General features: G+C 40.5%; 2 protein-coding genes and 1 non-coding gene across 6 annotated transcripts; 1 reads left to right on the top strand and 2 right to left on the bottom strand.

The window, feature by feature from the left end:
• Positions 1-21,435: 21,435 nt before the first annotated feature.
• MAMDC2 (MAM domain containing 2) lies at positions 21,436-203,863 on the bottom strand. 4 transcript variants are annotated; one of them, XM_002819853.6, is made up of 14 exons: positions 203,151-203,863; positions 202,691-202,804; positions 139,294-139,565; positions 137,976-138,060; positions 134,655-134,792; positions 121,362-121,618; positions 116,172-116,265; positions 108,253-108,396; positions 104,726-104,991; positions 79,665-79,758; positions 77,810-77,962; positions 29,842-30,101; positions 22,591-22,675; positions 21,436-22,457 (listed from the first exon to the last, which is right to left on the bottom strand). In XM_002819853.6, exons 1-14 carry the CDS (start codon positions 203,182-203,184, stop codon positions 22,393-22,395), a joined length of 2,061 nt encoding a protein of 686 aa, XP_002819899.3. In that variant the 5' UTR covers positions 203,185-203,863; the 3' UTR covers positions 21,436-22,392. The 4 variants fall into 4 exon arrangements, 3 of the variants coding, with proteins under 3 accessions (XP_002819899.3, XP_054376005.2, XP_054376006.1); XM_054520030.2 differs by lacking the exons at positions 21,436-22,457; positions 22,591-22,675 and adding an exon at positions 24,131-24,240 and having other exon boundaries at positions 203,151-203,706; XR_010136520.1 differs by lacking the exons at positions 21,436-22,457; positions 22,591-22,675 and adding an exon at positions 24,152-24,240 and having other exon boundaries at positions 77,814-77,962; positions 203,151-203,708.
• Positions 30,715-31,293, bottom strand: LOC103891470 (large ribosomal subunit protein eL24-like). The gene has a single exon (XM_063714242.1). It carries the CDS (start codon positions 31,276-31,278, stop codon positions 30,940-30,942), a length of 339 nt encoding a protein of 112 aa, XP_063570312.1. The 5' UTR covers positions 31,279-31,293; the 3' UTR covers positions 30,715-30,939.
• On the top strand, positions 64,025-64,215 carry LOC112135045 (U2 spliceosomal RNA). Its single transcript, XR_002916359.3, has one exon. It is a non-coding gene; the product is annotated as a U2 spliceosomal RNA (small nuclear RNA).
• Positions 203,864-209,971: the final 6,108 nt, after the last annotated feature.

Below are 209,971 nucleotides of genomic sequence, written 5' to 3'. Positions count from 1 at the left end.
AATTTCAGAGTCTGTTATTGATCTATTCAGAGATTCCACTTCTTCCTCGTTTAGTCTTGGGAGGGTGTATATGTCCAGGAATTTACCCATTTCTTCTTGAGTTTTTAGTTTATTTGCATAGAGGTGTTTATAGTATTCTCTGATGGTAGTTTGTATTTCTGTGGGATCGGTGGTGATATCCCCTTTATCATTTTTTATTGCGTCTATTTGATTTTCCTGTCTTTTCTTCTTTATTAGTCTTGCTAGAGGTCTATCAATCTTGTTGATCTTTTCAAAAAACCTGCTCCTGGATTCATTGATTTTTTGAAGGGTTTTTTGTGTCTCTATCTCCTTCAGTTCTGCTCTGATCTTAGTTGTTTCTTGCTTTCTGCTAGATTTTGAATTTGTTTGCTCCTGCCTGTCTAGTTGTTTTAATTGTGATGTTAGGGTGTCAATTTTAGATCTTTCCTTCTTTCTCTTGTGGGCATTTGTGCTATAAATTTCCCTCTACACACTGCTTTAAGTGTGTCCCAGAGATTATGGTACGTTGTGTCTTTGTTCTCCTTGGTTTTAAGGAACATCTTTATTTCTGCCTTCATTTCATTATTTACACAGTAGTCATTTTGGAGCAAGTTGTTCAGTTTCCATGTAGTTATGCAGTTTTGAGTGAGTTTCTTAACCCTAAGTTCTAATTTCATTGCACTGTGGTCCGAGAGACAGTTTGTTGTGATTTCTGTTGTTTTACATTTGCTGAGGAGTGCTTTACTTGCAATTATGTGCTCAGTTTTAGAATAAGTGCAATGTGGTGCTGAGAAGAATGTATATTCTGTTGATTTGGGGTGGAGAGTTCTGTAGGTATCTACTAGGTCTGTTTGTTGCAGAGCTGAGTTCAAGTCCTGGATATCCTTTTTTAACCTTCTGTCTCATTGATCTGTCTAATACTGACAATGGGGTATTAAATTCTCCCATTATTATTGTGTGCGAGTCTAAGTCTCTTTGTAGGTCTCTAAGGACTTGCTTTATGAATCTGGTTGTTCCTGTATTGGGTGCATATATGTTTAGGATAGTTAGCTCTTCTTGTTGAATTGATCCCTTTACCATGATGTAATGACCTCTTTGTTTCTTTTGATCTTTGTTGGTTTAAAGTCTGTTTTATCAGAGACTAGGATTGCAACCCCTGGTTTTCTTTGCTTTCGATTTGCTTGGTAAATTTTCCCCCCTCCCTTTATTTTGAGCCTATGAGCGTCTTTGCATGTGAGATGGGTCTCCTGAATACAGCACACTGATGTCTTGACTCTTTATCCAATTTGCCAGTCTGTATCTTTTAATTGGGGCATTCAGCCTATTTACATTTAAGGTTAATATTGTTACGTGTGAATTTGATCCTGTCATTATGATGTTTACTGGTTATTTTGCCCGTTAATTGATGCAGTTTCTTCCTAGCCTTGATGGTCTTTACAATTTGGCATGGTTTTTCAGTGGCTTGTACCAGTTTCTTTCCATGTACCAGCTTCCTTCAGGAGCTCTTGTAGGGCAGGCCTGGTGGTGACAAAATCTCTCAGCATTTGCTTGTCTGTAAAGGATTTTATTTCTCTTTCACTTACGAAGCTTAGTTTGGCTGGATATGAAATTCTGGGTTGAAAATTCTTTAAGAATGTTGAATACTGGCCCCCACTCTCTTCTGGCTTGTTGGGTTTCTGCCGAGAGATCCGCAGTTTGTTTGATGGGCTTCCCTTTTTGGGTAACTTGACCTTTCCCTCTGGCTGCCCTTAACACTTTTTCCTTCATTTCAACCTTGGAGAATCTGACAATTATGTGTCTTGGAGTTGCTCTTCTCGAGGAGTATCTTTGTGGTGTTCTCTGTATTTCCTGAATTTGAATGTTGGCCTGTCTTGCTAGGTTGGGGAAGTTCTCCTGGATAATATCCCAAAGAGTGTTTTCCAACTTGGTTCCTTTCTCCCCACCACTTTCGGGTACACCAATCAAATGTAGATTTGGTCTTTTCACAGAGTCCCATATTTCTTGGTGGCTTTGTTCGTTTCTTTTACTCTTTTTTCTCTAACCTTGTCTTCTTACTTTATTTCATTAATTTGATCTTCAATCACTGATACCCTTTCTTCCACTTGATTGAATCAGCTCTTGAAGCTTCTGCATGTGTCATGAAGTTCCCGTGCCATGGTTTTCATCTCCATCGGATCATTTAAGATCTTCTCTACACTGTTTATTCTAGTTAGCCATTCGTCTAATCTTTTTTCAAGGTTTTTAACTTCTTTGCGATGGGTTCGAACATCCTCCTTTAGCTCCAAGAAGTTTGTTATTACTGACCTTCTGAAGCCTACTTTTGTCAGCTCGTCAAAGTCATTCTCTGTCCAGCTTTGTTCCATTGCTGGTAGGGAGCTGTGATCCTTTGGAGGAAAAGAGGCGCTCTGATTTTTAGAATTTTCAGCTTTTCTGCTCTGGTTTCTCCCCGTCTTTATGATTTTATCTACCTTTGGTCTTTTATGTTGGTGACCTACAGATGGGATTTTGGTGTAGATGACCTTTTTGTTGATGTTGATGCTATTCCTTTCTGTTTGTTAGTTTTCTTCTAACAGTCAGGTCCCTCAGCTGCAGGTCTGTTGGAGTTTGCTGGAGGTGCATTCCTGACTCTGTTTGCCTGGGTGTCACCAGTGGAGGCTGCAGAACAGCAAATATTGCAGAACAGCAAATACTGCTATCTGATCCTTCCTTTGGAAGCTTTGTCTCAGGGGGCAACCGCCTATATGAGGTGTCTGTTGGACCCTACTGGGAGGTGTTTCCCAGTTAGGCTACACGGGGGTCAGGGACCCACTTGAGGAAGCTGTCTGTCTGTTCTCAGAGCTCAAACACTGTGCTGGGAGAACCACTGTTCTCTTCAGAGCTGTCAGACAGGGACGTTTAAGTTGCAGAAGTTGTCTGCTGCCTTTTATTCAGCTATGCCCCGCCCACAAAGGTGGAGTCTAGAGCAGTAGGCCTTGTTGAGCTGCGGTGGGTTCCTCCCAGTTCGAACTTCCCAGCCACTTTGTATACCTACTCAAGCCTCAGCAATGGCAGATGCCCCTCCCCCAGCCAGGCTGCCCCCTTCGCAGTTCAATCTCAGACTGCTGCGCTAGCAGTGAGCAAGGCTCTGTGGGTGTGGGACCTGCTAAGCCAGGCACAGGAGAGAATCTCCTTGTCTGCCGGTTGCTAAGACCTTGGGAAAAGCACAGTATTTGGGTAGGAGTGTCCCGTTTTCCCAGGTGGTCTGTCACGGCTTCCCTTGGCTAGGAAAGGGAAATCCCCCGACCCCTTGCGATTCTTGAGTGAGGCAATGCCTTGCCCTGCTTCAGCTTGCCCTCCTTGGGCTGCACCCACTGTCCAACCAGTCCCCATGAGATGAACCAGGTACCTCAGTTGGAAATGCAGAAATCACCCGTCTTCTGCATCGATCATGCTGGGAGCTGCAGACTAGAGCTGTTCCTGTTTGGCCATCTTGGAACGCCCTCCTCTTAAGTTAATTTTTTAAGGTAATAAAATTCTCTCTGTATTAATTTAGCCACACCCCACAAATTTTGATACATAGTACTTTACCATGATATATATGTATATATACACATATTGTCATACATTTATATGCATATGTATAAAATACATGATTTCTTTCTTCTTTTTTTTTTATTATACTTTAAGTTCTGTAGTGCATGTGGAGAACGTGCAGGTTTGTTACATAGGTATACACATGCCATGGTCATTTGCTGTACTCATCAACCCGTCATCTACATTAGGTATTTCTCCTAATGGTGTCCCTTCCCTAGGCCCCCACCCCCAAACAGGCCCCGGTGTGTGATGTTCCCCTCCCTGTGTCCATGTGTTCTCATTGATCAACTCTCACTATGAGTGAGAACATGCAGCATTTGGTTTTCTGTTCTTGTGTTAGTTTGCTGAGAATGATGGTTTCCAGCGTCATCCATGTCCCTCCAAAGAACATGAACTCTTTTTATGGCTGCATAGTATTCCATGGTGTATATGTGCCACATTTTCTTTATCCAGTCTATTATTGATGGGCATTTGGGTTGGTTCCAAGTATTTGCTCTTGTGAACAGTGCCACAATAAACATATGTGTGCATGTGTCTTTATAGTAGAATGATTTATAATCCTTTGGATGTATACTCAGTAATAGGATTGCTGGGTCAAATAATATTTCTAGTTCTAGATCCTTGAGGAATCGCCACACTGTCTTCCACAATGGTTGAACTAATTTACACTCCCACCAACAGTGTAAAAGCATTTCTATTTCTCCACATCCTCTCCAGCATCTGTTGCTTCCTGACTTTTTAATGATCGCCATTCGGACTGGTGTGAGATGGTATCTTCTCGTGGTTTTGATTTGCATTTCTCTAATGACCACTGATGATGAGCTTTTTTTTCATATGTTTGTTGGCTGCATAAATGTCTTTTTTGGGAAGTGTCCGTTCATATCTTTTGCCCACTTTTTGATGGAGTTTTTTTTTCTTGTAAATTTGTTTAAGTTCTTTGTAGATTCTGGATATTAGCCGTTTGTCAGATGGATAGATTGCAAAAATTTTCTCCCATTCTGTAGGTTGCCTGTTCACTCTGATGACAGTCTCTTTTGCTGTGCAGAAGTTCTTTGATTAGATCCCATTTGTCAATTTTGGCTTTTGCTGCATTGCTTTTGGTGTTTTAGTCATGAAATCTTTGCCCGTGCCTATGTCCTGAATGTTACTGCCTAGGTTTTCTTCTAGGGTTTTTGTGGTTGTAGGTCTTACATTTAACTCTTTAATCCATCTTGAGTTAATTTTTGTATAAGGTGTAAGGAAGGGATCCAGTTTCAGCTTTCTACATAATGGCTAGCCAGTTTTCCCAACATCATTTATTAAATAGGGAATCCTTTCCCCATTGCTTGTTTTTGTGAGGTTTGTCAAAGACCAGATGGTAGTAGATATGTGGCATTATTTCTGAGGACTCTTTTCTGTTCCATTGGTCTGTATCTCTGTTTTGGTACCACTGCCACACTGTTTTTGTTACTGTAGCCTTGTAGTGTAATTTGAAGTCAGGTAACGTGATGCCTCCAGCTTTGTTCTTTTCACTTAGGATTGTCTTGGCCATGCGGGCTCTTTTTTGGTTCCATATGAACTTTAAAGTAGTTTTCTCCAATTCTGTGAAGAAAGTCTTTGGTAGCTTGATGGGGATAGCAATGAATCTATAAATTACTTTGGGTGGTATGGCCATTTTCACGATATTGATTCTTCCCATCCATGAGCATGGAATGTTTTTCCATTTGTTTGTGTCCTCTCTTATTTTCTTGAGCAGTGGTTTGTAGTTCTCCTTGAAGAGGTCCTTCACATCCCTTGTAAGTTGGATTCCTAGGTATTTTATTCTCTTTGAAGCAATTGTGAATGGGAGTTCACTCATGATTTGGCTCTCTGTTTGTCTGTTATTGGTGTATAGGAATGCTTGTGATTTTTGCACATTGATTTTGTATCCTTAGTCTTTGCCGAAGTTGCTTATCTGCTTAAGGAGATTTTAGGCTGAGACAATGGGGTTTTCTAAATATACAATCATGCTATCTGCAAACAGGGACAATTTGACTTCCTCATTTCCTAATTGAATACTCTTTATTTCTTTCTCTTACCTGATTGCCCTGGCCAGAACTTCCAACACTATGTTGAATAGGAATGATGAGGAAGGGCATCCTTGTCTTGTGCCGGTTTTCAAAGGGAATGCTTCCAATTTTTGCCCGTTTAGTATGATGGCTGTGGGTTTGTAATAAATAGCTCTTATGATTTTGGTATATGTTTCATCAATGCCTAGTTTATTGAGAGTTTTTAGCATGAAGGGGTGTTGAATGTTATCAAAGGCCTTTTCTGTATCTATTGAGATAATCATGTGGTTTTTGTCGTTGGTTCTGTTTATATGCTGGATTACGTTTATTGATTTGTGTATGTTGAACCAGCCTTGCATCCCAGGGATGAAGTCCACTTGATCATGATGGATAAGCTTTTTGATGTGCTGCATTTTTTATGTGATGCATTATGTTTATTGATTTGCGTTTGTTGAACCGGACTTGCATCCCAGGGATGAAGGTGACTTGATTGTGGTGGATAAGCTTTTTGATGTGCTACTGGATTCAGTTTGCCAGTATTTTATTGAGGATTTTCGCACTGATGTTCATCAGGGATTTTGGCCTGAAATTTTCTTTCTTTGTTGTGTCTCTGCAAGGTTTGGGTATCAGGATGATGCTGGCCTCATCAAATGAGTTAGGGAGGATTCCCTCTTTTTCTATTGTTTGGAATATTTCAGAAGGAATGGTACCAGCTCCTCTTTGTACCTCTGGTAGAATTTGGCTGTGGATCTGTCTGGTCCTGGGCGTGTTTTGGTTGGTAGGCTATTAATTGCTGCCTCAATTTCAGAATTTGTTATTGGTCTATTCACGGATTCTACTTCTTCCTGATTTAGTCTTTGGAGGGTGTATGTGTCCAGGAACTTACCCATTTCTTCCAGATTTTCTAGTTTTTTTTGCATAGAGGTGTTTATAGTATTCTCTGATGGTAGTTTGTATTTCTGTGGGATTGGTGGCGATATCCCCTTTATCATTTTTTATTGCATCTATTTGATTCTTCTCTCCTTTCTTTTTTGTTAGTCTGGATAGTGGTCTATCTATTTTGTTGATCTTTTCAAAAAATCAGCTCCTGGATTCCTTGATTTTTTTAAGGGGTTTTGTGTCTATCTCTTTCAGTTCTGCTCAGATCTTAGTTATTTCTTGCCTTCTTCTAGCTATTGAATTTGTTTCCTCTTGCTTCTCTAGTTCTTTTAATTGTGATGTTAGGGTGTCAAGTTTAGATCTTTTCTTCTTTCTCTTGTGGGCATTTAATGCTATAAATTTCCCTCTACACACTGTTTTCAATGTGTCCCAGAGATTCTGGTATGTTGTGTCTTTGTTCTCATTGGTTTTAAGGAACATCTTTATGTCTGCCTTCATTTCATTATTTACCCAGTATTCATTCAGGAGCAAGTTGTTCAGTTTCCATGTAGTTGTGTGGTTCTGAGTGAGTTTCTTAATCCTGAGTTCTAATTTTATTGCACTGTGGTCTGAGAGACAGTTTGTTGTGATTTCTCTTCTTTTGTATTTGCTGAGGAGTGTTTTACATTCATGTGGTCAATCTTAGAATAAGTGTGATGTGGTGCTGAGAAGAATGTATATTCTGTTGATTTGGTTTGGAGAGTTTTGTAGTTGTCTATTAGGTCTGCTTGGTCCATAGCTGAGTTCAAGTCCTGGATATTCTTGTTAATTTTCTGTCTCATTGATCTGTCTCATATTAACAGTGGTGTGTTAAAGTCTCCCACTATTATTGTGTGGGGGTCTAAGTCTCTTTGTAGGTCTTTAAGAACTTGTTTCATAGATCTGTGTGCTCCTGTATTGGGTGCATATATTTTTAGGATAGTTAGCTCTTCTTGTTGCATTGATTCCTTTACCACTATGTAATGCCCTTCTTTGTCTGTTTTCATCTTTGTTGGTTTAAAGTCTGTTTTATCAGAGACTAGGATTGCAACCCTTGTTTTTTTTTTGTTTGGTTTTGGTTTTGGTTTTGTTTTGTTTTGCTTTCCATTTGCTTGGTAAATCTTCCTCCATCCCTTTGTTTTGAGCCTATGTGTGTCTTTGCACGTGAGATGGGTCTCCTGAATACAGCACACTGATGGGTCTTGACTCTTTATCCAATTTTCCAGTCTGTGTGTTTTAATTGGGGCATTTAGACCATTAATATTGTTATGTGTGAATTTGATTCTGTCATTACGATGCTAGCTGGTTATTTTGCCTGTTAGTTGGTACAGTTTCTTCATAGCATCGATGGTCTTTACAGTTTGGCATGTTTTTGCAGTGGCTGGTACTGGTTGTTTCTTTCCATGTTTAGTGCTTTCTTCAGGAGCTCTTGTAAGCCAGGCCTGGTGGTGACAAAATCTCTCAGCAGTTGCTTGTCTATAAAGGATTTTAAGTCTCCTTCACTTATGAAGCTTAGTTTGGCTTGATATGAAATTCTGGGTTGAAAATTCTTTTCTTTAAGAATGTTGAATACTGGCCCCCACTCTCTTCTGGCTTGTAGGGTTTCTGCTGAAAGATCCACCGTTAGTCTGATGGGCTTCCCATTGTGGGTAACCTGACCTTTCTCTCTGGCTTCCCTTAACATTTTTTCCTTCCTTTCAACATTGGAGAATCTGGCGATTATGTGTCTTGGGGTTGCTCTTCTTGAGGAGTGTCTTTGTGGTGTTCTCTGTATTTCCTGAATTCGAATGTTGGCCTGTCTTGCTAGGTTGGGGAAGTTCTCCTGGATAATATCCTGAAGAGTGTTTTCTATCTTGGTTCCATTCTGCTCATCTCTTTCAGGTACACTAATCAAACATAGATTTGGTCTTTTATATGTGTGTGTGTGTGTATATATATATATAAAATTATTTTTATACTTTAAGTTCTAGGGTACGTGTGCACAACATGCATGTTTGTTACATATGTATACATGTGCCATGTTGGTGTGCTGCACCCATTAACTCATCATTTACATTAGGTATATCTCCTAATGCTATCCCTCCCCCTTCTCCCCACCCCAGAACAGGCCCCAGTGTGTGATGTTCCCCTTCCTGTGTCCAAGTGTTCTCATTGTTCAATTCCCACCTATGAGTAAGAACATACAGTGTTTGGTTTTTTGTCCTTGTGATAGTTTGCTGAGAATGATGGTTTCCAGCTTCATCCATGTCCCTACAAAGGACATGAACTCATCCTTTTTTATGGCTGCATAGTATTCCATGGTGTATATGTGCCACATTTTCTTAATCCAGTCTATCATTGATGGACATTTGAGTTGGTTCCAAGTCTTTGCTATTGTGAGTAGTGCCACAATAAACATACGTGTGCATGTGTCTTTGTAGCAGCATGATTTATAACCCTTTGGGTATATACCCAGTAATGGGTGGCTGGGTCAAATGGTATTTCTAGTTCTAGATCTCTGAGGAATCGCCACACTGTCGTCTACAATGGTTGAACTAGTTTACAGTCCCACCAACAGTGTAAAAATGTTCCTATTTCTCCACATCCTCTCCAGCACCTGTTGTTTCCTGACTTTTTAATGATCGCCATTCTAACTGGTGTGAGAGGGTATCTCATTGTGGTTTTGATTTGCATTTCTCTGATGGCCAGTGATGATAAGTATTTTTTCATGTGTCTGTTGGCTGCATAAATGTCTTCTTTTGAGAAGTGTCTGTTCATATCCTTCACCCACTTGTTGATGGGGTTGTTTTTTTTCTTGTAAATTTGAGTTCTTTGTAGATTCTAGATATTAGCCCTTTGTCAGATGAGTAGGTTGCAAAAATTTTCTCCCATTCTGCAGGTTCCTGTTCACTCTGATGGTAGTTTCTTTTGCTGTGCAGAAGCTCTTTAGTTTAATTAGATCCCATTTGTCAATTTTGGCTTTTGTTGCCATTGCTTTTGGTGTTTTAGACCTGAAGTCCTTGCCCATGCCTATGTCCTGAATGGTATTGCCTAGGTTTTCTTCTAGAGTTTTTATGGTTTTTGGTCTAACAGTTAAGTCTTTAATCTCTGTTGAATTAATTTTTGTATAAGGTGTAAGGAAGGAATCCAGTTTCAGCTTTCTACGTATGGCTAGCCAGTTTTCCCAACACCATTTGTTAAATAGGGAATCCTTTCCCCATTGCTTGTTTTTCTCAGGTTTGTCAAAGATCAGATAGTTGTAGATGTGTGGTGTTATTTCTGAGGGCTCTGTTCTGTTCCATTGATCTATATCTCTGTTTTGGTACCAGTACCATGCTGTTTTGGTAAATGTAGCCTTGTAGTATAGTTTGCAGTCAGGTAGTGTGATGCCTCCAGCTTTGTTCTTTTGACTTAGGATTGTCTTGGCAATGTGGGCTCTTTTTTGGTTCCATATGAAATTTAACATAGTTTTTTCCAATTCTGTGAAGAAAGTCATTGGTAGCTTGATGGGGATAGCATTGAATGTATAAATTACCTTGGGCAGTATGACCATTTTCACAATATTGATTCTTCCTATCCATGAGCATGGAATGTTTCTCCAATTGTTTGTGTCCTCTTTTATTTCATTGAGCAGTGGTTTGTAGTTCTCCTTGAAGAGGTCCTTCACATCCCTTGTAAGTTGGATTTCTAGGTATTTTATTCTCTTTGAAGCAATTGTGAATGGGAGTTCACTCATGATTTGGCTCTCTGTTTGTCTGTTATTGATGTATAAGAATGCTTGTGATTTTTGGACATTGGTTTTGTATCCTGAGACTTTGCTGAAGTTGCTTATCAGCCTAAGGAGATTGTGGACTGAGACAGTAGGGTTTTATAGATATACAATCATGTCATCTGCAAACAGGAACACTTTGACTTCCTCTTTTCCTAATTGAATACCCTTTATTTCTTTCTCTTGCCTGATTGCCTTGGCCAGAACTTCTAACACTGTGCTGAATAGTAGTGGTGAGAGAGGGCATCCCTGTCTTGTGCCAGTTTTCAAAGAGAATGCTTCCAGTTTTTGCCCATTCAGTATGATATTGGCTGTGGGTCTGTCATAAATAGCCCTTATTATTTTGAGATATGTCCCATGAATACCTAATTTATTGAGAGTTTTTAGCAAGAAGGGCTGTTGAATTTTGTGAAAGGCCTTTTCTGCATCTGTTGAGATAATCATGTGGTTTTTGTCTTTGGTTCTGTTTATATGCTGGATTACGTTTATTGATTTGTGTATGTTGAACCAGCCTTGCATCCCAGGGATGAAGTCCACTTGATCATGATGGATAAGCTTTTTGATGTGCTGCTGGATTCGGTTTGCCATTATTTTATTGAGGATTTTTGCATCAATGTTCATCAGGCATATTGGTCTAAAATTCTCTTTTTTTGTTGTGTCTCTGCCAGGCTTTGGTATCAGGATGATACTGGCCTCATAAAATGAGTTAGGGGGGATTCCCTCTTTTTCTATTGATTGGAATAGTTTCAGAAGGAATGGTACCAGCTCCTCTTTGTACCTCTGGTAGAATTCAGCTGTGAATCCGTCTGGTCCTGTACTTTTTTTGGTTGGTAAGCTATTAATTATTGCCTGAATTTCAGAGCCTGTTATTGGTCTATTCAGAGATTCAGCTTCTTCCTGATTTAGTCTTGGGAGGGTGTATGTGTCGAGGAATTTATACATTTCTTCTAGATTTTCTAGTTTATTTGCATAGAGGTGTTTGTTGTATTCTCTGATGGTAGTTTGTTTCTGTGGGATCATTGGTGATATCCCCTTTTTCATTTTTTATTGCATCTATTTGATTCTTCTGTTTTTTCTTCTTTATTAGTCTTGCTAGCAGTCTATCAGTTTTGTTCATCTTTTCAAAAAACCAGCTCCTGGATTCATTGATTTTTTGAAGGGATTTTTGTGTCTCTATCTCCTTCAGTTCTGCTCTGATCTTAGTTGTTTCTTGCCTTCTGCTAGCTTTTGAATGTGTTTGCTCTTGCTTCTCTAGTTCTTTTAATTGTGATGTTAGGGTGTCAATTTTGGATCTTTCCTGCTTTCTCTTGTGGGCATTTAGTGCTATAAATTTCCCTCTACACACTGCTTTCAATGTGTCCGAGATTCTGGTATGTTGTGTCTTTGTTCTCGTTGGTTTCAAAGAACATCTTTATTTATGCCTTCATTTCGTTATGTACCCAGTAGTCATTCAGGAGCAGGTTGTTCAGTTTCCATGTAGTTGAGCGGTTTTGAGTGAGATTCTTAATCCTGAGTTCTAGTTTGATTGCACTGTGGTCTGAGGGACAGTTTGTTATAATTTCTGTTCTGTTACATTTGCTGAGGAGAGCTTTACTTCCAACTATGTGGTCAATTTTGGAATAGGTGTGGTGTGGTGTGGTGCTGAAAAAAATGTATATTCTATTGATTTGGGGTGGAGAGTTCTGTAGATGTCTATTAGGTCCGCTTGATGCAGAGCTGAGTTCAATTCCTGGGTATCCTTGTTAACTTTCTGTCTCATTGATCTGTCTAATGTTGACAGTGGTGTGTTAAAGTCTCCCACTATTATTGTGTGGGAGTCTAAGTCTCTTTGTAGGTCACTCAGGACTTGCTTTATGAATCTGGGTGCTCCTGTATTGGGTGCATATATATTTAGGATAGTTAGCTCTTCTTGTTGAATTGATCCCTTTACCATTATGTAATGGCCTTCTTTGTCTCTTTTGATCTTTGTTGGTTTAAAGTCTGTTTTATCAGAGACTAGAATTGCAACCCCTGCCTTTTTTTGTTTTCCATTTGCTTAGTAGATCTTCCTCCATCCTTTTATTTTGAGCCTATGTGTGTCTCTGCACATGAGGTGGGTTTCCTGAATACAGCACACTGATGGGTCTTGCCTCTTTATCCAGTTTGCCAGTCTGTGTCTTTTAATTGGAGCATTTAGTCCATTTACATTTAAAGTTAGTATTGTTATGTGTGAATTTGATCCTGTCATTATGATGTTAGCTGGTTATTTTGCTCGTTAGTTGATGCAGTTTCTTCCTAGCATTGATGGTCTTTACAATTTGGCATGTTTTTGCAGTGGCTGGTACCGGTTTTTCCTTTCCATGTTTAGTGCTTCCTTCAGGAGCTCTTGTAGGGCAGGCCTGGTGGTGACAAAATCTCTCAGCATGTGATTGTCTGTAAAGGATTTTATTTCTCCTTCACTTATGAAGCTTAGTTTGGCTGGATATGAAATTCTGGGTTGAAAATTCTTTTCTTTAAGAATGTTGAATATTGGCCCTGACTGTCTTCTGGCTTGTAGAGTTTCTGCTGAGAGATCAGCTGTTAGTCTGATGGGCTTCCCTTTGTGGGTAACCTGACCTTTCTCTCTGGCTGCCCTTAACATTTTTTCCTTCATTTCCACTTTGGTGAATCTGACAATTATGTGTCTTGGAGTTCCTCTTTTCAAGGAGTATCTTTGTGGCATTCTCTGTATTTCCTGAATTTGAACGTTGGCCTGTCTTGCTAGGTTGGGGAAGTTCTCCTGGATAACATCCTGCAGAGTGTTTTCCAACTTGGTTCCATTCTCCCCGTCACTTTCAGGTACACCAATCAGACGTAGATTTGGTCTTTTCACATAGTCCCATATTTCTTGAAGGCTTTGTTCGTTTATTTTTACTCTTTTTTCTCTAAACTTCTCTTCTCGCTTCATTTCATTCATTTGACCTTCCATCACTGAAACCCTTTCTTCCATTTGATCGAATCAGCTACTGAAGCTTGTGCATTCATCACGTAGTTCTCGTGCCATGGTTTTCAGCTCCATCAGGTCCGTTAAGGACTTCTTTGCATTGGTTATTCTAGTTAGCCATTCGACTAATCTTTTTTCACGGTTTTTAACTTATTTGTGATGGGTTCAAACTTCCTCCTTTAGCTCGGAGAATTTTGATTGTCTGAAGCCTTCTTCTCTCAACTCGTCAAAGTCATTCTCCATCCAGCTTTGTTCTGTTGCTGATGAGGAGCTGAGTTCCTTTGGAGGAGGAGAGGTGCTCTCATTTTTAGAATTTTCAGTTTTTCTGTTGTTTTTTCTCCGTCTTTGTGGTTTTTCTCTACCTTTGTTCTTTGATGATAGTGACATACAGATGGGGTTTTGGTATAGTTGTCCTTTCTGTTTGTTAGTTTTCCTTTTAAACAGTCAGGACCCTCAGCTGCAGGTCTGTTGGAGTTTGCTGGAGGTCCACTCCAGACCCTGTTTGCCTAGGTATCAGCAGCAGAGGCTGCAGAACTGCGAATATTGCTGAACAGCAAATGTTGCTGTCTGATCGTTCCTCTGGAGGTTTCATCTCAGAGGGGTACCCGGCTGTGTGAAGTGTCAGTCTGCCCCTATTTGGGGGTGCCTCCCAGATAGGCTTCTCGGGGGTCAGGGACCCACTTGAGGAGGCAGTCTGTCCGTTCTCAGATCTTAAACTCCATGCTGGGGGAACCACTACTCTCTTCAAAGCTGTCAGACAGGGGCATTTAAGTCTGCAGAGGTTTCTGCTGCCTTTTGTTCGGCTATGCCCTGCCCCCAGAGGTAGAGTCTACAGAGGCAGGCAGGCCTCCTTGAGCTATGGTGGGCTCCACCCAGTTCGAGCTTCCTGGCTGCTTTGTTTACCTACTCAAGCCTCAGTAATGGCAGGCGCCCCTCCCCCTGCCTCACTGCCGCCTTGTAGTTGGATCTCAGACTGCTGTCCTAGCAGTGAGCGAGGCTCCGTGGGTCTGGGACCCTCCGAGCCAGGCGTGGGATATAATCTCCTTGTGTGCCGTTTGCTAAGACCATTGGAAAAGCGCAGTATTAGGGTGGGAGTGTCCCGATTTTCTAGGTGCTGTCTGTCACAGTTTTGCTTGGCTATGAAAGGGAATTCCCTGACCCCTTGTGCTTTCTGGGTGAGGCGATGTCTTGCCCTGCTTTGGCTCACCCTCAGTGCGCTGCACCCACTTCCTGCACCCACTGTCTGACACTCCCCAGTGAGATGAACCTGGTACATCAGTTGGAAATGCAGAAATCACCCGTATTCTGCGTCGCTCACGCTGGGAGCTATAGACTGGAGCTGTTCCTATTCAGCCATCTTGGACAGATTTGGTCTTTTCACAGAGTCCCGTATTTCTTGGGGCTTTGTTCGTTTCTTTTCACTCTTTTTTCTCTAATCTTATCTTCTTGCTTTATTTCGTTGAGTTGATCTTCAGTCTCTGATATCCTTTCTTCCACTTGATCGATTCGGCTATTGATACTTGTGTATGCTTCACAAAGTTCTCGTCCTGTGTTTTTCAGCTCCATCAGGTCATTCATGTTTTTCTCTAAACTGGTTATTCTAGTTAGCAATTTGTCTAACCTTTTTTCAAGGTTCTTAGCTTCCTTGCATTGGGTTAGAACATCCTCCTTTAGCTCGGGGGAGTTTGTTATTACCCACCTTCTGAAGCCTACTTCTGTCAACTCATCAAACTTGTTCTCCATACAGTTTTGTTCCCTTGCTGGTGAGGAGTTGCGATCCTTTGGAGGAGAAGAGGTGATCTGGGTTTTGGAATTTTCAGCCTTTTTGTGTTGGTTTCTCCCCATCTTCATAGATTTATCTACCTTTGGTCTTTGAAGTTGGTGACCTTCAGCTGGGGTCTCTGAGTGGACGTCCTTTTTGTTGATATTGATACTATTCCTTTCTGTTTGTTAATTTTCCTTCTAACAGTCAGTCCCCTCTGCTGCAGGTATGCTGGAGTTTGCTGGAGTTCTGCTCCAGAACCTGTCTGCTTGGGTATCACTAGCGGAGGCTGCGGAGCAGCAAATATTGCTGCCTGTTCCTTCCTCTGGAAGCTTCGTCCCAGAGGGGCACCTGCCAGATGCCAGCCAGAGCTTTCCTGTTTGAGTTGTCTGTTGGCCCCTACTGGGAGGTGTCTCCCAGTCAGGATACACGGGGGTCATGGACCCACTTGAGGAAGCGGGCTGTCCCTTATCAGAGCTCGAACGCTATCCTGGGAGATCTGCTGCTCTCTTCAGAGCTTACAGGTAGTGAGATTTAAGTCTGCTGAAGTTGCACCCACAACCACCCCTTCCCCAACGTGTTCTGTCCCAGGGAGATGGGGGTTTTATCTATAAGTCCCTGACTGGGGCTGTTGCCTTTTTTTCAGAGATGCCCTGCTCAGAGAGGAGGGAATCTAGAAAGGCAGTCTGGCTGCAGTGGCCTTGCTGAGCTGCAGTGGGCTCTGCCCAGTTCAAATTTCTGGGCGGCTTTCTTTACACTGCGAAGGTAAAACTGCCTACCTAAGCCTCAGCAATGGCGGTCGCCCCTCCTACCACCAAGCTGGAGCATCCCAGGTCGAGCTCATACTGCTGTGCTGGTGCAAGAATTTCAAGCTAGTGGATCTCAGCTTGCTGGGCTCCGTGGGGGTGGGACCTGCTGAGCCAGACTACTTGGCTCCCTGGCTTCAGTCCCCTTTCCAGGGGAATGTCTCGCTGGCATTCCAGGCACCACTGGGGTATGAAAAAAAACTCCTGTGACTAGCTTGGTGTCTGCCAAATGGCCACCCAGTTTTGTGCTGTAAACTCAGGGCCCTGGTGGTATAGGGTGTAGGTACTGGAGGGAATCTCCTAGTCTGCAGGTTATGAAGAACATGGGAAAAGCGCAGTATCTGGGCCTGAGTGCATGGTACAGTCCCTAATGGCTTTACTTGGCTAGGAGAGGCAGTTCCCCAACCCCTTGCACTTTCCCGGTGAGGTGATGCCCCACCCTGCTTCTGTTCCCCCAACTTTGACTGCACCCACTGTCCAACCAGTCCCAATGAGATGACTCAGGTACCTAAGTTGGAAATGCAGAAATCACCCGCCTTCTGCATCAATCTCAGTGGGAGCTGCAGACCGGAGCTGTTCCTATTCGGCCATCTTGCCAGCAAAAATACCATGATTTCTTTCTTATCTGAAAATGACATGATTTCGTCCTCATTCTGGTTGAATATTATTTCCTCTTAACATTTTAAGGCTTTTATTTCCCTGTCTTCTCACTTGCTTCATTATTGATGGGTTAGATTTTGTTTAATTTTCATTCATTTGTAGTTCATCTGTCTTTTCAATTTGGTTGCATTTTTCTCTTTGATTTTGGTGTTCCATAATTTCATAAAGTGTTTAGGTATAGATTTATTTTTATTTATATTGCTCAAAATTTACTGAACTTCATGATTTTGAACATTTTTATCTATAATCAATTCTGAAACAGTCTCAAATATTCTCCCTTTGAGCATTACCTCTCCCCCATTCTCTTTTTCTGTCACTGATTTCAATACATTGACTCTCATTCCTATTCTTTTTCATATTTTCCGTTTCTTTATCTCTCTGTGCTGTACTCTGCTTTATTACCTTGTATTCCAGTTCATCATTCTCTTTCTATTAGATATGCCTAATTGCTTGTTTGCCTTTCACACTGAATTTTTAATTTTATGACTATTATTTATTATATGCAGAAGTTCTATTCGGTTTGTTAAAAATCTACCTGCTTTTTGCTGGATGCAGTGCCATGTGCCTATAGTCCCAGCTACTTGAAAGGCTGAGGCAGGAGGATCACTTAAGCCCAGAGTTTCAGGCTATAGTGCACCATGATTGTGCCTATGGATAGCCACTGTACTCCAGTCTGGGCAACATAGTAAGACTCTCTCTCAAAACAAAAACAAAAATGAAAACAAAAACTATCTGCATTTTCATAGAGTATTGGCTTCATTATATCTTTTTCTCTAATCATTTTAAAAAATACTTGTTTTAAAGTGTCTACAAACAATTTTCATCTTATGAAGTCTTGGGTATATAATTCTTCTGTTTCTTAGCCGCTGATTTTTGCTCTTAGTGGATTCTTTCACTAAACGTTCTGTAGTTTTGGATTGTGAGTCTTTCTTTAGTGCAGTTTTACATGTGTGAACTCTGCACAGCCTAGGTTGAGTGCATAGTCCCCTAAAGAATTTTATATTAATTTCAACCAGGTGCCCCAAGAATATCACTGGCCAGGGACATATTCTCACATTAAACTTTGAGCTTGTGGATTCCCAGATCATGAGGGCAGGGTAATTTTGCACTCTAAATTTGTGTAATATAATTAGGAATTCTCAAGGAAGAACTTCTATCCCCCATGCCACAGTCTAAATGGAGAAGAGTTGGCATCCTACCAATCTCCCTGTGCTGAAGGAAGATTTCTATTTTTATTTTATTGTCTGGATTTACCCTTTTAGTAAAAATGTAGCTCTTCAAGAGTCTTGGGCTTATTTGCGAAGTCTCTGTTCTATCCTCCCCACCCTTGGCAGGCTCTTTTCTGATCCCTTTATGGTTTAAGAGCCTAAGTCCCCAGGTTACCAAGACTGACAACCTCCCTCCAGGTAGCTATAGCGTCAGCTTATGTACTTATTATCTCTGCTTTTCAGTTCTCTTTTTCAAAGCAGAGGAGGGGTTGCAGAGGGTGTCTGGACATTTCCCTTACTTTCTTACCAGCTTAGGTATTCATTTACAATAAAGGTCATCAAATTTCACCAAGAATTTTTAAATGTTTTGTCTTGTGTGTGTATGTGTACACATGTGTATAGGGGAATGGGGCAGCGTTTAGATAATTTATTTTGCCACATAGAATACCTTCATGTTCTTAAGCATATAAATCTTGCCATGTTTGTTAATTTTTTGAATAAGCAATATGTTTATATGATATCAATAGGTATACATTGTGATGTTTCACTCACCTGCCTTTATGTATCTGTTTTCCATTCCCCCCCACCCTTTCTTGCCATATTTTTTTATAGTCAATGGGGTTTTTGATTTGGGTTCGAATTCACCGTGTATTTTTAAATATATAAGTATTCACGGTGCAGCCTGGTTTGTTTATGAAACGTTAGAGGCTGGGATTATCTGGGGAGAATAATGTCCGGACAAATATATTAAAATGACCAGTGAAATTGTGATGGATCAAAGAGCACCATTATATTCCTTGTGATTTTTGAAAACTACATGCATGTTTGTATTAAATGAAATGCTTTTACTAAGCATTTGTTTATTTAATCCAGAAATCTTTGTTGAGTATGCTAGGCAGTGGGGGTACAAAACTGAGTAAGTGAGCATTCTTGAGGAGATAAACAAGAAGTTAGGTTTAGCAATGGTACATTTTGCTAGGGGCAAGTGGGATTTTGCTAGGGGCAAGTGGAATGGGAAGAACAAAGGGGAAAGCATTACCCAGCTACTAGTCAAAGTGAGTTGTACTGTGAGTAATAAAGAAAAAGATGATAAAATGACAAGATTATATGTTTGCTTTATCCTTAAGATGGCACTATAAACTCACAATTCCTTCGTAGAAAAAGAATACATAAAAATCACCATGATTTATCTGAAGTTTCACTGAAACCTTATAAACTGGAATGGCTTTTGTGTGTCTGAGACTGTTACAGGTGCTCATATTATTCTCATTTAATCTTTGCAGCAACTCTAAGAAGCAGGAATAAGTCTTTGCCCCATTTTGCAGACTAAGAAAAGGAGTCAGAGAGGGTGTAAGTGACTTGCCTTCAGTCACATAGCTTGTAAGTGGCAGACCCGAGATTTAAACGGACAGCATAAATCCAGAAACAGGGTCCTTAATCACTGTGCTGTATTACCTCTTTATAGTAATCCATATGTTGAAAATGCAGTGTCATTAGAATTATTAGTTACAAAAACTCAGGGTTTTTTGTTTTTTTGTTTTTTTTTTCCCCAGTTCTGGTTAAATCACACAAGTCCCTGGCATGAGACCAAGAAGTCACAGAGCCCAGGTCTTAGCCCTCAGAGTGTGAGAGAAGACATGAAGGCATCAGGGACACTGTGCGAGTGGGCGCTGCTGCTTTCCACTGCTCTCCCTAGACTGCAGCCAGGAGGCAGGCTGCCTTTGCCCTGCCAGGTCAGATTCCCCCCAGAGGCCCTCCCATAACACCCTGGGCATATGGCCATTTTGTACTTAGCACTCCGAACTGTGTTGACTGGTTTCTCTCTCTCCCTCCCTCACTAATCTGTGAGCATTTTTGTAACCCCCATGCTCCATACAATGCCTGGAGCATAGATTTCTCAAGAAATCTTTGTTGAACCTTTTCTTCCTCCATATTAAACCAGACCCTGCATCACAGGCACTATTTTCTCAGTATTCAGTCCTTCACTCCCTTCTATACACAAATAATCTCCATCCTAGACAGGAAATTATAGGAGAGAAGGCAATCTGTGTGAGAAAGCAATTTCTTTTTGAAGCACTTGTGTGTTTAGGTGCTGCTGAGAATTGCAATAAAAGCCAACACTGGGCTTAAATTGTTAAGCAGTATCTGTTAGCTAGCATTTCTTCTCCCTGGGCATTTCTAAACCTGAGAAACCTATACTGTGCTTACTATCCTTCCATGTATTCATCCATGCGAAATATAGTTAAAATGAAGGTGAAATATAGTTGAAATGAATGCCAAAGGCAACCTGGAAAGGGAAAAGAAGCATCAAACAATTGAATTTTGTCAAAGAAGCATAAATGAGGGAAGGTGAGTTAAGCAGCTCACTTTACACCTCCCTTTTTTCTCTTAGATTAACTTCAGGTTGTTTCTTAGCAACAACTGAAAGAATTACCTCCTTTTCTGCCCTAAGCCAATATCCAGTACCCCAACCCCCACCTCTTTTCCCCCAATTTCCAAAGTTGGCATCCCTAGTAGGATTCCCGGTTTAGTAACCTTAGAGGCAATTTTGGTAGCCAATAAATCCTCTTGAAAGAGGGAAACTTGGAATCTTTGCCTAGAGTATAAATTGACATTGAGGATGGAGCTGGTAGGAGAGCTGGCACGTTCAGGAGGCGACCTTGTAAGGATAAGAACACAGGTGTGTCAGCAAAACAGACTTTTTGAACAATGTCTGAAAATAGTATTCAACAAATGTTAGCTGTGATTATTACTATGGATTTATGTCACCAGCAAGGAGGCTGGTGAATGACTTTATTCACTCACCACATATTATAACCCCCTTACTAGGTACCAGATACTGTGTTGAGTCTTGAATATGCAATCTTCACTCCTTAATTCAGCAAATATAACTGTAGCTCTGGACAGGAATAATGCTTTGGAGGAATTATGATGCCTGGCCTAGTACGTAGCTGAATAGGTCAACATCTTGAAATCTTCCTTCCCCAATGTTTCAGCTCTGTTTAGGGATTTCCTCCACTATAGGCAGTTAATCATAAATAGAAAGAATTTGATTTGCAAAATTTTGTTTAATTATAAAATTTTATTTTCTCCGTAAACTTCAGAATATTTATTTTGTATAGCTGAGAATTTTTTTGTTTTCTTTGCATTCAGAAAGATAATGCTCTTAATAGATTAATTTATGAGTTTGGACACTCTTGAGTGGGAAACCCTCCCAACTTCAAGAAAACAATGGGCTTTTGGCTAAAGTAGTAAAGAGGTATGAGCCTTTGAATCAGACCAGACTCTTAAATTCCTCCATTTAACAGATACAAAATCTTGAGTAATTTCTTCACTCTTTTGAGACTCTGTTTCCTTATCTGTGAAAGGGCTAAAATATTTCCATCTCACAGAAGTGGGAAAGACATTCATTCATTCAAGTATTTTTTTGTTGCACACTTACTATACCAGACACTTTCTGGGTACTGAGAATACAAAAGTAAACAAAACAGCAAGAAATGTTGTACTCTATGTTAGGATATAGAGTTTACATTCTAATGAGATAAAAAATTGAGATTGTCTATGTGAAATAAAGCATGCTATAAAAATTATTGTATCAGTGGAGAAAAAAGAGGTAAGGGAAAATTAAGAGAAAAAAGTAATAATTATTATATTAATGTATAGAGTGCTTATGTCACTAATAAAAAGGCTTAATTAAGCATTTTGTTGTGGCAGAGTAGAGATTCAAATTAGAATCTGCAGTTTTGTAGTGAAGATACTCTGATAAAGACAAATAATGTAGAAATGAGTTAATTGCTAGTGAAAAGATTTTCAAATTATTTTTATTAGGTCATTTTATAATTTCATAGCAGCTGTTAGGATACACAAACATATATATACAATTTTCTAAACAAGTAAATAAAAAGCAGTTTAGTATATCTGCCTGAATTCATATTATTCAAAATCTTACCAAAATATTTATTATAAAAATCAGTAAAATTGTTTAACACATTTATAAAAATTGCTGGGTATGTATACATAAACATTTTAAGCTTGCTTTACAAAAAAAAAGTTCAGTTTCTATCCATGTGCTCATAATGACTTCAAAGGTAGTTCAAAGGGGAAATAAAGAAGGTAACATTGCCTTGTAATACAGCATTAATTAATACTGACTTACCCTTGGACATTCATGAAAGATCCTTTGTTATCACATATGGTGAAAATATTAAAAATTAATACTCCATTTCTATGAATAAAACATAGAAAATAAGACTTTATTTTTCCAGACTAACTCATTAGCATGAAAGACTGCATTCATTCTGCAGATATTACTGACACCCCATATTATTTACTTTAAAAATATTTATGATACTTAAAATTCAAAAGGAAACCCGCAAGACCTATTTTTCTCCCAATACATTCACTGAATGCAGATTTAAATGAGTGCATCTCATTTTGATTGTGCCCTTTATTTGTGTACTTTAAAATGACTACAATGTAGTACATTTGTATTTTTAACTGGTACCAAAATTAAGATGAATGATCTATGCAAAACCAGTAGCCTGTATTTCTAGTAACAGTTGTCATATGCAAAAAGAAAAAAAAAGCCCTGAGTCAGTATGTTTTTGCAAAAGTAATGAAAGAGGGTGCCATAAAGTCATTTTATAACTTATAAAATTGTTAAGACTGTCCAGTATTCATTTGCTTTGTTTTCATTTTGATTGAAGAGAGGTATGGTTTTTGTCTAGTTAATCCAATTCAGATCATTTCTTAATACTCAATTTCATTTAAGTCCTCAGAATATCCTGATGACTGTTGAGTTGTATCTTCCATTTCTGTCAGGAAAGACAAATATACAATAACAGTATTTTTATTATAGAAAAATATTTAATTTGTATTCTTGTAGTTTGAGACAGTATTGCAAAGTCCATTTTCAGTCAAGCTTATATGACTGGGAAAAAATATTACCTCCACAGGGTCCTGCCTGAAATTTAACATCATCAATGGCAATATCACTTCTTATCGATATTCCTCGAATGGCTTCAAAAATTATCTGAAAGAATAATATGTTTGAATTTAGAAATAGAATCATCCTGATAATACAGTGCTGGTCAGGTCAGATCCAGGCTTTGTAGATATAAAAACTTAGATTGCTCTTGAGGATCCCTTTAAGGAAAAGGATACCAAATTACAAATTGAAATCTAGGTATTAAAGAGAATATTTATTTGGAATTTGAAGAAACACAATAAATTACTGAAGGCTTGAAGATTCAGGTCCCTGTCTTCTGAGATCTCTTTAGGCAATTTCCCAGAAATGCTTGCCTAGAAATGCTTCTTGGTGGTAACCTGGTTTCCTCTTCCCAATTGGAACACTCTTCTCCCAGCATCTTCCAGCACTCACACAGGGTCTGTGAAAGTAAGGGGCTCAGAAACTTAAATTTCCTTTAGCACTCCATAAATCTACCTTTGATACTGCTACTAGGTGGAAAAATTTAATATGACTGATGATACCCATGTGTGAACAGAAAAGCATAATAATGAAGTTTACCAAAGATAATGGTTCACTTATGTTAAATACCCATAACATCAAAGACACAGCTCAGGCAGAAGAGAGAATCAGTTTTATAACTTCAGATTCTGAGAAGAAAATAACTGATCAGATATTGTGGTTGTAGGAAAAATAGATTACTTAACCAGCTCTAAGGCTGTCCCTACAATGGTTAACAAATTACTGAATAGTCCAGGGAGGCCCATGGGTAATGAAAGTTGTTCAGAAGACACATTTACTCTATTTATTTTATAAGCAAATGAGTCTTCATTGGAGTAGTTTATAATTTAAATCAAATAAGAAAGCCCTTAAACAAATTTTATTTAAACCCTCCCTAAAATTAAAGAATATAAATTAAATAATATGTTTATAAAGTTATCTTGAAATCAATGTTTCAAAGATGCTTTAATGACAGACTGGTGGCAAAATACTGTCAATAAAAATTCTAAGGATCCAACTCGTGATGGTGGATTTTAGGTGTCAACTTGACTGGGTTAAGGGATACCCACATTGCTGGTAAAGCATTATTTCTCAGTATGTATGTGAGGGTGTTTCTGAAAGAGATTGGCGTTTGAATTGGTGGACTGAGAAAGGAAGATCTGTCCTCACCCAATGTGAGTGGGGACCATCAAATTGGTTGAGGATGCAGATAGAACAAAAAGGCAGAGGAGAAGCAAGTTTGCTCTCTCTTCTGTAACTGGGACACCTATCTGCTTCTGCCCTTGGACATCAGAACTCTAGGTTCTTCAGTCTTCAGACTTCTGGAATTGTACCAGTGGCACCCTAGGTTCTCAGGCCTTTGGCTGTAGACTAATAGTTATACCATCGGCTTCTCTAGTTCTCAGGCCTTGGGATTTGGACTGAGCTATGGTACCAGCTTTCCTGGTTCTCCATCTTGTATATAGCAATGGGAACCTTTGCTATATACAATGAGATGCTTGTATATAGCATCTCAGCCTTCATAATTATATGAGCCAATTTCCATAATACATCCCCTTTCATATCTCTCTCTCACCTTCTGTGTCTGTCTCTCTCTTTCTCCTCTACTGGTTCGGTTTCTCTGGAGAACCCTGATTAATACACAATGCTAAATAAGAATCCAAATAAATGGCAAGAAGAGGGAAAAAATGTTCTAACACATCTAGATAAAAGGACACCTGAGTGCAGATAATAAGCATTTTGGTTCTCTGAACAACAATATGTTTTTTTTGGCCTTCAAGTCTGTAATGAAAAGAGTAATAAAATTACCTGAAGGAATTATATTCTGAATAGTCTATGATTTGGCCAGACACTTGATTTTATACAACTTTCTCCTCTGAATTTTCTTAATACAGTAGTGATCACCATTTTATAGTACTATGATTTCCCCCTTGTATTATAAATATGTAGTAGTACCTCTTCTTTTTCTACATTGACAATAGGATTAATCTGACTTATCTTTGCACTTTAAGACTAACCAAATCTGTCCAAATCAAATAGCTACTGAATAAATACTTGTTTATTTAGATAATAGACATAACAAATGTAGGATTAAATAAGATAATATATGTCCTTGGTTCCCAAAGTGTGTGCTGAGGTGCCCCAGGGTGCCCAAGTACATTCACGGGGTGCCGTGGATAGTTTGAAATTTTAAGGGAAACATGGCAATATTCAATACTTAGCAGACACCATGTGAACTGCTAGCTCAATGTCATTCGAAGTTTTAACATGGGATTGACCTGTATTCCTTTTGATAACATATCTTCATAGAGCTGAGTTTTTTGGTAGCTGCTGCAATTAAAAGCAAGCATTGTGTAGAAATCAATGTGGAACATAAAATAAGGGTAGTGTATCCAATCTGATTCCAAGGTTTGGGAAGTTTGTGCCCAACAGGTATATACATTCTATTAGTACATAATTTTGGTTAATAATCAGATAAAATCTTAATTTTTATTTTAAGTATTTTTTCAGATGGCTACTAAGTTGTTAGAACACAAATACTTAAGTTGTTTGAATCCAGATACTTAATATATGAAACTGTTGGGTGTTTCTTTTGGTATTGCGGCACCAAGAAAAAATTACTGTGGGCATCATAAACAAGAAGATTTGGAGACCTGAGTCTTTTTTTTGTTTTGAGACAGAGTCTTGCTCTCAGGCTGGAGTGCAGTGGTGTGATCTCAGCTCACTGCAACCTCTGCCTCCTAGGCTCAAGTGATCCTACTGCCTTAGGCGCCCTAGTAGCTGGGGCTACAGGCATGCACCACCACACCTGGCTAATTTTTGTATTTTTAGAGGAGACAGGGTTTTGCCATGCTGCCTAGGCTGGTCTCAAATTCCTGGGCTCAAGAAATCCCCCCACTTCAGCCTCCCAAAGTGCTGCGATTATAGGTGAAAGCCACCGCACCCGGCCAACCTGAGTCTTAGCTGGGTATGCAGTGCATGGAAATTCCTAGTAACTGTTAGGCAGTATAATTAATAATATGACTGATGTAAATATTTCAGTGAGCTTGGAATTTGTATAACACTTTACTTCAATGGCATCAAAATCTAAGAAACCAAGGAGGAAAAGTCATGAAAGCAGGGGAGGAGGGGTAATCAGGGAATCCAAAGGAAATAGAATGATTTTGTGCTTTTGATCAATAGTGAGTCAGTTTCTGCTTAGCACTAATAAATCCCTTAGGAAGGAGCATGATTAAAAATTTGCCGTTTGATGCATTTCTTTTTCCCACAGGGATAATCTAATGAGTGGAATGCCTTTAGGAGGCCACCCACATATTTTCCCCATAGGATCAATCTCAAATGGCAGCAGTACTATCACACTCTAAATACCATCTCTACCTGCCCACTCCCATTGATGCTGTACACATTTACTTCCCTAACTCTGTTCTCTTCCCTGAACTCATCTCATATCCTATCCTATTATTTACTTACAACCATTTGGATTTCTAATAGACATAAAAAACTTAACATGTCCCCCCAGAAGTCTATTAATTTTCTTCCTGCACACACTGCCCTCACTCCAGGTCTGCTCTGTCTCAAGTCTTCCTCATCTCAATAAATGATATCTCAATTCATTTTAGCAATTGCGCATGCCAAAAGCTTTGGAGTCATCTTGGTGTCTCTCTTTCCCTCAGACTCCACATTCTATACATAAGAAGTCTCGTGGGCTTCTGATGACATCTCCTCACCTCTGCTGCATAGCCTAAGCCATCACTCCTCTTGCCAGGGCTACTGCAGCAGCCCCCAAAGTCTCCTTGTCCCATTGCAGTATACTTTACACACAGTAGCTGGAGTGATCATTTCGAAATCAGATAATATTACCTTAAAGCTGTATGATGGCTTCTTACTGCTTTTGGAACAAATTTCAAACTTTACCACACCTTCTAAGGATTTTCATGATTATCACAATACTTCTTTGACCTCACCACTTGATCAACTTGACTTCTTCCTATTTTCCTTCCTCTTCTTCTTAATATTATTTTTAATTGATAAATCACAATTTTATACCTTTATGGGGTACAATGTAATATATATATATATACACACACACAAAATGTGGGATGATTAACTCAAGCTAATTAACATATCCATTACCTCACTTATTTATCACTTTTTGTGGTAAGATGTGAAATTTACTCTCTTAGTTATTTTGAAATATACAATACGTTATTGACTATAGTCATCCTCTGTTCAACAAATCTCAAAAACATATTCCTCTTGTCTGTCTGAAACTTTGCAGCCTTTGACCAACAACTCCCCATTCCCTGCTCCTGCTTCCCCCAGCCTCTGGTAACCATCATTCTACTCTCTGCTTCCATGAGCTCAGCTTGACTTCTTCATAGCACTTATTATCTGATGTTTCTCTCTCTCTCTTTCTCTCTCTCTCTCTCTATATATATATATGTATATGTGTGTGTGTGTATATATATATATATTTGTTGTTTCGCTTGCTTTTCTTTTTAGAGACAGGGTCTCAATATGTTGCCAGGCTGATCTCAAACTCCTGGCCTCAAGGAATCCTCCCACCTCGGCCTCCCGAAGTCCTGGGATTACAGATGTGAGCCACTGTTCCCGGCCTTGGCTTGCATTTTCTACCTACTCCCCACTAGAATGTAAATTCCTAACAAATAAGAACTTTATATATTACATTCATTGCAGTATCTTCAGCACCTAGAATAGTAAATGGACAACACATACTTATTAAGATGAGATATTTTGGTCTCAAACAACAGGAGCTCAGTCTGGATGCCTGATGTAGCTGTTGAGAATACCATTTCTGCCTTAGTGATATGAATTAGTGACTAGGGAGACTTAGGTGAGAATATATTGTTAGAACAGTGTTAATATTTTGATACTTTAAAGTTTATAAAACCCTTTCACATACATAATCTCCTTTGACTCTCTAACTCTGGCAATGTCAGCACAGCTGACTAGGAATTATTACCCCATTTTGAGAATGTATAAACTCTCTCAGAGAGTAAAAGATATCTCCAAAATCATGCAGTGCTTGTGACCATCAGGCCAATGAGGATTATTTTGGAGCTTCTATGATAGGAGGCAGTGTAGAACAGTGGCTTAGGGATACAAACTTTGGAACCATGCAGATCTGGTTCTCATTCAGCCACTTATCAGCCAGACATTTACTTTTCCCCACCTGTAAAATGGGGAAATAGGATCAGTTGAAAGAACTTACGTACAGCTCTTAGCACTGTAAGTGCCTGGCATGTAGCAGATGGCTGATCTATGTGCACATGAGTATATCTGTTTTATTAGACACTAGGATGTTTTGGAGCAACTAGTTCAGCCTGGTCTCCCTGCCATCATTTGGATTCCTGAGGGAATCACTAACCTAGAGGAGATTCTTATCTGTTCCATTCTAAGCCAAGGGGGAGGATTCTGGAGTCTTCTTCCCAGACTGTGAGCTGGAAGTCTCCAGGGCTATTCTGCATCATTTGAAGAGCCCTAAATGCCATTTCAGATGCCACACTACTCTGTACTCAAAAAACATTTCAAATAACTACCTCCCCAGTAAGTCTATTATATGCAAGGCCATGTGTGTGATCCCCAAGGCCTAGATGCTGAGAAGTTACCTGTCCCCAGAACTCAAATCTTAGAGCACTTGTGCATCAGTATCGCTTGAGAGTTAAATAAAAAATCAATGCTCAGGTGTCACCCCCAAAGATTTAGATTCATTTAGTCTAGCATAGAGATTCTTTGCCTTTAGCATGCATCAGATTCACCGGGAGGGCTTATTAAAACAGATTTCTGGAGCCCCCAAATCCTCAGTTTCTGATTCATTCGTTTTAAAGTGGGACCTGAGAATTTGCATTTTAAGTGAATTTGTGTTTCAAGTGAATTTGCATTTCAGGTATTGCTGATGCTGCTGGTACCTGGACCAAACTTTGAGAACCATTTGAATACAGAAGGAGTACCCTAATAGCTTAACAAAATTAATCCATCATCTCCGAATAATGATCAATTATATTAGTAAGTTCCTGAGCCATCCACTTTCTTCTTTCGAACAGACATTAAATCACTATAAAATTATTCCTGAAGCTACCTGTTATTCTTTGCCAAATGTCTATATGTTTATCCATGTTGGGATAATGGGCCTTTCCCAGATAATGGCTCATCTTCCCTGTCATTTGCTCTTTAACAATGTAGCACCTTTGACTGCACTGCACTTTGGCCATCTGAGCTTCTGCAATTCCTTCCAATTTATATCTGTAGAAAATTATTTTTGGTCATAGGTTGGTGCAAAATAAAACCCTTAATTTGGATATCTCTTCCCAGGAAGATCTGGGTTTAGACAAGGCAGCCAGTGGTTAAAGACACAGAGTGCTGGTCCAGGAGGTTTATCAGCCAGAAGTAAGAATGAGTAGGAAGGTGTGCCTTTAGTTGGAGGTCACACTTGAGAATTCTACAGAGCAATTTTGAGAACAGTCAGAAATCTGAAGGTTATCTCCCACAGCTTTCTGGAGCTTTGGCTCGTGGTAGGCAGGTAAAATCTGTGGCTATCAGAAGGCAGGTGTGGTTCTCCAGGCTAGACTGGCTGTTCAGCCCCTACCTACTAGAATTTAAAAGGATGTTTCCTATTGCTGCCCAGATTCCTTTATGATAGAGAACATCTAGGATGGACATCTTCTATAGCACATGAGAGGACCTGGGGGAGACCCAGGACTAAGGATCAAGTCTCTCAGTTTCTTTTGCATCAATGCAGTGATGGAGGCAGAGGCATTAAAAAAAAAAAAAACTTACTCTGGACCATACTCACTGTTAAATAGAGGCTTAAGGCAAAAGCTCTTAGATGTTTGTGAGTAATGATGAGTAAAAGATGCAGCTGCAACTAATTAGGTAATACCATATTTAGAAGAAAAGACTTCATTTTGGAGATTCGCATGATACGTAGAAATATACTTGACACCCATAATGTATCAAGACAAAAATAGATATACTTTTATCATAGAACTGCAAGAAAATCACTTTATGCATAAATTCTCAAAGCTTTCTCTCCCTGTCACTGCTTAGATTTAATCAATGTATAGACTAATTATGTTTACTCCCTCTTAATTCTGCCTTTATCTATGACCCTGAAAAAGAACAAAATATTCTCTTTGGTAGCAAGAATAAGAAAGAACATCAGAAGCTCCTACACGTTTTCCATTGCTTAGTTCTTATCTCTGTTGGCTTACCCGGTGTTGCCTCTCACAGCTGTATTCAATCAGTGCTCGTAGCCAGGAAATGCTCTGTTCACCTCTTCTCCTCCATAAGAGGGACTCTTCACTGTCTTCTTCCTTTCTCAGATAAACACTCAGCAGGCCAGTGCCCCCTCCATACATGTGGTAGAAAAAGGTCAAGCAGTGTTTTCCAGAGACTCCTCGCAGAGGCCTGGACAAGAGGCGTGCTTTTTGTCCATACACCATATGGGAGGCCTCAATGTACATGTAGTAGCCTTGAGGTGAATGCAAAAGCAGATATTGTTAAAAAGGACACAAATTACATTTCTCCTTCCATAATGTTCTTTCAGAGTGTCAAGTCAAGATGATCTGACTAAAAGTACTGATAAAGCGTTTTATAATTTTGAAGAATGCATATTATCTGAGAATGAATAACTTACAAAAATGATACCAGCAAAATGATTTCTTAAATTTAATGATTTATAATTCAGTTTAATATACAAGAGGTAATTAATATACCAGTATTATGCCACTGATACAGTGATTAATACATCAGAATTTATATTACTTATTCATGGACAATATTCTAAAGCTTCCAGACGTTGGTTTGGAGAGAGAGAGAGGGAGAGTGGGTTTTGTAGTCAGGTAGATCTGGGTTCAAGTCTTGACTATAATATTTGTTGTTTATGTGATTCTGGTCTAATGAATAATCTCTGAATTTACATTCATCATTTTAAGATAAGGGTTAATACCTGTGCTACAGAATTGTGAGAAATAACATAATGACATATGCTCACATGTCATACATATTCCATTATTTGTTTCCTGTCCTGCTTAATTCCTAAAATTTTTTGTGACACTTTTTAGTTTTGAAAACATATTCTGTAATTTTTTTTAATATAATCCAATCTTTATTTAAAAATCTAATCTGCCAGTTTAGCATTTTCCACCAACTCGGGGAGCTGAAACTTTCACAGGCTTCACAATCTTTTGCTTAGGTGCTGCCTTTGTAGGTGCCTTAGCAGCAGCCATTGCAGTCTTTTTAGATGTTTGCTTAGCCTTTTTTGCTTCCTTAGCAGCCCTGATAGCTTGTTCTCGTTGAGCCTTTCTAACTTAAGGTTTCTGATTCCTCTTGGCCATTGTATCAGCAAGAGATGCACCAGTAATGGCCCTCTGGAATTTGACTGCTAGGCGGGTTCTTTTCTTTTGAATTTCTTCCGACTCTCTCTTTTTGTGCTTCCTTCTGTGGAGGACAGTCCAGTTTATCTGCCAGGGATTCCTCTTGGAAAGGAACGCCAACTCGCATTTCACATTAAGAAACTGGAAAACCTTCCCGTCGGTCCTGGCATAGTGCCTCCCCTGTCCAGGGTAGATCTTGTACCCGCTAAAACTGCACAGCTCGACCTTCATGGCGACGGCTCCACGGGAAGAGAAAAGATGGCGAAGAGCCATATTCTGTAATATTTTTAAATTGCCTTTCCAATTTCCTTTTCTAATTTTATTTTATTGCTATTTTTAAATTTATTGGTTTCAGGCAGAAACAGGATTAGTCGGCATGTAGATAAGGCAGTGGTGTGCTGCAGCCAACTTCTACGGGCTTCCAATAGTCCATTGTAGGCATCTTCTCCCAGCTCCAGGTGATTTCACATTGGTAGCTGGAACTGGGCCATGATGGGACTATTTAAACTACAGAAATTGGACATGTATACAAGTCAGTACATCCTTCCCAAAGAGAGCCAGGTGGTGTTAAACAATCACTATCATGTCACTGAAGTAAAACTATATGTGAATAGTAATGTAAGAGATCTTTTCTAGAGTAATTCACTGGTAATATAATTCTGTGTATCTGAGGCCCATTTTAAAAAAGGCCCTGAACTCTTCATTAGTAGTTATTAACCTTTGATGACTTGATGAAAAGTTTAGACTGCCTCTATTTGAAAAGTATACAAAGCAAGTTTGCATGCAACTTTGTTGCCTTGTTTGGTGTTACATTTGTGTTTGGAATGGATGTATATGTCTCCCCAAATTCATATGTTGAAGCCCTACCCCTTGTGTGATAGTAATTGGAGATGGGGCACTGGGGAGCTAATTAGGGCTAGATGAGGTCATGAGGCTAAAGCCCTCCTGATGACAATAGTGCCCTTATAAGAAGAGACAGCAGGGAGCTTGTTCTCTCTCTCTCTCTTCAGGTGCACACACCAAGAAAGGCCATGTGGGCACACAGCAAGATGGTGCGTGTCTGCAAACTAGGAAAAGAGCCCTCACCAGGAACTGAAACAGCTGGCACCTTGAAGTTGGACTTTCCAGCCTCCACAATTGTGAGAGGTAAATTTCTGTTGTTTAAACCACCTAGTCTATGATATTTTGTTATGGCAGCCCAAGCAAACACCAACATTTACCAATTTTGATTTATTTTTTTACATATATGATGTAAAAAGTAATCTTTACAAAGTATCATATGTCTCATTATTTCATGCAGAAATTGGTGACCAAATCAAGGGGAAAAATAAAGAGATCCCAAATAATACATGCAAATGAAATGGTTTCTTTATAGTTTGAAGTTTAATCAATGAACTCTAATTAATCATTTCCAAAAATATGGCGATCGAGATATCCAAACAAGACTTGGTTGGAAGTCCCCTCTATGTGCCTGGGAGGCCTTTCTCCATTCTCTTTTTCTTATTTCTACAAACACAAATCTGAGAAGTTCTATAAGCTTATTAAAACAGTGAGAGAAAGCATCGTTGGTCTTAATAAATTGTGTGCACTGTGCAACCCCTTCCCCCAGTGTTTTACACTATAAAGTTCTCACCCTGCAAAACTGGGCTGATTCATAGGATATGGCCTGCATCAACCAGTCACATATAAGGAATGATGCTGCCCCAAAGAAGCAAAATCAGAGCAGAGTTCTGTGTCTGTCACTTCAGGTTGCCTTTTAACAAGGCATGGTGCCACCATAGGCTCCACTAGCTGGGGATTTCTGAATGCAGTGAACAAGTAGAAATCAAAACCTCCTTTAGGATACTCTAAAGACTACATATATTTCAGCCCAGTTCAAAAGTAAATTTTAATTAGAAGGCTAATTGGTTTAAATAAGAAATTGAAATTGTGGGAGTGTCTTTGGTATGTTACATTTGACATCCAGTCAACTTCAGCTTTTCATCTCATTGGCAGTAGTTTCATCCAGATGCATGCTTAAGGGAAATGGCATAGCTGCCAACTTTCCCATGATCTGCTTAAAAATAATAGCAAAAAAACCTGTCAGTGTTCTGCAGTGCTCACCAATGACATCCTCATTACGAACTCCAGTGGTCAGTTTTCAGTCTTTGTCATTTTTGTACCATCAGGAACATTGGACATAGTGGTTTACCACTTCAGAAAGTAGAATTACGTTCTTACCTTGGCTTGCAATATACTGTATTCTCCTGCTTTTTCTCCTTCCTCACTGGTGACTCCTTTGCTGGTCACTTTTTTCGCAATTCCACTCTCTCTTTCCTAACCTTTTGACCCTGGAGTGCCCCAAGGTCCAGTTTTTACTTCGCTATTCTTACTTCCTTGATGATCTCATCTTGTTTCAGGGCTTTAAATACCAAATAGTTATATCTCCAATTTAAATTTTCAACCTTTTTTGCTGAAATCTAGACTTGTTCAAACTGTCTAATGGACATCTCCACTTACTGTCAGGTAGACATATCCCACTGAACATATTCAAAACTCAACTTCATAACAGCCTGAAGTAGACTAAATGTCCAGTCGTTGACACCCAAAACCTGTGAGTCGCACACCACTACTCTCATTCTCTGATTCACCACATCAAGGCTATCAGGAATTCCCACTGGCTCTACCTTTAAAATATATCCAGAATCCAGTCACTTCTCTTCTTACCACCTTCACTGCTATCACCCTGGTCCAAGCTGCTATCATTTCTCACTTGGATTAATGCAACAGCTTCCCGACTACTCTGTCTGCTTCTACTCTGGTCCCCTGCAGTCTCATCTCAAAATTGTATTCATAGTGCTCCTTCTAAACCAAAAGCAAAATCATACCACTCATTTAAAACCTTCCATTGGCTTAGCATTTCAGAGTGAAAGCTGAAGTCCTTACAATTGGCTTTAGAACCCCATACAGTCTCCTACCTATTCTCTTACCTGTCTCATTCCTACTGGCTTTCTCCTCACTTACTGTGTTGCTTGGCCACACTGGCCTTTGTATTATTCCTGGAATATGGCAGGTATGCTGCTGCCTGAAGGCCTTTGCATGTGCTAAGTCTGGCTCTTCCTCTAGATATTCTCAGGTCTCACTCTCTTACGTCCTTTAAGTCTTTGCTCAGATGTTACCTTTTCTATTAGACCTGTTCTGACTATACTATTCCAAATTGCAATCCCTCTTGCCTGGCACTCCTCATTCCCTATACCCTAATTTATGTTTTCCATAGTTAATTGCCTCTTAACGTACTGTATAATTTTCTTATTTTTATGTTTGCCTGTCTCTTTCCTTTAGAATTCACAAGGACAGAGATTTTTTTTCTTGTTTAGTTCACTGCCACGTTCCCAGGTCCTAGAACAGTGCTTGGAACATAGTAAATGCTCATTAATATCCGTTGAATGGATGAATGAATGCATTTTTTCCCACAGCTCTAAGCACAAACCAATTTGACCATTTCTAGGGCACATGGCTCCACCGTAGTCACTCCAAATGTGTGAAGTTCTTGGCGATGAGATATGCACTTGACTATGATGATCCAAGGCAAACTAGAGCAAATCCCAGTTTTGGTAAAATTAAAGTCTTATCAAAGCAAATCATCTCAGACAAGTTCTACATTATCTGAAGTATTTTTTAGATGAACACATAAGATAATTCTTTGAGTTCATTACCTTCATTCTTCCACTGGCAAGCAAATTGGTCCACAAGAAGCACAGGGGGTTTTGCACGTTCAGTGATGAAAGGAACCTTTCTCCTCCCTCTCCCCTCTCCCCTCTCCCCTCTCCCCTCTCCCCTCTCCCCTCTCCCCTCTCCCCTCTCCCATCCCTATCCCTTTCCCCCCTTCTTTCTTCGGTCTCCCTCTGTTGCCGAGGCTGGACTGTACTGCCGTGATCTCAGCTCGCTGCAACCTCCCTGCCTCCGGCTCCTGTGATTCTCCTGCCTCGGCCTGCCGAGTGCCTGGGATTGCAGGCACGCGCCGCCATGCCTGACTGGTTTTTGTATTTTTGGTGGAGACGGGGTTTCGCCGTGTTGATCAGGCTGGTCTCCAGCTCCTGGCCTCGAGTGATCTGCCCGCCTCGGCCTCCCGAGGTGCTGGGATTGCAGACGGAGTCTCACTCACTCAATGCTCAATGTTGCCCAGGCTGGAGTGCAGTGGCGTGATCTCGGCTTGCTACAACCTCCACCTCCCAGCCGCCTGCCTTGGCCTCCCAAAGTGCTAAGATTACAGCCTCTGCCCAGCCGCCACCCCATCTAGGAAGTGAGGAACGTCTCTGCCTGGCCGCCCATCGTCTAGGATGTGAGGAGCCCCTCTGCCCGGCCGCCCCGTCTGGGAAGTGAGGAGCGCCTCTGCCCGGCCGCCATCCCGTATAGGAAGTGAGGAGCGTCTCTGCCTGGCCGCCCATTGTCTGGGATGTGAAGAGTGCCTCTGCCTGGCCGCCCCGTCTGGGATGTGAGGAGTGCCTAGGCCCAGCCACCTCGTCTGGGAAGTGAGAAGTGCCTCTGCCCGGCTGCCACCCCGTCTGGGAGGAAGTGAGGAGCGCCTCTGCCCAGCTGCTCCGTCTGGGAAGTGAGGAGCGCCTCTACCCGGCCGCCCCGTCTGAGAAGTGAGGAGCGCCTCTGCCCAGCTGCCCCTTCTGGGAAGTGAGGAGCACCTCTGTCCGGCCGCCCCGTCTGGGAGGTGAGGAGCACCTCTGCCTGGCCACGCATCGTCTGGGACGTGAGGAGCGCCTCTGCCCGGCCGCCCCGTCTGGGAGGTGAGGAGTGCATCTGCCCGGCCGCCACCCCATCTGGGAGGAAGTGAGGAGCGCCTCTGCCCGGCCGCCACCCCATCTGGGAGGAAGTGAGGAGCGCCTCTGCCCGGCCGCCCTGTCTGGGAAGTGAGGAGGGCCTCTGCCCGGCCGCCCCGTCTGGGAAGTGAGGAGCGCCTCTGCCCAGCTGCCCCATCTGGGAGGTGTACCCAACAGCTCCGAAGAGACAGCGACCATCGAGAACGGGCCATGATGACAATGGCGATTTTGTTGAAAAGAAAAGGGGGAAATTTGGGGAAAAGAAAGATCAGATTGTTACTGTGTCTGTGTAGAAAGAAGTAGGCATAGGAGACTCCATTTTGTTGTGTACTAGGAGAAATTCCTCTGCCTTGGGATGCTGTTGATCTATGGCCTTTCCCCCAACCCCATGCTCTCTGAAACATGTGCTGTGTCAACTCAGGGTTAAATGGATTAAGGGCGGTACAAGATGTGCTTTGTTAAACAGATGCTTGAAGGCAGCATGCTCCTTAAGAGTCATCACCACTCCCTAATCTCAAGTACCCAGGGACACAAACACTGAGGAAGGCCGCAGGGACCTCTGCCTAGGAAAACCAGAGACCTTTGTTCATGTGTTTATCTGCTGACCTTCTCTCCACTATTATCCTATGACCTTGCCACATCCCCCTCTCTGAGAAACACCCAAGAATGATCAATAAATACTTTAAAAAAAAAAAAAAAAAGGAAACTTTTTCTTTTATACATATTTTCTTTAACATTTTCTAACTCAGGTCAATGTAAACAATACAGATATACATAATCCTAACAGAAGGGTGTGTTTAATTCCATGGAAAGAGAGATCAAGGCATGAAAATGACCATAGTATATCACCTAACTATGTACAAAGGAATCCAATGCTATCCTACACATAAGTTAGTAACATGGTAGATGGAAACAATACCCTAATACATTTAACTTAAAAAAAATTCCTCCCAAAAGTAATTTTTAAGACAAGAAAAAAATTTTCACACCTGGCTTTGGAGCTCTGAAAAGGCCCACCTGAATCCAAAGTAAAGGACCTTAGCTATAGATGAAATTCTCAATGGGGGGAAAAAGCTCCGCTGAAAGATGCTGTCACTGGGAAAGTGGAAAGTAGAGACTAAGGGCCCTGAAACATGAAGTCCTTTCAAAATGGAGGGGAAGCAATGAATTCATCATGAGAGATGACCTAAGAATTGTCTTTTGTTTAGTGATGATGGCTGTGCATTCCTACTGGTAACAGTACAAGTCTTGACCAGGATTATTCTGAGGTCCTGGAAGAGAGGAAACCTCTTAATTATCCCCAGGATCATTCGATTGACTTCTTTCTTTCATGGGCACAATGGACTAATTCATTTAGTTTGTCAGGGTGAAGCACTAGTCTGATTGACCAGTTCTGCCCAACAGGTTTGGACTCTAACTAAATCAGGGATGGCCTGCACAGCCTCCTCTAACATCTGTTCTTTGGACCACACACATCTCTACAGATGTGACTCCTGAAGCCTACTATGCTTTCAGTTTATGTGCCCTTGGGCCACAGGTATCAGGCTGAAACTATTCACTAAGATTTCCAGTTCCACAAACCTTTGTATTTAGTACCATAAAATATGGGGAGGAGGTTGCAAGATGGCCAAATAGGAACAGCTACAGTCTACAGCTCCCAGCGTGAGCGACGGGCAGAAGACAGGTGATTTCTGCATTTCCAACTGAGGCACTAGGTTCTTCTCACTGGGGCTTATTGGACAGTGGATGCAGCCCATGGAGTGTGAGCCGAAGCAGGGTGGGGCATCGCCTCACCCGGAAAGCGCAAGGGGTCACAGAATTCCCTTTCCTAGCCAAGGGAAGCTGTGACAAGGGAAGCCTGGAAAATCAGGACACTCCCACTCTAATACTGCACTTTTCCAACAGTCTTAGCAAATGGCACACCAGGAGATTATATCCCGTGCCTGGCTCAGAGGGTCCCACACCCACAGAGCCTTGCTCACTGCTAACACGGCAGTCTGAGATTGAACTGCAAGGCGGCAGCAAAGCTGGGGAAGGGGCATCTGCCATTGCTGAGGCTTGAGTAGGTACACAAAGCAGCCAGGAAGGTCCAACTGGGTGGAGCCCACCACAGCTCAAGGAGGCCTGCCTGCCTCTGTAGACTCCACCTGTGGGGGCAGGGCATAGCTGAACAAAGGCAGCAGAAACTTCTGCAGACTTAAACGTCCCAGTCTGACAGCTTTGAAGAGAGTAGTGGTTCTCCCAGCATGGAGTTTGAGATCTGAGAACAGACAGACTGCCTCCTCAAGTGGGTCCCTGACCCCCAAGTAGCCTAACTGGGAGACACCTCCCAGTAGGGGCCAACTGACACTTAATACTGCCAGGTGCCCCTCTGAGACAAAGCTTCCAGAGGAATGATCAGGCAGCAACATCCGCCATTCTGCAATATTTGCTGTTCTGCAGCCTCCGCTGCTGATACCCAGGCAAACAGTCTGGAGTGGACCTCCAGCAAACTCCAACAGACCTGCAGCTGAGGGTCCTAACTGTTAGAAGGAAAACTAACAAACAGAAAGGACATCCACACCAAAACCCCATCTGTACGTCACCATCATCAAAGACCAAAGGTAGATAAAACCACAAAGATAGGGAGAAACAAGAGCAGAAAAGCTGAAAATCCTAAAAATCGAGCACCTCTTCTATTCCAGAGGAACGTATTCCTCATCAGCAACAGAACAAAGCTGGATGGAGAATGACTTTGACGAGTTAAGAGAAGAAGGCTTCAGACGATCGGTAATAACTAATAGCTAAAGGCGGATGTTTGAACCCATCGCAAAGAAGCTAAAAACCTTGAAAAAAGATTAGATGAATGGCTAACTAGAATAAACAGTACAGAGAAGACCTTAAATGGCCTGATGGAGCTGAAAACCATGGCACGAGACCTATGTGATGCATGCACAAGCTTCACTAGCCGATTCGATCAAATGGAAGAAAGGGTATCAGTGATTGAAGATCAAATAAATGAAATGAAGTGAGAAGAGAAGTTTAGAGAAAAAAAGAGTAAAAAGAAATGAACAAAGCCTCCAAGAAATATGGGACTATGTCAAAAGACCAAATCTACATTTGATTGGTGTACCTGAAAGTGATGGGGAGGATGGAACCAAGTTGGAAAACACTCTTCAGGATATTATCCAAGAGAACTTCCCCAACCTACCAAGGCAAGCCAACATAGAAATTCAGGAAATTCAGATACCACAAAGATACTCCTCGAGAGCAATCCCAAGACACGTAATTGTCAGATTCACCAAAGTGGAAATGGAGGAAAAATGTTAAGGGCAGCCAGAAAGATTGGGTTACCCACAAAGGGAACCCCATCAGACTAACAGCTGATCTCTCAGCAGAAACTCTACAAGCCAGAAGAGAGTGGGGGCCAATATTCAACATTCTTAAAGAAAAGAATTTTCAACCCAGAATTTCATATCCAGCCAACCTAAGCTTCATAAGTGAAGGAGAAATAAAATCCTTTACAGACAAACAAATGCTGAGAGATTTTGTCACCACCAGGCCTGTCTTACAAGAGCTCCTGAAGGAAGCACTAAACATGAAAAGGAACAACCAGTACCAGCCACTGCAAAAACATGCCAAATTGTAAAGACCATCAATGATAGGAAGAAACTGCATCAACTAATGAACAAAATAACCAGCTAACATCATGACAGGATCAAATTCACATATAACAATATTAACCTTAAATGTAAATGGGCTAAATGCTCCAATTAAAAGCCACAGACTGGCAAATTGGATAGAGTCAAGACCCATCAGTGTGCTGTATTCAGGAGACCCATCTCACGTGCAAAGACACACATAGGCTCAAAATAAAGGGATGGAGGAAGAGCTACCAAGCAAATGGAAAACAAGAAAAAGGCAGGGGTTGCAATCCTAGTCTTTGATAAAACAGACTTTAAAACAACAAAGATCAAAAGAGACAAAGGCCATTACATAATGGTAAAGGGATCAATTCAACAAGAAGAGGTAACTATCCTAAATATATATGCACCCAATACAGGAGCATCCAGATTCATAAAGCAAGTCCTTAGAGACCTACAAAGAGACTTAGACTCATACAATAATGATGGCAGACTTTAACACCCCACTGTCAACATTAGACAGATCAACGAGACAGAAAGTTAACAAGGATATCCAGGAATTGAACTCAGCTCTGCACCAAGCAGACCTAATAGATATCTGCAGAACTCTCCACCCCAAATCAACAGAATATACATTCTTCTCAGCACCACATCACACTTATTCCAAAATTGACCACATAGTTGGAAGTAAACCATTCCTCAGCAAATGTAAAAGAACAGAAATTATAACAAACTGTCCCTCAGACCACAGTGCAGACAAACTAGAACTCAGGATTTAAAAACTCACTCAAAACTGCTCAACTACATGGAAACTGAACAACCTGCTCCTGAATGACTGCTGGGTATATAACAAAATGAAGGCAGAAATAAAGATGTTCTCTGAAACCAATGAGAACAAAGACACAACATACCAGAATCTCTGGCACACATTTAAAGCAGTGTGTAGAGGGAAATTTATAGCACTAAATGCCCACAAGAGAAAGCAGAAAAGATCTAAAATTGACACCCTAACATCACAATTAAAAGAACTAGAGAAGCAAGAGCAAACACATTCAAAAGCTAGCAGAAGGCAAGAAATAACTAAGATCAGAGCAGAACTGAAGGAGATAGAGATACGAAAGACCCTTCAAAAAATCAGTGAATCCAGGAGCTGGTTTTTTGAAAAGATGAACAAAATTGATAGACCTCTAGCAAGATTAATAAAGAAGAAAACAGACAAGAATCAAATAGATGCAATAAAAAATGAAAAAGGGGATATCACCAATGATCCCACAGAAATACAAACTACCATCAGAGAATACTATAAACACCTCTATGCAAATAAACTAGAAAATCTAGAAGAAATGGATAAATTCCTCAACACATATGCCCTCCCAAGACTAAACCAGGAAGAAGTTGAATCCCTGAATAGAGGAATAACAGACTCTGAAATTGAGGCAATAATTAATAGCCTACCAACCAAAAAAAGCCCAGGACCAGACAGATTCACAGCCAAATTCTACCAGAGGTACAAAGAGGAGCTGGTACCATTCCTTCTTAAACTATTCCAACAACAGAAAAAGAGGGAATCCTCCCTAACTCATTTTATGAGGCCAACATCATCCTGATACCAAAGCCTGGCAGAGACACAACAAAAAAGAGAATTTTAGACCAATATCCCTGATGAACATCAATGGAAAAATCCTCAATAAAATACTGGCAAACCGAATCCAGCAGCACATCAAAAAGCTTATCCATCATGATCAAGTGGGCTTCATCCCTGGGATGCAAGCCTGGTTCAGCATACACAAATCAATAAACGTAATCCATCATATAAACAGAACCAAAGACAAAAACCACATAATTATCTCAATAGATGCAGAAAAGGCCTTTGACAAAATTCAGCAGCCCTTTGTGCTAAAAACTCTTAATAAACTAGGTATTGGTGGGATATATCTCAAAATAATAAAAGCTATTTATGACAGACCCACAGCCAATATCATACTGAATGGGCAAAACCTAGAAGAATTCCCTTTGAAAACTGGCACAAGACAGGGATGCCCTCTCTCACCACTCCTATTCAGCATAGTGTTGGAAGTTCTGGCCAGGGCAGTCAGGTAAGACAAAGAAATAAAGGGTATTCAATTAGGAAAAGAGGAAGTCAAATTGTGCCTGTTTGCAGATGACATGATTGTATATTTAGAAAATCCCATTGTCTCAGCCTAAAATCTCCTTAAGCTGATAAGCAACTTCAGCAAAGTCTCAGGATACAAAATCAATGTACAAAAATCACAAGCATTCCTATACACCAATAACAGACAAACAGAGAGCCAAATCATGAGTGAACTCCCATTCACAATTGCTTCAAAGAGAATAAAATACCTAGGAATCCATCTTACAAGGGATGTGAAGGACCTCTTCAAGGAGAACTACAAACCACTGCTCAATGAAATAAAAGAGGACACAAACAAATGGAAGGACATTCCATGCTCATGGATAGGAAGAATCAATATCGTGAAAATGGCCATACTGCCCAAGGTAATTTATAGATTCAATGCCATCCCCATCAAGCTACCAATGACTTTCTTCACAGAATTGGAAAAAACTACTTTAAAGTTCATATGGAACCAAAAAAGAGCCCGCATCACCAAGTCAATCCTAAGCCAAAAGAACAAAGCTGGAGGCATCACGCTACCTGGCTTCAAACTATACTACAAGGCTACATTTACCAAAACAGCATGGTACTGGTACCAAAACAGAGATATAGATCAATGGAACAGAACAGAGCCCTCAGAAATAATACCACACATCTACAACCATCTGATCTTTGACAAACCTGACAAAAACAAGAAATGGGGAAAGGTTTCCCTGTTTAATAGTGCTGGGAAAACTGGCTAGCCATATGTAGAAAGCTGAAACTGGATCCCTTCCTTACACCTTATACAAAAATTAATTCAGGATGGATTAAAAACTTAAATGTTAGACCTAAAACCATAAAAACCCTAGAAGAAAACCTAGGCATTACCATTCAGGACATAGGCATGGACAAGGACTTCATGTCTAAAACACCAAAAGCAATGGCAACAAAAGCCAAAATTGACCAATGGGATCTAATTAAACTAAAGAGTTTCTGCACAGCAAAAAAAACTACCATCAGAGTGAACAGGCAACCTACAGAATGGGAGAACATTTTTAGAATCTTCCCATCTGACAAAGGGCTAATATCTAGAATCTACAAAGAACTTAAAACAAATTAACAAGGAAAAAGACAAACAACCCCATCAAAAAGTGGGTGAAGGATATGAACAGACACTTCTCAAAAGAAGACATTTATGCAGCCAACAGACACATGAATAAATGCTCATCATCACTGGCCATCAGAGAAATGCAAATCAAAACCACAATGAGATACCATCTCACACCAGTTAGAATGGAGATCATTAAAAAGTCAGGAAACAACAGGTGCTGGAGAGGATGTGGAGAAATAGGAACACTTTTACACTGCTGGTGGTTCTGTAAACTAGTTCAACCATTGTGGAAGACAGTGTGGCGATTCCTCAAGGATCTAGAACTAGAAATACCATTTGATCCAGCCATCCCATTACTGAGTATATACCCAAAAGATTATAAAGCATACTGCAATAAAGACACCTGCACACGTATGTTTATTGTGGCACTATTCACAATAGCAAAACCTTGGAACCAACCCAAATGTCCAACAATGATAGACTGGATTAAGAAAATGTGGCAGATACACACCATGGAATACTATGCAGCCATAAAAAAGGATGAGTTCATGTCCTTTGTAGGGACATGGATGAAGCTGGAAACCATCATTCTCAGCAAACTATCGCAAGGACAGAAAACCAAACACTGCATGTTCTCATAGGTGGGAATTGAACAATGAGAACACTTGGACACAGGGTGGGGAACATCACACACCGGGGCCTGTCATGGGGTGGGGAGAGGGAGGAAGGATAGCATTAGGAGTTATACCTAATGTAAATGACGAGTTAATGGGTGCAGCACACCAACATGGCACATGTATGCATATGTAACAAACCTGTACGTTGTGCACATGTACCCTAGAACTTAAAGTATAATCATAATAATAAAAGATATATACCAAAAAAAAAATGAAACGAAGTCTCCTATGTTGCTTGTTGTATAATTGTGCTGCTTTTGGAAGAGAGGAGTGACATCGAGGGGACTATAAATGCCCACTACTTTTCTTGAGTAATTTTGGTCTTTGTAAATATCGTTCAGGATATAGTTTATATTCTAAGCACACACAGTAGTCTTCCTGATCCTTAGTGTATGTGTTCCAAGACCCCTAGTGGAGCCTGAAACCACAGATAATACCAAGCCATGTATAGACTTTGTTCCTGTACACATATACCTGTGATAAATTTTGATATAAATTAGATGCTGTAAGAGATTAACAACAATAACTCACAATAAAATAGAACAATTATAACAGTACTCTGGTGCACAATTTAAAACTTATAAATTGGCCAGTTCTGGAATTTCCCATTTAATATTTTCAGACTGCCATTGACTGAGAGTAACTGAAACTATCAGCTGGAAAGTGAACCTGTGGATAAGGGAGGACTACTTTATGTCTGTTCCATAAAGCAATACCTATGTAGAGTAATCTAGACAAACATCTTACCTAAACATAAGTTTAACAAACTTAGCAATGAATCAGAGTATGCCCCTTTGATGCACAAACCAGTCATTCCTTTTGATGACAAATATTTTTTCTTCTTGACTTGCAAATGACACTTGCTTTCCCCAGAAAAGATCAGAACTTCACGGAGAGCCACTCTGCCTTGCGTGTGTTTGGAAAGCAGAGAAAAGCCCTGTTTGTTGACAAGTTTTACCACATTACAGCTTCAAGCACTGTCTGTCTCAGCAAAGAAAAGCTCTGGATGGGAGCCAGGAAGCCCCAGTATTGAAGCTTCAGACCAGCTCACATGTTCTTGCACATGAAGGATTCCAGTCTGTGGAAGGGATTATTAACTAGAGAAAATAAATTACATTCTCTCTGTGGGTCACTGTTTAACATTCAAGATGGGGGTTCCAGTGGATCTATTGGGAGATCAGGGTCCCATCTGTTCTTTGCACAGCAACTGTGATGTGTTGAGACACACAGACACACGCCACATCCATAATTCTGGACCGTGAAGCAGCTGTTCCTCCAGTCTCATGGCTCTTTTGCAGGGTAGGCAAGGAGCCTGAGTGGCCTGCATGGAGAGGCTGTGTGGGATGGACAGCTAGCTGCATTCGTTAGCTGGAAAAGAATTCTTAAAAATCAGGGAAAAAAGATACTAATATTTTGTGAAGAACAACTGTAGAAGGTGTCGCTCTAAAATTTCTCTTTACTATACTTTTAAGTGATTTTAAAAGGCTGTCATAAATGAGGAGTTATTGTATAATGGGTACAGAGTTTCAGTTTTGGGAAATGAAAAAAAAGCTCTGGAGATGGATGGTGGTGATGGTTACACAATGATGTGAATAGACTGAGTGCCACTGAATTAGACACTTAAAATGGTTAAAGTATGTTATGTGCATTTTACCACCAATTTTTTAAAAAGCTTGTCACAGAAGCCTTCTCTGTAGGAGTAGAATCTGGCAAGGTCAGAAACTCACATAATAAAAAACAAGCTATGGAACGATTGAAGGATATAGGAGACTTTAATAATCTGGAGCTAATTCCTCAGACAGTTACAGACTCACTGGATAGCATTCCTACATGTCTGAATATCAACTATGAAAATTCTTAAAGGACAGGGACTTGAAATAAACTGGAACTAACAAAGACAGAGTTGTGATATTCTTTTGTCTCATAGCAAACTTTTATAGATAAATTTCATTATTTAATATTTTATTGTGTTATTAATATTTCAATCACACAAGAAGTTCTTGTGTTCTTGGAAATGAAGAAGACTTCTACCTTTACTTAGTAGCATATTGGAAGATAATTTATTTGCCCAAAATATGGAAGATTTATTGGAATACAAAAGAAAGTGCTGGTGTTTCTTTCTCTGGAAATTGTTAAATGTTGCAGGGTTGCTTTTCTGGAATAGTAGGATCAGGGAGGGAGAACTGAATGACTTTTAATCTGTTCACTGGGGGAGTCAGTGGGATAGGAAATAGTTGAAGACATTTTCTCACTAACCTGGATAGTTACTCTTGGCTTATATATTCTAGTATCATTTGGCTACAAAATCCCTGTAAACTCCATGTCAACTAAAACTAATGTTTACAAAGAATTCTGACAGCATAGTATCATATAAATGTTAATAAAATTATAATGGCCAGAACCACCTTGGGAACTTTAAGACTTGTATTTATTGTCTCATAAATACTGTAGTCTCAAGTTCCACAACCCCTACTGGATGCCTGAAATTGTGGATAGCACCAAACTATATATATATATAGTTTGTATATATATAGTGTGTGTGTGTGTGTGTGTATATATATATACACACACACACACTATGCTTTTTTTCTATACTATGTACTTATAATAAAGTTTAATTTACAAGTTAGGAACAGTAAGGGATAAAAACAATAATAAAATAGAACAATTATAACAATATATTGTAATAAGAGTTATGTGCATGTGGTCTTCTCTCTGTCTCCAAATATCTTACTGTACTGTACTCACCGTTCTTGTGCTGACATGAGATAATAAAATGCATTCGTGATGAGATAAAGTGGGACGAATGACCCAGGCATTGTAAAGTAGCGTTAGGCTACTATTGACTTTCTAAGGATACATCAGAAGGAACAGCATCTGATTTGGGTGATCCTGGATGAATAAGCCATGATGATGTGGATGGTTGGATGTCAGGAGAAGATGATGTCAATGTTTGGGGATCCTCAATAGTTGAAGGTTTTTGTTTTGTTTTGTTTTTGCCAAAAACTTTTGGAAGAGCATTGTAATAGAATGTTATTGTCTCTTTCTTTTTTTTTTTTTTAAGGTTTATTTATTACATTGCTTGTTTTTCTTTCTTTTTTTATTATTATTATACTTTTAGGGTACATGTGCACAATGTGCAGGTTAGTTACATATGTATACATGTGCCATACTGGTGTGCTGCACCCATTAACTCGTCATTTAGCATTAGGTATATCTCCTAATGCTATCCCTCCCCTCTCCCCCTACCCCACAACAGTCCCCAGAGTGTGATGTTCCCCTCCCTGTGTCCGTGTGTTCTCATTGTTCAATTCCCATCTATGAGTGAGAACATGCAGTGTTTGGTTTTTTGTCCTTGGGATAGTTTACTGAGAATGATGGTTTCCAATTTCATCCATGTCCCTACAAAGGACATGAACTCATCATTTTTTATGGCTGCATAGTATTCCATGGTGTATATATGCCACATTTTCTTAATCCAGTCTATCATTGTTGGACATTTGGGTTGGTTCCAAGTCTTTGCTATTGTGAATAATGCCACAATAAACATACGTGTGCATGTGTCTTTATAGCAGCATGATCCCTTAGAGTCCTTTGGGTATATACCCAGTAATGGGATGGCTGGGTCAAATGGTATCTCTAGTTCTAGATCCCTGAGGAATCACCACACTGACTTCCACAATGGTTGAACTAGTTTACAGTCCCACCAACAGTGTAAAAGTGTTCCTATTTCTCCACATCCTTTCCAGCACCTGTTGTTTCCTGACTTTAGTGATTGCCATTCTAACTGGTGTGAGATGGTATCTCACTGTGGTTTTGATTTGCATTTCTCTGATGGCCAGTGATGATGAGCATTTTTTCATGTGTCTTTTCGCTGCATAAATGTCTTCTTTTGAGGAGTGTCTGTTCATATCCTTTGCCCACTTTTTGATGGGGTTTGTTTTTTTCTTGTAAATTTGTTTGAGTTCATTGTAGATTCTGGATATTAGCCCTTTGTCAGATGAGTAGGTTGTGAAAATTTTCTCCCATTTTGTAGGTTGCCTGTTCACTGTGATGGTAGTTTCTTTTGCTGTGCAGAAGCTCTTTAGTTTAATTAGATCCCATTTGTCAATTTTGGCTTTTGTTGCCATTGCTTTTGGTGTTTTAGACATGAAGTCCTTGCCCATGCCTGTGTCCTGAATGGTAATGCCTAGGTTTTCTTCTAGGGTTTTTATAGTTTTAGGTCTAACTTTTAAGTCTTTAGTCCATCTTGAATTGATTTTTATATAAGATATAAGGAAGGGATCCAGTTTCAGCTTTCTCCATATGGCTAGCCAGTTTTCCCAGCACCATTTATTAAATAGGGAGTCCTTTCCCCATTGCTTGTTTTTGTCAGGTTTGTCAAAGATCAGGCAGTTGTAGATATGCGGCGTTATTTCTAAGGGCTCTGTTCTGTTCCATTGATCTATATCTCTGTTTTGGTACCAGTACCATGCTGTTTTGGTAAATGTAGCCTTGTAGTATAGTTTGAAGTCAGGTAGCGTGATGCCTCCAGCTTTGTTCTTTTGGCTTAGGATTGACTTGGTGATGCGGGCTCTTTTTTGGTTCCATATGAACTTTAAAGTAGTTTTTTCCAATTCTGTGAAGAAAGTCCTTGGTAGCTTGATGGGGATGGCATTGAATCTATAAATTACCTTGGGCAGTATGGCCATTTTCACGATATTGATTCTTCCTACCCATGAGCATGGAATGTTCTTCCATTTGTTTGTATCCTCTTTTATTTCATTGAGCAGTGGTTTGTAGTTCTCCTTGAAGAGGTCCTTCACGTCCCTTGTAAGTTGGATTCCTAAGTATTTTATTCTCTTTGAAGCAATTGTGAATGGGAGTTCACTCATGATTTGGCTCTCTGTTTGTCTGTTATTGGTGTATAAGAATGCTTGTGATTTTTGTACATTGATTTTGTATCCTGAGACTTTGCTGAAGTTGCTTATCAGCTTAAGGAGATTTTGGGCTGAGACAATGGGATTTTCTAAATATACAATCATGTCATCTGCAAACAGGGACAATTTGACTTCCTCTTTTCCTAATTGAATGCCCTTTATTTCCTTCTCCTGCCTAATTGCCCTGGCCAGAACTTCCAACACTATGTTGAATAGGAGTGGTGAGAGAGGGCATCCCTGTCTTGTGCCAGTTTTCAAAGGGAATGCTTCCAGTTTTTGCCCATTCAGTATGATATTGGCTGTGAGTTTGTCATAGATAGCTTTTATTATTTTGAGATATGTCCCATCAATATCTAATTTATTGAGAGTTTTTAGCATGAAGGGTTGTTGAATTTTGTCAAAGGCCTTTTCTGCATCTATTGAGATAATCATGTGGTTTTTGTCTTTGGTTCTGTTTATATGCTGGATTACATTTATTGATTTGCGTATATTGAAGCAGCCTTGCATCCCAGGGATGAAGCCCACTTGATCATGGTGGATAAGCTTTTTGATATGCTGCTGGATTCGGTTTGCAGTATTTTGAGGATTTTTGCATCAATGTTCATCAAGGATATTGGTCTAAAATTCTCTTTTTTGGTTGTGTCTCTGCCCGGCTTTGGTATCAGGATGATGCTGGCCTCATAAAATGAGTTAGGGAGGATTCCCTCTTTTTCTATTGATTGGAATAGTTTGAGAAGGAATGGTACCAGTTCCTCCTTGTACCTCTGGTAGAATTCGGCTGTCTCTTTCTTTTTAACTGATTAAAGTGTTGCCACAGATGTTGTAATCCTTTGATCATACCGGTGACTTTAATGCTGCTTTCCTTCCTAGGATCATATTCCATAATTTTGTCCTTTGATGTCTGTGCAATTTGAAACACTTTGGAAAATTTCAGTAATACCCACACAGCTGGTTTTGCTTCAGTTTCTTCATCTTTCTCTTCCTTTGTAGATAACATGTTCTTCCAATTCCTCATTTGGTAATACTTGAAAACCTTCAATATGTTCTTCCATTTCTTCATCAAGTATGTTGGCAAATCCTCCACCAACTTATCTTGCCATGTGAATGATTTTCCTAACTTCTTCATCAATCCCCAGAAAGCCTTTAAAATCATTCATAACTTTACTCCATAAGTTCTTCCAGCAGACATTTGCAGTTTCTGGTTTTAATTTGTCCATTGCAGCTTTGATGAATGTTATTGCATCTGTAATAGTGAATGATTTCCAGAACAGATTACATCCAGATTAGGGTCTACATCAATTGCTGATCAAATGTGATCAAATACAAGGCAGTGACAAACTCAGTGATGGTAAAAGGCTGAAGCAATGAGGTTGTATTCAGAGGCAAAAACACAACCTGAACATTTTCATTTTGTTTTTTATAGAAGACAGATTTAGGATGGCTAGGAGCATCGTCTCTTATTAACAGGACTTTAAATTCCAACTCTTTGTCTTCCAAGTAATTTTTTTTTTATTTCTGGGATAATACATTGGTGGAACCACTTCATAATCAAGATGACTGTCACCCATGCTTTCTGATTATGTTGCCAGAACATGGGCAGTTAATTTTTGTTTTTAAGAGTACTGGGTTCTTTGCTTTGTACACTATCCTGGCTTTATCATATGCCCTGAAGCATTGCCACGTGGTACCAGAGTTCATTTGTCGTTCCATGTTTTATGCCTTGGTGCCTCCTTTGCACTTTTATGAATGCAGGTTTTCCAGAAGACTTGAAGATTTGCTTTAGATGGTATCCTTTCTAATTATTTCTTCAACTCTGCTGGAAAGGTAGCAGAACCTTCTTCATCAGCAGATGCAACCTCTTCAGTATTTTTTATGTTTGTCAGTCCAAACCTATTTTTGAATCTATATAATCATCCCTTACTTGCAGTAAATGGCTTGGTTTCACTTGTTTCAGGGGATCCCTTGCTGAAGTCTTCATATAGTCTCAATGCTTTCTGTTGCAACATTTTGTCATCAATTGGAACATGTTTTCTTTTCATGTCTTCCACTCACAAATTTAATGCCTTTTTCATGTTCACTAAATACTTATCATGTACTGTGGCCATAACTTTTGCAGTTTGACGTGCAACAGCAAAACTAGCACAAATTTCTTTCTCCTTCTTCACAGTGTCACAGATAGAAGGTGATATGGTGTGGCTGTGTCCCCACCCAAATCTCACCTTGAATTGTAATAATCCCCATGTGTCAAAGGTGGGGCCAGGTGGAGAGAATTGAATCATGAGGGCGGTTCCCCCCATACTGTTATGGTGGTAGTGAATAAGTCTCATGAGATCTGCTCGTTTAATAAATGGGAGTTCCCATGCACAAGCTCTCTTGCCTTGCCGCCACGTTAAGAAATCCTTTTGTACTTCCTTCATCTTCTGCCATTATTACGAGGCTTCCCAGCCTTGTGGAACTGTGAGTCCATTAAACCTCCTTTCCTTTATAAATTATCCAGTCTCAAGTATGTCTTTATTAGCAGAGTGAGAACAGACTAATACAGAAGGTTTCATTGTTAATGTAGTCCTTAGCAAACTTAGCATACAATTGTTTTTTCTTTCCTTATCAAGTCGAGAACTTTCACCTTTTCACTTAAAGGAAGCACTTTATGGTTTCTCTTTGGCACATCTGAATTGCCAGAAACACTATGCTTGTGCTTTGGGCCACTAGGAAGTAAAATGAAGGTGACAAACACAAGCACTGTGGTACCAGAACATCTGATAATGGAGATGGCTATTAAGTGACTCATGGTCAGAGAGCATAGACGGCATGGATGATGCTAGTGAAATGGGTGATTTGCATGCTGGGTAGGATGGAGAAGGATGGGGCCGGACAGTGTGAGATTTCATAACACTACTCAGAACTGCACTCAATTTAAAATTTTTGAATTATTTATTTCTGGAATTTTCCATTTAATATTTTCAGACCACGGTTTTTTGCCCTCAGAGAGCAAGATCACAGATAAGAGGGGACTACTGTAAGTAGCATCTATGTCAGGAAACTTTCTGTTTCTGCCAGGATAGAGCTACTCAAGTAAATGGCGGCAAGAAATAGTTTGTCAAATCCTGCAGCATCCATCCCACTTTGATGCAAGTCACTATCCATCTGTTACACATACCTTTATTATGTTATTAAATAGGAGCCAGGTGGTGCAGCTGGATTTGGTTGGTTGGTTTGCTTTTTGGTCTTTACTGTTATTCTACTAGAATGACTTGTTCTACAAATGTTTCTCAAACTTTAGTCATACAAAAGTTTTTGTGGTATTTTTTTGCCTATCCATATTTGTACTATTATTCATTTAATGTTTTTCTTTAAATAGATTCCATTTTTAGTACGTTATTCAAACAGGAAACTTCGTATTAGCCTGAAAATAGACAGCTAGCTGTAAACCTGTGAAATAATGGTTTTAATGTACTGGTTATATATTTTTCTTCTATGTGAATATTACTAACAAATTAGAAAAATATTCATGTACTTACCACTTGAATTACCTGGTGGTAAATGTAATGTAATCTGGGTAATACTGGCCTAAGGTTCCGACAGAATTTCTGGTTTCTACTAACTCATTTTACTTGTACTCATATGTCATAATTTTCTATTTTATAAAAGTACAAATGACAAAACAAGGAGTCCAAGAAAATACTCCAGAGGTAAACATCATAATTTGTAAAAGATTCACTAATTGTAAAAATAATAATACCATTCAATTCAGTGGAGCTTACATATTATTCTTTTCACAAATACAATCTCAGTTAATCATCAGAGCCACACTATGAGATTAGCAGATGTGAGTCTGTTTATGCTACTATAGCAAAATACCTAAGATTAGGTAATTTATAGAGAACAGAAATTTTATTTCTCACAGTTTTGGAGGCTGGTAAGTCCGAGATCAAGGTGCCAACAAGTTTGCTTGTCTAACAAGGGCTGCATCTTCCAGAGGGGAGGAACGCTATGTCTTCACATGGTGGATGGCATAAAGGCAAGAGAGTCGAATGCTGCATGAAACCTCTTTTACAAATACCTCAATCCCATTCACAAGGGAGGAGCCCTCATTGCCTAATCATCGCCTGTTGAGGGTCCTGTCTCTTAATTCTGTTACACTGGCCATTAAGTTTCAACACCCGAAATTTGGAGGAGACACATTCAAATCATAGCAGCAGGTCACTGATTGTTATCTTTATTTCACATATGAGGAAACTGAGGCTCAGCAAAGTCATGTAATTATTCCCCAGGTTATGCAGGCAGCAAATGGCAGAGGCAGCTCATTGTTTGGTCTTTCCACACCATTCTGTACTCTAGAATTTGGAAAGGTTTATTGCATCACCAGTTAGTAAGTCAGGAGCTATAGCTCCCTTGGAATTGCTACATATGATGATGTATTGATTCTGATAGACACAAAACAAACTGACATATTTATAGTGTGACTTTTCTGAGCTTCTCTTTTTATTTAATGGATTCATATTGACTGACCAGCTAATGTAGTTGTCTGTAAAACAGCTTTGTAGGTCTCTCCCCTTTCTTTTTCCTCCCTGTATGTGTTGTTTCAAGTATAGATGACAGGCTTTAAGAAAGGGAAGTGAAAAGGCAGAATTCAATCTACAAATACAGGTATATCTTCAGAAAGTCCTAGAGTGCACCGCATTCATTCAAAAAGAATCTTGTTACCACCAATACCAAACAGATACCCTGTGGTCATCAAGGAGAAAAATGCTGTGCTCCTAGCCAAGTCTTTGAGTTTATTACTTTACTAATGTATAGCATAGAAAGTTCAGCCATTTTGGTATCCCAGGATTACTTTATTGCCTATATATGAAAAGGAGACACAGAAAAGGTTGTTAGGACTAAATGCAATAAATGAGCAAGACAGGCTATAGGAGGTCTCCTTTTCAAATGTAATATGATCATTGCTTAAATTGTACATCTAATTACAGGCAAGCTTCTTGTTGCTTTCTCAGGATCCAAGCAGACAATAGTTAATACTCCCTTGAATGGGTTTTATTCAGTGTTTTAATGTTTTAAATGCGTATGCTGCCTTAGCTGATCTAGAAGATCTGATCTACCTCCAGATCTATGAACTTGAGTCAATTAAAATTTTCTTATTATTTTAGAATATATCCTCCATGGAAAAGAAATTTCAGTGACATCAGTGTAAGCAATACTACATTTATAATATAGATTACTTTCCAAAAAACCTTTAGGTGATTATCAAAGTGGTTTCTCTGATAACTGAACAAAAAAGACAAGTAAATTACTTTGTTCCTGTGATGGTTGACAAAGAGTCTTTGCTTGACTGAACTTCAGTCAGCCTCCTAAACCTTCTCCTAGGCCTATCTTTGTACTTACTTGTAAAATCCAGTGTTAGCAGGAACCCTAATAAGTTAGTTTAGCAAGAACGCCCCACCCTCAATATCTGATCACCCTCAATATAAGGATCCTCATCCTCCATCATCCTCCAGGTGATGTCCAATCACCATGCCTGTCCTCAGCAAGAATCCTGTTAGGTTGGTTCAGGCAGAACCTCCCTCACCCTTGATGTTACCTCTTAGTTATTTTTCATTCACTGACCTTCAACCAACTATTTGACTATAAATTCCCACTTGCCTGCACTTTATTCAAAGTTGAGCCCAATCTCTCTTCTCTACTGCAAAATCCTATTGCAGCGGTCCCTATAACTATCAAAATGGTACTGAATCAAGCCTGCCTTACTGTGCTTTAACAAGTATTATTACATAATTTTTTCTTTAACATAGTTGGATGTCACCAATATATATTACTCAAGATGAGGACTTACAAAGGGAAAAAGGTAGAAAATTCCATGGTCTCTTAGGCAGTTTAAAGCCAAAGGCAATATAAATATAAATTTTTGTTTTGTTTTGTTTTGTTTTGGTTTTTTTGTGTGTTTTTTTTTTCTTTTATTATTATTATTATTATTTTACTTTAGGTTTTATGGTACATGTGCGCAATGTGCAGGTAAGTTACATATGTATACATGTGCCATGCTGGTGCGCTGCACCCACCAACTCGTCATCTAGCATTAGGTATATCTCCCAATGCTATCCCTCCCACCTCCCCCGACCCCACAACAGTCCCCAGAGTGTGATGTTCCCCGTCCTGTGTCCATGTGTTCTCATTGTTCAATTCCCACCTATGAGTGAGAATATGCGGTGTTTGGTTTTTTGTTCTTGCGATAGTTTACTGAGAATGATGATTTCCAATTTCATCCATGTCCCTACAAAGGACGTGAACTCATCATTTTTTATGGCTGCATAGTATTCCATGGTGTATATGTGTCACATTTTCTTAATCCAGTCTATCATTGTTGGACATTTGGGTTGGTTCCAAGTCTTTGCTATTGTGAATAATGCTGCAATAAACATACGTGTGCATGTGTCTTTATAGCAGCATGATTTATAGTCCTTTGGGTATATACCCAGTAATGGGATGGCTGGGTCGAATGGAATTTCTAGTTCTAGATCCCTGAGGAATCGCCACACTGACTTCCACAAGGGTTGAACTAGTTTACAGTCCCACCAACAGTGTAAAAGTGTTCCTATTTCTCCACATCCTCTCCAGCACCTGTTGTTTCCTGACTTTTTAATGATTGCCATTCTAACTGGTGTGAGATGGTATCTATTGTGGTTTTGATTTGCATTTCTCTGATGGCCAGTGATGGTGAGCATTTTTTCGTGTGTTTTTTGGCTGCATAAATGTCTTCTTTTGAGAAGTGTCTGTTCATGTCCTTCGCCCACTTTTTGATGGGGTTGTTTGTTTTTTTCTTGTAAATTTGTTGGAGTTCATTGTAGATTCTGGATATTAGCCCTTTGTCAGATGAGTAGGTTGTGAAAATTTTCTCCCATTTTGTAGGTTGCCTGTTCACTCTGATGGTAGTTTCTTTTGCTGTGCAGGAGCTCTTGAGTTTAATTAGATTTGTCAATTTGTCAATTTTGGCTTTTGTTGCCATTGCTTTTGGTGTTTTAGACATGAAGTCCTTGCCCATGCCTATGTCCTGAATGGTAATGCCTAGGTTTTCTTCTAGGGTTTTTATGGTTTTAGGTCTAACATTTAAGTCTTTAATCCATCTTGAATTGATTTTTGTATAAGGTGTAAGGAAGGGATCCAGTTTCAGCTTTCTACATATGGCTAGCCAGTTTTCCCAGCACCATTTATTAAATAGGGAATCCTTTCCCCATTTCTTGTTTTTGTCAGGTTTGTCAAAGATCAGATACTTGTAGATATGTGGCATTATTTCTGACGGCTCTGTTCTGTTCCATTGATCTATATCTCTGTTTTGGTACCAGTACCATGCTGTTTTGGTTACTGTAGCCTTGTAGTATAGTTTGAAGTCAGGTAGTGTGATGCCTCCAGCTTTGTTCTTTTGGCTTAGGATTGACTTGGCGATGCGGGCTCTTTTTTGGTTCCATATGAACTTTAAAGTAGTTTTTTCCAATTCTGTGAAGAAAGTCATTGGTAGCTTGATGGGGATGGCATTGAATCTGTAAATTACCTTGGGAAGGATGGCCATTTTCATGATATTGATTCTTCCTACCCATGAGCATGGAATGTTCTTCCATTTGTTTGTATCCTCTTTTATTTCCTTGAGCAGTGGTTTGTAGTTCTCCTTGAAGAGGTCTTTCACATCCCTTGTAAGTTGGATTCCTAGGTATTTTATTCTCTTTGAAGCAATTGTGAATGGGAGTTCACTCATGATTTGGCTCTCTGTTTGTCTGTTATTGATGTATAAGAATGCTTGTGATTTTTGCACATTGATTTTGTATCCTGAGACTTTGTTGAAGTTGCTTATCAGCTTAAGGAGATTTTGGGCTGAGACAATGGGGTTTTCTAGATATACTATCATGTCATCTGCAAACAGGGACAATTTGACTTCCTCTTTTCCTAATTGAATACCCTTGATTTCCTTCTCCTGCCTAATTGCCCTGGCCAGAACTTCCAACACTATGTTGAATAGAAGTGGTGAGAGAGGGCATCCCTGTCTTGTGCCAGTTTTCAAAGGGAATGCTTCCAGTTTTTGCCCATTCAGTATGATATTGGCTGTGGGTTTGTCATAAATAGCTCTTATTATTTTGAGATACGTCCCATCAATTCCTAATTTATTGAGAGTTTTTAGCATGAAGGGTTGTTGAATTTTGTCAAAGGCCTTTTCTGCATCTATTGAGATAATCATGTGGTTTTTGTCTTTGGTTCTGTTTATATGCTGGATTACATTTATTGATTTGTGTATATTGAACCAGCCTTGCATCCCAGGGATGAAGCCCACTTGATCATGGTGGATAAGCTTTTTGATGTGCTGCTGGATTCTGTTTGCCAGTATTTTATTGAGGATTTTTGCATCAATGTTCATCAAGGATATTGGTCTAAAATTTTCTTTTTTTGTTGTGTCTCTGCCAGGCTTTGGTATCAGGATGATGCTGGCCTCATAAAATGAGTTAGGGAGGATTCCCTCTTCTTCTATTGATTGGAATAGTTTCAGAAGGAATGGTACCAGCTCCTCCTTGTACCTCTGGTAGAATTCGGCTGTGAATCCATCTGGACCTGGACTTTTTTTGGTTGGTAAGCTATTGATTATTGCCACAATTTCAGCTCCTGTTATTGGTCTATTCAGAGATTCAACTTCTTCCTGGTTTAGTCTTGGGAGGGTGTATGTGTTGAGGAATTTATCCATTTCTTCTAGATTTTCTAGTTTATTTGCATAGAGGTGTTTGTAATATTCTCTGATGGTAGTTTGTATTTCTGTGGGATCGGTGGTGATATCCCCTTTATCATTTTTTATTGCATCTATTTGATTCTTCTCTCTTTTTTTCTTTATTAATCTTGCTAGCGGTCTATCAATTTTGTTGATCCTTTCAAAAAACCAGCTCCTGGATTCATTTATTTTTTGAAGGGTTTTTTGTGTCTCTATTTCCTTCAGTTCTGCTCTGATTTTAGTTATTTCTTGCCTTCTGCTAGCTTTTGAATGTGTTTGCTCTTGCTTTTCTAGTTCTTTTAATTGTGATGTTAGGGTGTCAATTTTGGATCTTTCCTGCTTTCTCTTGTGGGCATTTAGTGCTATAAATTTCCCTCTACACACTGCTTTGAATGCATCCCAGAGATTCTGGTATGTTGTGTCTTTGTTCTCGTTGGTTTCAAAGAACATCTTTATTTCTGCCTTCATTTCGTTATGTACCCAGTAGTCATTCAGGAGCAGGTTGTTCAGTTTCCACGTAGTTGAGCGGTTTTGAGTGAGATTCTTAATCCTGAGTTCTAGCTTGATTGCACTGTGATCTGAGAGACAGTTTGTTACAATTTCTGTTCTTTTACATTTATTGAGGAGAGCTTTACTTCCAAGTATATGGTCAATTTTGGAATAGGTGTGGTGTGGTGCTGAAAAAAATGTATATTCTATTGATTTGGGGTGGAGAGTTCTGTAGATGTCTATTAGGTCCGCTTGGTGCAGAGCTGAGTTCAATTCCTGGGTATCCTTGTTGACTTTCTGTCTCGTTGATCTGTCTAACGTTGATAGTGGGGTGTTAAAGTCTCCCATTATTAATGTGTGGGAGTCTAAGTCTCTTTGTAGGTCACTCAGGACTTGCTTTATGAATCTGGGTGCTCCTGTATTGGGTGCATATATATTTAGGATAGTTAGCTCTTCTTGTTGAATTAATCCCTTTACCATTATGTAATGGCCTTCTTTGTCTCTTTTGATCTTTGTTGATTTAAAGTCTGTTTTATCAGAGACTAGGATTGCAACCCCTGCCTTTTTTTGTTTTCCATTTGCTTGGTAGATCTTCCTCCATCCTTTTATTTTGAGCCTATGTGTGTCTCTGCACGTGAGATGGGTTTCCTGAATACAGCACACTGATGGGTCTTGAGTCTTTATCCAGTTTGCCAGTCTGTGTCTTTTAATTGGAGCATTTAGTCCATTTACATTTAAAGTTAATATTGTTATGTGTGAATTTGATCCTGTCATTATGATGTTAGCTGGATATTTTGCTCGTTAGTTGATGCAGTCTCTTCCTAGTCTCAATGGTCTTTACATTTCGGTATGATTTTGCAGTGGCTGGTACCGGTTGTGCCTTTCCATGTTTAGCACTTCCTTCAGGAGCTCTTTTAGGGCAGGCCTGGTGGTGACAAAATCTCTCAGCATTTGCTTGTCTGTAAAGTATTTTATTTCTCCTTCACTTATGAAGCTTAGTTTGGCTGGATATGAAATTCTGGGTTGAAAATTCTTTTCTTTAAGAATGTTGAATATTGGCCCCCACTCTCTTCTGGCTTGTAGGGTTTCTGCCGAGAGATCCGCTGTTAGTCTGATGGGCTTCCCTTTGATGGTAACCCGACCTTTCTCTCTGGCTGCCCTTAACATTTTTTCCTTCATTTCAACTTTGGTGAATCTGACAATTATGTGTCTTGGAGTTGCTCTTCTCGAGGAGTATCTTTGTGGCGTTCTCTGTATTTCCTGAATCTGAATGTTGGCCTGCCTTGCTAGATTGGGGAAGTTCTCCTGGATAATATCCTGCAGAGTGTTTTCCAACTTGTTTCCATTCTCCCCGTCACTTTCAGGTACACCAATCAGACGTAGATTTGGTCTTTTCACATAGTCCCACATTTCTTGGAGGCTTTGCTTGTTTCTTTTTATTCTTTTTTCTCTAGACTTCCCTTCTCGCTTCATTTCATTCATTTCATCTTCCAGGGCTGATACCCTTTCTTCCATTTGATCGCATCGGCTCCTGAGGCTTCTGCATTCTTCACGTAGTTCTCGAGCCTTGGTTTTCAGCTCCATCAGCTCCTTTAAGCACTTCTCTGTATTGGTTATTCTAGTTATACATTCTTCTAAATTTTTTTCAAAGTTTTCAACTTCTTTGCCTTTGGTTTGAATATCCTCCCGTAGCTCGGAGTAATTTGATCGTCTGAAGCCTTCTTCTCTCAGCTCGTCAAAGTCATTCTCCGTCCAGCTTTGTTCCGTTGCTGGTGAGGAACTGCGTTCCTTTGGAGGAGGAGAGGTACTCTGGTTTTTAGAGTTTCCAGTTTTTCTGCTCTGTTTTTTCCCCATCTTTGTGGTTTTATCTACTTTTGGTCTTTGATGATGGTGATGTACAGATGGGTTTTTGGTGTGGATGTCCTTTCTGTTAGTTTTCCTTCTAACAGACAGAACCCTCAGCTGCAGGTCTGTTGGAGTACCTGGCCGGCCGTGTGAGGTGTCAGTCTGCCCCTGCTGGGGGGGTGCCTCCCAGTTAGGCTGCTCGGGGGTCAGGGGTCAGAGACCCACTTGAGGAGGCAGTCAGCCCGTTCTCAGATCTCCAGCTGCGTGCTGGGAGAACCACTGCTCTCCTCACAGCTGTCAGACAGGGACATTTAAGTCTGCAGAGGTTACTGCTGTCTTTTTGTCTGTGCCCTGCCCCCAGAGGTGGAGCCTACAGAGGCAGGCAGGCCTCCTTGAGCTGTGGTGGGCTCCACCCAGTTCAAGCTTCCAGGCTGCTTTGTTTACCTAAGCAAGCCTGGGCAATGGCGGGCGCCCCTCCCCCAGCCTCGCTGCCGACTTGCTGTTTGATCTCAGACTGCTGTGCTAGCAATCAGCGAGACTCCGTGGGCGTAGGACCCTCTGAGCCAGGTGCGGGCTATACTCTCCTGGGGCACCGTTTCCTAAGCCCGTCGGAAAAGCACAGTATTCGGGTGGGAGTGGCCCGATTTTCCAGGTGCCGTCTGTCACCCCTGGAAGGGGAACTCCCTGACCCCTTGCGCTTCCCGAGTGAGGCAATGCCTCGCCCCTGCTTCGGCTGGCGCACGGTGCGCTCACCCACTGACCTGCGCCCACTGTCTGGCACTCCCTAGTGAGATGAACACGGTACCTCAGATGGAAATGCAGAAATCACCCGTCTTCTGCGTCGCTCGCGCTGGGAGCTGTAGTCCGGAGCTGTTCCTATTCGGCCATCTTGGCTCCTCCCCCCAAATATAAATTTTTATACTCTTCCCCTCCTACCCCTTGTCAAAGAGCAGCATACCGTGGAATAAGGTAATCTTAGATACAGCAAGGCCTTGGGCAGAACAGTCAGAACATATCAACAGAAGAATATGTTGTAAGAGGCCAGAGACACAAATATATCATTCAGAGCACTATGACTGGTTGGCTTGCAGTGCAGAAGAAAGAGAGTATATTTTGAGTATAATAATCATGTTCTTAAATAAATAATGCTGAAAAATAAAATACCAAAGACATCCCCTCTATGTTAAGTAACTTGTAGCAGAGCTATACTCTGCTGAGAAAAATTAGAAAAAAAGACAATTTTTTTTAAAGAAAACACCTGTTTTGAAGTTATCAGAGAGATTTCCAAACAGCAAGGACATGAGGGATCAAGATCTAAAAAAAAATGGAAGGTCAGTGAAATGAGCTCAGTATTCTTCAAGATGCTTTCCACCTTGGGGGACTTGCCTGTTCCGTTTAGATGCTATTCAGAGAACAACTGCCAAGTGGCAGAGAAACCAACAGATCTCACTGGGCTGGGAAGGCAATAACTGAATTTCAGGGCTACCAAAGCAGAAAAAACATTCAGGGACAAGTTTTCTGAGAAAAGGGAGGTATGAAAAAGTGATCCCATCACTTGGCAATCTTCTGAGGAAGGCATTTGTGAAATTCTTAAATTACGGAGAGCGAGAGGACGAGAAGCCAAATGCAAAACAAAGTGGGATTTTCAGCAATCTCATCAGCTGAAGAGACAAAAATTGAAGTTTAGTACATACTAAGGAGGAGAGTCCCTAGTTAAATCCAAGAGTATATTTTTGGAGGGTATATCCTAGGTTTAGGGTAGAAGCAGAAGTAGGCTAGCAAAATAGAACTACAACACTACCTCAAGTTAGCTTAGTTCTGATTGGACTGAGGGGACTTGCTCTATTCTAGTTGTCTACTGGAGAACAGGTTGAATTCTCTCTAGAGGGAAATACCATCACCCCAGGATTCTATAATTTTTCACTGACAAGTCCATTATTCGGTCAAATTCACTAGATATTACCAAGAAACAGGACCAGAGGGGATGGGAGTGGGGGTAACAGATGATAGAAACAGAACCACAAGTGGCCCACATATGGAGTTATCACACAAGTACTGTAAATAATTATGATTAATAATTCAATAATATGAGCATTTAATTATATGTTTAAGAAAATAGATAAGACAGAATTTCACCAACAAACTCAAATCTATTCAAAAGCAAAAAAATCAGGGGGAGGAATATGGAACCTTTGAAATGGTGGAGTATGGACTTCTGAAAATCTCCTCCATAAAAGCAATGAGAACACTTGCAAAAAAACTGTCACAATCAACTTTTTCAGAATTCTAGAAATTAATCAAAGGCTTTTCACAATCCAAGAGTGCTTTTCCCAAGCACTCTTTGCTTGACTGAACTTCAGTCAGGCTCCTAAACCTGACTAAACCTCCTAAAAATGACTGAATTTTGCTAAGAACAGTGACCTTTTTTCTTGCCCTAATTCCATCTCTATCTCTTGTACTCTACAAAAGATGTGAAAGCCAAGAGCTTTATAACTATCTGTTTTAAAAAGCAGTAGCTTAGCAGCCACTGGAAGATACAGAACAGATTTGGAGTTCCCTAAAAGCCCCATCTCTAGAGAACTGGCATTATTTAACCTGTTTAGCACCTTCTGAAAAGCTTCATTCTCAGGGCTTGCCTTTATTTAACCTGACTGAAGTAAATCTTATTCTATATGAACTGTATCCACATGGCATTTATCAAAAACAATCAGTTAATTGTTTAACATTGCAGCTGCCTGAGGTGGCATTGACAGTTGAAGCTAACAAAAGGCTGACCAAAAATAAAAGAAAAAAATTGGGGAATGAGATATCTGTAGGGAGCGTTACAAAGCTCTAACATATTTCTGGAAATCTGAAAGGCCATGTAAATATAAAGAGCTGTACACATCCCCAGAAAAAAAAAAAAAAAACTGAGAAAGTCCTAATCTATCACCTCTGGCTGACCTTTAGGCTCTTCATGAGCAAGAAATGGAGGCTAAGGCAAAGTTGTAAACTTCCCGCTAGAGCACTGAAGACATGCCCCAACACAAACACAGAACCTGCTGTGTTCTGGGGGATCTATTGGTTTTAGGCATTTAAGGAAAATCTCTGTTCAATAATTAGTTGACTGTTAAGCTAACAGAGCAGAGCCATACACAACAAAGAATATAGACTCTACAGAATTAGTCTAGGAAAGTCACTAAGCAAACATACAGCAACAATGACAACAAAAACAAAAACAACAAACAGCAATAACAAAAAAACTATGGGGAGAAGAAGAATCTGTAAAACTGTATTATTCAAAATGTCCAGTTTTCAGCAAAAATTATGAGACACAAAGAAATAGGAAACTATTGCCCATACACAGGATAAAAAGCAGTCAATAGAAGTTATCCCTGAGGAAGTCAAGACATTGGACTTACTATACAAAGACTTTAAGTCAACTATTACAAATATGTTTAAAGAATTAATGAAAGCCATTTCTAAATAAAGTATGAGAATGATGACTCAATGCATACAGAGTATCATTAATAATACTACAAATTATAAGTAAGAACCATGTAGGATTACGGATTTGAAAAGTATAATGAAATAAAATATTCATGAGAGGGGCTCAGCAGCAGATTGGAACTAGCAGAAGAAAGAATCACTAAACTTGAAGGCAGGTCAATGAGATTATCCAATCTGAAGAACATAAAGAAAAAAAAGATAAAAGAAAAAATAAACAGAGACTCAGAGACCCGTGAGACACCATCAAGTGTACCAACATATGCATAGTGGAAGTCCCACAAGGAAGACAGAGAGAAAGGGGAAGAAAGAACATTTGAAAAATTAATAGCCAAAACCTTTTCAAACCTGATTTTTAAAAATATAAGTCTATACATTCAAGAAAGTCAAAGAACTTCAACTAGGAAAATTCAAGGAGTCACTACTAGAAAAATTATATTTAACTGTTACAAGCCAAAGACAATGAGCAAATCTTTTTAATTAATAAAATTTTTTCTTTGCTAATCAGCTGACTTTAGGGTGAGAATCTTGAAAGCAAGAGAAAAGTGACTCATTATATACAAGAGAACCTCAATAAGATTAACAGCTAACTCCTTATCAGAAACTATAAAGGCCAGAAGATAGTAAGATGACATATATAAAAGAGTTCAAAGAAAACTAAGAATTCTATATGCAGGAAATCTACCCTTCAAAAACAAAAGGGAACTTATGACACTCTCAAATAAATAAAACTAAATTCATCACTAGCTACTAAAGGAAGTCCTTCAGGTTAAAAGCAAAGTGTACTAGATAGTAACTCAAATTTGTATGAAGAAATAAAAAGTACCAATAAAGATAACTCTGTAGGTAAATATAAAGAACAGAATAAGTATATTTTTATTTCTCTTATCTTCTGATTTAAAAGACAACCAACTACATAAAGCAATAATTACAAAACTGTGTCAATGGGCTTATAACACAAAAAGGTGCCATATTCATGATAGAATAATGGAAGGAAGAAATGAAGCATAGTTTTTGTATGCTATGAAATTAAGTTAATATGAACTAGATTAAGTTATTGAGGGCTGGGAGTGGTGGCTTATGCCTGAATCCCAGCACTTTGGGAGGCCGAGGTGAGAGGATGGCTTGAGCCCAGGAGTTTGAGACTAGCCTGGACAGCATGTGAGACCCCACTTCTTTCTAAAAAGAAATCAATTGTTTTGATCACCTTTCAGCGTTTTGGCTAAGATCAAGTGTAGTATCTGTTCTTAAAAGTTTAATATCTGATATGTCCTCTATCTGAGGATACTATATTAAATGGGTTTTTGGAGCAGGGAGATGGGATAGGAGCTTACTCTGTCCACTTCAGGCATCAACCTGGTATTGCAGTACCTCCAGGAATGGTGCACCACCTTTGGGGAATAGTAACATTTTTAAAAATTACTTGTAAAAATATTTTTTAAAGATGTTAATTGAAATCCCTAGGACAACCACTAAGAAAATAACTTAGAAATATATAGTAAAATAAAACGAGAATTAAAATGGTATATTAGAAAATATTTAACATGAAAAACAGTAATAGAATAAAGGAACAAAAAGAAGATGTAATACATACAGAAAACAAATGCCAAAATGCAAACATAAATTCTACCTTATTAATAATTATGTTAATTGTAAATTGTAATTGTTAACACTCTGATCAAATGGTAGAGATTGCTAGAATGAATTGAAAAAATGATCCAACTATATGTTGTCTCCAAGAGACACACTTTAGATTCAAATATACAAATAAGTTGAAACTGAAAGATTGGAAAATGATATACCATTCATGCAGTTCCCAAAAAAGAACTGGAGTGGCTACAATAATATCAGACAAAATGGACATGAGATGCCACCTCCCACTTGGGATGACTATAATAAAAAAGAGAAAGTGAGAAATGTTGACAAGGATATGGAGAAACTGAAACCCTAATACACTGCTAGTGGGAATGTAAAATGGTACAGCCACTTTGAAAAAGTCTGGTAATTATTAAATAGTTAAGTATAGAGTTACCATACAATCCAACAGTTCCACTCCCTGGTTTATACCTTAAAGAAAATGAAAACATATGTCTACAGAAAAACTTGTTCACAAATAAAATAGCATCATTATTATAATAGCCAAAAAATGAAAGCAATCCAAATGTTCATCAATTGATAAATGTATAAACCTTGAAAACCTTGTCTTAGTGAAAGAAGCCAGATATAGAAGACCACATATTGTATGATCTGATTTATATGAAAGGTCTAGATGGGCAAATCTATATAGACAGAAAGTAGATTAGTAGTTGTCTGGGGGTGGGGTAAAGAGGGAAGAGATAGGGAAAAGGAATGGGAGTGACTGTTAATGGGTATGGAGTTTCTTTTGAGGTGATAAAAAATATTCTAGAATTAGATAGTGGTAAGCATTACATGGCTTCATGAGTATATTTAAAACCAATGAATTATATACTTTAAAAAATGAATTATTTGGAATGCAAATTCCATCTCAAAACTATTTAAAAATGAACAAATGGAAATTCTAGAATTGAAAAATAGAATTACAGAAATTAAAAATCAGTTAATGGGTTTAATAACATACTGAACATCGCTAAGATTCAAAAAAATTTTTTTAATTGGCCAATAGAAAATATCCAAACAAAAGAACTGAGAACAAAAAGAAAGAAAATATTTGTAAGAGAGCATGAAGGATATATAATACATAGTAAGAACTTTTAATGTACATATAATTGGAGTCTCAGAAAGATAGGAGAGACAGTTAGGCAGGGGCAATATTTGACAAGATAAAGATCAAGAAATTTTGAAAACTAGTGAAAGATCTAGCTCAAAGATTAAAGAAATTTAATGAAACCCAAGCAGAATAACTACAAAGAAGACTACACACATGCATGTTGATATAGTTTGGATATTTGTCCTCTGAAATCTCATGTTGAAATGTGATCCCCAATGTTGGAGGTGTGACCTAGTGGGAGATGTTTGGGTCATGGAAGTGGATCCCTCATGAATGGCTTGGTACCATCCCCTTCATGATTAGTGAGTTTTTGCTCTATTAGTTCATGTAAGAACTGGTTGTTTAAAGAGCCTAGCACCTCCTCCCTGCCTCCCTCTTGCTCTGTCTCACCATGTTGACATGCCTGCTCTGCGTTTGCCTTCCGCTACGAGTAAAATCTTCCTGAGACTTCACCAGAAGCTGAGTTCATGTTGGTGCTATGCTGTTAGAGCCTGCAGAACCATGAGCCAAATAAAACACTTTTCTTTATAAATTACCCCATCTCAGATATTCCTTTATAACAATGCAAAGTGGACAAATACATATCATACTAAAATGCTGAAAATCAAACATGAGGAGAAAATATTAAATGCACCCAGAGGAAAATAGTACTTTCAAAAAAAAAACAAAAAACAATTTTAGGACTGACATCTGACTTCTCAATAGATATGATGGAAGCCAGAATTCAGTTGAATTACATCTTTAAATAAATGGCTGTAAAGGAAATAATTGTTCACCTAGAATTCTATTCCCAGAAAAACTATCCTTCAAATGTAAAGGAAAAAGACATTCCCAGACAAAAACTGAAAGAAATCAGCATCAGACATGCACCAAAAATAAAATGAAACAAAACAAAAATAAAAAGCTAGATACAGAAGAAAATTATTCTAGCGAAAGAAAAACACTTCCCGCAAAAGAAAATAATTAAAGAGATAAACATGGAAATGTAGAAAGGAATGAAGATGAATGGGGAAATATGTGAATAAATATAGAATACTTTTTAGGATTTAAAAAATATATAAATAAAATATAAAGCAAATACTAGGCTAGTTATGAAAATAATACAACTATCGTAATGTTAGTTGTGAGCTAAAGAAAAAAAAAACGCAACTTGTAAAGGAATATAAACAATAAGAACTCAACAAAAAGCGTATATTGAAATCTGGCAAGATGGCCAAATAGGAACAGCTCTGGTCTGCAGCTCCTAGCAAGACCTATGCAGAAGGCGAGTGATTTTTGCATTTCCAACTGAGTGGTGCCTGGAACCCCAGCAGGACAGAACCGTTCACTTTCCTGGAAAGGGAGCTGAAGCCAGGGAGCCAAGTGGTCTCACTCAGTGGGTCCCACTCCCATGGAACCCAGCAAGCTAAGAAACGTTGGCTTGAAATTCTCAATGCCAGCACAGCAGTCTGATGTTGACCTGGGATGATGGAGTTTGGTGTGAGAGAAGCATCCGCCATTACTGAGGCTTGAGTAGGCAGTTTTTCCCTGACAGTGCTAAGGAGGCCAGGAAGTTCAGACTGGGCAGAACTCACCACAGTGTGGTAAAGCGGTTGTGGCCAGACTGCCTTTCTAGATTACTCCTCACTGGGCAGGATCTCTGAAAGAAAGGCAGCAGCTTATAGATAAAACTCCCATCTCCCTGGGACAGAGCCCCTGGGGGAAGGGGTAGCTGTGGGTGCAGCTTCAGTGGACTTAAATGTCCCTCCCTGCCGGCTCTGAAGAGAGCAGTGGATTCTGACAGGTAGGATTCTCCCAGCATAGTGCTCAAGCTCTGCTAAGGGACAGACTACCTTCTCAAGTGGGTCCCTGACTCCCATGCCTTCTGACTGGGAGAGACCTCCCAGCAGGGACCGACAGACACCTCTTATAGGAGAGCTCTGGCTGGCATCTGGCAGGTGGCCCTCTGGGACAAAGCTTCCAGAGAAAGAAGCAGGCAGCAATCTTTGCTGTTCTGCTGCCTGCAATGATGATGCCCAGGCAAACAGGGTCTGGAATGGACCTCCAGCAAACTGCAGCAGACCTGCAGAAGAGGGGCCTGACTGTTACAAGAAAAACTAACAGACAGAAAACAATAATATCAACATCAGCACAAAGGACCCCCACACAAAATCCTCATCCAAAAGTCATCAACCTCAAATATCAAAGGTAGAGAAATCCATGAAGATGAGTAAAAACCAGTACAAAAATGCTGAAAATTCCAAAAATCACAATGCTGCTTCTTCTCTAAATGATCACAACTCTTCTCCAGCAAGGGCACAAAACTGGATGGAGAATGAGTTTGACAAATTGACAAAAGTCGGCTTCAGAAGATAGGTAATAAACTCCTCTGAGATAAAGGAGCATGTTCTAACCCAGTGCAAGGAAGCTGAGAACCTGGATAAAAGGTTACAGGAACTGCTAACTAGAATAACCAGTTTAAAGAAGAACATAAATGACCTGATGGAGCTGAAAAACACAGCATGAGAACTCTGTGAAGCATACACAAGTATCTATAGCCAAATCAATCAAGCAGAAGAAAGAATATCAGAAATTGAAGATCAACTTACTGAAATAAGGCGTGAAGACAAGATTAGAGGAAAAAAATGAAAAAGAATGATCAAAGCCTCCAAGAAATATGGGACTATGTGAAAAGACCAAACCTATGACTGATTGGTGTACCTGAAAGTGAGGGGAAGAATGGAGCCAAGTTGGAAAACATACTTCATGATATTATCCAGGAGAACTTCCCCAACCTAGCAAGACAGGCCAACATTCAAATTCAGGAAATAAAGAAAACACCACTAAGATACTCCATGAGAAGAGCAACATGAAGACACATAATCATCAGATTCTCCAAGGTTAAAATGAAAGAAAAATTGTTAAGGGCAGCCACAGAGAAAGGTCAGGTTTCTTAGAAAGGGCAGCCCATCAGACTAACAGCGGATCTCTCTGCAGAAACCCTACAAGCCAGAAGAGAGTAGGGACCAATATTCAACATTCTTAAAGAAAAGAATTTTCAACCCAGAATTTCATATCCAGCCAAATTAAGCTTCATAAGCGAAGGAGAATTAAAATCCTTTACAGACAAGCAAATGCTGAAGGATTTTGTCACCACCAGGCCTGCCCTACAAGAGCTCCTGAAGGAAGCACTAAATATGGAAAGGAAAAAGCAGTACCAGCTACTGCAAATACATAACAAATTGTAAAGAACATCAACACTATGAAGAAACTACATCAAGTAACGGGCAAAATAACCAGCTACCATCATAATGACAGAATCAAATTCACACATAACAATATTAATCTTAAATGTAAATGGGCTAAATGCCCCAATTAAAAGACACAGACTGGCAAATTGGATAGAGTCAAGACCCATCAGTGTGCTGTATTCAGAAGACTCATCTCACATGCAAAGACACACATAGGCTCAAAATAAAACGATGGAGGAATATTTACCAAGCAAATGCAAAGAAAAAAAAAAGCAAGGGTTGCAATCCTAGTCTCTGATAAAACAGACTTTAAACCAACAAAGATCAAAACAGACAAGGCCATTACATAATGATAAAGGGATCAATGCAACAAGAAGAGCTAACTATCCTAAATATATATGCACCCAATACAGGAGTACCCAGATACATAAAGCAAGTTCTTAAAGACATACAAAGAGACTTAGACTCACACACAGTAATAGTGGAAGACTTTAACACCCCATTGTCGGTATTAGATCAATGAGACAGAAAATTAACAAGGATATCCAGAACTTGAACTCAGCTCTGGACCAAGCAGACCTAATAGATATCTACAGAACTCTCCATCCCAAATCAGGAGAATATACATTCTTTTCAGCAACACATCACACTTATTCTAAAACTGACCACATAATTGGAAGTAAAACACTCCTCAGTAAATGCAAAAGAACGGAAATCATAACAGTCTTTCAGACTGCAGTGCAATCAAATTAGGACTCAGGATTAGGAAACCCACTCAAAACTGCACAGCTACATGGAAACTGAACAACCCGCTCCTGAATGACTACTGGGAAAATAACAAAATGAAGGCAGAAATAAAGATGTGTTTTGAAACCAATGAGAACAAAGACACAATGTACCAGAATCTCTGGGACACAGCCAAAGCAGTGTTAGAGGGAAATTTATGGCACTAAATGCCCACAGGAGAAAGCAGGAAAGATCTAAAATCGACACCCTAACATCACAATTAAAAGAATTAGACAAGCAAGAGCAAACAAATTCAAAAGCTAGAAGACAAGAAATAATGAAGATCAGAGCAGAGCTGAAGGAGATAGAGACATGAAAGTCCCTTCAAAAAAATCAATGAATTCAGGAGGTGGTTTTTAAAAAAGATCCATAAAGTAGATAGACCGCTAGCCAGACTAATAAAAAAGAAAAGAGAAGAATCAAATAGATGCAATAAAAAATGATAAAGAGAGTATCACAACTGATCCTACAGAAATACAAACTACCATCAGAGAATACTATAAACACCTCAATGAAAATAAACTAGAAAATCTAGAAGAAATGGATAAATTCCTGGACACATACACCCTCCCAAGACTAAATCAGGAAGAAGTAGAATCCCTGAATAGATCAATAACAAGTTCTGAAATTAAGGCAGTAATTAATAGCCTACCAACCAAAAAAAGCCCAGGACCAGATGGATTCACAGCCAAATTCTACCAGAGGTACAAAGAGGAGCTGGTACCATTCCTTCTGAAACTATTCCAAACAATAGAAAAAGAGAGACTCCTCCCTAATTCATTTTATGAGGCCAGCATCATTCTGACACCAAAACCTGGCAGAGACACAATAAAAAAAGAAAATTTCAGGCCAATGTCCCTGATGAACATCAATGCAAAAATCCTCAATAAAATACTGACAAACCGAATCCAGCAGCACATCAAAAAGCTTATCCACCACAATCAAGTCGGCTTCATCCCTGGGATACAAGGCTGGTTCAACATACACAAATCAATAAATGTAGTCCATCACATAAACAAAACCAATGACAAAAACCACATGATTATCTCAATAGATGCAGAAAAGGCCTTCGATAAAATTCAACACCGCTTCATGCTAAAAACTCTCAATAAACTAGGTGTTTATGTGAGATACCTCAAAATAATAAGAGCTATTTATGACAAACCCATAGCCAATATCATACCGAATGGGGAAAAGCTGGAAGCATTCCCTTTGAAAACTGGCAAAGACAAGGATACCCTCTCTCACCATTCCTATTCAACATAGTATTGGAAGTTCTGTCCAGGGCAATCAGGCAAGAGGAAGAAATAAAAGGTACTCAAACAGGAAAAGAGGAAGTCCAATTGTGCCTGTTTGCAGATGACATGACTGTATATTTAGAAAACCCCATCGTCTCAGCCCAAAATCTCCTTAAGCTGATAATCAACTTCAGCAAAGTCTCTGGATACAAAATCAATGTGCAAAAATCACAAGGATCCCTATACACCAATAATAGACAAGCAGGGAGCCAAATCATGAGTGAACTTCCCATTCACAATTGCTACAAAGAAAATAAAATACCGAGGAATACAACTTACAAGGGATGTGAAGGACCTCTTCAAAAAGAACTACAAACCAGTGCTCAAGAAAATAAGATAGGACACAAACAAATGGAAAAAAAAATTCCATGCTTATCAATAGGAAGAATCAATATCATGAAAATGGCCATACTGCTCAAAGTAATTTATAGATTCAATGCTATTCCCATCAAGCTACCATTGACTTTCTTCACAGAATTAGAAAAAACTACTTTAAATTTTATATGGAAACAAAAAAGAGCCTGTATAGCCAAGACTATCCTAAGCAAAAAGAACAAAGCTGGAGGCATCACGTTACCTGACTTCAGACTATACTACAAGTCTACAGTAACCAAAACAGCATGGTACTGGTGCCAAAACAGATATATAGACCAATGGAACAGAACAGAGGCCTCAGAAATAACACCACACATCTGCAACCATCTGATCTTTGACAAACCTGATAAAAACAAGCAATGGGGAAAGGATTCTCTATGTAATAAATGTTGCTGGGAAAACTGGCTAGCCATATGCAGAAAACTGAAACTGGACCCCTTCCTTACACCTTATACAAAATTAACTCAAGTTGGATTAAAGACTTAAATATAAAACCTAAAACCATAAAAACCATGAAGAAAACCTAGGCAATACCATTCAGGACATAGGCATGGGCAAAGACTTCATGACTAAAATATCAAAAGCAATTGCAGCAAAAGCCAAAATTGACAAATGTGATCTAATTAAACTAAAGAGCTTCTGCACAGCAAAAGAAACTGCCATCAGAGTATTCCTACAGAATAGGAGAAAATTTTTGCAATCTATCAATCTGACAAAGGTCTAATATCTAGAATGTACAGTGAACTTAAACAAATTTAGAAGAAAAAACCAACCCCATCAAAAAGTGGCCAAAGGATACGAACAGACACTTCTCAAAAGAAGACATTTATGCAGCCAACAAACATGAAAAAAAGCTCATCATCACTGGTCATTAATGAAATGCAAATCAAAACCACAATGATATACCATCTCATGCCAGTTAGAATGGCGATCATTAAAAAGTCAGAAAACAACAGATGTGGAGAGAGGATGTGGAAAAATAGGAATGCTTTTACGCTGTTGGTGGGAGTGTAAATTAGTTCAACCATTGTGGGAGACAGTGTGGCAATTCTTCAAGGATCTAGAACCAGAAATACCATTTGACCCAACAATCCCATTACTGGGTATATACGCAAAGGATTATAAATCATTCTACTGTAAAGACACATGCACATGTATGTTTACTGCAGCACTATTTACAATAGCAAAGACTTGGAACCAACCCAAATGCCCATCAATGATAGACTGGATAAAGAAAATGTGGCACATACTCCCCATGAAATACTATGCAGCCATAAAAAAGAATGAGTTCATGTCCTTTGGAGGGACATGGATGAAGCTGGAAAGCATCATTCTCAGCAGACTAACACAGGAACAGAAAACCAAACACTGCATGTTCTCACTCATAAGTGGGAGTTGAACAATGAGAACACGTGGACACAGAGAGGGGAGCGTCACACACAGGGGCCTGTTGGGGGATGGGGGGAAAGAGAAGGGAGAGCATTAGGACAAATACCTAAAGCATGCAGGGCCTAAAACCTAGATGTTGGGATGATAGGTCCAGCAAAGCACCATCGCACATGTATACCTATGTAACAAACCTGCATGTTCTGCACTTGTATCCCAGAACTTAATGTAAAAAAAAAAAAAAAAAAAAGAATATTTTATCCATTTATCCTTTTTTTCTTGCATTTTCAGGTGTTTTGTAGCCAGAGTGCACAGTGATCTCTAGTGTATTTTTTTTTTTGCTAGAAAAAGAGGTCTATAATTCATTTATTTTTCTTCATCTTTCTACACACTATATCCATTCTGGCTGGAATTTTATAGGAGCATATATCTTCTGGCTAGGAGTTTGAAATGTAATATTGAGTTTATGCACTAGATTTTAAAGTTTTTGTTTTTGTTTTTTTTTCATTTGTAGAAAGGAATGCCTTAGTTATGTTCCTAATTTTAAGGGAATCTATGCCTTATTTTATTTTATTTTTTTTGAGACGGAGTCTTGCTCTGTTGCCCAGGCTGGAGTGCAGTGGCATGATCTCAGCTCACTGCAAGCTCCGCCTCTCGGGTTCATGCCATTCTCCTGCCTCAGTCTCCCAAGTAGCTGGGACTATAGGCACCCGCCACCACGCCCAGCTAATTTTTTTTTTTTTTTTTTTTTTTTTGTATTTTTAGTAGAGACGAGGTTTCACCGTGTTAGCCAGGATAGTCTTGATCTCCTGACCTCGTGATCCGCCCACCTCGGCCTCCCAAAGTGCTGGGATTACAAGCGTGAGCCACCGCGCCCGGCCCCACCTCATTTTAGTATTGTTATGTTAGCTAGAGATAGATCTCCAATGTCTTAGTTATAGGTAATTTTGATAAAGTTGGTGGGTACATTTAATTTTAAGTAAATACATTTTTTACAATAATGTCTTAACCAGTGTTTCCTATGATAAGTGTTCTTAGTCTCAAGGTTGTAAGTTGATAATCTTTGAAAATATTAAAACAAAACTGCCAATATTGCACCAAAAAAGCCTGTATTTTAGACTCCACTTTGTTGGTAATCCTGGGTGACAATATTCTACATGCCAGCCTAGTCACTTACAGTTCTTCGAAAGCCGCCATACTGTTTAATGGCTCCATACTTCACACCAGCCATTCCCTCATCCTGGAATGCTTCCTTCTTCCCTACCATTCTTGATGAACTTAACTCATCCTTTAAGATAAGGAGAGCTAGCCGTGTGGTTTCATTATCTCTAAGACTTAACCCTTATTACTTTACTTATTATAACTCTGGGACAGTTATTTGATGTATAATGCATAGTGGGTATTCAGGAAATATGGAATAGAACAAGATCCTAGGGATCCTGGACTATATACCATTTCTGATTGCTTTCAGTTATGAGAGGTTTAATTCTTATATACATGTAGCTTCTGATGCTGGTTGTTTTAACAAATAAGTGAATGTTTTAGAGGAACCTTTGTTTGTTTATGCATTAATTTTTGAATGGGTAACTGCCATGGTTTGGATGTATCCCCCAAAACTCATGAGTTGGAACTTGATTCCCCAGTGCAGCAGTGTAGAAAGGTAGGGCTTAATGGGAGATGTTTGGGTCATGGGGTCACTGCCCTTATTAATGGATTAATGCCATTATCATGGGAGTAGGTTCCTTATTAAAGAATGAGTTTAGTTCCCTCTTGCTCTTTCCCTCACCCTCTCTCTGCCCCTTCCACCATGGGATGATGTAGCAAGAAGGCTCTCACTAGATGTCAGAACCTTGATCTTAGACTTTGCAGCCCCCAGAACTGTAAGGATATAAGTTTCCGTTCTATATAAATTGCTCAGTCTCAGGCATTCTATTATAGCAGCACAAAATGGATTGAGACAATAACCCTTGTCACATTGCAATCTGAGTGCCAATACATCAGCCACTTTGAGCTCACACCATTAGAGGCTAGGACAAAGGAAAACCACTCTTTTGTGGGGTTTAGGATACATAATAAGTGTGTGGGCTACAGCCCTGGGGTTACACTTACAACATGGTTATACAGACACTAGAAATAGATCAGAAAAAGTTTAGATGTTTTCTGCTGGATCAATTTCTAGAAATGTTCCAAAATACCAATCATTGTATTTTCTAAGAGAAGACACTCTGCTTTGGTGTGAAGAGTCTTTGGCTTATGAAAAACTGTGCTTTTCACATACAAGTTGTCACAGCTGTTCCAGGTCATGTGTGGTCTCTTAGTAGCATGTAGGTTTGGAAACCCTAGTGAGGCAGTGTAGGCAGAATATATAGCCATTAGAACCAGACAAATGTGAGATTAAGTCTTTGCTCTACCAGTTACTGCTGTGTGGCCCTGGAAAGGCACTTAACTTCCCTAAGCTTCAGCTTCCTCCTGCAAAACGTGGGAACTTTCACTTACCTTAAGGTTGTGGAAAGGATGTTGAGGTTCCTAGCACAGTGCCTACACATGGTAAATGTCCAATATAGTAGTGCCCTCTTTATCTACGTTTTTGCCTTCCATGGTTTCGGTTATCCACAGTCAGCTGTGGCCCAAAAATATTAAATGGAAATTTCCAGAAATAAACAATTCATAAGTTTTAAACTATGTTCTGTTGTGAGTAGCATGGTGAAATCTTCCACTGTTCCACTCTGTCCCAAGCAGAACACAAATTATCTCTTTGTCCAATGTCTCCATGCTGTCTACACTCTCTGCCAGTGAGTCACTTAGCCATCTTTGTTATCAGACTGACTGTCATGGTATCACAGATCTTGTGTCCAAGTAACCTTTATTTTATTTAATTGTGGCCCCAAAGTGCAAGAGTAGTGATGCTGACAATTTAGATATGGCAAAGAGAAGCCATAAAGTGCTTCAAGTGAAAAGGTGAAAGGTTGTGACTTAACAAGGAAAGGAAAAATCTGAGGTTGCTAAGATCTACAGTAGGAACAAATCTGTCTGTGAAATTGAGAACAATATATTGTAATTATTCTATTATTGGTCATTGTTAGTGTCTTATTGTGCCTAATTTATAGATTAAGCTTTATTATAGGTATGTATGTATGGGAAAAATATATTGTATATAGGGTTTAATACTGCCTTTGGTTTCTGGCATCCACTAGGCATCTGGGAACATATGCCCTGCAGATAAGGGGGAACTACTGTAAATAATCACTGATATTATATTTCCCTAGAAAATCAGTTATTAAAGTAATTTCAAGAACAAGAACAAAACACCTTCAACCTAATGCTATATTTGTAGGTACCCTGGGCACAGTGTAGCGAAACTTGTTTTTCTTATTTACATTGTTGTACATGGGAATACAAAGATATAAGTGGTAAAAGATTTAGTTCCATCTTCCACCTTCCCTGATTAAAAAATAATGAAGATGAGGGGCAGGAGGGGAGGTGAAACAAAGAAAATGAAAAAATAGACGGTTTCTTCCTTTATCCTTCCAAACTATGAGTCAGGCCCAAGCTGAGGGAAAGAGAGAAGATTCAGTTGAATGAGAAATGGAAGTTTTGATTTGAACTGGACTTTTGGCATACCTGAATATTTAATTGTTCTAATATCTCAACAGGACTGGGAAGCTAAGGGATTTGCCAAGGCATGGGGAAAGAGGATCTTTATGTTTGAAGAATGATAGAAAAAATAAAGCTGTTCATTATTACATTCTACCATGTTTAGCCAATTAAACAAACAGGTTTTACTGGAGGTGGTTCTGTGGTAATTATTCCATAGGCTTATCCTGAGTTAGATCAAGCTTGTCCAAACTGCAGCCCACAGGTTGCATGTGGCCCAGAACAGCTTTGAATATGGCCTAACACAAATTTGTAAACTTTCTTAAAACATTATGAGAATTTTTTTTGCAATTTTTTTTAGCTCATCAGCTATCATTAGCATTAGTGTATTTTATGTGTGGCCCAATACAATTCTTCCAATGTGGCCCAGAGAAGCCGAAAGATTGAATACCCCGAGTTAGACCATAAGAAACAGCACAATGCAAATTACCCTCATATTTACTATCATAATGGTTTCTCTAGGAGAATTCATGAGGAAATATCTCTATGAGCTTAGTGTCAGGGGTAGTTCTGCTTCTCTGGACCAAATGTTATGCTTTTATTCAGTTAGTATACCAAATGAAATGGGGGTGTGAGTGAGAAAGATCCATTCTATGGAAGGTACTTTTTAATTAATTTTTTTTTTTTTTTTTGGGACAGGGCCTTGCTCTGTCACCCAAGCTGGGTGCAATGGCATGAACATGGCTCACTGTAGCCCTGACCTCCTGGGCTCAAGCAATCCTCCTGCCTCAGCCTTCCAAGTAGCTGTGATGACAGGTGCACACCACCACAACTGGCTAAATTAAAAAAAAAAAAAAATGTTGTCGAGATAGAGTCTCACTATGTTGTCTAGGCTGGTCTTGAACTCCTAGACTCAAGTAATCCTCTCACCTTGGCCTCCCAAAGTGCTGGGATTATAGGAGTGAGCCACCACACATGGCCTGCGGGACATATTTTGTCACTGACAATGTTTACAATTGCTGATACATGTTGGTAATATGAAGTAGATGAACTCTTACTCTGTTTTATTGCAGTTTATACATTTTCTACAGAAAATGCACCCCATCATTGCCTATAGCCCACCCACGTGGACTGCCCATTCTGTGAATCATGTTTTACAGATGAGTTTTGGCTACTGAAAGCTTGGAGTCAAACCTGTATGCCTCTTCCTTTGTCTGCCAATATATTTTGTATATTAGGCCTCGGCCCTGGCTCCAATTTAGATTACCATTTTTTTCCCCTACTTTGTCCCTCTCTTTGACCTTTAACTTACTTCTATTCTTTGTGTGCAGAACTTTGTAAGCCCTGTTAGATCCTTGCCTTGCTGCAGCAATGTACATAAGCAATGTAATAAACAGAAAGGATGATATTCAGTGCCCATATTGAATCATCCTGTGTGTGTAGAATCACAAGTGCATTTCATTCTAGACACAAGACATAATTTTGCATATTTCAAAATGCAGTAAATGATTCCTAGAATGCTATTTTAGAAGCTTTCCTTAGGAAACAGCACCACGTGGCATAACTCACCTACCCCAGTAGTGTGATCTCCCTTTGGTCCTGTGTAGGAAGTGGGAGTTTCTCCCCTCCTCCTGTGCCAGCTACTCCGGTTTCTTTTCTCCTGAGTAAATGTACATTCATCTTGCTCGAAAGTACACTCTCCAGGTGGAGGTGGAAGTTTCTCTGCAAGAAAATAGCAGATGTTGCAATCACTGAGACTCTTTCAATGACTCTGTGTTGCTAGCAGCCTACTCTGCATATATGAATGTTGTCTGGCCATATGCCATGCGATGGAGAGGCAGCCCCCACTGGTGGCCCACCTACACAGAGCCACTGCTTCCAGCTAGAGGCTGCACTCCACTGCGGGTCCTGCCACAGACATAGAGAACAATCAGATATACAGTTCTAAAATACTGGGCTATTTTGAGAAAAAAACTTTCTCTGACTTGTGAATTTTTGTGAATTTCTTTTTTTAAAGCTCTGGAAATTAGAGGTATATTGCCTTTATGAAAATATGGAAAATAATAAAATTGCATAATGCAGGCACTTTCTTCAGAAATCCTGGATGAGTGAAGGGTATCCTCATAACAACTCCACAGTTGCTTTGTAGGTAGGGGAGAATGTGAGAGTGCTAAATGGACTCCTGGAGGCATAGCTGTGTGGAACAAATGACTTCATTTCTCTGTGCCTTAGAGTTCTTATCTCTAATGTGGGAATATTGATGGTAGTCACTTCATGGGTCCGTGAGGGTTAAATGAGATGGTATATGTAAAGTGATAATTTTTAATGTGAAGTTCTCAATAATTAAATTTTAGAACTTATTTTGCCACCCAGAAGTTTATTTTCCTTTTCCCAAATCCAATGTTTATGTCTTTGAAAGCTATCTTCAATAACATTCATAATTATTAGAATGGTGCTTCCTCCCAATTTATTGGGGACTTCTCCTTTGACTAAACTTGGTTGTACCTCCCTATATCCAGATTCTTAGCCAAATTTTTCTAATAAATAGCTTGTTTCATATGTCTCTTTTGTGATCATTGTTTTACTTCATTTTATTTTACATACAGTACTGGTTAATGAAACCTCATTCTTTCTTCTATGCCTTGAGTGGAATGATTTTTATCTGGGTTGTCCTTGCAGTGCCTGGCAAATTAAGAGACTAAGAACAAACTGTCTTTTAATTAAATAAACATGGAGATTATTCTCCAGTGCCAGACTGATACCACGATTTGCCTGTGTGTCAAAGAAATGGATGTCCTATGATGTAGGATGCAATGGTAATGAGCAGATACAGACCAATGATCAGGATTGAGTTATGCACCATTTTCTCATTAGGCATAATGTATGACACATAGCTAGCTACCATGACTTTATTTTGCTACTATCATCATTGCTTGGTCTATTGTTCCACTGTCATTTAATTCACTTAGAAAACATTTATTAAAATTTTTAAATTACATGCTTAGCAAGTATCTGTGAAATAAAAATTTCATTAATATTGCTTGAAAATCTGCATTCATGTAAGATAACAAAAACAACAGTAATAGTAATAATTATAGTAGAAGATATTTGTTTTTAAAGCACTGTTTTGTGCCAGGTCTCATGCTAGGAAAATGTATATGTATTATCCCCAATATTCAGGTAGATACCACTAGTTCCCTTCCAAATGAGGATAAAGGGGTTAAGTCACATGTACAAAGACACATATTACATTGGAATCATCATTTCTAAATTTCAAAGCCTGCCACACAGCTCTGCAGGAGACACTTTGTCAACAAAAGCAAAGGATGGACCTAGCACAGATGAAATGTATGTGGTTCTCAGCGATACAGGAAATGTATGTATAGGCCAGAGAGACAGAAAGCTGAAATGATTGCCGTCTTACCTGAAGATGAGCAGCTTCCCAATTGTATTGTAATGTCATCCAGGGCTACAAGCCCACAGTCCCAGAAACTTTTGCATAGGCTCATGAAAACCACCTGAAATTCGTAAAAATAAAGCTATGAATTCTGTTAACTGAAAACTGGAAACTCTTAACAACCTGGGATTCACTTAGCACAGCAGGTGAGCATAGGCAAACTACAAGCAGCTCTTCATTGTCCGTATGAACAACAGAATACAGTGGCAAGAAGAATGGTTACCATCTGCATAAAACCCTGGAATTACTTTTATTATTATTATTAATTTTTGAGATGGAGTCTCGCTCTGTCGCCAAGGCTGGAGTGCAGTGGTACGATCTTGGCTCACTGCAACCTCTACCTACTGGGTTCAAGTGATTCTCCTGCCTCAGCCTCCTGAGTAGCTGGGATTACGGACACCCGTCACCATGCCCAGATAATTTTTGTATTTTTAGTAGAGACGGGGTTTCACCATGTTGGCCAGGCTGGTCTCAAACTCCTGACCTCAGGTGATCTGCCCGCCTTGGCCTCCCGAAGTGCTGGGATTACAGTTGTGAGCCACCACACCTGGCCTAGAATTACTTAATATATTTGAGCAGAATATAATGATATACTGTGCATACTAATGCTGAAATCAGTGGCATTTCGTAAAGAATTGACAGGAAGAGTGAGGAAAGTAAGAAGTTAACTGCGTGACAGAGAAAAGCCTGTCAGGTTTTAAACATTTTCCCCAGATAATCCACAAAGTACATATAGACTTGATAGTTTTCTGAGCATTTTTCAAACATTTCCAGTACAAACACTATTGATTTTTTGGAAATGACTTTCTGGCAACATGCTTCATTCACATTGTGAACAAAGTCCTGGTGATTTGCCATCTGGAGGCTTATATTCCATTTCCAAAGACAAAGATCTATGATCCCAGTTGGTGTCACTAATAAAAGCCCTAAATGCAGTTATTTTATCAGTCCAAACATTTTTATTGTGTGTGAAGGAAAAACAAATCCATACCATAAATTATTAAATCTACTCTTCCAGAGAAAGACAGAAAAGTCTTGGATTTCTTTCCATCAGGCAAATTTTAAAGGCTACTTTTCATATATAGGATGAGCTAAGAGACCTTTTAAAAACATTTGTATTAGATTTTCACTGTACTTGCAGATTACAAAGCTGCTTTGAATGTATCACAATGTTTAAGTAGCACAAGCTCATTTAGTCCATGTTCAATGAATCCCTCAATTACAAATCTAATTCAAACAGACAAAGGATGATATAACAGAAGTTGAAACCCAACTTACAAATAATGAGAACACTTGATTTTTTTAGGCTCTAGTTTAAAATGTTATGTCTTAAATTTATTGTTTTATCAGTAGGGTTCTTTTGCTTTTTGATGATCAGCTTCGTTAGAATATAGAATTTATTTAAAAAGAAATGTAAAGATCGTGTGGCAGCTTACCAGTATGCAAAATATAAAATGTCTTAATGCAAGACCTTCTGGATAATTACTAATTGTAAGGTGTGTGAAGGTTTACTTGCACTGTATTCATATTGCTTTCAATTATAAAAAGGATAGTTTGGACTTGTCACAATGTATAACTATGTATATATACAAAGAACAAAACAAAACGGTGGTTTTTTTCTCGTTTACTTCTGTTAATTTTCTCATGTTTATAGATTCTAGAGATGATCTGAACATGTAAAATATTTTACTTACAGAGTTTACTACTGGGAACTTATTCCCTGTTTGTAAAGCAAAGGTCTGTGTCATCAGCCCTGAATGCGGTTATATTTTAGCAGTAACTTTTTTTGTTATATGGGAAGGAATATTAATCCATCTCATAATTTACTGAATTAATTGTGGTGCAGACAGAAAAGTCTTGGCTTTATTTTATGGGGTGAGGGGGGTAGCTTTAAAGTCTATTTTTCACAAGTATAGTAAAAAAGTACCTTTTCAAAATGAATATGTGGTAGTGAAATGGTTCACCATCTAAAACATTACCTACATAAAACTCAAACATTTGGCATGGTAATAAATTCTAAAGAAGAGAAATATTAACATGCTTTCGTATGTTTACTATAGCATTGTTTTATAGTGACCATAAAACCATACAAGCAAGCAAGCAAGCAAACACCCAGAATTTAAAAATAGAGGAAATAAATGAACTATGGCACAATTATCTAAGAAACTGGCCATTGTCAGATTTGATAACTTGGGCATATTATTTCATAGTACAGAAATATATTCCTCTCATAATGTTAAGTGAAAAAACTAAATAAAATAAGACAAAATAATATCTAGTCCATCTAAAAATAATAGAAAAAGCCTGGAAAATTTACCAAATTTACAACAATTATGTTAGACTCATAAAATTATGGGCATTAAACAGAATTTCCCCTTTCTTTCTATATTTATATGTGTGTGTGTGTGTATATATATATGTGTGTGTATATATATATATTTTTTTGTTTTGTTTTGTTTTGAGATGGGAGTTTTGCTCTTGTCGCCCAGGCTAGAGTGCAGTGATGCGATCTCAGCTCACTGCATCCTCCACCTCCTGGATTCAAGCAATTCTCCTGCCTCAGCCTCCCGAGTAACTGGGATTACAGGCATGTGCCGCCACGCCTGGCTAATTTTTGTATTTTTAGTAGAGATGTGGTTTCGCCATGTTGGCCAGGCTGGTCTCGAACACCTGACCTCAGGTGATATCCACCCGCTTGGCCTCCCAAAGTGTTAGGATTACAGGCGTGAGCCACCACACCCAGCCTCTATATTTATATTTGACACTAGAAAAAGGAATCAGGATATTTACAATTAAGATGTGGAATAATCAGTCATTATTATTTCCTAGATGATCTTGTCTATTATGATAGCCACTAGGTACATGTGTCTATTAAAATTAAATTAAAAATTCATGTGTTCAGTCACACAAGCCACATTCGAAAATGCTCAGTAGTCACATGCAGCTCATGGTTAACTGAATTGGACACAGCAGGTATGCAGCATTTCCTCATTACAGAAAGTTCTATTGGATAGACTTCCCTGGCTCCTTTTGGATATTCCAAATACTTTGTGAATTGCCACAGTGGGTTGAATGAAATGTTAAACATGTTTTGGACAATAGCAGACGTCTAGGTTGTTCTACCTTAGCGCTTTTTCCACACTTAAAACATTAGCCAGACCATGTGTTGTTCTGTCTGATAAAAGATCCCTAAGGTTAGTCAGCTACTGACTAGGTTCAAATGATGGCCTCAAGCCCCAAATTTGCTTGGCAGTTGTCTGTCAGTATTTTAACACACAAAAGAAGCACAACCAGATCAGCCTGTTTGATCTAACACACTGGATTTTCCGCCTGGCTATTAGTAATGCTGATCATGTCAGCGCTTATTTTGGGGCTGCCATTTTACATTTTGTATGCTCCTTGAGGTGGAGAGGTTATTTTAGGGTAGTTGGTGACTGGACAAGCGGATGAGTGGGCCTGGTTGAGGCAGGACAAAGAATAAGTCAAACATCTTGTCCTGTTCTTAAGGACTTATCCTCTGGGTCCAGTTAAGAACCTGACAAGAAGGGAATTAGTCATAGTCTAAATTCTTGAGGGGATTAACCTCTTGTTTATTTATAGATCTTTCTTAAAAACAGTGTTTATTTCATTGTAGGCAGTATTTCGAAGCAAGTGGAACATCTGTAAGACTAGAAAAAATCTTAGACAGCTTAAATGTATATTAATATCTATTTAAGAGGGTACCATACCCTCTTAAATATTAAATATTAAATATTAAATTAAATATTAATTATATTAAATTAATTATAGGCTCACGCCTATAATCCCAGCACTTTGGGAGGCTGAGACAGTAGGATCACTTGACGCCAGGAGTTCAAGATCAACCTGGGCAGCATAGAGAGGCTCCATCTCTACAAAAGAATTTTAAAAATTAGCTGTGTGCACTTGTAGTCCAGCTACTTGAAAGGCTGAGGCGGGAAGCTCTCTTGAACCCAGGAGTTGGAGGCTGCAGTGAGCCATGATCATGCCACTGTACTCCAGCCTAGATGACAGAGTGAGACCCTGTCTCTCAAAAACAATTAATTAAAAAAAAGAGGGGGAAAGAAGATGAGGGGCCAAGTAAAGTGATATCCCTTAGAAAGGTATTCCTGATTTTATGCAAATCTCTTAAAAGTTAGGGACAAATTAAATTTATGTAAATCAATGTCTCCATCTACTCAAGATCCCAGTCCTTAGGTCCTGATAATACTTTAAAATGTTTGTCCTGATGGAGAATATTCATAGCTGAGGAAATCTGCCTAGGCTGGAAACACAAACAGGCAATGAATGGAGAGCTGTAAAAACATATTTGCAAAGAAATAATTTTAAATACAGTCAAGGAAGGATCAACAATATTACTTAACTTACTCTCTACTATACTAAAAATACATAGTATACATGCTTTTTAAAATCCACAACAGAGTATTGCTACCTCAGCACTACTGACGTTTTGGGCCAGAAAATTCTTTGTTACGTAGGACTGCCCTGTGCATTGTAGGATGTTTAGCAGCAACTGTAACCTCTACTCATTAGATGCCAGCATCACTGCCAAGTTGTGAAAATCAAAAAGTTCTTCAGACATTGCCAAATATCCACTGGGGGAAAATCTCCCTGAGAACCACTGGTCAAGAGTAGTAGAAAACTGCTGTGTGGATTATAAAACCTCACTTATTAAATTCCTGTTATGTGCAGTCCTTGTGCTAGGCACTTTCAGAGCTGGATTTTTTTTTTTTTTTTTTTTTTTTGAGACAGAGTCTCACTCTGTGCCAGGCTGGAGTACAGTGGTGTGATCTTGGCTCACTGCAACCTCAACCTCCTGGGCTCAAGTGATCCCCCTGCTTCAGCCTCCCAAATAGTTGGGACTACAGGCATGCACCACCACACCTGGCTAATTTTTGTATTTTTTGTAGAGACAGGGTTTCACCTTGTTGCCCAGGCTGGTCTCGAACTCCTGGACTCAAGCGATCTGCCTGCCTCAGCCTCCCAGAGTGCTGGGATTACAGGATAAGTCATTGTGACCAGATCTGTTACCTGATTTTTGGATTCACAGTCGATTTCAATCTATTTATTCTCTCCACTCAGAACAAGACTGTTCTAAAAATGGACCAGATTTAGTTTTCTCTTCCTCTACACATCACCAGGTGATTGTTTTAACAAGCAATGAAATATGGGCCAGGCACAGTGGCTCACGCCTATAATCCCAGCACTTTGGGAGGCCAAGGCAGGTGCATCACTTGAGGTCAGGAGTTCAAAACCAGCCTGGCCAACATTGCGAAACCTTGTCTCTACATAAATACAAAAATTAGCTGGGCATGGTGGCTCACGCCTGTAGTCCCAGCTGATTTAATCAAGAGGCTGAGGCAGGAGAGTCGCTTGAACCCAGGAGGCAAAGGTTGCAGTGAGCCAAGATGGTGCCACTTCACTTCAGCCTACGTGACAGAGCAAGACTCTGTCTCAAAAAAAAAAAAAAGAAAGAAATATCCTCAAGCCCTGGAAACAAAAGGTAAAGGAGCAGAAATGCAAGGCAGATGGACTAATACCCAAACTGAATAATCATCCCCTGGATTATCAAGGATTTATTGTTCCAATTTCCTGCTTTAGAAAACTGTAATTATTAAAGGGCAATAGAATCTCCTCTTTATTTTCATCTTTCTCCCTTTCAAAAAAATAATGATCTGCTCTCTAGAAACAACATAATGACAGGCAGCAGAACCTAAAAGGTCACTGAGCAAATGCTCCTCATAGTATATAATTTTAAGTCTCTTCTAAAGTTTTTTTTTTTTTTTTGAGGTGGGGGTGGTTGATTAGGAGGAGGTCTGTGTGGAAACCCACCTACAAGGTTGTGTTAGTCCAAGGGGTCAGACTGCCCCTAGGCCTGTCAAAGTTCATAAAAGTTCCTGGTTAAAGTACCCACGAGTCCAGGTGCCATGGCTCATGCCTGTTCCCAACACTTTGGGAGGCCAAGGCAGGCAGATTGCTGCCAGTTCGAGACCAGCCTGAGCAACGTGGCGAAACCCCCTCTCTACTAAAAGTATAAAAAATTAGTTGGGCACAGTGGTGCACACCTGTAGTTCCAGTTACTCGGGAGGTTGAGGTGGCAGGATCACCTCGGCCCGGGAGGTTGAGGCTGCAGTGAACTGTGATCACATCACTGCACTCCAGCCTGGGTGACAGAGTGAGATCCTGTCTTAAAAAAACAAAACAAAACAAAACAAAAGTACCCAGGAAAGAAAAAGTAGAGAATCAGGTATGTTAGGAATTCATGTTCTCAAACCAAATCAAGATAGGTTTTAAAATAATCAGGGTTATTGCTCTTCACTTTATGGGGTGTTATAGTTTAAGAACTACCAAATATAATGAATAGAATTTTGCCAGGAAATGGAGGAAATAAATTTTGTTGGGTGCTGTGAAGTCAAATCAAATCAAATCTTTGTTATATAGTTCAAAAGGATTGTTTGTGTTAAAGAACTAAACACTGGCTGTATTAAATATTTTTTCACTGCCTTTTAGAGTGGATTCCATGGCCTGCTTGACAGACATGGTAGGCCAGGTTGTTGGGTTAATCCACCATCTACTTTACCAATTGAATGGCCCCATTTAGGCCTATAATTAGCATGTAAATGATAGCTTCCAGAAATTGCCTTCTATATTTGGATAGAAACATTTCAGTCCTGTGCCAACAATATTATAACTTACCCATGTTCACAAAATGAACCTAGTTAAGTTCTTATTATAAGTGGTAGACCTCAACAATTTCCCAGACGGTTTGATTTTGAGTTAAATTTAACTTTTCTTCTGATGAGGTTAAAATCTTTTGAAATCATTTGCACAGATAAATTTGGTTACGACAACTACAGAGTCGGTGGCATAATTATTCACAAAATTACTATAATCCAGTCAGTGAAATTCCAGAGCCCTTCATTAAGATGCTATTGACACATCTGTAAGATATACTATACGACGTAATTGCATTCATTTAACTGTTTGACAATAAGTTGTAATAGAGTTTTAAAAAAATTTCAATATTGAGATACTTGGCAAAATGGATGAAATTATTACAAATCCCTGAAGGCAGACTAAGTGAAGCTTTATCTAGAAAAGTTAAGTGTGAGGTTTTAGCATTCTTAGAACCTAGCACTGTTTTGAGAAATAGCTGCAAAATTGCAAAAGCATGCCTGCTGTAGATACTATATTTGGTCTTCATCTCCCACAAAAGGCAGAATGACCATGTGTTTTTAAATAAGTTTTTAGCTGACCAATACTTTTTTTCTTAAAGGACCCATCTGGTTAGTTTTTTCTTTTTTAAAAGACCCATCTGATTTAATTCAACTTTTGGCTTTTACAAGCAACAGAGATATCAAGCATCTTCCAGCTTTTCTCAGCGTGAAAGTCTTTCTGCTCCCAGGAGCCTTCAGGTCTGGGCTAGGGACCACACTGTGATAGAATACAGACGTGTAGCTGAACTTTTTCATTGCTATTTGGACGGTAAACATCCAAATCTCTCAACTCAAAGATTTCAGAAATCTGCTTTATTTTCTGATCTTTAGGCCACTGTAAGGGGAGGGGAGGTTCCAGAAGGGACCACAAAATCAGCTATTTTTTTTAGAATGAAGAACAGGTCCAGAGAGCCTGTGATAGCAGCTCACACAACAGCCAGTTGCAGACTCGGGTATGAAACATTACACCCCTTCCTGATCCCTGATAGAATGTATTTCATTATACAGCCCCTTCATTTTCCCTATTTTGCTTTAGGTATCTTAAAATACGATTCTGAGAGACATGATGCAACTCCCCAGTTAATAGCATGGGGCCAAACATTTCTTTCACTTGTGTTTACAACCAGCTTCCTGTCATTTTGCCTTACGTTTGTTGATGGAGTATTTTGGTAACTCAACACAGGAGCCTGACTCTTACATAGATTGTGGCTGATTTTCAGAACTGGCTAATGTCGAACCAGCCACATTATCTCCTTTCCACAGCAGCTCTTCCCTCACCTCAGCCATGTCCTTCTCGCCCTTAGCCGAAGACATCACTGCCCTGCTCTGCACTGAAAATGTAGGCCCCCCAAAAAGAATGCTCACAGCTTCTCCAACATCCACATCTACACCCTCATCTTCACTTGCACCCATTTTCACTTTTCCCCCTTGTTTTGAGAGCAAAGTGTGTCTGATTACAAAGTTCATGTTCTTCTCATGGTGGGACAGAGAAGACTAATCCTACACAATTAATGTTGAAGATGCAAGTGGAAAATAAATGAGAAAAGCCTCTGAAAAAAATGAATATTAGACAAAGCTGACATCATTTTTAATGTTTTAGTCTCTAATTCCCCACCCTAATAATAAAGACATTATTATATTTCATTACCCCATAAAGCTTTCATTATCGCTGAAGGAAAATAGGTGCAAATGCCTTCCTGATTTTTACATGTACTCCTCAAGAGGGCAGGTGACCATCTGGTGACTTGTGGTTTTTTTTTTCTTTTTTTTTTTTTTTTTTTTGAGACAGGGTCTCCCTCTGTTGCCCGGGCTAGAGTGCAGTAGCACAATCACGGCTCACTGCAACCTCTCCCTCCTGGATTCAAGGGACTCTCGTGTCTCAGCCTCCTGAGTAGCTGGGATTACAAGCATGCGCCACCATGCCTGGCGAATTTTTTTAGTTTCAGTAGAGACAGGGTCTTACCATGTTGGCCAGGCTGGTCTTGATCTCCTGGCCTCAAGTAATCTGTCTGCCTCACCCTCCCAAAGTGCTGGGATTACAGGTGTGAGTCACCGTGCCCAGCCAGTCTGGTGATTTCTAATAGGTCTCTGGGCTGCCTGTGATTTTGTGTAAAAAAAATCAGTGCTGGGGTAAAAATACAATGTGGTTTCTCTCTGGCCCACCTCCCATAGGGAGTTCTCCTGGTCAAACACTGCCCTGACAAATGTAATGTAATAAAATGTAAAGGACCAATTTAATTGTCATGTCCAAGGATAGGCATTATAATTGGAGTCATTGTTGTGGCTCACTTGGATGGAGTTACAAAAAGGTCAGTCCTGCCAGAAGATAGATTTATAGAATGCAATCCACAAACAGCAAAAAAAGAAGAATCTAGGTCCTCCTCTTGCCTCTCAAGGGCTCACTCGGCTCTAGATGAACCCCTCCTGGGCCTGAAGAAGACAGGAGGCACTTTTAGCAATCCTCTGCTAATAAGAATGCTGACTTTGCCCTACCCACCTCTGAGACGTAGAGGCAATTAGCCTGATTTTCATTGATTCCCAAGCCAAAGTGTAGATCCATAAAGTGAAGAAGAGCTGCAGTTTAAAGCTTACATAACTCTTACCCCTTTTTAACCTATGCCACACTTATTTAACCAACCCCTAATAACAGACAATACGGTAATTTCCACTCTCTCAGTATTATAAATATTACTGGAATGAACGATTATAGCTAAATCTTTGTGCATAACCATGATTATTTCCTTATGATAAATCCCTAGATGTAGAATTGTTATGTCATAAAGTATGCATGTTTGAGCGCTTCCTATTTTATTCATGTAATTAAATTGTTATTAAAACATTGTGCCAATTTACCCTCATATAAGAGCACATGATAATCCTTATTTCCTTGCATCCTCACCTTTCCAGGGTAATGTTATACGTGTGTGTGTGTGTGTGTGTATTATGCATGCACACATATATGTTTATATATATACATATACAGTCATACACTGCATAATGACATTCCAGTCAATGATGGACTGCATGTACAATGGTAGTTCCATAAGATTATACTACCATATTTTTACTGTACTTCTGTCTCTTTAGATATGTTTAGATACACAAATACTTACCATTGTGTTGTAACTGTTGCCATTATTTAATACAATAACATGCTGTATAGGTTTAAAGCCCAGGATCTATAGGCTATACCGTACAGTCTAGGTGTGTAGTAGGTTATACCATCTAGGTTTGTATAAATATTCTATGATGTCCTCACAAGGACAAAATTGCCTAACAAACACATTTCTTGGAATGTATCCCTATCATTAAGTGATACATGACTGTATATACATATATAAGTACATTTGAATTTGAATGTATTTATTCAATTATTAATTAAAAAATTTTTCACTTCAGAAAACATTAATATGTATATATGTATAGTACATATATTGAAAAATAAATCTTTCACTTAGACCAGAAAACATTTATATGTATATATGTACATATTATATATATTTAAAAATAAATCTTTCACTTTAGACCCAAATATGTATATATGTATATATATATATATAAATGGGTATATATATTTATACATGCATCTAAAGTGAAAGATTTATTTTTTAATTAATAAATTGAATAATACAAACAGTATACAGTATAAATACAGCAATTAATATAAACATCATACTCCAGGGTATTATGTTTTTAGAATATTTTGATAGACAAATGTATTATTTCATTACTTTTAAGATTTCTTTGGCTGGGTTTGTTGGCTAACACTTGTAAAGCACTTTGGGAGGTCATACATGGGTGGATCGCTTGAGCCCAGGGGTTTGAGATAAGCTGGGTAATAGTGAGACCTCATTTCTACAAAAAATGCAAAAATTAGCTGTACAAGATGGTGCACACCTGTAGTTCCAGCTACTTGGGAGGCTGAGGTGGGAGGATCACCTGACCTTGCAGAGGTCAAAGTTACAGTGAGCTATGATCACAGCACTGCACTCCAGCCTGGGTGACAGAGTAAGACCCTGTCTAAAAACATAATGTCTTTGATTATAATGAGGTTGGGTATATTTGTGCATTTATTTTCTGGTTATATTTCTTTTTTTCTGATTTGCCTGTATATAACCTATCCACTTTCCTATTGCTTAGTTTACCTTTTGCTTATTGATTTATTAGATTTATATATTTATTTTAAATGTATTAAGACTTTGTTGCATATGTTGCAACCTTTTTTCCCCCTCTGGCTGGACATTTGCCTTTCAGATTTGTTTATGCGGCATTCCTCATTTGAATAAAGCAGAACCAAATGTCTTGGTTTGAAGATTGAGATGAAATGGAAGGGCCACAAATAGTAATTTATCTTTGAGCATCGTATAGATACACATGTAACCTGATACTAAACAAAAGTAAACGCTCATGGACTGTCAGTGATGTGGTGGGATATGCCAGAGGGAAGTGATTTGTGAACTCACTGGAGAGAGACTTCTACTAGAAGTAAGTACTAAACAGCTAGTGCAGAAAATATCCAGAGAAAGACATACAAGAGAAGGAGGGAAAGGTAGGCATATCTATGCAAAAGAAAATAAGGTATGTTTCCTCTGGTGAAATTAGAGAGTCTTTATTAATGTGTGAATTGTCAATTTCTAATTGCGTGAGTTGAGCTTGTAGCTCTAGAGGCCAGCAAATACTTATTTGGTCTATGAGCTCAGAAAACCAGAGGATCCTCAGAGAATCTCAATGCGAGCATCAAAAAATAATGTGGCATCACCCAGAATTTGGGAAAATATTTCTTTAAAATGCAATGATTGTAAGGCTGTGAAATATTCACAAGATAGAAGTTTGGAAGTGGGGAAGGGAAGTGGTATTTTCAGGTTCATAAACAAACTTTGGAATAAATGTGTGCCTAATTAAGCTTATTAGTAAAACTATAGGGAAAGAATGCCTGGTCTGTCTTTTCGGATGTCTCCATGTTGCTGGGAGAACAAATTGCTGATACAACAATGTTCCATGAAATTACTCAGAAAAGTCATGAAAGAATGGACTGACATAAACACTATGTTCGTGTAAAGTATGTGTCAGCAACTACCAGTTGTGCTAATCTGTCTTCCCTGTAATTTTCTCGTAAGTTGGCATGAAACACAGAAGGTCTCAACAAATAACTGAAAGGAAATGAAACAGAAGGAAAACAAGAGTATCTCAGCCTGCCTTACTCATATTTAAAGCAATGTGGAATTCTTGGACTCACAAATGATGCTGAGTTTAGCTTGAAAAACTCAAGACTAGGTTCCTTTTCCATACTTAGCTCCTTATTCTTTGACATGAAAACTTATTCCACTTGACAGTATAATTTTCCTTGTTCTGTGTACAAAGCCACCTTAATCTGCTCTATAATGTGTTGATTATCTTGTCAGTAATTAATGACCTTTCTATTTCTACTTTGCTCTCAGCTGCTCTGCCTTAATAATGCTGGGACATTCATATCCTGAAGCAGTTCTCTTCCAGTGTTCCCAGACATCATGAAATGTGATAGGAAATTCACCTCCTCTCATGTATCTTGTCTACACATTGGTTTTCTGCTTCCTTAATCTCTTTATAGCAGGATGCCTGACTGTTAAATAGCCAACTATTTATAAATCTCTACAGAAACTTTCTAGACTTGCTCTTCTATTCGAGTGAACTTCTAGAGCTGCCTTTAAAACTTCAGAACCCTAGGTATTTTACATGTAATCATATTGTTATTCTGTAAGGGCACAGTTAAAAAGATTTTAAAAGTGGAAATTTGAATCAAAGACTTAAATTTCAACTTTTTTTTTTTCCTAAAAGGGAAAGATTTTTGTAAGAGAAAATGAAGGAGTAGAGAAAATTACCAACAAGAACCATGTTGCACAATGTTAAAACACAGTTTCTGCTATTAAGATGCCAAAAATATAACAGGAGGTAGAAGAGACCTAGAAGTCATTTTAAAACATGTCCTTGTTTCATAGAAAGGTGACATGACATTCTGATTTACATAGTAAATGCTAGAGTCAGGGCAACTCTTTATATTCCTGAACTAGAGCTCCTTCATTACACAAATACCATTCCAACAAGTAAAACCCAAGTCAATGACTTATAAAAGATTCAAAAAGGAAGAGGCATTTGAGGTAGACATTGAGAGAAGCATAGGACTTTCCTGGGTATGTATAATGATTTCTGCAACAAGATCAATGAGATATACTTTGCTATTGATAAATGCTGAGGGAGCATTGGAGGAGGAAGGCAGAGGGCAGAAGACAAGGATTTGAGGAATGAAAAGCCACACTGGAGTGAAGACAATAATTGAAGATACATCTTTCCAGAAGTTTGGAGGCTGAAGGAATGGGAGGGATTGGCAGCTTAAATGGGTACTGAGATGAAAGGAAGGTTTATTGTTCATTGGTGTCGAATGCAGGAGACTAACATATATTGGCAGTATGCAAAGGACTAATGGAGATTGAAGATTTACGAGAGAGGGAATAATTTATGAAATAAGTTCCCAGAGAAGGCAGGAAGGTGAGATCAAATGCCTAGATGGGCAGGTTGGTTTTGACGAAGAGCAAGGATAATACTTTCTTTGTCAGATTGATCAGGAGATGAAGAGAAGCAGGTGAAGATTCAGAGAGGAACAGAACTGAAGGAGCTTGTGTTGGATGCCTTTATCCTTTGGGAGGTGAACCCATGAGATCACATCCTAAGAATGAGGCAGGGAGGGTCAAATTGGAAATTTGCGAGTGAAAATAGACCTGAATATCTGGGATGGGGGATGAGGAAAAGTCAACAAGAGATGAGATGCATAAAAGGCTTTCCCAGCAGAATGGAGGGGACAGTGGAGATTAGTCTTATTTTCTCCAGCTGTGCTGAGAAGACTGGGGTAAAGATGAAAGCTACCCTGGGTTTCCAGGCATTAGGAAGACCAAGGTGGAGAAGTCAGGAAGACCTGCAGGTGGGGAGGGTATGACGTGGAAGCAACCGCATCACTGACCGTGATCGCAGAATGGAGGCTGGATAAGCTGTGTTGTGGGGCAGGGAAAGGATTGGGATTTGCATGGGGGCTGGTAAAACTTGATTTAGGTTCTTGGGAATAGGAAAAGGCACAATTTAAGAATGGGAAGCTGTTTCAAAGGGAAGAATCACAGCTCTTGGTTTTAGTAAATACCATCATAAAAAGTTCCAAAACAGGCCAAGCATGGTGGCTCACGCCTGTAATCCCAGCACTTTGGGAGGCTGAGGTGGGAGGAGAGCTTGAGGCCAGGAGTTCAGACCAGCCTGAGCTACTGAGTGAGACCCTGTCTCTGCAAAAAATGAAAAATAAATTAGCTGGCTCTGCACCCCAGCTACTTGGGAAGCTGAGGTGGGAGGACTGCTTGAGCCCAGGAGGTGGAGACTGCAGTGAACCATGATCGTGCCACTGCATTCCAACCTGGGCAACAGAGACCCTGTCTCAAAAAAAAAAAAAAAAAAAAGTTCCAAATCAGACTCAGCATACCATAAATGTCCTAATATTCACTCTAGCCAGATATTCCTGATTTTAAGTATTCACACTAAAATTCCTTGTAGGACAAATTGCTCAGGTGCTATGCTATAAGAGATTATAGTTTATCTTATCCAAAGGCAGAAACATTTAATCTTCTTTTTTCCTTTGATGGAATTATGTTCTTCCTTACCATCAACACCTATTCATTGATAGTACAGTTTTCTGTCTTAACTATTTAGTGGGTTACTAACAGGAGAACCCACTCTGTTCCAGAAATTGCCTTGACGTTAGGAATTAAAAAAACAAAACAAAACAAAACAAAAAACATGAAGCTGTATTCTCCAGAAGCTTCTGATTTAAGGAGATAGGTAAGTACAATTTCAACATAATGCATTAAGTGCTATGAGAGTAGTATGATGGTGATAAGTGCTATACAAGACAAGGGTTCTAGGTTAATTGCTTTGAGAAAATTGCCACCCTTTAACAAGGTTAAACTGGATTCTTTAATGTAGACCTTATTGAGAGTTTCTAATATGTCACTGTGCTTTGTGAATCTTCATGTGTGTAGAGTAGACATCCAGTCTGCCAAGTTCCGCAAACTCATCTGACAACAGAACTCTTTTTCAATGGAATATCTCAAGGCATTTGTGCTCCATGAGACATAAGATGAGAAGGGCTGACACAAGATTCTCACCTAGTGAAAAAAAATATGTATTTATATTTTTAAAAACTGGTTGGATGGGGGCTTTCTCCCAATACATAAATGACTTTGAAGTTTTTTTTTTTTCAGTCCTATGACAGAGTAAATATACAGACTTAAAAGGATTTACCATGAAGATTTTAATGACTGCTGGGCTGATTATTAAGCCTGATCTCAGTGAAATGGAATGCCTTTAGTTATTTTCATTTATGGACTGTTTAACGATTTTTCTCCAAAAGAAATATTTAATGAACACAATATTGAGTTCCTCCCAGTGCTTCTAATTAACAGACCACTGAACGATCTTTGTTAAAGGAAAGGCTAGCTTCAGGCCAGAAGGCGTTGCAGGATCTAATATGTATGCTACCATGGGTGACCAAGCATAAAGATAAACTAAGGATTTGAATATATAAGGGCTAATGTTTGTGTCCATTGTTATGGAATTTCTGACAATCACTCTGTAGTCTTTCCTAATATTTGGCCTTTAGGAAAAGTGTTTTGGACTGAATTGTTCTCTCTCCTCATTATCCTCCTTAATGTGTGAAAGTCTCAGTGTAACTGTTGATTACCTGATCTCTATTTCATAAAGAGGAAAAACAGATCCAGAGGACCATTTCATGATTCATCCTTTTTCAAAATGTTTCTTAAAACATTAAAGTTTTATTATTGTAAACTGTTTATAATTGTATAAAAGCAGCCATTTCTTTAAGAAAGTATCATCTTATTAAAATAAAGGTTTAATTCTGACCTGATTTTTAGTTTAAAGAACTTTACAGCAAAAATCAGGTATAGAATTATCCACGTATTAAAGAGATGTTGTCTATAAAACCTTATGAGGATCAGGACTAAGAAAAAAACATTCATTAGTCTTTTTCTCTCTGCTCAGCTAAATTTAATAAATGATATGTTGGGTACTATGCTAAGAACTTTATATGATGCATTGCCTTTGATCTTTACCATATACTATGGATATATGGCTATACTCCTGGTATACCCATTTTACACATGAAAGAAAAGTAAGGCTCAGGAAGGTTACATAACTAGCTCAAACTATAATGCCATTAGTGCCAGCAAACCCACAGCCAAGTGTCTTATGCATTATGCTACATTTTCCTCTAACCCACAGCTTTCCTTTGTCTACGTTAAAGCACCTTGAATTTTGACCCCTCCTAGGAGCCAAAGTTATTTCTAAACTAGAACACCAGAAGATTAAAAATAAAGTCCAAATTTTTTTCAGGAATCCTGAGAGTTAGGGCTGGACCTGATCCTACACTTTTGATGTTAACCAGGAGAGGGCTGGGAGGCTTTTTACACCAGGCTTAGTGTAAAAAGCATCAATTCTGGAGTCAAAAAGACCTGGATCTGCTGCTCAGTTCAGCCACTTAATAGCTGTGTAATGTTGAACAATGTCCTTAATTTTCTGCCTAAGCATTCCTCATCTGTTAAATGGCGCTGGACTGCTTTCCTTCCTAGGGAGCTGTGGCATCAAATGAAGTGCTGGAGAGTGTTCAAAAACAGCCTAGCCTCTGTTGGTGGTGGCTGTGATAATATCACACAGAATCTGTCCATAAGGCTACTTTGCTAGAATGGTCTAAGGGAAACTCTTAGCATTGCTTCATCCCTATAGTTTCTGCCAAAGATTAAACTACCCAGGGAAGACAGCAAGGGGTTATTAATAAGCAGCCCATTGTCCTTAAAACAGGTTGGGTAACTGCAAATAGGAGAAAGCAAGGTAAAGCAACATCCAGAGTGGGAGGCCATCAGAAAGGCACAGGGGAGGCAGAAGGCAGGCATCGGGAGTGAGGGAAATAACTGGAGAGAAGCTGAAAGCCTGGGCTTCTTTACAGTTCTGTGCAGGCTGCTGCTCACTCACCTCAGCTCTGGTCACATGTGACAACTCACTGAGAGGTGGAAATAATGTTCATGAAGGCAGGTACTGTCTTTGAGTTGGGCCCTGAAGAATCACACCTGACATGCTTTAGAAATGGGTTCAGAGGTCACAAAGCATAGGCAGGCGACACATGTGTGTCAGGCTCTCAGTTTAGGCATTCATTTCTACTAGATCATCTGGGGGACCTTAAGCTAGACTGCATTCTAAAATGTCAAGGACACTGAAAAGACATACTTTACTTCCCTTACATGAGTACTATGAGAATTAAATAACAAAAGGTGCCTACACCCCAAAGCAGGCTTGAAGAGCCTCATTTTCTCCAGGTGCGCAAGAACAGACCTTCCCCAAGATTGGAGAGAGACCTTGACCAACCAAAGATACCCTACACTAAAAGGCAGGCTTCAAAGTTGACTAGACCATGATTCAGACCCCAGCTCTGCCACTTCCCAACCCTAGAAAATCCACCCATTCATTCTTTTATTCATTCATTGACCACATAGGTACCAAACAAAATTTATTGAACAGAATTTTACTGATGACCTACTTTGCACCAGGGCACGGTGCTAGATGCTGTGGATACAGAGATGAACAAGACCGACAAGGTCCCTGTCCTCATGAAGGCTATATTTTCACAGGAAAAGAGATGGACAATGAACAAGTAACAAATGAGATCATTTCAAATTGGGATAAATGTTACACACAAAAGAAACTGGGCAAACTAATGGGGAGTAATCTGGGTATGAGGAAAGTGGTTATAAACTGGGCGGCAGTCAGGAATGTTCCTTTCTGAGAGGAAGCACTTGACCTGGGACAAAAGCATGGGAGCCAGCTTGATATGGGAATGGCTAGGGCAGGAGGCACCCCCTGTGCAGAGCACTGGCCCTGGGCCAGGAAAGGCCTTGGGACTCAAGGAACAGAGAGAAGGCCCACGTAACTATGTGGACTGTGGGACTCTCTGAATGTGGCAGAATGAAGGCAGATGAAGCCAGCAAAGTGGGCAGTGATCCAACTGTGCAGGACCTCAAAAACCACAGTATGGGATGAAGCTTTATTCTGAAGGCCGTAGAACAGTTTCACGCAGGGGAGGTCCAAGATTTGATTCCCGTTTCAAAGAAATGATTCTGGCTGCTGCGTCTCTCTCTCTCTCTGGAGTATAGAGAGAGTAAGGTGGAAGAGAAGATCCAGCTACGAAGATATTGAAGTCATTTAAGTAAGAAATGATGGTGGCTTAGACTAGGGTGGTGGCTGAAGAGAGAGAAGTAGAAATGTTTTAGATTAATTTTAGGGGTGTCACTGAAGGGTTTCGTCTGGAATTTAGGGAAAAGTGGCAAGGAAACAGGAAGAATCAAACTATTTAAATTTCCTGAAACTTCAGTTTCTTCACCTAAATTTGGTGTTACTGTAGCATATTAAGGACTGAACGAGAGAGCATGTGCTGCCCAGCACAAAGTAGGTACTTGATAAACAGCCACCTTGTGCCTTGTTCTGACCCAGGTTGAACTCTGAACCTTCTAGAAGTTCCAGCAAGTTCATTTCAGGACTCAGTCATTAGAAATTCCAACTAATACAAAATGTACGCTAAGCTCGATAGGCTCAGAAAAATCTCTTAAACTGTCATCAGTTTGGAAGTAAAGTCAATACTGAGTTATTAAACCACGCACAACAGCCAATATGAAGCTTCCAGACAGACTGTGACACCTGACAAATGTTGGCCGTATGCTTATTTGGGTGCTGTGTGACTTAAAACTCCTTTCTCAATGGCAAGAATTTTTGGAGAAACATGTACTCTCTGTGGACAGAAACCACATGTGGAAAACAATAGTGTAGGTTTGGGTGTCATAGCTCTGGAAAACTCTTGATCTCTGAAGCTTTGACAGGGGTTCTTGGCTTACAGGGTACACGCGAGGACTACTGATCTGACTCTAGCTTTCTGAGTCACTCACAATGAAAAAGCTACCTAGGGGCAGGAAGACCATTCATCTAACTCTGTTCCTGCCCAGCCATATGGTCACAGGAACATCTCCCAGCACTTCAGGGTGGGGGACCTGGGCAGGGACACTACACAGACATATCCTTGCACAGGCTTTTGGCTACGACAAAATCTGCTGGGCTACCATGCCTGGTTTCAGTGCAGCTCAGCTGCATATGAGCCTGAAACACACGGTCTTTCTTATTGCTCTCTTCTTTTTTGCTTTTATTGTGGTTATTCAGAGCAATAGTTCTCTATGTTGGATGCTACAGTACCCTGGTGCACTTTATAAAATACTGATTCCCAGGCCCCACACCAAAAGATTCTGACCTAATCAGTGTAGTAGATGCACTGCCCAACTGATCCTTCAGGAATGAAGGGCTTATTCTCCCAGTTGCTGAAAGTGTAGCCAGTGGACAGCACTCGGCTTGTTAATAATCTGTGGAAAGTTGCTTGGCATTTCAAGGCAATACCCTCTTCCTGAGGTAGCCAGCATCCAATGACCAATCAATATGGGACTATAAAGACAACATTGCTCTGAAACAGGACAACTCTGAAAGGCCACACCAGTTTCAGAACTCCCTGTAGGTCAGCTGAGGCCTTCCTTGAGAATGCACTGCAGCCCGACAGCTTCCCCTGCCTGATCCTGCTTCCTTTCCTTCCCTTCCTTCAGTGGTGATCCCAAGAGCAACCCTCATAAACTTCCTGCAAGTAAGTCTCCATCTCAGGGTCTGCTTTCCTTGGTTTGAGGTAACACTTGGACATCAGCATTATAAAGCTCCACAGGTGACTTTTTTTTTTTTTTTTTTTTTTTTTGAGATGGGGTCTCGCTCTGTCACCCAGGCTGGAGTGCAAATCTTGGCTCACTGAAACCTCCATCCACCTCCTGGGTTCAAGCAATTCTCCTGCCTCAGTCTCCCAAGTAGCTGGAACTATAGGGTTGCACCACCATGCCCGGTTAATTAAAAAAAAAAAAAATTTTTTTTTTTTTTTTTTTTTTGAGACAGAGTCTTGCTCTGTTGCCCAGGCTGGAGTGCAGTGGTGCGATCTCGGCTCACTGCAAGCTCCACCTCCCGGGTTCACGCCATTCTCCTGACTCAGCCTCCCGAGTAGCTGGGACTACAGGTGCCTGCCACCATGCCTGGCTAATTTTTTGTATTTTTAGTAGAGACAGGGTTTCACCATGTTAGCCAGGATGGTCTCGATCTCCTGACTTCATGATCCACCCACCTCGGCCTCCCAAAGTGCTGGGATTACAGGCGTAAGCCACCGCGCCTGGCCTTTAAAATATTTTTAAGTAGAGATGGGCTTTTACCATGTTGGCTAGGCTGGTCTCCAACTCCTGACCTCAGATGATCTGCCTGTCTCGGCCTCCCAAAGTGCTGGGATTACAGGTGTGAGCCACCATGCCTGGCCCTCCCTATGTGATTTTAATGAGGGTGAATAACCCCTGCTGAAAAGTCAGAATGTGACAATCAGTCAACAGACAATTATTGAGCATCAACTGAGTGCCAAGTACATTGCTAGGTTTTTGGTCCCAGATGGAAAATTAAGAGAGAAATTAAGAAAACTGACTCTGATTGCAAAGCTAGTAAGTGGCAGACTTGGGGTTTAAAACTAGAGAGATTGCTGTGTCTGTTCTCCTAATCACTATGTTATGCTGTCTCCAAGATGATGGAGGGGAAGCACAGGATGCCAGGGAACCCTAACCTGGCCATGCTGGATAGAAGTGGAGAGTGGGGTCAGAGAAGGATTCTCTGAGGAAGTGAGGTTTAAGCTGAGATCTAAATACGAAGAGTGTAGGCAGAGGCAACAGGGAATGCAATAATCTAAGGTAGGAGAGAGCAGAATGTGTCCCAGGAACTGATTGCTCAGTGTGATTAGAATGGAAAATGCAAGACGTAAACCTGGTGAGGTGGCTGATGCTAGAGCATGCCTTTTCTCTAAAAGCAATAGGAAGCCAAAAGGTCCCTGCAGAGGAGGGTTGCAGCATGATAACTCTACTGCTGGACAGAGACAGATTGCAGGGGAGCAAGAATGAATGGCAGGTGAGGATGGTTTTTAATTTCAATTGTCAGATTCAATTTAAAGACCAATGGCTCTCATCCAAGGATAGGATGACACCTCTAGGGCCATTTGGAAATGTGTGGAAATAATTTTGGTTGTTGGAATAATCACAGATGCTAAACATCCAGTAAGGTGAGAAGTGTTCTCACCGCAAAGGCACAACTGTCCTCTTCAAAATGCTAAGGGGGCCCTCATAGGGAAATCATGCAATAAGCAAAGCACAGAAGGCTTAACTGTAGGAATATAAATGTTCTATGCCATAACAATGTGAAAGTTCAGTAATTGTATATCTGGGAGAATTTGGGAAGTCAAGGGGGTAAGAGAGGTGAAGGGAAATGCAGGATCGGGGGAGGTTTATTCATTTTAACATGGTGGGGTGTCAAGAGACACTGTCTAAAGTTTATGGATCCAAAAATAAATGGTTTAGTGTACTAAAGTTGTAAAGGGAACCAAGAAAAAGGTTCAAAATAAAAACAAAACTAAAAATTACGAGGAAGAGAGAGAAAAGCAGAAGGAATAGTATAAGTTCCTTCTCTTTCATCGTAGGGAGTCAGCCAACACAGCTAAGGTTAATGAATCAAGAAATGGAGGTGGAAATATATTTAGAGTTATAGAGAAAGCCGTCAGTGAATCAGGAAGAAAAACCATCAGAAAAACAAGAAGTGGAAGTAGAATTTTAAATATTTATGTATTTATTTATTTTTTGAGATGGAATCTTGCTTTGTTACGCAGGCTGGAGCGCAGTGGCATGATCTTGGCTCACTGCAACCTCCACCTCCCGGGTTCAAGCGATTCTTGTGCCTCAGCCTCCTGAGTAGCTGGGACTACAGGTATGTACCACCCAGCCTGACTAATTTTTGTATTTTTAGTGGAGATGGGGTTTCACCACGTTGGCCAGGCTGGTCTTGAACTCCTGACCACAGGTGATATCCCTGCCTTGGCCTTCCGAAGTGCTAGGATTACAGGCGTGAGCCACCACACCCAGCCAAATGAGGCAGTTAGTCTTGATGTTTATTTATTTATTTTTAGATGGAGTCTTGCTCTATTGCCCAGGCTGGAGTGCAGTGGCGTGATCTTGGCTCACTGCAACCTCCGCCTCCTGGGTTCAAGTGATTCTCCTGTCTCAGCCTCATGAGTAGCTGGGATTACAGGCACATGCCACCATGCCTGGCTAATTTTTGTATTTTTTTAGTGGAGATGGGGTTTCGCCATGTTGGCCAGGCTGGTCTCGAACTCCTGACCTCAGGTGATCCACTCGCCTCGGTCTCCCAGAGTGTTGTGACTTCAGGTGTGAGCCACTACTCCTGACTGGAAGTGGAATTTTGAGTTCAGCAGTAGGGACTAGTGAGGGAAACTCTGATTTCTCATTTTATTCCTTGTCTTAAATATATTTTTGTATGTTTATTTCTACCTGTATATGTTATATAAGTAAGTGAACTTTAGTTTCCTGCTTACCCAATGTATGCTTCTATGATGGATGTCAAATGGTTCTTTTACTCTCTGAGAAGCAATTTCTGTCTAACAGGGACCTGCCAAGAACTAAGGGCCACTTTGAGACATGTAGCCAGAGTTTTCTAGTGTTGAACTATACTGTCTCCTCATCTGCACTGGGGCTGAATCCATGACTAGTTCTTTCTGAGTGCTGTAAGAACTTCTCTGCCCCAACTGGGTCTAGATCCATTTTTCCCTAAGTGGTTGTGGGGAACTGTGCAGTTGCTGGACGGCTTGGTAGTTGGCCTCCAAAGAAGAAAAGGGCAAATTCCTAGGGGCACCCTTATCTGCTAGGAGGCGTGCACCAATTCAGGTATAAGCAGAGACTCACTATAAAGGAATGATTCTAAACAACCCACTATAATGATTCTAAACAACTCACTATAAAGGAATGATTCCTAAACAACCCATGTTTGTTAATAGAGGATAAAGTAGGGTGGGGGGAGATGAGTGGAGTGATGAGCAGGAGTTAGAATCCAGCATGGCCTGAATTTTAACCGTCTAAACACTGGCTCAGCTGGGTCTCTATTTGTCATTATTTTTTACAGCAACTGGTAAAACTACTCCTTTGTCTTTTTATGTAGCCCTTCTGTGGGCTTTACATGACATTGCATGGTAGTTAGTTGCTTACATATCTTAATCTTCTATCATCTGTGATCTCTTCTTCTTCAAGGGTAGGATCTGAGCCTAATTCATTTTTATATTCCTCGTACTGAGCATATACCTAATAAACACTGGTTGAGTAAAGAAAACGAATGAATAAATATATAAATAAATAAATAAAAGCCAAATCAATAAATAAAATGCTTATTTTATCCTCCTTTAAAAAAATCAGCAAAATAGGACATAGAGTGTAACGAAGATTCCATTACTTTCTGGTGTACCCCTGACTGTGGGACTCTGGTATTTGCTTCTGTGTATGTGTGTGCATGTGTGTGTGTACATGCATGTGTGTGTGTGTATGACTATAACTACTTGTAAGAGTTAAATAATTGGTAATGGGAACTCAAGTTAGGCCTTTGGGATCCCTAAGAGGTGCAGAGAAACTTGGGTTTCTCCAGGACTAGTAAATCGAAGAGGAAAGTTCAATAATGATGCTGCAAGAGTCCATCTATAAGATGACATTTATAGGAAGAAAGGCTTGTTCAAAAATTATTTGATATTGTCTAGGCAATGAGCTTAAAGAGCAAGAGTCTAAGCTAAGGGTAGAAACATGGTACCGGAAACACCTGTTTGCTTCCTCTTTCCTCCAGGGAGCTGAGCAATATATCTCTAGTTAGGTGATCAAAGACTGATAAAATCACGCAAGGAATACTTACAACACTATCTACTTAATTCGCATACAAATAATAAGAAGCCGTTTCTGTAAGATTCTGGTAAAACTTAGATGCTTCTACTCTGCTAGAGGTATTAGAAATCAGTTTAACTCTTTTAGAAATCAGTAAGTCAAGGAGGTTGCCATGCTATTCCTGCCTAGCAATGGAAAATAGTTTTTCTTCTTACCTAGCAATGGAAACAAAAGATTTTCAGAGATCTTTGATTAAACATGGTAAAGTTTAATGATGTCCTGGAGGGTTTTATAATGGACTAAAAGTAACCAGGCAATATTGTGATAAGAGTGGTGTACTAGATTTCTTTGGCAGGAAGTTATAGATGGACACAGCTATGATTCTATCCAGATGGTTGTAACCAAGAGAAGTTCGGGCTATGAATGTCTGTGCAGGTTCTACTGTTCCCCCAAGTTTGCAGCTTCCCCAGGGGAGCCTGCACTTTGGGTGACTCCTGGATTTGAATGTGATAGACTGATTCATTCATTCATTCCTTCCTTCCTTCATTCAACAATGTTTATTGAACTACCACTGTGTGAGTTATCTGTTTGAAGGATAGCACTTTCTTATTTTTCTTTGGGACCCTTTCTTACACGACAGGATACTCAAGAGATATTTGCTGATTGATTGACACAGGCTGAAACAAAATGGATTTTTCCCGTACTGGTTTCATTCTGAGTTGCAGTTGACAGAATTTATTGCATCTGTAAAACTTCTTTAAGTTTATGAGTTGCTAAGCTTGAGAGATTTCAGCTTTCTTTTCCATTCCCCTTGCAATAAAGATCTCTTTTTATATTCTCATTTCTATCAAAATCAGATGCTGACGGTTCCCTTATGTAAATTCTCTCTGGCTAGGGCGGTGTTGGTTCTATATTTTTTAATGAGCTTCCTCATCCTGTGTTCAGCTAGAGCCTTAGGTTGTTAACCTTAAAGCCTCAATGCAGAACCAGGCTCACTGATTTCACCTTTTTAAAATACTAGCATTCCCACTAGTGTGTGTATGTGTGTTTGAGAAAGAGGGAGGGAAAGAGAAAGAGAGAGAGAGAATTATGACTAAAGTTTCAAACTAAAGTTCAGCTGTTGAACTTGGACTATTCATGTACTCTAAGTCTTTGAATTAGTCTTAGGGAATTTAAGAGATAAACAAAAAGCAAACTCTCTAGGTGGCTGTGATTCAGAGACCCAGAAAACAGAAAATAACTGAACGATTAACCTGTATGTGGCTGGGAGTAGGGTGTAAGGGTGAGGCCGTAGGCCTGAACAGAAGGAAAATAATACATCACCAGTTGACAGTAGCTAGACGGACATTCACAAAACTAGTCCAGCAACTGAACATGGACACAGGAGAAATTGGCTCTACTGTACCTTGGTAGGCATGGGCTTCTTAAAGGTGATTTCAGCTTGCATCCAAACACCCCTTGGGGACTCCAACACAGACCAGATCTTCTCCTGAACCACATGGTTCTCTTCAAAGATGTAAACTGCTAGGGTGTCACTCATTTTTAAAAATCCATAGATGGCATAATGAAAACGCAGACAATACTGCAAGTTTCCTGGTAGGGAGGGCCCATAGAGCCTTCCAATGTAGCCAGGCTGAGATGTGAACTTTGTGTTGGCTAGCAGGTAATACCCTGCAAACAAGATAAAGCATATCAGCAATGCAAAATAATCTAATCTAGATTAGCAAGTGGTAAAATATGATTAAAGTAGAACTAGACAGCAAAGACTATCAGCTATGCTTTAAATGATAGAAAGCATTTTCTAATGTCTGTGGCTTAAGTGACAGAAAATATCCATGTGCCTCTATTGAAATGATACCTCATTCAATTCTAAGTAAACGTTATAAACCAGTACAGATTTTCTATAGAATATGCCCAGATTCCAGTCATTAATTAGGATTTACACTTTTCATGAAACAAAAAGGATGAAGTCATCTTGGAGACACCAGCTGCCTGGGTCAACCATCTGACTTAGATTGTACATTCCGAGGACTGAACCATAGTGAATGGAAGGCCCAGAGCTGATTTTTCCTTATTATCTCCTTAGTGACCGATAGAGATGGTGGGATTTCAGGCTGGCCTGGCAGTCTTTGTGGAAGTTTGTGTGTCTGGGCAGAGCCTACTCCTCTCTTGGTCAAATGTTAAACCTGCCCTTGAAGAGCAGGTTTTTCATCAGATGGATCCTCCCAGGTGCTAAAGATCTATGTTCTTCCTTTATTCCTTCTAAACAACATAAAGAAAAATAAGATCAGGGACCTCCCCCTCCCTCCATCCCCATGGTCAATTTAAAATGAGTTCGTGTATCCTGGAAAGCCTGGGCAGAAAAGAAAAAAATAATAACACCTTATTTTTTCTCTTTCTTTTTTCTGCTCCTCCTCCTGTCAGTTTTCTTTTGGGTGCCTCAGTCTTTGTATACAGTTTAGTTTTACCCAGTTATTTAACTCAAAAGAAGAGAAAGACATGCCAGAGCTCTCTCTCCCTCCATACACCAAGAGGCCATATGAGGACACAGGATAAGGTGGCCATCTGCAAGCTAGGAAGAGACCCCTCACCAGAAACCACCCTAATGGCACCTTGATTTTGAACTCACAGCCTCCAGAACTGTGAGGAAATAATGTCTGTTGTTTAAGCCACCCAGTCTGTGGTATTTTGTTATGGCTGCCTGAGCAGACTATTATGGGTGGCCATACAACAGCCAGAACAACCTTTTTGAAACCTAAGTTTCATCTGTGTTTTTTCTGCTTAAAACCTCTCAGTGGCTTCTCATGTCCTCTATAATAAAATTCCAAATGCTTCCTGTGGCCTGCCACACCCAGGATCTATCTCCCTCTCTGACATCATTTTCCTCCACTCTCCTCGTCACCATTCCTCCCCACGGTGCAGCCATACAGACCTTCCTATTCTGTGGTGTGACCAGCTCTTTCCAAATTCGAGGCCTTCACAGATGTTGTTCCCTCTGCCTGGGTCACTCCCACTCCCCCAGCTAACGGCAGCTTCCCTCAGAGAAACCTTCCCTGAATCCTGAACCCAAATTAGATTCTTCCCTCTATTCTGTCTCAGAGCTCACTCTTCATTTCTTCCTACTGTGAAAGAAGGGGATCAGAACATGCCACCCCAAACTATGTCACTTTGGCATTTTGATTATTTTAAGGTAAAGTCACTTGAGAAATAGCAGAGGCAGGAAGGACCCTTTGACCTCCCCTTTTCTATTATACTTAAAAGCAGGTCATAAAATTTCCTGTGAACAAGGTGTTCTCCCTGTCCCAGAAAAGGAAGAACATTCTGTCACTAAAGACTGGGAGTTGACACCAAAATGGATCTGTACAAACAAACCTACTAACATAACCTTCATCTTCCATTGTTTCCTCCATATATTTCCTAGCCACTTTCCCACAATTTACTGCCCCTGGAAACTTAAGCCCCCGACCCTTTTTTGTCTTGCTACTTCTCCACAATTTTATCATCCTTTGTTTAAAATGGTATTGAAGCTCTCAGGCCTATCTGCTTCTTTGTGTCTTCATTGTTTTTATGAAGGCTTCTAAGTGCAAGTCAAAATATTAAATAAAATTTGTATTTTTTTCTTGTTAATCTGTCTTACATCACTTTAATTCTCAGGTCCAAACATGGAACCCAAGAGGGTAGAGGAAGTTTTTCCTCTCTGACAGCACTTACCACAACCTGTGATTATAAGTTTGTTTGTGTATATATTTGTCTAATGTTTCTCTTGCCCTTTGAAAAGATTGTCTGCCAGTGAAGGTGGGATTCATTTCAGATTCGTTCACTGTTGTATTCCCCAGGAGTTAATCCACTTGAATGTTTTATTACTTTGAAAATTGACAAACTGAGAGTATGGTGAGTCTTTTTGTCCCTATACAGCTCCCCGTTTCATCAGTTCACTGCTCCCAGAATTCAAATGGTTCTCTAGAGATGATTTTCCAGTTAATCAGCCCAAAGTCAGAATAGATTTGGTAGGGCCTTTATTTCTACAGGTTAGGCAACCTCTAAGAAAAGAATACAAAATTACAAGCACGAAATTGTGAGGGCTCTTTCAAGGCCTTTCTCAGGCTGGTAGAAGGCAGGGGCCCTGGAACCTAAGCTTCACCAACTCCACGGTAAACTCACCTCAGTCTCCAGTATATAAATATGTGTTGAATAAGTGAATGAGACACTGAACTCCTTGAGATCAAGCTCTTCACACTTGTCTCCACTGGGTTGGGCTCCACAAAGGCTGTCATTAAATTAATAGGTAATCCCTACACAAGGAGCACTTAGACTCCTGTTTCCAAAAGCTCCTTGTAAATATATCCATCTAGTGTCCACTCAACATTTTTTAATAGCTTTTCCCCTCACAATAGATTTTTTAAATTATAGTAAAATATACATGGTATAAAATTTACCATTTATCCATCTGAAAGTGCACAATTCAGCGGCACTTTGAGCATTCACAATGCTGTGCAGCCATCACCACTATGTAGTTCCAGATCCTTTTCATCACCCAAAGGCAACCCCATAATTAAACACTCTTATTCCCTCTGCCACGGCCCCTGGCAACCACTGAAATCTGCTTTTTATCTGTAGGAATATGTTTCTTCTGGAGATTTCATATAAATACAATTCAACAGATTTTTTTCCTTAAAGGTATTGCATCTAAAGTGAGTTCCAAAATATTTTACAAGGATTTGCCTGTTTAATTAACTAGCAAATATGTTTGTTAACACGGCAACTTGAATTCCAATTTTAAAAAATGGTCAAACACAAGATTACTGATTGTCTTTGCTTCTTCACAGCTGCCTTTTTTCTTTAAGTCGATATCTTTGCAGGTATGAAGTAGGAATGGCCAATAAAGCTTACGACTACCCAAGACGTCCCCACATAGATAGATCCCTGATTTACCTAAGCCTGTAGTGTGGTCTCCAGCCCGATACATGTTTGGTTTTACTTTCACTCGGGTCCAACCTGGACCTTCTTTATCTTGGTAAAAGTTGCAGAGATCTTGCTCAAAATTGCAGCTGGCTTCCACGGCACTGAACAGAAGTTCTGAGCAAAGGACAAGCAAAGTTAATGACAGTCAGTCCCAAAGATCTCAAAGGACTACATCAACTGGTTGACAGATATTTATATATATACATTTGTACCAGGGGAGATTGAAGAAGTAAAGCACAACTAAATATCTTTACCCAAAGGGCATGCTGACAGGTTAGCATCAAACCAACATTTCAACATGACAGGAAAATTGTTCTTTTCCTTTCTAAAGGGAGGGGAGAAAGGAGCACTGTTCACATTATAAAAATGAAGTACCCGACTTCAAAAGAAATTTCCTCTCATGACTGTGAACATTTATTCATATACTTCTTCACAATTCACAATTCATTCATAAAAATTTTAAAAGAAAAAAAGAGAAAAGGAAGAGATTTTATGGGACTCAATTTGTCTCTAAGATGAAGATTTTAGATATAATATTTTATAGAAATAATTTTCCTTTGTTGCTCAATCTCTGTGTCAGAAGCACAGCTGATGTCTACTTTGACATCAGTAGTAGGAGCTGATCTGCTTGAAGAAAGTCATCACTCAGTTTAAATTGTGCAGGTCAAAGAGTCACAGTTCTGTCATGGGTACTGCTATTGCTTTGACTTTGCCGAGTTCTGGTATTATTTATCCTGTTCTATAAATACCTCACCCCAGATGGCCTAGAGGGAACATAAAAGATTTCTGCTCTTTGAGAAGACATACAAATGGCCAACAGGTATATAAAAAAAATGTTCAACATCACTAATCGGCAGAGAAATGCAAATTAAAACTACACGATATCAGCTTAGTCAGAATGGCTATTATTAAAAAGACAAAAATTAACAGATGTTGGTGAGGATGTGGAGAAAAGGGAACTCTTATACAATGTTAGTGAGAATGTAAACTAGTACAGCCACTATGGAAAAGAGTGTGGAGATTTCTCAAAAAAATGAAAATAGAACTACCATTCGATCCAGCAATCCCATTACTGAGTATCTACTCAAAGGAAAAGAAATCAATATATCAAAAAGATGATGCACTTGTATGTTTATCTCAGCACTATTAACAGTAGCAAAGATAAGGAAACAACCTCAGTGCCCATCAGCGGATGACTGAATAAAGTATCATATGTACATACAAACTGGAATACTATTCATCCATAAAAACAATGAAATTATGTCTTTTGCAGCAACATGGTTGGAATTGGAGGTCATTATCTTAGGTGAAACAAGTCAGACACAGAAACACAAATACTACATGCTCTCACTCATAAGTGGGAGCTAAATAATGTGTACACACTGATACAGAGAATGGAATGATAGGCAGTGGAGACTTAGAAGGGTGAGGGAGTAGGAGGGGGTATGGAAGGTAAGGAATTACTTAATGGGTACAATGTATGTTATTCCAGGATGGATACCTTAAAATCCTCACTTAACACTATGCAATCTATGCCTGTAACAAAACCGTATTTGTGCCACATACATTTATACAAATAAAATACTTCTACTCTTTTGAGAATAACTTTTAATCCTATCAACAAGTGGCTTGTAAATCACGCTGTTCAGATTGCCCTCTTAGAACAGAGGGGATGTGACTGTAGCAGTTGGGATACATTCGGTGCAGCCAAGTGTGATTCTTGTCTGAATGCTGACATACACGTCTAACAATCTGGGACTAGGGAGAGAGGACATGTGTTGAATAACTGGAAAATTATCTCTAGGGAAACATTTGAGCTCTAGGAGCAGTGAGCCGATGAAACAGCTCACTATAAAAACTTACTATATTCTCAATTTGTCAATTTCCAAAGCAAGAAAACATTCAGGTGGGCTGAAGAACTGACCCAGATTAAAGTGGATGAAAGAGGCATGACAATCAAATGCTACCAGGGATGCAAGATTCAATCTTGGTCCAGAAGAACAGATATCTATAAAGGTTGTTATTGGGGCAATTGGAAACATTGGTGTATGGACCGAAAGTAAGTTGATAATGTTGTATCAGTATTAAATTTCCTGAACTCCATAATTATCCTATAGTTATGCTGAAGAATGTGTTTGATTATAAAATACACACTAAAATATTTAATGGTAAAGGGGCATGATGTTTGCAACCTATTCTTAAATGGTAGATAAAGCAAACATGGCAAAATCTTAATTTGTAGAGCTGGGTGAAGAGTATATAGGAGTTCTTTGTAGTTTTCCTGCAGATTTTGTCTGAGTTTGAAATGATAGAAAATTAAAGAGCTCCAAGAAAATTAAATTTTAAAAAGTAACTGATTAACAACACATTACAAAAAAAAAGATCAGGTAAAAAGTGTTCCTATATAACTAGAACCTGATTGTATCTCAGGGGATATGCCCTAGGAAGTGCACCAGGAGCAAACCCAGATGAGCCAGACTGGAGAAGAGGAAATGAAGAGAATTCTCAATGCTCTAAGATGGGTAGATTAGCCCACACCCTGGTCTGCCTGATTCTGTCAGCACCAGGGTATCTTTAAGCCCCGAAGATAAAGTCTGTGAAAAATGAATAAGATGTTACACGAAGAAGGATCCTTTGACATTCTCTCATGGATATTTGAGACCACAGGAAACCCCATTAAAGCATTCAGTATTAGTCACCCCTCTGCTACTGGGTAATAAACAAATAAAAATCCCAAATCTATGGATGGCCATCTAACTCAGGAAATGGGGTGGCACTGCCAAGTGCCATGCACGAAGAGAACAGTAGGTCAGTGAATTCATCATCAGGAATGAATCTTCCCCCTTCCTCCTTTTTTTTCATTCTTTGTCCCAGCTAGAGAGGGTAGAAGAAGGAATGAATCTTAAAGCAGTGCTCTTGGGCGACTGCAAGAGAATCTTAACTCAGTTATTAGATGTGTGGGAGGGGGTGGAAGGTGGCATAAAAACGTGAAAGTTTACAGAAGTTTTATTCATAAGCACCAAAACTTGAAAGCAACCAAGCTATGTCCTTCAGTAGGTGAGTGGATACATAAACTGTGGTACATCCAGACAACTAAATATCACTCAGCGCTAAGAGGAAATGAGCTATCAAGCCGCGAAATGATACGGAGAAAACTTAAATACATATTACAAAGTACAGGAAGCCAGTCTGAAAAGGCTACACACTCTATGATTCCAACTATATGACATTCTTGAAAAGGCAAAACTATGGGGACAGTAAAAAGAACAGTAATTGCCACGGGTTGGGGGGAAGGAGAGGTGAATAGGCAAAACATAGAGAGTTTTTTGTTTGCTTTTTGTTTTTGAGACAGGGTCCCACTTTGTGGCCCAGGCTGGAGTGCACAGGTGCAATCTTGGCTCACTGTAGCCTCTACCTCCTGGGTTCAACCTATCCTTCTTTAGCCTCCTAAGAAGCTGGGACCATAGGCATGCACCACCATGCCTGGCTAATTTTTGTATTTTTTGTACAGACAGGGTTTCACCATGTTGCCCAGGCTGGTCTACAACTCCTGGGCTCAAGCAATCCACCCTCCTTTGCCTCCCAAAGTGCTGGGATTACAGGTGTGCACCACCATGCCTGGCCTGAATATAGAGGGGGTTTTTAGGGCAATGAAAATATTCTGTATGATACTACAATGGTGGATACATGTCATTATACATTTGTCCAAATCCATAGAGTATACAATACCATGAGTGAACCTTAATGTAAACTATGGACTTTGGGGACAGTGATGCATATGAAGGCACGGGGACTATGAGAGACCTCTGTATCTTCCTCTCAATTTTGCTGTGAACCTAAAACTACACTAAAAAAATAATGCCTATCAAAAAAACTTAAAAGTAAGCCAGGATCACTTCTCTCCATGGTGATATACTGAGTCATACAGAAAATATTTTTCTGATGATGTGATTATAATATTTTGCTAATGAATAGATTTGAAATGGATTTTCCTGGGGTCTTGAGGAGGTCTGATAAAAAAAAAATCTCAAAAGCATAACTCAGGAGCTAAATCTTTTTCACCTAGAGTGCTGCTTCTACCCTGAGACAGTGTCTGATTCCTGAAGATGGGGCCAGAGGCCTGTTTGTGACCTGAGTGGGTGCAGAGGCTTTGCTTCAAGCTTGTTTCAGAGGTGTTAGTAAAGGGCGGGTCACAAATTTAGCTGCTGGGAAGTGTAATGATGTATTTGAAGCATAGGGAGGAATCAGAGGCAGTTGGAAGCCTCTGAGCATCTGTTGATGATCAAGAAAAAAAGAAAAAAGAACTAAAGCCCCTTTAAGCAACTTACCAAAAAGCATCATAATGTAAGGTTTAGTTAATTACTTGCTTTCTGACATTTGAACTTTTTAGAAATGAGAAGCTTTGAAGATAATCTAATTAGCAGGAGTGTGTTGCAGTTTGAGAGTAGTTGGAAACATTTCTCATCCTTTCCTCTGCTCCATGGAGTTCATGGAGAGAAACTCAGCATTGGTTCCACAGATCTAAAAGGCTCAATAGCCCCTAGAGTGCTAAAAGATAGATACTGGGGGCAGTGTGTTCTCTACACTGCTAACCTTGCAGGGTAGTTTTACTCTAGCATGTGCCAGCCCAAGAGCAGGCTGAGACAGCTCAAAGCTGGCTTGGGTAGGAGAGGCAGTGGGACCTGGCACCACACTGAAGACCTATGGGGAAACAAGGGCCAGAGTCACTGACTAGGCTGTGGAGACCCTTGGGGGCATTTAAGATAAGAAAGGATGGGGCAACCTTAGCTGTAGCCTAGGCAGCAATTGGGCCTGGGTTTCCAAATAGACAAGAGGTTGGGGCAATGTGTTGTCGGTGAATGGCCAATATTGGGATTTAGGTAGTGATTCTCTGAGAGGCGTTCCCATGAGTGTTAGGATCAACCCAGTCCCTGGGTGTGGGGTGGACCCAAGCCCAGAAAGGAGATTGGGTCTGCATATGGCAGAGCAGTAGAGCTCTCAGTCTGAGGCTGGGTTTTATGGCAGGATTCTAGAAGTGAATGGGATCACCTCTTAGGCATTCAAAGATTTACAGACCAAAAGGAAGGCTTGCTCCCATCTTCTAAACTTTGGGACAAATGTGGTTGTGGAGGGGGAGAGTGAGGGGGCAAAGAGATGGAGGGGGAAGTGGGGGATGGTCTCACAGTCCTCTGGAAGCACGGGGCGGGGGTGGGGGCAGTTCATTGGAGGGCCACATGACATTGCTGTTGAGTACCTGTGACTATGAGATGGGTCTCAGGTCCGGGAGACTGGATTAACTCTAAACCCAACCAGATGGTGGGAACAAGATGCTTCATATGTTGATATGATTCCTGTCTCAGCCTATTAGGGAGATGAGGGAAGAAAATGCTAGATCCAGCTGGGAAAAGCAGAGACAAGAAGTCTGGAGTTAACCAAGATAAGGAAAAAATGTTGGCACCTGTTATGAAACAGAAGGGCATAAACTATTTGTGAAATGTAAGATGAAGTATGAAAATTAAAAGGCTCAGCTTCTAAAGACTCAATCTGGCCCACAGCTGCTCAATGAAAGACATAAAGCAGGCTCCAGCTGACACAATCATCAAGCTAGTGCCCTTTGCTGGTTCTCTTTAGTTGCAATCTGATCCACTGTTCTCCAGGGATGGGTGGGCATATTTTGAAAATAAAGTAAATAATACTGTCTCATGATGAAGCATTTTCTGTGTACCATACTCTGTGCTAAGGCCTTCACAGACATTAACTTATTAACCTTCCCAACAAGTCTATGAAACAGATTCTTCCATCTTTCCTATAGATGTGGAAAGAGTCTCAAAGAAGTTAAATAACCCATGACCCATGCCAGATAGCTTGGAAGTGACAGAATAGGGATGTGAATCCACATTCCTGGTGGATTGAGCATAACACTACGATGATGCAATTAAACCATTTAAAGCCAAGCTGGCATAGTGGGAAGTTCTGAAGATCAGTATGGAGTCTTGGTTAACCGAACTGTATAAGAACTCATATCTGTGGAAGTTCCTGTACAGAAGGAATCTGTACTGTGCAGACTGAGGGGTCAACAGCCCTCTTAACACATGGTCCTTGTTTTGCTGGAACCTTTCTTTTCCTTTCACCAGACAGACCACCTGTGTAGGAGGAAAGAGCTCACACAAATTCTCTTTTTTTCAAAAGGAGGAGCATTTCTGAACATTACTTGTGGGTGATTAAGTTGGTTCTGTTACCTCCAGCTGCCTCTTCACCCACCCTCTGCCCAGCGCAGATATTAGATAAACACCTCTTCTACCATAGACAAAACAAGGGAATATAAATTTCAGTGTCACTGCCTAGTGATAGAAAAAAGATCTTGTCTAAAAATAATGATAAAGAGGTTGTGAAATTACTATGAATGTAATTGAAATATTAACTGATAGGATTAGGGAGGAATCAAATGTAGAGAAGTAAAACAATGTTGGTTTCTGTGTTCTGTCAAATTTAGAGACTCTTAATCTTTGATTATTGTTTGGATTAAATCATTAAAAAGTATGTAAATCTAATCTGGTTCTATCTGTTTTACAACCTTTTAAAAAATTAGAATTAGGAAAAATAGTATTCAATTTCAGCAAATTAGTAGATTTCTGTTTAGTTTTGGGGTAACAGTTTAGCTCAAGTTGAAAATATTTTTCCATGTAAACTGTGGCTCACACCTGTAATGCCAGCACTTTGGGAGGACAAAGTGGGAGGATCCCTTGAGCTCAAGAGTTCAAGACCAGCCTGGACAACATAGTGAGACCTCATCTCTACTAAAATAAAAAAGCAAAAAACTAGCCAGTCTCAGCTGCCCAGAAGGCTGAAACAGGAAGATGACTTGAGGCCACGAGTTTGAGGCTGTGGTGAGCTGTAACTGCACCACTGCACTCTAGCCTGGGTGACAGAGCGAGACCCCCCAGTTCCCCTTCCCAAAAAAAAAAAAAAATTTCTTAGTCCCCTGATTTGCAGAATGTATCTGAAATCATATTAAATTACAAACCAACTCTATCTTGAGTGAAAGACCTCAAATGCCAAGTTCATAAATTACTTTCCATGCTACATAACCAAGGATAAGGGCTCACTAATAAGGCGGGGTGACCATAATGTCTCCCTTGGTCTCTCAAGGAAACAAATTCACTAAACAGTAAGGTCAATTTTATTTATCTGGGTTATCATTAATATATTATTATCCTTCTTATTATAAAACATTTGCTTTCTAATTCACTTTGAATCAATTTGCTTACCTATTTTTCCAGAGAGTAAAAATAATCCTCTCATTTTAAACATTAAATTTATGAAATCACAAAACTGATCATGATAAAATAATTTGAAGGTTCATCTTGGAAGTGGAAAGTAATTCAATTAAGAGCACATGCTATTTAGCTAAAACTATCTAGAGATGTCTACCAAATACTAACATCTTTAAACATGAGGCCATTTATAAATTTTGGATACATACAGTTGGAAAGGGTTTTAAAAATATATCATTCTATTCAGTAGATTGTGAGAGCTTTGTCCATCTACCCAGCCATCCATTTATGGGCCCAAGATATCCTCTAAAGAGAAAGATGGAGTGAGGGAGTGAGAATAAGTTAGTATTATTTAATTTTCTTTTCCTGGGAAGGAAAGATGAAACCTTCCTAAGATAGGACAACTGGCTGATGGTGTCAGAAACATTAGATTCCCTCTGTGAGGGAGGAAAAGAGAGTAATATTCCAGAAAAATGACCTTTGATTAAATAATTTTTTAAGGATGAGAAAAGGGGAAAGATATGAAAATTAAAAGCAATTAAAACAAGTTCTGACCACAAACATCTATTGAAACAGGAACATCCCAAAATGCAATGACAAATAGAGAATGCTCACCTGTCTGATTCTGGCAGTGAACAGGAGAGAACGAAATATCATCCAGGGCAACATAACCTCCCTTGGGACCATTGAAAGCAACTTCGAAAATAACCTGCAGAGGAAAATGGCATGCTGTCACATGTTCACATATTTTCAGTTTGGCTTAAGTGCTCTTAATGATTTAAAATGACATGTCAATCAAACCAGATGAAGCCAAGTTACAAGGACTCATGGAATCAGATTTCCAAATATGAGTTTGGGCAGCACCCTCCTCAACCTACAGTCTCTTTTTGGGAGAATGAAACTGCTATGATCTGAGTGTCTGTGGGACACTCACAAATTCTCCAAAGTCATACGTTGACATATGAACCCCTAAGGGAATGGTAATAGAAGGTGGGGCTTTTTGGGAGGTGATTAGGTTTTGGAATGGGATTGGTGCCCTTATAAGTGAGGCCCAAGGGAGCTCATTTGCCCCTTCTGGAATTTGAGGACACAATGAGTAGGTGCCATATGGACCAGGAAACAGGCCCTCACCAGACGCCAGATCTGCCAACACTTTGATCTAGGACTTCCCAGACTTCAGGACTGTAAGAAATACATTTCTGTTGTTTATAAATTACCTAGTTTATGGTATTTTGTTATAGCAGCCTGAATGGACCAAGACAGAGTCTCTAAAGTTGCCATTTATTGATGGATATGCCCCTCTTCCTTGAGTGTCAGCTGAAGTGCCTATGTCATTTCTGCTAGAACTACAGAACTAATTAGCATTATGAACTTCAATTAAAGGAAAAATCGGCTAAGAAAGCGGGCCAGGTTTTTTGTTTTGTTTTGTTTTGTTTTTTACCTCCCTGCCATCCCTCAGGAGCAAACACCCTCTGAGTTCTTTTCCTTCTTCCTATATAAACTCTACGTCAAGGCCTGGACAAAGATGCAACAGTCAGAGGTGAGAACCCCGATCTCAGCATGTGCAGGTATGTTCCAATGGTTAGAAAGAACATGGGCCAATGACTTCAACCCCTTTAGTTTTGCTTTCTCCTCTACCAGCAACTTTAACTGTGAGCTCAGTCAACCACCTTCTGCCTGTGACCATGGGGGAATCAGATGTCAGCACAGCCTTCACTTGTGCTGGAAAAACCACCCAGGTGTGCAGTCCTCTTGTGTGAGTTAATAACCTAAGAAGACGCAGCATGGAACAGGGCTTGAAACTTCAGTGCCTACAAAGGCCAGTCAGGTAGTGGAAATGCAGAAGTGGGCTTGGTATGGTAGCCTCTTGTGAAATAGAGGCAGAAACCCTGTCTAAAAGGGCAGCTGTCACTCAGCTTCATCAATTGCTGATATGTGGGAAGTCAGGCCTGTTATGGGTTGAACTGTGTCCCCCCGCATCCCTCACACACAATTCCTGTGTTGAAGTGCCAACCTCTAGTATCTCAGTATGTGACCTTATTTGGGAATAGGGTCACCGCAAATGTAATTAGTTAAGATGAGGTCATGCTGAAGTAGAGTGAGCCTCTAATTTAAATGACTGGTGTCCTTATAAAAAGGAGAAATTTGGATGCAGACACTCACACACACACACACACACACACACACACACAGAATGCCATGTGAAAATGAAGGCAGAGAGCTACAAGCCAAGGAATGCCAAAGATTGCCAGCACACCACCAGAAATGGGAGAGAGGCATAGGACAGATTTTCTCTCACGGCCCTCAGAAGGAACAAGCCCTGCCAGCACCTTGATCATGAACTTCTGGCCTCCAGAACAATGACATACAAAATTTCTGTTTTTTAAGCCACCTGTTTTGTGCTACTTTGTTATGGGCAGTCCTAGCAAACAAATACGAGGCCTAATGTCTCTGTATCTAGCAAATTATCAAGAGGATCTGACTCTAGATTTTATCTGAAATCTTTGAGTTTGTCAATGCTGGCAATTAATTCAAAAATTAAAACAAAAATAAAATGAAAAACCCCACTCCACAGCCAGACAGATCACCACTGTGGACTAGATTTGACCTCTAGGCTTCTAGTTTGCAGCTTCTTCTGAATAGAATAGTTTCTTGGAAGCAGACAGACCAGAGTTCAAATCCCATTTTCATCACTTATTAGCTAGGTGGGCCTGGATATATCACTGTATTTGTTTGTTTCAATGCTGCTGATAAAGACATACAGAGACTGGGTAATTTATACTGGAAAAAAAGTTTAATGGACTTACAGTTCCATGTGGCTGGGGAGGCCTCACAATCATGGCAGGAGGCAAAGAGGAGCAAGTCACATCTTATGTGGTTGGAAGCAGGCAAAGAGAAGAGAAGAGAGCTTGTGCACGGAAACTCATCCTTATAAAACTGTCAGATCTTATGAGACTTATTCACTACCATGAGAAAGGCATGAGAAAGAACTGCCCCCATGATTCAATTACCTCCCACTGGGTCCCTCCCACAACATGTGGGAATTCAAGATGAGATTTTGGTGGAGACACAGCCAAACCATATCAATCACTTAACCTCCCAGGGTCTCAGTTTTCTTATCTATAAAACACCTGTCTTGTAGGAATGTTGAGGAGATTAAATGAGATAATGAGATAATGTATACAAATATTCGAGCACAGAGTCAGGCACATAACAAGCTCTGAACTAATTTTCTATCTTTTTCTGAAGGTTGGTTGGCCGCAGTGGCTCATGCCTGTAATTCCAGCACTTTGGGAGGCTGAGGTGGGCGGATCATTTGAGCTCAGAAGTTTGAGACCAGCCTGGGCAACATGGTGAAACCTCATCTTTACAAAAAATACAAAAATTAGCTGGGTGTGGTGTCACATGCCTGTAGTCCCAACTTCTTGGGAGGCTGAGGTGAGAGGATTGCTTGAACCTGGGAGGCAGAGGTTGCAGTGAGCCAAGATCACTCCACTGCACTCCAGCCTGGGTGACAGAGTGAGACCCTGTTTCAAAAATAATTTTTTTTTTTTTTCTGCAGGTTGACTCCCTCTTGAACTTCTATTCAGGTTCCAGCCTAGTTAGCCACTAATTAGCTTGAGCAGATCCATTCTTCTCCAGCCCTCGGTTTCTTCATTTTTTGAAAAGAAAAAGAGTTTGGACAAAATAGTTCTTAAAGTACCTTTCACCTTAACAGTAATGGTCCCATAAGGACCTGGTACCTAAACTCTCCAAAATCCAAGGGGAAGCCTAGAAGTTTGTCTTGGCCAAGGGGGAAGGGCTGTGAATGAAGGAAAAGATGTGGACTTATGAGAAGGGGCAAATTAACATTACAAACTTAACACAGGTCCATGACATTTAGCTCTCAAGGCACTAGCTGGTAAAGAAAGTGAATGGCAAAATTTACACTGAGCCGGTGGGGCAAGAATGCTATTCCTGATCAGCATTTGCTAATCACAGCCTCTGTGCCAATGTGTTCTCTTGTTCAGACAGTCTCCAATGTTTGTTTTCCTTCTCAAAATTCACTTGAGAATGTGATGACATTAAACTCACTGATTTCTTCAGGACAACTTTCTTTTCCTGATGAGTGAGAGCAAATAACACCAGTGAATAGTTCAGACTAGTAGAGCGAAATCACACGTGTTGACCCAAAGGATGTGTATTGAGGTTTAGTAGTGTCCAGAGTTGTAACTTTTCAAGTATTGATTTTTAAAAATTCAGCAAAATTTGATTCAGACAAATGTTGCCCAAGGAGTTTGTGGTTGGATGGAAGGAGTTGGTAAAGAGAATGCTGTCAGTGTGTGTGTGGGACTCATCTGACTTTGACAGGAAGCTTTTGAAACAGTACATGCATTTCTTTTCCTCCTCGTAACCCAAACTCACAGAAAATTTTCCACTGGGCTGCAAGAACAAATTGAGACCTGGTTGGACTTTGGGATAGGAAATAGCACGCATTCTGCAAAAGACACTGTGCTCTCTCTAGAGTGTTTTTTTTTTTTTGTGGGGGGGGAGGTGGGGAGGTAAATAGGAAGGGAGTGTGGGGAGAGGCAGGCACGCCATCAGTAGATGAAACACATCAGAAACTAAGACCTAACCCTGTTCTCTGCAGCTCTACATCAGGCTAGCAGATGGCACCACCGAAACCCATCCAGAGGAATAATCTGCTTCTCTGGCACTTTAAAGGGAACTGGAGAAGATATTGCAAAAAGCACAAAGTGAAAAGTGGGGGATATTAATAACTTGGGGTAACCGAAACTCTACTTATAGCTCCAAATCTTTATAGCAATCTTATAGCAACCATATTGCTGCACCCACTGATTCTAGAGGTTCTATGGGGTCGTCAGACAGAGCTGGGCCTCCTTCCTCAGCTTTTGGTCAGATTTTAGTCCACAAACTTAGTTACTGAGTTCTCTGGCATTCACCAGCTGTGTGACCTAGAAAAAAATGTCCAATTTCTTGGACACTCTGTTTTCTTCCTTCTTGTCTGTAAATACGGAGATAATTTTATCTACTTGGCTGGATAGTCAGTACTGAAAGTACTTGTAGCTTCTGAAATACATACATAGATATAGACATGTATTCATGTATGTGCTTAGAAAAAGGTCAGAAAGATAGTAGAACTTTAATGTTAGTAGTCCTCCCCTTTGTGAAGTTGGCTGAGGGCATTTTAATTCATTTCATTTCTCTGAATTTTCTAATTCTTCTGCATTGAACACGTCACTTATATAACTGGAAAAAGTTTTAAAATGAAGGCATCAAGCTTTGTTTCAAACTAGGGTCATAATAGCAAGTTTATTTCTGATTTTACGACATTATTTATGTTGCAAAAAAAGAAATGAGTCACTTTTTCTAAAAAAAAAAACAAAAAAAAACAGTTCACTCAAATAAGGAAAACCTTCAAAACTGCTCTCAGGAAGGGTAGCTCAAGACTGAGTTTTACTTGGAGGGTTCTGATCTCCTCTTTTGAACCCTCTGTGACCACAGTGCAAGGTTCAGAAGGAGAGGGTCGCCAAGAAGTCTAGTTGGTTGACTGGCTTTTGCCATATTTGTTCTCATAAAAAATGACTCTTGCTAGGAAATGAAGGTGATAAAAGAGGCAGGCAAAGGGGACACAGAAGAAGGGAGAGCAGGAGAAGGGCTGAGGATGAGAAAGAGTACGGTTGAGGCACAGCAGAAAAGACAGACTGAGTGTGAGGCTGCACAGCCTCTCCATCTCCAGCCCTGTGCGTGGGTGGCATGTCTGCAGAGTGCCAGTGCACAGCTGGTGCGCACCAGTACACCTACCTCCATGGGGTAAGGAGCATTGAACTCGACCTCCGCAAGGTTCCAGGCAGCATTCCCTGGCCTGTCTGCTTTCCAGATTTCCTCGTAAAGGCCAGCCACATCCCGAGTGTAAAGGGAAAAGACATTGTCATTCCCCTGCTGGATCTGGTAATAAAATGACAGGCAGCCAGCCATGGGGGCCGTGGTCAACGGGGAGATGAGCTGTGCCACCTCCTGGAAGTGCTTCACATAAACCGAGTCCACGTACATGTAGTGACCTGAAAATCACACAGAGCACAGTGTTAAGAGTTGGGGGTGGGGGAGGGGAAGAAGTTCAGGTGAAATGGTGTGATTCTGCATTCAAAATAATCCAGCGGGAATGGTGAGGAGGAAGTGGATGAGTTACAGCTGACAGAGGTTTGGCCATGAGTGGATGAAGAAATGTTGCAGCTGCAAGACGGGTCCATGGAGTTCATTGCACTCTGCTAAATACAGGAAGAGACCATTCCTTTTACTTTCCTTACTTTTGATTCAAGTAAAATATACATAGAGAAAGGTAGATGTGTCATCTGTCAAGTGCTTAAGTTTTCACAAGCTCAACACACCCATGGAGAGAAATAGAACATTACCCGAGAAGCCATTCCCTCCCAATCCTTATTTGAGTCATAAGACTCTGAAGAGCACACAAAGCTTACCATCTATTCTTAAAAGGGCATGGAGAGACCCTCCTGCACATGTTTACAATTAATGCAAGATGTCACCATGTTTTTTGAGTGAAACTAAGATTTTGAATTCCAACTATATGGCAATTTGTGTGTTGTTAATAGCATGCAAGTCAATCGACACTGAAATTTGGAGGAGTGAATGTGTGGTACCACCCTTGGCAGGTCTTTGTGGGCTCTGGACCCAGAGGCTGGCCTCCATTAGGGGCATCTTGGTGAAACACAGAAACCATGTGGCAGAATGGAGACAGCCTTGACTTAGCATTGAAGAGAACTGAGGTTGAATCCTGCTCCACTTCTTACTAGCCCTGACATCTTGAACAAGTTTCTGAGTATGTCTGGGTCTCAATTTCCTGATCTCTAGAATGACAATCAAATACTTTCCTCATAGAGGCAATGAATACTACATGGAGTCATGTATGTAAAGTGCTTAGCGTGTGCCTGCTACATTGTAGCTGTCTAACAATTACAATGCCATTCACAATTCTAGAACCATGCTTGCCCTATAGCCTGTTTTGTATAAAGGGTAAGCTATCATTGTTAGCAATTTTGTATGAATTCATTGGAGTGATGACAGAGAAGTGCTATGCAATGCAGCTTCAACAGAATGCCCTTTCTGTTTACAAGCTCAGAATAATTACAGCTTAATATCTTCATTTCCATGACATAATTTCTGGTTAATAAGAATTCCTGGCCAGGTGCAGTGACTCATGCCTGTAATCCCAACACTTTGGGAGGCTGAGGCGGGAGCATTGCTTGAGGCCAGGAACTTGAGACCAGCCTGGGCAACATAGTGAGACCCCTGTCTCTACAGAAAAGCTTTCTTAAAATTATCTGGGCATGGTAGCATGCACCTCTGATCTTAGCTATTAGGGAGGCTGAGGCAGGAGAATCACTTGAGCCTATGAGTTCAAGGTTGCAGTAAGCTATGATCACACCACTGTACTCCAGCCTGGGTGATAAGCAAGACTCTGTCTCCAAAAAATAAAATAAAATAAGGAAATAAAGAATACCTTTTCTCCATTATGAAGAGCAGAGCAGAAAAAAATATTAGGAGGAACATATGCATTTATACACTGGACAATTACTGTGTATCTAGTACATAGCCCGGTATGTGGTGGGCTCTCAACAAATGGTTATTTAATGTACAGGCATGGTCTCAGAAAGGTCCTCATCTCAACATGGCAGAAGGGAAAAATGGACAGGTCAAAGCTCACTTTCTCCTGGTGGCAAGTTGTTCAACATCCTGAATCCCCTGAATAATCTTCTTTGAATATAGTTTACCTTATCTTCTTGCCAAACCACACAACAGTGAATAAACAGAGATTACGAACTCAAATTCTCAGAGGAGGCAGCCAGATTAAGTGTATGAGTGAAGTTGATTGAGTCAGGGAGAAAATAGAGAGTGGTAAATTAGTAGCCAGCATTTGAAATCATATTTCCCCCACATCAAGAAACAGAAATCAAGCTTATCTGGAAAAATAAAAACATCTGATAGTCCTGGGCCCATATTCTTATGCGGCAATAACCGGCTTGGGGTGAGAAGCCTGGCCCCTCACCCCCATGTTCTCCAGCCTCCCTGAGAGAGCAGGGTCTACTCCAGCGGATGCCCAGCACCCAGCCCCATGCTACAGGCTTTCCCCATCCTAGTCTGGAATTCAGGTTTTCATGGCAAATCTGTCCATTTTTAAGGGATGCTTCCTGTGTGGTTTGCTAGGGCTGCTGTCACAAAATCCTGCAAAGTGGTAGGCTTCAGCAACACACATGTATTGCCTCACAGTTCTGGAGTCCAGAAGTCAAGGGTCAAGATGTCAGCAGGGGTTGTTCCTTCTCAGGGCCATGAGGGAAGGATTTGTCCTGGACCTCTCTCCAAGCTTCTGGGGGTGTGCTGGCAATCTTTGGCATTCCTTGGCTTGAAGTCCTCTGCCTTTATCTTTACATGGCATTCTCCCTGTGTACATTTCTCTCTGTGCCCACAATTCCCCTTTTAATAAGGACAGCAGTCATATTGGATTGGAGGCCCACCCTACTCCAGCATGACCTCATCTTAACTAATGACATCTGCACCCATCTATGTCCAAGCAAGGTCACATTCTAAGTCCTGGGGGTTAGGACTTCAACATTTGAATTTTGACTGTGCACAATTCAACGCCTAACACTCCCCACCATATTTTTTTAAACTTTGTAAGCGCCAAATAAACATATCTGCAGGCTGGAAACCACTGTAGGCTCCACTTTGCCACCTCTGGGGAGGAATTTTAAAGGAAGAATCGGAATGTCAGACTGGATAGAATCAAAGAACCTCTGATATGGAGGGAAGGTCACTCCTCCATATCCCAAGCTTGGAAACCCTCTAAAGCACTCCTGGTGGCCAGCCAGCCTTGATGAGAACATTCTAGTAGTGGAGAATGCCTATGACCAGTTAGCTTCTGTAATCTGCTTCTGTTCTCTAAGGACTCATGTGAGTATCAAAGGCAGAGATGAAGTCTTCATTGCTCTTTGTAACATGACTTACCAATGAAACAGAATCTTTTTGTGAGATATGAGCAGGGAGAACTGAATGGAGGAGAGCTACAATTCTTTGTATTATAATGTATGTATAATACTTTGTTTCCTGGATACCTAATTGCAGGGGCCACAGAGATCCCCTTTAAGAGAACTTGCTGAAGGAACTATCATTGACTGGGTCTCCAGCCACCTCACCTTTGGACCTGCAGGAGAGTTTGTACCAAGACCACACCACTCTGAGCATAGCAGAGGGGCAGGCCGTTCTGTCTGCCACGGGGCCCTTCAGCAGCTCCCATTGGCCCAGGTTCTCCTCTTCCTCAGGGGTCAGGTTTGTGTCCTGAGCTGAAAGTTTTCCCTACCCAGGGCATCTTTATGACTTTTGTGGGCCCATTCCTCCATAAAAATAAAAAAAAAATAAAATAAAATAAATAAAAACTTAACATTTTAGTTTATTACTACATTGGCATAAAGAGATATATGATGTAGAATAGAAATTATTATATTCATTTTACCCTTCCAATTTTAAAATAAACAAAATTAAAATATTGTCATGGACCCCTAAAAATGCCATGGCTCCTAGGCACTATGGCTGCTGTGCCCAATAAGGACACTGGGCCTGTCCCCAGCTACTCTGGCTCCTTTCTCCTCAGAGCCTTCACAGCCATCTCTCCCAGGAAATCTCTTTCCCACCTAGTCCCAGCTTAGTATCTGCTTCCACAGCTAGCTTTGTTGTAAATTCATCTTCCTTGCAGATGACAGACATCTGAGAGTTGTCTTTAAAGGGTAGTAACTCACCTGCTGTGTGGACAATATTTTGTGCATTTGCAGTGAAAGTGCCTCACTAACAACTTGTGCTCAGGATGCTAGGCCAAGTGAACCACAGTCACATTTCTGATCCAAAAAGCATCCAGCAAACACAACACGATCTGCCCAAAGTGAATCACAGAGGCTGCTGGGAATAAGACCAAGACTGCTGACACTAAGTCTCATACGGAACCACCAGACTAGACCACATGCTCTTGCACCCTTTTTCTTTCCATAATTCATTTGTTGCCAAAGCTGGGTTCTATTTACTGACAATTTGAGCAACGTTAAGCTTCTCATTGGGGAACAAAAGGTAGCTCATCATGAGTTTACTATCTCGGTTGAACTGTTAGGGGTGATTCAGAAATTGTCATTCGGGTGTCTGCCCCAGGAGAAGAGGCTGGAGGAATGATAGCCAAACCAGGCTGAGTGTGTCATCAGATACAATCTGTTCTGAGGAAGAGGAGTCAATGGGTAGGTGGCTGCAGGTGCCATTGTATTCTCCTTTCTAAAAACAATGATGGTAGCCTGGAGTTCTTGGAAAATTTTGTCCAGTGTCTGATATTAGGAGAATTTTCCTGCCTAGTTCAATGAACCCAACATTCCTATCTGGCATAGGGCTCTAGAGCTTCCAGAACTTCTGGAAAAGGTTTTTTTTTTTTTTTTTTTTTCTTTGTCAGATCTTTAAGATTCGAGTAGGATGAAACTAGGTATAGATGGACTTTAAGTAGAGAGAATCCTTTAATCTGCCAAATCACTGGAGACCCTGCAGGCCACAGAGATTCTAAAGTATTACAACTTGAACTGAAAATGAAAGAGGTTATATGGGGGAAATGGGTTCCCCCATAAGATTAAGAATTGAGAAGCTTATTGCCACTCCTCTACAGTCTGTTCTACTTTGCCATACACAGAGTGAAAATCAATCTATTATTACCTAATTCTGGATTATACACAAAGAGCCCGAGGTTTCTAGGCGAAAAAAAAATTTCAGATTCAGTTGAAAGATCACAATTCTCAGTCATGCTGCCAGTGCTCAGGCCCCTTCTGGGATGGAGCCTGCGGTGCTGGTGTATGCACACTTGCTCCTGAAGAGGCTGTCTGTTCCTTTCTTGCAGCAGCCCCCTGTATTAGCTGAACTTTTCATATGGAACCAGTGGCCCCTGGTAGTCAGACATTTCCCCGTGCATTAGGGAAAGAACTTTAAAGGCGGTTCCTGAATGTTTATTTTCAAGCAGTCTGGCTCACCAGCATTCCCCCAAGACTGCCCTTGTCTTGGCCGCGGTGCCAGAGGCATCCTCTGACTCAGCTGTGATGCGCCCTGCTGGCCACATTTGCACTCCAGTTGTGTTGTCTGCTCCAGTGTTGCTGGTTGTCTGGACAAGCTGTCTCCCCAGTAGGGCAGACAACCTGGTCTGAAGAGATGTATGCCAGAGGGAAATACCCACTGGTCTGCTGCCATGGTGAGCAGACGGCACCCAAAGATAATGAGTTATGATGCATGTTTTTCCACCCTATGAGTCTGACAGTTATCTTCATGAGCCTTTAGTTGTAAGGGTTTTGGTGGCCCTTACTATGATAAAGTCAGACTCTAGTCTTTTTATACAGCTTTCAAGGATGACCTAAGCATGAATGAATATTACGTGAGACTTCTCCTATTTGTGCTAAGACCTCAAAGCCCCAAACAATAAGTGACAACAACCTCTATTTTCTAAAGAGTGGTGCTAGACTGTCAATATGCTAAGTGGCAGCCCCTGGCACCTACCCCAGCTCTATAAGTGTTAGCCCATCTCTCCCTTCTAGCCTGTGCATATGAGAAGGCTCGAGATGAATCAGAGATTGGAGATGGGGTTTCTATAAAGAGCGTTGTCACAGAGCTGCCCTGCTATGTATTTCCTTTTGACCTCTCCAGGGAAGGCAAGGGGATTGCTTCCCTTTTCTTACCTTCATCTAAAGGATGGGGGCTTAAGGGAACCACTCATGGAAGAGGTAGAGGAAGGAAACTGCCATGTAACCTCATCCCCTCCCCTATGTGCAGAAATTTCTGAGCTCTGCAGTTGCTCTGGACCTTGAGATGAAGGTGATCAGAGTTATTGAAAAAGCTTGATCAGTGATACCGGAGTGTGTGTGCGATGCAGAGATGGAGCCTGGCACTGGTGCATACATCTAAAGGCAAGAAACTGACTATAGGGACCTGTAGGGGAAGAGTAGAGAAAAAGGAGTTTGTTGCCAGTGAAATGCACTTCCAGAGTTTGAGGGGGCAATTTAGAAGGCAGCTGGGCTACACAACCTTAAAAGGACTCTTCTCAAGAGAACTGCCTACCAGTGCGGTAATTCCATTAGAAGGGAGCTGGTGGGGCATACCATGACTTATATGAGCTAAGCAGAATTCACAGATGGTCAGCCAGAGAGTTGCTCATCCCTGTCTGGCAACACTAAAGTGGGATCTCCCATCGGCCATGACAGGAATGCCAGAATTTGGCCATGTGCTGTATGAAGGTCATCAACTCTAGATTAAATAGCAACAAGCAAGTGAAACCTTTTGTCCCTGGTCTTTGCCTTTCTGTTCCATCTCCACCCTGCCCATTGCCTCCCAACTATGAAGCAGCCAGAAGCAGTACAGTAAGAGGGAGAAGAAGTAGGGAAGAAAAAGGTGAAGTATGATGAGACAAAGCACAAACCTTTCTCTCTACTGCTGTTGTGTGGCCCAGTCTGTGGGAAGATCTGAACCAGATGAGACATTGCAGTTGTGACTTGACTGAATCTAATCCTTGAAAATGAAGGTGTTTATTAATACCTGAAAGTAACTGGAAAGCCACAGTAAGTCATCCAAGGGCAGAGAAAGGAAATCCAGCAGACCTTGCACAAAGAAAATGGTAAGAAAATTAAGAAAGCTGCTTCCCTACCGAGTACTTACACCACGCACCAAATGGATCAATGCAGAGAGTAAATAAATAAGTCCCGTTAAGATGACTCTTGCTCATTCCAAACTGAAATGAGAAAAGAGTGTCATGAGTCATGGAGAGATGATCCAACCATCTCATGATGTTTGATGGAATTAAATAACTCTAACCTTATTTTAGATTTTGAAACCTTGTCCAGCTTCTTCCAGAGTAGCACCACAAGCAGGCTTGGTTTTTTAAATCTTAGCAAAGAGATGCATTTCCCTCATTATTTTTCCAGCAATCATCTTTTTTTTTTTTTTGCTAAGGTATGTAGAAAACAGTAATGATCTGAGCTGTCAGTAGGTTACCTCCTGAAAGATTTTGTTTCACTTCATAAAATATGAGTAAAGAAAGAAACCCATACGTGATGAATCAGAATTAAGGAAATACAGGATAAAAATCACATCTCCTCCAGTATTCCAAAGATGTCCCACCACAATTCTTACTGCATTATTTTAGTCATTTCCATCATCAGACAATAATTTGGGGGAACAATGCTCATTAAAAACCTTGACTCAATGTTTGGGGCAGATTGTTAGAAACATACAAGGAAATGAAGGAAAACTCATATCCACATTGTAGTTTTCAGAAATTACATTCACTGTTTGCTTTTCTACAACACAAAGACTAGCACTCTCCTGGGAAGACTTCCCTCAACCTCTCTGCAGTTCTGAAATTCCTAAGGAGACAATGCGCTTCCCTTCTACGTGCTGTTTTTCCAGTTTTTACCTGAAAGCAAAGGCAAAAGCTGCATCCAGTATATGAATGAACACAAGATGAACTCACATAGAGCAAAATCTGCTGTTGCGGGCAGACATCTGAACCATTTAATCTTTACTTTGCCACCCAAATTGATAGAGCTCCAGGGAAATCAATATATGCGGTAGAAACCAAATATAAGAGAGGGAACCTCTTTCCTTTTTAGAGCATTGGAGGGTTTATTTTGTTTTGTTTTAAAGAATGATACGGATCAAATCTTTGAGTCCTATGGGCAGAGCTTTTCAAATAAAATATTTTAGAGTCTTTTGAACTCATCATTTTTGGCCCTATCCTCTATAGGGGAAAGACTTACAGAGGACTCCAGGCATGAGGACTGTGTGTGTGTGTGTGTGTGTGTGTGTGTGTGTGTGTGTGTGTATGTGGGGATGTTGGCTAATGAATGGGCAAAATATTAGTCCAAAGGTTGAAGAGAACTTGGAGTGAAATAGCAGGAAAGAGTGGAATGCAGGCAATCAGCCTTCCTGCTAATCATAAGTAGGAATGTAGCCTGGAACTCAGGGGTTCCTCTGCCATGATCACATACCTTGGGATTCTCAAATGCTCTCCAAATATAAAATAAACCATCCACTCTCATGCCTCTACACTTTTGCACATGCTACATTTGTCTCCCCCTTATGCATCTGGCCAAATTCCAGTTCTACTATTACTTCCTTAAGAGGGCCTTCTCTGTACCCCAAAACCAAGGTAATATTTTGTCTGTGGTTTCATATCATTTATTTCATACCTCTATTAGTCATACATTACTGTGCATGCTTGCAAGTTTATGTAGCATTTTGGTATTCAGATAATCTGAGAAATGCCATAATGTACATGAGCACAGAACTATATTACAAGTGGTGAGAAATCCTGAAATAAAGAAATCTGTTTAGCTTTCTTTAATGCAGGGTTTCCCCAGTTTATTTGACCACATATCACCCTTGTGCCCCATATAAGGATTAGTTTACTAAAAACTGGTATTATAGGGAAGGGCATTTTGGGAAAAGTTGGTTCCTATAAACTCTTTGAGGTTAATGACTTTTTTTTTTAAAGCATCATTTTTAAAAAATTATACTTTAAGTTCTGGGATACATGTGCAGAATGTGCACGTTTGTTACATAGATATACATGTGCCATGGTGGTTTGCTGCACCCGTCAACCTGTCGTCTACATTAGGTATTTCTCCTAATGCTATCTCCACCCCGTGACAGACCCTGGTGTGTGATGTTTCCCTCCCTGTGTCCATGTGTTCTCATTGTTCAGCTCCCACTTATGAGTGAGAACATGCGGTGTTTGTTTTTCTGTTCCTGTGTCAGTTTGCTGAGAATGATGGTTTCCAGTTTCATCCATGTCCTTGCAAAGGACATGAACTCATCCTTCTTTATAGCTGCATAGTATTCCATGGTGTATATGTGCCATATTTTCTGTATCCAGAATGACTGTTTTTTTATATCACCAGGGTATGCAAGAATGTAAATATAAATACATGTAAAAAGTGCTTATTATGTGTTTGTTGAATGAGTGAAGGAATGAATAAGTGATCAATGAAGAAGCGTCATTCTGGTGTTGAGGCTCTGACTGGACTTACTATGTAATCCCATGGATGGCTGGAAGGTGGGTAGTCTTCTTAGACTTCCTCCCTTCAGCCCTCAGATCAGCTTCTTTTTCAGCCCACAGTATTGACATATGGGGACCAACAATGCTAGTAGGAAAAGCTGCCTGCCTTGGGGAAGTACTCTAGAATAGCCAAGGAAGAAGAGGAAGAATGGGAAAATGGAGAGAGGGAGATGGGAGGGGAAGAGGGAAGAGAGGCAAGTGCTTATGTCAGGGATGACAGCACCCTACCAGCAAGTTTTAGTGCTTCTCAAGGATGACCACACCACTATGCTTACATCTTGACCCTTCTGGTCAAGACATTAGAAAATCCAGGGCCTCTTTTTCTTACCCCTTGGTCCCTTTAGTCCTCTTTTTTTTTTTTTTTTTCTAATGCCAAATGCTATGTGCTTATAAGTATCCAGGAGGGACTCAAGCCATTTTGAAATAGATCTCACTGAATGGTGAAGTTGGAGATTTTGGTAAATAGCATTAGGCAGGGAGAGAAAAGTAAAATATTGGAACTCAAATGCATCTTGGAGATCATTGAATTCAAATTGCTCATTTGCAGATGCATCAGTGGAGACGCTAAGAAGTTAAGGGTTTAGTCCAGGTAATAAAGTACTCTGATAACTGGGCCTGGAGCACAAGTATTTGGACTCCTAGCCTGGGGCTCTTTCTCTATCCCTAGGGACACAAATATAGTCAGAATATTCTATGATTCAGATGGGCATGGGGAGGGACTAGGAGAATTACACTCTTCAAAGGATGAATTGCACTCAGGTAACACAAGCAAATGGATGATTTGATATTAGTCCATTGGTCTGTTGCCTCTTCCAAGAAATATATGTTCTCCCCAGCCAGCTGCCTCTTGCCATCGAGGATGAAAAACAAAACACTGAATAATCACTGAATCATAACATTGATTACCCACAGGGTTTGACTTTGGAACTAATTTTTAAATGATTTGGGAAAAATTCTTTGACACTTCCCCATTGTTAAATTTGCATCTCTATGCAACTGTGATAATGACACAAGAAATAATCATCATTTTGATGCATCAGCCTTTCAAGATCCTTTCTGTTCCTTGTATTACATTCTTAAGATATGACAGAAAAACAATCTCAAAACTAGCCTGTTGTCACACATGAAGAAAAAGTCATCTGGCTTTTCTTTCTTGAAACCCCAAGAGATTGTTAGTTGCTTTACTCATTTACATAAAGCTTTCCAGAGTTGGTGACATTTTATTGAGTTAACCCAACTGTCTTTTAAAATACTCATGCAGATTCATGGATTACTTTGCCATGACTGGTTATCATTCACTCTACACACAGCACTCATTTATAGTGTGGTTCCTACAAAGGGCCCCAAATGAGGATGGGCCACTTACTTATAAGGTAAAAATATGGGCTATCCGTAGAAAAACTCCAATCCTTTGTCACTGTCAAAAGTGCTAAACAGCACGTTGGGAGGCCGAGGTGGGTGGATCACCTAAGGTCAGGAGTTCAAGACCAGCCTGGCCAACATGGGGAAACCCCATCTTTACTAAAAATACAAAAATTAGCTGGACAAAGTGGTGGGTGTCTGTAATCCCAGCTACTTGGGAGGCTGAGGCAGGGAGAATTGCTTGAACCTGGGAGGTGGAGGTTGCACTGAGCTGAGATTGCACCACTGCACTCCAGCCTGTACAACAGAGCAAGACTCCATCTCAAAAAAAAAAAAAAAAAAAAAAAAAAGGCTCAACCTTGCTTTTAAAGGTAGGAAGTACATAAACATGCTTTTTTTTTTTTTTTGTCTTATCTCAATTTCTTATGTAAGTGACCCCAGATGCATCTGAAGAAACAGTTTCTGGAGGATTCTTCTGTACTCTTGCTACACCTTTTTACTCTCCATCTATTGAAATAATCTCTGTCATGTTAATCCATCTAAATACACTGCTGTGATGGTGTCTCTCCCCTGCCCAAACACCTGTGTGGCCTCCCACTGTCAATGAAATAAAGTTAAAATCTCTTTCCTGGCATTCCAGGCATTTTAGAATTTGCCCCTGCACTGCTTTCTCAGCCACATCTCTCCCCCCATTCACCCCTTGTAGCACAACCACTGTATCATTGCTCGTAGCTTTTTCTCATCTTTGTCAAAATCATACCCATCCCCAAAATACAGTTTACTTCTTTTGTCATGTCTTCTAGGACATCCAAGCAGTGAGGGACCTCTTTTGTCTCTGAATTCCCAACACCTTTCTTTTTTGGTGGACGAAGGAGACTACTCTTATTGCACTTGACACATACCACCCTTTGTTAACATTCATTTGTGGTAGAAATCTCTTTTCCTTTCTTGAAAGCATCTTCCTTGAAGCTGGGAAGGGGCCATAGTGGATCTGTCATTTTAATTGTCATTTTCCCCATTATATCTAATGCTGGGTCAAATTAATGAAAATGCTAGATTTAAAGTTGCGTTTGTTTTAAACAGGCAAGCTCCATGAGACTCCAGTCTTTTTATTTGTGGTTACTTATAAAGAGCTTATTCTAAGAAGCCTGAACATGTTGTAAAAGAAACTTGTCAAATGAAGGTTGCAAAATAGAAGTTGGCTAACAGGGCCTGACCTGCAAGTGTGTTTTATTAGCCCACACTGTGATTTTAGAAAATATTCACCAACTTTTAAAAATTTGGGAAATTTCACACACACAAAAAAAATCCCCTGCCTTCCTGATGATCTTGAAACATCAAAAGATCTGGCAACCCGGGCTGACATTCTCACACAGCAGCGACTCATTGGAGCCAAGTAGCCTTTGCACAGGGTCTCTGCCATCTAGTTTGCCGCAGTCCTCACCCAGCCCACATATCATTTGCTTATACTGTCTGCCTGGCTGTTACAGGAAATTGAACCTGAGACTCTGGATATAAAGGAGAAGATAGAATAGGAGCAAAGAGAATATAGTAAGGTTAGGATGAAGACTGTCCAGAGTCAAGATAAGCTGAAGGATGAGCACTTTTGAAATAAAGGAGTTGGAGACATGGTTAAATATATTCAGATGAAGAGAGGCGATAGTGAATGAAGAAAAATGGTAAGAACCATAAAAGGTCATCATGTCTTCAGGCATGAGGACACACTGTCACCATCAACAAATTATTAGGATGAGTATATTACCTCAATATGCGTAAAGGATCAAAAGAGAAACAGTTAACTGTTTGCAGCAGAATAAAAATTCCTGTTCTTGTTCTTGTTGAAAAGCCAGCTGCCAGAAGCTTCTCACTCCTTGGAGACCTTGGAGTCGAGGATGAAATGTTTTACAACTGTGGGGAGACCTCGGCTTTTCCAAAGCCCATCAGGATCCAAGTGAGAGCAGTGGTAATCCACAAGTAAGTAAGCCCTTGCCCTTGTCTCTCTTCTGTGGAGGACTTCTCCTCAAAGCTGACTGGTAACACAGTCACCTCACTGGTAACACAACCTCACTGGTAACACAACCTCACCTCCCATTTTCCTTGCAGAGAAGTAGCCTTCTTGGCCACTAGGGGGGCCTGTTGCACACCACATTCAGAGCTAATCATCAGTATTGGCTCACCTCACTGTCACTTGGGAAGTTCTTAGGACCCATTCCCATCCTTTGATCTATTTTCAGTGAAAAGTAACCTAGGATTTTTCCAGCCTTCTCTTTAGAAATGAGAAATATTAAACAACAAATACACAAGAAAGTAAAGTATAATATGGAAATACGAAAATGCAAGACTAGGCCACAGGTGAAGGAGAACCTTTAATGGGATGGCCTTCCCCTTAGCTACAGAGCTCACAGCTGCAGTTTGTCTCTACCTCACTGTAGATCCTTTCCTACTCTTCTGCCACACCTCCTGGTTCCTACTTAGTTCCTACTTACCCTCCTCCCTCCTCTCTTCCCTGTTGACAGAAGCCACAGGTAGGTCAGTGCAGGAAGTGGGAGGAGACAGCAGAAAAATTTATCCTGGGAAAAGGACTCCATTTGACCCCAGCTCACCCAGTTCACTCTTGAAAGTGTGATCCTTTGGGAGAATGGAGTGGACATTCCGAATACTTCCTCCTCCAACAAACCAGTTCACGTTGGGATTCCAGCGGTTCACAAAGCCACAGAGATGATTTTCTTCAAAGTCACATTCTGGGGAAGGGAAACAAAAACACTTCATGGAGACACAGTCACACCTGGGTACACCCATCCTACTACAGAGTTTGCTCTTAGATATTCAGAAGTTTCTCTCTTCCTTTGCCCACTGCAACCTTTCTACCAAGACCCCCGCACAATTTTGGCCAAGAAGAGAGGCCAAATGTCGATCCTGTAATGAATCAAGATTCTAATTCATCATTGGCCCTTTGGATTATGGCCCTTCCACTTGTTAGCCATGTCACTTGAAGCATGACTTACCACTTTTTGTAGCCTCTGTGTCTCCATATGTGAAATGGGGACAATGTTCCCACTTCACAGAGCTATTGTAAGTGTGGAGAGCTCCCAGCACAGTGCCAGGCATGTGGTCAGTGCTTGGTACAAGTCAGCTATTTTTATCAGTCACCTCTGTCTCAAAGCACTTTTCAGGGTTATGCTCTTAGCTCTAGAAAATTTTTTCCACAATCCTTTCTTGAATCTAGTGGCCCAGTCCTCCATTCCTTTCTCTTCTCATGATGAACAAGTTGCCCAGAGCTGAGGGGCGTGTGTCTGAGATGCTAAAATTCCCTGTTTGTCTTATAAATCAGAACCCAGGTAAAATAGGTGGGGCAGATATATCCTAGGTTCTGGTCCCTTTTGCAGCTACTGAGTAGAGAAGAGAGAGAAGATAATCAGATCCCCCTCTTCTCCCCTTAGTGTCATTGGCATGTTTGCGTGGATATATTGGTCTCCATCAACAATTGTTCCTTAAAAGGGAGCAAGAGACTCACAAGCTAATGCCTCCATTGACCCTTAGAATCATACAATTAAACTAGGAAGTATAATTGTGCTGGCCATTGGCCCCCTGCAGATCCACGTTGCTCTTCTCTACCTGATAGGTCCTGCAGAGGTTGACCTATCTGGACTGTATCAATGGGCTACCCTGCCTTCCATCTCCCTGTTGGATTCGACCAGTGGAAGGTGGAAGGAGAATGAAATCAGGGGTTTACTTGCCCAGCAGTCTCCCAGCCAGGTCGCCATGAGTTGGCAAGTCTTGTCAAGCAGCCCTCACCAAATAGCTATTGTTTACAGGTACTGGAAACTCCTCCTCCCTTGTCCTTTCAGACCAAAAGAAGATAACAGCTCATGAATCATCACTGTTACTAGTCCTGGGTCACAGAGCTGTCCCTTGCTGGCTTCCTTTATCACTCACACCTTTGTGGTCTCTTCAGTGAGCTTCCCTCAAATTACTCAGGTTGACTGTACCCTCTGTTTCCTCCTTCCTGCCAGGATCTTGACTGGTGTAGTCAGCAACGTGTTTTTATATTAGCAAGCACTGAACATTTCTAAGATTTTCATTTTCAATGTTTCCACCACAGTGTCTGCTAACCAATGCCCTAACATTCAGTGCCAAAGGCTGCCTAAGAGTAAAATAAAAAGCAAAATATTCCTCAATATGCCAGGCTCCATTCTGAGCACTTTACATAAATTAACTTATTCAATCCTCAAAGCAGCCCTGTTACTAACCTCATTTTACAGATGAGCAATGGAGAGAGGCAGAGAAAGTACCCAGAAAGAAAGAAGTCAGAGTGTGATCATAGAGTTTAACAAGATAAAAGTGTTGGCATCCTTTTGTTTTAAACAAATCAGAAGTCACCACATCATTTGAAGAAAGGCAATTAACATGTTTTGGGTGTCCAGCACTGTATATACCAATTATTTTCATAACCAGGATATCATTCCTCCTCCTAAGAATCCTAGGAGGGAAGCTTTTTATTCCCATTTTGCGGATGCCAAGAGGCTGAGGCTCAGTAAGCTGACTGAGCCAGCAGGTGGCGCTCCACCAGGGGTGTCTGACTTCCCTGTTGTTCACAAGCTGTGCAGATGCCAGGTGGAAGCCCAGTGGGAGGCTCAAGGAAAGGAGCCTGAGCCTCACTGTATCTTCAGAAAATAGTCTGTTTTCTTTCACTTGCCCTAGAGATATCATTGAGGTCAAAACAGAGAAGTGAAACTTAAGGGAATTAGCAAAGTCTTTGTTGTTGTTGTTGTTGTTCAGAATATCCTTTGACTCTCCTTTCTTTTCCCTGTCACATTCATTTAGTCTTCAAGAGTTGTCAGTGCTGAAAAATCTCTCAATTCTACTGCCTTTTTCCGATTCCACTGCTAATTCAATATTACCCTCATTATGCCCCCTCTGTAAGGTCACAGTTGCTTCCTAGGGGTTTTCCCACCTGCTATGCATTTTCCTTGTACCCAACTCATTTTCCACGTGGCAGCTGGAGTCATCTGAAAGTGCAGCTGCACACTTCTCCCCTGCTGGTTGACCCACATGATTCAGCAGGTCCAAGCTCCACATCCTGCATCCACACTCTTCCATCACAAACTCCCTTAGCAGTCCTGGTCTTCACTTCAAACACCCTACTCAGCCTCTTGCCTTTGCCTGAACCTGCTCTGTTTCTTTCTCCCCACAGGGGTCTGGCCATGGAGAACCCTTGCCTTCCTACCCTGCACCTCCACTTAACTAAATTCTTCTCCTTTTTGAAACTCCTGCTCCAGTGCACTGTCCCTATTCAGTCCTCTCCAATTTCCTCTCCTCCTCCCTGCGCCTCTCCACTGCACAGCTTGTCCTTCCTCAGCAGTATTTGTCATATGCAGAACTAGCTTCACTGTAGACAAATAGGAACTGAACCACCATAGGACAGGGTTTATCCTTTCTTTATGCCCTCTTGGAAGCTGGCACATAAGAGACAGCCAACCAACTCTGCTCAAGTGAAATCTAAGTGACAACTGTGATTATTAAGAGGAGAGCCGTGGTGTGCCAAGAGAGAAATAAGGGAAAGGAGGTAATACAATGTCTGCTTTTCTGGCACATGCTACAAAAAGCTGAGTTTCCAGCAATTTGTAAATTATTTTAATCAGAATGTGTTGAGGTTAAGGTGGCAGCTCTGAAGTTACAGTTCCTGCATCTATATTTCTTTCATTAATCCAGACTGTACAGGCAGATTCTAATGAGCCTTCCCACACTAAAGAAAAAAAACATACAGTATTCAAATGAACCTAGCAAAGAATTTAAACCAGTATGCATTATGCAGTGCATTCTATAAAATACTTGGTCTTTAGGATTGATTCAGTTCCCTCTGGCAACAGTAACTTTTAGAAAAAGATTCACAATTTGATTCAATGAAAATGAAGCACACTTACCAATACAGTAGCCGGTTGTCATCTTGATTTCAAACAGTGCAATGCTGGCTGTGTTTCCCTGTCCTAGTACACCTTCTATTAAAATCTGCACAACATATGGGGAAGAAGGGGAGTTAGACTTTAAAACGTCGTGTTTCCTTGGTTCAGTATTTCAGCTATTAGTCTGGAGCTGTTCGGCCACTTAAGGCAAAACAGGATTGTTAGTCTCAGCTAATTGCTGTTGGATACCAATTTCAGTACGGACTTTACTAAAAGAATGTGTGTGTATGTATGTGTGTGCATGCGCATGTGCACATAAACTCATACATCAAAACTTCGAGGTAAGTAAGGCATCTGATAGAAGCTCAGAGTCAGCTGTCTTTTCTTCTCTTGCTATCCCAACCACCAACATCTTCAGTGCTTGTGGTAGCACTTGTGGTCCTGTTTCTGAAAGTAACCACTTTTTCTCCTGTGGTTTTAGCCCTATATTCTGCAACTATGCTGGCAGATTTAGGAGGTGATAGCTGCTGGGAAGAAGTTGTTAAAGAGGGAACTCAGAGCCCCCATGCTCCATCCTCAACCACTGGCTGACAGGGAAGGACTCCAAGCAGACAGCAGGTATTGGAGAGTAAAGTATTTCAAGCTTTTCAAAGAAGTGGGATGGGATAGGAAATTGAAAGGCGGATTAGGAATGGGGAATGTTTTCATGATGGCTCCATTGTGTCCTCGATGAAATATTTTCAATAAACATCACACTTCATGGCCAGGTGTGTCTGGATCCCATCCTCCTTCCTTATCCAGTCCACACCCAGCTTCACCTTACATTTGCTACCTTCCTTTTCCAGGACTCCCAAAGGAACAACTTCCCTCTTTGAAAAGGAAATGGAACATGTCCTTTAAGTATCTTTTCTCTTTTAAAGTATTTTCATTTTCCTTTTATTATAATGTTTTGTTCAAAATTTGTAGCAAAGAAATGATTAAGAAGATAAACACATAGCACACACAATTTAGAAGGACAAAATAAAATTATAGAAATGAGAATACTCCTTAAAGCCATAGAAAATATATTTTTATTGAAGAGGTTGATTTAAGCCCCATTTAGATTTTTACAGAAGGCTCATTTAAATAGATGGGAAAGAAATCTGGGAAGAAGCTCTTTTAAGGAATAAACAAAATGTTAATTTCCATTGCTAATATTCTTCTATGGTATGTATCTTATGAAACATCACATCATAATCCAGGAGATAACTAACCTCCACGTCAGAAGTTTTCATAAGATTTTAGAATAGTATAAAGCAAAGATAATAGGCCCTATATCTTTCTCCTAAACTCCACCTACCTTGAATTTCTTGGAACTGTTTTGCAAATCCAAGCTGGCTATGAGCCAGCTGTCTGAAGGTTCCTTAGCTGACCAAAGCAAGCGATCAAAGCTTTCATCTTCAAATCTCATGTAGAGGTTCAGCTGGCTGGGATCTGACAGAGACTCTGAAGATGTGGTTATCTGGTAGACCAAGCGGAGGCAGCTCCATTCCTCAGCCTGTAAGTCAGGACTTAGCAGCACAGCTTTCTCCCCCTGCTTGCCAAAGGAGGTATCCACATAAATGTAATGGCCTGGAAAGAGAAAGGAACACAGGAAAAGGATCAATTTTTGGTTTGCAACCTGGAAAAATACGCAACTGCAGTTCAGTAAATCTCTGGGCAGATAAACCTGCAGATATATTTTGTCAACCCACTGAAAGTTGCCTGAACACTGCATCACTGGCCTCTTTTGAAAAAATTACAAAGCACTGAAGCCATGTTACCAGATGATGACAACAGGCTGGAGCTGAGTGGTGCTGCCTCTTCAGAGGGTGGCATGTGGTCTCCACTTTGCCATAATTGCCATCACTCCCTCTTCACTCCTCACACTGAGTGTCTCTGCTTTTTATTCTTTTACACCAGGCCCATTTAGCACATTGCATTCATCTCCCTGGTCCCCATAGGCATATGTGTCTGCAGGCTGAGGGACATCAGAATCAGAAAAGCGGCATGACAAGTCAGAATAACTAGGTGGACTCAACCTTCTCCTTACATAGCTCTCCCCATTACCTAATGTTTCAATCTGCATTTAACTTGCATCATTATGTAGACTGAATTGATTTGGTTACCTAAGCCTGGATCTTGGGACCTAGGCAGAAAAAGTACATTGTAAGCTATTTTTTTTTTTTTAAATTAGGAATAAGACTTCCTTCCCTTGACTCTTCCATGACCAAATTTCATAGTTCTGAGAACTAAATGAGGAAACACTTGCAAAACATGTAGCACAGGGCTGGGAAAGCACTGGACACTCTGGGACTAGAAGTCGTCCTTCCTTCTCCTCTATCCTCACTTCTCCTTTCGGATTCCCTCTTTCCTCCTTTCTCTTTCTCCTCCTCTCTTCTGTCTTCTTATTCCCCTTTCCCTGTCCTTCTCCTCCTCCTTTCCTTTTCCTCTGTTCATTCTCCTTCCCTTCTCCCTCTACCCTCCTAATATTGACAAGTGCTTTCTGCTGGCTGTACAAGATGTGAAAAGCATTTCTGTAAAAAAAGGTGGGGCATTGAAGCCAAGAACCTTAACTCGAGCCTTCCAAACCCCCCTCTGACCATCTGGTTTCCTATATCAATGATCCAATTGCCTGTGGGTCTTTGGGGACCTCCTGGGCCTTTCTGGCCTGCAGATTCTCACGCTTTCTCGGAGGGCCCCACATTCATGGCTGTCATTTAACCTGCTGTCTTTCATCCTGTGGCTTCCACCTCCCTGTGTCTGCACTTCGGTCTCCCTAACTCTAAACTCTTACTACAAAGGATCTGAAAATCCTCTTTGTTTTGCTTGATGTTCTTCAGCCTGTCCTCCCACGCTTATTGTCTCAAATGCCCATCCCAGCCTGGATCCTTATCTCTGTGGCGAGTACCGACAGGCTAACTGGAGCTCAGATGACGGCCATCCTCACATGAGGGACACAGTTAGGGCATTGTCTTCAGGGATCCTTTCTTGCCGACTGAAGGATTTCAAGATCAAGATCTAACTCTTGCTGGCAATCTTCTTAACATAGCAGCTGCCCACTGGGTGCGGATAGCAATTGCTTCTAGATGCCAACCCAGGCACCCTGTGAAGAAATCTGGCCCTTGCAGCAATTGCTGACACCACCATACCTCCCACGTACAGGCAACACTCATTGCAACTCAGGCCCAAGTGCTATTCTAAGTGCTTCATGTGCATTTCCAAGGTGAAGGGCTTGTTGGGTTTGACTATTCTAAGCTGGGGCTCTTGAGGCGAACCCTTTTTGGATAAAAGTGCTGCTTCTTGTGGCATGAGGAATGTATTAGCGCCATCCTCTTTCCCCACTCTTTGCTACTGCCCCAAAAGAAGGGACTTTAAGCAGGCCGGATTGGGGGAGATCACGTGAGTACTTCAAACCTTTTCCAAGGAAGTAGAGAGTTGGGACATGGAGTATAAAAGAGGAAAGAAACAAATAAAGACCTTGCTATGTCCTATCAACATTCATATCAAATACGAACTTTGCTGCCATGGGAGGCTCAATTTTCCCTGGGCACTTCCCCAGCCTCACTTTTCTCTCCTTCCCCTTTTCCTTTCCCACTCTAGAAAGGGACAACTCAAAGCAATGCTCTTAAAGTTGAGCCCAGAGTCATCTGGATATCTTGTTCAAATACACCTCCCCAGGCCCACTCCTTGAGTTTCCAATCCAGTAGGGCTGGGGTGATGCTGCATTTCTAACAGATTGCATTTCTTAGACGTTCCAGGTGATACTGATGCTACTGGTCTTTGAGAACTGCTGACTTACAGTGTATGGACAGGTAAATAGAGTTCATTCTCCAGCCACCTCTGATCTACCAAAGAAAGTGCAGGCTCCTGTAGCATGTAAAGGAGGCAGGCAACAGTTCTGCTGGAAGGTACAACTCAAATTTAAGTGAATGTGTGTTAAAGCAGGTGCACAGAGTCCATCTGCTGGTGATTATCTTGGCTTTTCAGTGAGTGCCATAAAAAAATTATCTTGACATTCTCTCTCACCTGATCAGATTTTACTATAAGCTTATGCTAATGTTCTCTTGTCAAGAACCTTTGAGAGCACACACTATATAAAATGTACTATTTAAAATACCTAGATTTTATTCTGTGTGATGAAAGTCGGTGCTATTCATTGAGTGATTTTGACATCTTAGCCATAAATGTGGGTTATTTTAAAATATTGGAATTTTGCATTTAAAGATCTCATATTTGTTTTTAGGTCACGCCATGTGAACTGGCCTCTTAGCTGCATTACAGTCCATGCAAAGATGTATCTACCCAGGTGATTGGATGCAATCCACTCAGCAGAATGATGCATTTTCCTAGACCTAATCATTAGCCCAAGCACCGCCCACCTCCACTATCACTGCCAACTTCAAGACTAATTTTCTAAATTAATCACTACATTTTCCAGGCCTGCTCTGGATACAGCCTTAGAATCCTCCTAAACATAGTGCTCCATGTAACCACTACCAATCAATCTGAGTTGGCCCTTGAGTTGAAACTACTTGTTATCTCTGCTTGTGGCTTCAGTGTAGGGGTATATTTTGTGGTCATGTTATAGCTAAATTGAACTAGAAGGAACATGGTATATTTTGAAGAAGTTTTAGAAAACATAGGATGAGGAAGATATTAATGTCAAGGATGTTGCCTTTCCCTGCCTTGTCACTAAGAAAATTGCTATTCTAGAATAAATATGTGAGTTCTTTTTACTTAAAAAGAATCATTTTACCACCGAGTGAATTAACGAAATTTTCTTTCGGTGTAAAATGTTTTATTTACTCCATCTTAATCAGATTGATATTTGGAAGTTAACGTTAGATATAATTCGCATTCCATAGAATTCACCCTTTTAATACAATTCAGAGGTTTTTAGCATATTCATAAAGTTGTGCACCATCAACACTATCTAATTCCAGAACATTTTCACCATAACCCCAAAAGGAAAACCTGTATCCATTAGCAGTCATCCCTCATTCTCCCCACCCCTAGCCTCTGGAAACCACAAATCTACTTTCTGTCTGCCTGAACTTGCCTATTCTGGAAACTTTATATAAATAGAATTATATAATATGTGTCCCTTTGTGACTAGCTTCTTTCACCTGGCATACTTTCAAGGTTCATCCATGTTGTAGCATATATTAGAATTTCATCCTTTTGGGGGCTAATATTCTATTTTATGGCTATACCACATTTTATTTATTTATTCATTAGTTGATGGACATTTGGATTGCCTCTACTTTTCGACTATTATGAATAATCCTGCCATGAGCATTTTTATGCAAGTGTTTTTGTATACAAAAATTTCAGTTCTCCTAGGTGTATGCCTAGGAGTGGAATTGTTAGGCCACATGGAAATTCTATGTTTAACTTTTTGAAGAACTGCCAAACTGCTTTCTCAAGTGGTTGCATCATTTACATTTCCACCAGCAATGTATGAGAGTTCCAATTTCTCCACATCCTCACCAACACTTGTTATTGCCCATCTTTTTTTTAATTTTAGTGATCCCAGTAGATGTGATCTCTGATTATGCTTTTGATTTGCATTTCTCAAGTGACTAATTATGTAGAGCATCTTTCATGTGCTTATTGGCCATTAATGTACATCTACTTTGGAAAAATGTCTGTTCAAATCCTTTGTCTATTTTAAAAATTGGGTTGTCTTTTTATTGTTGAGTTATAAGAGGTTTTATACATTCTGGATAATAGATCTTATCAGATAGAAAATTTGCAAATATTTTTTCCCATTCTGTGCTTTGTCTTTTCACCTTTTTTTTTTTTTTTTTTAAATGGAGACGGAGTCTTGCTGTGCCACCCAGGCTGGAATGCAGTGGCATGATCTTGGCTCACTGCAACCTCCACCTCCTGGGCTCAAGCAATTCTCCTACCTCAGTCTCCTGATTAGCTAGGACTGCAGGTGTACACTGCCACGCCCTGCTAATTTTTTGTATTTTAGTACAGACGGGGTTTCACCATGTTGCCCAGACTGGTCTCGAACTCCTGAGCTCATGCAGTCCGCCCGCCTCGGCCTCCCAAAGTGCTGGGATTACAGGAGTGAGCCACCGCTCCCGGCCGTCTTTTCACCTTTTTTATGGTATCCTTTGAAATATAAAATTTTTAAATTTTGATAAAGTTTAATTTTCTATTTTTAGTTTTTTTTCTGCCTTTGGCATCATAGCTAAGAAGCCATTCTCAAATTTAAGGTCACGAAGATTTACAGCTATGTTTTTTTCTGAGTTTTATTGTTTCAGCTTTTACATTTAGATCTTTGATCTAATTTTTGCCCGTTGAATTTTCTTGCCACCATTGTTGAAATCAGTTGAGGATAGATGTGGGGTTTATTTCTGGACTTCTCAATTCTATTCTATTGATCTATGTTTATTCTTATTCCAGTACCACAGAGTCCTCCTTACTGTAGCTGTGTAGTAAGTTTTGAAATTGAGAAGTATGAGACCTCCGACCTCATACTCATTTTTAAGATCATTTTGACTATTCTGGGTCCCTTGTATTTCCATATATATTTAAATATCAAAATGGGAATAATGTAGAACACCATAAAGTTCACTGTTTTAACAGTATTCCTTCATTTTTCTTGAATACATGCTCCTGAATGTTGTAAGCTTTTGGTTAACTTCCAGAGTTCTTAAAAAGTTGATTTTGACCATTTCTTCTGCTGTTCTCATTGCTCTTATGGGGAGAGGATTCTCTGAGGTCCTTACTCCACCATTCTTGCTGACATGCTCCCTTTTCTCATCTTTTAAAACCAATAAGAATACAAAGCAGTGCTTCAGAGATGTTAGAGTAAACAAAACAAATGAGAAAAAGGCAAAGAAGGGCAGATATCACAGGGGGATTGGGAGGTTGACTGTGATGCATCAGGCCAGGGATCTGGGGGAGATTTACCAACCACAGTGTTGGAGAAATGGTATCAGAAGGAGAGGGAAGGATCCACTTCAAATATGGCTGCTTAGGCAATTGGAACTGATTTACTAGACATTTATTAGAGATGATAAAATCTTTATAAAGGGTCAGAAAAGGGCCATAAACTTCCAAATAGATTTTTTTAAAAAGTAAGTCAGCAATCAAAAACAATCATTAAGCCATCTTGCCAGAAAGTAGACTCCACGTGCCCTAGGGTCTGAACATGTCTCCTTGTCACATGCAGGCATCAGAAAACAACAGAAAAAGCTTTTCTGTTTAAGTGAAGTCAAGCCATAAATAACTGAGTCTTGAAGTTATGTTCAATCGCTGGACACATCTGCATGGCCAGAACTCAATGTATTGATAACTTCCAATAGCCATGGCACAGCATGGTAGGTCTAAGTCCCACACCATCACTGTGGCAGCATGGTCAGGGCACAAATCACAGGGGGCTTCTTGGCACCCATGGAATTCTGTTAGCTAATGAATGCCGAATGCCCCGTCCTTCAGGTGTGATAATCATGCTGGGGTGACTGTGTGGTACAGTGGACCCTACTCAGGATTTGTAAATTATAACCTAGGTTTAAAACCTTATGACACACACACAAACTGAATCACTGGCTTCTTTATTTTCAAAATGGGAATAATAAAAGAAGAGAGCCCCTTTACATATACATTCAATATGTGGAAAATCAATGTACTTAGAGAAAAACAAACCAACTAAAAACAACCCAACCACTAGTACTACGACACACACACATACGAAATATGTTTTTCATATGAATAGCCACTAAATGGAATCTATTTCATCTAATGTTTAAATAAGTATATACTTCCATGCAGAAAGAAAAATTGGCCGTGTTGTACATAAAAATGGCATAATACGTATAAAACCATGTACACTGTACTCTGTAATTTAAGGAACTCTTAAGAGCAATTTTGACAGTGTATAATTTTCACATTTTGTGCTGACTTTAGACTGTAAAACTGAAGTGAGATATGACTTCATATCTATAGGGCTGTTGTGAGAACCTGATAAAATGATGTACAGTCATGCATCACTAAACGATGAAGATAGGTTCTGAGAAATCATCATTGGGTGATTTTGTCATTATGCAGGTATTACAGAGTGTACTTCATGAACCTAGATGGAGAGCCTACTACACATGTAGGCTATATGGGACGGCCTATTACTCCTAGGCTACGAACCTGTAACAGTATGTTACTGTACTGAATACTGTAGGCAATTGAAACACAATGATAAGTACTTGTGTATCTAAACATACCTAAACATAGACAAGATATAGTAAAAATACAGCATAAAAGATAAGAAATAGTACATCTGTATGGGGCACTAACTTGCAAGTGGTGTGGGTGAGTCAGTGCGTCAGCAGGGAGGGAATGTGAAGGCCTAGGCTATTACTGTACACTACTGTAGACTTATAAACACTGTACACTACTGTAGACTTATAAACACTGCACACTACTGTAGACTTATAAACACTGTATACTACTGGAGACTCATAAACACTGTATACTACTGTAGACTTCTAAACACTGTATACTTAGGCTATTCTGAATTTATATAAAATATTTTTCTTTCTTCAATAATGAATTAACCTACATTTACTATAACCTTTTTACTTTATAAATTAAAAAAAAATTTAACATTTGACTCTTTTGTAACAACTGTTAGCTTAAAACACAAACACATTGTACAGTACTGTATAAAATATTTTCTTTCCTTATATCCTTATTATATGAGGTTTTTTTCTGATTTAAATATTGTAACATTTTTTCTTTTCAAACTTTTTGTTAAAAACAAAGACACATTCTCAAAAGAAGACATTTATGCAGCCAAAAAATGCTCACCCTCACTGGCCATCAGAGAAATGCAAATCAAAACCACAATGAGATACCATCTCACACCAATTAGAATGGCAATCATTAAAAAGTCAGGAAACAACAGGTGCTGGAGAGGATGTGGAGAAATAGGAACACTTTTACACTGTTGGTGGGACTGTAAACTAGTTCAACCATTGTGGAAGTCAGTGTGGCGATTCCTCAGGGATCTAGAACTAGAAATACCATTTGACCCAGCCATCCCATTACTGGGTATATACCCGAAGGACTATAAATCATGCTGCTATAAAGACACATGCACACATATGTTTATTGCGGCACTACTCACAATAGCAAAGACTTGAAACCAACCCAAATGTCCAACAATGATCGAATGGATTAAGAAAATGTGGCACATATACACCATGGAATACTATGCAGCCATAAAAAATGATGAGTTCATGTCCTTTGTAGGGACATGGATGAAATTGGAAATCATCATTCTCAGTAAACTATCACAAGAACAAGAAACCAAACACCGCATATTCTCACTCGTAGGTGGGAATTGAACAATGAGAACACATGGACACAGGAAGGGGAACGTCACACTCTGGGGACTGTTGTGGGGTGGGGGGAGGGGGGAGGGATAGCATTAGGAGATATACCTAATGCTAAATGACGAGTTAATGGGTGCAGCACACCAGCATGGCACATGTATACATATGTAACTAACCTGCACATTGTGCATATGTACCCTAAAACTTAAAGTATAATAATAATAAAAGAAAAAAGAAAAAAAAAGAAAAAGAAAAAAAAAAACAAAGACACAAACATTCACATTTGCCTAGGGCCTATATGGGATCAGAATCATCACAATGTCACTAGGCTACAGGGAATTTTCAGTTTCATTATGTTATGAGACCACTATCATATATGCCCATCGTTGACCAAAACATTATGCAGTACATGACTATATATAAAGATGCTTTGTAAATGGTCATGTTAATTGCTAATTTCTGTTCTCATCATCAAAGGCAGGAGTTTTTTAGTTATTGCATAGACAGAGAGAAATGTATATTGCCTTCTTACTTTTTTCCAATATGGATCAGAGAAGATATTTGTTCAGGGTAACAGACCAGCAGCACATTTTCAGTGCTGATATGAGAACAGGCCTCATTCATTTCACTTTAATTGGCCCTTTGATGTTAAAGTCTACAACTTTGTCCTTTTAGTGCTGGGCCCATCCTGGCTAGCCATGCTAAACAGTCTCCCTCCCCACAGCTAAGCTCCTCTGGTTCTTATCCAAGGCTAATCATCATTTCAAGTGGAATCCGGCATATTTACTCCTGATGTGATTCTGGCTGAAATCTGATGATGGAGGTCTGACAGCAATGCCTATGTCTCTCTTGTTTAGAACTTAGTGCCTTGCATATCTAAGACAAGGACACTGCTTGTTTTTGGCAGCTTCCTTCCCAGGGCTGAAGTCTAGTCCCTGAACTCAAGCGAGGATCTTCCCACTCAATTTTCTGAATGCCTTAACTGTCTGCCTCCCTGGATCAGGTCCTGCTGTGGACACAGTATGGTAGAGTGGTTGAATGTGGCTATCACATCAGCTTGATGTTGGTTCAAATCTTGGCCACGCCACTTAGAAACAATGTCACTTTGGGCACGTTAATTCTATTATCTGAAACTCACTTTCTTCTTTGGTAAAGTGAGGATGTTAAAATACCGATTTTGTAGTCTTTTAAACAAGATTAAATAAGATAATGTAAGTACTTAGCACAGGGCCAAGTTCTTAATAAATGTTAGTGCTCCTATGTCCAGTTAGATGATCAGCATCCTCTTCTGATGGTTACCCCACCTCGTCATCTCATATTGGACCTCCTTCATACCAATTGCTATTGTTCTACCTGCTGCCCATTGCGCTTGTGCTCTCTCTCTCTCTCTCTCTCTCTCTCTCTCTCTCTTTCTTTTTGGCAGAGTCTTGCTCTGTCACCCAGACGGGAGTGCAGTGGCGCAACCTCAGCTCACTGCAACCTCCACCTCCCAGGTTCAAGCGATTCTCCTGCCTCAGCCTCCCAAGTAGCTGGAATTACAGGCACCCGGCACCACGCCCGGCTAATTTTTGTATTTTTAGTAGAGACGAGGTTTCACCATGTTGGCCAGGCTGGTCTCAAACTACTGACCTCAGGTGATCCACCCGCCTCGGCCTTCCAAAGTGCTGGGATTACAGGCGTGAACCACCGCGCCTGGCCTGCCCTACCTTTCTGACACCAACTTCTGCCCGCTATGTAGAAGATCTTCCAACTATCTGTGACTGGATCTATTCTCCCTAGTGCCTGCTCTACTGCTATGGGCATGTCTTTTTATGCTATGACAGTCATCTCTGGGATCTACTAGATAATCAAAGCAGCCTGGACAATAATACATGCAAAGCATCCAGCAAATGTTCATGAAGTTTCTGCAAAGAACAGGTTTCTGTCGTGGAGAGAGGATGCCTCTGTGGAACTGCATCCTCAATTATGTATAAACCATCAGCTTACATTTTGAAGGAGTGTTATTTTCTTTGCATATCAAAGACTTTCAAAAAAATGAAAAAGTCAAATTTCTCAAAATGTATAGAAAATACAATGGGTATGGGGTTCTCAAAGTTGATCGTGTTATTAGAAAATAAATAATATAGCACTCCTTAAATGTAAAATGATTTTTTAATCTTTGGGACTATTAATATCTGAGTTTTTTTCTCAATCAATCAGATTCACAATGATTTATAAATCTACTGATTACTTCTGGCAGAGAATGGTCTGATCTGAAACTATGTAAGAAAAAAATCACAAATATTTATAACTCACATAAAGTATTCTCATCTTCTGTTTGAAGTTTCCAATTTTACTATTATTTTGTGTTGTTTAATAAATCACTAATTATATAAATCATAATTTTAATAAAATGATGAACATAACTTTTAAGACTTCAGCTCAAGTCATCTGGTAAGAAACAAAGATTCAAAAACAACTAACATTTGCTGTACTCTGGGTATTAGATTCTTCACACATGTTCTTCTCCCTTAAGCCTGTCAAATGATCCTATGATGTAGAAATTGCCACTTTACAAATAAGGAAACAGAGATTGACAAAAATTAATTCACCAGTTCAAGGAAACAGCTAGTAAACCAAGCTGAGGCACAAAGTCCGTGCCTTTTCCCCTGCACCAGGCTGTCTCCAAATATTTCCTTTTCTGCCTCCTTTATTCATTTATCTTTTCATAATATCATTTTCTTACAGCAGGAAAAATACCTTTTCTTCCTTTTCCTTATACTGGGATCCTGAAGGTATGGATAAATCTATATGGACTTTCATTTGGGCTTCTCCACAAATATTATTTCTACTGATAACACAATAATCTGATTAATTTTTCTACTGCAGTGCCTCAAATCTAAAAGACTTTTAAACGTGTCAAGATTTCTAAAATTAGGGCATGTCTTACAATTGATCTATAGTGCACCTCCCCACTCCCTAAAAGGATGTTAGCAAATCTATGGTGCAACTTAGAATCAAGGGATACAAAATAAGATTATTGGCACTTGCACTTTGGTTACTGACTGCTGTCAGAGACCCCGCAGGCTTGAGCTCAGAGGATGCTATCAAATATTACTGGTAAATCCTGCCAAAGGGTGGTAAGTGGGGCAACATGAAGATAAAGGGTTACAGAGCCACATGCAGAAGGGTAGCACTGGTGGTCCAGAGACCTCTAGTTATCAGCTTGTATGAGGCACAGTCCACAGTTTCAGTCCAATGTCTTAATAAGTATTTACTAACTGGCAATGGGTACATGTTATGAACAATCCATTTCCATAAAGTATATGGGCTCCCAGTTGCCAGACAACAAGGTACTTCATATCATGTAACATAAACAAGTCCATCAGGCTTCCAAATCTTCCTGCTGAGTTAGAAAGGGTTTCCCCATGGAGTTTCGCAAGGCATATGTCTTTTCAGTGCATGTTTTTTATGGGAATGGCTTCTCTTCACCCCTCTCTTTGCCATGTGAAGCTCTTAATATGACACAGATTCAAGAAATTTTTCATTTTCATTCAATGAAAGTACATGAAACTCCTGGCTTTTGGTTAGTTTCTATGGATAAGAGGATGAATGAGACTCAAGAGGTATAAGCTTACATCTAAATCTCCCCAGAAGCCAGCATACTGAGGATGGTTGATTTGCAATGCAACTTTATAGGCAGGTCCCACTTCTAAAGTGTGGTGGGCAAAATTATCTGTAATTGAAAAGGAACAACTAGATACTGTCATCCTATTTTGGTCCCAAGCGGTAAGAAACCCCTCCCAGAATGAAACCTTCTCTAGACCAGCAAAGAGGCTCTTGCACTGGGGAAATACAGCTTTGCTTAAGGAAAAAGGAAAGCCTGTATTTATAGAGCAGCACAAAATTACCATGTACAAACTTCCAAGCTATCCCAACACACAGGGTCATGGGTGTGGTAAGTCCTTTCTTCCTGATGTGGAAATTGAATTTTCGGTGTTCGCAGTATTCCTTGTCAATATCATTTGCCTCAGGAAATTCATTACACATCTGTCATTATTATACAATACTTATCTCCAAAAAGAAAAATTTCTTCCTTTTCAAATTCATTTATAAGAAAAAATTTGCTCCTCTCACAAATAAAGGCAAAGCTTGGCTGACAACTAGAGAACCTCCAGAGAACCTTAATATGGTGAAGCTGGACGAGACCTTGATGTCTAATAAAGGGATCTTGATGCCAAGGAAGATTTTTTTTTCTCTAGTGCTACTTAGGATGGAAATGGAAGAAAACAGTGAGGCCTGGGGAGACGCCCTGAATAGAGTGTCACTATTGATTAGCAATATCTGCCTGGTCCTGGAAGAAGACCACATGGGACAGATCATGTCCGACTTCTTCCTTCCTAGTTGACTCAGAAACTTCTCCCACATCTGGGGTGTTTGGCTTTTGGGGAGTGAGGGGAATTTCTACAGGAAGGTTGTGACATCTTTCACCTTAGAGGTGGCCCTTATTTATAAAATCGCATGGCAGCAGCATCAACATCGTGATCTTGAAATGTTCTTTTCCTCTGGATTCCTTGATCCCCCCCTTTAATAGTTTTGCCCCTACCTTCTATCTGCTACTCCTCTATCTTCTCTATGGTATTCTCTACCTTTGTCAGTCTCTTACTTGTTAGTATTTCATTGGGTCTGGGTCTAGCTTCTCTACTATGATGACTCTTCCTTACCATAGCAGTAACTAATCGCCTCCCTAATATCCATTCTCTCCTGCTTCCTCATTACAGAACTCCAATTTGATTGGGGCTGGCAATATGCCCAGCCAAGAGAATGACATTGCTGTGCCACCTTTGCATTTGGGGTGGCCAGTGACTAAGTTCTAGATGGAGAAAGTTGTTGAATGGGGCTTTCAGGAAAGCTCCTCAAAGGTGGGGCTGACTCAGCTAGTAGGTTTCTTTTGTCCTCTCCTTTCCTCCCTCTTTCTGTCTGAAGTGTGCATGCGATGGGCTAGAGTTGCAATGGCCACTTTAAGAACAGGAGGTGACTAGGGTGAACAATTCATCTTAGTTAGCCTGGGCCTTTCTTAGTTTTAAAATTTAAAGTCCCAGTCTGGTGCAGTGGCTCACGCCTGTAATCCCAGCAGTTTGGGAGGCTGAGGTGGGAGAATCGTTTGGGCCCAAGAGTTCACGACCAGCCTGAGGAACATGGCAAAACCCCATCTCTACAGAACATAGAAAAATTAGCCAGGCATGGCACCTGTGGTCCCAGGTACTCAGCAGGCTGAGGTGGGAGAATCACCTGAGCCTGGGGAGGTCAAGGCTGCAGAAAGCTGTGATTGCACCAGTGAAGTCCAGCCCAGGCAACAGAGCAAGACTGTGTCTCAAAAAAAAGAAAAAAAAAAAAACTTAAATTAAATTAAATGTAAAGTCCTATGTCCTGGGAACAGGACATGTTTTCTGGGGAAACTGACAGGGTTGTTCATCCTAGCAGGCAACCCTGAAAATGGACATTATCACTGTGAGTGGGATGTAAAAATAGCAGGAGCTGGGTTCCTGATCATATTGTTGAGTCTTCTAACCAGTCTGGACTTCCTAGGTCTGCACTTTTCACTAGGAAAGAAAAACAACAAATCCCAATTTAAACCATTATTAATTAGTTTTTTTCTGCTATAGGCATCCAAATTACCTAACTGACTTCTCCTATGCCTTCCAGCTTCGTTTATACAGAGGTAATTCCCAAGTCTCTCACTCTGGCCTGATCCCCTATCACTTCCAGACTCATGTATCTTTCTGCTGGGCATCTCCACATGAACATGCCATAGGCACTTAAACTCATTCTCTTTCTCCCAAATCCTACTCTTCCAAATCTGAGAGAATGGAACCCCCAGCTATCTAGTGATCAATCAAGAAATCTTAGTGTCTTCATTGATTCCTCCATCTCCCTCCTCCAAAATTCTATCAATCTCAATAACTGAATTTTGAAAATTTCTCTCAAAGTCAACCATTCCTTCAAGTTCCCTCCACTGATCCAGCTTACATAAACTATCTTTTGTCTGGATTATTCCAATGCCCTTCTGATACGTCTATCTGCTTCAGTCTTGCCCCAGTCTAATCTAATCTCCACACTATAGCCAGAGAGTTATTTCTGTTATGCCAACCTGATCACATCATTTCCCAGCCTAAAACACCTGAAGGAGGTCCCCATTGTCCTCAATTTATATGGCCTTGGTGTTCTGGCTCGCATATTTAACCACACCCTTTTCTGCAGCCTACATGGCAGCTACAGAATTTCTTTTAGTCCCTTTAAGCTACGGTGCCAGGCTCTTTATTGCTTCAGGCCTTCCCACATGCTGTTTCCTTTATCTAGGATACTCTCTTTCATATCCCTTCCCTCCTACATTCCATGCCACTACTGCTCACTTCCTTCTTAGCTCACTCTATACTTCATTATGGTCTTAGCCTAACATATTTACCGTGTAAAATTGTGCACTGTGCAACCTATACAACTGTACATGGTGGACCTGTTTAGATACTGCTTTTTTCAGGCAGCCTTTGCTAATCTCTACCTCCAAACATGCTTAGATGTCTTTTTTAAGTCTTCTTTTAATATCAGCATTATAACTTTAATTTTTATTTGTCTGACTACTTGTCCATATTCCTCATTAGGATTTTAAGCATATAGGGGTACCCACTATATCTGCCTGTCTCCTAGTATGTGCTTTCTATATTTTTAAATAAATGGGTGAACTTCTTCCTAATGGTAGGCTTGTTTTATCATGTTTATATATAAAGCTACATTAAAACTCTTTTTTATCATGGAGATCTCCTATTAGGTTTGAATTTCATGCCAATTACTCAATTTGCTGTTATTCAAGGAAATATAATATTTAATGAGAACTGTAACTTTGCTGGCAACTCACACCACAGTTATTATTTTCACATATACCTCTACTGTTATATTTTCTGAAACATGAATTCTCACTATGTCAGGGTACACAAAGGATTGTTGAAATGCACAATTCTCTGCCTTTCTGGAATGCAGAGTTTGTGGGAAGCAGTTAGAAAATGTTTCAGTGTGTGACATTTCTAGATTAAAGAGAGCTATAGTTTTATCAGCCTCAAATTTCAAGGAGTCCCAAAGTGCAGAGATCAGCAATACATACAGAAATGGTGAAGTCAGCATTGCTTAGCCGTCTTGAATGCCATTTTGGTTCTCCCTGACAACAAGGAAATTATCTTCATATCATAGCTAAGACTGCAAAAGTAGTCTTAAAAGATTACAAAGCATTAAGCCTGGCAAAAACAAAACAAATGCCAGGAGGCAATCTCCAGTGTAAACAATCTGCCAACATTTGAAACCACAACCACAGATGTTTGTTCCACCCTTTGTCATAGGGTCTGTCATAGGGTGTAGCTTTAAGCCTTGCTGGCCCAAGTGGCAGTTTTAGAAGAGAAGTTTACCTTAGCAACCAGCAACAGAAAACCAAGTGATGAACCCACAATTAAAGGTCACATAATATTTGGAAAGGGAGCTTCACTTTATAAGGTATTTAACAAAGGATGAAAATATAAGAAGGCTGCATTACCCGATACAGAGTGTTTGTTCTACCGAAGATCAGTTCTCAGAACACATTTTCCACTACATCATTTGTCAGATAGGGAAGATATTCCTTCTAAACATAGAAATGTCCCTGTATTTAGGCCGCATGTGGTGGCTTATGCCTGTAATCCCAGCACTTTGGGAAGTCGAGGAGGGTGGATCACTTGAGGTCAGGAGTTCGAAACCAGCCTGACGAACATGGTGAAACCCCATTTCTACTAAAAATAAAAAAATAAAATAATTAGCCGGGTGTGGTGGTGGGTGCCTGTAATCCCAGCTACTTGGGAGACTGAGGCAGGAGAACTGCTTGAACCCGGGAGGTGGAGGTTTCAGTAACCCAAGATCTTAGCACTGCCACTCCAGCCTGGGCAGCAGAGCAAGGCTCCATCTGAAGAAAAAAAAAAAGAAAACTGTCCCTGTATTTAAAATACATGTGGATGATGATGACAACAGAAGACAATGAGTAACTGAATTCACCCTGGAAGTTCCCCAGGTGTACCTGGTATGAAAAAGGTATTCTCCTTCCATAAAATATGTGTCCATTCACAAGACAAGAGATGCTATCTTAACCATTTTGCTAAGAACACTGCCGTCAGCATGGCTGAATATTTTTTCTCATGTATTGTGCAAGGAAATTCTGTCAAACAAAAGAGTTATATACCTTTCAGCTTCATTTAACCAAGAAGAAAATAGGAGTTCCTATGAAAATTTCACTATAGCACAGATACATAAATAAATATATATACGCACACACATATATATGTATGTGTGTATGTATGTATTGGTACACATATATATTTGCTTTGATTTGGACTTTCACATTTCAAGTTCTGCATTTTACATCTATTATAAAGGATAAAAGCAAGTAGGAACAAGAATGTTCCATTGAAAAAGAAAACATAGCAGTGGAGGTAAACACATTTCATTTCATTGCATTATAGAGAAGATATGACTCACGATGGTGGGAGCGTAAGATTAGAAATAAGAGTTTAAATGAAGGTAAACCTCATGATACCTGTAAAATGAGCAATCTAATCTAGATTCATGAATATAAAACATCTTTTTTTCTCCAAACATAATTGAATACAGAAATCCATCTATTAGCAGAGCAAAGAAGAATGGCTGTGATCACCAGGTAGGCCAAATAGTCTTATATAGCCATTTGTTGTCCAGGGCAATTTTGCCTATTAAGTCTGTTTCCTCCCAGTTAACCTTCCTTCCATGAGCCCCTGAAGCTTGATGTCTGAACTCAGGGATGGTTTGGAAACCCCTGCTTAGGCAGTCTTGGGTCTTCTCAAATACTGCAGTCTAATACCACGTCCTGCCTGCTCTAAAACTGACTCCTGCTCCTTCCATCTGTTTTTCCCAGTTTGCAGATCTGGCTTGTGTATTCACTCTCTACATGTCTATGTAAGTAACCACATTCGCATTGGCTGAGAAGTCGTCACTTGCAAAATAGTCTTTATTGAGTTCAAGAGCCAACATGCTCTATGGTCCTTCTAATCCAGCTGTTCTCAACCTTGGCTGCACATGGAATCACTGAGGGAGGCCTTGGTCTGCAGTAAAGCCTACACACCTCCCCAGGTGATTCTAACAGTCAAGCCAGATTTGAGAAGCACTCTTCTTATCTGCTTACTCTCCTCCTTCTATTCTAACACAGCTGGACTTCAGCCAGACCATACATTCATTGATGGCAGGTTTTTATCTATTTTACTCAGCTCTTTACCTTTAATGCCAAGTAACGTAATAGGTGTTAAATAAATACATGCCAAATGAATTAAGCAGTCTACCCTGCCAGTCATCTACCTAAGGTAAAGATATTTTAAAATAAAGGCAATAAATTTAAGTCCAAGAACAATAAACACTGAAAATGAAGTCCCCATTATTTGGAAATCTTCCTTAAGTAAGAAAGATAAATGTATGACTATGTGCCTAAGGCTTATGAGAAATAAATCACAGTAAAGTTGGGAGAAAACAAGGCAGTAGGTTTCAATAAGTTGGTTGCCATGGAGACTAGGGTTTTGATGACAATAACACTGATAGCAACTGTGTTCATTCCTGACCAATTTAGAGCACTTAACTATTCACAAAGCACTGGGGCATAATTAAGCCTCATAGCAACCCCATGATACAATTGGACAGTTATCATCCTTCATTTCCTAAATCAGGAAGGTCTGGCTCAGAGAGTATCTGCTGCCTAACAAGCAGCCAGATTCGGGATCCCACTCGGATTGCCAAATTAAGCAATTAAAAATACGTAAATATGTTCCAAAAATCACTGGGGACATACTTATACTAAAAAAATTATTTGATTTTTATTTGAAATTCAAATGTAATAGGGCATCCTGCAACCTCAGGTTCCAGGCCAGTTCTTTTTCTGTGAAAAGAGTATTTTAGATTCGAAAGTCATGGTGGACCCTCTTGGATCAAACGGGCTGCACTGTGGCTCCTGCCTTCTCTCCCTGACTCTGAGATTAGGCCTTCCTGAAGGCTTTGCACGTGTCCAGCTCTTGGCCTGTGACTTACTCCAGCACAGCAGTGGGCTGAGCTGAGCAAGAAAAGAGGGTGGCAAAAAACACACAAATGATGTCTCTCAGTGTTCCAGGGCCAACTCTCCATGTGGACTCAGTAGGGTTTATTTTTAGTAAGTAATACAGAATGATACATAATTCAAAGATACAAGAAACTGAAGCCAAGCCTTCCTCTTACCCTCAGTTTCTGGGACACCCTTCCAGAGATACTTTATTCATATGTAAACACACACAAACATATCTTTAGATATAGCCTTTTAATTTTTCTACAAGCAGTTAACATACTATATGCCATTCTGTGCCATGCTGTTCTTCACTGAATATATCTTGGAGATGGTTATATTATCTATCTGTTTCTCTATCTAAAGCTTCCTCATATCTTTAACTGCTGCATAGCATAGCTTTCCATTGTACAAATGTACCATAATTTAATTAATTGGTGCCCTTGTGATGAATAATTTTCCAATCTTTAGCTATTAAAAGCAATGTGGTGATAAATCTTCTTGTATTTAGGACTAAGTACGGATTTCGGAGTATACCCATGGAATAAGACCCTCGAAAGGGAACTGCTGAGTTAAAGGAAATGTGCCATTTATACTTTGGTTAAATGTTGCCACACTTTCATTCCTGAAGTTGTGCCAATTTATATTGGTAGCAACAATGTATTAGGACATTTTCCCCATCATCATAAATACAGTGTATGTTACTAAACTTTTTGATATTTAAACAATTTGATAGATAAAAAATGGTATCCCAGTGCCACTGTAATTTGGGTTAATAATATCATGCATAGAAAGTGCCCAGCACAATTCCTGGTGTAGTGTACATTCTCAGTAAAGCATGGTCTCAGATTTTACATCTATCAAATCATTGTAATACTATGCTATCAAAATACTTTATATTTAAGTCGTAAATAGCAGTTTCCTCAAATTCTATCCTTCATGTACCACTTTTGGGGTTTTGCCATATCTGTGCACCAATGGTACTAATATTACTTAATATTTTTCTTTAACTGTACTCATCTTTGAAAAATGTAGCATTTATTTCAGTTGGTTTCATGAAAATTAGCATATTACCCATGAACTTGGGAGTTGTTGTACTGGTGAATCTAGTATGTTTAAAAATCAATATGTAATTATTAAAATAGAAAACTATGGCCACGTGCCCCCTGAAATAATCTCATGAACCACCATTGTATGCCTACTACACTTTGGAAAACACTTATTTATGTGAAAGTTTGTTATTATTATATTTTCAACCTTTCCTTTTCAGGACTTGGAAGCTAAGGCCCAGAGAGGAGGAGAAACTTGATCAAAGTCAATCAGACAATGCAGAATCGAGAAAAGTACCTGGACTTCTATGCCCATGCTTCTAGCAGCCAGCCTCCTAAAATACCTCTAGTTGAAGCCAAAGTTAGAATCCTTCTATGAAACTACAGGATTAAAATGGTGATTTTCTGAAGCAACCTTGTTTTTCTCCCATTGTTCTTACCTTTCTTCACCTGGGAGACCTAAAAGGCAGGCTTTTCTTCCCAGAACATGTCTAATAGTGCATACCTGAGATGACCCAGCTATAAGCCTTTCTTGCTGTAACTGTAGGAGCCCAGGGGTAAATGGAATGGAACCAAGGAAGGCAGAGAGATTGGGGCTGTCAACATCATATCCTGTTTAGAGACTTCTGTAAAAGTTGTCTGATCTTGTTTTACTTTCCCAACTAAACACTCTAAAGTGTATCAAGACTTCTAGATGTTTCTACCCATTGCCTCCAAAAATTTAGATATGTTTAAATTCTATGCCTTTTTTAAAAAAAAATCAAGAAATTCCTAAATACTCCCTAATTAAGAAATAATAAAATTTAAAAGTTCATAATAAAAAGCAGTTTGGGGACCTACAGAAGTAGCAAGAGTGCAGGCAGCTCTGCAATGAGTTCTCTTGCTTTTGTTTCTAAGTATCAAACTCAAAAACCAACTAAGGGTTGAGGATGTTGCAGTAGATGCATGTTGTCTATGCCTTCTTAGTATCCATCCCCCAACATTTCTGGTTAACAGTATCCTGGTTTTTCTTTGGAAAATCTGCCCTTCCTTATTTTCAGTCCAAAAGATTTGAATGGGGCTGACTCTGACCCTTAACTCCCTTTCCAGGGATGGTTACATGACCCAGGCTTGACCAATCAGATCATCCAAACCCTTTGCCACAGTGATTGGTCCAGGGATACATGCATGAGCCAGCTCAGGTAAATGAGGCTCAATTATGAGAATTTTGTTAGCGCAATTGGGGAAAAAAAGTTTTCTTTCCATGAGAACTATCAGCTATAAGAATGTTGGATGTTTCCATCTGCTGGAGTCCATGAAGAAGGTCCCATGAAAATGAAGCCAGCACAGCAACACAGAGCTAAGACATACAAAGAGATGGAGATTAAATTGAATGGAACTTTTAAGCCCCCATATGCCCTTGAAGCCAGATATCCCTGAACTTTTAATTTATATTAGTTGATAAAGTCCTTCATTAGCTTAAGCCAATTTGAATCAGAGTATTTTTCACTTGGGGGCCAAAAGAGCTCTCAATACAAAAGTCTGAGTGAGTGCATGATGTGCTGGTTTCAACCTCAAGGGAACAGGGAAAGGGAAAGAAAGAGGCAGAGGTTGTGAACAGGACAGTAGAAGGTGGTCAGGAGACAAGTTTCTGGACTCAACTTTGTCCCTACTGTGTGGCCTTGAATAGTGAGTTAACCGCTCCAAGCCTCAGTTTCCCCATCTGGAAAAAAAAGTTAGTGGACAGTCAGTAGTTCTCAGACAGAACTCTGTAGCAGCGAGAGGGTAATGGGGATTGAGAGTCCCAGACTTGCATTCTGAGAGACTAGCTCTCCTCTTATCTATATCATATACCAGGTTTTCTTGTAAGGTTTTGTTAGAAGAATGGGTCTCACTGTTAAAATGGATTAGCTGACCATTTCAGTTCTATTTATATTAAAGTCTAAATTGAATCAAGGCTCAGCTGGGGCCCAGTAAGAATGTAGTGCCTGGTTAATAATATTTTCTACTCTATGATAGGAGTTGGCCAGAAGCCAAGGTCAAAAACTCAATCCCTGGAGGGTTTATTTGCTTTCTGCAGACATAAAAAATTGCTAATGACTATGATCTGCATCCCCAATCTTGAGAGCTGTCTTAGAGATGTGGGTCATTGATCACAGAAGGGGCTGGGAAAAGGAATGTGGATGATTCCAAATAGTCATTAGCTCTGCCTTAAATACCAATACAAACACCACTGCCAATGCTCAAGGCAAGCAACCTCTTCATAGGTAGAACACAGATGGTGGTATGCTTGAAGGCTTTTGTTTCTTCTCAAGACAGTGTAGAAAAAGCTGAGAAAACAAAGAGCACTTGTTTCACAATTAACTGCACAACACCTGATGTATATCCACAGTACTCTAAATTAATATGGATTTGCTTTTCTTTATAAAGACAACATACACATTGTAGTGGAAATCAGATGGGAGGATAATTTTTATGAAAGCATATAACAGTATTTTTATAAAAATATAAATTATCATTACATTAAAATATATTAACTTCAAGGCAAGTTTTGACACTGTATGCAAGTTTAAAGTATTTCAAATTTTTAAAAAGTGTATCTTAACCAATAAATTTTAGCACAAATTGCCAGAATGTGTTGTCCACCACTATAGTCAAAACAATTTTCTTTATTTCAACTAAAAATTTTGAATGGGACTAAAGTCTTTATGCAAATATATACTCCAATAATAATATTAATCTTGCCAACAGAAGCTGAATATTTAACTAACTTTAACAAACATGTTGAAAGATAATAAACTAAACAGACTCTTTTTCCTTATAGTCTCTGTATAACTAGGTGCTTTCTCATTAGAAAGCTATTTTTTCAAAAGTATATATAACATAGGTAATTTATATTAATAAAAAATAAAAAGTTGTAAATTTCTCGAGGTGTAATTTCTCATGTTGATTAACTTCTGATCTCTATCATTTTGCTTACATGTGCCATAGATACACAAAAACCAGATGGGGTGCAGGGTGATCAATCTTAGGAGAGGGCAATAGTTAAGTCAGACTAGGCAGAGTCAAGACAAGAGGCAGGCAGAGGGTTAGTTGAGGGCAAGTTATGAATGCCTCAGAACACATCTCAGGATTTGGAAACAAGCAGTGGTCTGGTCAAATCCAAACTGGGAAACACAGATGGCGTCAGGATTAGACAAAGTCAGGAGGGCGAGACTAAGCTAGGCAGGAATATATGTCGACACTGGGAAAAAAGATTCAGTTTTACCAGATGACAAGGAGTTTCAGACAGCACCTTGGATAGCTCCCTGGGTAAGAGGTACTTTGACAAAACTAAGACCTTAAGAAGTAAAGAATCTAATCTTCTAAGCTCCAGACTTCTCAGTTGGCACCACCCCTTGATGGAATGAACTTAGTCCCAGGAGCCTAGGGGAACAAGTTACAAGCATTCACTGGAGGACTTAAAACTCTAGGGACGGTGTCGATGCCCCACGGTAAAAGGCTGTTGATGGTAATACTGAGGAGAAGAGTTATTGTCCTCCCAAACTCAGACAATTTGTTTTCCAAATGCCTTATCGCACCTAATTTGGGAACAGAAGATCATCCTAGGACTAACATTGCTGTGAATGACAAGGGGCCCTGTAGTGCAGCTTTAATGTGTTGATGTTTACCCTTGATTTCTTATTGTCCATTTTGGGTACTTATATTTACAGATTAAAGGAAGTGTGATATAGTAAATTATGTATCTGTTAGATGTAATAAAATTCTATATGAAAACAAGTTTAATTTTCCCCATCACTGCAATTTCAGATATAGTAAAGTTCATGATTTTTAAAAAATCCATGGGTTTGACATTCATTCCAGCCTCTGTTGCCAGACTTTTCCCCTTTCTGGTCACGTACTGTTACCAGTGGAGAAAAGTTGCCTTCAGCTGACTCCTCACTAGTAGAGCCTAACAATTCAAGTTCAAAGATATATCATTTATCTCAACATCCTTTGGTTGTACTTGCCTTATAGTTTCAGTGGATCATAATAACTGGGAAGCCAAGCTCATTCCAAATGGCTTATTCACTGAATTGAAAACACATTCAGATTATTAATCAAGTTAATAAAAGATTTGTATAAAATTAACCTAGGAAAGGAATCAGGCAGAGGGAGGAAAATAAAGACATTGTAAGTGGAGTAAATGTTAGGCAGGGGGTGAGGTGAGAAAAAAGAACCACTGGGGATACCTATCTGGTGTGTGATTGTGACTATATGGAGCCCATGGCATGATGACGTGGAACCAGCTCTGAGTTCATTCATTCTGCAATATTTGTTGAGCATCTACTCTATATCAGGTACAGTTCTAGTCCCTGGAGACAGAGCTGTAAACAAAACAGATTTTCATGACATTAGTTATTCTTTTCTGGCAATCTTAAGTCAGGTCACCTTGAGTGAGAGCTGTCTGGGTGACAATTCTTCAGAGACTATGGCCAAGATACAACATAAGGAGGTAGCTAAATAGGAAGTCAGACCTGCAAACAGATACATGAAAGACCTGAGTGAGAGATTTAAGGGTTATGAGTCTCCTGTCTCACAGAAACCTCACAGTATATACTTTGAGAAGTGCCAGGTGAGCAGAAGAAGATTCCAACATATTTTGATGCCAAGGAGGAGTTGATACATTAGAAAACACATAGGTGATACTTAGTTGGGTTTCTTTGTATGGCTCGAGATCACAAAATATTAACATTGGAAAAGACTTGAGAAGTCATTGAGGCCAACTAACTCCCTCTCTCAATTATTCTGAACTCTCTTAGCTAATTAGTGGTAAAGCCAGGACATGCTCATCTTTACTGAAATGGAGGCAAGATGTTTCTTTGTGTCCCTCTCACATTTAATTGTGTCTGGCTAAAGAATCTCCTTGATAATAGCAAATTGAACCCACATTAATATGTATAAACTTAAAGTACTACAGGGCATTCATTTTTTATTTTTCCTTGGGCCCCTGATAGGCTGGGCTTTGGCTTGGGATAAAAGGCATTTAAAAAAAAGAAAGAAAGAAAGGAAGAAATCATGCGTAAGCATGCAAAGAGGAACACAGCCAAGGGAATGGAATGCAATGCCTGACCTGGAGCTCTCTGGCTTCTTTCAGTGAGAAGTGCTATCCTTGTCTTCAGTTACAACTCCCTTCTGGCATGTGACTTATTGCTTTTATACAGAATAGACTGTCATAAGTGGTGGATTGAACAGGACTTGCTTTGGCTTAGGAGACATATTATATCCATGCAAAAAAAATTTTCACTGAACTATGGATCCCTTAATTGCTTTAGCTATAGAATGAGCAACACTTTTTTAAATAAAAGCAATGATACATGAACTATTTTCCAAAACTCTAGTACAAAACAAATAAAACTTTAAAAAATGAAAATGAGAGAATCCCATAGATATACACTGTAAAATGAAAATATTGATTTATTATAGTACTGCTAAACATCAGTGGTACAATATAAAGAGAGAAGGGAGGGCAACAGTGGACAAACCACCCATTCATATCTGAAAATGATACAATAGGAGCCACTGCTGCCTTCCACAGTTTTCAAAAGTTGGCCAGGTTGGCTATTGTGGATTCTGATTTTACTTATAAAATAAAATGTCCTATGATTCCTTTTTGTTTTTTCCATCTTTAGCAGGAGATGCTAGGCGCTAAACATGCTTTGAAATTTTACAGATGATAGGTAGTGTCTTCTAGAATATTTCCATTGTATCTTAATTTTTTTTTACGTTTTCGACATTCCTTTTGGACAATGTAGTGGGGGAGAGGCATTTATTAGAAAGTTCTGACTTGCAGGTGGCATTGTATTATGCACCAAGAGTGAACCAGATAGAGGAAGTTGCTCCTTAAGCTTGCAGGTCTGAAAGAACAGGGAATTATCTCTCTTCAAAGGCAAGTAACTTCCATGATTGACACTTTTCTCTCATCAGCCCTCCAACAGTAATTATGCCAGAAACAGACCCAAACCTGGGCTAGTCACTTGTAGCAGGCTCTCTGGACGTAAGGCTGTAATCACACCTGACTTTCCTTTCAGATAAAAAGAAGTCCAGCCACTTCTTTAATTTATCGGATTATAAGGTAGAGAATATATATATTAAAAAATACCCCAATAGTCTTGCATAGGTTAGAAGACAATAGCACTTCAAACTAGAAACAATTGAGTAAAAGCATAAAAAAACTAGTGATATTAAATGAAAGACCATCCTTTCATTCACTTTTTAAATATGTGAATTACAGACTTACTTCCATGGGGAAATTATATTAGACTGAAGGTTGGCTTTTGAAGATGCCTTTTTTAAAAGTTTTTTTACCTAATGAATTTGACATTTCCAGAACAACTATAATTCATAGAGATTTCTGTAGCTTACATAAGGGCTGTTACCCACACCATCTTATTTGAGCTCCCCAGCAATCATTTAAGAGGATATTATTATTCCATGTTCTCTATATCATTTATTTATTTATTTATAGAGACAGGGTCTTGCTATGTTGCCCAGGCTGGTTGTAAACTCATGGACTCAGCCACATTCTGTATACCCTAACACTTCACAGTCTGTATCAAGAAGCAAGATGGAAATTCCTATAAGCATTTGTTTCTTCTCTTTTATTTTCCCTGCCCCACAGGCCTAAACCACACTCATCTTGTGGATGACACTGGAGCTGTGACAGTCTGTTCTGTCCAGGCTGGGTGTCTTTTATTTTTACTGGAAATAAGATTATCACAGGTAAGAACATCTGGCATAGGCATAGTAGGTGACAGGTAAGAACATCTGGCATAGGCATAGTAGGTGACAGGTAAGAATTAGGTGATTTGATTGTAATTGGTTAGCTTCCTTAGGTATTCCCAGGAGGAAGTAATGGCCTCAGGGGGCCTCCAAAAAAAAAAAAAGATCTCGTGAAATTTCTTTCTCTTGGTGGATTGAGCCTGGGGCTAGCTCATATGATGACTATGGGACCTTCAATTTGCTGAATCTATCCACAAGCTTCTACACTCTTTAGGAGATTGGTTAAAAGTCTCTTGAAGACACCAAGAGGCTCAGAAGACTGAGAACTTGTAAGGAAGTTTCATTGTTTTTGAAGGGTTTTTTAATTATCCCCAAATTTTACTTGTGTTGGTCTATCTGTGGAAATGTGTGGTATGTACACACACACAAACCATACTACAGACAATCTCATAATATGAAACATTAAAGTTTTGTTTCTGTTGTTCTGAATATGCTCTGGTGCATGGAGACCTGGCAGGACTATAAAAATAAGGTATAACAAACTCATCCCAAACAAGCGGCAAGAGAGGACAGTGCCTCCCTGGTCATCAATTACAATGACACATTTGAAGCCTAAGTCAGCTCTCCACTCACAGATTTGGACATTCCCTCCCCCTCCAGGACGGTTCTTGTGGCTTTCCATTGCTCTTGAGCCCAAGATAAACATCCTCAAGATCTGACTTAGCATCTATCACTAGACCAAACCACATTACCTCATTTTCCTCTTCCCTGCCTACTCCCAAATTAAATCTGACTCCTGGCCTGCCCTTCTTCCCCTTCCCTGTCCCATCAAGCTCTCTCCTTTGCATCAAACAAACAGCTGACAGTCCCTCTTCAGCCAGACTCTCAAAAATCAAACAAAAAAGGTAATTTTCAGCCCTATGTAAACCGTTTGGCTCAACAAACATTTATTATAAAGTGCCTACTTTATGCCAGGCAGAAAACAAAAACACATCAAAGGGCCTACCTCAGTGAGCTGACAGTCTACTGTGGAAGTATTATGTTCCAGGGATGCCTGAGTTAGGGCACCTAACCAGACCAGTAACCCCAAATCTCTCTTCATTTGACAGTGGAGGATTTTTAAAAATTAGGTGTTTCCACACTGTTTTTCACAAAATAGGAACTAGACCTGTCTGGGGATTAAAACCTTCCTGACCATTTAGAAACTCTGCAATATTTTCCATTCCTCGATGTTCAGTTTGCATTTGGCCACAAGACGTGGTTTAGGAAGAGCTGTTGGCCGCCAACTCAACACAGATTGGCAAGGACACATGGAAACCTAGGAGACTGACTGTGTAAACAAACAATACTCCCAAATACACACGCAGCCCGACCAACTGCCCTGCAAACACCACCACTGCAGAGCAAGGCACTTTTTTCTTCCTTTTTTCTTAACAGTGGGCCTTAAGGTAAAAAATAAAAATATAAATTTCCAGCAACAGGAAAATGATTAAATAGATTATGATCCATATTACAGACTGTTAGGCAACTATTTAAAATAATGAGTTAGATCTCTGTAGACTTGGAGATGTCACATGTATGAATGTACAGATTTCTATCGACTTGGAAATGTCACATGTATGAATGTGTGTGGATATATGTACTCATACATGTATAGTGCTACAGCATATAAAAACATATGTACACTTTCATAAGCTTTAAAAATAATGTTTCTACATACATAGAGTGATTGTGGAAAGATGCATGCAGCAAGCTGCTTTGATAATATTAGCTACCTCAAGGAGATGGGAAGAGGAAGACTATTAATCTATTAATTAGTCATTTATCCCCCATATTCTGTATTATTTGAATGGTCATAAAGGCATGAACAGTTTGGTCATTTAAAATAACCAATAGTGTATTAAAGCAAAAACAGGAGATGGAGAAAATACCGTCTGCCCTACAAAATGAATGATACGCTTAAAGTGTTTCAACATACACAAAGTAAATAAGAATAGTATTTTGCAATAACACTTGTAATTACATAACATCTAACCACCAAGAGCTCTGTTTGCAGACAAACTTTCATTCAGTTTTAATCGACTGCAGCTGCACATGCTCCCACTCAGCCAGATGAAGGGCAGGTGTGTTTTGCTTATGTTGGGGACAGGCCGAAGTCACACCTGTCAAACAACTTCTGCAAGGTTGCACAGTGAGCTGTGGATCCCAGGGAAGTCCTCTGAAACTCACCCATTCATGTGTTCATGCTGGGTCTCTGGTTTGCAAAGGACAGATTTATTATGACATCTGAGAATAAACAAGTAGCCATTTTCCTGTCAAAAACCCAGAAGCGGCGATTCCATGTGCAGTTTAGAAGCAATTAGTCCAGTGCTCACGAATAACTCGTGGAGGCTGACCAGAAAGCAAACCCCCTTGGCTTTGATTCATAACCCCCCAGCAGACCACCCACACTGTATGCTTAAGGACCATGTGTGCTCATCAACAAAACAATAAGATCTGACAGTCTAGGGCTGTTTATACTCATGGTACTCTGCTGGGTGGCTCACTCAGTAGGCAAGAAGAATAGTTAAGGTCATTCTTATAGCAGTTCATAATGTCATGAATTTGTTCCTTGAATAAGCCCTTTGAGAGCTTCTGTGTCTCAACATCAGAAAACCATCCTAGATCTACACTTGTACACAACAGTCTATGCCAGTGAGATTCATTCTTTTGGGAGCTCTGCTAATAATGCAGGGTAAGTGAGCCAATAGTCATCTATAGCATCTCAGGGCTTCCCCTTGGGGTGGAGGGTCAAGTAAAGCATGGTTTATTACCAATGGGTGTGCATCAGAGGCCAGGAGACGGTGACCCAGTTGGGTGTCTTGACAACAAAACACACCAGCTAGGGGGAGGCCGGAGTGAAGACGAATTCCGGAAGATGGCTCCCTCTGTGCTAACCCTGAGGTCTTGGGATTCTCAGATGGACAGTTTGTGAAGTAAAGATCAATTGGAGCTGGTCACCTGAAGCAGGCTGGGTTTGCTGTGGGCCATCCTACATCCCCACTTCCTAAGGAGGTAGAATTCCTAAGGGAAGGAGGGCAAACATTCTGAGTGTGCAAGGCCTGGGGATGAGGATTTTTGTTGAAAGGACATGGCAGCTTGCATGATAGGCTTGACTACCCATTGTTTCTTAATTAACAGCTGAGAAAAGAAAAGAATTTTCATTGGAGGAACGCAAGTCCTTTAACATTTTCAGGACCAGAAAGACATTAAAAGGAGGTAGCAATTACATCCTACTCCCAGCTTTGAGCTGTTTTCATGTCTTGAAACTGCTTGGTATTGCTCAGGTAGCTATAAATTAACCTAATCATGCTACACAGGGTACTACAACCCACACCCTATACCTTAACAATGTATATAGCCAATCACTAATCAACATTATATCTGTAAACCAATAAGAATTCCTAACTTTGTGTTAGCTCACTCCATGTCCCCTTTCTTCACCTTTAAAAACTTGCTTATAACAAAGGTCAACGGAGCTCATATCCAAGGTTACTTGAGTCTGAGTCTTCTGGGCAGCTGTCCTCGCTTGGCTTGTGAACCGTTTAAATTATATTTTGTGCCTCAGCCTCTTCACTTTAGGTTGACGTAGCATAAAACATTATGTGGGCACTTTGAGAAATACCACTGAAGGGGCCTAAGGTAAAACATGAACATTCTGAAGGAGAGAAACAGGGGGGTAAGAGGGAGTTATCAGATTGATTTAAGGTTAGTAAGATACACAGATTAAATGGTGTGTGCTCTTACAGAGTCACCTTGGATATCCATCCTGCATTCAAGATGATTTTGCAAAAGCAAATGAACCCCTAATTGTCATGATCTCACACACTGTGCACTATAGCAGTTTTTTTTCTATTTCCTAATAAAAATTATAAGCAGGAATGAGTGGAGTTGACTTTTGAGTGGGTAGAGTGAAGTCTCTGAAATTAATTAATTGATTCTGAGTTTCAAGGGACACATACATACAAATGAAGTTTTCTCACCTGTGAATATCACGTGCAGTGTTGTAACTTCACACCTTTTGTTGTCTGGGCTGGGCTTTCATACTAGCTTGCCTCTCCTGGACTGAATCCCTGCTTTGTTTCTTGCAAATGGACCAACACAGTCAAGAATGGCTTGGCATTGACATCTCTGGTTCATGAAAACCAATAAGAAAGTCCAAATGGCCTGCACCTCTCAGAACATCCAAAGAGGAAGCAAGGGTCAATGATAACTATTCTCTAAAATGGGCATGTGATGCATACAGCACTAACATGACACTACCATCATCTCAATTTCTCATGAAGACAGAGTTCAGAAATCATAATTCCTGATGCCCATTCCATGCATCAGGGAGCCATGCTGTCTAAATGTCAGCCACTAAGCCATTTAAATGTGGCTATTTACATTTAAACTAACTGAAAGGAAATAAAATTAAACATTTCATTTCTCAGTCATACCAGCCACATCTCTACTGCTCAACAGCCCCATTGGGCCAGCAGCTATCGTACAGAACAGCCCAGGTACCCAACATTTCTATTATCACAGGAAGTTCTATTGGACATCGCTGGTCCAGATTAACCTTGGATATAACCTTGGGCCTTTATGATGAGAATCATCCACCAAGTTAGAACAATTAAAGTGTCAAGAGGAAGGGAGGAAGAAGGAGGGTTTCACCTCTGTTGCGTATCAGCTACTCCTTCATTCTTTGACGTTATCAATTTGTACTTTTTCAGTCTTACAAAAAGTCTGTGAAAACATAGCCTCAAGCCCTCCCCACATTCTGGAGCCACTACTAACCATGAGAGAACCTAGGATAAATTAATCCAGGCCCCAAACACAGGAAGATGACAGGGTTTTTATTGTGCTAACAGATCATCTATTATTTAAACTACTTCCTGATGCTGGCATATTATTTAAGTAAAGAAAAAGAGTGACCTGGAATTTGGGTTTCTCTCCTCTAGCTTGTGAAGAATTCTAAGGTCTGCCTTCCTGGGGTTTCACAGCCATATATGACAATCTCCAAGGGAACGCTCTGTGCTGCTTTTGCTCTAACAGACTGCTTTGCTAACCCTGAGCCTTGACACCTAGTTTAATAGGAAAGGCTGAAGGGACTATTTTTAGAGAACAATCTGTTATTGAAACTCCCTCATGTTTCCACTCAAGAGTATAAGCATTCTCTAGAGTACAAAATAAAACATTCTACCACAAGCAAGTGATCCAAATTCAAGAGGAGAGAGGCATCATACAGAGCTGGAAGAAGAGCACCAATCCTCCAAAAGCATTTTAAAAAAGTTTGTTCCCCAAAACAATCCAGTCTAGGACTGAGGCAGCATATTTTCCAATTGAAAAGGATGAAGAAGGCAGTGTCATCTCAGAATCATTCTACTACACTCCAAATCTAGGTTTACCATCTCTAAAGGGATGGAATAAGACTTTTTTCTTTGCCACAAAATTGGTGAACAGGATCCATTGCCTAGGGAAGAGAGGCCATAAGTACCGCCATTAATTTTTTTTTTTTTTTTTTTTGAGGCAGAGTCTCATGCTATTGCCCAGGTTGAAGTGCACTAGTGTGATCTTGGCTCACTGCAACCTCTGCCACCCCTGTTCAAGCAATTCTCCTGCCTCAGTCTCCTGAGTAGCTGAGACTACAGGCGCCCACCACCACACCCGGCTAAGTTTTGTATTTTTAGTAAAGATGGGGTTTTGCTATGTTGGCTAGTCTGGTCTTGAACTCCTGATCTCGTGATCTGCCCGCCTCAGCCTCCAAAAGTGCTGGGATTACAGGCGTGAGCCACCACACCCAGCCCCTCCATTAATTTTAAAGACAGCTGTCAGGGAGCTTTCAACAACTCAGGGCTTAGGAAAAGGGGCCAGAGCTGACTCAACTGCCCCCACCTGCCATTGCAGCCCTGAGACTCAGCCTTTGTAACGTCACTGGGCATTTTGGGGAGCACACTGTTCCTGGTGAGAGGGGATTCTCTTGCCTGCATGTCCAGGGACACTGTTACATATCTTGTATTTTCCCTTTGCAACATGTGCTAAAGATTTCCCTCCATCAGTACTTAGTGATCGCCTGCATTCTTCCAGACAGCAGCACAGTGTGCCACTGCATGGATGGACTCATCCTGGTCTCCTTTGCTGGACACTTGGGGTGCTTACAATATTTTGCTGGTGTCAATAATGCCACTATGAGTAACTTCGTACATTTCATACACATGTAAGTGTAGTTGTAGGCTGGATTTCTGGAAGTGGGACTGCTGCATCCCAGGGCCAGTGCATCTGTAATCTTGGTAGATATTGCCACGCTCCCCCTCATTGGGTTGTAAACTGTTGCTTTCTTGCCATCAATGTATTAATATGAATGTCTATTTCCTCACGGCTTCCCACACAATCTTCAACCCAGGAAGTTTATTGTACCTTAAAACTTTTAAGTAATATTTCCTAAAGTGTCTAAAAATCACCAGACGGAGTTTGTTTAAAATGAAGATTCTTATAATCCACCTGCAGATATTCTGATCCAGTAGCCTAGCTTAAAGCCTAGGAAACTGCATTTTAAACAAACATTGTAGCGATTTTGGTGCAGGTGATTTCATGACCAATGTTTTTATAAGGGATTCAGAGGCTAGAACATTCCTGCTGAATCACAGATGTGGGTTTTGCAGGCTGAGCTGCAAAGGCGGTGCTGTGCAGGGGTTAGGGTCCTGGATTTGAAATCCACACTGCTTAGGTTTGAACCCTGGCTTCATTGCTTGCTAGATGTGTGCTCTAGGGCCAGTTACTTCATCTCTGTGTGCTGTTGTTTGGTCTGTAAACTAGGGCTAATGGTATTATTGCTTTTAGGATTCAGTGAGGTAAATGTTGTAAACACTTTCAGTAATGGGTGGTTTCTTCTTATATGGTAGAAACTGCTAGCTATCAACCTCAATATCAATTTTCCCCATCTTCCATGGTAACAGAACTCCTGATTTTGGCTGGGCACATCCACTAAAATAAACATTGTATTTTTCAGCATTCTTTGCAGCTCTTTGTGGCTGGCCAGTGAGAGAGAGCAAGACAGGCTACATAATTCAAGGGGTCCATGCAAAAAGAAAATGCAGGGCTCTTTGCTGAAAAAGTAGGAAAAGGGTGCTGTTAACGGTATTAAATATAAAGCTTTTTCATTTCTTCCAGGATCTCTCTCTTGACCTGTCATGATGATTTTTATTTGCCATTTTATGTTGCTCCCTCAAGCGCACAGATACTTGTCAGGCAAGAGGAGTCCCTCACTTTGGCGACTCAGTGAAACACAGCCTCTGGGATTTTCTTCTGGGTTCTCCATCCTGCCACTTGCCAGCCCTGTATTCAGTGCCTTGGTGGCGGCTGGGAAATCAAGCCAGGCATCTCCTCTTCCTACTGTCTTGCTGCCCCAACCCCCTGCAGACAGTGACCTTTAAGGGTATTGCAGCCTCTGCACACTGGGACAGGTGAGGCATCCAGGTGAGACAGCCACTTACCCTCAGGGTGTTGCCCACTTTGTTTGCACATGCCCCATTGTCCCCTTGGATTTCAGTTACAGAACAGACTCAAACATACATCTCTTAAGAATTTCAAAATGGTTTAAGTATCTGCTTTTCACTGCAGCAGTCACATGCCCATGGAACCTTAAAAGTTGCATAAGTTTTACGTGCATCTTGTAGGAAATGCCCTTAAAAACTATCTTTACCTTCCATCTTCCTGCCTGAAATACATTCATAATAGATGGAGAATTTGCCACTGCCTGAGACCATGAGGATAAGGGCCACACTTAGGAATGGCTAAGCATGAGTTAGAAGGAGCCTGGATGTCAAACAGCATCCTTTCATTTAAAGCTATTAAGGCCAGGGTTCTTACCCTGGGGTCGAGGATTTGATTCCAGAGGTTCATGACATCATACACAAACTATTACATGTCTGTTTTTCTGGGGAGAGAATCCATGGCTTTCATCAGATTCTCAAAAGGGCTCATGACCCCAAGAGTTTAAGAAACATGGCTGCAGGACAGAGCTTTGAACAGCTGCAGACAGAGATCTTTTTGGCTGTTTACATGTTGAAGTAATCACAGGCACTGTTAAGACCAATGTAAGATGTAGAAGAGACCAACATGGATAAGACACCATCAGGACTGGAATGATGAGAGAAGGGGCTTGTGGCCAGGCCAGGAGAGAAACTCTAACCCCTTCCTTCCCAGCACTCGTCTTGGTGAGATGAGATTCATGGTTTATACCAGAACCATCAACAACTTCCACTTGATCACTATTTGAAAGTTGCTAGGATCCTGTATATAATTCACATTATTTGAAAGCTGCTAGCATACTACCTACAAATCACTGCAGAATAGTAGTTTTTTCCAACTAGTCTTTTCAATGTCCTTGGCCAAAACCCAGAGTTCATGAGACCCTTTAGTAGCTTAAGGAGAGGTATCCAAGCTGCAGAGATCACATTGACATTTGAAGTGACCATTCAGGAATCTGGACAAGATAAAGTAAGAGTCCACTCCATAAGAATTTCCTCTTGGGATGAATCAGCCCCTACACCAGCTCTTATTTTTGTTTTGGTTTTAAAACAACTAGGAACCTTTATTATAAATATTCAGTGCTCTTCAGGTACAAGATGTACAAGTACCACAAATTAAAACAAACTTGGCTTATCAGAAGTGAAAGCCTTCTTCCTTTTAAACCACATATTTTCAGATACTTAAGCTTGGCAAGACATTTGCAGATATGTAAGCTTTACTTGCACTGCCTATTTGTCATTTCCTTACACAAATCTCTGTTGCATCTTAAATAGAAATAATAGGCTGGATTCAGCGGCTCACACCTGTAATCCCAGCACTTTGGGAGGCCAAGGTGGGTGGATCACTTGAGGTCAGGAATTCGCGACTAGCCTGGCCAACATGGTGAAACTCCATCTCTACTAAAAATACAAAAATTAGCTGGTGTGGTGGCACATGCCTGTAATCCCAGCTACTCGGGGGGCTGAGGCAGGAGAATCACTTGAACCTGGCAGGCGGAGGTTGCAGTGAGCTGAGATTGCACCACTGCACTCCAGCCTGGCTGGGGGATAGAGCGAGACTCTGTCTCCAAGTAAGAAAAAAAAATAGAATAAAAATGTATCTTCATCTTTTTTGAAAAAAATTTTTTTTGCCTTTAATTTTTAGTGTACTTTTTTTTGTCTTAACCTTTTCTTTTCTTAAATGGCAGAGATAGACACAATTATTTAGCTCAAAGAGACAATACAGTCTCATGGTGAAGAATCCACACTCCCTAGATTCAAATTCAATTCAATATAGCCTGGGAAAGTTACTTAACTTTTTTCACCGTGCCACCATTTCCTCATCTATCAGTGGGGATAATAATAATACCAACGTCCAGCTCATAGATTTGTTGTGAGGATTCAATGAATTATGGCTGGTATATAGAAAACATTGATAAGTATAAAGCTACTACTATTATTCTATTAGATACAGTATCACCATTCTAAAGTTAAGAGCATTTGTAATCTGTGTTGGAAAGGACTAGAATTCAGGGTGAATTCTTGAGTTCTTACCTTGAGGAAAGAAGCCTCAGCCAGACTCAGGAATGTACTCATTGGAAACTTGGGCTTTAGGCAGATCAGTCACCCCATAGTGGGACTGGTGATCACGTTGAACCACATTTATTTGAGCACCTTCCGGGTTATGCTGAGGTGACACTGATGGTCAGGAAAACATGATACATTGTTCTTTACATCAGAATTTAAAACAAGATAAACTAGGTGAGGGTCAATATCTTCTACCTTCCCCAAATTACCAAAACACTAAAGACTTTCTAATAATAAATAAATCTGAAATTATTATTGTCAATCATCATATTGATAGCATCTACTTAATTGACAGCTGATCTTTAATAAACTCAATGAGGTTTTAATACTGAGCAGTACCTCAAATAGTCTAAACGAGGGCTCTTTTAAACATTTTACATTTGAATTTTAAAATTCAGCCTCCCAAGTTACTTCTTTCATATTGTATTTTGTAATGTATTTGTAATATGCTTCCAGGAACTTTTAGGTAAATTAAAGAGAAACGCCAATTTCATTTTTGGTCCCTTCCTTCAGCCTTTGTTCATCTATTCATAAGTGATATTCTCCAAGCTCACGTGCTCTCCCTCTGCCCCCCAACTTATTAATTTTTTTTTAAATATTGTCTGTGTGCTTTCTCTCCAGAATTGCTGGCTCTTGATACTCTTTCCCATCAACTCCCCCAATGGAAATGCTTTCAACCAGTGCAGAAGTAAAAAATTACCCAAAGGCTGTATGATGCAAACTCTTTCTTTGGCTTTATCTTACTGATAAGAATAAAAATAACACCTCACGTATGTATAGAATATTAAGGTTCACAAAACACTTTGTGTCTCCACTGCCTTCATTAACCTCACCACAATCCAGGGAAATCAGTAAGGCATATGACAATTCAGCTCAGAGAAGTTAAATAAGCAGTCATTTCAATCTTATGAAATTGGAAGATCATAAAAATATTTTCACCAAAACCCTAGACTTATGATTCATGCTTGGTTCCTTAGCTAATTATTTCTACTTGCATGGAAAAAAAATAGAGTAACTTCTGAATTCTGGAACCCCTGGGCTGTAGCACAGACTCTTCAATCAGGGAATTTTCTGGTTTGTGAAAGGAAACTATGACATCTTACGTAAATCAAGTACCACTCTCGAGTTTTCCTTCATCTCACGGTTGGTCTTCCTTACAAGGAATAGATACTCAAAACGTATGGTAAAGCACACACTATTAACCCAACACAATCCAAGTTAACTCTATCAAAACCAGCACCAAAAAGGCCTCTCATTCTGAACTTCTGAAAACTGTCTGTGGAGGAATTCCACTAGGTCCTTTTTCATTTCCTGTTTATAGAGTTCTGGACGGTGGATATTTGGCATTAAAAGGTTAATATAAATAAATGACCATTGATATGCAAATATTTAATTGATCATGATTTTTTGAAGGCCTTGCAAATAACAACACTATTCATCAAAATACTTTTTTAGTGACATTATATATTTAAATCTCAGAATTTTAACCTTAAAAAGGATGGAGGAAAAAATTGACTGTAGAAATAGCAGAAAAATATATTCTGCTATAGAATATATATAGGAAAATAGGCAAATAAGAAATGGGATAAGACAGTAAGTACAGTAGGCAAGGATCTATGACAAATCAATACCTATAAAGATGGACCCAAAATGGACTGAAGTTTGAATATAATTCAGTACTCAACTCGCAAGCCACAAGACTACATCATAGATGAAATATTTTGTTGTAAGATCTTCTTGTCTCTCTAATCAATCAAACATTCAATTAGTAGGAAGTTACTGAACACCTACTATGTGCTCAGCCATGCATATTCAATGATGCAAATCTCTGGATGTTGCTCAACACCTACAGATATTTATACTACACTGCAGTGAGTGGGGTTTTGTAGAGCTGATGGCTCAAACTCCCTACCTTTTACCTTACTTCTTTAAAACAATAAGCTCAGATTAAGATAAGGAAACTCCGCTCTCCAAAAAAGAGGGCAATTCCTCAAACTGTTGATAAGGACTGAGCCAAATTTTCTTTTCTTAGCAGTGGAGCTAAAAAGTCTATGAGGCCATATGGAGTTAGCCTTTTTCTCTTTCTCTTTCCACATGCCTGGAGTGAAAAGGTCCAGGACCACTCTTCCATAGGATAAAGATAGACCTTGCTTTTTCTCCTCCCAAGGAGCAGCCAGGCCCATGCCCATTTTGTGCCTGAATATTTCTTAGGAAGCTCAAGAAATCACGGAGTTACTGGCCAAGGAAGGATTTAGGTATTAGTGAATCTCCCACATAGTATGTTGGTTTCTAACAATGCACAATGAAAATACAACCTCACTCACCCTACACTATTTCCAAAGTTCAGCTCATCCCTTTTGCAAACACCTCCCCCTGAGTGGGATCTTGGAGCAGTCTCAGGCAGGGTTGCAAAAAGACACATTGAGACTGTTATTCTTAGTTGAGGAATATGTCAAGAGGAATAAATTCTTCTTCAGCCAAGATCATGCTGACATGAAAACGATGTCCTAGGAAACAAGGCGAGAACAACCAAAAGAACAAATGTTTCTGGCTGAAATTCTTCTTCAACTCTTCCTGTAACTCTTCAGGAGCAAGAAATTCCAGAAAGCAAAGCCATTCCCTCCCAGGTGCTAAAGTGTGGATAGGGACCAATGCTAAATATTGACAATCATCTTCAAAAAGTTCTCCATCGCAGGAGTTGGAATCTTTTCCCTTTTCTATTTTGAAACAAACTTTGGACTATTTTTAGCCTCTACTAGCCATTAAGGGACAAAGTAGCTTTCAATGTTAAAACTTATTGGGTATCCTATTCTAAATAAATTATCCAAAGACTATTCATATTCAAAAATTTGCTTTTGACCCTATCATCTATAAAGTGTTTACAATGACAAGCCTTGGCTATTTGATACACAAAAACTTTGAGGCTCCTGAGGCTTATGTTAACATTATGTTAGCCAAGAAAGCAGGTGGAGATAACAGCTGCATGAGAAAGTTGTACTATAATTCAAGAAACACTTAAAATACCTGTGGTTATAATAAATATAATTACTATTAATAATCATGTGGCTCTTTACACTTGACCAGGAAAGTAATAACTATGTTAACAGAAAAAAAAAAACAGGAACAACAAGAATAATAACTCTTTTGGTGTGCATGCAACTGAAATGCCACACATGAGATGAAAAATCTGTGACAGAAAGAGAAGCTACTGTCCAGGGGATTCATAAGCCAAGGCTGAATCTCGGGTTTCCTCAGCTTATTCCTCTCTTGTGCACACACAATCCTTCTACTGGGTTCTGCCCCTTCCAAGCAATAGCAAATTCTTCCACACTGTTGTTTGCTGCAATCACATTGAACCATTCTTTTATTGGAATAAATTTTGTTACCTATTTTTGAGGCTTTGCCTTATATCTGTCTTGCTTTACCTAACTTTTAAATCATACCCATTCATTACAGCATTGTAATGTCTACCTCTTTAAGAAAACTTTTCTGCTGTCCTCTGTCCCCTAATAAAACTCTTCCGTTCTTTGGACCTTGAGACATGCTTGTATCTGTCCTGTTGCACATATCACATTTGTCCTGGAATTTAGATGTTTGTTTCCTGTTCTCTATTGCCTTTTTTTTTTTTTCTGGGATGGAGGGAGTCTCACTCTGTCACCCAGGCTGGAATGCAATGGCGCGATCTCACTGCAAACTCCGCCTCCCGGGTTCAAGCAATTCTCCTGCCTCAGCCTCCCAAGTAGCTAGGATTGCTGGTGCCTGCCACCATGCCCGGCTAATTTGTTGTTGTTGTTGTATTTTTAGTAGAGATGGGGTTTCACTGTGTTGGCCAGGCTGGTCTCAAACTCCTACCTCAAGTGATCTACCCACCATGGCCTCCCAAAGTCCTTGCATTACAGGCATGAGCCACTGTACCTGGCCCCCTATTAACTTTTAGTCTTTTGAAGAAAAGGTCCCTGCCTCCACTGTCATTGAATCCTATCCAGCCCAGTGCTCCCTACACCCACAGAGGAGGTGCTCAATAAATGCTGTTGCACTTGATCCCCAACTCCAGGCTGTGCCTCAAATATAGGCTACTCTAGATGCAGAGTCATTGTCGTGCCTTTTAAGAAGTAGCATCTGTGCCCAGAATACTCATAAAATAGCCCTTTGCCTATTTCACGAGTTAACTAAAATAAATATTTTTCCCATTTTTATAGTCTTTCATACTTTTGAGATGTCAAAACTGTCAAGCTTAACTCTTCTCTGGATTCTTTTTATAAGTCCTATACCAGCTCACAATGGTAGCGTGCTTTAAAGTTTGTAATTTATATCAGCTCAAACGAGTTCATTTGAGCCACACAGGACTCTTTATGGGATACACAGATTAGGGATTCTCTTCATTTTAAAGATGTTGAAAATAAAATGTAGACAAGATAAGTCCTTGTATAAGATCACATGGCTCAGCACATTCAGACCTGCATGGGGCTGCCCAAGGTGGCACACTGAGGTCTGCTTCTCTGATCTAGTGACTCAATGAGGAGTTTTTGTCATGGCAACACCACACTGGTTGGGCCATACTGGCAGGCAGGCCTATTGCACCTAGAAAGAGTGTCTAAGAGATGTTTTCCTCATAAACAATGTGATTTTCTTAAATTATCCAAAAGAGCTGCATCTCCCACTTACATCACCAAACTGAAAGATCCTATCCTTAGATAATAAACACATGTAAGATCATACCAGCCAATGACTGGCCCCTAGGATCACCTGAGCTCCTTTTCAGATGAAAGAGCTTGGAATCGATTACTTTTTGCTCACTATACACTTTTTGTCCTGTACTTGATAAGTTTGCTGAAGGTAAGGATATGGGCAACCTTTTTCCTAAAATGTGTAACGCAAATGAGTTCTACTGCACAGCCATTTGATGGGATTGTCGGTAGGTGCTCGGAAATCTACTGGAAGCTGCATCTGAGCAAGCAGAAAAGAGTATCCTGACAATATCTATGCCACAGATGAGGGACAGGGAGTGCCCCTCCATGGGACGTGGAGATGCTGTGCTGCAGATCCCTCTTCAGGACTGAAGGGCTTATTACTCCAGATGGTGGGACAGCCACTGGAAAGCAGCCCTCCCCTGGTCAGCCCTCTCTGGGGAATGCCTTCAGTGAAAATAGCTGGCACATCCAAGATCACATGCCTTTTTCTGGATACTAGACACAGGGTTTAACCCTCTTTCCCCGACTTGGAAAAACACAAAAGGGTCATCTCAGAGCCAGAACATCCACGAAGTAGGCTGGGGCCTTCACTGAGGTTGCATTGCCACACAATTTCTCCCTCTGTCCAGTCCTGATTCTTCCCTTTCTCTTCCTCAGGTGTTGATCCCAGGAGCATCCTCTCATAAACTTCCTACTTGCTAATCTCCTTGGGGTTTGCTTCTAGGGAACCCACCTGCAACAAGGAGGAGTGACAGAGATCCCAGATATTGATGAACTTAATTCATTAATTTATTAATTGAGTTGTTTATGTGTTACTTTATCGGCAAATCTCATTGGCGTTATTCTTCAAATATATCCTTAATAAGACCACTTCCCACTTACCTCTACTGTGACCCACCAGCACCATTGCTAGTACATACTTTTAGCACCAGCATGCAATTTAGCAAAAGACAGATGAATTGTAGAAAAACCCCCACTCTGGGATGCCAATTATAAAAAGATAGCTTTTCCTTTTGGCTGGCGCAACCCCTGGCTTGATGAGAAAAGCCAGATGCCTTTGGGTAGTGAACAACCTGTACCATCATACACCATGGCCCTGCAGTAACCCTTCCTAAGCCACTATGATCTCTTGTCTGAACTGTAACCTCTAGCTGCCTCCCTACTTCCCCTTCGCCCATGCACAGTATACTACCTACACCAGCCTGCGAGATTCTTCTAAAAGGAAAAGAGACGTGACCTTCCTCTTCTCAAAGTCACCCAGTTCCCACTTATTCAGGTAAATCCTGTTAGTCCCTAAGTGCTCTGGCCTGGCTACCTCTTGCTTCATTTTCTACCACTCTGTCTTGCTCCCATTCACTCTATTCCAGGCACACTGGCTTCTTGACGGTTCTTCATATTCACCAAGCACCCCCTTTCCTCAGGGATTTTGCCCTTGCTTTCCCCTCTGCCTGGAGCACTTGGATACTGGAGAGTCACATGTCTGGCTGCCCCATTTCCCTTGGGTCTGTGTTGAGCTGTGACAGAGATCTTTCTGAACTGCCCCAATCTTCCTTCATACATATCATCTTACCCTAATTTTTCATAGGACATGATATCGTATATGATTATTTATGTGTTTGTGAATGTCATGTTTCCCCTTACCAGAATATAAGTTTCATGAGAGTCAGAACTTTGTTTCATTCACTACTATATCCCAGGCCCTACATTATGATCTGAAATACTGTGGGTATCAATAGATTGTCTTGAAAGGAAAAATGACTAAATAAACAAACTTGCTCAAGAACAACATTTGGCATCCACTAAAACTTCTGCAAACATGCAAGGATTAGGAGGGTGAAAAAACAATGGGAAAATGTTCGTTGGGGCTATGTAATATAAGAATCATGAGCTTTGGTAATTGTTACAAAAATAACAAGTGAAATTGTGAAATAATTTTGGTAGAAACACAGTGTACTCCACTCAATGTCTCAACCCAATGACCAGGCCAGGGATTGGAGTGAAGTACACGTTTTCTACCAAAATGCAACATCATAATTTTACATGGTTTTTCTGCCTTATTCTAACTTTCAGGGGCCTCCATGTATTAAAAAAAAAAAAAAAAAAAAAAAGGAGGTGGGGCTTTGACTCCTGCTTGGATGAGATAGTTTATTCTCTTAGATGAAAATTACATCATTTTTCCAATTAGGATTTTTCAAAGCCACCAGAATAGAAATGTGCTTTAGGCATCTCCTAAAGCAAAGCCATTTAAAATAGACTAAAACACTATTTTAAACTACCCAAATATTTACATATGGATAGATTAGTAGTCATCAAAACACTTGATTTTCTGGACAGAAAGAGGGATTCTTAAGCTGGGATATATTTTATCTTAATCCGTGACATTTTGTGCAACATAAGTAGCAAATCCTATCAATATGGAGAAGTTGAATGTACTAGAATGTTCATCACAAAACACCTTTTCAAAGGCAAAAATGAGTTTTCAATAATAAGGTTCTATTTTACACTTGCCTTCAAGATTTAGAAAACCGATACACATGCTTTTTGGATAAGTAGCTCGTAATCCCTGTTAGTCGTTTCTCTAGTATGTTTCCTGTGTGATTTTGACAGAGGGAGGTTTTACTGATTGATTCTTTCATTATATTTCATATAGACAGATGGAGCTAAGATTAAGTATTTTCCCTAAATATTAATTCACATGAAGCTCTTGAATGTTGTTTCCACTCAAGTTACAATGACTTGGAATATTCTTGATTTTATTCTGCTTTGTTTTGTTTTGCAGCATGAGGTTATATAGACAAACTACTAACCCAGGTTTCTTACTGACTGGCTGCTGGCTGCTCTCTGGACTGATTGTGTTACCTTACACAAGTCATTTGACTCTCTGGGACCTCAGTTTCCTCATTAGACAACTAGAGGGTTCTGCCCAGAGGCCTTTGGAGTACCTTCCAGCATACACATTCTTTAGTTCCTCATTTAGATGTGTTATGCAGTAAAATTTTTGCTATTTAGGAAGTTGGAGGCACCTGGCATGGAAGGAAACAGAAAATTATCTGTAAAAGCTGTTTTCTAAAGATGGATTGCAAACACTCACATACACTCACACACACACCCCTTCTCTTTGTCTCCAAGTGCAAATGCAGTTTCAGAAATTACTCAAGAAATTGGTTGTAGTGGTTCCTTATAGACAGTGGGATTGGGATTTGGAGGAAAAGAAGGGAGTTTTAAAATTTTAATTCATATGTCCGGTGAAGGAATGGAAAACTAAACATTGTATATTCTCACTCATATGGGGGAGCTAAGCTATAAGGATGCACAGGCTTAAGAATGATACAATGGACTTTGGGGACTCAGGTGGAAAGGGGGTGAGGGATAAAAGACCACAAATTGGGTGCAGTGTACACTGCTCAGGTGATGGGGCACCAAAATCTCATAAATCACCACTAAAGAACCTACTCATGTAACCAAACACCATCTGTTGCCCAATAACCTATGGAAAAAAAATTTTAAAAAATTCGTATGTCCTTATATTGTTTTAAAATTATTATATATATACATCATTTTTATAAAGAAAAGGTTTTCTTATTGTCAATAGAGATGTGAGAATCACATTTGATTTATTCTTCATACACTTCTTTTTTAAAAAAAAATAAAGAACGCTTATCCCTTTGTAATTCAGCAAAAATCAATAAAGATCTTTTTCAGTAAAATTTTATTTTTTCAGATGGCTTCCATTTAATCAGTGGCACATCAAAAAGAGAACAGGCTTTGGAATGAAGCCCACTTGGGTACAAATGCCAGATGCAATATTTAAAAACATACACTTCAGGCAGCTTATTTGAGCCCCAATTTTCTTATCTGTAAAATGGGAATGATAATAATGATACCTAATTACAGGCTTGTAATCTGTTCAACAGATTATAATTAAAATAAAGTGCCTAGCAAGTGTATGGCACAAAGTAGGTTCCAGTGATAACTCTTAATAATACTATTATCACTTTCTTGTTTTATCTTTTAACATCTAATGGTAAATGAAGAGACATTAAGTTATAAGATAAATTAACATTATTTTCAAAAGATGGCTATCTAAATACTTAGTTCTGAAATACAGTAGTAAATAATGTTCTTATATTTTTCTTTTATTTACTTATTAAATATATATTTCCCAAGCATCTACTATGTGCCCAGTATTGGATGAGGCACTTCAAAGATGAACAAGGACATGGACATCACAAACTACGCTCACTCCATCTCTCATTCAGGCCTCTGCTCAGCACTTTCCTCTTTAGAGAGTCTTTTCCTGCCCACCTGAGCGAAAACAGCTACCTTTTGCTGTCATATTTCTCTCCATCTCCATGAAACTTATACCACTTGGCTCATCTTACTGTTGTTTGCCTATTTTTTTTTTTCTTTTGAGACAGAGTCTCACTCTGTTGCTCAGGCTGAAGTGCAGTGGCATGATCTCGGCTCTGCAGCCTCCACCTCCCAGGTTCAAGTGATTCTCCTGTCTCAGTCTCCCAAGTAGCCGGGACTACAGGCGCCTGCCATCACGCCTGGCTGCTTTTTGTATGTATAGTACAGACGGGGTTTCACCGTGTTGGCCAGGCTGGTCTCAAACTCCTGACCTCAGGTGATCCGCCCACCTCAGCCTCCCAAAGTGCTGGAATTACGCCTAGTCATTTATTTTAAGTTCCCCTCACCATAACCCATGCTCCATGTGAGACAGATGTTATTATTTTGCTCTCTGTTGAGTTCCCATCACCTGGCATTTGAAGATGCTCAGTATATATTTGTTGAATGAATAAAAAAATCCGTTTTTGCTGAAAACTGCTAAGTTTTTGTAGATTGTGCCTGTTTACATAGAGTAGAAGAATTTATTCTGATGGAAATAGCTCCTTCTCTTCAACAGCCAGACCCAGAGCCCCAACCCTGGTACACCAGTTAAGAAGGCCACATTTACAGGAAAGAAGAAAAACTGTTCTGCCCAGTTCCTGGCTATTACACCACTGAGGGCTTTTCTTGTCTCTAACTTTCAGCTTCTAGTCAGTTTGACAGCTTACGGACTTGAAGCTTGTTTTCTGTATTTTAATTCTGTTGACTCTGGGGAGAAATGTCTTCAGGGAGAGACTAAAGTTCTCATAAAAGTGTTGATTTGTTCTGCAATTGAGCCTGTTTGCTGAGAGGAGAAGCTGCCCAATGTACACTTGGACCCAGGATTTCTGTTTTACTAAATGTTATTGGGAACAACAGTGCAAGTCCATTTCACTTACAGATTCCCTCATCTGGCTAAGTAGTGTCCCAAATACAAACAATGAAAACAGCATGGAAAAATGGGTTTAAATGGAAGCAAATTAGACCTGCTGATCTGATCTTTTTGTTTGGTATAAAGCTTTTTGTTAGCTATAAATTATGGTGATGACTTAAATATAGATTTAGTATGCTCAAACCTAAAAAACTATTCTTTTTCCTATAGCTCATCTCTTACAATCCTTCAATTAATAACTCAAAAATATTTACTGAGCTCCTATTTCCTCCCTAGCCCTGGTAGAGGGCTGGGAATGGTAGAGGAGACATAGATAAATATATAAAGAGATAGTGAGTGTGTGTGTGTGTGTGTGTGTGTGTGTGTGTGTACATATCATATGTATATATCAGTGTATCCAAGTGTATCCTTCCAAAACAACTACTCTGATTTTTTGAAATTAAAAAAATCAGAAAAGAGGAAAAATGACAAAATGAAACAGCAAGCATAGAAATTTCAAAATCTTAGACAACCAATGGCAGTTTTTAATTTAAACTTCTGTTAAGAAAACTCTCCCTATTGGGTAGACTGCTGCTAAGGCTGGTAGGGAAGCTGGACTCTGGCCATTCTTCAAGGCTTGGGCGTGACCATCACAGCTGAATCCCATTACAGCTGAATCAACATCTTCATGGTCAGATGGACAACAGGAAAGGCCAAGGGTTTTAGTCCACCTGATTCATCCATGAGTTCTGAATGGCAGCATTTCACCGGATACTTAATCATATGTTTAGCTCACAACAGCCAAACACCAATTCTACAACCTATACATTCGACAAGTTTTCAGTGCTTTTTACAGGACTGGGACTAGGGTGAGCCAACTGCAGGATCAGAAGCCATCTCTGTCTTCATTTAAAATTTTGTCATTTTGCTCATCATGGAATTTTTGCATTATTTTTGAGTTTTTAAATAGTGCATTAAAATATTATTTATCTTGATCATTTGATTTTTGGCATCATCTTAAATTTTGCACCCAAGGAGAACGCCTCATTTTCCTCACCTTAGTCCAATTCCTGGCTTGTTACATGCAGAGCATTTCACTAAGACCCTACAGGGGATGAAGAGAAGGAAGAGATATGGATGCCAACCTCTAGAGCCTAATAGGAGGGGAAAGATATGTTCTGAAAGAATACCAATACAGTGAAAGAGTGATAAGTACTTTAAAAGGGATCTGAAAATAATGACAGTGCTTTGGGAGGCAGGATAGACACCATGACAAGACTTCCTGCCCCAGCCCTGCCACTTCTAGCTGTGTGATGTCAGGCAGACATCATTTAACTACCAGAGACTTCTGCTTCCTCATTTGTGAACTAGAAGGAATGTCACTCACCTCAGAGGGTGGTTGTGTGAACCAAGGTAAAGTGTGCAAAAATTGTAGGGGCCCATGATAAATGGCAGTAATTGGTAGCTGTGGTTCTATTTAAGTGGGCCTGGGGAACACAGATCTAAACTCTTGGTTGTAATACTGGCTATCCCACACCTCCATAGAGGCAGGTATAGAAATGCAAAACACTGTGTATTTGCATAAGGATGAATGAAAATTAGGGCCAGCCACTGACATCCATTCATTGGCTTTCTTTTTCCAAACTGCTTTGGGAGCTCCACACTGAGTTCTGTGTTATTTGGGATCCTAAAAAAAAAAATCCATGATGATAAGAGAGAGTGTTTTCCATGTTACCTGGAGTTTGAGTACCATGATGGGTTCCAGGTATCAGTGGCTTATCTTAGGGGAAGGGAAGAGAATTAAGACAATTGTTTAAACAATTCATTCAACCAATTCAGCATCTGGGACTGGGAAGACCTAGCCACAGATTAGTTAAGGATTTCTCTCTCTCTCTGACACAGACAGACACACACACACACACACACCTTCTTACTCATGACTGGGCAGTGTCTTGGAATTTAGTATCTGCATGTTATATATCTTTTCTTTGCTGCAGGAATTGCTTTCTAGATTTGTCAAAAGAAGAAAATGCTATCCTGTTTCTGGGAAATAAATCTGTTTTCCCAGTGGAACACTCATTCGAACCAGCAGACAAGGACAGTTGGGGGTGCCATAACAGCAGGATGAAAGCATAACTGAAAAATTCATCTTTTCTATTCACTGCTTCTGCCGAGATACATCCCTGAGGGAAGCACATCATTTATGCAGGAAGTCTCCATGATGCTGGAGCTCATCTGGTATTTCTTTTTATTTAAAAAAGCCTGACAAGGTGTCAGCCTTCATAGATTGCTAAGGCTGAATTGCCACAGGGACTAAGATTCATTCATCCATTTGTCAAACATTCTGAGTGTCTCTGCAGTGCCAAACACTGTGTTGGGCACAGGAGAATCTGGTGACACAAGTGAGACGGATTCTTTGCTTAGAGTTTAACAGGGTTGATAAACAATAAACACAAAGCTTAGAGTTCAGCAGGGTTGATAGACAATGAACAAATAATTAAATCCACAAGAAAAATATCAGAGAGCCAATGTGCTAGTGAGAGAATTACAATCAGGTGACTGTGAGAAAGGTTGAACTTAAGGTCAATCTTAGCTCAGGAGAGAAGCTAACATTTCAACCAACGCTTGAATGAAGAGACAGAGAATGTTGTGTGAAGGTCTGAAGGAAGAGGGTTCCAGACATGCATAGGAAATGGCACTAGTGCACACCCTTACCTATTTAATTCATCAGTGAATCAAGTGTACTGAGCCTCCAGTCAAGGAAGCTCATGAATTGGGTATTTGGGTGTGGCAGTGTAGGCTTCACAAGAACATAGCCTTTGATCTCAGCCCCTTAGCCTCTAATAGATCCTAACATAGCCATCAGCCATTACACTGTCTCTGGAAAAAATGATGAAGAAATCTATTTTCAAGGATTGAGGCCAAAAAGAACTGAATGTTGTAGCAGAAGCTTTCTCTCTACCTGTACTGTATTGAAACTGTCTTTAAACTGTGGAACATGGCGTTGGTTTTGTGATAATGGCACTAGATTACCTGAATGAATGAGGAAAGAACTTGTTCTAGGCTTGGGAAAGCAAGTCATAAAGAACCAAGAGCCAGTGGGAGGAGGAAAGAGGGGAGGGGGTCATGAAAGAAGAGCTTAACAAGAAGGATAATAGAACACAGGTCATTATTCTCCTATGGCTTCCTAATGCACATGTTCATGTCCCATAGAATGAACTCTGGAAATGTTAAAACAAACTATCTAAACCCTAGTTTCTTCATCTGTAAAGAAACTGGGTTTCTTTGCCTTCCTCACTGGGTTGTAAGAACTAAATGAGAGACGCATGCTCGTATGCCATGGGTCAAGAGACATTGCCCACTACAGGATGGAAAGACAGAAGACTGATCTCACCCCTCTGCCTTTATCCCATGGTTGAAGGATTTTCCCTCTTCTCAGGCTTCTGTGGTGTTTCCTACTTCACCTCCCTACCCATTTGAGTTCATATGCCTTTTTGCATAACCCAAGCAGGCAAATATTATATTTTCATTTTTCTTTGTATAAGGATACTTCACTCATTTTCAAAACAAGCCCATCAAGATGATCAAGAAACACAGTTCTACTGGAATTTGTCCAGAGAATGTAAGTCAGTCATGGGGATCCTCTGAGTGTGAGACTCTCATAGGAGTTCTCAAGTTAATCTCATTTGGAACTTGGAACCAAGCAGAAAATTCTTGTTGTTCCAGGGCCCTGTGCCATTTCTAAAGAAAATGATGGATTTCAAATTTTCCCAAGTTAGAATTCATTTCCTTAAATACAAATTCAATTCTCTCTGTGTATGGGAGAAGCTAGGAGAACTAATGTTTTTACATGCTTCTCTTAGTCACTCACATCAGAACCCAAGCAGAAAAGTTTCTTGCCTCAAAGTGCAGCAGAAAATAAATGAATGTTGCAATTGCTGTATCCCTCACAGAAGGCAGGCAGGAGCCAGGAAATCTGTTACAAAATATAGCCCTGCTGCCTAGGATCTTGAAGACCTGCAGGCTTCTGTCTGCCTCACCTGTCTCAACCATAAAATGGGGATAAAAAAGGACCCACCCTCACCAAGCCCTTGAGAGGGTTAAACTAATTAATAATATAAAACACTGAGAACAATATATACCCAAATGAAATCACTCCATATGGGTTATCTACTTTTATAACTATTATTATTTCTATCACAAGGACCCTTTGAGGCCCCATGTCAAGAGAGGATGTAAACAGAGAGGTGGAAAAGCAGAATGGTTATGTTCTTAGTCTTCGGAGATAAACCTAGGTTAAAATCCAGGCTCCACCAATAACTCGCTCTATGACTTTGGGAATGTTAAAAAAATTCTAAATCCCAATTTCTTCATCTGTAAAGAGCATCTTCTTCATGGGGGGATTATAAGAATTAAATGAGATGATGCATGTCCTGCACTCAGCACAGTGTTTGGTGATAATTGCTCAATAACTGTTCAATAAAATAATTGTCATGATTCATATTCCTATTGAATCTTCAAGTTCAATGCCAACATGCCCACTCAGTGCTCTATAAATGCTTGCAAATGTCACTTTGGTCTTTGAGCTTATTTTTAGCAACTCAAACGAAATCTAAGGATAAAAATTTTTAAATGATTATCAAGGTATCTACTTTCAAATACTGAAATAAAACATGCCAGGCATCACCCTTAGCTCCCAGCTGAGGGTACCTGGATGGCAAGTCCTTCTGCAGCACACCTGGTGGTTTGTGATGGAAACTTAAAGGAGAATGAAATGAAATCTCAGATGGTCTCTCCCCAGGCTTTTTCCTCTGTCAATGTCTCCAAGGAAAAGTCTTTAAATCACTTGAGTCTAAAATCCGGTGCCTTTTGTGCATGACTGTGATTCACTGCACATTAGGATGGAAATAACGGCAAATATTATCTATTTTTCCAAGACCAATTAATTTTCTAAGAATTCTTAGACTACTAGGCTAATATTGTGCTCAGCAAGAGATCGCTCATAAATGTGTCCAAACTTATTTTATGACAGGAATATGCTCCCCAAAGTACAAATGACTTCCTAATAACCAGCTTGACAAATTAAAGGGGTTAATTAAAAATATAAACCATTTTGCACCCTTTTCACCTTCTAGCAGTTTTTATTGTGAGTAGCTGAGTTTGTGGAGAGACAAGAGGCTTGAGGAATATTCTGAGGCAACTGAGCTGTCTGCTTTCAGCTGTTACACACATAGGTCACCCTCATCCTCTCTCAAAAGCTGCATAATAGCGTACTTGATAGGCAAGAGGGCCACTTGGATCAAACTTGATCATGACAGAAATTAAGATATCATTGGTAATTATTGATATGTTCTTTAATAGAGGATGGTGTAAAAACCTGGGATTGATTTCTAACAGTTAGCAGAATTTTCTTTTGAATTCAATACTCTTTAAAGCAACAGTCCCCAAACTTTTTGGCACCAGGGACTGGTTTGTGGGAGAAAATTTTCCCACAAACCAGGGGGTGGGAGGATGCTTTCAGGATGATTCAACCACATTACATTTATTGTGCACTTTATTTATTATTATTCATTGCAATATATAATGTAATGATTATACAATTCACCATAATGTAGAATCAGTGGGTGCCCTGAGCCTGTTTTTCTGCAACTAGAAAGTTGCATCTAGGGGCGATGGGAGGCAGTGACAGATCATCAGGCATTAGAGTCTCATAAGGAGCATGCAACCTAGATCCCTTACATGCGCAAATTACATAGGGTTCCCCTTCCTATGAGAATCTAACACCGCTGCTGATCTGGTAGGAGGTGGAGCTCAGGAGGTAATGCAAGTGATGGAGAGTGGCTGTAAACACAGATGAAGCCTCGCTTGCCTGCCTGCTGCTCACCTCCTGCTGTGTGACTGGGCTTCTAGTAGACCGGTACCGATCTGTGGCCTGGGGGTTGGGACCCCTGCTTTAAAGCAAGTACTATAAGTCCTAGTCCACAAGCCCAAGAGAAAATGAATCACACCTCGTGCCAATACAATGCATCTTCAGATGTGTTATCCCCAACATCACTTATCTTATATTATACAATATTCAGTACAGAACCATGTATAAGTAGTTTAAATATTTTATATTGACAACATAAGTTGACAACAAAGATACTAAAGTTTAACTCACATTTTCCTCACCAGAATTTATGAAAAAGAAAAAAGATTTTTAGAAACAACAGTGGGATTTCAGATGGCTGTTGCCAATTTTCAGGATTTGTAATGGAAAACCAGTTTCTTTCCATAAAGCTTATACTTTAAAGTTGGCTAATATAGGATCAAAACATACTTCAAAAGAAAATTCTCAAACAGTCTACCCTATTATTCACTTTTAATAAAGTCAAAGAAATAGAAGAAATCTGTAGACACTTAGAAAACTTGCTGAGTTGTAGTTTTGGATTAGATTGTTTTGGTCATAAAATATTGGTAAACGAAGGAGTCAGCTCCTCACTGAAGCAAAAGCATATTAAAGTCATCTCTTTATAAGCACAGCCCCAAATAACACTTCAGCTCTCCTTGGCAGTGAGGCAAAAGTTTCTCAAATAAGGAATGGAAATTTCTTTAAGCATCTAGCAAAGTTACATATCACAGGACTGTATAGAAACATTGCCATTCTATTAAGAGTAATAGAATGAAGAAGTACCAAAATTCTTATCTAGAAGGGCAACCAGCTTGCAAAAGCACATTTATTTGTGTACTCTTTTAACTCTTTCACAGTAGGAATAGATGAACTTGAAGTTTAGGAATACTCCTTAAGACTGCCAAAGTATTTTAGGTCACGCTATAAAATTTCCCCGAAGTTCTCTTCCAAGATTATGCAGAGGACTGAGAAGAGAATCCTTCAAATGGTTCCAAGAGCAAACTCTAATCTGTTATGGAAAAGAAATTAGTAAAAACTACATTTCTCTGTCTCTACTTGATGCCTTCCAAAGGCTCACCACTGCCTGGGAGACACACTAGTTGTAGGTGGGGCCTAGAACTCAGGGAAGGAGCTGTAATGTTGGGACATCATCAACACTGATGATGGGGGCAGAGGTTCCCCACCTTCTGCAGAGAAGCGTACAACTTGCAAGTCTGACTTCCTTGGTGTTGACCTCTGGAATAACAAAAGCATCATCCAACTCCAAGTGAATTAGGACCACATGAAGTTCAAGCCAGGTGAGCTTGGCTTGATATCCCCACTCTCTCACTCTCCAACTGAGTTGCTTTGGGCATGTTATACTAATCTCTCTGTGTCTCACACTTTCTCATCTGTAAAATACTGATAATAGCCACCTTGAAGAATGTTGTGAAAGTTAAAGATGATGAAAGTAAATGTGCTTGTCAGGCACTATTAAATGCTACCTATAGATCACAGACCCGGGCTGCATAGGAAGCTACTGCATGACTATCTCATTAAGTTTCACTGTGCACTTCTCACTGGGAACTACTTCTATAACAGAAATAGAATATATTATACAGTAACATTCCCATAGACCTAAAACATTCTCCTGCAGCTTATAAAAGACTTGTTTTTGTGTTGTTTGGTTTTTTTAAAGAGACAGGGTCTCGCTAAGTTTCCAGGAGTGCTCTTGAACTCCTGGCCTCAAAGTGATAGTCCCCCAACTCAGCCTCCCAAAATGCTGGGATTACAGGGATGAGCTACTATGCCTGGCCTTGTTTTTGTTTTTCAATGAGTAAGTTCCAGGGCACATCATAATTACCACAGATTCAGCCCAAGCTCCTACCTCCCCTGTATTTACAGTAGAAATAACATTTCACACATTTGAAGTCGACACTCCAGTGCCCACAAGCCACTCAGTGGAGGGTACTTGGAATTATATGGGACAAAGGAATTCCCAGGCTCTTAGGGTTTCTGAATCATCAAAGTGGAACTTGGATCTAATCCAGAGCTAGCAAGGAAGCCCCCGTCTTTTCAATCTTCTTTCTTTGCTGGTCCCTTCCCCTTACTATAGAAACAAGCTCAAGTCCCCCCTTCCTAAAACAAAACAAAATGAAAACAAAAATAAAAACTTTCATCTCAAAGTTTGTTTGTAGGTATGGTTGAACCCCTTTCTTCTCACATCTAAACTTTTTTTGCTGAGAAGTCTTTACCAACTATTGGCATTTCCCATTTGTTCCACCCTACTGCATGGGGCCCCACTGATCACATCCTCCTTTTGAAACTCCTAACTCCTTTGCTTCTACAATCTTCCACTTTCCTAATTCTCCTCATACATGCCTGGTTCTTTCTGTTTCTTTCATGTCTCCATCTCCTTCCTATACCTAATCGTTCAATGTGAGCTCAAGGCATCTTTTCTTAGCCTCCTGCTGTTATTACTTTATCTATTCTCCTTGGGTGATATCATCTCTGCTCGTAATTTTAACCAATACCTTTCTGCTAAAGGTTCCCATACTCCTGCCCAGACTATACCTGACCTTTAGATTCTTACATCAATGCCCTGCTCGAAATCTCCACTTGGATGTGTCCCAGGCAGCTCAGAACTGATCATATCTCTTTCTACCCTAAGCATGAAGTTCCTCTTGGAACTCTCCCAACTGTTGGCACCATCAACCAAACAGCTGCCCAAACTAGAAATTTCAGAGTCACTCTTCCTCTGACTCATTACTCCTATCCATCAGTACTCAAGCCCTGCCAACTTAATCCCCTTTAAGTTGCTTTATTTACTGCTTGCCTTTCACACCTAACCCCCCTGCCCTAATTCAGGCTCTCATAATCTCTTCCTTAGATACATGGGTAGCCTCCTAATTAGCCTCCCCATTAGCAATTCTATCTCCCTCAAATTGAGCCTCCTCACAGCTACTGAATGAACAGGCAGGTCCAGCAGTGAAGTAATAAATGTCCAGTGATAAAGTCACACAAATGCCTCTTCCAGAAGTATCTTGCCTACACCTTGCATCTCTGTATTACTCTTGCCCAAATATTGCTCTCTATACTTCCTGTTGATTCTGAGAGCTAACTGATAACTTTCCAATACCTCCTTCACTGCTTGATCAAATGAAAAGCCTTGACTAGCACACAATTCCTTTTACCTTCTACCACAATTATGGGTTTTTGTTTCCTCTATTGGCCTAGGGCCGCCACAAAGGGCAGGGACCATGACTGTGAACCCTATGGACTGTGTACTCAGGTACTATGTCCTCCAACTACTAACATAGAACCTGATGGATAGTAGACACTTAGATGCTTGTTCACAGTATGAATAGTCTGCAGTAGGTTTTTCTGTAAAACATATTATTTATTCATGATGCAATGAAATTATGGTAATAATACCACTTGTTTTATTATCTTATTCTTAGCCTCAGAATCCCATAAAACACATGCAAATTTCTCACAAAGTAGAGAAAGCAAATATCCTGGAAGATCTGACTTGCAAACCTGATCCTCTGCTTTCTCCATTTGTCATAACCATATATAAGAACTTCTTCCCAGAGCAGACAAATGTCCTTATGTGCTTTTAACCATCAAGGTGGGTGCTATGGACATCTCACACCTGAGTGCCTCAGAAACACCTGCTCTCCATAGCTAGTTCAAAGTCTGGTCATCCTTTGCCAAAAAATACTTTCCAGCCCCAGAAGTGCCACTCTCAAGGTTGCATTGTGGTTGTTTGTGATGGCAGAGAGTCAAGGGACTTAGGCATCCCTGATGGGTAAATAATCTAAGAGCTTTTTGTCCATTGGCAAATTAGGGATGAAACAGGCCATGTACTGGTGAGACAAGCTGTAATACTGCTTTGCTGTTATATTTGGAAATTACAGCATAAGCCTTCAAACTGTTTGAAGTTCCATGGTAGGAAGGATTACTAAACACAACCTCTTTTACTACAGGAAAAAAATGTTAAGGATTTTTTATTTTTTTTTTCTATCAATCTCAACAATGGCTTTAGAGATTGGTTAAATTCAAAGTGTTTGTTGATGCCACATATTATCAGGCATTGTAAGGAGGATGTGATTCCTGTTCTCAGAGACATAACAGTCTGATGAGGTGACAGGGTGGGGACACTTATCAGGAGATGCCAATAAGAAGACTTACACAGTGGAAAGTGCAGAGAGCCATGGGAAGGGAGGGTTTTCATCTGGAAAAGTTATGGAATGTTTTAAGAAAAAGATGGACCTTAAAGCATAGGTGGGACCTAAACAGATGAGCATGGGACAGGAGAATAGAAAAGCAGCATTATACAGGTAAAGAGAACTTTGCAAATAGAACAAGAAGCAAGTAAGTAAAGGGCATGTTGAATGAACAGCACATTAGAGATTAATGGGAAGGAAGAGGAGAAATATAATTTGGAGCAAACTGTGAAGAGCCTTGAATGCCAAACAAGGCATTTTGCACATTAGCCTATGGGTAATTGCTAATCATCAAAAGATACTTAAGACGAGGGCATTTCTTCTTTCTTACATCTGGAGAAGCTAGGGAGTTGAAAGCCATTCCAATACACATTCCTCAACCATGGACACATATCACAATCACCTAGAGAGTCTTTTAGTGTGTGTTGTTTTTTAACGATGCCAAGTCTGGTCCCATTTCTGGACAAATAAATCAGAATCTCTTGGAGTAAGACCTGGATATAGCTTTAAAAAAAATTTGTTTTACCTGTTTTAATTTCCAGCCAGGGCTGAGAACCATTGCATAGGTGAAACTATATCTATCTATCTATCTATCTATCTATCTATCTATCTATCTATGTATCTATCTATATCTATCTATCTATCTATCTAGATAGGTAGATAGATATAGATTAAATAGATGGATATGTAATCAAACACCACAAGAACCTAGACCTGAATGCATAACTACATTTATGTGATTTAGTTGGTTAAGAAAAGCATAAGAAAAATTGAAGGAGAGTGCTGGGATAGTTGTTAGACATGAAAATCAGGGTTGACCAACAAATATACCCAAGACAAGTTTAACTACCTGCTAGCTCTACTTATTGGGATACCCATCACCTCTACTAACATAAATGGATTTCACTCAACTTGTTCAAAACCTAATATTGTTTGATAAGAGATAGAAGACTGATGCTGGAGTGATCTACAAAAGAGGTTCTGTTATTTTAAGAACCAAAAATTTTAAATGAGTATTACACCCCAAGATACAAGTTACCAAAACATGGTAACTATAGGCTAAAAGATTTGAAGATGGCAACAAAAGCATAAAGTCCTCTGACAAAAATTATTTTTTTCCTCCCCACATATTAGCTGACTTCTGCAATTATGGGAAGGGAAACATCCTAAAAATCCCCAGGTGTCTTATTAGGGATCAGGCCAGGATTTGGGTAGCCACTTCCCATTCAGCAACTCTAATTTGAGTAGGGAGGAAACCAGATGGGGTGTTGGCCTTCATAAGGAGGAGGCTGCCCAGACACAGCTTACATCCACAGAAGCCAGTAGAGGCTTAGCAGGCAGATATTACCACCCCAGGTGGGTTAAATCTCAAGTGGAGGGGTCAGGCAAGAGAACTCAAGCACCCAGACTGATTGACAGGAAGGCCAAGGGTTAGGATCTTGTCCAAGAACTTAGGAGATGAGAGGTCATAGAAGGCACCAGCACCATCACTAATGGAGCCAATTGATGCTGAGGCACTAGCAGGCTGGGGTGGGAGAATAATGAAGCAGGAAGCAAAGCATTCTTGACAACAACCAATAATTTATAGAGAAAAATGTGTCATCTGCTGGGAGAGACTACATACTAAGTATGAAACTCAGTGTTATTACTTTATATCCACACCTTGTTCAGCCACACAAAAGTGAGATGAGGCTTACCAGTGCTTAAACTAGAGCCAAATAAGAAAAATAAGGTTCTTTCTCTGGTTGGAATGAAGAGTAGATGGCATAACTATAAGCAAAAGAAAACCACACTCTCCTTAGCTCCCCAAAAGCTGTTTTGGAAAGCTGTCTGAGTTAGAAAAACTAATGTTTATTTATAAAGTTTATGATGTTGACAAAAGACACATCAAGTAATAGTAAGAATAACATCAGGTTACATGTATAAAGTGCTCACTCTGTGTTAATTGTATTAATGTATATAGTCTTCACAACAATCTCATGTGATAGGTACTTTTACTATCTCAATTTTATAGCCAAGGAAACTGAGACATAGAGAGGATAAATAACTTTCCCAAGCCCACACAGCTTGAAAGAGCAGAGCCTGGATTCTAATCCAAGTTACCCAGCTCCAGAGCTTATACTAACCACGAGGCTTAAGCCGTTCTTCATGATAAGGAACTACCTTTGAAGGGGCAGAATGAACCAGGAGCACATAGGAAAACACTTAAGGATATGTTCGTGATCTAATACATTCATTCAACAGGTTCTTTCATTCAACAAATACATATCCAGCACCTGCTATGTGCCAGGCCCTTTTCTACATGCTGAAGATTGCAGACAGGTGGGATCCCTATGCATCTGAAAAGTGAATACATGTTACATGGTATGGCATAAAATGTAGTGTTTTGTGGCTTTGGTTGGCCCCAAACACTGCATCTTTGGAATCTGAGTTCTTCCACATGTCTGAAATATAATTAGCTCTCTGATGAAGAGTTTCCAACACAACGAAGTTTCAGAGTTTAGAACCCAGAGTGGAGACAGGGATGTTTCCTCCAATGTTGGAGGAAAAAGAACTGGTGGAGAGCCAAGGAGCTGAGGCCCTGTCCAAGGGCTGCCTGACTTGGTCTGTGTATGAGGAGGCAGCACTGGATGACCTCCAAGGCCCAGCTCTAGGATCTGGGTTCCCAGGAAGCAAGGCAGAAGCAAGGCTGCCCTCAGGCACAGCACAGCACAGCCATGCTCAACCTGAGAGCAGTCACAGCCAGGGCAGCAGCGGGAAACGGCATGTGATACTGCAAGTGTAACTAGGTCACATTTCTGGGGTCGACCATCTCTCCCAGAGGGTGTCAAGGAACATCCCTGACTTGTGCCGATTTCCAGCCCCCATACAATGTGGGGATTGTACTTCTGCTTAGAGAGCTCTAAGAACAACCTGCAGACATAATGCAGGACCAAGTAGCCCCATGCAGATGAGCACAACTCGTCCCTGGCCTTATGAACTTTGTGATGCCAGGGTGGGATGCTGAATCAGCCCTCCAAAATCAGGAAAGGAGCTGTAGTCTGCAGGAAGAAGACTGGCTCTCCTCTCCCAGGAACCTGGGATCCTTGCCAGATTTGTGGCTCTAGCTGAGCCTCAAGAAATAGCAGGCAGGATTCATCACTGTTAATAATAACTGGCACATGACTGAGTGCAGAACTGAAACGCAGATGGCTAAGGAGCTGAAAGTGTCCTTAAAAGAGAAGGGACAAGTTTGGGTGAAGGAAAGGGTATGAGAGAGACAAACACACATGCGTTTACACGTGATTTCGGGACATTCTACCGTGTCCCCACCCCACCCGTTTGTGATGCCCAGCCCTGTAGCCCACCTGCCTGCCTCCGATGCTATCACTCACTCCCGGGTACAAAAGCCATCCAGCCTTTCTCTGTATTAGGTGATTTCTCAAATGCTGACTCCTACCGTGGAAAAACAATGTAGGGCTTCTCTACAACAAGTGCTTTCAATTTCTCTTTTTACCTCCTCTTCACCTGAGACATTTCTGCAGCTGCCTTCTTCTTCCAGGTAGCTGAGTGTTCCAACTCCTAATTAAGGGACAACACCTAGACTTGGCTTTACCCTGCCTCAGCTCCTCGAGTGGCTTCCTCACAGAGTTCAGTTAAAGGTGCTAAGCCACAATGTCCAAAAATGAGAATGAAGCCAAAATCCACTCAATGGTTCTTTTGAATTGTGCCTGTTTGGATGTGAGGCCAATTGCATGGTCTCCAAGAATCCTCAGGGCAAAGGACCTCTGTCCCCACAGCTGGCATCAGGAAAATGGAATAAGCAGCCCCGATTTCAGCTGAGGACCACTGCTCAAAGGGGTTCCCAGATCCTCTGAGCTGTGAATAAAGATGATTTTTTATAGGATAAATGAATGGAGAAAGATTTTCACAGGATAGAACAGATCCCTGGCTGGGCACGGTGGCTCATGCCTGAAATCCCAGTACTTTGGGAGGCCGAAGCGGGTGGATCACTCAAGGTCAGGAGTTCAAGACCAGCCTGGCCAACATGGTGAAACCCCAACTCTACTAAAAATACAAAAATTAGCCTGAGATGGTAGCACATGCCTCCTGAGTAGGTGGGACTACAGGTGCATGCCCCAGCTACTCCAGAGGCTGAGGCAGGAGAATCGCTTGAACCTGAGAGGCGAAGTTTGCAGTGCCCCGAGGTCATGCCATTGGACTTCAGCCTGGGCAACAGAGTGAGACTCCTTCTCAAAAAGACAAAACAAAAAACAAACAAAAACAGACCCCTTCTTTGCTGGATTCAATTCAAACTGAAGATTTAGAAGTGAGTTCAAATTTGAAGTCTGACATAGTATCACTTCCCTTGACAAGTTAGGGAAAATTAAAATATTCTACAAAAAGAATAGAGGGAGATCAAGAAAGCAGGACAACCATGGGCAAAATGAGAAAGTAGACAAAACTGGGTTTCAGTGCCCGATCCCCTGTACTGGTGCACCTGGCGTTCCCTGGGGGAACCTGCCATTGGGATAAATAACCGAGGCCAACACAATGCCTGGTCAAAACTTACCTATTCTGTGTCCAGTGGAGATAAAGCATATTTTAAAGTGGCCATGAAATAGAGACACTGGAACTGTAATCAGGGACATCTAGGGACTTAATACTGTAAATCAAAGGCATGAACCTCAGATACTATTTCAGGCAGCAAAGGGGATATTTAGAGACAAGGAGACTTTTCCAACTACCTCCAGATTTGATTCTCCTGTGATGAAATCCCAATTTGCAGATTTGTGTCCCAACTTACCTTCCTTCTCTGGCCTTTTGCATTGTTCTCTCCACAATAAATTAACCTACTGACCATGGACATATAAGAAGTGCATCTGGCACATATGTTTATTGCAGCACTATTTACAATAGCAAACACTTTAACCCAAATGCCCATCAATGATAGACTGGATAAAGAAAATGTAGCACATACACACCATGGAATACTATGCAGCAATACCAAAGAGTGAGTTTATGTTCTTTGCAGGAACATGGATGAAGCTGGAAGCCATCATTCTCAGCAAACTAACACAGGAACAGAAAACCAAACACCTCATGTTCTCACTCATAAGTGGGAGTTGAACAATGAGAACACATGGACACAGGGAGGGGAACTTCACACACCAGGGCCTGTTGGGGGTGGGGCGCAAGGAGAGGGAGAGTATTAGGACAAATACCTAAAGCATGCGAGGCTTAAAACCTAGATGACGGGTTGATAGGTGCAGCAAACCACCATGTCACATTTATACCTGTGTAACAAACCTGCACATTCTGCACATGTATCCCAGAACTTAAAGAAAAAAAAAAAAGAAGTGCATCTGGGCAAAAGTCTCTGAAACCCACTACTTTCCATGGTGGATCTAGTACATGAAGGTGAATGGAACCATGGAACCAGTTTCAAAGGGTTTCTGCAGGAAGAAGTGCATTTGCAGAGAAGCTCGTGAACAGCTTGCCAAATTTCAGCCTGGAAGAATTTTATTATCTTTAATTTACCAACCTAGAAATGGGCTTATAAGGGAAATTCTTAGTGATGTCTTCTTAGCAGGCAACCACAGCAACTGCCACACACCTACCTCACTGCCCTGGAGCCTGGAGTACACTGTTACGTCCAAGTTCTGGCCTTTGAAAAACTGAAGCTGGAACAACTGGAGCCTAACCCGCCTGCTGTACCCTGGAGTGCTCAGAGAATGAATTAACTTCCCCCAGTCAACCCAGTAGTCCCAGTCCTGAGCCAGAAAGCAGTGGCTGTTAGAAAGAATGCAGAAAGCAAAGCCACAGTGCCTTCATTATACTATTAAACTGTAATCACCTTTTTCTATAAGCATCTTCCTGTTTTCCCTGAAGGGGGACGGTTTAACTGCTGTCCCGGGGCAGAGGTGCCAACTCAGCAGAGAGACTTCCTGTGGGTCTGGGAGGCAGTTGTGTTCAGCACGCTGTGGCATGCCCACTGACCAGAGGCAGGCTGTGAGGGGGCCCCCATCCTGACAGAGGGCCGGAGGCAGGAACTCAGAGACTAACTTAGGATCCTGGCTTAAGGAATGATGTTGATTTCCTTTTCTCAGGGCCAGCACTAGGATGAGGCAAGCCAAGTGCTTAGGGAACAAGACTTAAGGAGCTGTTCACTCTTGGGTCCTGCAAGTAGCTCCTTCACCCTAGTGCCAGACCTACTCAGAGCCAACAACAGCACAGGTTGTGTGTGTGTGTGCACGGACTGTGGAAGTCGGCAGTTCTCAAAGTGTAGTCCCGAGACCAGCATCATCAGCATCACCTGGGAACTTGTTAGAAATTCTCAGGCCCCCTGAATCAGACACTCAGGGAGTGGGGCCCAGCAATCTGTGTCTTACAAGCCCACCAGGTGATTCTGATGCAGCTGACGTTTGAGAAGCCCCGTGCTGGAGGAGAGTGCTCTCCAAAGCCAGTCTCGTGGCATTTCTAAGGCCATCTCCCACAATGCTTCCATACAGCCAGTATAGGGAAAGAGTGAGTGGCGAGATTACAGAGACTTTCCTAAAGCTATCAGCAAGATAGGAATCCCTCGAATAATAAATCAGGAATTGCTTTTTCCCAGCCATTCCCTAAGTAAACTGTAGTAGTCAAGACTTGGCAATTGTTGGATAAAGATGGAGATTACTACTGAACCAGTTCCTTCCTGTTTCTTCCTAACTAGACACTCAAGAGTTAGCCACTCAGTGACACTGTGATATGGACTAGCCATTTGAATATTCTATGGCTGAGATTCCTTCCTCTGTAAAACGGGTCCAACATCACCTACCTGTGAGGGTCAGAGAAGCTAATGTATGCAGAACCCTGAGTAAAAGCCTGGAGCAGAGTGAGCTGTGGTGACAGTTCATACATCTAACCAGGGGTTCTGGGCTCCATCCTCCCCTAGGGACAGGTGGGAGGATCTGGGGCCTGAGGACAACTGAGTGGGGAAGGAGGGGAGCTGGTTTCATCTAGGGTACCATGTTTTTTAAAGAAGGCTATTTTCCAATCCAAATAGTCTGTGGGCATCAGGCTTCACTGGTGGTCACAAAAGAGAGAGAGAAAGGAAAGGAGAAGGGACACCCAGTGCTGCCTGCCATCGGGTACTGAGAACCACACTTTAAAAAAAAAAAAACAACTATATAAAGCCAAGATGACACTTCAGAAGACCCCACATTTAAACTTTGTCCTTGGGACCCAAACAGTATAGAGTAGTAAGACAATGACCACCAGTGAGACAGGGACCCCAGGCGTTTGGCAGTGTACATGGTTTCTTTTGTCCAGGGCAGGATTATAAACAGGAGCGTGAGGATGAAATCATGCAGCAAAAAACACTGTCAGGATCAAGGCAGACTTGATGTCTTAGCACCGAGGTCCCATCAAAGAATTGTGGAACCATTTCTGCAAAGCTGAAGGAGAACTAGTCCCATCCAACTTTTCCCAACTCACAGACATGTCTCCTGAGGACCAGAAAGGTTGCTGGCCTGCAGAGGCACACAGATGGTGTACCTGCAGAGGCCCAGAGCGGGGAACAATCATTAGCTGTGCTCCGTTTCTCCCTTCCATTAAGGAATGCTGGGGTGAGACGCACATTTTAAGCTTCTACCCATAGGCCAGGTAAACAAAGGGCGGCCTCCCGCCCGCCCCGTGCCTGCCCCGGCCATCCCTTGCAGCACAGCTGAGGGCTTGAAGGAGGATCCATGACTCACACTTTTCTTGCCGCGGAGAATTAACTCCAAGATAACATTACCCATGTGGGAAAAAAAGCAAGCCATCAAGGAAGAAAGTTCACCTCGCGCCCCTCTCCACCGAGCCTCCTTACCTTCCTCATTTAAAATCCACGGCAGAGAGGCCAACACGGAGTCAAAGCCGCAAGTGCTCTCTTCAAAGGCACAGGACCCAGCGGGCAGGTCGAGGGCACCGGCGAGCTGCAGGGCTGCGGACACAAAGCGAGTTTCAGTTCGAGCTCCACCCAGGAGCGTTTGCACCAACTCGGGGAGCCCCAGGGGGACTACCTGGTGAAAGTGGGGGAAAGACGAGCGGGAGGGGGTGGGAGAGGGATGCAGTACCTGCCCCCCAGCATCCCCGGGCGCCTCCACTGAGCGACCCCACGCCCACCCCCACCCCAGGCTTGGCCAGGGGAGGGAGTTAGCGGCTGCGGAGGATCAGAAGGCGCCCTCGGATGGCCCAGCCCAGCACGATGAGCCGGACCTCCGGGGGCAGCAGGAGCGGGGGCGAGTCGTCAGAGCGCCCCCGGGGTTGTCCCGGGGTCCAGGCCTTACCTTGCAACGCCAGGAGGACGCCCCTTAACAGCATGGTCGCGTTTCAGGGAGGATGACTAGGAAGGGGTGCAAGTTGCCAGCCCGCTGGGACAGGCTGCTCCTAGTGAAAGGGATCGTGGGAGGCGGGGGCGCCGGGGACCCGGGGAGGGAGAAGTCGAGAGGCAAAGCTTGCGCTCTGAGCTGCCCAACTTTGCAGAGCGGCTCCCGGAGCCTAGCGGTACGCTGGAAGGTGCCCGAATGGAGAGTGCCAGCGCCCCGGCGCTGAGCAACAGCCTCAGGTCAGACCGCGGCCCAGCTGGTCCTGGGCGACGATGGGGCTGGACAGGGAGGAGACAACTGCACACTTTGAAAGGCCAGCCACGACTGGCTGGGATAGGAGAGGTCGGCCCGCAGTGCCTTCGCTCAGGATTTTAAAGCTTGGGACCAGAGCCCTTGCAGACACTTGGAAGGGGCAGGCCTTCCAGGAGTCCCTCCGCTGGGTTGGGACCGGAGGCGCCCGCCCCGCCCAGCCACGGTGGGAACTCGCTTATTTCTGGGGACAGCTTCCCTGCATCTGGCATGTCAGTCCCGCAGGGCTGGCCCTAATTTTAACTTCTTCTCCCCAGAATGAAAGAGGGTGGAATTCTCCAAGGACAGCCTGGAGGAAAATTTGGAAACGGTTGGGTGGAATAAGCTTTATATCTAAGGAGTTTCAGCGTTTACGGTCCAGCAATGCTAACCCTGGAATACCACCCCCACTTTTTTTAGCCGGTGGAATGTCTGGCATGCCTGGTGCTCAGCATTCCCTCCGTCCGGTGAAATGGGGGCATTCCTTCTCTCCAAAGAGCCATGATAGATTGATTAATGGGAGGCTTTAAACTGGGAGGGGGTTGTTGGGGAGGTAGTTACTTCTGAGGAAGCTGTTTGCTTTGGGCACTAAGTGGGTCTCCAACAATATTCTCTTCTTGTAAAGAGTTCTTCTTCCTCCCCTCCCCTTCCTCCTCCTTTCTCCCATTTATAATTTTGTGCAGGCAATTTTGTGAGGAGGGCAGTGGTTTTAAAACCTGAGGGTGCATCAGAATCTGCTGAAGGGCCTCACCCTCCGTTTCCGATCCAGTAGCTCTGGAGTGGGCCTGAGAGGCTGCACGTCCCTAATAAGTTTCCAGAGGCTGCTGCTGCTGCAGCGGGTTTGGGACAATACTTTGAGGACCACTGACCTAACAAACTCCTGTTGAGCCATCAGTTCAACCTGCCCCCATGCCTTCACCTGGCTTCCAGACGGCTGGGTTTCCTGGTCTTTCATTGGCCCGCGCTTCTCGGCCTCTTTGCTGTTACCTCTGTAACCCCTTAACACGAGAGTGCCTCCAAGTTCTTCCCTATCACTCTTGTTTCTTTCTCTATCCAGCCCCTCAATGCTGTCCTCAAGTCTCATAGTTTTAGATACCAATGATAGCCTGATAACTCCCACATTTATATTTCTAGCCCAGACTGCTCACTAACGCCAGACTCTTCGATCTCATTGCCACCTCAACATTTCCAATTGGATGCTTCAGAGCTGTTTCATACTTAACAGGTCCCAACATGAAGGCTGCATATTTCTTCCCAAACCTGCCCCTCCTCTGGCGTCTTCCTCATCTCAGTTAAAAGAACTATTTTCCTCCAGTTGTTCAGGAGAGAAAACTTGGAGGCATCTTCAGCTCATCTGTTCCTGTCAGACATTGCCAATTTCTATCAGTTCAGGATTCAAAACACAGCAGATGCTGACCATGCTCCGTGCCCGTGGTGGTGATGCCTTGGTTGGTCCAAGCTGCCCTTGCCATCAGCCTGGGATACCACAGTGGCCTCCTGACCATGGTCTCCCTTCATTTTCTGCCCTGCCCACCCTACTCTATTGTGAACACACTAGTCAGGGTTATCCTTTTAATACAGAAATTGGGCCATGTCACTCCTTAGCTCAAGACCCAACAAGTTCCCAAGTCATTTAGCAAAGTCCAAAGTCTTCACAATGACCAACCAGGCCCTATAAGACCTGCTCCACCCTTTTCTTTCTTTTCTTGCTTTCCTTCTTTTTCTTTTTTTGAGACAGAATCCCACTCTGTCACCAGGCTGGAGTGCAGTGGTGCGATCTCTGTTCACTGCAACGTCCACCTCCCAGGTTCAAGCAATTCTCCTGCCTCAGCCTCCCAAGTAGCTGGGATTACAGGCGTGTGCCACCACGCCCAGCTAATTTTTGTATTTTTAGTAGAGACAGGGTTTCACCATGTTGGCCAGGATGGTTTCAATCTCTTGACCTCGGGATCCACCTGCCTCGGCCTCCGAAAGTGCTGGGATTACAGGCGTGAGCCACTGCACCCAGCCCCACCCTCTTATTTCTCTGACTTCAATCACCCTGCTTACTCTTCTCTAGCCACACAGACCTCTTGGCTGGTCCTCAAACACAGTCCAGCTATCCTTTCAGAATTTCGCACTGGCTGTTCCTTCTGCTCAAAATGCTCTTCCACAAAGAGCCACACAACTCACTGCTGAATGAGGTCTTCACTCAGATGTCACTTTCAGTATTAGAAAATGTAGTAACCTTCTCCCTAATAAGGAAAATATGTCTGGAATCCTTTTTTAAAGGTAGGAACAAATTTTCATGTGTTTTCTGTAAACAATGATTCAAATGGTCGAAAATTTATTCATTAGTGTGTGCTATTTGGTGTATATGTATTTTTTTTATTTATATGCTTTGCCTCAGGTAGTAGCTAATAATAACATTTATTGTGTTTACCATTATAAATGTTTTATGTAGATAATCTCATTTAAGCTTCACAAAATCTCTATAGGATAAATGTTTATTATCCCCATTTAATAGATGGGGAAGCTGAGGCGCAGAGTTCAGTGACTGTGGACAGTAGAGACAAAACTCAAACCCAGATCTGCTTTATTCCAAAAGCCTATTTTCTCAACCAGTACAGGAGCCTCTCTCACTTGGGTCTTATATTCTTTTTTTTGACTTCTTGATCACAGATGGTGCTAAATATCTGATGAATTTCATCACATTACTTAACTAAAAATTCAAAGACAGTTATACATCCAGTCGAAACCTCAAAACATTATTTTCAACTAAAGTTTTCAGCAACAATCAAACTAGTGCTCCTTTTTCCAGTTACTTATGGAGTATTTCAAAGTGTTAGAATTGCCTTAGATTCATGTCGTATGTTCTAAGTCATAGGAACATGAAAAACTTCAAAGCCCTAAAGAGATCCTTCCAAAATTTAAAATATGATTTACAACCTTAACGTGACATTGTGTATTGCCACCTATGGGAACAGAATCATACATAAATACAAACTCAGAGTAAATTTTCTATTTTGCATATAATTGTTTGATCCCAAGAATATATGATCCTTAGACACTGGCACAAGTTAGAATGTCTGGGAAGCAGACTCTGATTGGGAGTTTAATGTGCAGGGTGTTTAATCAGGAGTACCTTGGGATCAGTGCCACGGAAGGGAGGGAGAGGAAGCAGGAAAGGGTGGAGGGAGAATTGGAGTTGCAATGCAAATCCCACAAAGCTGCTTTCAACCCCCTCAAGGAACTATGGGGTTAAAATGTCCTATCTAACTTGTCTCATGTTAGGCTGAAATGAAAGGGCATTTGTACTGCTGTCTCCATCTGTCACTGGTTGTGGCCTACGTCGGGACAGAAGTGATCTCCAGTGAGGCAGCTCTCTGCACTGGCGAGGATCAGAAGTTGAAGGCCGATGGCAATACTCCAAGCCGCTGGGACTAAAAGTCATTTCTTGAAGGGGGATCTGGACAGCACAACAATGCCTACCACAGACGTTTTGCAGAGAAAGGAAAAGATGTATGTGGCCTAAGTCAGGATGCAGGGAAAAAGACTGAGGAGGGAATCCAGAGAATCTAGAAATTATGTCAACCTACTTCCTTTGGTCACTAATCATAGCACCCACATGGTACCCTCTTATTACTTGGGAAAACAGGATCAGGTCCCAAGGAACCCAGAACGCTATTCTCCAAGATTTAGCTTAAGCAACTGATCAAATAACACATATCAAGTTCTGGCTTACAGAAAGCACTCAGTACTTACGTATTGTAATAGGTTGAATGGTGGCTCAAAAGATACATCTGTATCCCAGAATCTGCAAATGTGACCTCATTTGGAAAAAGGGACTTTGCTAATTTAATTAAGTTAGGGATCTTGGGATGAGTTCATCCTGCATTACCAGGTGGGCCCTAAATCAATGGCAAGTATCCTTATAAGAGACAGAAGAAAAGGCACAGACACATGTAGGAAATGGTCACATAAAGATGGAGATGGTCATGTAAACAGATGGGAGTGATGCAGCCCCAAGCCAAGGAATAGCAAATTCTCCCCTAGAGCCCCAGAAGACTGTACTCTGCAGACACCTTGATTTGGGGCTTCTGGCCTCTGAAACTGTGAGAGAACAGCTTTCTGTTCTTTTAAGCCACCCAGTTTGTAGTAATTTGTTCTGGCAACCATAGAAAACTAATATAGAGTGCATTAAGTAAACACATGCCAGGCACTTAACATGCATTATCTCATTTAATCCATGCAATATCCCTATGAGGTGAATATCATTATTGTCCCCATTTTATAGACTAGGAGACAGGACCAGAGGGGGTCAATTAACCTGCTCAAAGTCACACATCCAGCCAGCATGCAGCAAGGATTTGATCCCAGATGCCCACCTCTCCTGGCTATCCACTACGCTGCCCCTAAACGCTTCCTCCTTACACAGGCCTGTCTCTCCTAATGAGGGCTGCCTACACCACACACAGACACTATGCCCTGCTATCTCTGTGGGTTCCTGCATGATGCTCACCTCTCACAGAGCCTACCCATCCTCTCTGCTCTTTGCCAATCTGTTCCTGGCTCCCTCCAGGTACTTTTCACCAGGGGCTCTGCTCCTTGTTGTACCACTTCTAGCCTGGAGATCACCAATTTCTTGCTTCTAACTTTCTGGGTCAAGGTGAGGAAGATGAAGCATTGCTGCTCCTCTCTATCCAGTGTCTTTCCACATAGCCAGGTGAGGCATTGGAGGGTGTGAGCAAATCTGTAGGAAGAAAGCAAGAAAGCCAGCGTTTATGATTGCACCTTTGACTGCACTACAGAGGTTAGCCAATCTCAGAGTCTGTCTTTACTGCCCACTTTCCCTTCTGTTTTCTTTCTCTCCTTGTTAGTCTCATGCAGTGTCATGCCATGATAAACTCAGCAAACATTTCCTGAGCACCTACTGTGAGCCAGACATTATGCTAGGGGCTGGAAATCCAGGGGTTAAGAAGACACATCCTCTGCTGCTGAGACAGGAGACTGACCCGTGAGACAATAATTTCAATAAAATATGTGGATGAGAGAGAAGAAAGGCTGCAAATATAAAAAGTCTAGAGGCCAAGGAAGTCACGTAAATGAATGGAGTGATCTGGTAACACGGAAGAAATAGGGAGGGATGGAGACTGTGGTGAAATGGAGTAAGCCAGCCCAACTAAAGGGCATTACAGAAACCATCTCTACCCCAACCGCTCATGTTTCAAAAGAAGCCCAGTATTCAGATATGTATATAACAGCTCCTGATTTTCAGATGCCAGCAAGAAATTAAAACAATATACTCAAATCCCCATGGGGTAGAACAAAATCTGTTGGGAGGTTAAATTCAATTCTTGAGCTGAAGTTTGCAGCATTATGATAGTAGAGACAGTAGGGTGCCTCACTGCTCACTCCTCCAGAGGAGGTAGCCAGGCACACGGGAGCAGTGCCATTCTACAGTAGAGAAAACGGAGGCAGAAAAAGTCTAGGTGACTTAACCAAGGCTGTATGTCTCTAGGGCAGTGGTGGGATGAGAAGCCATTAATTATCTCACCTCCTAGTTGGCCAGTATTTGGAAACATGGAAAGAACTTCGTATATTCTAGGTCTTGCACAGATGTAAGGTAATTAATAATAAAATTAGTAACATCTTTTGTAGTTATTATACCTTGTTGCATTCTCATTTATCTCATATATATAATCTGTTTTTCTTAATACCTGGGTCTCCTTTAATCAATGCCAAGCCATTGTCTCTGGATTTTTGTCTTTGTTTCTGCCTTTGTCTCTCACTGTCTGATGTACTTTGTATGGGCTCACCTCTATCTCTGTCACTCTACACTCTGTGTGTGTGTGTGTGTTTTTTTTTTTTTTGAGACGGAGTCTCGCTCTGTCGCCTAGACTGGAGTGCGGTGGCGCAATCTCCGCTCACTGCAAGCTCCGCCTCCCGGGTAGTCTCGCGTAGCTGGGACTACAGGCGCCCGCCACCGCGCCCAGCTAATTTTTTTATTTTTATTTTTAGTAGAGACGGGGTTTCACTGTGGTCTTGATCTCCTGACCTTGTGATGCGCCCGCCTCGGCCTCCCAAAGTGCTGGGATTACAGGCGTGAGCCACAGCGCCTGGCCTACACTCAGTGTTTTTAAAAAAATCTTTGACATGTTTATTGGAATTACATTAAATATGTACATTGATTTATGAAGATTGATATATTTACCTTGGTCCATTGATACAAATTTTTGTGTTTTCCAGTAAACTTTTAAACATATCTTCATGTGAATTTTACCAACTTTATTCTAATTTTATTCAGAAGAAAAGACCGAATATGCACTCCTGCAGTCAGTGGTCTGTGTTGCTTCCATGTCGTCTGTCTCTCTGCAAACACCCAATAGGCCCCCACTCATTACACACAATCAGGCTAAAACGAGCTGGCAAAATCATTCCAGGCTCTGGGCTTGTCCTGCCAGTGACCTCCGTAGTTGCATTCCAGCAGGAGGTATCTGAAGGCTCTGCCTCCA

The sequence above is a fragment of the Pongo abelii genome, chromosome 13, assembly GCF_028885655.2.
Source record: "Pongo abelii isolate AG06213 chromosome 13, NHGRI_mPonAbe1-v2.0_pri, whole genome shotgun sequence".
In the NCBI taxonomy this organism is placed as follows: domain Eukaryota; kingdom Metazoa; phylum Chordata; class Mammalia; order Primates; family Hominidae; genus Pongo; species Pongo abelii.
Note: the sequence above shows the minus strand (reverse complement) of the source record. Positions and strands in the feature narration are given on the sequence as shown.

What these genes read in the sequence shown, in the direction of transcription:
- LOC103891470 (XM_063714242.1), bottom strand. Translation starts at nt 31,278, where the DNA reads ATGGCTCTTCGCCATCTTTTCTCTTCCCGTGGAGCCGTCGCCATGAAG.
- MAMDC2 (XM_002819853.6), bottom strand. Translation starts at nt 203,184, where the DNA reads ATGCTGTTAAGGGGCGTCCTCCTGGCGTTGCAAG. An exon ending in CGTCCTCCTGGCGTTGCAAG is followed by an intron (nt 202,805 to 203,150) that starts GTAAGGCCTGGA and finishes TTGTGTCCGCAG; the next exon opens with CCCTGCAGCTCGCCGGTGCC. An exon ending in CACTTTCAAGAGTGAACTGG is followed by an intron (nt 121,619 to 134,654) that starts GTGAGCTGGGGT and finishes TGTGATTTTCAG; the next exon opens with GTCACTACATGTACGTGGAC.